This window comes from Crocodylus siamensis, chromosome 8 (genome assembly GCF_052110815.1).
Source record: "Crocodylus siamensis isolate JL-2025a chromosome 8, ASM5211081v1, whole genome shotgun sequence".
In the NCBI taxonomy this organism is placed as follows: Eukaryota; Metazoa; Chordata; order Crocodylia; family Crocodylidae; genus Crocodylus; species Crocodylus siamensis.
In genome coordinates this window covers 70,705,630-70,993,987 of record NC_143402.1, presented here as the reverse complement: position 1 = coordinate 70,993,987, position 288,358 = coordinate 70,705,630, and the positions used below count along the sequence as shown (strand labels likewise).

Genomic DNA, 288,358 nt, shown 5'->3' with positions numbered 1-288,358 from the left:
AGGAAATATTACTTATTTGACTTGTTTTGGTCCATTAGATTAGCAAATTTAAATGTTTGGTATGGGTAAAAAAAAAGGAAAAAAAAAAGAAAAGAAAAAATAGGCTGTATTCTCAAATATATTACGATCTCATGTGCAATTCTGTTTTTGGACTGACACTGCTGATAGTTTCCCATTCTAGGTGATAGCATGTTCTTCTGGTATGGAGGTTAGGCCTGTAGAAAAAAGGTGTTGTAGTCAGGGCACTACTGCACTCCAGTGATCCAGAGTTTGTGTAACCCTCTTTGAAAGATAGAGCAATTCTCATTAGGCTGCTCTAAACTCTGAAAGAGACCTGGCCTTCAAAAAACATGTTTCAAGGTTAGGGACTCTAAACAAGTCCTTGTGAGAACTCATTGGGTCTATCCAGCTTATAACAGATCCCACACATCATCTGCCCCTATTTCCAGAATTTACATTATTTTTCTCTGTGGAACCTGCATTTTTTAATTTGTACAATGATATAGCATATGCAGTTTAAGATCAATGAACACTGGGGCACCTTGCTTTCTGATGTCCAAAAAGACTTCTTATATGGTGACAGTTGTCAGCAGTAAGCTGGGAATACCAAGGCTTCTAAAAGAGTTTTTAAGCAGAAATAAAATTTTATACCCCAGCAAGAATTACTACTTGCCACATAACATTTCAAGCTAAAATAATGTTTCTTCAAAGATTTAGGGAACAAAGATTAGTTTTTAAAACTGGCTCAGTCAGTGAATCTTATATCCTCTGCACTATATTATGTTCTCAGATATAATTCACCATGCTAAGTCAAGGCTCTTCCAGCAGGGTTGATTGAAGGGGAAAAAAAAGTAACCTTTACATGTAATGGATCAAGGGCATGAGAGTTTGAGGAACCCACCAAAGATAGTATGTATGCATCTAGAAATATGATTTGGCATTTAAATTTGAAAGCAGCAGGTTTTCTAAATGAAAAAGTAGAAGATTTTACAGTAGTTAACAAACCCATTGACTTGTGTCCAGGAAATTTTCTGTTATTCCCATTGCAGCTGGAAACCACTTCAAAATTGCTTACAACTATGTCCAGGATTTTAAAGAGGAGCCTATGAAATTTAGTGCCCAGTAGCCATTGAAACTGAAATGGGAATTGAGTGTTAAACTCCCTTCAGTCCCATTAAAACCCAGCCTGTGAAAACAGCTGCATTTTGTCACAAGTCAAATGGCATCCATGTGCTGTGTATCCCTCATACATATTCAAAGCATTTGGAGGTTTTTAAGACGGAAGAAATAAAGAACTAAGGCCTTTTTCAGTTTGTACTTGGTTACCCACTGAGTTTAAAAGGACTTCTGCGTATGGCATTTAATAATAAGTTTGGGTAACCCAAGGGTTACATACCTCCCTCCATGCTTAATCCAACAAAGACAGGAAGCTATTCCAACCCCACTAAAGTGCTTTGGCTCTTAGCCCAAGCTCTAACCACTCCTGCTTTTAACTCCGGAGGTCTTCAGTTCAAGCTCCAGTACATTGGTCAAGACAGCAGCCTTCACATTTGCACTTATAAAGTCCTTTTTATCAGAGATCTCAAAGCCATTCACAATCATTAATTAAGCCCCAAGGGCTTGAACATTGGGTGAGATGAATTTTCCTCTGTCAGCCCTCAGGTGAAGTATAATTCCTCCGGTATGTAAATTGCAGTTGACCTTGTACCTTGAAAATCTGCTTTTATGAGAAATCACTGATCTGTATGTAATAAAAAGTATGATTATGCGGGATGGACTTTGTTTGCATTGAAATTGGAAAGGAGAGGATCGTTTTCACTCAAAACATCTTTACTATATATATTCTTTCTTAAATCAAAGTTAGCAAATTAGGCTGTTTATTCCCAAATAGATTACCAACAATTGTAGTTATCCAGATATTAGGCTGTTTATTCCCAAATAGATTACCAACAATTGTAGTTATCCAGACATGTTAGGCTCCAAAGGCTCCTGTACTTCTGGTCTGCATCACAGATCCATGACAAGAGCATTGAATTGGGGCTTTGTGAGCCTCTACAATCCCGGTGGTGGAGCCAGGAGCCAAGCCCTAGCTATAACTGAGGTTCTCAGGGCTCCTATACTCGATGAGAGGGAGCCTTGAAGCCTTTGGCTTCCCAGGTCCTGGACAGTCCTCATAGTGAGGTTATTGCAGAGCAATGAACTGTGGAAACTTGGGCTCTCTAGAAGCTCACCAGGCAAGCTGGGAGCGAACAAAGTAGGTTCATTGTGAAAGCCTGCCTGTGTTTTAGATAGAAATGTACTGGTTCCATTGAACTTCTGCTATTTTCATTGATGTTTTACCATTTTCTAACAAAAACCTGCTCCCTCTGGAAAATTCATGACCACCTCTAACCTTGAATACTGTCCAGTGTAATCCACCTCGCTGCCTATTCCATCTGCAGCCCCAGCAGCCTGCCCCACTCTACTCCTTACCTAATTGATAAACACGTGCGCTCTCATGCATCAACACAGCTCACTGGTCACAGGCACCAGCAGGACGGTCTCGGCTCTCCTCGATGAAGGCCTTTTGTTTACTCAGAACATTTAAAATAATCACTACTATCTAAGGAGTTACATCTCCAAATTTGTGTTTCCTTTACCGGGTATCTGACAATTGCCGGGACAACACTAATTCACTCTGAAACACACAGTAAATATCTTGGCTCTTTGAGGGTGTTAATTTGACTAAATTGTCTCTCCATATTTCTCCGAGTAGCTGACTTGGATAAATACATCAGGAAAAGGGTGTAGACCATGTTTATAAATATAACATATATAAGAAACTGGAAGGGTCATCTCATAAAATTGTCTCCAGTAATTCTGTAGGAAAAGCTTTAGTTTCCTAAATGCCTATTTTCATCTTTCTCTATACTATTTACAGATTATTTTCATGTTCATTTAGTATGTTAGAACATTTCATAGCTTCATAGACATTAGGGCTGGAAGGGACTGTGGAAGATCATCAAGTCCAGCCCCCTGCCCCAGGGGCAGCAAGTCAGCTAGGGTCAAAGGATCCCAGCAAGATAAACATCCAAATATTTCTTAGAGGAGTCCAGAGTAGGTTTTTGCACCACCTTTGGAGGCAGTTTATTCCAGATCTTGGGGGCTTGGACAGTAAAGAAGTTATTCCTTATGTCCAGCCTGAAACGGCCTTGGAGGCGTTTGTGACCATTTGACCTTATCATCCCTTGGGGCGCTCTGGTGAACAGACGTTCCCCCAGATCCTGGTGCTCATCCCTCATGTACTTATAGGCAGCCACCAGGTCACCCCTGAGCCTGCGCTTCTCCAGGATGAAGAGTCTCATGGCTCTCAGCCTCTCCTTATAAGGCCTGTTCTCTTACCCTCTTCATGCATGCGGCTCTCCTCTGGACTCTCTCAAGCTTCTCCACGTCCTTTTTAAATTGTGGGGCCCAGAATTGGATGTAGTACTCCAGCTGCAGCCACACCAAGGCCAAGTACAGCGGGAGGATGACTTCCTGGGATTTGCTTGAAAAGCATCTATGGATGCAAGCCACAGCTTTGCTTCACTTTATCAGCTGCAACATCACATTGGTGGCTCATATTCATTTTGTGGTCGATCATGACCCCCAAGTCCCTTTCTGCCGTGGTGGTAGCAAGCATATCACTGCAGAGCCTATAAGCGTGCTGTGGGGTTTTTTCCCACCCTAGGTGGAGCACCTTGCATTTTTTGGTGTTGAATGTCATCAGGTTTTCATCTGCTCATTTCCTGAGCCTGTCTAGGCAGGCCTGGACCACCTGCCTGTCCTCAGGTGTGGACGCTTTACCCCAAAGTTTGGTGTCATCAGCAAACTTGGGCAGTCTGCTTCTGATACCAATGTCTACATCATTAATAAAAATGTTGAAGAGTACAGGCCCAAGGACAGAGCCGTGGGGGACCCCATGGGTCACAGCGCACCACGATGATTGACTTCCTTCGACTACCACTCTCTGGGTCCGACCATGTTGCTAATTCCCCAGCCATCAGACTGTGATGTAGCCGAGGCCACAGTTTAATTAGAGGGTGTTTCCATTATAAGTTTCCTACATAATTCTTCAAAGTATCTTATGTCTCCATAGCAACGCAACCTTGACATGGAAGACAAAACAAATTTAGATGTTGTACAAGAGGTGCAATGTAGAGTCCCTGGGCCCACAATGTATTCATTTGCAATTTCCTGAGTATTGTTATCTGGGACTTCTATATCTGTGTTTGCAAAAAGTACCCACCTTAGAATCAAACACAGGAACTGATGGAATCCCATCACAGAAAGCCATTACTAGAATTGTAAACTATACTTGAAAATAGAAACCAATTTAAGTTTAGGAAATGAGTGCATAAACAAGATCATATAAGCCATGATTTTCCAAAGGAACTAGTGACTGAGTACCTCAATTCATGACAATGGAAAGGCACTGGACACATGCAGAAAACGCCTTGTGCCATATCTCTAACAATGAGTTGCCTCAAGCTGAGTAGTGGAAAATGAAGGTAGCCAGGCCCAAGACTCACATTCTGAAAGCATTTCTTCTGATGTCAAAATTTTAATTCTTCCAGCTGCACACTGTTTTGCTTTGATGATTAGGGGAAATTCACTTCCTTTCTCTGTTTCCTACTCTCTCTCTCTATAAAATGGTGATAATGATCCTGACTTCCTTTGTCAGGTTTGGAGATGAACAGTGCTCTATAAACCTTGGACATTATTATACTTATATTATCATTATTTAAAGTGGACATCAGCAATTGACACTGAATGACCTTCATACAATCATTTTTCTTTGAAACTGCCAGCTTCAGGAAAGAGACAAGATACTCCCTTCTTGAATCAAGATTTCACTTAGACCAGCTGTGACCTATTACACATGAGTGGCATAGTGACAACAGTTTAGCTAGTTTACATGTACTTCTTCTGTTCAAGTGCACATCGTTTTTCTTAATTATTCCTGACCTTTCATCCAGCATGTGATAAGCTTCTTAAGAAGAAAAGAAAATAAATAATTCAGTTGCCACTTATTCCAGAAAGAGACTGGCTGGTCTAATCTTTCCTTAGAGAGCAGGCTAGCTAGCTGTTCAGAGGCAGCTTATTAGAGTATGACAAATAAACATGCACATCATGTCCAAATCGCAGTAAGAATGAGGACATGCCAGTAACATACTTGAAGTCGGGATCTGAAGCTAGTACAGTTTCCAAATCCTTCCCAGGGGCCAGGAAGGTTGGTTATACTCCTGGTTACACAGCTGCTAGCCAAAGTTGAGGTAGCAAATGGCAGGGAAATGCAGTTACAGAAATGTCAGGAGAGAAGCCAGATGCACATCAGAGAGTGGATTAATTCCCCATCCTCCAGCACGCTCAGGGCAGCTCTGTGCAGAGCATTCAGAGAACAACTCTTTACTGCTCTTCATTTGTGTTAAAAGTCAGATCCTGAATGATGTGTTCTTTAGCCTCCTAGAGGTATAGTCCCTTGCTGAACTAGCACCTGTCTATATGGATTTGACTTGGCCTGTCTGAAATATTAATTAGTGAGGATAGTGCCCTGATAAATCTCCTACCCTTATGCTTCTGAAAACACATGCTATTTTCTGCAATCCTATGCAAGAAGCGTCTACATGTCATTTAATCTAAAATAGCTTAATTTCCATAGATACTATCCAAGACATAAAATGACAGGATAAAAGAAACGAAAAGAAAAAAGAAACTTCAGGCTAGATCCAATACAGGGCTAGGGGCCAAAACTGTGTGACAATGTCAGAGTTTTACAAACCTGTCCCTGGAGGAGAATCCAGGAGTTGCGTGCTGGATGCCCAAACGCCCTACAGAGCACAGGGCAGTGGTTCTCAACCTTTTTAGATCTAAGGCACCCCTTGGGAAATGCCAGCTCTTAGTTTCGCTTATGTTTTTTTACTATAAAATAACAATGAAGTAATTTTTCTGTTGCAAAGGATTCAGAAAGACTCCAAGAGATCAGGATGATTTTAGCACTATGAATTCCTATTTGAAATCTCTGGGTTAATTTTGTGAATCATGTTTGCAAACCTAAATGCTACCATGCCTCAAGGAATATCAAGGCACCCCAGAGTGCCACAGCACCCTGATTGAGAATGACTGAAATAGGGATAGCTGCAAACTCCAGACTGGGATCCCAAAGGGCCAGCATGCTCAGTGAGGAACTGCCTGGCCAGTAGGAAACGCTAAACACAAAGATATTTCTTAAATCCTACCCATCTGCACTGGTTAGGCATCTCACTCCAGGGTACAGGGAGTGTTTCATCTACTCAGGATTCACTATCTGTCACCCTCTCTCTCGAAAATGGGCAAATCGTTTCAGAGAACTGAGCAGGGCTCACTATTTTAAAGAGGCTGTGGTTGGAAGGATGGCCCTGCCATGCAATCCTGATTGCCTCACCCAATGATATTGCTTTTGTGAGTGAAGTCAGCAAGGTTTAGACACTAAGGAAATCAGCTAGGAAAGTGGGAGAAAGGCATGAACTGGGACAGAGCAGCTGAAGACAGCCAGGCTGGGTCTCCTTTCTTTCCAAGGCCACTTACCCTCTTGCACTGTGCAATGTGGGCAGAAGAGAAAGAACATGGATGTGATTAAGTATTCCCATTGACAGAGTCTACTTGTTTCATTGTTGAAGTCGCCCTGTAGCTTCACTGCATCAGCATCTGGCAGGTTTCGTGGACATCCTGACATTGCAGTAGGATGTCTGCATTTCAATGAGATTAGAGCTGCTGTGGGAAACAGCTAGGGAGGTATATTTTGCAACGAAGGCATCACCAAAGCAAGCGGGTTGCTTTTCTTATTTATAAACACTCGGCAGAAGCCCAAGAGTTCAGAATTTTCTCCAAAGCTGAAACGTGCAGCTGGATCAGAGTGACTTTAGGCACAGGTGATATCTGATAATCTCGCTTGACCAGAGATAACAGCGTGTGTCACCCAAGTGAAGGATAAAATGTCTGAACAGGAAGAAAGCATTCATCTTGCCAATTTGACCTTTTTTATAGCCAGCTCGTAGTCTGGGCAAGGCTGCACAGATTGTTTCAAAGGGTGTTGCTCTGTCAGCCGCATTTGATTGACAAGTCACCTAATAGATAATAAATTACTATTCCCCACTCTGATTGGGGGCAGCCTGCCTGTTGCTAATGCTGATTTCTAAAACCCACTATCATTCATGCGCTGCTTCTGAGGTTTAATAGGATGTAGGTTCATGGACAATAAATGCATGCGTAAGCCTGGGATTCTGGAATCACCTGTGGGGAGTTAATGCCTAACTCACTTCCTTAGGTGCCTTTAAAAATCCCAGGTTAGATAAGGCTGGAGGATCATAAAATGTCCTGCTTCTGGAGGATATTGTCACCCTAGCTACACTTTTCTCAAAATTTGCTGTCAGCCCGCTCACTTCAATTCATTTTGCCATCCACCAAGAGGAAATTACAAGATCTGCGTCACCCCTTCACACAAGTTATGGACATGTCTGCTCATCACCATCCTCTGGGATTAAGGAAGTCCGGTCATTAGTGCCAATGAAGCCTGCTACGTGAATCCGCAGTACATACAAGACAGAAGAATGTCAGAAGAGTTCAGTTTGGATTTAGGCACCTAAATTTGGTGGGGCACGGGGCAGGTTTTCAAAAAGAGCTCAGGAGGAAATGCAGACAAAGCAGGTCATACTTAAAAATGGAGGAGCTGGTTGTGGGTAATCCTAGGCTACTGTCTAGTCTAAATGTGACATGGGAGATTCTAAAAACCTCATCTGATATAAATCAGCACCAGTTCATTGACATTGAAGGAGTCATCCCTATTTACATCGTCTAGGGACATCAGTAGGGTCATATCTACACTGTAGTCAGTATGTAATTAAAATATGCATATACGTGTGTCTATACAGATATATTTGGGCAGGAGGGGGGTATTTTTTTTGCCTTGCCTGCACTATTCTTATCTGCTATCGCTGTTTATCAGTAGCATTTGCCTATTATTGAATGAAAGACGCCATGGTCAGTCTGAGGGTCCATCTGGAACAAGGTATCTGGGTCATAAATCCAGTGCCAACAGGGTATGTTTACACAACCTCACATTGCTGCCTCCTGCATAGACAAAGTCTAGGACAAGTCCCCTGTTCCCATACTTACTGGGGCCACATTTGGCTGTCTGGCAATTTTCAGGCTTGTGTGTTTTAAATTAGCAACAGTGCTGTTACGCAGTGATCTAGTGCAGGTGCCTGTGGAAAGTGGTTGATTCTGTACTCTCACCCACAGAAGGCTTTAACAGAGCAATACCTTTTACTCTTGTTCTACCCAAGGAACCAGGATTTGGACCTAAGGCATTTAAAAAACATGTAAGCCTGTTCAGTCTGAATTTTGTTGCAAAGATCATTTCACAGGCCCACTTCTTTGACCCTGTCTTTCCTGTCTGTATCCCTCCAGTGGCTCCCTTTTCTGTATTATATTAAACCTAAGCTGCTAGATTTGACTTCCAAGATCTTTTACGGCCTGTGCTCACTAGGGCTGTGCGAAACGGCACCGTTCTGTTTCAAGTTGCATTTTGACGCAACAGCATTTTGTTTCGAATTTCATTTTGATTTGAAACCGCTGTTCCATTTCATTTCGTCAAAACTCTGAAACTTTCGACGCTGTTTCAACATTTTGCCCATAGGCTATAATGGGGAAGCTCAAAACAGCCTATAACTGTGTCATTTCTGGCCTGATTTGGATGAACCTCGCAGGAATCGTAGCCCCTTCAGAGGGCATGAAGCCTGCCAAGTTTCAAGGAGATAGGTGCAGGGGTTTCAGAGAAACTGCACCTCTAAGTCTTGAAAGCAAAGAACTCATGTCATGTGCATGTGTTAAGCCACAGCGGGGTCAAAACTGCAGGGATGGTGGCTCCTGCTGAGGCCACGAAGTCTGCCAAGTTTCAAAGAGATAGGTGCAGGGATTTGGGGGAAACTGCACCTCAAGCTGTGGACAAGCAAAACTCGTGACATTGGTAACACTGTGTGTGTTAAGGCACAGCAGGGTGACAGCTGCAGGGATGTTAGCCCCTGCTGTGGCCATGAAGCCTGCCAGCTGTCGAGGGGATCAGTGCAGGGCTTCTAGGTTCCAGGGCCCTGCACCTCTAGCTGCTGACAGGCAAAACTCGGGACATGGGTGCTAGTGAGACTGTGTCCATCTTGGCGCACAAGGGGGTGAAAACTGCTAAGGCACAGCAGGGTGACAGCTGCAGGGATGTTAGCCCCTGCTGTGGCCATGAAGCCCGCCAGCTGTCACGGAGGTCAGTGCAGGGGGTTCTGGGGCCCTGCACCGCTAGCTGCTGACAGGCAAAACTCGTGACATGGGTAGGTGACACTGGGTGTGTGTTAAGGTGTGTCCTCACTCAACTGACACCAAGGCAGAAAGCAGGGCAGGTCAACCAATGCTGCCTTTTATGCAGGGTTTCCATCCCTCCCCCAGAGCACTGGGATTGGAAGGGACCTCAGGGAAGGATGGCAGTCACTGGGCAGCTAAGCAGTCAATAATGAGACCTCTCCTTCCCCCTGGTTCCCCTTCCCTCTCCTTACTTTAGTTTCTGTTGTTCCCCTGCAGGCAAGCCCAGCTTGAGCTTCAAAACTCAAAACACTTTGAAATTTTCGAAACGTTTCGACTTGTCTCGTTTCGAGGCTGTTTTGAAGCTCTCTGTTTCATTTTGATTTTGCTGTTTCAAGCTCAAAATGAGTCGAAACAGCATTGAGATGTTGACTCCTGCTTCCAATCAGCTCTGGCTGCCAGCCTCCAGCACCCTCTAGATACATTTTCAAACACGTACTTTCCTTCTGCCCCTCAGACATAACAGAAACTTCATTTAAACATCCATAAGAGTAATTATCATCCTCAAAACTCTCTTTGGTACTCTTCTCTGAAATGTCTATAAAAAGCTTGACAGCAGTTAAGCCGCTGAGGTACTGTGACATACTTATCACATTGGCAATACTGTCTCAATATTTCATAGAAATCTCCCATTTACCTGCCTGTATCCTGTATGCATCTATATTAAACTTCTATTGTAAGGTCTTAGAGTAGAGACTTTCTTTTTTACTGAGTCTGTACAGCACCTAGCACAAGTGGGTTCTGGTCCACAATAAAGATTCCTAGACACCACCAAAATATAGACAATGATATATTTGAATGTACGCAGCCTCTTTCTCTCATAGCTGATGGTTGCCCAAACCTTCTAAAATGTCCTTTACTCTGGTTTTTATAACTGTTCTTCTCTTTGTAAAGCCTAGAACTTAAATATAACTCCTTAGAAACATCATTACAATTACTTTTCAGCTGAATGCTACCATGCTGTAATCATTTCTAGAGGAAGCTGGCACACATCAAATTAGCTGTGAGTTTATACGACTCTGGAGGACAATAGATGAGAAACTTGGTTTAACAATTCATGCTGTAAATTTTAACACGAATACTGAATCCTGGAACCTTCCCAACCCTATAAAATGATATAAGCCAGCAGGGGCCAACCTTTTTGGCATTTCAGAAGTTAGTGCCCCACTGTCCTTAAGTGTCACTCTGATCCCCTTCCCCTGCTTGATCTGCTGTTCTGCTTTCTACTCCATACTGTCATCCCCGCCCATCCTCCTGCTCTGCCTTCTGCTTCCTTCCCAATCTGCTGCTCTGCTGTCTGTCCCCTCCCTGATCTGTCACGTGCTGCTTGGCTGCCATGCCACTGGTGGCACTCATGCTACAGGCTGCCCACCCGTGATGGAGACTGTGGATTAAAAGTGAAAACCATAAAAGAAAGAAAGCCATTACAGCCCCTCTCTTATCTAGCACCTGGTTTACTTTAAATTAGATTTATCTGGAAAACAAAACCTTAAGGAGTTGACATTTTCCTTTTGCATTGGAAGGCAAACTAGGCCTTTGTCCTAGACTAGGGACTTGAACTCAGATCTCCCACAACCCAAATGAATGCTCCAAGCATTGGACTGCTAGCTTTTCTGCACAGGATCTCTTCATCTCTGGTTCTCACCATAACTTCCATCCTGAAGCTGAGAGACGTTCCAACAAATTTTTCATCAGGCACGTGTGGGGAAAAGCTTTGATTTTGATAAATCAGCATTTTAAGACTCCCTAAAAACATTTATTTGATACCTCCCTAACCAGCTTTGCCTTTGGCTCTTCTGTACCTTGTTAGCATGGGCAACCTCAAACACAGATAAAGAGGTGTTTATTAACTTCCTCAATGCAACTTAGGGGAGTTGGGCACCCAGCTCCCGTTGCCTATCACTGGGAGCTGATATCGAACTGTTCCTCTGAAAAATCTTCCCCGCCTGCCTGGAATAGCTGATCTCTCTGCATCGTATTAGGTTTAAAGTCTTTTTAGTTTATTATTGCCTGAACAAATCCAATTTTGATTTTTTTTTTAAATCTCAGTAGCCCTTTGAAGCTCACAGTGCCTCTTGCAAGTAGGCGAGCACTTGATGCCTAATGAAGTTTGGAGAATACCTCAAAGGAGAAGGTTTCTGGTTGCAGTATCACCTCAAAGGTGGCTATGTCCATATGCAGTTCACTGCTGGATCAAGGACTCACATTCTTGGTCGCTAATTATGGGAGGCATGATTAGGTGCATACCTCATGTTTATATCTTTTTACTTAAACCCACAGCTGTTTGGGTCTGCACACAAGTCCACAGTGGATCTTAAGATATGCCTAAAGTTATGCACACACTTAAGTGATGCCTGTTTCCTTCATCCATGCCTATATGCACATCAATATCCCGGTATTAAAATCACCTTCCCTTATACTTCAGGGTCCAAAAGGTCTGCAAGAGCTCAGTTTGTTTGCCACTATCCTGTGTTGTTCCTGAGGTTATCTACAGTTTGTTTTTCAGGGGATTGAGCTTGCTGTTCCATTTACCATTATTAAAGATATATTTTCATCTCTGTTCTCTCCACTGCGAACCCTCTGAATCACATAAAATAGTAACGAGCATACGTAGCCTTCTGCTGTTTTCACAGAGAAGGCAGTAAAAGAGACAGTTGCTGTTCCCATGAGTTCTAGCCCACGAATCAGAAAGTCTAATCAGGCAGTGTCTGACACAGTACCTAGCCCTGGTACTTCATTACTTCTATATTAAGATCTTTACTATTTGAATTTTGTATTCGCTGCTAAATGAAGACAGGGAGTCAAAAAAAGCAAGAGTGGAGGGGGAGGATGGAATTCACTCCAAAAAAAACCAAAAACCCCACCCCCAAACAAACCCATTCCTCTCCCAAATTTCAGAATTCAGTTTCTGGTGCACTACTTGGTCAATCTCCTGGTATCAGGACTGATGCTCTGACATGAAGTCATTAAGATTCCTGGGTCTATTTTGGCAGAATCGGGGTGTTAGGCATGGTATGTAAATCTAATTCTGCTTCGGGTAATTCTTTTCTAGCTTTCCCAAAGGCCCTACTGCAAATCCAGGTGGTTACATTATACTTTTCACAACTGATCATAAACCCCTAACCATAGCTGCATTTTAATATTTGGTGAAATGGCTTTTATGCAGGCATTTTTTTTAGCTCATAGAAACACAAAGTGTTATTAAACATTATAGATCATTAAGAGTCAGATTTTTTTAAAGAAAAGTCCATGTTTGGATTTTCCCAGGCTCTAAATATCTACAACGTGGAGGAGACACTCCTACATCACAGCAGACTGAAGTGGCAGGGCTAATAAGCAGGTTTTTATCAAAATAAAACCTTTTTAGACAAACAGCTCACTGACAGTGAGTGCCTCAATCCATACTGATTTCTAAATCCTGCTGCAACAAAGGAATTAGACGTATTATTCTGCATAGCAGCACAACTGTAGTATCACATGTATTGTTACTGAATCCTTTGAATCTGTAATTTGTCTGTGAATACTTGCACCTTATTAAATACAAAAAAAAATATTAGTTCAGTACCAGCAGACAGTTGTTGAGGATTTTACAGATTTATATAATATCGAACAATAGATGTCACTGTTATGCCAATAACAACATCTGAAGAGATTTGAGTTTATGGGTGGCTTACCCTCCCTCTGCTCTGCAGCATGGATAAGTCAAAGTGTGATGCTAGGAAAATCATGAACATATGTGATATCTTTTTAACACTAATCTAGTCCCCTGGAGATATTTTTCTTTTCTGAAAAAAAATATACACACGGATTTAAAAGAATAAATGTGGATAGAAGAAAATCCATCATACAGATTATCCTTTTCCTATGACTTTGTACATTTAAATACTCCAAAAAAGTTTATTGCCACCATACTTAGAGTCACTGTGAGTCGGAAAAATGTGAAGTAGGGAACTTTCAAAGCAGGTCTGAAAGGTTGGCAGAACTTCAGAGTCTGAATTTCTTTCCTTTGAAAACTGATTTACTGTCTTTTTGCTTCCTTTTGGAAGCAGCTGCCTGAAGTATAGGAAAGTGAGTGGACCGGTGCAAACAATAAGGGGGAAAGGATTATTAGGTAATTTATAGTATCATCAAGAACGCTAGAGGTGGTCATATGGCATGAGAAGAGACTCCACAAAGCATCAGAAGATGACGAGAGGATCTCAAAAAAGAAATCAAATGCAAGCAAAGCACTTTTGAACTGCACCCTGCGGCGTTCACGTACATTGCTCCAAGTTAGGTGTAAAAGGCTACCAGATCAGGACACACACAAGAAAGGAAACCTAGTGGCAGCAGATCAGAATGGCATCCCTTGTGCTCTGCTGTAAATGCCCACACTAGGTACAGGGCCATGGAGACATAGGTCTTAGGTGAAAAAGCAAAATAGGAAAGACTAGCAGATGAGAATGAAAGGACCAAGGCTTGGGCAGAGATTTCAGAAAAAGACACAAAAGAAATTTGACAGGATATTAAAGAGGTTTTTTTTCTGATTTTTTGGTTCACGTTTTAAGCACAAATTACCTAGCTGTGTTCTAAACATGCATTATTTCAGATGACTGAGAATATAATGCACGGAGTGAAAAGTTACCTGTTCAGCTGCTCAGAAAAATAAGTACTATTGTCAAAAGCAAATGCAGAAAGACTTAGATCAGCTAATAACTCAAGGGAAATATAGAAAGGAACAAAAAACATTGGGCCAGAATTTTCATCAGATTTTTGTAACTGCAGCTATAATAAATGCGGGAATCAACTCTGCACTTTCCTACAGACAGTAACAAAACAGCACACACACGAGATTTTTCCAGCAACTCATTTTTATGAGCGCCCATCTCAAGTTTGCACCCAGAAACAAAATAGACCCACAAAATTTAGCATGCACAATTAAGGGGAACACATATGGCCTACTAAATGTAGCCACTTCGGTTTGGAGAGAAAAACCTCTCAACAGAAAGAAATCATTCACCCTCACCCTAGCCAAGGTCAGGGTCCAAGCAGGAATGGACTGGTGGTTTTCACCCTTCTGCCGGAGGGGGTGGGGGGCCAGGTGTCCCGGTGTCTGACCTGCCACATTTTCCTGTACTTGAATTTGGCAGGCTTGATTGCTATGCATTTGGAGTATCTCAAATAACCTCAAGGCACTGACTGCCTCACAGCAACAGAAAGCAGATGCTGGAGCAGGTGTCAAGGGGCTTCCTGGGAAGTTTTCTTGTAGTTAGTAGACCAGTCTGTGCTTGATATATACACAATTTTGTGACACAAATCTTACTAAATATTTCATTTCCCTGTTTATCAATAGGGATTTTTCTCAGAAAAGGTCTGAGGCTTCACCTACTCTTATTTTTAATTTTCCGGTGCTTGACATAACATCCTTGTATGTCACATCACAATCTGCTGCTGAGGAAATGACTAGGGGGTCATAAACAAGAGACTGACTAAACGTGGAAGCATAAAGTGATTGGGAAATGTTCAAGGCACATCCTGAGGAACAACATCATCGTGTCCAGGTACACAGTTCTTAGTAACATCAAAGGATAAAGAGAGGTATGATGTAAGGTGAACGGTTTCAAAGCAGAATGCCTTTCAAAGTTCCCTGTGAGATGTTACCTGCTCTCGTAAAAAATATATGGAAAGGCATACGTGGGACCTCATCAATCATCTTTCAGGCACACGTTGAGAAACGTTTGTTAGCTCCTGGTACAAAGTGGGAAATGGAAGAATTTGAAATGAAATGTTGCCTCTTAATCTATTAGAACTTGAAACAGTACCTTGTGGCATGGGAAATACGTTAGATGAAAATAGCTTTTCTTTCGTTTAGATATGGTTTCATAATACTTCTAATAACACTCTTCTTGGGTTCGTTGCAGTGAATCAGAGAAGCCTGCACCTCAAAAAGGCAAAGTCCTTGCATCTGTAAAAATACAAATATTGATGTGCATAACTACACATATGTTGCAGGCTGGAGCAACATATCAACAGCAACTGCCAATCTGCTCAAGAAAGTCTCATTTGGGTTAGGGTATGCTTGGGCAGAAAAAACCCCAACCAAGACAAATGTTGAGACCCTCAGGATTTAGTTTAATGATGATATGCTCAGCTGTAAAAGCTGAATAGTTACAAAGTAAGAAATATATGGGCAGCTCCAGAGCACCTTAGTTGATAACTGAGCAGTGCAGGGCAGGACAGAGCTGCCCCAGCAGGATCTATTTTTGCTTTCCCAGATCCTCTGGCTATACAGAAGCTGCAAGTCCTTTGTCAAGCTATTCCGCTCCACTAGACACTGTGACAGTTACCCTTTTCACTGGCATTCAAGGGCTGGAAACCTCCAGAGCTGGTTGGAGCATAAGATGGTACAACTTGGGCTAAAGAACCAAGGGTCTCTAAGTGAGCCGACTCACACCCTCTGCTGATCAGCCGCAGCGGAGACCTGTCATGCACATTCAGAATTACATGTTTTGAGAGTTGCAAGATGCGGGAGTGCTATTTCTCCCCGGCTAAATTAAATGGCTCCATGATATGCAGTGTATCAGGGCTACCATTCTTGGTCATGGTCTGCTGGGGTCCTAGGGACCTTCTGCGGCTGCCGCAGTGACCCTGCTGCTCAGAGCCTGGCCAGCAGCCAGAGCTCGGCTCCAGCCAGCACAGCTCTGGTTTTGGGCAGTGCACACTGTCCCCACATGTACAAATCCATTTTTTTTGCAAGTTTTTTCTGACCTCTGGATATCCAGGGGTCCCCCCCGCCCCATGCTGCTCCCTTGCAGCATAGAAAACAGCTGAATGTGCGGTATGTGGCACTGCAGACATGTCTGTGGCATCATGTACCGCACAGCTGTGCACATCTGGATGCAGCTGTAGTGTCTGTCCCTTGGGTTTTTCCCTTTCATTACTTCACGAAGTCAGTCATAAGTGAGGTTCTGCCAACCCTCAGCAAAATTCCCAAATCAGAACCTCCCAAATCATGATATTAAAAAACAAAAAAAACCCTTTTTTCTCCCCTTTGGCCTTCTGGTACTTGGGGTTACTCTGGTATTTGGGTTTCATTCTTTCAAGCTTTTTCTCTACAACCATGGATGGTAGAAATTTACTTTGATACATTAAAACTATGATTGTTAGACTCACATGACTCCAGGGGGTTCCGTATCTTAAAAAAAAAAACAATAAATATTATCAGACTTGAGGGCTGGCAGAAATTTGGAGTCAGAATGAAATGGAGAATTTCCAGATGTATGTAAAGATTGCAGGTGAGTGACCTCCGTAGATGAAGAGTCAGACACCAGAAAAGAAATCACAGTTGAAGGAGTAATTGGGAAGTGAACAGACATGAGGTCACAGAGCAAACCAACGGACTGTTTCGAAACAAATAGAGTGAGTTTTAATTTAATTCTTCATTGGACAGAAAGCTGATATGTGTGATTAGATATGGGTAGGGGTCTCCAGAATTCACACCGGAAGTGTGTTGGCGTGGCAGCTTCTTTCATCTCGGAGTCCCCCCTGCACACCCGCATGCCCCCCAGCTGATGAGTGGTAGGGGGGTTGGGGTTGCCCATGCCTGATGGTTGAGAGGCAAAAACTGCAGCACATTTAAAACCATGTTTTTCACCTCCTGGCTATCAGGTGCAGGTGGCGAGCAATGGGGCCCCTCTGCCAATCAGTGGCGGTGGGTGAGGGGGGTTCAGGGGAAAAACTACAAGATTACAAAAGCTGCCGCGCTGCGCACTTCCAGAGCGAATTCCAGAGATCCCAGTTATGGAGTGAAGGGTCCGACTGCTCTATAGAGGGTACAGCCCACTCAAGGTTTAAGAGATATACATTTAAGAAGCTAGCATAGAGAAAAAGAATTGAGGCAGGGAGTGATAAAAATTAACAGTGACTTCAACGGAAATACAGTCAAGGTAGAGGTCAATTCTGGTAAGACAGATTTATATACTAAACTAGAGGAAATAAAAAAAAAATGGATAGTCAAAAATATCTGGACAAGATCTGAAATTAGGGAATAGTCAGAGACATGGGACAAAGCCAGCTTTCTTTTCCCTCTTGGATGAAGGGGTCCCACTGATGAGACAGTCATTGATGGGAATTCATAGGGGCAACCCGCTACGTGGAGCCCCGCTGTGGTCAGTGGGGTTCTGAGCAGAATCTGGCCCAGAATGAAGACAAGCATGACAGTGAGAGATACAGACATATCTAAAAGCAGTGTCCAAAAATAAACTGGCCAGAAGATTTCCCCAAAGATGACACAGATAAGAAAAGAACAAGTGGACAATAGATGTAACTGTATTTATAGCAGTTATGTGGCGGGCATTAGACAACCAAAACAGCTAGACTGTATTAATTTTAGCAGCTGTTCTGCGTTTTTTACACAACTACACTCACATGTAACAGAAATACATTTCTAATGTTTAATAGGCTAAGTGAATGACTGGCCTTAATATAATTATGATTTCCCAGTTAGTTGAAGACTCCTAGTTATTAGAGCAATGTAAATGTAAAGTAAAGCAACCCTATTTGATTTTTGGGTTTTATTATATACCGAGCCCTGGCACACTCCAAACTGTAAGATGCTTCCAGTCAACCTGACACACTTAAGTTTTTGCTGAAAAATATACTTAATTCATGGTGTCAAATGCAAAATACAAAGGAATGGTGTCTGGGTGCAAACCTACTGAAATCAGGAAAGAAAATAAATGGACAAAAACCCCAGCCCATCTTGCTTAAAGCCCCAGAAAACAAAATGGATGATTTTTTTTTCATATCTCTACGCAAGATTAAATAATTCCTGTCTATGCAGCAATTTTACTAAAGCAAAGCAAAATGCAGAATGGAAAATAGCCAAATTCCAGGAAGTAAGGGGAAAAGGTAAATCAGTAAGTTGTGCAGTCATTCTAATGGGACAGGGCTATTTAATTCCTTCTGTAAGAACCCTACCAACCAGCAGGCTGCACCCATGAGTCACTTTCTGAGCAGAGGCCCAGACAGCCCCCTTAGCATTTAATTATAAACAGCAAAAAAAAAGATACTCATTTTCATACCTATGATGCGAACCATACAGTCCTGCTCCATTTTTTTCTCAGCTCATTAAAACTGTACTTCTAAGAATATGCCCAGCTCAATTAATTCATAACCTCTATTGCCAGAATAGGTTATGCTAGTTCTGTAATGAAGACACTACCACGTCCCCACAGCTTGTGGACAGCAGAAAGACTGCAGGCCCTGATTCAGCGCCTGACTTAGGTGCAAAGAGTGAGCATGGTCCCCTGTTTCACGTACACAATTCAAGGGGAAATCCAGTGGTGATGGCCTGTTGGAGGTTCTCACCTGACGGCCATGGAGTCATTGAAGACTTGCACGTGGCCATGTACTTTCACCACACTTGGGAAGCTCACATGGGATCTACCCACCAGTCTTCCTTAATAGCCCCGTCTCTCCTCTACTGGAAGGATGCAGAAGAGATGCCAAACGGAAAACCTCAAACGATTTTCTTTACCGTGAGGCTGTTTCCTGCTTTTGGGGGAGGAGCCATTTTCCACTCAGTTAAATTTAGGGTTTTGGAGGCTTCCGCCAACAGGTTTTTGTGCTTGCTCTTGGCCACATTATATTTCAGCCTGACATCCAATATAGTCTCATTTCCCCTCCAGATACTACTTCCTGCATACGATTTTTCCGTTCAAAATAAACAGGCTACTAATACAGTAAGGTTTCTAAAGTGTTGTGAAGATGTGTATGGTCACTACTGCTGGATAATCAGGACAATAGGTGCCAAAAAATTTGCCGCTAGAGACACCGCTTCCTTCAGTACACCCCCAAAGAAGCCTCCTCTTGACACAGAAGGAAATTATGAAAATTAAGGACTGAAATCAAACCATGTGGGGAATGTGCCTGGCCTCTGAAGTCAATGGGAATGCTTTCATCAACTGCACCAGGTTCGAGACCATGTTAGTGGATGGTCTTAAAAGGATGGATTGGTGCGCGGTATTAAAAGCTGAGCAGATATCGGGTAGAATGAGGACAGGAAGAAGGCAAGCCAGCAAATGATAATGAATACTTGACGTATTTTAAGTTCACTTATTTGCTGCCCGACATCTTCCAGGAATGCCCCACGCGTGTTGCCCTACATCTTCCATTTCTACATTGCAGAGTAAGCGCGTTGTAACATATCGTGCAGAGAACAGCGTGTCTGCTGTTCTGTATCAGGGATGGTGCAGCTAGCTGAAGCTATGTTTCACCTTATTCCTTTATCACAGTCCAGTGCAATTATCAGAGACAGCTTTGGTGAATGCTGCTTTTCTGACTCTTTGGTTTGACAAATCTTCCGTCAGGCCTTTAATTCAGGGCACTGACTCCCTCTGCTTCCCTCTAGAGACCCTTTCTGACACTGCACTTTCCCCCGTTGGCCAGGCAACTGTCTGGTTCCTGGGCCAGATTTTTGTGAAGGAAGAGATTTTTTTCTTGTGAAACGACTCACAAAAACATAGTTGCGAGTCAGAGAAAGAAAAAGGAGCAGATACGCTAAAAAAAAAAAAAAAAAAAAAATGCTATTGCTTATGCTATGCACAAAATAACCCTCATTTCCTGAACATATCATTCTCAGAAACCACAGTGCTCTGCACTCTAACACCTTTTTAAATCATCCAAAATACCTAACTCGCTGTTTTTAAGTAGGTGCAACCTGACAGAATGCCGGAAACAGGCCATAGCTACCAAGGTAGAAATATATATTTTAAAGACGGGTGAGGGTGGGGAGGAAGGAGACCTGCACACACAAGATTAGATTAATTTTCTCCGACTTCCTGCTCTTCCCTACTGATCGGCCTCTAAACCCGGCATGGTTCTGCAGTCTGCAGCGAAAAAGCATCTGGAGACATCGCAAGAATGCTTCCGTGAAATACCGTTTGAGGAGAGAAACAAACAGGCTATCCCCACAGACAAGTTTTAAGTATTTTTTTAAGCATCCGTGTTGTTGCGTGGTCAGAGCCACAGCATCCTTACAACTGTCCTCTTAATGGAAGGGGGTCCTTCAGCCTGGGCTTACAGAACGCGGGACCTTTTCATGTCGATCTGGCTATTACCCTGCTCTTCCTGAGAGAGAATCGCGCGGAACGATTTGACTTTATCTTGGATCTCAGTGAGAATGCCAATCTTTTGCCCCAGGACGGCTTCGAACTGGGCAGCATAAAAATCCACGTCGTAGTCTATTTCCTCGGCTATTTCTAGGAACACTTTCAACCACCGCAGCGACTCCTGGTGTTCTTCTACAAGCGCCTTCTCATCAAGGTCTTTTCTTTTCTTCTGAGCTTTCCCTCTGGCATCGAAAGTAAACAGCTGGGGAGCGCCTTCCTCCTCTTTCTGCACATAAAACACTTTGAACTCGTCTGTCTTGGGCAAGCTCCGTATCATCCAAGGTTCCTTCAGGTCATCCAGTTCATATGGGGACTTGGCTACGCTCAAGTGGAGCAGTCTGAGAGAGTTATCCACAGCCAGTTCCTTCACCCGGTTGGCATACCTTAGAGTATTGAGGGTGTGCTCGCAAGATCTCAGCCCTGGAGAGATGGTAGCGATCATACAGGTACAGGAATTCTCCCCGATAAAGGAGTCCCTGAGCACTTGCGTGAGCTTGCTAGCCCTGAACGGGGTGTGGGCTTTGTTGTGCCCGAGGGCCCTGATGCATTCCTTGAGCGCCAGGAGGCTCTTGTTGATCTCTGCCCCTTCCAGCCTGGTCTGCTTGTTCGAGTTCCCTGTGTCCGCTCCTCTCTCGTTCCCAGCCAAATCAATGAGGGAAAATTTGCCGTGCAGATTCCCTCTGGCCCGGAGGATAATCTGGAAGACGGCATGGCTCCGCGAGGAGCGCGCGTTGGCCGAGGTCTGGCCCGACGTGCGGCCCCTGGTGCCCGCTTCGATGAGCTTGACGACGTCCTCCACGGACGCCACCTCCTGCTCCTGCAGCCCCACCACCTGCACCTGCTGCTTGGCGTCCTCCAGCACCCGGAGGCGGTTCCTCTCGTTGAGCAGGTCGTAGACCTTGCCCCCGTAGATCTCGAAGAACGCCCCGTAGACCCGGAGCTCCAGCTTCTCCGAGCTGGGCCGGCGCAGCCGGCTGAACACGTCGCGGGCCGCCAGGGCGTAGAGGCCCTTGGAGAAGTCCTGGCTGGCAGCCGAGAGGTCCCCCCCCATGGTGTGCGTCTTGCCGCTGCCCGTCTGGCCGTAGGCGAAGCAGGTGGCCGTGCCCCGGCGGAAGACCGTCTCCACCAGCGGCTGGGCCGTGTGCCTGTACACCAGCTCGTTGGTGGCGGCCGCGTCGAAGGCGCGGTCGAAGCGGAACACCTGGTTCTCCAGGTAGCGGGACAGGTCCAGCCTCCGCTTGGCCTCGCGCACCATCACCACGTCCCCGCGGGGCACGCTCACCACGTCCAGCTCCCGCCGCTCCAGCTCCCGCCGGCTCAGCGGCCGCTTGCGCACGCACACCGAGATGCGGGGCCGGGCCTGGCTCGGGGGGCTCCCGTCGGACGGGCCCGAGTCGCCGCCGTCCCGCGGCGGCTTGTGCGGCCGCGCCGAGGGCGCGCGGCTCCGGTCCCCCGTGGCCGAGGCCGGCCCGGGCTGCGGCGGGGACTCGGCGGCGGCGGCCAGGTGCGGGTTGAGGGCCAGGGCGAGCTGCACGTCCACCCGCTTGCCCTTGCCGGCGCCCTGCTCCCGCCACTCGGCCGTCAGGCTGGCGCTGTCGCGGTGCAGCGCCGTCACCCGCGCGGGGTGCACGCGCCCGTCGCTGCGCTTGATCTCCAGGCACGTGCCCACGCGGATGGCGCCGAAGTCGGCCCCGGCCATGGGCGGCCCCTGCCCCGCGGCGCGGCCGATGCGCGGCAGCAGCGGGAAGCGGCACCAGCGCCGCTGGGCCCCGCGCGGCCCCGGCCCCCGCATCGCGCCCCGCCGCCGCGTCACAATGCCCCGCCGGCGCGGCGCGCCCCGGCCCCCGCCCGCGGGCCTTCCTGTCAGGGCCTCGAAGCGGGTGAAAACCCGCCCTGCCCGCCCCCTCAGGGCACGGGACGGGGCGGCAGGGGAGGGCGGAGGCTCTGCTGCCCCCTCGGGGCCCGGGGGAGCTCTCCAGGAACTGGCCGGGTGCCCTCCCCCAGCCTGGGGTGGCCCTGGCACTCCCCCGCCCACCGGCTGTGCAGAAGGTAGGGGAGTGTGAGCAAGGAGCGGGTATTGTCACCTGCTTTTCAGCCTTTAAAATCTCCCCCGGGGATCCCAGAGCCTGGTCTGCCCTCACTGGAGCAGGGACCGCAGCGTGGCTGCTCCGCTTTGGGAAATCTTGGATCCGCACGGTCTGCAGGTGAGAGTGACTATCTTCAGACCTGGCTGAGGAGCCACAGCCCTGTGGCAAGCCCCTGAGGTCCTACCTGTCCTAACGGCCTTGGGAAGTTTTGCCTGGTTCCCATTGATGCCCTTCCCACGGGTTTCTATGGAGCTCTGCCTCTTTCTGTGCAGAGAGCTGGCTTTTCCTCGGTTTGAGAGTTGGGAAACATACACAAATATAAACCTTCTTAAAAAGGGGGCGATGACTGGAAGGAATGATGTGAAGCTTGCGCCATCCTAAGGCCTATTCCTATTTACAAGCTTGGTGCGCCGGTGCCAGGACCGATCACATCTAATTAGATCAGTCACCTTCTGTTAGCTAAAATGACTGACATAAGAGTTTACAGCAGCGATACTTAACATTCAACAAGGCACGGTGGTGTTTGTTTTTGCCCCCCTCTGTAAAAACCACGGCATAACCCTGCTCAAACACTAGTGCCTTGTGCATTGCAAATTCACATATATGTGTGTTCACCACAGTTGTTTTCCCTTTGCTAATCCTAAAAATCCATTTGTCTTTCCAAAGGGCTACCACAAACATTCAAGCTTTTTTTTTTGGATATAGATATTGATATAGATATATCTAGACAGATATATCTATATCCCCACTCACCCCAAGCTTCAATGCTTGTTTTAACCCTTTGGAAAAACAAATGGATTTTTAGGATTAGCAAAGGGCAATAATTGTAGTGAATACATATTCCTCCACGAAAGGAGAAGGATTTGACAACATTTTGATAACTGGGAAGGAACAGAAGAAAATATTTTTAATGCCAACTTTTTTATAATATTACTCAGTCATCTAAAAGGTTTCTCTAAATAAAGACTCTCCAACTTCTGCTTACACAGAAAACATCTCAACAGCTTGATTTGTTTAAAGAAAATTGATTGATTTTAGACAGGTTGATTCAAACATTCACTTAAGCTGTCTACAAAAGCAGACACCACAACAATAAGCATTACATGCTTATATATAGAGGTGTGCGGATCTATCAGTCCATATTGTATTGGCACCGATAAAAGAAAGATTGACATGATCGGCAATCTGCTTTTTTTGGCTGAGGTGGCTGATAATGTCTCCAATAAACGCCTCATGCATGCGTGCAGCCGCAGCATGTACAAGGCCAGGAACGCCGCCTGGCAGCCTGGAGAGCAGCCTCCTGCCAGTCTGTGGTGGGGGGCAGTTCGAGGCCCCTGCGGTGAGGGAGGGAGTGGGTGAATGCAGCAGTGGGAGCTGCCCCTGCACTCCCCACCTCGCTTTTGTCCAACTCGGGACTCCAGCCCAGGTTGCCCTTGCCCCTGCCCCACTCCCTCCCTCACTGTGGGGACCTTGATCTGCCCCCCCATGCCCCTTCTCTCCCCCACACCTGCTCCCCACAGCAGACTTACCAGCTGGACACTGCTCTCCAATCTGCCAAGCTGCATATTGTCAAATAAAAGTCTTTGATTTCAGCTGCCGATGGCAAAAAGGTCAAAAGGTTAACATAACATATTTCGTCATCATAGTTCCGTATTCAGCCCTCCCCCAGCTTAAATGTAAAATACACGCGCAGTCAATCTCGCATGAAACCTAAGAACACACAAAGTCTGCTCACAGTCATAATTGGCAGTCCTGTAATTATTCAAGCCTGGTGTGTTGTGATTGGCTACCTGAAAACCTTTAATTTTGGAAAGATTTCCGCCTTCTGCGGAGACCTCTACGCACACCCAGGAGACACAGTCAGCGACCTGGCCAGTCGCTGACCCCTTCCCACCTGCGGCGAAAAAATGTCAGGTGTTGTATCTGAATTTTTGTCGACTCGTCTGTTCTCACCAAGAGCTCACGAACGTCTTTAAACCGAAGTTACCTGTACGCTTTGCTGAAAATCTGCACCAAGCAGTTTATGATCTGTGCAACGAAAAAGCATCTGTAAGCTGAACTGAACTTCTCCTTTCTTACGTGTAACCACGACTTCCTTCCTACGCCGCAACTCTTCTGTGGTGTAAGTAATAATAAATCTTTAACCAAAATGCATTTAAACTCCCTGGCTCCTCTCGCTTTTCCACCTGTATGACCACCGTATCGTACCCGCGTCCAGCTGGTCGTGCCGACCCAAGCTCACAGGTCAAGGGTGCACCGGTCCTCAGACGTGACACATATCAGCAATCGGAATGGTATCAGGTGATATGGATGGTTAATAAATTGGCCATTGGTACTGGCCCAAAAAATCTTTATCGGTGCACCTCTACTTATGTACAGAAAAAAGTAATGTTATGCCTTTGTATGCAACTGATCGCTTTCAAAGTTCGTTCTGGACTTCTGACTGTGAACTTGAAATACAAATCACCAAGTCTTAATGATTTCCCCCCCCATGCAGTAATTCATAATTTTTTGCACCCATAAAAATGGCATCTCATTACCTTCAATTACAGTGTAGGTATTTTGCATTGGAAAATCTAAAAAAAAAAAAAGAAATCTGTATTTGTATTATATTTGGATAGGGAACATACTTTTAAGGGTGGAGGACTCTTTTTTTCTAGCTTATATTCTGAAAAGTTACAGAGATTCACTGTATAGTGGAGCAGTAGACAATGCTCAACTTCCTTTTTCTTTTGAGAGCCACAAATAGATATATTGTGACCTGAAGAACATTAGCCTTCAAACTATTAAATTAGAACATAGCCACAAAACTACTATTGCTTTTATCTGTATCTACTTGACTAAAATCATATTCAAAGGTTTAGGGTTTAAAATGAGTTCAGCTGCACCACCACCCAAAATAAAAATATTGTGCAGAAACACTTTTATAGAGAGAATTAGTTCTTGGATACCATCTGAAAACACCTGCATAACAAGACTGCACTCATTTGTTTCCCAAGATCTTTGTGATAAAAGTCTGTCTACCAGACATTACTAGATAAGGCGGAAGATAAAAGTGAAGATAGAGCAGAGGCATGCTTTTAAAATGCTGTTCAGCTTTCCATGCTAATGTTGGCTTCCTCCATTTTAACCTTAGCAGAAGTTTACCTGTCAAGTCTAGTGGTAAAGATATAGTGGAGTAGCAGATTGATGCAGTATCCCACAAAAGGACCAGAGGGATGCTCTAAAAATCAATCCTAGTGACAAACTGACTTTTCTCTTTCATGTTTGAGGGCCTTTTTAGAGTCTCAAAGGTCAGTCAAGCTTTTGCTCGGAGAATTTGCTGCTCACTCTTGGACAGGCTTACAGCTTTTACCCATCTGATGCTGCTGTGCGTAGCTACTCTACTGTGCATGAACAATCCTCACAATCATGCCCACTGTCTTACACAAGCAGTTGCAGGATCTGAGCTTCAGATAGCAACACCTTTGTAACACAACCAGGGCACACATTTACCTCATTGATTTACCTTGGTATTTTTTTAAACACCTTTATCATTCATACAAGCATGTAAAGCAGACACACAAGGTCAGGGGGAGGAGGCAGCTTCCTGCAGTAGGTGCTATCATGGTGCCTAGCTACTAAGCAACAGGGAGCAGCTTAAGAAAAAAAAAGTTTAGAGAAATGAACTCAATTCAATTTATCAGAAGTTTGTCTGCAACATTTCAGGCCTTATTCAACAAACTGTTCTGGAGTTAATAAAATATCTGGCTACAATTTAAAGACTAATCTCACTAGAGAGAAACAAACAAAAAGAAAAGCAAAACACATCAAATTAGCTGTTTAATAGCATTGTTATACATTGACACCTAGCAGCTGTTCAGTTCATCTGATCACACCAGGGTTCTCTGCTTCCTGGCACATCCAGACAACCTGACGTTGATTTAGCTCTTGAGAACAGAGCTGATTTTCCCACCTCTCTTTGCTACGTCTTCAAAAATTTCCACTTTCCAATGATACCATAAGCCACTCTACTGAGGGCCCATGTAACCTGTTGCTATTTGGAACAGTTTTCTAAAACGTAAAAATGTGCATGCCTCTGTCACCATGTCTCCTCTCAAAGGGGACTACTTCAATATTTAGCTTATTTACTGGAAATAGTTGATTCACTGGTAAATCACAAGCTTTAAAAAAGGCTAAGCAATGCAATGAATACTTGTAAGTCTTAATGGCCTCTTTTCCATTTTAGTGTGAGAATCAGGCCTGATGTGGACTAACGTTAGGCATCTAATATCAAAGAGCACTTTCCAAAATGTAGACCTGATACATCATTTTCCCTATCTATCCCATGAAATACTTCTCATAACCCACCTCGGAGGGGAACAGCGGGTATCACTCTAGGGGCACAGACAGAAGTTACGTTTGTTGTGTGATAGGCCCCTGAAAGCACTCTACAGCCGTGCCGTGATACGTGCATGGCTGCAGAGTACTTTTAAAGTGTCCAATCATGTGACAAATTAATCATCAAAAGAGAGATCAGATGAAGGCACTCCACTTTGGAGCACCTTAGGGAACTTATGTTCCTTAGGATTCATTTGCAGGGGGAGGGCAGGGTTGGGCTGCATCAGTCCAGCCCCAGTCATCCCACAGATATTTCAAGCTCAGAGCCCATGAGGGACTCAGGCAGACTGCTACTGTAGGAAGGGGAGTTGTCCCTTGGCAGCTCTCCCATAGGTCCCAATGGACAGATCCCATTGTAACTGACATAGGAAAGATGCTAATTATAAATATTTGAAAGTCATTTATATTTGTTTTTGCATGCATTGAAGACAACACATTGTTCTTGGTGTAAGAATCTGTCCACTTCTGGTGTCAATTATTTTCATGAAGAGCTGACAACTTACATCAGCTGAGGTGTTGCTCCAATTACTTATGATCATTTGTCCTTTCATTTTTTAAGTATATTTGCATAGGGCTATTTTATAATTCCTCTAAGACATTCAGGCCTGGGACTTATAGGTCAATAATTCACACCTGCTGCATTTAATAGCCCTTGGCCTTCAGCCTTATTTAATAATACACAGCATGTGAGTTATTACACTGTAGCTCAACCCCTATGTCTGCTCTCATACATTAAGTTGCTATCTAACTACAGCAGTAATCAGGCATAATTTTTGTGCAAAAAAATTGCGCAAACTTATCCCAGTCAGCATCATTTTTAAAAGTACGTTGCACTTGTCAGTTTGAGGTTGCACTGAAACTTTGACAGAGGTTGGCTGTATCAACTTCTAAAGGAATCAGATATAATCAGGGAAAAACAGGAGCAAATCAATACAACGATCAATAATAGTCACAAAAAAAACTGGGAGCAAAAGAAATCCTCTTATGCATGTGCATAATTTTAAGCACATGCATAATTCCTTCTGAAGTCAAGAGAACTAAGCACATGCAAAAATGCTTTCCTGAATCAGGATCCAAGAGAGGGAGGCATTTCAGCATAATTCCTGTTTTTCAGGACTTTGAAGTAGCAGCTCGATCTGCCTTTTCACCTAATATCATACATGCTCTGCCCTGGTGGCTATCATGGCTACTCTTCTCTGTTCCACTAAAGCAGAGAGGGAAACCTCAGTAGGTGTGCTAATACTCTGAGGCTCCAGTCAGTGTCTAAAAATGCTATATTGGACTATAAACCGAGAATTTTAAAAAGGAATTTGTAAGGCTGAAAGCAAGGTCAGGGTCATGGAGAGACTCTTGCCTATAGGCATTACTCCTGATTAGGGGTGTGCGAAGCCCTATTCAATTCAGGGCCCTATTCAATTCAGATTTGGATTTGGCCGAATCAGGCATAGTGATTTGATTCATTGATTCAGATCACTGTCCCTGATTCAATTCAGCCGAATCTAAATCTAAAGATTAGATGCTAAATTGGAGAATAAGCTATTCGGACACAGGCACAGTTTTAAAAGTTTTTTTCTACATACCTCGCAGTAGCAGGCACGGCTTGTGAATGCTGCCATGGTGGGACAGATGGAAGGTCCCACAGGAGCATGGAGGGGCCCTCTATGTGCTTGACGGTGAACCCAGAAGTGGACCAGAAGCACTTCCAGTCTACTTCTGAGCCTGCCAGGCCCTCCCCCCCCAGACCCAGGAAGCACCAGTCACCCAGTTGGGGGTGGGGTGGGGGGGAGGCACATAGGCGGTCCCCCAGCAGACCTGGAAGTGGATCAGAAGTGCTTCCGGTCCACTTCTGGGTCTTCTGCCAAGTGCGCTGGGGAGCCCCCCACGCTTCTGTGGGACACTCCATGCGCCCCAGCATCGCAGCCGTCATGAGCCACCTGCTACCTAGAGGTACGTAGAGAAAACATTTAAAGCTGTGTCTATATCTGAATCGCTGAATCTTTCCAAATCTCTCCAACTTGATTCAGAGGGTTCTGATTCAATCAGGAGAGATTAAAGGGTCCTCTGATTCGATTTGGATTCAGCGATTCAGCCACCGAATCAGGGACCAAATCGAATTGGGGACTGAAGCTTCATACAGCCCTACTCCTGATCATTTACTGATTTGTATTTTAGTAATACTTAAGGGCCTCAAGTCAGGACTGACGTTTTCCATTGTGCCAGGCTCTGTATAAACACTTCTGAAAAGAGACAGTCTGGTCTAAGGAGTTCACAGCCAGGATTATCAGAGAACATAACAGATTGATGAAAAGGATGTGGGAGGCAGGGAAGGAAGAGAGCCGTCTCTTGAGAAGAGCATGGAGCTGTCTCTGAATCAGACTTTCAGCATTTTGTTTATCTGCAAAGAAATCCCAGACTGGACTCTGGCACAGTTCCCAAAAATAGTGCAGTGGGTTCACCGGCACAGAAAGCCTGATCCCTCATTCTCTCCAGATGATTTTTAAAAACGTCTTGTCACATGATGAGGAAGAACCCAAGCGATGTGGAAACTCGCTACTGGTCACCAGAGAGTGGAAGGATATGCTGCAGCAATGGTATAACATGCAGCTTGTCATAAGGAGATGCTCTGCTATTCTTAGAATATAAGGAGAGGCTCACATTTCTTCTATCATTTTCTGCTACAGTTGCATCTAGCTGTCATTTTACCCCAGAAAATGAATGAAAAGCTTCAGTGACAGCGACCCGTATTAATGCAATCAGTCCTTCACACAAAAACCACAGTGATGAGCCTTAACAAAGTTATACTAATGGTGGTGATGATATTTTGCACTTAGGTCTTCATCAGAGCTGTACGGGTACAGGGACCTACCCACATAAAATCGTACAGTAGTGAAATCCTAGTTACAACTGTCTGAAAATAGGGATTGATAACGGAAGCAATTACTTGCCTTTAACGACACCAGCATAGATGGGTGCTACCACATTAAGGAGCATGGGTTTCTCAGAAAAATGGGATATTGGCCAAATTCATGGAATGATAATAGAGCTATATTGAGCCTCTCTGAGTAATGGAAAACAAGTTTAATTCATCTTCTGAAGTAATAAAAAACCCAAATAAGATAATTATCGGTGCCATTATAAAAGGGAAGATAAATTCAGGCAAACCCAATGAAAACTGCACATTACAATGAGTTACAAAAAAATGAAAGCAATATATTTTCTACTCAATGTTTTTATGAGATGCAGTCAATTTTTATTATTATGTATTAACTAGCCTCTTACTGGCAGAGAGTAGTATTTAAAATTAATGTTACTAATCCAAAAATCAGAGAGTGGATACTGCTAATTCAAACAACAATTTATTTGGGTCCAATTCACTTCATAGTTAGAAACATTGTATTAATGTTTAATACATAGGAGGAAGCTGTTGGCAAAATCTCTTCTAATTGCTCCATCTCTTTGACTGCCCACCATTGGCTATAAATGTAAGCAGAGATGTACATAAATGCACAGAGATATACTTTACAGAAGTTTGATAATACTCATTACAAAGTTGTCTATTCAGTTACTTTATTTTAAAAACAGTAATTAAAACAAGCTTTTAATTGCACTGACAACTATAGGCATGGAGTTTCTTTGATGTTCCTCTCCTTCTGTAAGATTATTTAGTCACCCTATATTTTGCAGTTCAGAACTGGAGTCTGTCTCAGAACAATGTATATCTTTTTTTTTTTTTTTTGAGTTAAGCCAACCTTTGGCTGCACTAGAAAAAGTGCCTCAATTTTTCCGAACTCTGAGTATTTGGCAAGTCCACAGAAATCAGTGGAAGCTGCAGTTGTTAATCAGTTCTGAAAAAAACAAAATCACATCACTATTTAGGGGCCTAACTTAGGGCAACAAGCTCTGAAAGGCGAGACAGGTAAGAATGTTTTCTTGAAACTGACTGAAGTCTCCTCATGTTAGTTTCTGAGAAACTAGGACAGACATTTTACTACCAACTCATCCACCAATTATTTCTCATCTTGAATCAAGATGATTGATTTAAGTTTTATGAACAGCATATGCAGCCATTCTAAGTTTGGATAAAAAAAATTACAAGGACTATCAGTCCTCATGCTCCAGTGTATAATCTGAAGACTGTTTAAAATTAATAAATTGCTTCCAAATAATAATATAGCATAAGTATAGTAAGCCTGTGTGAATAGGGAAGTATTTGACTCGGATTCAGATTCGGTCGATTTGGAGGACAGCGATTCAATTCAGAGATTCACATCGCTGTCCTGAATTGATTCGGCTGAATCGGCTTCAGAAGATTCGGCGTTGATTTGGAGAGGTTTGGAGATTTTGGCCATAGACTAGAATGGGGAATCACTGAAATACCTATAACATTGTCATTTTTTGGCAGATTTGGATGAAAACAGCACAGATGGTAGCCCCTTCTGAGGGCATGAGGCCTGCCAAGTTTCAAAGAGATAGGTGCAGGGTTTTCTGAGAACCTGTACCTCAAAATGCTGCAAACAACACCCGTGTCACTTGTGTGTGTTAAAGCAGATTTGGATTAAACCAGCAGGGATGGTAGCCTGTAACGGGTTAGATCTCCACCTGCCCACCTGTTTCTGGGCCAGCCGCCTGCCCCTCTTTTGCTCAGGCCAAAACAGCTCCCAAAAGGGACAGAAAGGCTGCAGGCAGAGGCTTATGTGCTGTTTCTACATCCCTCCCCCAGAGCCCTGTGATTGGAAGGGGACTCAGGGAAAGATCACAGTCACTGGCCAGCTACAGATGTCAGTCATTCCCCCCTGCTCCTCCTCCCTCTTCTCAGTTTCTGTTCTCCTGAAAGACTGCCTTCCAAATCCCCAAATCTTTTCTGAATCAATTCAGAGGCTCCAGATTGATTCAGAGGATTTTTTTGGTCTCCCGAGTCAGTTCGAATTCAATGATTCAGCCTCTGAATCAGGCTGAATCTTCTCTGAATCGAATTGGCAACTGAAGCGTCGCACACCGCTAAAGCAGAGTATGTGAACTTATTTTCATGGAAGATGGGGAACAGCCTCCTATCTAAGATGCAAAGTTTATTTAAGAAACATCTGGGTAAGGAACTAAGTCACGATACTTGTTTTACTGTTTCCCATCTCAAACAGCCGAACATGTTAGAGAGGAGCCATAATCCAGAGTATGAACTCAGAGTCTTCTTGGAGTGATCAAAATTACTAGATTCATCTGCCTGTATAATGTAGAATGGCAATAATTTTGAACATGGGAGTTAGATGGTTGTGAATTCTAATTCTGGCAGTGCCTCAGAGCAGCTAAGTGATCTTGGACAAGCCATTTAATCTCTCTGCCTCAATTTTCCCATCTATAAAAAAACAACCTATTTCCTAGGGCCTCTGTAAGCATTTATAATAAATGCTATCATTGTAGGTACTAATTGTGGCGACCAAGTTGCCTTGTCACGGTTTGGGCCGACACGATTGGACAGGTGGGGGCTAGCGGCGAGGAGTCAGGTGGTCAATACTCGTATGGTTGCAAAAAAACCCCAACCCTTTTATTTCCTTTTACTTACGCCACCAGGTAACAGTAGTGTAGCGCAGGTCAGGCTTGGTTACAACGACAACAGTAAACGAAGACAATTGGGTGTGAGGGTGGGGTACGTCGGGAGACGACGGTGGCGGATGACCGAGTTAGTCGAAATAAAGTCGAGCGTGTGTGAGGATGTGGTACACCGGGACACGACAGTGGCGGGGAGACAATCACAAGTGGCCAGCCTGTGAGGTAGCTCTGGGCTCCTGTGATCCAGGTTTCTGTGAGAGCTGGTCTCCTCAGAACCAGGGTCCTCTGAGAACCAGTCTCCGCTCTCTGATTTTCCTGAGCTGGTCTCCGCTTTGGGCGGAAACTCGCTGGCTTAAATACTTCTCTTTTTGGAAAGTTCTAGTCAGATTACATAATGCCTAGTACACGACTGGGCATGCGTGCTTTGCCAGTTCAAATTACCTCACTCAAATCACATACTGACCATGTGTGGGGCATGTTTGGACATGTGTACTGGCTTTCTGGGGTTTTTCCACTTGCATGCTCGCACTAGTTTCTTTTAACTCTGTGTTATCAGCATCCTTTTCAATTCTGGTTCAGACACTAATAATTACATTTTATTTAAATTAGCATGACCAAAAGTACATAGTCCAATACATTGCTATCTTCTGGGAACTTCTATTTTAAATCTGTTCAACAACTATAGAAGAATTTTTAAGGGGCTGAATATTAAGCCTCCCTCTTAGTCTTCTAGTGCTTTCTGTTATATCAGGAAAAGCCTGTAGATTCAATTCTCCTCTCTGATTGCCATTAATGCTCCATCAGCTCTTGTAGCACTAAGGGCTTTGTCACACGTCTGCTTACAACAGTTGCAAATCATTGGGAGGTTGTGATATATTAAAGTTAGTACCTGCCAGGAGTTAACCCTTACCTGACAGGGAACGAATTTGCAACCCCACTTCAGCATGCATCTGCTTGGATTTTAAGTGCACTTACTGAGTGTGAAGTTGAATGTGTGACATCAGCATAAGAGTCCTTACTAGCATGTCTGCCAGTACTAGGGGTAAATGTGCCAATAGGTCTTAGGGTCAGTGAAAAGCAGGCACAAGTATGGGATCTTGTACACGGGGTACTCCCGTGCTCTAGTACAGGTTTGTCAAACATACAGACCACAGGTTAGATCCTGTCCACGGAGCCATATGATTTGGCCCAGGGGTTGCTGGACCAACCCCATGTGCCATGTGCTGCATGCAGTGTGCACGCTGGGTCTGGCACCATGCACCCTGCACGCAGCATAGGGGGGTGATCTAGGGTGTGTGCTTCATGCCATGGTTATGCAAACCTTCAGACCAGGCTGCACTGGCCAATGACCCTCATCCAGCCCATGGAGCCGGAAGAGTTAGACATCCTGCTCTAGCATAAACTGAGGCTACACACGAATAAATTGTATAAATAGTGGCAATTATTTAGGTGCACTTGTACCTTCCCTTGGATGTGATATCTGGCCAACTCAGCTTTTTGCATAAAAGTCACTCTTTAATGGCAGCAATTAGCCCAACATCCTTCTCCCTCTTGCTCTCCCACCCCCTCTCCAGTCAAGCTGTACTTTCTGTGAATGATGCCTTAGTTCCTTGTCCTGTGTATATATTTAGTGTTTCCTTCTCAAGTGGTGTTGATTTGGCACCATTCCTTGGCCTGCATTCATGTTCTAATAAAACAAACACCACACACAGCTTCTGTCTTAAAGCTTTGTACACGTTTTTGGTGTTCGTCATTTGGATATCATTCAGAATAATAGTTTGCATTTACTTTGCTCTGTCATATGTCTAGGTGGGTGCATCTTGATGCAAAAAAAAAAGGTAGAACCTGCCCCAAAGGACCCATTTTTGCATGGTGCGCTGCATCTTGTCTCAACCACTCAGGTCCAAATCTGTGTTCTTTCAAGCACATAAAAACTTGGAGAAGTTCCTAGTGGGATTTACAAAAGTACCACTACAACTTAAGTGCCTAATTCAATGGGCATTAGGTGCCTGACTGATTTGGACACTGCTGTATATCCCAATAGGTGTATAGCTGCATCTTCAGGGGCCCCAAAACCTTAGTAATTGTCTCTCAGCATTCTCAAGACCTATTACATCAACAGGAATTGAAGGTATGTGTTTCTGTGTGGCATAAGACCATCAGCTACCAAGAAATACCTTTTAGTTTCTCTATATTTTATAATAGCAGTACAGTGGCTACAAGCTAATTCTACTGGAAGGTGTAGTATATTCATGGTAATGGTAGTGCGTTCTAACATAATAATGTAGTAAATAACTCATTTTCACACAGCAGCCCCCCCCAAATCTGCAAACATGGATTTTTTGAAAGTTTGCCAAATTATTCCTAACTGTTATATATTGAACAATAAAAAAACTTGCTTTCTTGTGTTTTTTCTCTCTACATCCTTGTTGTGTTTATGTACCTGCTTGCAGAACCATCTCATACATAATGCAGTGCAATAAACTGAGGCATCCAATGGCTGTACAGCCTTGCCCATGTGTAAATAGCAGCAGCAATCCATTACTTACAATGTATTCTTCAAATGCAATTCAAGTTTGACAAACATTAAACAATTTGAACAGACCATAGAAACCAATGTTTCCTCTGAGTGCCTTTTAGGAAGCTCATCATCAAGCCGCTCTTTGAAAACACTGGGAGGAATTAATGATTTCCTTAAGGTAAATCACTGTGTGCTGAAATGGCACTCAGGTACACTGTTCTGCATTTTCTTTGGTAAGAGATAATGTGATTTCACAATTCAGATGTCTGTCTTTTTTTTAAGGCCTTCTCAAATGTAAACACTTGCTGAATTGGTACCCAAATGCAGTTTAATTAGGGCCTTGCTACACGGTAGTTGTGGGTGCCTCCTGGAGCATGTAACAAAATGGTCAAATGTGGTATAGAGACATGAGAAGAGGAACAACACTTGAAACTAGTTTTAAGCACTCATTAGGCAGCTCAAAGTTATGCCACTCCACAGCAGGAATATCTCCAATTGATGTTACCCAGCTCACGTTACACTGAAGGCCTTGTTACATGTTATGCTGTAAGCCGCACAAATGTTAATTGGCTTAGTGTTGTTCATCTTACGACTTAAGGCAAAAAAACATCTCTGACTGGTCTTCACCTGCATAGCTGTGATTTGCCACTAGAGGCTTGGTGAACAGGGGCAGGACTAAGAGCCTATGTAGAAAGGGGCCCGATCCTTTTTTCTCTGGAGTGCTGCCCTGCATTGCCACTGGGTGGGCTGCCAGCCAGCCAGGTGCCACCTGAGCTCCTAGGAGCCTGAGTGTGGGGGGACAGACTCTGGAGAAAAAAAGAACTGGGCCCCTTGGAGTTCAGGTAGCAGGCCACCAGCCCAGGTAGGGATGGTCCGGAAGGGGCTGGCTTCAGAGAAAAAAAAAAGGATCAGGCCCCTTGAAGCTTAGGCTGCCTGCCCCCCACTGCTGCAGCTGCTGCTTTCTTCTTTCCTCTTTTTTATTTTGAATGGCTATTACTCATAACCAATACCGAACAGATTTTTTTCTGAAGGATCCTTGCTGGAAACTCTACCAGTGGTTTTGGAGTCTTAATGTTTAATCATACCTACAGCAAGCCTACAGACACTTCATTTCAAGAAGAGTGAGGCCTTCTCAGTTCTTTCAAAGAATGCCTGTCAACTCTTACTTGGAAGAGTTCAAGGCTCTGGATCCTGAGTGGAGGGGACACTTCCCTTGCAGCCCTGATTGATGTGTCTAGACTGCAGAGAGAGGCTCGAATATGGACCCACCTTTGTGCTTAGCAGCATGTTGTATTGGGAAGCTCTAGGGTGATTCCTGCTCAGCATATGGAATTTTCCATATGCTTTACACTACAGGGAGCTCTCTCCATGTGCTGTACAGGGAGCCTGAGCACCAGAGTTTCAGATAACACTATGGGGTTCAGGCACCTAAAATTTATGCACTACCACACAAATTTGTAGGCATCTAAGTCTTTTATTAGATCTGGCTTGGCCTGGATACATTTTCTTACAAAGGGTGAAAAACAATCTGGTTCCTGTCATTGCAAAACTAGTACATAGGGAAATCAGACTGGGCTATATGGGAGAAGGCAAGGACAAGAGAAAACTAAGTAAGGTGGGAATAATCCAAAACATCTTATATGAGGACTTGTGTGTTGCAAATTTTTTACAGTCCCAATTCAGTAATGCTTAAGCACAGTCTTAATTGCTTTGCTGAATTTGGTCCTGTGTTGCTGGTACGTGCGTTTCTCTTACCACCTAGCAATGAAGAGGAGTCGCACAGCACTCAATATAAAACATCACCTGCCAGCAAAAGGATCTTTAGGATTAACTCTATGATGCAGTAGTGTCTCTACCGCAGTATTTGTAACATTTCAAATTATTATCTTTTTAATTAATAGTTGAAAGATATGAAAGGGCCTAATTGTATTGTATAATAATGATGTTAAATTATAGACATGAAAATTAAAATTTGGTTGCTCTAATATTCTGTTTCAGAATGTGGAAATAGAGTTGGTGTTTTACCAATAAATGTTTCTCAGTTGTTATGTTTTTAAATAGAATGACAAAATGTAGGTTCACAGTGTTAATTTAAGTGCTTCTGTATCCATTTGGAATTACACCGTAAAAGCAGACTGTTCACCACGATACTAGTAACAGAACAGCAGCCCTTTGTTAAAACTCACTCCAAAAATAATATTTTACCGAATTATTCTGGTTTGAGCTGTGCTTCGTATAGGGCTTTGAATGCAAACAGCCCAGGCCCCTTTCCTCTGTTTAAAAATGGCCGTGGGATGCCTTATCTGATCCTCGATCAACAAGGTTTAGATAAAGCTCCCATGGCCATTTAAAAATGTGTGGGGGCTTAATACATGTGACACTGCAGTGGCACTGGAGCGTTCTAATTAGAACATGGAGTAGACTTGATTAATTGCATCTGCTCCATCGCGTTCTAATTAGAAAACAAAGGAGCACGTGTATAGGCAGCCACACATGCTATTTATTGAAGTAGCTGTCAAGGTCATTCAAAGCAATATCCTATCCAGTATAAGGCATATACAGATTTGGGAATGCCGTTCTCAACGTCTACCTTAGCAAGTAAATGAATCTGCATTTTCCCCTGACAGAAAGCTATGCAAGAGCAGGACGTTGGTAAACACAGCAGATCAAATCCAAAACAAAATCATACAAACCCACCTATTTCTGTGCAACATTGATCCCCAAACTTTCCTCATTGTTGAGAAGAGAATCTTTCAAATTCAGCCAAAAAGACATTATAGGAACTCACACTACTATTGGGTATCTTCAGGTCTCCTGTGACGTGCCAATCTTCTAAGCAGGGAATGCAGATGGAAAGTGAATCTCCCATGGCCAGTGGAGCAGACAGTTGTTGTAGGAGGCTGTGCATGCCAAGAATTAAGGCCATTAGATGCAACGCTGAATGCTAGTGGGACAGGAGGCCTCTACAAACCAAGCTCATTGCTTTGATACCAAAACATCTCATACATATGTTGGCACCAAAGTGCTTCACAGAGAGTGAGACTAACCTTTGTGCAGAAGGTGGAACAAAACCTTTGCATGATTCAAATCCAATTTAAGTCTTGTCCCAACCCCTCAAATTAATAAATTAATAGTTGAATAGCTCTATGTTAGTTGTACAAAACTGATACTAAGAACTAAGCATTAATTACATTTAGCGTCACCGTGTGCATTCAGACACGCATGTGAGAAAATAGAGTTACTACACTGAGGCATTGGGAAGGGCCCAGTTTTGAGCCTGCTCATCAATACCAGTCTATCAGCTTCAGTAGAATTGCTCTTAAATTACTCCATTTCAAGAGGAGAACTACGTCCATATATTAGATACACATATTCTGACCCATAATTCAGATTTTGCCATTACATTCTCAATAATTCTGATTAGTTGATTTACTAAGTAAAAGACTAAAAACATCCAGCTGTATTGCATGACCTTCAATATCATCTGACACCTTGCTGTAACTAATACCTAATGAGCAGTAATGCTCTCAGGATAACGCTGCAGTCCATTTTTATTTGTTAAAAGGACAATGAGCACTCAAGTGACTTTGCCTGCATCTTCTCTCAGTGAAAGCCTCCCTAAGGTTTTCGCTGACAGCTCCACACAAACCAAACAGCTTTGGCAGAGAACACCATTTAGCTTGAGTGAATGGGTGGCGTGTGTGGATGAGGTAGAGATTAGGGAGAAACAAATGGCAATCTGAATTAACTCTGAAGTAAAGAATTATGCTAGCAGCATACACGGTAGAAGGCAAGGAGCCTTGGGAAATATTAAGCACCCATGATTTAATGGCTTTGGGACATGTGGGACTATCATCTTTTAATTCCTGATGTTCAGCATGCTTTTACACTGTGTACGGGTGGAAGAGATCAGTGCACATTTTTAAGTTACATTTTTCCTGGCTGTTGAGTAGCAAAACTTTGTGAACAGAACAAATGCAATCATCCAGAGAGATGCAGGAATGCATGGCACAATGTATTTCAGCTCCTAAGTAGTGTGAATAGCATAAACAACCATGTGCTCTCTCTGGTTCCCATGGTCTATTTTTTTTTAATACAAAAATTCCCTATGCTGCTCTACAAGATTTTTCTATAAAGCAGATCAACTACTTGTCAAGCGTTTGTGTTTTTTTTTAAAGATGCTTTCCCAAAATACAACAAAGACACAACTATAAAGATGTAAACAGAATAATATTGGGATTTTTCTTTCCTGCTGCAACTTCATTGTTTCCAAAGAATTTACACCTTTGCACATTTTCCAGTCATGGAAGTAATAGAGAAGGGAGGAAAATCAATGGAGATCAAGTGCTCTATTAATATTTTACTATCAAGTATTTGATGCCAAGTTAAATCATACACAAAGATAAATATTAATAAGAATTACACAATATTCCATAAAGGTTACAAAATGAAATATAAAACAGTGGGTCAGCGTAAACCCACACTTGCATATTCAGACTCCAAGAGTTACTACTATTTATGGAAGGACAGTTTCCTAATGAAGATTCAGTTTTAGAAGTTTCTGAATCCTCTGGCCGCAATCTGGCAAACCACTTAATCACGTGCTAAAATTTAAGCATGTCAAAAGGCCTACTAGAGGGAAAATTGGAAGCATTATGAATAAATATATTTCCCATTTCAGTTAATCACATGATATCTTAAGTCACCATCTTAAGACTTAATTAGCCATCAGTGAGAATTCATTTCTTCCAGCATGGCTGTTTCGTTTTTCCACAAAAGTAACTAATTTTTCACTATTGCTATAGAATTGCTAGAAACCTTTAAGGCCAGGAACAGAAGTTTCACATAAACCGGTATAAATTATTGGAAACCAGTTCAAATCTGCAACACAACAGAAGTGCAGTGCACATAAACTGCTTTCAAAATGGCCCAAACCCATTTAAGATCAATCTGGATCGATGCATCTGACTGAGCTGATTAAGGTCAAATCTGCTTACTGCACTTCTGTCCCGGATCCCCACCAGGTTCAAGCTGTCCGCTCCAGCTGAGCAGGGACATGTGCTGTATCGCCCCCCTGGCATCTGGGCAGGGCCACTGCAGGCATGTAGCTGCATTTCTGGAATGAAACATGAATGTTTGTTCACTTGCTTATTGGTCCAATCTACACAGCTTAAATTAGCCTGCGCACGTTGAACTGATTCAGCCTCAGGCTTTTTGACTGTCTGCATTTAGCCTAAAATGTTAAATTGATTTACAGAACAAAACAGCACCTAATGCAATGCAGGATTCCAGCAGCCTCAGCCACAAGGCCAACAGCTGGTTGAATTAAATCCTGGACTTGTTTTTCTCCCTTGCAACCTGTATATACTCTTGGCTGCTTTTAATTGTGTTCTAATTAAAAGCCTTGACAATGGCCTTTAAGGATTCCCCAGGAATCCTTTTAAATGGAAAAGGGAGGGGAGATCAGGGAGGCACAGATTTACTGAAGGAACTGTCTTTTCCAGTATGCATTCCCTTCCCATCCACAACCCGGGCCTTTTATCATCCTTTTCGTCTTTTCAAACAGATTTGTTAAGACATACCTTCAGATAGAATAAAAAAAAGGAAGGAGCACAAGATTGTTATAATGTTTTAATGTGCTTCTATGGATTGCCTTGTGCTGCTCAGCAAAAGGATTTCATCACATTTGGGCCTGTATACGCTGCATGGAGTGTAACTATTTTGAGGCTATTTAAAAAAAACAATCATGAGCCAGAAGTCACTTACCTGGGAAATTCTCTTTGATGGCCATATAAAAAGATATGGCAGATAAATGCTTGCAGGTGGCTTGTTGGTAAACTCCCAGATGACGCATGATAGTTTCAAAGAGTAACTGAGTCCCCAGTTCCTTTGCAGCAAACTTTGGGAGATCTATAAGAACCTGATGCATCTTGAATTCAGTTCCCTATATCCAGTGCAAATAACTTAAAACCCACGGTTCGGCTGTATCTCTTGCTTTGTACAGGGTCATCAACAGAGTTCAGAAATACAGTGCCTCGTTACCTTAACAAGTGAGTCAATCTTTTTTCCTACTTTCTTTTTGCCTTTTTTCCAAGTTAAAACAACTGGAAGCTGCATCTATTTCTGGTAACAAGTGATCCCATTCTCAATAGCACACGCTGAATTTTGTTGTGCATCATTTCCCCCTGTGGTTTCTCTTTTACACTGCAAGCTTTATGGAAGAAAATTATTTCCTCTAGCTTTTTCATAGTACACACTAGTATAAGCAAAAAGCAGCCTTGAAATTCCCCATCCTGGCAGCATATCGAGGCTTTATTTTTCAGCCATTTTAAAAAGGCAAAGACCAGACATTACTTCAGTGATGGGTGTGTGTCAAGAGCGTGCAAATCAGAAATTGACACAAATCAGTATCCAAGTATACCAGACCAGATCCTCAGTGCAAATCATCACGGCTCTGTTGAGGTCAATGATATTTGCTAATTTATACCAGTTGAAGATCTGGCCTACAAAACCCTGCAAATGTTGATTGCTTTGTTAATTACTACATTAAACAGGGCTTAATATTGCAAATATCCATCTTTATCATTACCTGTGTTCATCTTAAGCATTGAGTTGATGCCATCAGCATGGTATCTAGGCATCAAACAAGAAGAAACTGGTGAAAGACTAACTTTAAAAGCCACCTACCAACATTTAAATGATGTCCTTACTGGTGGCTAGAGACTCTTTTAAACCAATAACACTCAGGTAAACAATATAAAGATTAAACCTATTTATCCTTCATATAAGAAACAAAAATATTAGCACGCTACCTTTACTAAGTACTGCTGGTGTTTAACATTTGGATTAGCATTCTGCCACACATCAGTGAAATCATAAATATTTAGAAGAGATTAGACTGTTATGTATGTAGGGCATTACTCTAAATCATTCCTATCTGCACTATGATCAGTAGGATAATAAAATCTCTAAATGAAAACATGCATGTTTTTGGTAAACAGTTTAGAAAACAGCAGTATTGGCATCTGCTCCTTTTTCCAATTAAGGCAACATGGATATTATGCAGCAAATCCTATTTGGTTCATAATCTGCCTGACCTTTGAAATCCACCCTCATTTTTTATTTACTGCCTCTCGAATTTGCAAAAATTAAAATATTCCTACTTGCTGGGAAATGTGCCTGATTCCCTCCATCCCTCTTTGCACAGGGATTTTGGAGGAACACACACATTCCCCAACTTTATCAGCAAGTGAAATATTTAATGTATCATTCGTACCAGTTAAGACCTATGAAATTTGCCTCCAGCAGAAAGTTAAAATAATTATATAAATGAACTTTCTGCATCCCTCTGGGTTATGGGTTTAGATCTGACACTGGTGTGGTAATGATCGGTAGTCATAGCCCTTTTCTGGATTGCCTTTGTAGAATAAGTTGACCTCCTTGTGGGCAAAATGAACTTCAATATACACAGCTACCTTGCCAAGTAAAAATAAGAAAGGAGTCAGGAGGAGATCTGAGTGAATAATTCAGAGCACAATCTTGAATATACTCTCCAGTCTTTCAGTGTGATCACACTGATCTCTCTGACTTGCGCCCTTTTCTTTCACCCTTTATCTATTTAGTAGTCAAGCTCTCCAGGGCAGGGACTCCATCTTTGTATGTGCTTGCAGACTGCCTAGGTCCACTGGGCTCTGACCCACTTGGAACTGCATAATACAAATAACAGAAATAATAATGAGGGGATCCTTTGTGGAATGGTGGTTTTAGCAAATGAAATCCTGGAAGACATTCAACCGCACAATCCCCACTGAAGGCTAGATAGCATTTACGTGCAGAAGGCTTGAAGGACTGCATCCAACCTTAAAAAAAAGATGACGTTGTGGTTGTGGTAGCCAGTGGGAAGGGCAGGGGATTGATGGCTTGTAAAGACAATCCTGGGAGAAACAGGAAGTACTACTCCAGCCAAAAATGTTACAAGACAGCATTTAGCCCACTCTAGGCTTATTTCTATAACTGTTATTAGGGCTGTGTGAAGCTTTGAGCACTGATTCGATTTGGAGGAGATTCAGTTCGAGTCAGTGGCTGAATCTCCAAATCTAATTGGGAGACCAATAAAAAGGTCTGAATCGATTCAAAGCTCTCTGAATCAAGTTGGAAAAGATTTGGAGAGCTTCAGAGATTTAGGGAGCCCCCATTCGCCACCGCAGGGAGCTGGACCCATGGTGGGGGATCTCTGCCAGGCCCCATCCCCTGCCTGCTCCCCCCAGCCCCACGAGTGTCCTCCAACCCCCACCCACTTTCCCAGCCCCCGCCTAAGACCAAGCTCCCAGCTCTTAAAAATAAAAAATAAAAACCCCATCTCACCGGCTGCTGCTAGGTGGGAGGGCAATCCCCACTGCCCCCCCACTGTGTAAGTGGCTCTGCTACGAGGCCCCCGGCTCCTGACCCCTGCCTGCTTCAGCTTCTGGTTCTTAAAAAAAACCAAAACACAACAACAACAACCACCCCACATTCACTGGCTGCTGTAGCAGCCATTGGGGCTTCTGGGAGTTTGTGGCAGAGCCCCCATGCAGCATGGGGCAGTTGGGGGCAGGAGCCAGTGAGTGGGGGCTTTCTCTTTTAAAGAGCCGAGATGCTGGGGCCAGGCGGGGCAGCCATTGACAGGGCTGGGAGAGTGGGTGTGGGGTGGGGGCTGTTTACTTCGGAGATTTGGCAGCAGCCGAATCTCAGAATCATTTGGCCAGATTGATTCGGGACACTGATTTGAATCATCAAGGCAAATCACCGTCCCTCAAATCAGCTGAATCTAAAGAGAATACTAGCCACTTTGCACAGGCCTAAGTTCATTATGTATATTGAGTAACAGTTTTTCATGGGAACTGACAGTACTCATAGGAGGATGCTTCAAAGGGACCGACTACCTGGCATAAAACTTCCAAGAATGAGATCCAGAAGCAGATTTAATGTTCAGTAAGGCTCTCTTTGTGCAATCATCCTTGTTTTGTTAAAAAAAAAAATAAATAAAAAATTCCACATCAGAATATATTACTCTTCCAATTAAGCAGCCACTTTTCACTGGCCACCCAATTGGTCTACTCTGTTATCAGTGGTTACATACTAGGAAACATTTATATCATAAAGATTATGGAGTATAATGACCATCTTGTTCATTTTTAATGGAAACAGAGTTTGAACTTTCCCTTTCCTATCCAAGGCAATTTGTTCAATTATAACAGACTATATTTTCTAGATCACATTTTTATTTTGACTTTCAGCCCCTGAAGGCATTGTGCAGCTGCTGGCAAAAGCCAACTCCACCAACTTAAAAACAAAATAAACAAAAACACCCCAAAGAAAATTTTATAGTAATCCTGTGAAAGAGATTTAAAATGGTCCTGAAAAGCGGAAGGAAGAGAGAACAGGAAAAAAATTATGGCAACGGGCAATTTCTGACACCCTGCTTCAGTTAAGCCATCATTTACTGCAACGAGGATCCCCTTCACTTCATTGGAATTGGTGATGGAGTAAAGTCCTTCTCAGTCTGATTTGGGATATAGACTCTAGCCCAGTAGGACTTATTCAAACACGGTTACCAACTCTGCTGCACTCAGAGCCACATAGCTATGTTACTTACTCATTTTAGCATTGTACCAAGCAACTGATGAGTTCTTTCAGATGCAGAATTAGCCACTTTGGTGCATACAACTACATTGGCCCCTGTTTGCTTGATCCCCACATAAATTTATAAATTAGGAGAGAAAACATAGGCTTGTTTGTACCATTTTTAGCACAATGAAGTCTTTAGTCTGTTATTGTAGCTCTTAGGCAATATTGCAATGTAAGTATTAGGAAAAGGTAACAATGCAGAGGGTCCTAACATGACTAAAAAGTAGATCCCTGCCTCATTTTAAGCTTTAAAATACTATGCAAATGGCTTAGCTGAGAAACAATAAACAGAAATATATAGAGACATGAAAATAATTCACAGAATCAGCTAATATCTTAAATTAATAAAGACCAAGCTAAGAAATAACTGACTTCCATAGTCACACAAAGAGACTGGAGCCCTTTAGTGGCACGCACATGCTGTATTTCCTGTCATTCGTCCCCAAGTGCCAGTCTTCTGTGTTGCTCTGAGTATCAGCTGGTGTGTGTTTAATTAACGGATCTACACTTAGTATCAGAACTATGGATAAAATCTGAGCATGCATTAGTTTTAAGTCTTGCATTTAATACACACAAATAGATCAGAAATCAAACTGAGCTACAAATACCAAGGAAGCATAACTGCCCAGTGTTCTATCCATGGGAACTCAGTAAAAGGAAATGAAGGATATCTGCCAGTGAAGTGAAAAGGTAAACCATGTAATTACATGGCATGATCCTTGAAGTTACAACAGCTTTATGGCTGCTTAAAAAGAAGACACATTTCCGAGATGTATTGCATGCAGTCAGAAATTTCAGACGCTATTAATCCCCACCCCTGAAGGAAAGGCATTGTAGCGGTATTTAGCCCATAACTCAGAAGTTTATTTTGACTCTAAAGTTGCTGAAAAGTTATGTCTCAAGGTTAACTGGCCCAAAATTTAATCTTATATAACGATATCATTTTAAAAAAACTGACCTCATCAGGAAAAATCCATCAACTCCTCCTGAAATAAAGGCTGCCGATTGGCAAACATCCAGCTGCTTCGGTGGACAACCTACCAACAGAATAGCCAGAAGTCTGGGTACCTTCACGAGCATAGTTGCAATGGTGAATGGGGTATAAACAATGCTATCATGCTGCTTCTCTGCAACACATTGCCCCTGTTCCAGATAGAAACGTTCGGCACTAAAGTAATACTACTAATAAACAAAAATCCTCCTCCCCTGTTAATTTGGAGCATGTTAAATTAGCCCTTGTTAAATAACCTGTATTAAAATCCTAGTATTAGCTCTTCACTACATGCTGGTAATGCCCCTCATGTCCACACAAAAAAACCCCCCTTCTGATTTGGTAGTGCTGTCAACTGAGGCTAGGTGCTCTGCGGGGCTGGCTGTTACTTGCACTCAGGGCAGCGACTCAACCATCAGAAAGCTGTTAATCTTTCAGTGTCTTCCCACAAGTCCTCCTGATTCCCTGTTAGGACAGATACGTTCTCAGCAATCAAAGAGCAGTTCACTGCAGCACAAAGAACCAAGTCATGTGCCCCTGGAAATCCTAGCGACAAAAAAGGCAGCAGCGGTGAAGACGCAAGAACTTAAGGCATGGCTTTGTGATGTGGCTGCTCACACCCAAGCTACATTAAAGCAGGTGCCAAACATTAGTGGTAATTTTGCAGGGAAGATATGCCCCTAAAGGAAAGGAGGCTTCTCGAGTTTTAACCCACGTAAGCTAGTATAGGTAAACCCCTGTGAAACTCTCCTAGAAGAAATAGCATTAGAGAGAAGGATGTTCACATACATCATAGGCTTTTTAACTAGTAAGAACAGGAGAAATGGACACAATGCTGGAAGAACATTGTTTGAACCACTGAGCCTAAGCAACATGAAAGATGTTGTATTAGCTCCTACAGAAACTCTTTTAGAGAGAATTTAAATTGTGACACAAGAACGGCTACAAGAGGTTAAAAAAGCCTTAGTGTTTTAATGTTATTAATGAACAAAGTGTTCAGCAGCACTATGAACTCATCAGGACTTAACATGAATCACTCATGCTGCTATTAATAAAAGCTGGGGACCTGAATCTTTACTGCACAAACCGGGTGACAAATAATAACCTACTCTTTATTTGTACTTTGCACAGGGATAAATGACTGCATGAAGCAGTAAAAAAAATGGGGCCCTACATTTATAGCTAAAGCCAGTGCAAATTCATCATTTTCTAGTGTTACATGATTCCAAAAATACTGTTTTCTATCACATACATAAACAAATAACTTCCACAAATTTAAATCCGGTGTTTTTTAGCTGAATTAATTATCTGAATATGATTACCTGAGTTGGCACCAAACAAGAATAGCATTTTTTTTCACCCATTTAAAAGAGGTGTGAGATTTGTGGAGTGCATTTGCAGGTGGGAGTGTTTGAAAAACTGATTCAAGTGTGGAAAATAAGGCACTAAAGTGCCGCAAGCAAAGATTTGGGAAGCTTTTTTGCCACAATGCAAACATTGTATAATATGTCCAATTAGTTTCAGTTAGTTGTTTTATAGGGAAGTACATTTTCAGATGGGAGTGTTAATCTGGTATTCTGGCAACCATAACTAACTCTGTGCCAGTATTTACATCTACAGATTAAGGCGGACTTCTTCCTTTTGCCTACCTTCCTTGTGAGCTTTTTCTGATCCAAAAGATTATCATCATAATTAAAAAACACACATCGTCATATATTTTGTTGACTGGTGTTATTAACTAGAAATAAAATCATGTACAAAGGAAACAGAAATCTGAAAATTTAACTAAAACTAAAAAGTTTAGTATTTAACTAAAAAGATCTGGTCAAGTGGTAAACAAATTCTTCTCAACTAATTCAATATCCTAACTGATTAAAAATATGTTTAAGTAATATATTTGATGAATAATATTTAGCCATGCACATTGATGGCATAGTGAAAAAAATGTAACTTTGAACAATTATTCAAGACCTGTCAAAAAATCAGAGCAGTTATTATTCACAATGAATATGCATAATGGCATTAATTGATTGGGAATTTCAAAGACTTTTCTTTCTGTATCAGATTTTTTTTTCCTGTGATAGTTAAAATAGTGTATCAGTTTTCACATAATCCAAAAGATAATACTGGATATTTTCTTAGGGTTTGCTAACATGTTGACATTCCTATTACTTTGATTTGGTACACTGAGTCAGTTTTTTTGATTGACATTTTCTCCAACTGAACCCATGTTTGGCCACAAAAGGTTAATAACTTCAGCCAAAAAGATATCATGCCTGTCCTCTCTATTAAATGGACGAGATTGTGACCTCAGGTCTACCTGCTCAAATCCAAACTAACTGCATAGACTTTTGTAGAGCTACACTTGATGTGTGTGACTGACATCAGAATATGGTCCCATATTGCTTCTCAGAGAGAGATTCAATAGGAAGATAAAAAAGAAGGAAAAGTATTCAAAATAGAGCTGGTTGAAATTTTACTGATTCAATCCAAACTGAAATGTTCTTCAGGAATGCATCTAATTCAACAAATTTCATGCCAAGAAAAACTTAAAATGGATTAGTTTAATCGAAATAATACAACTGAAACATTTATTTTGATTTGCATGCTTCGAAACAACCTTTTTTTTTTCATTTTGACTTTGTTATTGTAAATTATTTAGAAGTAAATATCAAAGTCAAATGATTCGTTATGATTATTTTTTAATATTTGATTTCATAGGGAATTCTGTGATTTTAATTTCTCATTCCAATTTCTTAATCATGGCACCCCTTTCTGGGACAGAAATTCAGGGTTTTGCTCCACTTTGGGACAGAATAACACACAGCTGAGAGCTCAAGTTAGAGGAGAATAAATAACAGGCATATCTGTACCAGGAAGCACTTGTGCATTAGAGTTAGTCACAGTTTGAATAAACTTGCACTTTAATATTCTTAAAATGTAGTGACATCTAGATATACCTGCAAATCTAAAACCTGATGCTTGGGCCTTTTATTAAGACTATTGTAAGACACAAGGAGCTGTTACTGAGATGCCCATCTTGGTGATAAATATCATGCAACTGCTTCCTTGTGCTTCCTCATCTGTCTTTTTGCATGCACTGGTTGTCTTGTCTTATTCATTATAAGTGCAGTCTATTTGGGGCAGGGGTTATCTTTGTCTTCAGTTCTGTTACAGGGCCGGGACAAATGGAGTCAGGTCTGTAACTGGTCTTTTACTCTCGACTGCAATACGAGTAAATAGATACACAAGCCAGGGCTGTCCAATTTCTGGGTGTCAGAGGGCCACATGGGGCGTGCACCAGGGAGGGAGGAAATCTCTTCTCATCCGCCTGCCCTGCTGCGCATCCCTCATCATGTTCAGCCTGGCTTGCTCTGAGCTGCTAAGCGGCCTGGCTCCACTCCCTGCAGCTGCACGCAGAGCATAGGCAGAGCAGACATTTCCCTGGCCACCCCCCTACCATGCTGTCCTGCCCCCAGGAACGGGGTAGGAAGTAGAAACTGGAAGAGAGAAGGGGAGCTTAGAGCCCCCAAACCTGACAACAGCAGGAGCAATGGGAGGAGCTGCAGCCAGGAGGGAGCACGAGGGCTGTACATGGCCTGCAGGCCATCCATTGGACAGACTCTCGCGATAAGCCATAGGTTTCCAAAACAAAAACATTCATTACAAGGGTACCAACTTGAAAAGGACCTGGCAAGTTTAATAAGCAAGGGGATTCTTCCACATCCTTCAACCTGTACAGTGAACCCACGTTACCCCACCATGCGAAGGCACAAGTAACACACAAGGAGTCTGCACTGTGCGAACTCACAGACACCTTCAACCGCAGCAAGACGGCAGCATTGTGTAACAGGGTATTCATATCTGGGTTACACTTTCAACTGCCTCCCTCTCCAGGGCTCTCACAATATTGACTCACTTCCCTTTCAGCAACTTCCTTCTCTTCCACATCTGAACTGGGTTTGGAGTTCTCCTAAGCAATCTCAAAGCTTGGTCACAGAAGATGGATTTTCATTCAAAAGTTAAAAATTATAATATCTACCCCCTTTGGCTTGTTACCATTCAGCACAATATTCCTAAGAGTATCTGAATGGGGTTTTAGCATGAGGAATGTCCATAAGCATCAAGTGGATTTTGTACAAAAAGGAATAGAGATCTTTTTCTTAGCAATCCCTTGATGTGTGCTGCTTTATGATCTTAAAGGATGACAGAAAGGATAAGAAAGCCATATGCTGCTGTGAACTTTAATGCTGAACATGAGGCACCACAGCTTCTCTTTACTTTGCTATGTTTCCTGTGGGTTCTTAGAGAACTTTTTTCATACCTAGAAGCTTACATGAAGTTTCAGTGCAACCAGTACAGAAGACTTCAGGCTGTGCCTATCAAGTATAATCCCAGTTAAGAAAACAAAGATACACACATACACGCACACACGTATATTTTTAATTTTTTTTTTAAAGTTTCTTCAAAGGTTCCTCAACATAATGAGAATTCCTTCACATCACCCAACACCAGCAGTGTACAAACACTGCCGCCTGCTTCAAAAAAGGTGTCAAGAACATCTTTATCAAAGAAGCCTGTAAGGGGAATTGTGATGTTTATTCTACACACATTTCAGGTGGCCTGTTCATACAGGGTCAGAGAAATTGCAAAAATTATATCAGGTCTGTGAAGAGAGATCCTGTGGAGATATCATAGTGATAGGCCTGGTAGGAAAACTATACATAAATGAAAAATAAATGCAGCAGAATCTAACTGGTATTTCATTCATTCCCATGAATTATATCATTTTATTTACTTAGCCTATCGAGACACTGCAGTAAAAAAACCCCCAAAACCAAAAACCCAGGCACAGTTCTGCAGGGCCAAACACAAGTCATTGATGCAACCCATTCACAAAGAATAACTTCCACTATCCTGTCAAACACCTCTCTGATGGGCAGTCCGCGGGCTTCGCTCTATTATGATGTCATTCCACAACGAATGCTTTTGAAATTGACATCATTCAAAACTGACTGCTGGCCAAGCACTCAGCATCTTGCAGAGTCTCAATAACAGCACGTTAAGGAATGATAATTCCCATGTGATCAGACGCAACTTGGTTTGATCTGGGAGCATCTGCTAATATGGTATTACCATTGGGAAAAAAAAATGTTGCCATGGAAACTGAAGTGTCCACAAGCATTTGCAGACTTCCGAGTGTGCAATTCCAAGTGATGTTCACGTATTGGAGATACTTTCCAAAAGTGATATTGATGATTCTTATTAAACTCCAAACTCTGTTATGGAAGAAGATGGGCTGTAGGATCAATCTCTAGCTAATCTCAGTTGAAGATGGAAATTTAGGGAAAGCAAGAAACGCTGCTGTTTCCTCCCTCCTTTGGTTGAAATAATCATGTGGATCAGAAAGTAAAGTAGCTACTGGTTCAAACAAAGAGAAATGTTTTTAAAAACATTTCTTGTATTCTAATTTTGTGCATGCTCGCATGTCTGTCTGTCTGTCTTGGGTGAATTTAATGAATGTTTATTCATACTGATACTGACTGTATATTTTTGTTTTATTGCTCCTTCTGATTTGACCGTTGCAGGCGATTTTGCTGATGATTTTTCTATCTGCTGTACACCTGCTGTTCTCTCAACAGCCCTATCGTCTTTTCAGAAGATTCAATATAAATTTCTTCAATCAAAGCACCTATTTTCTTTCCTTCCTTTCAGTACTTCCAAATCCTAGGCACCCTTTTTCAACTTTAGAACGTCCTTTCAAACAGTAAGAAATATAATATTTTAAGGAGGCTACACTACTCTACTCTAATTGGAGAGTGGTTATGGTTATCTCTAGAAACTACTGTACAAGCAGCACTCACTTTCAAAAACAGGTTAGGAAGTAAACTCAGTAGTTTGAAAACATTTATTACTTCCAGGTACATTCCCAGTTTTTCAGCAAGCCCTCGAAGTGTTCCTAAGTGACCTTTCAAAGCTGCACTTTAAAACTCAACTTCAGAGACAAAAAAATCTCTAATCAGCTATTTATGGCATTACTGCGGTTTAATAGCAACTGTTCAACTTGTGAGTGCCATGCTAGGATTCTCTTCTTCCTGTGATAGTGATGCAGTTCAAAGATGTTACAGCATTTTGTAATGGGGAAAAGTAGGGCTGGCTGTACATTTTTCCAGCAATATTATGCTTTTGACTGAGAATTAATTTGATTTCCGCAGAAAGTTTTGGCTTTCTGTAAAGGGGGGAAAACAACCAAACACCACATCAAGAAGCTTTTGTTTTTTCTGCTCAAAACTAAAATGTTTTAAAATCAGAAATGTTGCCAAAGTGCCTTGTGGGAGGCATGCTTCAGGTGCCTCAGGTTCCCATTCTCTTATGTGGGCCTAATTCCCAATGATGGTACCTCATTACAGTGAAAGGTAGAGGTCAGCCACCGAGTTTGTCTAAAAGAGGAGAATGAAACAAGAGTACAAAAAATACCAGCTTTATAGGTCTCCTAATCAATATTTCAGAAACATTTCAGTTGTTTGATGTTTCACCAAGACAGATATTTTCCATGGGAAACCTTCAATTAAATTAGTATTTTTTTCTCGTATTATAGTTAATATTTCTACATAGCAAAAACATCTTTCTCTGGCATTGCAACTTACATCCTCAACTCAAGTGAGCATCTATTGTTCTGGATGAAGCAAAGGCGCTAAGGCTCTTCTCTCCTCTACAGAGAAATGTCAGGTGTGTGGTCCTCTGGGCGATGGAATCCCCTTTGCACAGACAGTTTTGCAGGAGATTTTCAATGTTTTATAACCCAGGGGGAAAGGATTACACAGCACCATCAGCATTTCTTTTCGGTATTTGGTTCTCTGCAATATTCTTGTTAGTTCATGTGTACTTTAGAGGATTTCAGAACAGGAAAGAAAGCAACCTTTGACCCTCTGAAGGCCCTGCTATTAAGTGGAACCAGAAATCTACTAGAAGTGCATGGAGCAGAAGAGGAACAGGTTTTCTGGGGAAAATCCTACTTCATTAAACAGTACTTCTTATTTTGTACCAAATGGAGGTCATCTTAAGAAAGTCCAGGCCAGTCAATTGCAGTAAAGAGTAGAGAAGCCTCGCATTGGCAAAATTACTCAAGATCGCCATTTCCTGAAGAAAAAATGCCAGTAACATTGCAACAAGAACTCAGTGGAAAATGGCTTTTCCATGGTGTGAATATTTTTCAGGCTTCACATTTGTTTCCCCATTTGGCACAAAGGTGGAACAAAGATGGTTCAGTTTTTCCAAAAAATGACTTCTTTGCTGTGTCTCCAGTCCAACCTGCCTATATGGTCTGCTCCCAATATTCTGCACAGGCCACTGCTTCTGGTGTCGGTGTTGCCGAATCTTTTGGGGTGCATTGTGGTGCTACAGGGCATCTCAGGTGATGATCCATGGCTTACTTCTCCTGATCAACATATTCACTGGTTGCATAAGAGGCCCCATGATTTCACAACAAAGGTGCATCTGCCAAGACCCACTCTCAGTGTGTTCAGGCTCCACCTTGTACACCATTTGTATTCGGAGCTGGATGCTAACTCCTCATTGGAGGTGATTCAGCTCCATTCAAGAGCTTTGTCACCTAGTTTCTCCCATTCTTTTTGCCAGAGCGTAGTTCTGGCTGAGTCCGGTGATGTCATCAATGGTACAGTAGAGGACAAAAAGCTATTCCATGTTGACAGATGATGGTGTGCTGGTTGATGTCCATGTAGCAGGTGGTGATCATTAGGCCTGTGTGAAGCGGCTTGTATTCGCTTCAGGTTTGGATTCGGGTAATTTGGGAGACAGTGATTTGATTCGAATCACTGTCCCAAATTGATTCAGCTGAATCTGATTCAGAGATTTGGCCGCCACTGAATTACCCTGAATCAAACAGGCCCCATCCCTTGCCTGCTCTCCCAGTCCAGTCAATGGCTGCTCCACCTGACCCCAGTGTCCTGGGTCTTTAAAAAAAGCCCCGTATTCACTGGCTGCTGCTGGCTGGGAGAGTGGGCAGGGGTCAGGGGGCACAGGGAGCCTGGGGGAGTAGGCAGGGGATGGGGCCTGGTGGGGGTCCCCCCCCCCACTCCTTCAGCCCCTGCCCCCTACTTACTAGCACAGAGTCCAGGTTGTCAGCAAAACCCAAGTTAGCTGCCCAAACACGAAAGGATAGCTTGGTCTTGCATCGTGGGCACTAGCCGTGATAATACGAGTCAAGAGACACAAGAGTGCCAGTAGAAAATTTATTGGTTCTGCAGAAGGGTAGACTCCCGTCTTAAGGACCGAGAGCTACCCAGAGGAATTTTTAACTTCCACATTTATATGGTTCCTTTTACATATGCTTAGTTGCGCGCGCAATGAGATTAGTCATAACATAATTTTTTCTGTTAGTTATAATTATCTCTTGCGATAGGAATTATCACAAGGGCATTTTCCTCTTTCCAGTTGGGTCAAGCTGACTCCGGAATAGTTTTCTTTCTATATTAGTACTTATGTTTCCTAAAATTATATTTAGCATTAGTTATTCATGCATAGGTCAAACTGCTCACTAAACAATTTGTTAGACAGATATTAAAATACGCGAACTTATGAACTATTTGTACTTATTCTTATGACTCACTCAATTAATCAAGCTAGCCCATTTTTATATCAAGGTCCAATTCCCTGCAGCAGCAAGCAGGGACTAACTGTATCATTGAAGCTACCCGAATTTTTTCCGAATTAATTTGGAGAGCTTCGAATAGATTTGGACCTTTTTATTGGTCTCCTGATTCAGTTCAGATTTGGAGATTTGGCCGCTGAATCTGGCCGATTCTCCTCCCAGTTAAAGTAGCACCCAAAGCTTCGCACAGCCCTAATGGTCATCTGACTCTAGTATCTGCCAGTCAGTGTTGCCTTCTCCTTTCATTCTGATGTAAGGGGGTACTATGCCAGATAATGCATATAGGTAGGGAGCAGTGGCTGGTTTTAGGCAGCCTGTTATTGTTCTGCATGTATTATTTCAGGTGGTGCCAATTTGTTTACTGTGACTTGAGCATCCCCAGTTGGTGCAGGCATATTCAGCCACAGAGAAACAAAGTGCTAAGGCAGTAGTGCATACGGTGGATGGGTGTGCTCCCCATTTGGAATTTGCAAGCTGATGCAGAACGTTGTTTCATGTCTTGACCTTGGCTTTGGTATTTAATATGTGCTTTATGTAACTAAGTGCATGGTCCAGGGTTACCCCTAAGCAGACTGGGTGTTTCTGAGTTCAAGACTCTGGTCACCCCTGGTGATATTCAGGTGTCATTCCGCATCCCAGTTTCACAGATGGAAAGCACTAGTTTTGGTGTTGCTAGGGTTGGGTTTGAGATTGTTGTTTAGGTAGTAATCTGATCCTTTGTTCAGTGCTCTCTCTAGGATCTTCTCCGTGTCCCTAAAATGTCCGGCTGCATGATATTGCAGAGATCAGAAGCATAGATGAAACACTGACAGTCAGCAGAGTGAGCGACCCACAGACAGGTGTGCACGCATCCATGCCTTTTTTATAATGGTTACTAGGCTCAGAGGTTAGAGCACTAACCTGAAGCAAAGGAGTTCCATGTCTGACAGAGTCAAAGCAGCAACTCGGACTTCTCTCGGGTTTCTCTCTTCCCTGGGTTAATGCACTGGTCTCAAGAAAATGGGGCTGTTGTCTCTCACACCTCATGAATATTTAACCAAGTAGAACATCTCCAAAAGGAGAGACCCACTCTGGAATAAGCCAGCTCTCTGGCTCACCATACTGAGCTAACCTCATTATCTCTTCATTGCTTCAATGTTTTCTTCCACTTCAGCTTCCTTATCTTTTACCAGCTTTCTTTACACTGTCAGGTCTGGTTACTGGCTATGTTTTCTTAGTGCAAGTACAGGCAGAAGAAATAAAAAATTTAAAGCTAGAATTTTAATAAAAATGAATGTCAGTCCCAGTGGAAAACTGTTCCAGTATGCAGAATGAGGACATAAAAAAAAAAAAATCACTAGGTCTGATCCCATCCTTATTGACACAAGAGCAAAGAAAAAGAGTAACTCCCCTGGACTCAATGGAGTTTGGTACAAAACAGGAGGAAGTTGAAGAATTAGGTCCTCTTGGGTATAGTGTACTTTATATTCAAAATGTCTTTCGTAGCATAGTTTAACTTGAAATAGCCACTGAGCCTATTATGCAAAATATGCAAAAGGAACGTGCATTGATTTTGTTGTTCAACAAATGTCCATTTTATTTTAACTTCTGCTATTGTTTTAGCTTACCTTACTGGCACTGGGTGTGGGAACAAAAATAAAAATCTTTGTTGAACTTTGAAATTCAAACAAGGCCCAAACTTGGTTCTCACACTTATCCAAAGTCCAGTGAATTCAATGGAAATATTTCCACTGTTTTTGAAAGGCTGTAAGTCTGCCCAGGAGTAACCACAGTATAGTGCCACTAAGTCAGAGATGGAGTTATCTTAAGCTTATGTTGCCTGAAGTCAGAGCAGAATTTGATCCACAGGTTACAATATTGTGGTCTTAATATCTTGAGGTATGAGAAAGAAGAACAAAATCATTCAGGTACTTAAGCGTATTTTCATAATTCAAGAATGCTCTCTGTTTTAGCATTAGACAAACCAAAGAAGTTAACAATTATTTAATTAAAAGGAAAAAATGCCTTTCATTTATCAGCTGGTATAACATACAGATCATTATATAAGCAGACTATACAGACTTTCTTTGAAACGCTCCCTTAAGATTGTTTCAGTATTATTAAGTAAAGATAGCATTATTACATTTTCATGAGCAGAAAAAAAAATGATCAGACTACCGGGAATTGAGTTAGCTTTAAACTAGATACCTCAGGTGCTGCAAATAATGTGATTGTAGAAGCATGGAGCTTAAGGAGGACTAGTTGCCAGAATATTGAACCATCTTCAGCCTTTGAAGCTCTGTGATGCTGCATCTGTACTATTGGCAGGATCCAAGGTGGCTAGATTAAAACTAGCTCATTTGGTTACACGAGCTGTTGCCATAGTTGCAGTTCAGTTCCTTACTGCAGCATGACCCAGGGAAAATCCCCACTGAAGATTTCGGTGTGTGTTGTACAAAACGCCGCTCTTTATTCCAAGTACAGTGTTTAGCAGTGCTAGGTTTCCATAATTTTAAAACTAAAATATATAGTTCTCAGCCTGACTAATATAACCAGTTCTTGGATTGATGGGTCTACTGAAATGTACTGCATTGGGGCAGCATTTGTCTTTCAGATGTTGCCAGCACTACCTGACTTCGGTATTATGCTACCATGATCTTCTGGGCTTTCAGGGAGCATTCTACAGGTACAGATAGAAAAATACTTGCATTACATACATTTTGAAAAGAGGATTTTGCTTCAGGGAAGCAATGATTGAAGGTCCAGAGTTTAACCAGTTTCACAATCTGATGTTGTGATTCTTTTTTTTTATCTTGTGTATTTAAAATCCCTACATTTGTCATTCTGACCCAGAAATCTGACACTGAGAAAAAAATCATTTCCCCAAGTCCACTGTGTCCCCAGTCCTATAACCTGTAGATCTGTTAGGTATTCTGTTTCCTGCCCACTCCAATGCAGAATAAACACACATGGGACTTCTGTTAGCTAAATTTGAGGCCACTGGAAAATAATATGTATTCAGGAAACTCTGTCAATCACATCTTCTCCGTCCAGGCAGATCTACATCTTATTGCAAGCTGCGTTTTCTACTACTATATAGGTTGGCTTTTAAAAATGCTGCTTTATCAGCTTTAATGGCTGCTGAAAATTCCATTAGTTCAATTTAAAACCATATACTTCACATGCACAGTGCACACTAGCCACAAAATTCCATAACTGATTATGTTTCATTTATCTGATTTGCATGCATTTGCCCTAATTATATAATTAAACCTAAACACATTTATTGCCCAACGGATAATCTGTTAAAAATTATTACCAGAAAGAACAAAGACGTTCACAAAACTGATCCAATTTGGCTTTTGCCATTTTATTAATTAAGGGTTTGATTTGACTTCTACTGAAATCAAAGAGAATTTTGCTATCAACTTCAAAGGGAACAGGAACTTGACTTTACACTGTTTCCTGGCATTTTTATGTCAGAGATCTGCTTTCACATACGGAATATTTATCACCTATGTCAGGTCTATCTCAACAGGTCTGTGTGTGCATCTACATATCACACAGAATTTACACATGCACACACACACACAGAGGTAGGTCATCTATAAATTATGCAAATGAATACATGATAATTTTAGTCAGAAATACTTGAAAACAATCCCCTGTCCTACTATTTGGGTTTGTCTCTTTTTTTGATTATGGCCAGAAAAATGGCTATAGTATAACCCTGTTATGCAACCTGCCCGAGTAGCAATTAGAATGAGATAGCAATATCACTACAAGTTCTTATCAGCACTTTTAAGAGAATGGCTTAAATTTTTCTTCCATTTAGCCAGCCCCCACCCCACCCCCAACACACACACACACCACCTGCCATGTAAACATCTAGCCTGGTATCAGGTTAATCTTCAGAGAAAAGGTTTTTTTATACAGGTCAGGTGGGAGGTGAAGCTTTGGGCGGGTTATCTTATCGGTTTCTAAGTTTGCTTAGGAGGTTCTGCAGGGTTCCTGGATTTGTACTGAATGGGCACATCTACACGTACCAATTTAATGCACATTAGCCTAAGTCAATATGCATTAAGGTTATGCATCTACATGTGCATGCTCTTAATGCGCGTTAAAATGGCAAATTTAGGTTGTTCACACCTAAATTTGATACCTGCAAATGCAGGTATCAAATTTAGGCTCAAATAGTTAAAGCACATTAACGAACATGTAGATGCATTGATCTTTTGTGTGTCGACTGACTTGGGACTAATTTCAGTCTCAAGTTAGTCCACACACAGTATTTATGCGCATTAATGCCTGCATGTGTAGACACGTGCCTAAACCCACTTAATGTACATTAAGCTAGTGCTCACTAAATTTAGATGCACTTAAATGCATGTATAGACATGCCCAGTTTAGAGCAATATGTCCAATTTTGAAGGCTTTTGTGCAAGGAAGACAGGTAGACAATATGAGTGGGACCATGCCAGAAGATAGGTTGCTGATACAGGTGCAGGCTTCGAGAGTTGGGCAGACTGGACTCAGATGAAATTTAATACTTCCAAATGTAAGTTGCTCCATCTGGAGGCAAATAACCCTCAACATACATACAGGCTTGGAGGTGACAGCCTGACCTGCATCATGGCTGAAAGAAACCTAGAGGTAATGATTGACGACTGCATGAACATAAGCCAACAGTGCAATGTGGTGGCCAGCAGGGCAAACAACACACTGGCATGCATCAACCGATGCATCTCATGTAAAACTAAGGAAGTGATGCTCCCTCTGTACTCAGCGCTGGTGAGACCACAGTTGGAGTACTGCATCCAGTTCTGGGTGCTGCACTTCAATAAGGACATGGAAAAACTTGAGAGGGTCCAGAGAAGAGCCATCCGTATGATAGAGCCATCCGTATGATAGGGACTTGCAAGGCAAGCCATACAAGGAAAGGCTGAGGGATCTGGGTCTCTTTAGCCTAAAGAAGAGAAGGTTGAGAGGGGACTTGATAGCAGCTTACTGCTGTATCAGAGGAGTGAATCAGGAACTCAGTGAACAACTGTTCACTAGAGCACCCCCGGGGAAGACCAGGACTGATGGATATAAACTCTTGGAAGGCCACTTCGGGCTTAATACCAGGAGAAACTCCTTCACAGTCAGGGTGACCAGACTGTGGAATAAACTCCCTCCAGAGTTGGTGCAGTCACCTACCCTGGAGGTTTTTAAGAGGGGACTGGACACCTCGCTGGGGTCACTTGACTCCAGTTGTCTTCCTGCCTAGAATGGGAGGAATGGACCCAATGATCTGCAAGGTCCCTACCAGCCCCTTACAATCTATGACCTTTCATAATTATTCCTATTCTTTTCAACTTTACCTTCTGCCTTAGCAGTAATGCACCTGACTCCATCTCATGCCAGTTTTATGGCGATATGACTCTGTTGACTTCAGCAGAGGTACTCCCAATTCTCACTGACATAAGCATTGATTCAGAGGCTTCTGAAGTCAATGGGAAACTCTCTAGGGGCTTCACTGGACTTTGGATTAGGCACTGAGAAAGAAATTGGATCTGCTGAAAATAAATGAACATTCTGCTTGTTTGGTTGATTTTTCTTCTTCTTTTTATTTTGTTCCCTCTAAAACTACATAAATTTGGACATTTCATTAGGACCTTGAATATCTGTCAAGTCAGAAGTATCAATTTTTCATGCTTGACAAGTCAGTATATGATATTTTTCTGTGTAAACAAATACAAGGTATTATCCATTATCCATGTACCTCATATGCCATGGGTACCCAGACCCAAAAGCTGAGATCCCATGCTCCAAATTGAGCATTTACTACCTTTTATACAGCTTTTATACAATGGCAAGCAGGTTTCATACAGGGGTCAGAATTCTGCCATTTCTCTTGCCGTCAATCAAACACAGCAGAATTAGGTGACAACTTCACTGCAATAATGTCCGATGCATACTACTAATCTGTTATGGACAGAAGATAGCAAAAAAATAGAACTATATAAGTTCAGTAAATATAGCTATGTGAACAAGTGTGTGTGTGTGCGCGCGCGCATGCACACGGATGCATGTGTATGCAATAGGCTCACCAAGCTCATAAGCTGAAGGCAAGTTTAATTAAAGTCAATGAAGCAAAGGAATAAAGCATCTTAAGTGTTCTATCTTTGTGGTTTACAAAAATCATATAAGTCAAAATGTGAAATTTAATTTGCCTGTGATTATGTAATGTTTTTAAGGAGATAGTTGGAGCCTAATTCTCGTCTGTCTGTTTATCAAAGAATTGTACAAAGTACTGTGGCATCAAGACATTACACTGAATGATCCAATAGAATTTTGTATGGGATTTCATAGATTACATCGACATTAGAGCTGGAGGGGACTTTGCAAGACCATTAGGTCCAGCCCCCTGCCCACAGGGCAGGAAGTCAGCTGGGGTCAAATGGTCCCAGTAAGATAGGCATCCAACTGTTTCTTGAAAGTGTCTAGAGTTTAGGGAGTTTATCCCAGGCCCCTTGGGACTGGGACAATAAAGAAGTTTTTCATCGTTTCATAGTTAGTAGGGTCAGAAGGGACCTGAGCAGATCATCAAGTCTGACCCCCTGCCACGGCAGGAAAGAGTACTGGGGTCAAACGAGTCCAGCAAGGTGACTGTCTAGCCTTGTCTTAAAGACCCCCAGGGTAGGAGCCAGCACCACTTCTCTTGGGAGTTGGTTCCAGATCCTAGCTGCCCTGACAGTGAAGTAGCGCCACCTGATGTCTAATCTGAATTTACCCTCTGCCAGCTTGTTACCATTATTTCTAGTCACTCCTGGGAGTGCTCGGGGGAACAGTGATTCCCCCAATGCCTGCTGGTCCCCTTTGACTAGTTTGTAACAGGCCACAAGATCCCACCTCAGCCTTCTCTTGTGGAGGCTGAACAGGTTCAGGTCCCGTAGCCTCTCTTCATAGGGCCTGCCCTGCTGCCCCCTGATCACGTGAGTGGCCTCCTCTGGACCCTCTCCATGTTGTCCACATCCCTCTTGAAGTGCGGTGTCCAGAACTGGACGCAGTACTCCAGCTGCGGCCTGACCAGTGTTGCATAGAGGGGGAGGATCACCTCCTTGGACCTGCTCGAGATGCATCTGTGGATGCACGACAAGGTGCAGGTGGCCTTCCTGACTGCATGCCCACACTGCTGGCCCATGTTCATCTTGGCATCAATGATGACTCCAAGATCCTTTTCTGCCTCAGCACTGCCGAGAAGGGAGTTCCCCAGCCTGTAGGTATGGTGCTGGTTCTTTCTCCCCAGGTGCATCACCTTGCACTTGACAGTGTTGAATCCCATCCTATTCTCGTTTGCCCACCCCTGTAACCTGTCTAGGTCCAATTGTAGCCTATTCCTTCCTTCTAGCGTGCCCACATTCCCCCACATCCTAGTGTCATCAGCAAATTTGAACAGGGTGCTGTTTACCCCCTCGTCCAAGTCACTGATGAAGATGTTGAACAGTGCGGGCCCAAGGACCGAGCCCTGCAGAACCCCACTGCCTACATCCCTCCAGGTCAAAAATGACCATCCACTACCACTCTCTGGGTGCAGCCCTCCGGCATGTTGGCAACCCATTTCACTGTGTAGGTGTAGACACCACAGCCTCCCAGTTTCTTAATGAGAACGGGGTGAGAGACAGTGTTGAAGACCTTCCGAAAGTCCAGAAAGACTATGTCCACTGCTACCCCTGCATCTAAGGATTTGGTGACCTGGTTGTAGAAGGCCACCAGGTTGGTCTGACAGGACCTGCCTCTAATGAACCTGTTGGTTGCCGCTAAGTATAATCTCCCCTGCTGGCCTCTTGTGGACATGTGCCAGAATAATTCTCTCAAAAAGCCTACCCAGGATCAAGGTAAGACTAACTGGCCTATAGTTCCCCAGGTCCTCCTTCCTCTTTTGAAGATGGGAACCACACTGGCCCTCTTCCATTCCTCTGGCACCACACCAGAGCACCAGAAGTGCTCGTAAAGCTATGCCACGGGTCCCACAATGACCTCAGCTAATTCCCTCAGCGCTCTAGGGTGGAGATCGTCCAGACCAGCTGATTTAAATACATCCAGTCCCTCCAGAAGTTCCCTGACTAGATCCTCCCTAACCCTTGGCCAAGGTGCGCCTCCCCTGGGGCCTAAGGGGGGCCCAGTGGGGATGTTGATCCAGTCCCTGCTCAGGAAAATGGAGATAAAGAAGTCATTAAATAGGTTAGCTTTGTCGTCTGGTGTGACGACCAAATTTCCTAGCATGTCTTGCAAGGGCCCCACGTTACCCAGTACCTTCTTTTTGCCCCCTATGTATTTAAAAAGGACTTCTTGGTGTCCCTGATCCAGGAAGCTAGTCCCAGTCCCATCTCCGCCTTAGCCTTCCTGACTGCTCCCCTGCATCCCCAAGCAACTGCAGTATAGTCCTCCCTGGTGATGGCCCCTCCCTTCCATTGAGTGTACGCCTCCCTTTTAGCTAGGAGACATTTCCGGATGCTTTTGGTGAGCCATGGGGGTTTTTGCGCCCTCCTGCTCCCTTTGATCCATGTTGGGATTACCTCCCTTTGGGCTTGGAGGATCATCTCCTTAAGGAACAACCACTCTTCTTGGACACCTGGCTCCCCTCCCCTTCCCTCTGGGACCTCAGTGCTTCCCCAACTATTCTTAGCTCATTGAAGTCCGTCCTTCTGAAATCTAAGGCTGCTGCCTTGCTGCAGGTCTTCGCCACCTTGCGCTGGATGGTGAATTCCAGCACCCACAGCCCCCCTCACCACGTCGTTACCTGTGGCCAGCACCAGGTCCAACAAGGCATCTCCCAGGGTGGGGCTGTGCACCTCCTGGGTTAGATGGAGGTCCTGCATTTTGGCTAGGAACCTATGTGAGCGGTCAGACCTGGCTGACTGCTCTTCCCAGCAGATGTCTGGAAAGTTCAAGTCACCCATGATGACCACGTCCTTTGACCTAACTACCTCCATGAGCTGACTGAAGAATTCCCGGTCTAGCTCTTCCCCTTGGTTGGGTGGTCTGTAGTAGACCCCCACCATTAAGTCTCTTTCCCCTCAACTGCCTTGTTATTTTCCTTATGTCCAGCCTATAACAGTCTTCTAGGAGTTTATGACCATTGAACCTTGCCTTTCCTTGGGGTGCCCTGGTGAACAGACAGGGGAATGATCTGTATTTGCAGATTGTTTTAAAGGATAAGGCTACCTTACCTGACCTTGCAAAAAGGTATTTCCATTTCCTGTTTCTCCAAGCAGATGAGTGAGACAACACAGTTCAAAGGAATCTTAAGGAATTAAGTGGTAAAATCCTAGTTGGGATATGGGTGCCAGTTGCATTAATTTCTCTTGAAAATTCCACAGTTCTAGTGTAGGGCTGTTTAAATTATATACATTTTATGAGATAAATTATGTTTTATTAAGCATAGCAATCCCATGGAAAGGCTTTTATGACAAACAGATAAACTGATACAAGTATGATTGGGCCTACAGTTAACTGATATAGCAGAATTATATTACCAGTGCTTTAACATTTACTTGTTCTTAGGTATTTTCATTTCCACATTTCTCTTAGGTTTGGTGTGGAGAGATAAGACATGCCATCTGACTGGTACAGGCTTCTTAAAGCATCTTGACTTCTTATGCTTCTTTAACATGAGCACAAAAATGCTACTGTGATTGTATTTAGAAATATTTAAAAAATACATATGTGGATGATCATTGCCTCTTCTTGGTCTCTCATTCCACACACTTGGCTAAAGGAGTGTGAAAATAAAATGAAATTTTACTGAAATTGTATGAAAATGAAAATTTACTGAAAATAAAATGCTGGCTCCCCAGTGGGAACCAGCAGTTCTCATGGCTGCTGTGGTAGCCCAAGAAAGGGGAGAAACTGGTAGAACACAGGGAAGTGAAGCCCCCTCTTTCCTCTGTCACTCTGTGGCCAAGAGGGCTGCCTATCATGGGGGGTCTTCCCTTCTCAACCAATCTGCAGCGAGGGGTGGGGCTTCTGCCAGAGCCCCTTGGCTAATCAGCAGGGGGTGGGGGGGCCCATGGAAATACATGGATTTTTATGGTTTTTATCAGAGAATTTTAGGGGTTTTTTTAATCATAGAAAACTAGCATTCCTGGTGGTTAGGTAGCTAATTGTTTTATTTGCTTCACAAGTTGCATAGTGAAACCAGCACTGGTCAACATTCATTTTACAGCTGGAGTACCTTCCTCAGAGCCTGTTGTCCCATTTCTGGAGGTAACATCATATTATGGAAATGCTTTGGATCAAGGATCAGAATTGTCTCAGTATACTGAAATCCACAGCTGCAAGCACTGTCAAGTAAATAACAACAGTGGAGTGACATACTATTGAATCTCTCAGTTCTAATTTCCTACCCCACAGACATAGACTCATATCCATAACCCTTCTGTTAACCTCTGCCCTTCTCACACAGCAAAAACCCTCCAAAACACTCCTGTCTGGGCTCTGTGTCACCAGGCAGGGCCGTAAAATTCACCCTGAGCTGAACACTTAACAAAGAGAAAGAACATACATTATTAAACAGGGGTGCAGACAGAAGTGCAGCTCCCACCTATAACTCAGAATGATTTCTGCAAAGTGCTCTGAGTTACAATGTTACTCCAGACCAAACAGAAGTTCACTGTTGGTTCTGGCAGGGAGGGGAATCTAGCTGTGACCGGGATCCCGCAGCCAGGCTCCCATAGCAATGGCCAGGCTCTCTGCCAGTGCTCCCTGTTTTCAGAAGGGTGCGGAGGGGGAGGGGAGGGGAAGGCAGCGGAGGGAGTTCATTCTTGGGGCTTCCCAGCTGGTGCTGAAGAATGGGGTATACTGGAGACCCCCCAACTCAGGGGGGCTCCCATTCTGAAAACAGCAACATTCTCCCATTCTGGAAAAAGCAACAGGCTGGGAGCTCCTCAGACAGAAGTTACAAAAGATGCTATATTTTGAAATGTCTTAATCTGACCTCTCATTGCATGAGGCATCAGATATTCACCTGATTGGTCATTTTTGAAGCTGTCTGCAGCTGTGCACTTGTGTTTGGTCACAGCTATATATTGCTTTCTGCAGCCCGATCAGGCAAAAATTGTCACTTCTGTCATCTGCACCCCAGATGTATATATACAAGAAACAGTTGCCCACATCTTGTCCAAATGGGAATGCTATGAGAAAAGCATTTTTCACTTTATGATATTTTCTGGGTTGTAACAATGCCTTCCCTGAATTGCTAGCAGAGCTTGAACCCGAAGCACCCATGCACAGGCATCTACTACTTTTAACTAAAGGAAAACTCTAATAGCTGGCTGCAGGAGTAGTCTACTATCCTTCAGTGGTCCACCTCATAAAGGAAATACAATACATAAAAGTTGCCGGTATGTTACACCATGAGTCTTAACCAAAGCCACCAAGATTCAGGCCAGCTCTTATTCTATCCGAACTCAGTTGCTCCTTTCTTATGAGTTGGCTCAATTCTCATATATAGCTTGTGCTTTTCTTCATTTCTGATTTCTTTTGCTGTTATTCTTTCCCTCTCCCACTGGAAAAAGGAGAAGCCAGTTTCTTCATGGCTGATTTCTAATCTTTTAAAGTGTTACAATTTAAAATATTTATGTTTTTTATAGTTCTCTGCAGCTTCCCGAGTGAGACTAAAAATTGTTATTCCTATTTCTGAGAAAGCTAGTGCTCTGAGCCTGTGAGTCCTGAAATCCATTTCATTACAGAGCATGTTGACAAAATTACCTAGAAATTTCCCTAGTGGAAATGAGCAAAATTAACTGTATTTCATATGACAAAAACATATTGCATTTTCACCTTTTCTATGCACAATATCAGTCACTAATGAGATAAGAATTCTGCACTGTCATATCACATCAACACACTTTCTAGAAGATTAGTTGCTTTTCTATTACACTTTGTAAGTTAATGTTTCTGCATTTGGGCTTCAGAAAATCATATTTACCAAAATAGGTTCTGTATTTGTATGCAATTTTGACAGACTAAAATGAGTTAAGATATTCACACACTGACTTCAGCACCTAATGGGCTAAATTTTTCTGGGTTCTGCATCAAGGACTCTATACAAAGTCAGTAAAATTAATGGAAAAACTCTCATTAACTCTAGGTACTAAATGCAAGTCTTGCAAGTCAACTTTGAAGGAACAGCATACCCTGGGGCAGTGTAGTCTTTAACATGCCCCATACCTACTCCTGCTCACACTCCAAACCCAAAAGCATGGTGCTGGACTTGTCCCTGGTAGCTCCTCACAAGCGTGCCAGATACCAAGGCCTCAAGATCTGTAAGAAATGGACACTCAGAAACAGCACCTCTCTTCTACCTCCCCCTCTTCCCCCATTGCATTTCCAAGCACGGAGCAGACAAAAAAGTCTGGGTGGATGGTGTGTAACCAGGAACAACTGAGATGGAGATGGTGCCACCATGGTGTACATGTACCCACAGCATCTGACCTCAATGGAAGCTGGATCAAACAATGCTATAGAGGAAAGAAGATGAAGGAAGTATCTTACTCCCACTCTCCCCTGAACATGGAGGACTAAAGGAAAAAGCTGCTGGGGGATTAACACGTATGCTGGGGCATAGGTGTCTGAGTTAGAAATACAGTCAGCTCCTTCCCTCTGCTTGTTTTCTTGGATTTCTAAAATAGAAATATGAAAGGTGTAACAATACGACCGGGCTACTGGGGCAGTGGCAACATCCAGCTGCTGCTGCGTTATCAGTGCAATTGTGCGGCTGTGGTGACAGCTGGTTTTTCTACCTTGTTTTCCCCAACCAGGTCAGCACCCAAGCCGGCTGCCCCAGTGACCCCAACTTAATTACGTCACGGAGCAATACAGAAGAAGAGGCTAATGCTCATAATTTCTGAGTTGACCCCTTTTCAGCTATTCGCCTTTAGACTGCCCTGCCAAGAACCTCAGACCAGGTTTCACCATTTTGTTGCTTGGACAGCTACTCAGCTAAGGGGGAAAGTCAGAATCTAGCCCTAATAATTTTGGGATTTCTACATACCTCACCTACATGACAGGCATGTAGTTAAAACACTAATGACATTTCAAAGGGGATTTACAAAATTCAGGGTTTACTTCTCAACTACCCTTCATAATGCTGGTATCAATTACCGTTGGGATTAGGTGAGATAAAACAGGATTTCATAGAAAAGAAAACACACACAAAAAAATGTGTGTGTGTGTGCACACATGCGTGTACAATAGTCATTCAAAATACCTCAACAGAAATGCTTTTGGTTTGGTTTTGGGGTGAAAACCTTTCAGTTTGGGGATTTACAGTATTCTGGAAAGTGATTTTTTTTTCCTTTTTTGAGGACAGCAGATACTTTTCATAAGAACTTTTGTTTTGTCAAAAGCAACTTATTGTGGGGAAAAAAATTGGACACCTGCTAGGAATAGATGTGAACAGAGTTTAAATGCCTTTTGCGTTATATTACATATTGTATATACAACCATTTTCCTTCATCATATGCAGGAGAGAATAAGTCTGTTATTTCTTCATGCGTAACATGACATCACCTCTAAAACAAGTGCATAATACATGAAAATGGGCCTCTGAACTGAAAAAGATATTCTGATCCTTCCCTAGAAGGAAGATAGATGTGATAAAGGCCTCTTAGATCAGAATCAAGTTATAATAATTTTAAAACCAGCTGAATCCTCCCTTTTCTTCCCTGTGACCTATACCTCCATTGTCTCTTCTTGGGTCTCCTTTCCCTGTGTTCCCAGTGTTCATGAACAGAGGATACAGTAGGAACTTCTTGGTGTGATGACAGTAACAAGGTAGACCCTTGTAAGGGCAGCAGTAAGACAGTTACTTCTTTCCTGGAAATAGTTCTTTATATACATTTCTATACCAAATAAAGCACTGGTTGTACACCACAAACCTCATCAAGGTGCAGGGTCCCTTGACACAAACTGGACGTGATTGTAAACTCCAGCAATCCTTATACATCGGCACCTTTCTTAGCTCTTTCCTTGCAGATTAATTAAAAATTAACCTCACAACAGTGATCACGGTGACGTTTTAAAAAAAGAGAAAATGGTATTAAAGCAAAATGAAGGTTTGCTTAACAGACTTGAGTCACACTGCTCAACAGCTAGATTACATAACGATTTCTCAGTCTACTTACAGAAGAATAAAAGAAGACAGAGAATACCTTGCATCCTTGGAAAACACTCTCCTTTCTCTGAACACTGCGGTGCATTGAACAGCATTGTACCATTTAGACACCAACAACTTGCTACATTTAACAAGCAGGCCTTCCCTTATTCAAGGCAACTGCTACCTTTATTTCAAAGTACAGGTGTTGGACGCACTGGCTTCTCTAAGAGATGGACCGTTGAGAATACTCCATTTAGCAATGATTGATAGCCATCTTTCAAATGCTTAACAACCTAGCTCAGACTCCTTGGGTTGGTTGTATTCACAGCAATGAGGCCTGTTGGGAAACCCTCTGAGCTGTTATTTTTTTCTATTATAAACTCAAAATCATGGATCCACATACCAACCTTCTGTAATATTTTCACTTCAATCCATCCCCTTTCTGTTTTAAATCTGCCTCTCTTCCTGGTCTTAATGTACCTTCCTAGCATATGCATAACAGGCTGTCCCTTATACATATCCATTGCACAGGATACATATGTAAGGCTGTTCATCTGGAAACAGAACATTAATATCTTCAGTTCACGTCTCTTCAGGCATTCAGGAGTAAATTATACCTTAGTGGAAAATCCACTTAAATGCTTCCATGGAAAAGATTTATTCATAGTGGGAAGAAAAACGTGTTTTCCACCACATTCTCATATATGTATATGCTCTTTGTTTTGTTTACTGACCAGTCATTAAAGTTAATTACAATCTTTGGTAAGCATTGGCAATGCAGAGGGGGTGCACATGGGTGCACGTGCACCCCCTGAGCATGGCGGTGTACCCCCTATGAACAGGCTGCCAGAATTCAAGCTTGGGGCCTCCCATGCCCTACACCCACCCCCTGCCCCACACGCTGGGGGGCTGAGGCTGAGAACAGGAGGCAGCAGGTTGGGCACCAAGTGAGGGACACCGTCAGGGCCAGGGGGCTGTTTCCTATTTAAACTATTTACTGGGTCAGGACTACCATCAATGTTTACAAATGGGTCCTGGTACACTTCCTTAGTCAGCAGGAGCTGGCTTCTGATTTTTAAAGTAACCTTTTTAATAGCAGTGATGTGATGTAGCGACAAACTTCCATTTTCAAAATGGAGTTAGGCACTTTGGACTAGATTTTAATAGATATTTTGTCAATTAGGGATGAAGGTACTGATGAGAGTTACATGATGGTGCTTTTGAACATCTCAGCAGGTGCCTAAATACCCCTGACGTATGTCCATCACAAAAATAAATACCATACCTTTCTATCACTCATTGGCACAGTGAATTTCACTGAACAGGATGATTTTCAGTCAATATAAACAGTGGCATGCTATGTGTGGGTTCAAAAAGTCAGGTTGTAGCACCTTTAATCATATTATTATATTCCTTTGTAATTTTATAAAAATTGAATAGGCTTACTCTTGGGATCCTATGAAAATCAGCCCCAAATAATAATACTTTGTATTTATGAGTATTTTTTTAATGCTTTATATTTCATTCCAGGAACTCAAAGCATTTTACAAATATGAGTTAATTCTCATAACACTCCTGAGAGACAGGAATTATTATAGCTGTTTCTACCAATATCCTAGATATGAATGCAGAGAAAGTCTCCTAATATATTCTCTATTTTTTGTGGTTTTGAACTTAATTGAAAAATAAGCACTGGGGATACTCTGATCACATACAGCCCATATCATGTTTTTTAAAACCAATACAATATTCATTGTACGTACCCTGTGCTTATTTGCAGTAGAAAATTTGTTTCAATTAAATTAATGAATAAATAAAATATGTATATAAGGATCCAAAATCTCCATCACATGTCACCACAATCTCTCTCAGGGATGCTAAGAAATATCAGAATGTGCATTTCTCAAGCTTAATTCTGTTGGGCACAGCTGAGCACCTCCTGAGAAGTGCCACATCCCTTTCCTTCCTGATTAAATGAATTGGAGTTGAAATGCTGAGCACCTCATGGAGGCCCCTGTATAGTGAAACATTTGAGCTCATCCAGATGTGCTTTCCTGAACAGAGATGGACATAAACACTTTCTTAAGACTGAGGGTATGTGAAAGTGTCATGCTGAAAAGGAAACAAAAGGCAATTAGTATTTTGGGCTAGGGACAGACATTAAACATAAACCAGTTTAAGTGATCAGAAACTGGTTTAAACCTATAACAGAACAGATGTTCAGTGCACATAAACCAGTTTGAAAATGACTGAAACTGGTTTGAGATAAACCTGGTTGAATGTAGTATCAGACTTAACTGATTTGGGTCAAACCAATTTATGCAATGTCTGTCCCAGACCCCTTGCTGGTTTAAGTTAAATCAGAGTCCCTCAGCATCCCAGCTCTACTGTACAGAAGGGCTGGCCCCTCCCCTCTGCTCCCTGGTTGGAGCTTGACAGAAACTGCAGGCATCTGCCTGGCTTCTTCTGCTCCCCAACCCTCCCCTCTGCCTTACACAGACACCTCTCAGCATTAGCTAGCAGACCACATGCTGGCTACAGTCTGTGCTGTGGCAGACAGAACAAGGACAGAATCAACAGGTAGCTGGTAATGTCCCTCTACTGTTTTCTTAATGGGCTGATAAACACTGAGTTAGGGGTGACAAACACTGTGTTATCAATTCCCTACTAGGCTGCTTGGAGGGGCGATGTCCCTAATCAGAGCATCCTGCCAGGGCCTGGCCACACCCCCCTCAGCTCAGCACTGTCAAAGGGAAGGGAGGACTGCTTCAAGCCTGAGCCACTGCAGGCATGTGCCTGTATTTTTTCAGTCCAGAGGAGATGGCTGCATGGTTACAAACTGGTTTAGCCTAGCCAGGTTAGACTAACCTGCAAAGATTGAATCAATTCAAGCTCAGGCTTTTTGAATGTCTGCCCCTAGCCATGAGGTCATCTAACTGTGCAGGCAGCGAAGAAATGTAAAATATCTTGCCTTACCTAGAAACATACCTCAGACAAGATCTTTGTAATCCTGGATGCAAAAGAATTAATATTTTCTAAATATACCCTAATGCTGCTTGCATATATCCTTCCTCTCTGAGAGAGAATCATGATGCTAGGAACATCCTTAAGCCTTCTGCTGATTACCAACCTAACTAGGCAAGTTACTGCAGGTTGGTGATGAGCACCCCTAATTCCCACCGTCTAGTCCAGAATTTCTTTTCAGACTACTGTTAGCTAGTGACTTCACTGAGTTCCTCCTAACTTACCCTGGTCTTAGCAACAGAAGAATTGCATCTAAAGTCCAGAACCATGTTTGCATTCATTCCGCTTTCAATCTATATCTTGGTGAAAGCTGCAGCATGTGATAGCATTTTGAAAATGGCAGAAGATGTCAGGTTGAAACGAAGATGAATGGAAAGGAAGTTCAGCAGAACTTATGGGGTTGATAACAGATCTGATTTACACTGGTCTGAAGCCAGTGTAACTCCTCTGATATCAGAGGATTTACACTTCATTTATGCCAGCGTAGATAAGAGCAGAAACATGGATATAAGCAATCATGAGTGTATGATGACTGCCCTGTCCTCGGTACGAACACACATTTGCTGTGGAGTTTGCTATTTCAGTACTGTGCAATTTGTTTGGCACTTGGGTTTTCATGCTGATTTTCCTACTGAATGTGTTCTGAGATGATTGATAAATCAGAGAGTGCAAGCCCATTCTTTAAGACTTTCCATTCCCTATTTCAAAATACCACTGTAAGAAGTTTCTGTCTGTAGATACTTCTTGAAAAGTGAGATCACAATTTAATTAGCCATACCACTAACATATTACAAGAAGAAATTAAAAGTGGTTCAGATTAATGATTTTGTATCTGCTGCACTGGGATTTCTTATGCCCTGCTGGGTTTAACTTAAACTTTATTATTTTTTAAAAAAAGCTTAATTAGGCATTTGTATGGCTCCTGATTAACCTGTTTTTAAAAAATAGCCCTGCTTTATTTTCTAGACAGAAAGAACAATGGTTTAGAGTTCAAGGGCTTATTTAAAGCTCTGGGCTACATTCTGATGTAATCTAAATTACATACCAGCATATCTGAGATAAGGAACAAGCCCATACTGGGCCAGATTCTACTTTCAGCTTTTTTGGTCTAAATTTAGGGTAACTCTTATCAAATTTCATGGAGCTCCTTTGAATTAAAACCCATGAAAGATAGAGCAGAATTTTGTCAAGTGACTTTTGTCTCTCGAAGCACCTTAAACCTCTAGGGTGATATATAAATAACAGCAATGCTGTGATCCATTTCCTCAAAGTATTCCAATTTTAAATCCCTCATTTTGAGACCATGAAGAAATAAGCCTAAGGTCCTCAAACACTCATGCATGAAACCAACTAGTTCTACTGGACTCAGTACTACTGTGCTCAGATTTCCATTTTTTTATTCTTCCACCAGCTGTATTAGCTACTTTAGCTTACGTTTGATGTAAACCTATACAGTCCAGCCTGATTATAATGGATGTGAGAAAAGTCCTGTAAAAATGAGTGCTCTCTGCATTAGGCTTAGTCAATTTGCTCCATTGGAATAATGAAAGAAAACTGGTTCTCACTCTTGGGATTGTTCAAAGCAGGGGTTTGTTACAAACAAGGTTCAATATAATAAGGTTAGGCTTTATTTATAGATTATATATAAAATCTCTCTCTCATGCCACTGGAATGAAAGAGGGCAGAATGTGATTGACTTTAGTTCGCTAAATTTGGAATTGATATGTAAGAGGGAGAGTAGAGCAACATGGAAGAAAGTAGATACAAGTTTTAGGGTATAAATAATTAAGTAACAGGAAGTGTGCACAGGGAGTGCAGTGGTGTAATACAGGCAGTAAAAGGAAATGGAGAAAGGTGCAAATGTCATGGACTTAATAACTTTTTAGGTTAACTTAATCATCTCCTCTGAATTTGGTCTTTTATGTTTAAGGATGAGTTTAAGCCAAGCACATAATGTGCTCCATTTTTGTCTAGTCAGTTAAACCACTATCTGGATCACTGCTTTGCAGATTGCTTCAACCTTTCAAAACAGTTCCTAAACCTTGGGTACCATATGGCTGACCCCATCACAGAGCTAGCAAGAGAGACCAATATTAAGGATCATTTAATTTTGAAATTAATGATAGGTTTTTCTGTGTCCATTCTTCAGTGTACAATAAAAAGTAAGAGAGCTGGGTATAAACTACAGCTTTGTGATAAAGAGCCACATTAACTTTCCATTCATAATGTATACGGAATCCAGGGTTTTTCTAATATTGTTACCGTTACTCTTTTGCTTGCTTATGTTAGGCAGTATACCAAGCTGACTTGCTCTCATCTGTCAAACAATACAGTCTGAAGTAGAGCAGGCACATCCATAATGCCCATTAATATCGTGTCCTTCACCTGGACAGCATCATTTACAGTGCCGCGGAAAGGACTATGACAGGTCTGGATCAGCACTTTCAAAGCTAGTCAATTTATGCAGCTAAGGATGATGACTGGGGCATAACCTACCAGAGATCAGGAACTGAAATAAGGAATATGAGTAGATGGCCTAAAACAGCAAGAAGATTAGGTATCAAGTAAAGGGTCCCTGTGCTGAACAAACAGGAGTGGGGAGTGCTTTCAAGACACTACGATCAACTTAAAGAGACACAGATACACAACCCCGTGTCCTGACACCCACCCCTCACATGCAGCCCTGGTGATGTCCAAGGTACAAAATGAAGGAACCAACTGGAAACAGTCAGCAGAGAAGTCCTGGAGACTGATGTCCTCCAGTTCCTCCAACGGATATGGCTGTCAGTATCCTTACTCACATGCCTCATCCCTGAATTGGACAGGATCAATGGTAGTGCTAAATCAGAATTCAACTCTGAATAGATTCTCAGCCAAGATTTTTGATTTTTACTAAATCTCTAGTGGCCAGCAAATAGTTTGGAAGAGGTGCTGAACCTTCGCTTTTGTATCTGCAACATGGTTGGCTAAAATGGTGCTCCTCTCCTCTTCCAGATGTCCTATTTGATGGCAGTTGTATAAAGGCAGCAGGAACTTAGAGGATGGTCTTCCCACCAGCTGCATCTTTTCTCCCTTCCTCTTTATGGTTAAGTCATACCAGAGCCTCTTAATGCTACATATCTGTGCCTTACTTTGCAGTATCAAAATCCAGGAGTAAACTGAGTAACACTACCTGTACGAGTGGCCAGTGCCTACTGCTGGGGATGATAAAGTCGTCATTGTGTGGTATTTTGTCTGGCTGAGAAGTCAGAAATTGCTGCTGCATTGGTTCAGCTGCAACACCTACAGTTTCAGGGAAGCATTAGTGATTTTTGGGGTCGCCATTCTTGGAGGCCTGAGACACTTTAAGGGCCTGAGTTTCTGAAGGGGGCTACGCAGCACAGTCTCACAATGTGGCCTTTAAGACTTCCCCGGGTAAGAACCAAAAAGGCAAGCTGCTGCCAATCAATAGTCACTTCTAAAACTCTTGGCCGCCCATAGACAATTTGTATCTAAAATGTTCTGCCTTGCCACCATCAGCACAAGTTGCTCACAGTATGAATATCTTTCTTCACATATCCAGATCTCCTTAGTTTCATGGGTCAGGAGCTCAAGGAAAAGATATTTCAAACTAAAATATTTAACTTTTTTTTTTCTAACTACAGAGATCAACTTTTAAAAAACAAACAAACATCCCAATCCATTTAAAAAAGAAAAAAGTAAATTGTTGTTAAACTATATTTAATTGCTTAAATGCCTTTCTACTTAATGGTAGTAACAACCTTAATTATGATTACAAATATGCTGAATTTACCATACACCTGTTTAATCGAAACCAGATGTTCATTCTGCAGTGGGCTATTTTCATAATATGCCTCACTCTTAACTTGCTATTATCATCGTAACACACTGGGAAAAGCAATATCTAACCAATACATAATGGTTTGTGAGGTGATGAAGTTGACTGCCTATTTGAGTTCATTTTTTACTATTAACCTGCTAATAACAATACAGGATTTGATAGAGCACTGCATGCATCATAGTATCATTTATTGCTCTGTGTACTATTCAGCTTTTAATCTGGATTTGGCCAACTGTCATTTTAGTTATTTATTATTTATTTATTTAGTAGATTTAAATAATAGATGGGAAACCTAGTCCATGCAAGCCCACTTGGTCCTTGGCCTCTCAGCTGAGGCTTCAATTAGTATTGATAGTAGTATTGCGTTTAGTGTTGGGGGCATTTCACTTCTGCTGGGAACTAAACCGAGGACACCAACTCATTTCACATACAGCAGGGCAGGAAGGGTCTTCAGAGTGCCATTGTCTCCTGGTAAGAACTGAACTAATGACCTAAAGATGAAAGACACCCTCTCTCACAGCTATTTTTCTGAGACTTACAGACCTCTATACCACTGAGATTTTAATGGTAAAGGCACTAAGGCCAAACGTCAAGTTGTGCAGGTCAGTCTGCCCGTGCCCTTCTACGGGCAGAGATACAGGATATTCCTTGCAAAATGCAAAGCTTCATTTTCTCCTAACCTATGATGTTCCTTTGGAATAGAAGTCCATGTTTCATAGAAATGTAAGTTGGGTACCAAAATAGTTATTATATTGAACCCACGAAGAAAATTACATGTGAAGAGGGGATGGATTTAGAAACAGGTGCCTTAAGAAGCATTTATGAACAAAACCACTTGTTAGAACATTAGTACATGAATGCCCCTGCAGAGGTCAAACTCCTTTGTGATAAGTTCTGCACACTCACACTCATACAGTGAGAGACCCTGCCCCCAAACCACTTAAAAGCTCAAGAGACAACAAAAAAAGTGAAAGAGTGAGAAGGGAAACTATAGCAGGGGGACAGGAGGCGACTTGGCTGGAGTGACAGAGTGGATGAGGGACAGAGATGGAAACAGAACACCCATCTCCTCCAAATCCTTTGCCCCTGAACTGATCAAGCTTCCTCCAAACAGCCCTTGATAACTCTGTTTGTCATCTTGGAGCAACTCCAGCTAGCATCATCTGTTTTAGAAATGCAAGTTGGGATCATTCCCTGAAATTAATTTTGAGTCCAGATGTAAAAACCATATACACTGATTTGTCAGTGATGAGAAGGGTCACGGAACTGATCTGTAACCATTTCAAAACATTAATTAGTTTTGTACCACTGCTTTTAGGCATCCAATTCATAGACCTCTTAGACAATGAGTGATTTACGGGTTCAGTGTGCTAATTAAAAATGGAAACCGCAATGCTTTGTACAATTCAAAAAGACACATCCCATGTGTACATCAATCTACATGGCCATGCTTGTATCAATTAAAAAAAAGTATTTTAATTAATAGTCTCCTCCTGACTCTTTGTAAATTTACTCAAAGCACATAATATAAGCAATTATGATCTGTTGATTAATTTGAAACCAGGTCATATGTCATCCTATCTTATTCACTGAAGAATGCTGGGATTTTCTGCTTTAATCCCCCAAGTGATAACATGGAATCCCTCCATAAACATACTCCGACACACAAATAGTCCCCTGGTTTCAGTGAGTCTGTTCTGAAGGCAGGAATGAGGGATGCTCACTCTAATGCATTTTGGTGGGGGCTCTGTAGACTGGATGGAGAAATTGTGCCACAGATTATCCATAAAAGACAGGCCTGGATTTGTGGATCTATATGAAAACTGAAGAAAAAGGGGAGTAGTAGAGTCTGCATCATGATGAATGTGGGTTATTCCAGATGCACAATGTTCAGAGGACCATATAAAAAGCGAAGAACTGCCAATGTATTTCTGAATCAGACAAATAACTGCTAAATTGACTGCCAACTAGTACAAACACTTTCCATTGAAATAAGGTATTTTGAACATTATAATCAATTCTGTAGGAATTTCCCAATCTTAAAAGCAATGTGACTAGGTTGAATAAACTTGCATTTGACTCTCTCTGGCGATAGTGATTAGATATATGCAAAGCTGGCCATTTCAAGGACGATACATGTGACAAGGAACCAAATAAAAATAATTGAAGAAAGATATTAGAAGCTTTCAAATGATGTTTCAGATTCAGCATCATAATAAGAATTAAGGAATAGAAACAGGTATGATTAATTAATTTAACTTCCTGTTTGTCTTCTAATTCTAGCAGTTACAACATATTAGATATGGGCTTACTTCTGATTCTTTTTTAACTAGAGATGCTAAGGCTAATCCTAAACAATTCAGAGAGTGACTGAGCCACTAAGTGAAAAAGTTAATAAATTGGCTTTAATGTAAGGTTGTGTACTTGATCTGGATTTGTAACTGCATTTTCTCTATTCATATATGTTAAAAGTGACATTTTTATGTGCACATCTACATGCAAGAGAGGGGAATAAAAGGCCAATTTCAGCTATGACCATAACCAAATATAAGTAGAATCCTGGCATAACAGCAGTCCCATTTCATTCAGTCATTACAGATTAGTGTTATTGTCTGACCATTATTCTTTATTTTTTCCAGCACGGTTGAAGCTTGGAAATTAGAAAGGAAAAATTAATTTGGCCATCCTGTGCATTTCCCTAATGTGCCAGATTACCCCTTACATTATGTTCTGTGTCTTCTTCATTTTAGTGTCAAGTTACTCATGTGATGGGGCTTAAACACCATGGATACTCTTCCACAGCAGATCAAACTTCTTAGGACATATTTTAGACATGTTGCCCCAATTTCATTAGGTTCAGTTTCTGCCTCATTAAAAACAACGTTGTCTTCAGGTTATTCTAAACAATTCAGAAATCCTACTTGTTCACTCCGCTCATATACCTGAAGACAGCCCTCATGTTCCCCCCCCAGCCTTCATTTATTCCAGCTACCCATAAGAGCTAAATTCAGTCAAGGTCTATAGAATCAGAAGCCATGAAGTGAGATGTTGTAGTGGGGCAGTGCTGAGCAAAGCTCCTGGCTCAGGGATGTGGCAGAGAGAAAGCACAAACAAAGAGTAAGCAGCATTGCACACATGGAGGCCATGACTGGGGCTGGGGGGTGCTGAGTTGGTATATTCCTTTGTGCTTCCCTTAAAAGGAAGTCCTAGGAAGCCATTAGCAGTAGGCCCCTAGCATACTTTACAATTTATTGTGCAATTAACATAGATAGCATGCTACATATGCAACCAATTTATCACATGATGGAATGACAAGCCAGCCACAAAGATGGTCCACATTCTATGGAACATCTTTGTGACTGGCTTGTATCAAGCTTTAACTTGTATGTGGTACGTACGTTAGATTAAAGGGCATGCAGGGATCCAATCCCTGGTACTGGGCTACCCTCCCACTCTTTGAATGTGTTGGCGGGGAACCTGAGATCAAGAATCCACATCCCTCTCTCAGGCTCCTGTTCCACTAGGAAGATCAAAAAGCTCCACAGGAGGCTGGTCCCTAATGCTATGTTTCTTGCAGTGCCTTTCACAGGTCCTAGGGTGCAGAGAGCTTCAGAGATGCACTAGGGGAACAATCATGCACATATGGCATAGTAGGACAAAGGATTTTTGTGATCTGGGATAAAGATCATCAGATATCATTGCATGATTAAACTAATGTTTGCCAGGGGCTTCAGTGTGCACTAGCTGAAGAAATATCAAGGGACAGCTCAGCTACCTCCCTCCCAGTGCAGCACATTGCACTCTATAGGAAGCCGGGGGAACTGATGGCTCAGGTAGATGTCCTTCATCTCCCTGTACTAGGCTGGATGAATCTGACCTCTTCAGTTCCTTTAATCTTTCCTCACAAATTAATCCCTGCAGTCCACATTTGCTGCTAAGCAGCCATGTTAAGTTTTAAACATAAAAAAGACTTAATATTCATTTGAACATTTGAGATCACACAAAAGAACTTCAAATGGTGATGATTTTTTAATTTATTTGAAAAAAATGCTTTCTGCCTGAGCACAGAGTCTGTCTTCAATTCATTTTAAAAGCAAGTCATGGGGATAAGTGCAACAAATGTTCTGAAGGCTGCCCAGTCAAGCAACATATCATTTAAGGAGACTAAGATTTTTCTGCCCCAGAGAGAAACTGAAACAAACATATGAGCACTGAGACTGATCGGAATGATATATTAACGAACGTTTGACAGTCACTAGCAAAGAGATGCTGGATATTGTTCCTCCTGGAAAAAGTTTTATTGTCCCTGGGATGCGCAAAATGTTGGAATTAATACAGTATCATTCAACACTACAAAGACTACTTGATGCATATGAATTTATAATGATGGCTGGGCAAATGATGGGGAAAGTTATTTATTTTACTGAGACCAAAAAAAGAGAGTGTGCTAAGAAAGAACACTTTCCATATACACTTTGACATGACTCAAAAATATATCCAAAGTGCAGCAGAACAATTTGAGATAATTCACTCCTCAAGCGCCATGTAATTTAAAAATTTAAATCAAACTTCCTCAAGAATAATACTTCCAACCTCACCCCATCTTTAGATATTTAAAGAGAAAAAAACATGTGAGTTTGACAATATGCCTTGAAGGTGATCAGACACAAGCTATACTGCACAAAGGATGGAACAAAGTAATAGGCCCTTCCAAATGACATGGACGTAGGAAATCTCTGGCCCAAGTCCATCTCTGTTATGGGAGAATCCTATGCACAAGCTTATATTTAATTGTGGGCTCACATCCCATTGACTTTTCTGGAGTTAAGGCATATGCTTAATTACATTCTCAAATGGGGGGGAAAAGTGCTACTCTGGTTGCCCTCCTTTCCCCCGCCCCCCACCATTTACCATTTCTTTTTATTCTTCATTATCTTTTGTTTTCAAAAAAAGATTTTAATAATCATTTAAAAACTCACTGCAGACCTTTTAAGTTTTGTATCAAAAAACCTGGAGCTGGAAAAAAAAATATTGCTGTACAATTTTACTAATTTAATAATTTACCAATATTTTACCAGTTTGATCTAGCAAATTAAGTTGATTTTTAGAGGTCCATGGAGGGTTCATTCTTTTGGATATGAAACAAATATTAAAATGTTATTTATTTAATGGACATTTTCAATTAGTTGAATTTTCATGACAAAATGTTTCATTCCAGCCCTGGTAGGAATATTTTCCAAAGTCAGGAACTAAGATCCCCTATCCAGTAGCCCCGTCTCTCTTTATAGTGATGGGACAAATTCTCATACAGCTCTTTCTAATTCCATTTAGACCACGGCTGTTCATTGATATCTAATGTCATACATCTCTTATGTGACTGGTAATGCTTGATCCATACCAGCAGACTCCAATTCAGAATCTAAGAATTAGTTATTTTAATCATTCCTGAGGGTATAAAACAGTCTAGAAAATATCTGAATTGTGTGAACACCAGTGCTGGAGAAAGATTATTTATATTGGTTCAAAGAGGCAGAGCTAGGAGGAGAATATAGACAGAATGACTAGGAAACATCTGGACAATTAGATGCATCAGACTGCAGAATTTCTCCCAAGGGAAATTCAAGTCATTTCATCACTATGGGCATTTGTATCAAAAAAGACAAAGTACCAAAAAATGTCACATAGTGTCCTCCCTTGGGCAAGGAGAGGGGGATGGGAATGGACTAGATGGGTTCTTTGCAATTCTAATTCCTACAATTAGCAAATTTAAGTATTAAAAGAAAGAAAACATGCTTTTAACACTTCTCTTCTAACACTCTCTACCTAGCAAGCACAGATGTTTTACTTTTGTTTGCTTTCAAGTTCAGTTTTTGGTGTTCCTAGCTTCAGTTTCATGCTTTGCTTTACGCTGTAGTCAGCTTCAAGAATTTAGCATGAAGCTGAAGCCAAGAGTTTTTACTGCCCCGGGGTCATTTGCCATTTGTGCACAGCAGATTTATAAACAGAATCCAAAATATGTTTGCCATTCTCACTTACCATCCAAGCCTGCAACCTTTCGAACTTAGCTCTATGATGCTTCATGCATGAAAGCAAATGTAAAAATATACACTGTGAGAAGAGGGGAGAACTGGATGTGAGATACATGCTACTAAGTGCTTTGTGAAAAGAAAAAAAAAATGAATGGGCAATCTTAGCTTTTTGGAAGTCAGAGGAATTCATTTAATTCACACCATCACTGGACAGATATTATGCAAGAGAGAGGTAGATGATAAAGCCTGTATTATTTTAAAGCTTTAAGTTTCAGTGACAAGTTCCAGCCCTTTGTCTTGTGCTGCAATGTGTTGAATAGCATCCTTAAATGTAAATAGTTCTAAAAGAATGGGTGCCTGCAGTAACAACGTAAAGACAAGCAGCTGATGAAGCTGAGAACGTTCAAAAGTTCAGATAAACACTCCAACCCTGGGACAATTTTCCCAATCTACATAAGGTATTTTGGTTGTATTGCCATTAGCTTCAGTAGGACAGAGTTTTCACAACATAGGGCTGTAGGACTGAAAGAAAGCACTGATAAACCACAAACCCTGAAAAGGGGCAAAAAATAAAAAAAATTAAAAATCATCCCCGGTACCTGCGGCTGACCAGAAGCCCTGAAGCATGCAATTAATACAATATTGTATTTACTTGATTCACAGACAAGGCTTTCCCTCCCCATTCCACATGAGGGGAAAAAAGCCCACGTCTTAAAACCTTGTTACATTCTCACTTTGAGATGCTCAGGGTTGATTGGTGTTAGTGCTGGCTGGAGTTTAGAGCAGTCACACCTTATGGCAGGGGTGGGCAAAATGTGGCCCGTGGGCCGAATGCAGCCCGCCAAGCCATTCTATCAGGCCCACAGGGCCCCTAAAATATTTAGAAAATTAATATTAATCTGCCCTGGGCTGCCTGTCACGCGGCCCTCGATGACTTGCCAAAACTCAGTAAGCAGCCCTCTGCCTGAAATAATTGCCCACTCCTGCCTTAAAGCTAAAAACCTTCCCTATCTCCTACCTGCAGAGTTGTGACTTGCCACTAGGGGCCTGGCGAGCAAGGGCCATACTAGGAGCCGTACTAGGTTGTGAGTTGCTATTACAGAGCATCAAGGATTACCCTACCTTGAGCAGGGGCTAGGCTAGATGACCTCATGAGGTCTCTTCCAGCCCTACTTTCCTATGATCCTAAGTTCCTGGAGAACCCCGGATATTAGAAGCCTACTAACCCAGTGCTAACCTGACCCAGCGTGGCAGGAAACCACATCTTGTCTTGACACCATTTTGTTTTTAGCTCAGACCATTATCTCCAAATCCTGTTCTTACCAGCAGCCAATTCAAAGCCTTTCATCACCCGTTACCACTGACATATAATGCAACCCGTATGGTGATTAACTTTCCGTTTCCCTTCTCATGGAAAGCCTAATTTCGCATGCTTTAATTACTACTCCAAGAACAACCCTATCCCATCATGCTGTTCTTTCCATAAAATATCAAGCTCTGTCCTGGTTTTACACTGAAATGGGACAGAAGAGAGAAAGCTACATGTCAAGAAATTTATGTTCTGTAGCTGTGGTGCATGCAGTTACAAAACTGCAAAACCATTTCTTTTTCTGTGTCCTGAACCCTTAGATTTCTTAAGACCTTTCCTGTATGCAGAGCTCAAATGACTGTAAAATACATGAACAGCCCTTGGAGGAGAGGCTGGAATGAGGACTAGCCCACCCAGGTGAGTACCCTAATTACTAAGCTACAGCATCAGGCTTCCTTTTTTCCCCACTCTCCAACCCAATTAACATGTAATAATTCTGTTCAGGTTGTAACGGCTTCAACATGATGGATTGAGAGTTCTTAGCCCAGAACAAACTATACCCTCGTGGTTATGGCATCCCTCTGGGCGATAAGAGATATGAGTTTGAATCCTCTGACTGGGAGTGTTGAGAGGTATAATGTACATTGTGGGATTATGCCCTAACTCCTGAGAAATCAAATAAGAGGACCTACAACTTTGTCCCTTTCTACCTCCCACAGTATTTCACATGGAGCCCGATCTGTTAGGTGTATCTAGAGAATCAAAACTTTATGGTGAAATAGGTGGAGAAATACCTAGTTTATGGAGCGCTGTCAAAACAGAGGTGCTTCTGGGAGTGCTCATAAACAGAACATTGGGCACCTGAAAGATGACTTTGGTGTTGAAAAACCAAAGCTCCCACTGACTCTGGGTCCATCTATGAATAAAACTATAACTGAGCAGGGGTTTTGAAGGTCAGCATTTGGACTCAGGCACATAAATCCACATCCAAATGCCATGTTAACAGCATTAGGCCTTCATGGACAATCCAGTCTGCAACAGGCTGGACAACAGGTCTGGTTTTCCAAATTCACATGGTATATGTACCTATTCCATGCAATACTGTAATTATGTACTTATTTTCTCCATAACTAGTTACTTCTTCACTTAGTGATATCTGATACACATATAAATTGGTTGAATTGTGTGAGATCTTCCTTCCTTCCTAAAGGCCTGTAAGCAGCTCCATACTTATCCAGGATGGTACAAATATTAACTATGTCAGCACTGTATTTTCTTTCCCCCTGGAATAAAAATTTAGCAATAAACTCCAGAGGAAAAGTGGCATCTAGTTAATGGCATTCAATCTAAGCTTATTGCAGATCGACCTTGAATGCTGCCAAGTCTCTAACATGTGCTGACAATACAGGCAACGTTGCTAAGCTACCTATTATTAATCTTTGCAATGAAAAATGAAGAGGTCAGAATGTGTTGAAGGTGTGTTTATTATGGAGCTTTCATGGAATATCTCATTTGAAAGCTTAGATATTTCACCCTGTTTACTGCTCTGAAAAGCTTCTAATTTTTGTAATGATATGAAACAGATTGGCAACCACAATTTATAGCAGGTACTAAAAAAGGAAACAGAGAAAAAAAACTGAAAAAGCATTTAAATGTTTGTCTGCAGTCAGAGGTCAGATATAACTAGATGTTCCAACCTTTTTGGATTGAAAAATAAATGGTTTAAGTACTTTGCTCCGTGTGTGTGTGTGTGTGTGTGTGTGCGTGCGCATGTGCGTGCGTGATCATCATCTATATATCATATATGGTTCTATGATTAGTAAGAAGGAAAAAGAAATGTATTAACTGTTAGAAAATTTCCCACATTTAATGTTTACTATCCGCCACTTCCTTTCAGCTCTGTGCATGCGTGTTTTGATTTTGTTTCTTGGTGTTTTTTCTTGTTTTGTTTTGGGATCAAAGCTAGACAAAAAAACAAGACACATTCCATTTATCAATAAATCATCAAACACAAAGCCCAAAGAATGGGCTGTGTGCACGCACAGAAATGAAAAGGGGAGTCCTTTGAAAGAAGAAAAGGCCACAATAAGAGCAAAAACTGCCCTGGTGTCATTTCCCCACAAAAGAAAGTGAGGTGGGAAGTAAAGAGTGTATGTTTTCAAAAGAAAGGTGCATGGGTTATCAAAGTACTGTGTGGCAGGAGTTGCTGATATACCCACGGAGTGAACAGAAATAGCCAATGCTTTTCAAGAAGCAAGAAGTCTACTACAGAAAGCAGAAGTTAAACAACAACAAAAAAGTGGGGGTGGGGGGAGGAAGAAAATTAAATCTAGTCAGTCAAGCTTTCTTGGGATTCTTCTGTATGGGAAAGCTCTACTGGCAAAACCTGAAATTGTGGTGGTGTCCCCAGAAGGGAACACTTACTTGGCATAACAGTGCCTTGATTTTCCATTTACAACAAAAGTTGTGTTAATTGACACTTTATTAGTTGGAAAACTCTATTAACTGGTATCCGAGGGATGCGGCAAAAGCGAAATCCGAAGCACCACTTCTGGGTTTTGCTGCTGCCACGAGCAGAGTTCCTGCCACTTCTTCAACCCACGGCCCAGGACAAAGCAGCCTGCGCAGGGTCCTGCTCCCTGTCCCCCAGCACACTGATGCTGGGGAGTGCACCAGATGGCGCACATTTAACTAACTGGAATATTTGATTAACCAGCATCCCCCATTCCCAGGGGACGCCGGATAACAGAGCTTTTACTGTATTACTTCGGAAGGGATTTAATCTAAACCAGAAAAAGCTGCTCTTATTCTGGAAAAAGATTGTTCGTAGAAGCGCATATACTGGTATATCAATTTAACTCCATCAGGATTGCTGCATCAGTAACTGATAAAAACTTCAAAAGTCATGGTAATGCCTGGGAAAGCCATTACAAATGGCTGCCTTTCACGAGCATGAGGCAGGTTTTGCTCACTTTAGTTCAAGCGAGTCATAGCTTGCTCCATGAACAGTGCTAATGAAATCCTGCTTATGGAATACAGGACCACAGACTGAAGGGGACCTCACAAGGTCGTCTAGTGCAGCTCTTGCTCAAGCCAGGAGCTTCCCTAACTAAACCATCCCAGCCAACTTAAGCATCTAACCTGCCCATAACTTCTCTTAAGTAGCCTATTCCAATCCCACTCGTCCTCCAGAAAGATTTCACAGCAACTTTTAACTACTTGTTTTTTTATGAATGGAAGAGAAGCATTAATGAGAACACTAATAGTTTTGAAGTATTTGATTTTTCATGCATCGTACTAAACACAATGGCACCTTCAGCGTATCCACTGCAGTACAATGACTTTACTACAGCATCACCAGACAGCCTTAGACTCTGTAAAACATGATCAATTATTGTTGTTCCAGAAAAGGCAATCAGTTCAGCTTTCAGCATTGCCCCTTTTCTGGGCCTGGCAGGTATTGATCTCTTGTCTTCAGCAGTACAGAACCCATCTAAACAGCCTGGCAAAAATCACTAGATTTTCTTTTCTATACATTTCCTGACAAACTGTCAGTTTACCCTGAATTCTGCAATGTGAGAAGGGTTTGGCGGAGGATGGGCAAGAAACAAAAAAGTAAAACCATACACATTTTCACTAATATTTGATTGTCACACCAAACCTTTCTCCATTGTAAATTCTGTACTATCTTGCACTTCAATCATAAGATCATACCTTCACTGAAGAGCTAACCTGGGGTTTTACCTAAGTTTTAGACCAAACTGTCTTGGCTGTCTACACAAAAACTCCTTTTACCTGGGCTTGGAAGGCCTTTAAGATCCCTGAGGGTACAGTCAAAGGCTGGGCTCTGCTTTTACTCGTGTTGGAATCCACTTACTCTCCGGTGAAAATTCAGGCTAAAAACCACTCAAGTGCTGAGAGGTTTTCAATGCCCTCCTACAGTTTTCCTGAAGGATGGACCAATTCTCTTGTAACATACACAGGCAACTAGAGCAACACAGCACAAAGAAACATGAGCTAAGCCCAAGCATGCACTCATGGAAATACAGAAACAATAAAGGACACGGGAACATGAGTAGGTCTCTACAGCAGTGATGCTCAGATTATGGTCAAGCTAACCAGAGAGTTTACTACTCAAGCTAATTTTGTGATGAAGATGAACTGTAAGTCCTTTGGGACAGGAAATGTCTATGTTCTCTGGTTATACTTTATGCTGTGCCTAGCACTATGGGGCTCTGTTTCTTGCCTGGAGCTGACACACTACCAGAACATAAACAATACAGCAGATAGGTATAGCAAACTGAAAAGAACGCATGGCATCTGGCCAAAAGAGGCAGAAATGGCCATATTAAGAGCTGTTTAAAGAATAAAAGGGAGAGAGGTGATTAGAACAAAGGTTCTTAATTCTCCATGATGGAACAAATGTTCCATGTAAAATATGAAAGTGAAAGAGATGCCGAAGTCTCACAGGGCCTCTCTGTTGATTGAATCAAAGTCCGTACTTGGGTCAATGAAGACCATGTACATGTCTCAGCTTTGCTGCAGCTGTCTAGCATAAAAAATCATTACTATTGTACCTCAGAGTGGTCTGAAAGCATCAGTGATGTCTTTGGAAAAATCCCCTATATCAGTTGGAAGGACAGAAGACTGAATGTCAGCATTCTGGCTCAGTCAAACTCTAGCAGCATTGAAACCAAGTTTATTCAGCGCCAGCTCCACTGGACAGGACAACTGGCTCCCAAAACGGGATCTATACACCTAACTCAACAACGGTCATTGCTTTAGAGTTGGGGAAAAGAGGAGACTCGAGGACACTTTAAAAGCCAAACTGAAGAAATGTGGTATTAATGTCAACACTCAGAAGACGAGCACCAAATCATCCACAGTGGTGCTGTGATGTATGACAAGGTGCTGATCACTTTGAGCAAACTCACCTCAGTATGGAGGTGGATAGAGGAGAGAGGCAAAGGGAAAGAGTTGTGACCTGACATTACCAGGACCCACTCCATCTTCCCAGACCTATTTTTCACGTGTCCAGTCAAACATGGATCTCAGATTGGCCTTCTCAACCGTCTCTGGACTATTGATGACTCCCTTTTTACTGGAAGATTGTTCTCATATTGAGGGACTGCCAACTCTGGGTCTGAGATTTAGAAACACATAGTTCATGAAGAGTCTGGGTGCATCTCTGAGCTAGACCTCAGAGCCATTTTGAGCTTCACCTGTTGCTAACAAAACAGACAAACACTGAAATAAAGTTGGCATGTTTTTAGCAGACCACAGCTTTTATAAAAACTTAGTAAGACAATGCATTTCCATGCACAATAAAGGATTATGATGGTCTTATACAGAGAAGATAGCATGTTTCATCAGGCTTGATCTCTATGGCTTGAACTACATCAGACAGCTGCCTTCTGAGTTTATATTTGAAAGAGTTCTAAAACAGCTTTGTAGTAAGAATCCCCCATTACCTAACTATATCCTCATCTAAGACCACAGAGATTTCTTCCAAGTGCTTGAAGGAAAAATCTAAATCCTACGCAAGAAGGGGAAATACTGCTGAGATGGGAGGGTGAGCAGTAGAGTTCAGGTGCCTTGCTGCTCCATGAGGGAAGAACTCTGCTGCATCCTAAGTGTGTAGGATCTGCAAGCACATCCTCAACCATACTACATAGGAAAATCCTTAACAATAAACCAGTATGAAACTTCGTATGAGAGCCTGCCAGCGGGGCTGAGTGGATGTGCACTCCCAACATTTTTGCTCTTTTCACCTACCCTCACAGCTATTTTATTTATGACAAAGAACTTCAGAGGTGTAGGATGAATGGAGCTGCATCTATGGAGAAGATTTCTGCAAAGTTAAAAGAACATTTTGCTAATTCTGTGGAGACCATACTGCCTATGGTACGTGAGGGTAAACTACACAGGATTCTCAAAACATGCCTTTAGCTTTGTAGAAAGACACCAAAACCTGCAGCTTCTCCTGTCTTGTATATTTTTGTGCATGTTAGTTTATCAGTATTGCAAGGTACTTTATTGATAATGCTTAAGGACAGAAATCCTAAATGTATGCACAAACAAGGGACATCAATAGCAGTACAAGTTTTTCTGTACCATACCCTAATTTTGATTTTCAGTAGAGATCTCTAAAGGTGAAATAGCAGTTAAGATGTATTTTGTTCTTTGCATTTCTGCAGATTTTAGTAGTAAGCATATTAACTGGGGAAGTGTGGTTCATGTTGACACTAGCATCAGACAGAAAAGAAGAATTTGGATTTATAAGAAATGTCAAGATTTATTAATCTATTTTTCCCCAATGGAGAACAAGAGCAAGACCTTCCAAAATTGTTCTCGACAGAACCTCAGAGAGGGGCATATTCCAAAACAGTCAATAGCCCAATGGTTAGAGCCCTCATCTAGGATGGGGGGGACTCAGCATCAAGTCTCTGCTCTTAATCAGGCAGGCAACGCACCTGAACCTCTTCCCTTCCTCATGTATCTAGTTGGTAATCAATTGTATAATACATACCTTGGAATTTGGGCTTTAAATATTTGTACCAGCAGGGAATTTGGCAGTTTTTCTTAGATGAACAGAATATATCTGATAGTTTGCAAAAGGAAGAGTATCTGACCATATGTTGAAACCATCTTGCTCAAAGTCTCTTGCAAGAGTGAAGAAAGATGCTGTAGCATAGTATATTCTAGATGTTTGAGTAGAATTAGAGCTAATACATGCTCATGTCATGTTACACTTTTCCAGCGGTGTTTTGGGCCTTGTCAGAAGCATGAATAAAGCATCAAGTACAGCCTTTTAGTTGGGGTAATAAATGTTCTGGTAACATGCACTGAGTTGACAAGACTTGCTGCCTAAACTGTAAGACTGTTAATTACAATTATTTAACCATGCCACCTTGTTACCATGGAAGTCCTCTACCATGCACGATGCAGATAAATAGAATGAGGCTGCATAAATTCAAGTAATGGGAGAAGCTCCTAGATAATGTGTAATCTGAACACTGCATTGAATTCAGACAATAATACAGGTGTCATGTACAATGTATGCTTTTTTTTTTTAATCAGTTGTTTCTGGTATTCCATGGTAACCAAGTACTTTGTTGAATCTGAAATATGTTGGTTTGAAGTATTTATTAAATAGCAGGGCTGACACTTCATGAAATTTATCTGCATGACTCATTATTTTTTATTTATTAGATCCATAGTTTTACCATCAGGAAAGCTTTAAACTTAAACTTCAAATCTGTAAGTTAGATAGTTTATACATTTCTTCAGCGTTTGCACTAATAGACTGCCAATCAAGACTGCAGAGCAAATAATTTAATACAGTATTCTGGATGGATTTCTTGCTGCTCATTTTAAAGACAGACCACAACTCAGACTGATGGATAATTGAAAAAAAAATTGCCAGTATAACAGCAGGGGAAAGGAGCCATTTACCAACTTAAATGAAAGATAAACCAGTAGCAAATTGCTATGAAAACTCACACTTGGGGTTGGATGTGGGAGGATTCTCTCCAAAGACTCTTAAACATTGCTGGCTTGAAAGTTCATCTTGAGCTTGAAAGTTTTACTTAATAGAGACTGAGGGAAAAAATAAATAAAGAAAAAAAATCCAGTGCAAATATGTAAGGTGAAAAACATATTTGACAAAAGACAGAGAGAACAACAAATACAGAGAAATAATGGGTAAAATAAAAAAGAGTGTCTGAGAGAAAAATGTAGATGAAAAGATGAAGTATTACCCTTTGGACGATTCTAGCAATACATATTACAGGCTTTTCTTCAGTTAGGGCACTAGGTACCAACCTTTTTGGCCAGTGTGTGCCACAAGCCAAGCCTCAGACCCTCTCCAAGCACCCCTCCAATTCCCCTCTTCTACCCAAACTCCTGCTCTGCTTTCTGCTGCCTGAGTTCTCTGCCTGATCTGCTGCTCTGCTTTTTGTTCCCTGCTCTATCCCAGGCCTGTTCTTTGCTCACTCCCCAATCTACCAGGTGTCACACACAGAAGCTGCCTGGGACACTTGTGGCATGTGTCTTGCAGGTTGTCCACCCCTGCATTAGGAGAATATTTGTTAGTTGCTTATTTCTGGTTCTTAAACTTTTTTGGGGGGGGCGGGGAGGGGAACTGGGGGTGAGGAGAAATAAGGAAACTGAGCTAGCTCTTCAGCAGCTACTACTCTTTGCCAAATGAGAATTCATTCTTAAGGTTCTTAAAAAACTTCAGTACCCCCAGCTTTGTGATACTCATCCATCCTCAACAGGACTTCCAACTTTACAAAACGTTGTCAAAGGGAACAAAATCTTGATGATTATTCACGTAATAGCGTTAGAGGATCTTTATATTGTAATGACTCATCAGTAATGTTTCAGTTACTTTGATACCATTTCCCATTCATAACCATACTAAAATGTCCATTAAAAACATCTCTGCTTTAACTGCGCACGTTGGCTAGAGATAGAAATTACACATAAACTCGTATAAAAATGCAAAGAAACTAGTTCAAGTCTGTAATACAGCTGAAGTTCAGCGTGCATTAACTGCTTTCAAAATGGCCAAAAGTGGTTTAAGATACATCTGGATATAGTATCAGACTTAACTGATTTAGGTTATGTCCATTTGTTGAACTTCTGTCCCAGATCCCCTCCAAATTGAATTAATTCCCAGTCCCTCAGCCTGCCAGGATGCTTTGCATCTCTTCCTCAACCCCACCTTGTTGGGCAGGTGGGCTAGGCATGCTAGGCAGGCTTGGCCCAAGCTGTCTGCTCCAGCCTCACCGTCTTCCCCCCACTGCTTCTGGCCTGGAGCACTATAGGCATGTGGTTGCATTTCCAGAATCAAAAGCGAGTATCTGTTCACTTGCTTATCAGTTTAATCTATGCAACTTAGACTAACCTGTGAAGATTGAATAGACTCAGCCATGGGCTTTTTGAGTGTCTGTTCTTAGCCTTTATGCATTAATGCTACAAGTACTGAATGGCCTGGCCTCAGTTGGGACAAATACTAGGACTGTGTGAAGGTTCGGGTGCTAATTCAATTTGGAGGAGATTCGGCCTGATTCGGTGGCCATATGTCCAAATCCAAATCAAACTGGGAGACCAATAAAAAGGTCTGAATCAATTCAAAGCTCTCCAAATTGATTCGTAAAAGATTCAGAGAGCTTCAGAGATTCAGGCAGTCCCCACTCGCTGCTGCGGGATGCTGGACCTGGACTCTGTGACAGTAAGTAGGGGGCAGAGGGAAGCCTAGAGAAGAGGGGAGGGGACCATGAGAGGACCCCCACCAGGCCCCATCCCCTGCCTTCTCCCCCAGCCCCCTGGAGTAACCCCTAACCCCTGCCCTACCAATGGCTGCCCTGCCCAGCTCCAGACTCCTGGCTCTAGAAAAAAGAGGCCCTTACTCACTGGATACTGCCAGGTTGGGGGGCAATCCCCACTGCCCCACACTGCATGGGGGGGCTCTGCCATGAGCCCTTACCCTCCACCTGCTTTCCCAGCCTCACCTCCATGGCTGCTCTGCTTGGCCCTAGCCCCTAGTTCTTTAAAAAAAAAAAAAGCCCCGCTGTCACTGGCTGCTGCAGCACCCTTGGGGTTTCTGGGGGCTCATGGCACAGCCCCCATGCAGCATGGGGAAGTGGGGGAAGTGGGGAGTGTCTCCCACCTGGCAGCAGCCGGTGAGCATGGGGCTTTTTTTTTTTTTTTTTTTTTAAAGAACCAGGACTGGGGCAGCCATGGGGCAGGGCTAGGACAGTCGGTAGGGGCTGGGGACTCATAGAAAAGCACCCCACACAGTTGGGACAGGTGTGGGGGGGATTCCCGCTGCCCCCCAGGCCTTTTTTAAAGAGCCAGGAGGCTGGGGCTGGGCAGGGCAGCCATTTATGGGGCTGGGAGAGTGGGCAGGGGATGGACCCTGTTTGATTCAGAGATTCAGCTGAGTAGATTCAGGACAGTGATTTGAATCACTAAATCAAATCGCTGTCCCCTGAATTGGCTGAATCCAAATCCAAAGCGAATACTAGGCACTTCTCACAGGCTTAATAAATACTTCAGGACCTCCTTAGTTTTATGTCCTTGCCCGGGTAAAACCAATCTGTCTATACAGACGTGTCTAAAGTTAAGTCTATTGATTAAGTGGTCTGCTGCATCGGAGCCAGAGTACTCAACACCTTGGGCAGCAAGCAGTATCTCCGAACGGCTCTTGAAGAGCCTGCTGGAACTGGTGAGTCTAGTCTAGTGAGGCTCATGCCACCCAAAGCTGATCCATTGTACTCAGACTGCATGAAACAGGCCCCTCACACTCCTTAGTTCTGCATGCGGACTGAACAATGTGAAAGCTTGGAAGTAGTTTTGAATATGAATAGATTTTATGCATTATGTCAAGTAACAAAACCACCATACCACTCTAACTGGAACTGATGGGGGAAAAGGCTTCCAGAAGACCCAAAGCTTGCCAGAAAGGCTGGAAAATAATTGGGTAAACAGGTAATGGATGGATTCCATCAAAAGTGAAATGTTGCAGTGGATTCTGATAAACTCAGCATTTTGTGATGGGAAAAAATATTTCATCAGAAAATTTCCAACCAGCAGTAAATGTAACCTTTGCAGCTTGATGTTAATGCCCTCTCTCACTTCTCCATGAATACCTTAATAAAGCAAACCTTATAAGAGAAAGTGAGTCTTCATCCAATCAAAATTAGCAATGTTTTCATTGCTTTGTCATCCATACTAGACATTCACATTTCAGTGTCTGTTATTATGTGAATCGTTCTGTAATGAAATCATAAACTGATACAACATCTGTGAACATCTGGCTATCAAGCCCTTTCTCACGGCAGCAAAGAGTATAATGGAAAATCCATAGATACACAAATCCTTCATTTAAATGCCCTGAAAACTGAGGGATGCTCTTAGGGGTTCACCAATAAAGATGTTTTGGGTTGATACGATGGCCGATTATTGACCAGCCATATCAGCCAACACCAGTCTGATTACCAACATACAGCATGGCAATTTGGAAAGCACCATCCAGGCTGGTAAACTGACTTGGGGGAGGGGCAGGGCAGATCAAGGAGGGGCAGGGCAGATCGAGGCAGAATAGACTCCCTCCAGAGGTGGTCCAAGCACCTACTTTGGACTCTTTTAAGAAATGTTTGGATGCTTATCTTGCTGGGATCCTTTGACCCTAGCTGACTTCCTGCCCCTGGGGCGGGGGGCTGGACTCAATGATCTTGCGAGGTCCCTTCCAGCCCTAATGTCTATGAAATCTATGAGACATGAGTACATATTGCACAAAAAGTACAAAATGAGGCCTATTCTTGATACAGCCTTATGACTGTAATCTCTGGTTCCTATTTATATGCTGCAGTTAATGCCATACTTAATGGCTTTGTTATGAAAAAGTGACTATCCTCAAGACGCACAGGACTCTAGAGGTCTTTCTTACAGTCTATTATGTCCTTAGGGAATCCTGTTGTGTTTATCATAAAAAATATACTCAGCTACCAATACAATATGTCAAATGCAAGCTCTTACTGGTTTCAGCCAGACTTCGGATGAGTTTGCTTATCAAACATGTGACTGGCTAAGATTTTCACTTGTGACTGCATCCTATATAATACATTGTTACACGGTTAATATTTGATAAATATATATATGGAGCTGTTTTGGGGTCCCTTGGTGAAAAATTATGTATTTAATTGGCCCCATGTTATGCTCCCAATGGAGATTTTTGTAATATGATTATATGTAGGACTTGGAGACTATTTCCAGGAAGTGTTTAAGGAAAGAGTTAAGTGTATATGAAGGAAAGAATAAAATATGATTGTTACATGCTTTCAGTTCTCCCTTTCTGTGCAAACATAAGGAATGTGTGGCACAAGTGAGCTGGCTCCTATAGGTAGCTCAAATCCAAGATGAAGACTACTAGAAAGAAAAGAAAGAGAAAGCGGTCATTGCAGCATAACAGATGCCTGTCTATGCACAAAATGTGAATACTACTTACCATCCTGTGCAAGCTTTGTTTTGAGACCCTAAACGGGACACACAAGCTGCACAGATCTCCCAGTCTTCTGTCCTGGGGCTGAATTTAACCCTATGTCAATAATCAATGTGAATAATCTATGAAATGGTGACTAAGACTGTATAGCCTGTTTCATTACTTCTGTCAGAAAGAGATGGCGTAAAGTAGGGCTGTGTGAAATTTAGCCGGGTATTTTGTTTTGAAGTCATTTCGATGCGTTCTGAGCTTGCAACAGCAAAATTGAAATGAAACAAAAGCCTTCAAAAGAGCTTTGAAATTAAACAAGGGAACTCAAAATGTTTTGAAAGTTTTGAAACATTTCAACTTTCAAAGCTGGGCTTACCTGGCTTCAGCACCAGTCCCAGCCAGCATCAGCAGCTTCCTGTCATCTGGCATGCAGGACGAGTCTGGCATAGCTCTGCAGCCCTCACCCAACGCCAGGAAGATTGGTGCTGCTGCTGGCCCAAGGCAGCAGCAGCAGCCTCCTGTCATCCAGTGCACAGATCCGGGAGCCTGCACCTCCCCAGAGGAGTCTGGTGCAGGCCTCCTGGGGGTGCAGGCCCCCAATCTGCATGTGGGATGACAGCATGCTGTCACTGCCTGCTGGGGCCAGCGGCAGCAACAATCTTCCTGGCACTTGGCACAGGCTGCAGTCAGTGCCAGTCCCAGCCAGCAGTAGCAGCCTGCTGTCACCTAGCACACAGATTGGGGAACTGCCCACACCCCCAGGAGGGCTGCGAGGCTGCACAGAAGCAGCCCAGCTGGATAGTGCAGGGGTCATGCACGCAGGACTGGGGCTGGTGGCCAGTGGTCCCCATGAGTGGCGTGCAGCCCTGTGTGACAGCCCAGAGCTGCCCAAAAGCACATGGCCCCACACTGTGCCACACTGGGCTGGGCGGCAGCAGCATGCTGTGGCAGAGGCTGCATGGATACCTGGCAGCTGGGGCCGAGCTGTGCTGCCCCTCACTGTGCAGGGGGGCTGTGCCACAAGGCCAAGAGTGCAGCTGCTGTTGCTGAAAAGCTGTGGTGGGGCTGGAGCCAGGTGGGGGCTGTGCAGGGAGGCTGCAGCTGGGTGTGGAGCGCATGGGGGGGGTGTTAAAGCTTGGCGGGGAGCATGTGGTGGGGCTGGAGCCCGGTGCAGGGTGAGCGGGAGGCGAGCAGGTGGCACCAGTCCCTGATGGGAGAGGCAGCCTGAGCCTCTTTTCATCCAGTTCAGATCTGGGGGCTTGTACCCCTGGGAGGACTGCTGGGCTGTGCTGGACTCCTCCTGGGGGTGCGAGTCCCCAGAACTGTGCTGGATGAGAGGAGGCTCAGGCTGCGGCAGCAGCAATCTTGTCCAGTGCTGGGTGCAGCCCGTGCCCAGCGCCAGTCCCAGGTGGGAGAAGCTGCCTGAGCTTCATCATCCGGCGTGCTGATCTGGGGGCTTGCACCCCTCAGAGGGATGCTGGGCTGTGCCGAACTCCTCCTGGGGGTGTTCATCCAAAACAGGCAAGAAATGACCAAAGTTATAGACATTTTTATGATTCCCCATTATAGCCTATGGGCAAAACATTGAACCTTGTCAAAACAGCTAAACAGGTTTGACGAAACAAAATGGGACAATGCATCAAAACAAAATGACAAAACAAAACACTGTCCCTTTGAAATGGCAAAATGAATGTCAAAATGAAAAGATGGTGTTTCACACAACCCTAGTGTAAAGTCACATGGTACTTGCTGCCTGCAAAATGACTGGTAATTTCATTGGGCTTATGAAATAATGTTCCTACATAAAGATACAACTCTGAATGGCCATTCAAATTTGTGTCTGTGGCCAAGATTTCAACAGACTAGGATCAACAATAAAAAAGCACTGATAATATTTGTCAAAATGGAAGAGAATTCTTGTGTCTGGTTTCTTAGACTAAAATGTCAAGTGCAAACCAGTGGAATGAAAAATGTAATTAAATTATTCTGCTGACGTACTATATTCCCATGAGTAAATTTATCACTGAAGGAACACAGTAGTCTTCATTATTATTCTTCATATTATATTTTCTTTTGCACAGATGTTTTCTGACAGAAAATAACATGTGAAAATGTGTTCATATTCATCATCTGCTTTATATGTTTAAAAATAATTCTCGCTTCCATTAATTGTACACACAGAGTTATAATTTAAAATAAGACAAGGATGTGATGTTCGGCAGTGACTCCTAAAATATATACTTCCCTTACAAGGATCAGATTAATGTTATCTAGATCTGATAGAACAGTTAGAATTTCCTTGCATTATGAGCTACACTCATCCATGCAATTTGCTGTGCTCTAGTAAGAAATGTTTCATACTTGAAAAGGTTTGGATAAGTCGACACAACAGAGGTGAACAGACGGTCTTTCCATTCCCAGTTTTCCTCAAAGGCTTCACCATGGGAAAACTAATTTTAAAATTGCTGAAGGCTCCATGTGGTTTTCAAAATTGTACCCTTGTTTTAGCAAGAAGTATAATTATCAAAATCGTAATAGTTATTGTAACCTATTAAGTGGGTGTAAAGGACATAAGCCATTGTTCAGTGTTACAGGGCCCCTTCTGTGGCAGATCTGCAGAGAATATGAGTGTATTAGGGACCTGGCTAGGCAGCTTTGGCTCTTCCACTCATGGTGTGGCAGCTGCTAATGCTGTGAAGATGTCTGGTTCGATCTCCAGTGGGCCAGCCAAAATGGATGTCATCTCATTATTACTATTACTGTTATTAAAAATTAGGGAGGTTCCAGTGCTGCAGTCCATATTTATATGACTTGGGCTTCGATGTACTGTCTAGTGTAAATAAAAGGACTTACAAAAAACTAGAAATCTTGGTTCCAAAAGGATACCTTTTATTAGACCAACTGGAAAATGGCAAGAAAATTGTCCTTTTCGGCAAGCTTTCGGGATCAAAGTCCCTTTGTCAGGCTCTGGGAAAAGTGTAGATAGTAGAAGATAGTAAAAAGTCCCCATAGGTAGGAAATAAACTTAATTTTTGCACAGAGGGAGCTGAAGATGGAAGGCTGTCCCTTGGGGTCCCTAAGCATGTGAGAGCTGTATTGAGTAGCAATTTGATGTGCTGATCAGGTAGAATTCCTTCCCTGGAGGTGTCAGATGGAAGGCAGAGAGGTAAAAAAAACCATCCTTGTTGTTCTGCAATGAAGTTTAAAATCCAAAAATCGGCTACAATTTGGCATCTTCCATGTTTCAGGGGTGTACTTGGTAGCTGTGTTAGTCTGAGACAAATAAAACGTGTAAATAAAAAGCACTCACATCATGAGTAAAGATTTGCTGTCTCAGTCCTTTGTACGATTCCACAAATATTCAGGAAGCTAAAAACAAAACTTTAGCAAGATACGTTCTCATCTTCAGACCCTTCAAAAACCCTTGCATTCCTCTGTCATCTAGTTCATCCTCAGCAAGACTGATCCCTATCCTGTCCCGTCCATTCTAGTTTTACATGAAATACTACACTGCAAAAATAGCTGTTTGGACCCTAAGTAACAACAACAACAACTCTTCTTCTGATTACTATGGTAACCATACATCCCAGTTTGGCCAGGACACGCCAAGATCCCATAACCCAGTCCTGGTTGGTTAGTCAGGATCCCAGGCTGGAGTTTGGTAGGGAGGTGGAGTGACATGGTCTGCCAGGTAGGTGGCTGGGCAGGCACTGCTGTTCCTGTGCGAAAGAAAGGTGGGTGCACTGAAGCAGGTGCCACCCCTCCCACAGATGCACATCCTCGTTCTCACACAGGAGCCTCAGTGCCTGCCCAGCTGCCTGCCTGGCATACCATGCTACGCCACCTCCCTGCCACACTCTAGCCCGGGACTTTTGACCAAATGCCCGCGATCAGGCTACAGAATCCTAGAGTGTCTTGGCCAAACTAGGATGTATAATCACCCTAATAATAGTAACTCTTATCATAAATAATGTATATTTTTTACCTGTGCAATGTAAACATGGAATTTATGTCAAAGGAAAAATATTTCATTGCTTTCCTCTGCTTGTCTGTTATTTCCCTAATAACATGCTTAACAGGATTCTTTCCAGTGCAATAAATTATAACACGTATTTTATGCAAACTGGATCAGAGTGTTCAGATCAAACACATTCTTCTAGCCCTGAGGAATGGCTTGCATTAACCTTCCTTATCACGTGAAGACGGATCAGCCAATGAAGGTCTTAAGTAAGATACGAGGTGGCATATTTCATAAACAATGTTCAACAATTTGCAGAGAGGTACCCAGAGTAAAACACATTTGTAGTCAAGCTCAAATGAAAGCTCATGAACACTAAAATGTTCAGGCAAACACCAATTTGTGCTTGAACTGGTGGATGAACTGGTATCAGGGGTGATATCAAGTATATTTAAGATTTGAATGTTTTGTGCAATTCAGTTAAACATCCATTTTTATACGCTCATCTAAACCAAATCGAAGTAATGAACCTACATATCACTAACTGTAACCATAGCTTATTCTCCCCCTCCCCAACACCATTTCAGTGACAGGAGGAGGGTGACTGAACTGTTTACTGCTTTTACAGTTCTACAATTAAAGATTCCCAAATGGGCCTGTCAATTAAAGGGAACATTTGAAAACATTAAAAAGGCAAATGAGCTCATGCTCCACTTTTCTAACACTGCTTTGACAATTGGATGCTTTTAACAGTTGAGGAGTTCAATAAATACTTTTCTATTTAACAACAGAACAGAAACATTGAAATAAATACACTGAAGTAATTTGTACATTGATGTAATTGGCCATAAATATGGAAGTGACTCTTTGGGACTCTAATTAAACTCTTCATGGTGGCATTAATGAAGAAAGCAAAACACTAATTTTGCCATTTTACTTCCTATTAGCACCAGTCTTTTTTAGGGGGAAGGGGCAAAAGATGGGCCTAGGAGCAGGCTTTTCAAAGTCAACCAATCAGCGTTTTGTTTTTTTTAACTACCTAGCTTTGTACTTGAGGCTACTGCCATCTTTAGATATATTCAAGGGATACTACGTGTGTGTTCTAATATAATAAAAGCCTTAGTCTGTCTGTCTGTCTGTCTGTAATACTCCGAGCCAACTGTGCTGTGCTGCCAAGAAGGCGTGCGCCAATTGGCTGCAAGGGCCCAGAGCATTATGGACAAAGGGGGCAAAGGAGCTGCTGCACTACTTCCCCACAACAACAGCCACAGGGAGGGGGAGGCAGCGGGGAAGAGGGGAGGGAGGGAGAGGAGTGGAAAGGGGAAGGAGAGGGGATATGGGGGAGTTTTGGTGGCAGTGCCCCCCACTGCCATCGCCACGCCCCCACCCCCTCTACTGCTACCACTGCTCCCCAGCCCTGACAACAGCCAGCAGAGAGGGGGAGGTGGCAGGGATAGAGGGAGGAGAGGAGCAGGGGAGGATGTTGCCTGCCACTGGGTGTCAGTGGGGGATGCAGGGGGTGGGAGTGGGGGGTACATGGGGCCGGAGGAGGAGCGGCAGCACCATGGGGCACTGGGTAGCGGCACTCCATCTCTGCCCCCGCCCCCGCATTCATTACGTGCAATTTACTAGTGTATACACACACACACACACACACACACACACACGCAGAGAAAATGGATATACTATAGTATATATATAGTATAGAGTGTGTGTATATATATAACGAAACTTCGAAAGCGCTGTCCATTTTAAGGGCCAACTCTGTCATGACAGATAAATCAAACTGACCCTTATCTTCTCAGGGAACCAACTGTGTCTTTTCTGCATATACAGTACCTAGCATAATTTTGGATGCTATGGCAATATAAACCATAATTAATCAGTAGCAGTACACTGCTGTCCTATTGAACAATGCTTTTGCTAGCCATTATAGGGCATATCAGAACTCTTTAAAGATGAAAAAAATGTTTGCATCTTACTTTTGTAAAGCCTCCTGAATTTATACAACCACTGCAGCAAGTTCTGAGTGATATATGAAATAATGAATTCCTGCCCACCTGGAACACAGCACTGAATGCAGGCTGTGTTTGACAATCAATACTGTGCCATGTTATTTGCAGTAATATTTAGTTCAGTCATAACGAAGAAAGATCATCAGTCTTGAATGAAAATAAACACTCTGGGCTAGGTTCTTTCTATTCTATTGACTTCCATGTAGTCACTTCCCCCAGGATGATTTTGGTAAATTATTCTTAGGGATTTGTTTTCATTTCTGCCTGCTTCTCTTAGCCATCTTGTTTCAAGGCAGTGTCATCAGCTTGGACTGAGAAAATCATTCACATGCAGGAATCCAAAACTCCCAGGCATCTAGACCTAGATGCTCAGAACAATTTAGAAATATTCAAACCAGAGTTATGAATTTTGAGTGTTAAAACATCATGAGGCAGGCTAAGAAAGAAAGGGATGACATGGTAAAGACTTATATGAGGCTATTTATTCATCTCGTGGTTTAAGGTACGCTTAAGGCCATGCTTGCAATCTTCCTCTGCAACCACGAGGACTAAAATGTTTTAAACATCTGAAACCTGCTGTTCAAGTGTTTCCTTAGCTCTACCAACTGAGGCTTTAGGAAAAAAAACCTGTTAACATCAGACTCCTGATAACATCAAGAAAATTAGCACGCTAGACTGAAGAAAGTACAAAGGCTCGATTGAAAAGTAGCACAGTGTAACTGCTGTCATAGAAATGAGTGTACAGATTGGTGCCTAATTTGACTAACGTCATTACTGTGCTTGCATATGCAGCCTATGTACCAGCATCTGCTGGTGGTCAACTGGGTGCATAACAGATCACCCACATACAGAAATACTGAGATATGTATTATTTGCACACTAGCTATACACTCATTTTAGACATGCTGTGGTTCAATAATATTTTAACTATTGAGGTTTCTCATCCAACAAAACAAAGCTGAGAATTAAAAAACCATGAGTCAGGTCCCCTAGAATGTGTAAGATTTTAAAAATCATATATTTAAGCCGATCCTTCTGGTGGTAGGCCAGAATTATATGTTTATAATATATTTTCCATTTTAACAAATGAACCAAAAGCTTTCATTGTGACTTTATTATACTTGCCATGACTAAATACCATTTTTTCCTATATACCAAAAAGTGCTGTTTTAGAAAAAAACATATTAGGATCAAAATGTCCAGGTGAATGAAAATATATTGATTTTTGAGTGTGAGCTCTTTAACTTAACCCTGCCTGGATGAACAGCTGGCAAAATACAATATCAATGTCTGTACGCAGAATCACTTTGTTGAGCAGTTAGATCAATGTCAGAGGCTTTGTGTGTCCCCAGAAAGCCTATTGATGAAATCCATGTGTTGTTTATCAGTTCATGCTTTTTTAAAGATGTTTTTAAAAAAAATCAAATATGAAAAGATACCATACTAGATGAAAGCCTTTGACTTTAACGGTGCCACTAGATCCATAGTCACATTAGAGTCTAGTTTTGTGTAAAAAGACATCGCTTGGCATTAAGACTCTTGTAAACTTCAAAGACACAAAGACAACTCTTCAAAGAGCACAGGATTTCAGCTTTTTTAATATTCTTTTTAATCTTACTCTACCCCTCCTAAACTCTTGCCATTGACCAGAAAATTCCAATACTTACAGAATGTCTGCTATGGAAATCTTCCCATACAGCACCAGCAAAAGCCAGTGAGTCGTATAACAAAATGCGGCATTGGTGAGGCCGCAGCTGGAGTACTGCATCCAGTTTTGGGCATCACACTTCAAGAGGGATGTGGATAACCTGGAATGGGTTCAGAGGAGGGCTACTCATGCAGTTGAGGGCCTGCAGGTAAGATCCTATGAAGACAGATTGAGGGACTTGAATCTCCTCGGCCTCTGCAAGAGAAGGCTGAGAGGTGATCTTGTGGCTGTCTACAAAATCATCTGGAGGCGGGGGGATCAGCAGGAAATAGGGGATACTCTGTTTACCAGGGCACCCCTTGGGGTTACTAGAAACAATGACCATAAACTGAAGAATAGATTTAGATTGGACATCAGGAAGAAATTCTGTATGGTGAGGGTTGCCAAAATATGCTATGGGCTTCCAAAAGAGGTGGTGTTTTCCCCTTCCTTGGAGGTGTTCAAGAGGAGATTAAAAAAGCACCTGACTGGGGTCACTTGACCCCAGCACTCTTTCCTGCCCAGAGCAGGGGGTTGGACTTGATGATCTAATAGGTCCCTTATGACCTTAGAAATCTATTAAACAAGCATGCACACCTATATATTTATATATAAATATAAATGCATACACAAGAGTGTGTGTGTGTGGGTGTGTGTGTGTGAGAGAGAGAGAGAAAGAGAGAGAGAGTGAGAGTGAGTGAGTGAGAGTGACTTTTTAAAGGCAATCTTATTCCAATCTGAACTGTGGGTCTTTGAAAGGCCTTGGGTTTTTTTTTTCCTTTAAGTTACTGCCTATGGATGCTATGTAGAAATTCACATTTTAATGCTACTCTTATTTTCTTTAATCTGTGCCCTTTTATAGATTCTAGGAGGTATACCTCTCCTAAGAACCTGCATTCATGCCACTGTGACTCCTTTTCAACAAAGTTGCAAGTTAATGGAGCTGGGTATTTTCCTAAATATAGATCAGACCCTACTGTACCAGAGAACTGCAGAACACTGCCTTACACCTCATTTTACATTAAAAAGGTGGTGTACAAGAGATTATGATCCAAATCCCAGAAAGCTGCCTTTCTGATGACTTGAGTCAAGACTAGAAATGATCTGTTTATTTTTTTATCAAATTAACAAACAGCATTAGAAAATTCAGTGGATCCCACAACATTTTTAGACAAATGATGGCATTTTACAATAAAACCTCATTAGAGAAGATACCAAGATCTTACTGCTCTCGAGTCCAAAGCTTCATCTTAAGTTCAATTTCCAAAACTACTTGTTCTGAATCCAAGAGAAAAGTTCCTCAGACAATAACTATTTTACATGCTAATTATGGAGCTGATGCTACCAGTTGATATTTATGTAATTTAAAAATTAAGCGGTGTATAGTTCAATGGAAGGGGCTGTTTGTGTGCTGTATGCTAGTGATCCAGCCTGCTACTTCAGTAATTTGATAGCATCTTTCAGACGTCTTGTTTTTATATACTTAGTTAACCAAGTGCTGCATGTTGCTAATTAATGCATATGTGCATCTGATTGAGCTGCATATCTTGTTGATGTCATTAATCATTTTTCTGATTTTCTGGCACACCTTTTTGATTTAGTCAAAGGCAATAAGCAAATATGCAGTTACATACATTGACAATCACTCTTTATGCTTTCCTGATTATGTTGCAGACTTTACTGAGCTGCAAAGAGTTGATAAAATTGCATGCTCTTTACTTATTGGTCCATTATTCTTTGCTAATTGAGCTACATAGTTTAGTCAAGTGTTTACAAGCTTTGCTAATCGACTTGCATACAAATTTTCTTCAATATGTTATACTAAAGAGAATGTTTACTACCTGCTGAGCCTTTGGAATCACAGTTGATAACATTTCTAAAGATGTCTTTAACCAATAAAAACTGACAGCAATGCAAGCCATTTTGGTACTACTGATGTAATGATTAGTTTTAACCAAAACAGATAAAGACCAAGGTCGGTGGGAGTCAGATCTCAAAATCAATTCAAGTCCTTTTGTAAATCCCAGCAGAAACTGTAGTTCTGTAGTGTTATCTTCAATAAAGATAAAAAAAAGGACAGGAATCCAAGGGAAATCTGAGATTCACATGATGCTGTTCATTGTCTTCAAGGGATTGCTTTTCAAAGCTCCAGAGATTGGAAATCTACAAAGACTAGCAGAATCGCTTCACAATCCTGACAGTCTTCAGCACATTGAAGAGTGCATTTGGCTTCAGCAGGTTGAACAGGATTCAAATTGTGAGTTTGTGTACCTTGGCAGTGAAACCTTTAAGTGGAGAAAAGGCTTTGCGTTCAGCAGCCATGATTGTGTAGCATGAGTACTCTGGGTCATGGCTACAGCAAGTATAGTTTGAACTAAAGTAAAATGTATCTTATGGTTTAAGAATAGCACATCCTACATCTGTTTAGGGCACTAGAGTAGATGACTTGTGAAGTCCCTTCCACACTATGGTTCAATGAATCCATGAAGAGGGTCATGATGCAAGTGAGTGTTCTCCGACAGCTCCATTTCCACTTTTTCAGTGACTGGCTTTGTGGAATTGGGCATGAGGGACCCCTGTGATTTGATAAACCAGCTGCAAAATTTCTACTCTCCCATTCTGCGTACACATGAGGGTTAATATTCTTGTTCTAACTTTCCTTAAGTCACAGTACAGAAAGATTGTTTTTGGTCATTATTTGTACTTTCAATTAAAATGACAGCTCCATAACTCATAATGCAAATAAATGCCTTTCAGTGAAAAAGAAACATACTGTGTGTGTGGGTGTGTGTGTGTGTGGACACTCTGCATGTGTGGACAATAGATAGAAACAGGCCATACATATTATTGTATATTGTGAACCAGATTCTCAGTTGGTTAAAAATCAGCATAAATCTACTGACTTGAATATACCATGCCAAATTTCAAGTGAGAATTTGCTCTTTTAAGTTCTTTTACATGAGATTGAACACCACCACATATAACAGTTTAGTTTAATTGTCAGTGGACTTGTGTAGAAAGCGGCTACCTATTTGGAAAGTTGAAAAAAAAAATCAACAAAACTCAATCACTTTTTCAGCCGTGTAAAATGCACTAAACGCACAGCTACTAGAACCGAATATATTCCAGTTCCCTCATGCTCACTAAGGGTACCATTCTCTTTCTATTCTATACATGCCCCTTAGTTTACTCTCACCTTGCATTCATAAAACTTCTATTATCAAAGGGAGTTCTAGAAGGAATACATGTAAAACTTTCATGAAAGATTTGTGGCAAGGATTGGAGTTAAAAGTCTGGCATAATAGTCAACTTTGTCAGCAAAAGGCAATGAAATGAAATATTGAAAAGGACCAGGCAATCAATATTATATACACAACCTTTGTTGCATTATGAAAAAGTTCAGTAAGTCAAATATTCCACTTTATCTGTTATATAGATATACAGAATTTTGCAACTAATTACTGTATATAATTTGGTGGGTTACAAAAATTGTTCAATATTACAAATATGTCTCGGAATTAAAATTTTCCCCTTCTTGGTGAAATTTATCCCTAAGCGTAGGACCAACACAGGCTACTTAAAAACTACCTAAATAAGGTTTATAAAACACAGTTAAAAACACTTTAATATTATTCTGTGTATAATGTACTCATTTAAGGGTTCTGTCCTCTCATCAAACTCCTGTTTGTTGTATGAGCACCCCATGCAACTGTATCAAACCCTCGTAGAGAGAAAAGGGATCACTTCAAAAGACCAATTATATAGTCTGTGGCTTTGGACGTAGGCATCTCTTTTTAAATCAATCAGGGTGCTTAGAAATGCACAGAGTGCTGGTACGTCTCTTATATCCTCATCCCACTGAAAGCATTAATAATACAAAGAACTGTGGCACTATGTAATGACTATGTCTGAGTCTTAATGATATGTCATGTCAATCTATAGCACAGGGGCATTAATAAGTCTGTCTTTTACATGGTGCACGTCATATGCCTCGATTCTTTATTAGGGATAACAGGTAGCTATTTTGCAAAACTGAATCAAACACTGCAGTCCATTATTTCTCTTCTATTAATAGAGAATATTAGAAAATGAATTTTAACAAATAGTTCCAGTGATAATTTGCCATCATTTAATAAAGATTCAATACTCTATATAGCTATTTCCTTTATATAGACTCTTCACATTAACTCTTTCATTTTCATGGACATGAGACAAAGCCTTAAACCAGGGAGCTATTGAATGCGTTGACACTGATCCATTGAAAAGGGTAAGCACATGTTTAACTACATGCACATGAGTGGTAACCAATGCATCAAACCCCTTAATTATGTGCTTGGCATTTGGAACCATGGAACGAACATGTTTATACAGTTAAGCACATATTAAGAACACATTTATTAGTGCTGTGCAAAGCTTTGGTCCCTGGTTCAATTCAGTTGCGATTCAGCCCGATTCAGTGGCTGTATCTCCAAAGCTGCATTGAATCAGGAGACCGTTTAATCTCTCTGAATTGAATCGGTACCCTTCAAATTGATTTAAATGTTTTTTCCACATACCTTATGGTACCAGGCAACTCATGAACACTGCGATGCTGAGGCAGATGGAGCATCCCACAGGAGTGCAGGGGGTCCCCAGCATGCTCGACAGCAGACCCAGAAGTGGACCAAAAGCACTTCCAGTCCACTTCCGGGCCCACTGGGGAGTGTGCTAGGCTCCCCACCCATGCACCCCTGGCTCAGCGACTGGTGCCTCCTGAGTCTGGGGAGGCACCTGAGATCCCCCTGTGGCTGATCGCTGAGCCAGGGGTGTGTGGGGAGGGCCCCTCAGTGTGCTCCCTGAAGGACCCCAAAGTGGACTGGAAGTACTTCTGGTCCACTTCCAGGTTCACCACCAAGCATGTGGGAGGGTCTCCCGTGCTCCTGTGCATTGCAGTGTTCATGAGCCATACCCGGTACCTCGAGGTATGTAGAAAAAACATTTAAAGCTGTGTCTGTGGCCGAATTGCTGATTCTCTGAATAAGCCTTGAATCTTCAGATTCAGATTCAGCCAAATTGAATTGGGGATAACGATCCGAATCAATTAATCGAATCACTGTCCCTGATTCAGGCCGAATCTGAATCGAATATGGCCCATTTCGCACACCCCTAATATTCATGTGCTGTGCTGCATTGGGGTGCAAGAAGTTTTTAATTAACTACTAAATAATTAATTAAATATTAATAATTAATTACTAGATAATGATCCTTCTACCCACCACTTTGTTATTTACTACTGGAAATTATTACAACTAGAATGGATTAGAATGGAAGAGACTGATGCAACACGGCGAGAAAAATTTATAAATATTGTGGCATTTCTAGTCAGAACACAACTGGAAATACGTTTGTCATGGTAAGCGATCCTAATTTTCATTTTCCCCAAAAATGAAAATGCTGCTCGATCTGTGGACACTCCATAATTAGACATTAACATTTGCCGTTAAGGCACCTTTCTGCACAGCCTTAGTCACACACATATAAGGAAGACCTTGGTTGCTTTGACTGTATCTCTGTCACATTTCATTTTGGATTCTAGCAGCTGAAGTTTCCATTTATGCATATGTTAGGTTGTTCTATTTCAGTGATGGACCAAATCCTGCTCACCTTATTTTCATGTATTCAGTTAATTTCAGTGGTGCCCTGTATGTAAAATGGACTGTACTCCTTTGGCAAAATGGAATTACCAGTGCCAGGGCAAAGCTTATTTTTGCAGGAAAGAGTGCTTTCTTAGGGATTGATTCAAGACTACAGAACTCACTCCCACAGGAACTAGCAACTCGCACAAAAATCACCTTCAGTTCAAAGGGTAGGGCTTTGATTTGCTTTCCAAATAGAAGCACAGCACATATCAAGAAGGATTTTCAAAAGCACTCAATTGTGGCCTAATTCTGTTCTAAGGAGACTCAGAGGAAAAGTGCCTATTGTCTTTAAAGAATATGGTGTTAGGTCAAGGCCTCTGAAGATCCTATCCATCATGTATATCCATGCGAATTTCAGCTGGGAGGAGAAACAAACACATGTAAAATACAAGTGTTATGTCTGTTACCATGCTATTAGGAGACAATACGATACAAATTACATTGTGGTGATTTAAGAACCTGTATGGGGCAGTGAGCAAGATAAGCTGTTTTTTCCCCATTTATTTTGTTTGCTATTATCAGTAGGATTTTCCATAGTGCTCCAGGGACTCTGGCACCTAACTGCCATTGACTTTTGATTGACCTTTGTACTTTTAAAATCCCCTTCTGAAATGTTAAACTAGGTGAGACAATGAAGACGCATGATACTACCTTGTTATCTTTTAATTACTTTCCCTTTTCATTTAAAAATACATCCTGGGATCCATGACCAAGAGGTGTCTTGTATCTCTATGTGGAGGCATCAATGCCTTACCTATCTGTATAGTTGTTTTTCTCGTGGAGTCTCACAAACCTAGGTGGGTCAGTAACAGAAAAGTCCACTGAAGTCAATGAAAGCAGGATCTAACCTAAATATTATTCTTAAGAGCTTGTTCCTGAAATAGTCTGACTTTCCCTGGAAGTTGACTAGGGAGGTTGCTTTTGCCTTTGGATTAGTAACTTGGTCTATGAAAATTTATGAGTTGGGAAAAATATGCTGAGTGACATCCATATCATATTTGCTTCATTCATACCAGTTCTGCCTCCTGTTCATTATTATGCTCAAACCATCCATTGCTCTCTTTGTTTTGTTGCTAGCAACAGTTAGAGCTGGTGTTTCCCGCACAAGGCTTATTCTTTTTTGACCTACCAGTCTTGCTTTCTTCCTTTAGTTAAAGAATAAATACTACCTGTCATTTATTCCCACTCCCTACCACCTCCCCCACCTTAAAACCATCACGTTATTTTTATTTGCTAATCTTTGCCTGTGCATTTAGTACTTTAAAGGGTTCAGATAAAGTCAAGACCTCACCCTGAGATGTTGTTATCCACATAACATTCTTACATCAATATTTCCCTGTTATTTAATGCTGGATATACTTTAAGGTGGATCAGACTTCAGTGTTGCAGTAGTACATTTATCTTAAAATATAAGCATTCTTCTCTGTCTAATCCCTTTCACTTGGCATACCCACTTTTGGTGTTCCTCCCTCTCCATGCTTTGATAAACAAGTAGCTTTAGAATCACAGCTATATATGTCCTACGTTTTAGGATAAAATACTTACTGCAGTGCCTTAGTAGAACATCTTCCAAAACCCTTTCCTGGAAATCTGAGGCTACCTCAAAAATTTCCTTTTTAAATGTCGGTTTTGTTCATATACTCTCCTCCCTATATGATAAACATCCCAATATATGCACTTATGTATTCTACATAAAGCACGTTCCAAAATATAAATATACTTCTTTCAGTATAGCTTATGCAAGTTGCAAACAGTAATTTCCTCTAGAACTTGAGCTTTGATTTTCTTTTAATATCTTCTTCACCCTAACCTTGCTCTCATTTATTTAAGTGTGGACTCAGCAAATCAAAATATTCATTCAGATTTCCCTATCTCCTCAAAAGAATCATTATTCTAAAGATACCAGTATGGTTTGGTCCTAGATAAATAGCATGGGGGGAGTGGAAATCACTTCACTTACTGTCTTCTAGTCACTCACAGAACAAATATTTCTCTGTCCACAGTATTTTGTTGACAAGGCCATGTCTATTTGTATAGAGTGGCTGGGAATTCAAAGAGGTGAATAGGTAAATGGAGAAAGGGGAAAATCCCCCATCTTCTCTGATGTAATTACATGAGTAATGCCATTTTACTCCACAGTGTTTCATACAAAATGAAATGAGTGTTCATCAGGACTCTAATACTTACTTTAATCTAATCAGGTTTTAATGGACTGTTCTAAAAAACTTTCTTTTTTGTAGTAAGCATGATTTGTAGAAGTGATTACACACTCATTTTTCTTCTTTAATCAATTGTATGCTGATGACTTAGGCAAACAACCTAGTTCATAAAACACTATGTGGTGAATTTGTGAGGGGAACATCCATCAAAGTCAGGGATGGGTGATTTTGATAATTTGCTCTTGGTGGTAGATTTCGTACTGTGTTAAAGTTTAAGAAGTTAATGCTAATTTAAAGCTTATTCCATACATTTCTTTTCCTTAGAGCCTGCCACAATTTAGAGATGATAAAATGCAGGGACATATAGAATACTTCAGTTAATATATGTAGAGATAGATGTCATTGATATTGGCAGGGAGACTGGCAAGAGATCTTCAGCTGCCAGCTTATACATGTCAGGCTTTCTGCAAGAGGATAACAACAACACAAGGCAATTTATCTTTTTATAATCCTTTTGAATGCTAGCCCTATCTTATCTATTATATTTTTACTAACTCACTTTATAGTATTTCTTCACACCAATGAGAACATCACAAGCTACTTACCGATGACATCTAAGCCGTAACTAAGATAACATTATCCAAACTTTTTACACACAAGTTTATCAGACAGACTTCTACAGTACGTGCCATACATTCAGAAGGGAGCTAATTACTTTTGCAAAAAGAATGTATGATGGAAGTGGATATGCTGGCCCAGTACTCTGAGGTAAGCGTACATATACGCTATCTAATATACAGAGTGTTTTCAGCTGCCATTCTGTCACCTTATTGCATATAATAGTCATTTGGCAAGAGCTAGGCTGTGTGATACTTATGATGCCAAACACATCTGGTTTCCCACAATAATAAAACATTAATTAAATTTCACTTTCAAGGACACTGCTTATGAAAATGTATTCAGATATGGGACAAGGTTAAAGATCAAATGAAGTCCTGGCCAATATAAAGAGGTTGAGTCACGGACAAGGAAACAAAGAACACACTTTTATTCAGACTGTTCTTACACTAGTTCAATCCTGTACTCCATGAAACAGAAGCAGGAAATAAAATGCAGCTTTTGGTCAAACGGTACTGCAAAAGGTCTTAAACTGCAGTGAGGGAAATTTAGTTCAGATATTAGAAAGAATTTTCTCACTACAAAGGGGCTTAAACATTGGAATAGATCATCCAGGGAAGCTTTGGAAATGCCATCCGTGGACATTTTTAACTGCACAGGACAGAAACATGTGGGTGGAATGGTTTAAACAGGGTTGATCCTCCGTCAAGGAGTGGGTCAGAGCAAAGACCTCCTGAGATTCTTCTCAGCTCTGTTTTTTCTATGGCTCTAAAAATTATCATTGTATTAAATGTAGAGATATTCTTCTGCCCATCTGAATATTGTCAGCAAACCAACCATGTTTAAACCAGGCTTAAAACCGCCCCACCCCAAACCTTAGACTTAATTCAACACAAACTGATCTTGTGCTTACTTCAGCTCTAAGGATTGGAGGGCAGTGGTTCCAAGCTACATTCATACCTAACTGAACTACTGGGTTATTCGTGGCAGGCTGGCCAGTGGCAGCCCAGCTTGATGGCTTGAGTTGGATGGCTCTGGCCGATTGGTGGGGGCATTTCCCTTCCCCACCAAACAGAAGGCAGGAGGAAGGCTTGCTCTGCCCTGAACCAGGGGTGAGGTAAGGAAGAGGACCTGAGGGGGAACTAACCCTTCAGGCTTTCTCATTGGTCTATTTCCAATCTGGGGGTGGAGCCTCCAGAGAGGATAAAAGCCCACATGCCCAGCACATGAGTGGCTTCAACAAGGGACAATGAAGAGGGCTGCAGAAGAGTTGGTGAAGCTGACTAACAGGGTGGAGCAGTTGCCCCAGAAGTGCCCAGAAGACACTTCCACCGAATGGGAAGCAGCAAACAGCTGCATCCCAGCCCCACTGTGGAGGGAGCTGCAGTGCTGGTGCACAGATTGGTACATGGAGGGTCAGGGAGTAGACAGGACCTCAGTGGCTGCACGAGGCAGCGCATGTCTCCAACCCTGCATAAGGCAGGAGCCCTAGGTGCGTGGTTCGGTGCACAGGGCTGAAGGGACTCTGTGGCTGCATGAGGCAGTGCGGGTCCCCATCCCCGCAAGAGGCAGGAGCCCCACAGTACACAGACCAATGTACAGGGCTGGGAGAGCAGAAGGGACTCTGTGGCTTCATGAGGCAATGCAGGTCCCCAGTCCTGCATAAGGAGGGAACCCTCAGTGTGTGGGTTGTACACAGAGCTGAGGAAGAGCTGAAGGGGCTCCACACCTGCACGAGGCAACGCAGGTCCCTGACCCTGTAACTGCTGGTGGTCCCATGGTGCGTGAATTGGTGCACGGGGCTTAGAGAAAGCCAAAGAGAATTCCATGGCTGCACAAAGCTGCACAGGCCCACATCTCTGCTGATGGCAGAGGCCCCGGGACACTGGAGCATGCATGGAGCATCCAGGAGAGTGGGTAGGCCCTAGCAGCTGCACGAGGCAGCTCAGGTCTTTCCACTGGGAGCAGCAACTGGACGAAGCTGCAGTCCCCAGAAAGGCTGGAGCTTCAACCAGCCCCACCCACAGAGGAGAGAGAAAGATGAGCCAAGACCCAATGGAGGGTTAAGGAGCCATGAGTGCCTGGGTAGGGGGATCGGGGGGAGAGACCAAGGTCTCCACAGGGGAGGAGGGGCTCTACCCCATTTGGGTGATCAAAGGGAAGTCCCTGATGAGGAGAGGGAATTACTTCTCTTTGGGAGTAGAGAGAACAAACCCCCCCCCCGTTTGTTAAGGGTAGCTTCCGTTTTTATGAGGCCATGGCTAGGGGAGAGTGATGATGTTCCTTTAAGGTAGCAGGTTCCTTCTCTCTGGTACCATTTCTTCTTTGGGCACAGCTGATGTGCCATTGTTGCATTTTGGTTCCTCATGTTGTTGGGATTTTCATTGTAAACTTGTGTCTTTAACATTGCATTAGGAGACGATTGTAAGCTGCTTTATTAAGCCAGCTAGCAAGGTCTGCTAGCGCAACCCCAACTCTATACCTGAATTTATTGCATTGGTTATTGTTGTGTCTTGGTATCCCATTTGATGTAATATCATGGTGCATGTTCTGTTATTGTTCCATCACTGTCAGATCTTCCTTTGTTGATTTGCTGTCTAACTTGTGTTTTATCACTGAGTGTCCCCATGCTTGCTGCCTGGAGGGCCCTGTTGAGGGCAGAGACTGCATACTAATGGTAAGGCCACAGAGGATTGAGACCTGTGCCTGAGTTCAGGGTTGACAAGAGTTATTGTCTTTGTAAACCTATATTTGTAAATAGCATATGTATGTGTGTGTGCGTGTGCGCGTATATATAAATAATGTTTATAAGTTTTATATAATGTTGTATAATTAAATCTGTAAATTTCTAAGAATCCCTGGGTGTCCCTGGTCTCTGCTCTGTAGGGAAAGGAGGTGAGCTGACCTGCAGCTAGGCCATCACGCTCCCACAGCATACATGCACCCGCTGATCCCTTCAACTGAAGAGGGGGTACCAGTCGCATACCACCAGGAATATATATTTATGGGTCTTCAGTTAAACAGATTTGCACTTCATTTTTCAATTCATAACAGTCCACCTGTCATATTAATTTTAACCTTATGTAGTGCATGTGGACCTTTATAAGCACACGTGACACACTATAAAAAGCCTCAATTTAGGTTGTAAATTAACACTTCCTATCAACATTTGTTCTTGACAGCAGTTCATTTAACCATTCCAGCCTAGCTATGATATAGTGAGCTCAAGAATCCAAATAAAAGGACAGAGGTCGGATAAGCAGCTCAGAGGTTAAGAAGGTGGTTCATATTTTTGATTAATCAAAATAGTCAAGGAGCCTTATAAAAATGTATTAAAATTCCAATTAGTCGGGAGAGCACTCTGGCTTGATTAATATGATCAGTTAACATAAATCAGGTCAGGAGCTAGTAGTAGGTGGACCTTCAGTGCTGAGTACAAGCACAAATCCTGCTTTATTGTATTCTTGATGCAGTTTACACAGAAGCTGCTCCAATGATGTAGCAGGAACCATAAATATGGATCATTGTGTTCAGCTCAAAATGAAGAGAGAAAGATGAAAGATGCTGATATGTTTATTAGCAAGGAAGCTTAATATACTAAAGTCAACCCACCTCCCCCAAAATAACCATCCAAACCAAAAATTGATAGCAAATGGACTTAAAGGCCAAATCCTCACTGGATATAGGTGGGCACTGCTCCCCTGATTTCAATGGGAAGTTTGAAATTAGCAAGAGAGCTGGCCAAAAACTTTAGAGCTGGATAACCTTCCTAAATGGACTGGCATAAATCAGTTTTACAAAATTAAGGTAATTTAGTGGAGGACTCAGTTTTTTTTTTCCCTTTTATGTTTTGACTTGTCAATGTTACTGCATGGGAAGAGACCTTGATAAACTCATGCTGGAAAAAAATAATCCTCCTGACTATATCAACTGACAATAAAATGACTATTTGGCAATAAATAAATTAAATTAAGTAAGAAATGCCCAAATGAGCATGACTAGATATACATTTGTCCTCAGGAGTTGCACACTATGTTCCATCTATCAGCTTGGTTCATTGTACACATACCAAGGAATGCATTTCTCTCCATTTCCCCCAAAAGCTCCTTGATTAGCTATCTCCTATCCCACTTTTATTATTTCAGAGGGTACAAACCCCTACTGAATGCCAGGGGCAACCCCTGGCAGGGCGGCATCTCTCCATGTGCAACTTCCACATTGTGCCACCCCATGCCAAGTACCTGTACATCTCCCACTGAATATCAATACTGTGTGCACTGCCAGACTTCTCCATTTGTATGAAAGCCAGAGGATAAGAGGAGCAGAAAATCACCTTGGAATGAGACATTAAGAAGCAATTTTGTGCTGGAGACTAGTGTGGATGTTCACAATAGCTCCTCCTAAGTCTTAAAGCTCATGACATAGTGCTTGATCCCTTGTGACGTTACAGCTTCGGAACTATCTTCTCAGGGTCTCTTCCTGTACTATTCCTGATGGACACATCTAAAGTTCAACACCTACAGAGAAGTAATTACTACCTGTTTAGAATCAACCCAAATTCTTCATTGTTTGGACTTTCTGGACAGCAGTGACTCGATTAGAAAGAAATAGTGCACCATATAAAACAGAAATACTAGTTCTTAAAACACAAAAGGTAAATCTTCTGTATTCTGGGGTAATATTTATACCTGCTACCAGAATCAAATAATGAAAATGTCAAGGATTGCAAAGCAATATGCACCTTGCTTACAAAGAGACCAAAATAATAATGCGCTAAATGCAGCATCCTAGTAATGGCCAAATATATTTTCTAATTTTCATGATGACTTGCCACCCTAAGCACTGTATTTCAGCCATTTATAAGAGTAAAGTCTTCCCCTCAATCGTTTTAAGTAAGACTTAACTGCAGTCTGGGCACCAGGCAACCTGCCATATTTTCCCCCAGAGTCACTCCCCACATCTAGGTTCCAAATACAGTTACATTTTGCCTGGTGCAAAGCAAACACCTCTACTGAGTAACGCTGAATTGTCTTAATACATTGACATCAAGTCGGCAGGCAATACAAACAATGAATAGGAAACAAAGAAGGATATTGTCTAGTATGTTGGCACAAAATTATGGACCACCTTGACAGCTCAATGAGGTTTTAAGAATATGATTTATTTGTTTATTTCTAAGTAAACAGCATTTTCCTCCCCCCGCCCAAATAAAATAAAATAAAATACTGCCTGGGGGTTCTCACCATGGCATGGAGTGGAACTTTTTATAGTTAGCCAATTTTTCCCCAAATAGAAACCATTTTCAAACTTTGCTCCCTAGTATAAATCAGGGTAGCCTCAGGGAAGACAATGAATCTGCAATGATTTACACCAGTTGAGGATCTGCCTCAAGGTCTCTAGCCCCTTTTTGCCATTCAGTCTTCAGCTCTGTAAGCATTTTTTAAAGGCATTCTCTTCCCTCTTAATCACTACTACTCAAACTCTCCTTCAGTATAGCAGTAGTACTCCTTTTGGAGAGAGGAGGTATTCCCCATCTGAGGAAGACTGCTGGTCTTTTATACATACATGCACACACAGACACACATGCACATATGCACCATGAACGCATGCAGGGTTTTAGTTTCCTAAAAAAAATCATTTAGTTATGACTCGAATTTCTTAACTGTTGAGTTGTCAGACTTGTTAGGTCAAAAGGCAGGTCACATTCATAATCATGTCAGGCAGGTATGTCTTAAGTAAGCCTACAACTGCCTGACATGATACCAAAAATTACCTTTCCTTCTCTACCTTGACAAGTCAGTCCAGGTCAGCCCATCACACTCAACTCAATTAAATGTCTTAAAGATGACAGGCCTTGTCTGGCATTGGATATGCACAGTCTGTCACTGATGGTCAATCACTTGACATCCAAGCACCCCTAAAAGAATTAATGGCATAATACAGGTGCTAATGATGACATGATTTAGCCTGAAGAAACATCTGTAGTGTCAATGATAAAGAACTGGCATGATCCGCAGACTCCAGATCAAGCATGTGTAGCTGTCAGGTAGGAAAAAACGTTGATTTATTTGTAAAATGAGCATCATTGATCTGGAAGAGACTATTATTATGGGGCACCTGATCTGGAAGCTCACAATGCCAGTTCTACAGAGCCACTTTGTAACGGTCAAGTTTCTTTAAAATCTTGGTCTGCGCATACCTCAGCGCTGCATTTGGACAGAGAGAAAAAGTAATGAATATTTTGCAAGTTTTACAAACTCCAAACTGCTTTTTCTCATTGGAAAAAAATCTTTAGCAATAACATCTATGGCTTTACCCACTTTGGTTTCTCAGACTAGGAGGATACTATAATACTCTTCATAGCCCTCACACTTTTTATGGTTAATTACACCAGTACAAAGTAAATATAAATATAAAGCATTAACCGGGTCAAATTGGTAGGGTATTATGCCTTGCACTGATGTAAGTGACTACATAACATGCAGGACAATGAAGGTTTAGGGCCTAGAACTCCATAATCTTTTGAATGAATTAATATACAATAAGATTTCATTGTTTTTGCTAGGGTGAGAAAGGTGTGACCGAGCAAGCTATTAGAAATTAAATCCCAGTGAAACTGGAAAATGAAAGGGAGTGAAGCTTGTAGACAAATATTTGCATACACTCAACCTCATGTTTGTTAACATTAAAGCCGTAGGATGGATATCAACCAATAGAGTTGTACTAATGCAGTTCTCATCAAATTCTTACACACGTAGAACTACATGGGGAATTACACTCTTGAAACATCAAAACAAAAATGCCATAACCAATGCAAATGTTTAGAAATCTTGAGCAAAACCTAGAAAGGGGTTTAATTCCCCCCCAAGCTTATATAATCTACAGAAGGATTTATTTACAGATTGACTGGGTAGGCATGCCTGCTTCAGAGGAATGCAAAAAGGGATATTTGGTACACAAGATGTATTTATGCATAAATAATACTATGCTATCATCTCGGCACATCTAATCTCAATATTCAAAAGCTCACAAACTGGATATACTGGGACCTTGTCTTTCTGTTTGCATTGTAAAAAATTAGCATAACATGTTTACAGTTTGAATCCCACCACAGTGAGGTCAACTAGGGAAAAAAAGGGTGCCTTTTTCAGATAAAAATGTGATTTTAAGTTGTTTTAAATACAATGCCATTTAAAACCTACATTGCAAAAATCTATCAATTATATTCTAACTATATTAGCATACACAAATTCTAGTTAATTGGCTAGTACCTGCAGACATTTCTCTTTTTTTCCAGTCTAGTTGTAAATAAGACCAAGACACTGACAGAGAGAGGAGAAGATATCTTTGCACCACAAGGGCTAGCAACATTTTTAATGAAAACCAAGATCATGAAAAACAAAATCTCTAGAAAGAACTGTAGTACAGAACCTGTGTATATTTTATTGCCCCTGCCAATAACCTTTTGTACTATACAGGATGCTGGTCAGCTCACCATGTTCAAAACAAATTGTCAGCACTCAAACTTCCATTAATTTAAAATGAACTACTTCTTCCAAAGACAGTGACATTGATAGAGTTAGTTTCCTGGATGAGTATAGATCAGAACTGGGGTGAGAGTGGGATAAATATCACTTGTTCTCTCAGGTTAACAAGCCACTTTGACAGCAGATGGTGCTTAGGGAAGCGTTCTTGTGCTTGGTATTCCTTCAGTAACAAAAGCAATGTGGTAGCCACCATGGACTTTGCAAGCGAGAGGTGATTGATATGGCAGAAATTGCAGAGCTCGTTTCAGCAGTGTTTCCAATAGTAGTTTCAGGATCATTAACTTTCTCTTTATGGTTTCTCCCTCTTTTCCGCTATGTTTGAGCCTCGGCTGAGCTTTGTTCTTAACTCTGGTGATGATAATGAGATATCATAGATAGGAAAACACACAGAAAGAGAAGTGGTTATGAAAAGCTACCCAGCTCGGTCCTGGAGAGCTGGCCAGAGTGCTGAGAGGAGCAGGCATATCTCAGAGGATTTGCATGCTACCTTCTCTTTGCAACAAGTACTTGAACTCTGTCCTTTTTGTGGAGGGGCTGTTTTTTGTAGGGGATGTGTAACTGAGGTCAGGGATCATTTGCACTGATTAAAAAAAAAACTAAAGCATTTTTTCCTAAGAGTGTGTTAAATGAGGTGCACTGCCTAAATCCGAGTCAGTAATTTCATCCTCCTTCCCCATGTCTCTGCTCTGTAGTTTCAATAGGACTGCATGCTTTTCATTGCCTGTTCTGTGGTGTCCCATCATATTGAAATACAAAGGAGATGCTGCAGTTATCTTTCAGCAGTGACTGGATTTAAGTGAGAGAGAAATGCACTTCGTGTGTATGAATAGTTAGGAACCATTCTTGATTAGCAGCACATGCTTAAATGTTTTGTTCAATGAGGTAAATGAAAGGCAAAATGGCATAGTGATCTAGAGTTTATCTGTCTACAGATGTTTTGAGGGCTTTACATTGGGCTGGGGAAAAGCAGAGGTCCTACAGCGTAGCCTGTTATTATTTTTCCAATGTTTACATTTTAATATTTTTGAATAAACCCAAAATAGACAAAACTACTTGGCATCTGACACTCAAGTATTCAGTTATTCATCTCCAAAAGAAAACCAGTTCCTATTGGATTTATGTGAATCTCATAAACTTAAAGTGAGGAAGCAGACTTCAGCAACAATTCCATGATAACCTTGAAGTAGAGGAGTAAATTGAAGTCAATCTAAATTGCAGATACATAAACATAGAAACATAGTCAATAAATCTAAAAGCTCCAAGCAAGTGGTGTAAGGAACATTTCCACTGGATTACTAGGTAGGACCACACCTGCAGATTAGTGCTGTAGTACTCGTCAGGGGTATAGGCACTGATTTCAGGGGTATGTCAGCCACGGTGATTAAAACCAAACAAAGTGGACTCTTAAAGAAATACACGTGGCACATCTATCACAAATATATTATCAAAGCGTAGATCAGTTCATTGCAGGCATGACCCTCCTAAATCCCATTAGCAGGGTAGACAAGAATGTGTTTGAGCTGTAGGATCTAGAGCTGAGTATATAACCCTTGTGTCCGCACCCACAGGTTTTCATTTGCACACTCAGGTTATCTATGCACATTTTGGCTATCATCTAATGCCTGTGTTGAATATATTTTAATCACTGTCATATTTAATCAGTGAGTACATACATAAAACATCTATCAAAGAGCCATAACTTGTAGGCAAAAAAAAAAAAATCTTGCTAATAGGATCATAACTTCTCTTTAATTAGAGAGAATGAAAATGCAGGAACACTGGAAATACTGCACTGCAATTTAAAGTCTCTCCATAATTGTCATATGGTATAATAAAGATATATGATTTGGCAGTATGCTATAAGCCACTTTAAGCCTAGAAGATATAGTGGAAGTGGTGGTAAGCTAGTGCTTGGGGTTATCATTCTATGATGAGGTGACTGGCTCTGTGGATGGAGAGAGACCAGTGCACGTGGTGTACCTTGATTTTAGCAAGGCTTTTGATAAAGTCTCCCACAGCATTCTTGCAGGCAAGCTACAGAAGTATGGGTTGGATGAAAGGACTGTAAGGTGGATAGAAAACTGGCTGGAGCATCAGGCTCAGAGAGTAGTAATCGATGGCTTGATATCTAGTTGGCAGCTGGTGTCAAAGTGGAGTGCCCCAGGGTCAGTCCTGGGGCTGGTTGTGTTCAATGTCTTCATCAGCGACCTGGAAGATGGCATGAAGTGCACCCCCAGCAAGTTTGCAGATGACACCAAGCTGGGAGAATAGTAGATATGCTGGAGGGTAGGACTAGGATTCAGAGTGACCTAGACAAATTGGAGGACTGGACGAAAAAGAATCTCATGAGGTTCAACAAGGACATGTGCAAAGTCCTGAAACTTAGGATGTAGCAACCCTATGTACCCTGGTACAGGCCGGGGACTGACTGGCTGGGCAGCAGCTCTGCAGAAAAGGACCTGGGGGTTACAGTGTACAATATGAGCCAGCAGTGTGCCCTAGTTGCCAAGAAGGCTAACAGTATACTGGGCTGCACTGGCAGATATGTTGCCAGCAGGGCAAGGGAAGTGATTATTCCCCTCTATTCAGCACTGGTGAGGCCACATCTGGAATACTGAGTTCAGTTTTGGGCCCCCCACTACAGAAAGGATGTGGATAAATTGGAGACAGTCAAGTAGAGGGCAACAAAAATGGTGAGGCGGTTCGGGCACATGACTTGTGAGGAGATGCTGAGGGAACTGGACCTCTTTAATCTAGAGAACTCCAGACGGAGGGAGGTTTTAAGAATAGCCTTCAACTCCCTGCAGGGTAATTTGAAAGACGATGGAGCTGGACTGTTCTCAGTGGTGGCAGATGGCAGAACAAGGAGTAACAGTCTTAAGTTGCAGCAAGGGAGCTTTAGGTTGGATATTAGGAAGAATTTTCTCACTAGGAGGGTAATAAAACACTGGAGTGTTACCCAGAGAGGTGGTGATAGCTCCATCCTTGGAGGTTTTCAAAAGCTGGCTAGAAAAGCTTTGGCTGGGATGATCTAGTCTGGCTTTGAGCAGGGGGGTGGACTAGATGGGCCCCTGAGGTCCCTTCCAACCCTCACTTTTATGATTCTATGATCCTCAGCCTGAAGCCCCCAAAGAGGATTCTGGGTGATAAATAGCAGGAGGTGTGAGATTCCAGATCCCTCATATCAGAGGCGTAGTTCCACCACCGGTCAGTGGATGACTTGATCACCTGCTTATGAAACTTATAACGGTATTAGCCAAGACCTTGTAAACCTCTGGAAGGGACAGAAGTGTTTAACAGTGGGAAACTGAAGCATGGAGATGCAAAATGCAGACTTGCCTGAGGTCATATGAAAGTTTGCAATGGAACAAAGAACTGAATCCAAGCCTCCTGTGCTTGTGCAATAAAAACTAAACCATCTCACAGCCTCCCCCCTGCACCTTCCCTTCCTACCTGGCGGAGGGGGTATTAGGTATCCCCCTTTATGTACTTGCACATACAGTCAAGTGCAGGGGGAAGATGTAAATGTCTTGTCCTGTCTGCAGCCAATACCCTCATTGACAGCATCCAATACCGTCCTCCAAACTGTGATTCACAGTGAACAGGGTTGGAAAAAATGGTTGGTCACTTTTTTGTGAAGCCCCACACAGATCCAGTCAGAACCTAACCCTTTATATTTTGTGCTGCTCAGTCTCTCCTTTGGCTAGAGTCCTGGATAATATATCCAGCCCCCAAATGTCCTTCTTTAAATCAGCACCCCAGAATAGCATGACACCTGAAACCCACAACAGAAACCTATTTCTCTTTACAGCTATGGGCCAACTCTATGCATCGTACCGTCTTGGAGAAACAGAAGCTGGGAAACTGGTGTTTCAAAACATAATAAAGCAAGTGCTTGCCAAGCACAACAAGGTGAGGAGCAGCCTCACAATTCGTTCATCTGTCGAGTTCCCTTTCTCTCAGAAATTCTGTTTTAAGCCTGACCCAGGCAGCTGAACAGAACTGTCACCACTAGGATTAAGGATCTTCCCAGGTCAGAGATCTGCCCTGCTTAATAGGAGGAAGAGCTTTTGTACTGTCAAAAATCAAGCTTCAGGAATTTGGAGCATACTCTGCAGCATTTATGGTGCCGTACCTGGGAAAGCTCTGGGATCAACCGTAGTGTCTTTTAAAGCAACCTGGGAGGTCTGGTCATTTCTGCTCAAGGTAAGAAAAACAGCAGCATACCTGCTTACATGGATTCTGTGTTGTGTGTCCATGAATCCTGAACCATGGGGATGCAGCTTCTGGGTTTTCTTGTTATTGTCCTTTCTGATCTTTTGAAGTGTATTTATGACCCACTTTCTTTTTTAAAATTTTTTTTATTTTTCCCCTTCTCACTGCAAAACCCCATTGTAAATATTCTCTAGAGCTTACTCTGTCGACCCTAGTAATTATCTGAGCTTATGCAATTTGCTTTTCCACATGCAGAGTTATTTGTGCTGTTGGCACACTGAGTGCAATTTTATGTATGCCGTGTAAATGTTTGTGAATGGCACGAACACACGCTAAAACACAGTGTGGCTTTCCTGCCCAATTCTTTTCCCATAGGGACAGTCTACTTTCTGCCATGACTGCAGGAGCCAGGCTGCTCCAGGGTCCCTGCTCAAGCACACAATTCTTATTGCTCAGATAAGACTGGATGCACATCAGGCCATATTCTGGAAAGAATTAGCTTATTTTAAGTCTATTCTAAGTTCTGAGATTTGATGGGACAAAGCTTTTTCCTCCTCCTTTCTTTTTTCCCTGATGGGTCTAGTAGATTATAAAGAATATTTTGTTTTAAGCACTTTGTATGCTGGGCTGGTTCATTTACTTGCTAATCAATAGGGTATGACTTGCCGATAAAGTAAGTTCTGTCAGATGGGGGGTGAAAGCCAGTCCCATGAAGGAAATCTTTTTTTTTTTTTTTTTTTTTTTTTTTACCAGTGGAAGCCCAGTGGTGTGATGCCTCATGAGAAGTAAGGGTGGCCGTGTAGAGCAATGTCCAATAACCTGCACATTTCAGGTAATCTTTCTATACCAAACCTATAGAGCAAACACTTTGGGAAAGTGGTGCTGGGTTTCCATCTGATACTCAGTTTCTAGAAGCAAACGGTAGTACAAGATGCCCCCAACCATGATTGGAGGCTTCATTGCTGGGGAGAAAGGGATGGTTTAATCAGTCTGGATGCTCTCTGTTAGGCCTTAGTCAACAACAATTACAACAGGAGTGTGGTTTTTTTGAGATGTGGACATTGTCCACTAGGAACTGGACAGTGTACAAACAGTTGTTTCATCCTCTTCCATCAGTGGACAGTAATGTCCTTGACCAGTACCAACATGAGTCACATTTAGACTACTGTCCAGCAAGGAAAAGATTCCTTTGGCCAAACGGTTAGCTCTATTAGTGCAAATACAATGGAGAACCGGTGTCACAGAGATTGGTGGAGTTGAAGAACAATGCAAAATTTGTTCCTCAAATTTAAGCATCTTGATATTCTGAACAGTTCTTACATTTATATTAATTGTCTTGACTTTTTTTGGAACATGGCTCTCATTTTAGATAGGTTTCATTTATCCACTGTGAAAGGAGCTGCTTTAGGATTTACCACAGTATTTAACATTGCCCATTTAAGTTATGGTTTTATTGTTTATGACAGAAAAAAAATAGCCCCACCTGTAGTGTGAAAGAAATACTCATTATTCATATGGTTATAAAGTGAGTTACCAGCACATGAACTTGGTGCTGATAGGAAGATTCGCTTTAGCCACTGGCTGCAGAAATTTTGCTCACTGGCCTCAATTCCTATTACAATAAACTAGCACGATGTGGCGTGGCTTGAGACGTCTTATCCTACCTTCCTGTGAGCAGGGAAATAAAGCTGCTCATTACTTCAGGGCTCATTTTGAAGGAAAAAGAAAAACTAAATGTGCTAGGTTTTTTAAGCTTCCAAGTCCTGTCACAAAATTTCAGGAATTTAAAAGCACTGTGAGTGTACTGTCTTCTGATATCTGTTGTCCAGCAGTCACTAAATGTTTTTAGGCTGAAGGATGTAGAAGTTATTGGCTCATCTTCATCTCTACAACACTTCAGTTTCTATGGCCTATTACTATGAATTTATGTTCTGCCCTTACCATCGGGTTAAGATTACAGCTCGGCAAAAGTAAAGAGAACTGCAACTTTGAGAAACAGGGACTAAAAAGTCAGGCTTTCCCCATTGGTCTCAGATGAGCAGGGTGGCTTCCACTCTGCCCTGAAACAAAGGGACCCACGTTTAGGCTCAGACTTGTATTAAAAAGTGAGGCAGAGGGGGGAGAGAGAGCAAGCATGTGCGAGCAAGCAAGCTTAAGGCACTTAGCAAGTACAGGCCACTCAGCAAGGCTCTACTTTAGTCAAACAATTTATCTTAAACAAGGTGACTTTAAGAAGAAAAAATAAGGCCAGAATTTAATACTAGAATTTCTGTAGTAAAATATTTGATTGATTCTGTTTACACTTTTGAATTACTTAGCACTCATTTTAAAAAAAATGTGTTTGTATCTATATTTTTATAATTATTTACAGGGGCAGATCCGGAGGGGATGCAGTGGTGTGGCTGCACCCTGGTTTTGAACTGGACTGCACTCCGAAGAGAAAATACTCTCTCCCTCCTCAAAGAAATGCCCCCATCTCTCCCCTCCTCCTCCGCCCGCCTTTCCCTGCTGTTGGGCGTGGAGAAGCACCAGAGCCAGTCCTGCCTGCTGCACACGGGCTAGGTTCAGCTGGGGGTGGGGACAATATCAGCAGGGATGGACGCGGGTTCCCCTTCCCAGCACTGTGACCAGGGGCTGGGGGAAATAGGTGCCCTGCTGCCTCCACAGCTGAGCCCAGCTGGCCCTGCCACTTCCCTGCCTGCTCCTGCCGCATTCTCCAAGGTTGGGGGCCAGGGAAGTGGGAAGTGGAGGGAAAGAGGAGGGGAGGAGGCTGCCTCTGAGCAGGAAGGGGAAGGGAGGGCACATTTTCACCTACTTTTGGCTTTTATATACTTCCGGGAGGTTCCCACAGCCTGGTCCGCCCTCACTGGTGTGGCAGAGGAGGCTGGGAGTGGGAGGGGTGCAGCCTCCCCTGCAGTGTCGGTTGCTGTTCCCATACTCCTACTTAGGGAAAACCTGGATCTGCCCTGGATTATTTCTATTAAAATGTAAAAGCATTAACACCATTTGCTTAAACATCAGGGTACCTTGACATAATAACATAAAAGTGGGTTGAAACCATAACCTGGATAAAGATCTCAACGAGTTCAAACATATACTCCATGTTGTGCCTGCTTCTTACCTATGCAATGTGTCAACTCCTGGATCCACCCATTCTTTAAACTTTAGGCACATATGGCCATCTCAAATATGCTACTCTGACCCACCTGTACTTTAAAAAAAATAATAATAATCAAAAGGTACAATATACAATAGCAGCCAGTGTGAAAGGGCACTAGTCCCTTGTCATGGGTTCAAACTCATTCCCCTGAGATTTGAGCGACTGGATAAACATTGTAGGATGCCCTTAAGATAGATCTACTGGGATCAGAGCTGTATTTTAGGAAATCAGAGTTCAGGAATCAAGGACCCTTCCCTCAAAACTAGCCTACTTCTAGTTTTCCAAAATTCAAAAACATGCAAATGTGGAGAAGTATAGCTTTTGAGCACACGGGCATAGACAATTTACACACCTGGGCATTCTCAAGAGCAGAAGCACCAAAGCACCTGAGAGCACAAAAAGTATCATTCCCAGGATGAATGGGTAAGGCTGCATTAAACTTTGGGCAAACATACACCAGATGCTGAGCCAGTAGTCCCTGGAGATGAACTGAGTCATTTGGCAGACAGCGTTGAGGCAAACCCAGTCCAAATCAAATCTTACTCATCAGCTCTTATTTAGGCAGAGGAGAGAAAAGGAGGTTGTACACTCTGCCACACACTGATGTGGTGCTTCACTGTGGCAGTTTGCTTTATGGCCAACAAGTATTCAAGATGCCTATTTTAGAATGGACATGCTTTATAAAAAAAATGACGTGAATTTGCAGAGAAGAGAAGGTCCCTATTAGGACCAAACTGATCTGTAGAGCAGGATAAAGCAAAACCAGTTCCTTTTCTTGCAAATACGTCACTTTTTCCACTGGAAATGAACAATGAAAAATGTTTTTTTCTTCCATAGCATTTTGATCAATGTGATTTTTTTCACCAAAAAATTAATTATGCCTGAAAAGTCATTTTTCTTCAAAAAGTGACCTGAGGGGAAAAAAAATATATCCATCCACACTTTCCCCTCTATCCACAAGTCCTCTTTTCCATAAGTTCTTCACAGTAAGATAATTACTTCCTACTTAGCGGAAGAAACTGGAGACTGATCAAAATGTTTCTATCATTCTTAATAGGAAAAAGATAATGCAGTAATGCATGTTTTTGTAATTTTTTTTTTATTCTGAATTTTCATTTTCCCTGTTTGTTAAGATTGATATCATGTTTACTTCTGTTTGGAGCCAAAAATGAGCAGAACTTTGTGTACTTATTCCCCAAATGCAGTGAGTGGCTTCTTTTCCTAAGCATACTTGTATTCACACCAAATACAAAACAGAGCCAAAGTTCAGTGATAATTCTGCTAGGTGTCAATTTTTAGTACAGTGTATATTTAGAGAAATGTTTAATAATGTGGTGGACTGAAAAGAAGAGGGAATAAATTATTTGCTTCAAGAAAGTTCTTCCCCAGTAAATAATGTCATACAGACTCAGTAATATATCTTCTAGGAAGCCACCACTAAGCTTCTTCCCATTTGAGAAGACAGTTTGACTTTGGCTGTGTACTAGGCATTTGTGACAATTTTATAATGAACACATAGATATTATGGAGCTGTTTGAATTCTTATTCACTTACCACATTTGAACTAATGAGAGCTGTATGTGTTACTTGGCCCCTAGTGCAGAACGGATAAGAAAGTCCAGGTTTTCTGTTTTTAAGAAACAATGAGCCTGACTCCAATTTCATAGACTCATAGATGCTAGGGTCAGAAGGGACCTCAACAGATCATCGAGTCCGACCCCCTGGCTGGGCAGGAAAGAGCGCTGGGGTCAGATGACCCCAGCCATGTGCCTATCCAGCCTTCTCTTAAAGACCCCCAAGGTAGGGGAGAGCACCACCTCCCTTGGAAGCCCTTTCCATATTTTGGCAGCCCTTGCCATGAAGAAGTCTATCTATCCTAACTGACTCAAATCAGGATTACTATTATTTACCTGGATTGTTGAACTAACTATAGACTCCATTTAGCAGATCAGGGCTCCCTTGTCTTAGGTATTGTGCACGGATGCAAGAACAGAATGTCTTTGTCCTACCAAGTTTACAGTGACAGAATAAGGGACAACTAGAAAGAACAAATGGAAAAATGGTAAAGATGTAACTGCCCTGAGCCAGTGGGCTTATGCAGGTTTATGTGAAATAAAATTCACTACCATATTATTCATGAGACAGGATTGTTTTCTCTAAAGGGCAATGTACTTCTAATAAGCTGCAGCTGCATTGTTGATATGAACAGCACTGTTCTTAAACAGCTGTCTGAGGCTGCACTCCAATCAGAGATTATTCAGCTCCCCTAATATATTTCATGTATCAACTATTTCTCCTTAACTTTGGGTAAGATGTTTCAACAGAGCCTCAGGCTCTTCCTCTACTGCAGCAGATGTAAAAAAATGATAATCAGGCTGGAAAAGAATGAAAAATTATGTACCTACTTTTTTTCCCCCTCTTAGTGTCTTTTCCAAATCTCTAAATAATGTGGACTTAAAACAGCACTAATACTGTCATTATAGCAAACGTGCCATCAGTATGGCAAATGAAAAAGTAAGGCTCTAGCCCTTCATGCATACAAAGGATAACCAGAAGGGGGCCTAGTAGAATTTCAATAGTAGGATGAAACAGAAAATGGCTGACTCAGAGGGTTTAGGACAGTGGTCTCCATCCTTTTTAGGTAGGAGATCACCTTTGGCATTTAAAAGCAACCCAAGATCTATTGTCTACTGATGCTGCCCTCCTCCCTCTGCACCCTCTGTGACCCAGGAGGTAAGTCTGTGGGGAGGGAAGGTGGAGGGGAAGGGAGGAGAAGGGGGAAATTGAGGCAGAGGGGAGGAAAAAAATATTTGGGAGCATGTCTCCCGAACAGGTAAGTCCCACCCACCCGGTCCCCCATTCAACTTACTTTTGCTCCTGCCTCTGTGGCACTGTTTCATAGCTAGTAGGGTTGGAAGGGACCTGAGCAGATCATCAAGTCCGACCCCTGCCATGGCAGGAAAGAATGCTCGAGTCAAATGACCGATAGGTGATTATCCAGCCTCCTTTTGAAGACCCCCAGGGTAGGAGCGAGCACCACCTCCCTTGGAAGTTGGTCCCTTCCACAGGGCCCAACTGTCCTTCACTGCAGGGGCCTTAATCTATACCCGCCCTTTCCCTCCCCCACGGACTGACCTGCTGTGCTGGGGCGCACGCATGCATGCACACGGGCACTCTGCCCCCCACGCCTGCCTCAGATTGACTCCAAGAGGCTCCGAGATCGACTGTAAGAGACTCTGAGATCTACTGGTGGATCAGGAGCCACTGGTTGGTGACCACTGCTTTGGGAAATGGCCTGCATTAGAAGAACTGTTGTAAAGTCTTTGTCAGGAATATGAACTGTGGTAAGCTAATCTATATTTGATTTGAAGGAGATATCCTTTGAGCAGATTACTGGTTAAAGATAAAAAGCAAGTTTGAAATCTGGCAGAACTGGCTGATGTTGCCTGCATTTGGTATTGACAATATTTTGTTAGGAAATGTCCCCTCCAGTGGTCAGACTTGATTACAGCTACTTCTGTTTCTTCCTTTTCTTCCTAGGGCGAGGACATGAAAGTCAAAAATGTGTTCTGTTCCATGTATTCCATGCCAAAATATCACTAATTTAGGATATTGCCCGAGCTAACCTATTTACATTCTTCTTGCCTCAGTTTACCGATTTAAAAATTAATGCTGCTCTGAAAGTGGAGGGCCGGGCAGAAAGAGTCAAGAAAGAAGGTCATTACCTCAGTGGAGAAGATTTGATTTGATTTGGGTTCTGGAAGCAAAATCAAAGTCATACAGTATTTCAGCACTCATTCAAAGATCTCAAAGTGCTTTACAAATCGATTAAGCTTTTTGATATCCCCGTGAAGCAAGGCAGGCAAGAATCTCTGCATTCACAACTGAAATGCAGCAAATTCTACAGAAGTTTGTGGGCTTTCAACCTCTCCCAATAGAACGAGACACACAAAGCAATTTAGTCCAAGAAGCAAGGGAAACTTTATTAATTTAAAACCACACAAGGAGCTAAAGAAGCCAAAATGGAATGAACTGACTTGGAATCTGGCCGGGACAGCACATTTATCACTGATCTTCCCATAAAAGGTTTCATAAGATATTTAATGACAAGCAGTGCCTTTAGGTCCTTGGTTTTATGTCCTGCCACAAAGAACATTTCCAGGAAAGGGCAATGCTTCTGGTTCTGATGCAAGACAATACAGAACTTCCTAAATAACCAGCACACTCACCCAAGAAGTTGCTTTGTAGCTACCAATCCTGCCTAGCTTAGTTAGTGATTTCTGACAAGATCATTGCAGAAAGCTGCCTGTATTCAGGCCAGAGACATAATTAGGAGTTTCTCTCACTGATGGTGTTTTGATTTTTGAGATTCATGACTGAAAGGTGCAGAGTAGTATAATTATTCTTTTTTCACTTCTCTTGCTGCTGTCTTATGAATAGCCAACAAATGGAACCCTGGGCTCTTAATAATCAAGAGCGTATTCAGCATTGTGGGAAATGAAAACACTACCGTGAATGGAAAATGGCTAAAGCCGTTAGAAACATCATAAAACATACAGTGTATGATGCACTGGAAGTATGAAAAGCACTTAATTGTAAAAGTAGCATTTTCCTAACTTCAGGCATTCACATTGCTAATTGATCTAGAGTATTAAATGAGCATCTTAGATGACCTTTAATGGACTTACATTTTTTTTGCCATAAGCCTATACATAGTATGTTTTAAGTACTGAATTAAGGTATACACAGTGTCAGCAAAACCAGTACAGTGTAATGGTACTAAGTTAGCCATCTTCATTTTGGTTCAAAGATGCACATTGCATGCCCTGACTCATACCAACCATTCAAGAGTAACAGAAGGAATGATATAACTCACCATTTTATAAAAGACAAAAAATAGCAATCATTCAGTTACTACAGTTACATGAATATTGATGCCATTTATATGTACAACAAATCTTAGGCATTATAGAGATTCTGGAAATGAATTTTGAAAACACAGAAAAAAAAATATATATATATCCACTCAAGTGAATGATTGTAAACCCTCCCCGTTATAAAGAAAAAAAAATATTCTGGCACTATACTGTAATCACTGGCGATCATTAAAAGCCCAAATGTATCAGATAAGCTGCCAGAAACCGAGAAGAAGAAATAATATTCAATGCAAAACAGATGTAGTCTACCGAAATAATTTCTTAAAGGTTTTTCACTAGTGTAAGGAAACATCTGTTTTTGAGCCAGACAGTAGAATGCACTAACACCAAAGCGGGACTCCAACTGTATTTGCCAACCAAAAGAAACTGAAATAACCATTGTAGAGCATACAATGAAAGAGCTGCACAGAAATTCCAGATATTTTGGATGTGTATTTAAAGCCTAGAGTATCACTGCAGCATTTAGAATATATATTACATGAATGCTTGATTTACAGAGCCTGTCACGCAGGAATAGGAATGTCTAGACGACTTCTTCAGTGGATTTCACCATATATATTTATATAATGCTTCAACCCTCCTTATTGTGGAGCTCATTAAAGTAGATCACTGTGGCCATTTAGTTGTTAATTTAAATATTCTCTATAAAATCATTAACGTATGTAAACCAAATAAAAGATTCACAGTATTGCAGTTCAGGTCTTCTTGGCATGAATGAGATCAGGATCAGACCTTTAGATCTACACCGTTTCTACTAATGATGAAAAGATTTACAATCACCATATAAAGGAGATGACAGCACATATATTTAGAGCCAATATCTGATCCGCGTGAGTGCCCTCTAGGTTCTGTAGTTGTTCTGACTGGGGCGGGGAAAGCTCTGGTTAACTGGCAAGTTCCAGCAGAGGGCAAACAAGTAAATAACTTGCCTTGGAAGCGAGATGACACCACATAAAACATTGTTATAGAAGTCTTGCTAAGGGCATGAGCCAAAAGGCAGTAATACTGCACGGGTTGAGCTGATTTGGGTCTGTAGAAACTCACACGACTTGCTAATGCCATGCAAGTCAGGAAGGAAGAAAAAAAAAGTTAACTTTAAGGTCAGAGCCTAGGATGAGTGTCCAGGACTGAAAATTAAAACAAATAACTTAAAAGGATATAGATGTGAACTGAAAGGATTATGGAATCTCACAATTCTTTTGTTTATGGGGGCAGAGAATGCATTTCAAATGTCACTGGGCTACTACTACCTCTACACCAGCACCTTTACCCTTTGGTTACTGCTTACTATTATTTTTTGCCTCTAAATATTTACCTAAATGGATACTAGTACAGCCTGAGCATTCCTGGACCAAATGTGATATTTTAAGGCTATAAATGAAAATGTGGAGTTGGAAATGACCTCAGGAGTTCATCTAGTCCAACCCCCTGCTCAAGGCAGCAGCATCTCTATATGAACCGCCCAAGACAAATATTTGTCTGACCTGCACTTCAAAACTTCCACAGCCTTTCTAAGGTAATCTGTTCCTGTACAGAAGCAGTAAAGAAGCTCCCTCAGAGTAAAAAACATCCTGACTATCTAATAAACTAACCTAATTTAATCTAATATCTACTTTAAATCCTTCTTGTTGCAATTCGAGACAATTATTTCTTGTTCCCTATTCTCTTTATAACAACCCTTTTTGTATATGAAAGCTGTTATCAAATCCCCTCTCTGTCTTCTCTTCTCTAGACTAAGCAATCCCAATTCTTCCAAGCTTTCCTTATGCAGTAAAGATTTGAGGAACAGAAAGCTTCAAAGAGTTTCTTAATAAAGTTTCAGCAAAATGTTAGAGAGGTTAATGGGACACTGCTTTTGAGAGCAGGACATGTACAAAGACACAACTCCTGCTCTCAAGGTTAACAATACTATAACCCAGCAGTTCTTAACCTTGGGTTGCGACCCAAATGAGGGTTGCGGGGACAATGCCAGTGCCACTGCACACCAAGGACAAGCCGCACCACGTGCCAGGAGCTCCTTCGCCCCCAAACCACCACGCTCCGTTCCCAGCAGCTGGTCGCAGCAACAGAAAATTGGGAACCACTGCTATAACCCAATGGTACTCAGAATATGAATTATGTCCCACGTATTTCCAAAAAACCACCAAAAACAAATAATTTCTGCAGAATGGTTCCAGGTGGTAACAATAATGCTTTTGTTAATGCTTTCAAGATCTCTGCAGACTGGGTCAATAAGAGAGCACAAATCTGAGGTCTCCACAAACATCAGTAAGTGAAATGCACTGTGGTATTTAAGAAGTACTTTAATGCAAAAGAGAGAGTGGGCTCATTTATTTATTAGGCTATATTTAAAAAATTAAAAATCAAGTCTGGTGTTCATATTACAGAGCAATATAGTAATTTCCCCTGTGGAAGTCTACTGTGCTAGTTAGTGTCAGCCAAGCATTATTGTACAAGGGCTTTATATATTTCAGTGGAAACAGGCTGATACCAGTACAGAAACATACTTCAGATTGTTTATAAACCAGAAATACATCCGAAATACATAAACATCACTCAGCACATTAGACTCACTTGAACATCAACCTTTAGTTTGATTTATTTCAATAGAGCTGTTTATGCAGATCTATAAGGGGAAAAATTCTCCACTGATTTACAAGATTGACTCGTATATAAATTTAAAATGGGAAATGTTTCTTGTTTTAAACACAAAATTTGCATTTGTGAAAACAGGGCTATTAATTATAAGTACTGACAAAATCTTAACTATACAGTTTTGCAGGGCTGACAAAAGAGCAAATGCTCATGTTTACATTTTTGAAAGCATATGGTATACTTGTTCATCCTGACAAGAAATAAAAGAACAGAGCTGTGGTAAAATCAATCTATTTAACAAAAACCTGTGTGCTAAGGTACTTCATGCAAATATCTTCAGCTTGCATTTGAGAAGCAGGAGTGAGTGCTACTGATTGTACCAAGTGGATCTACTGCATCATTTATGATTATTTATTAGCATTATTCCTAAATCGATTTTAAAAAGGTTCATTGGGGATCTCAACCATTTATGAAGAGGACAATTTGTTCAAATCAAATGAAACAACTACTGAGAAGAGAGGCCCAACAATAAAGAGAAATCAGTGCTAAAAATATCATTTTCTTTTTATTTTAAAGATTCGGAGCCATCTGGTTTACAAGTTGACAGTACTCAGGCAGCTGCTGAAGAGTATGATAGACAGATTTGAGAGATATGCAAAGCAGAAATGCAACTGCATAATTACATAAAAATGACATGTTCACTAGTAGTGAGAAAGAAAAGTGTGTACAGAAGTATGGGATCACTGGAGAGGAATAGTACAAGAGGGTATATTTATGCTGACAATTTGGCAACATGGAACTGTAGCTCATTTGAAGGATGCATATATTTGCATGTTATTTGCATGTAGGCACAATAGGAAAGCTCTTCATCTGTGCTCAATGACCAGCCCTCACTGCTTATAAAGCTTTGGTTAGAGAATGAGAGCTTCTTTACAAGGGAAAGTTATTGTGGCATAAACTAACATTGGATTTAGAGCAATATAGTTTTATATGAGCATAACTTTTGGTATTAAGTGCCTTTTTAAAAGATACATTTTTCCACTTATTCCATTTTAGGAAAAGATTATTAAAAAAAAAAACCCCAAACCAAGAAACCCACACATACCCTCATACATTGAAATTAGGTGTCTCATACAAAGAGCTATACTGCTACAGTTACTGGTATAACTAACATGTTTCCACGATTGTACTTTTTGGAGGTTCTATTACATTTTTCATTAACACAGAGGCTAAGTACAGACAGTCAAAAAGGCCAAGAATGAATCGATTCAGGTTAGTCTAAGCTGCTGTAGATTGAACTGATAAGCAAATGAACAGACATTCACTTTTGATTCCAGAAATGCAATGTAGTGACCCAGGCCAAATGCTGAGGGGCACTAGTGCACACCTCCCCGCTTCCCTAGAGTGGAAAGCTTGGGTGAAGGCTGGCCTGCCCACCCTGCAAGGCAGGGTGTGTGGGGGAGGTGCAGTGCATCCTGGGATGCTGGGGGACTGTGAGTTGATTGGAATCTGGTGAGGATCTGTGACAGAAGTTTAATAACAGATTTAACCTAAATCAGTTAAATCACCTAAATCATCCACCCTGATTTATTTTAAACTGGTTTCAGCCACTTTGAGAGTGGTTTATATGCACTGAACATCTATTGTGTTACATATTTGAGCCAGTTTCCGATCACTTATATTAGTTTATGTGTAATTCCTGTACTTAGCCTGAAAGATGTCATAATAAGTTATTGCCTAATGTATTTTCTTTAAGCTAATGTTCAGTCATAACCCTTATATTCACCACCTTAATCAGCCACAATCCTCAAATCCACCTTAATTTGGGTATAGATGACTTGAGCAATGACCTGAGGCCACATAAAAAAAATGATCCAAAATTTGAGGCCAAAATCTGAAGTTTCATTTGGGAAGTGTAAAATATCAGACGGTACATCATAAAGAAGCCAACTGTCCTTGCCTCAATTTAAAACATCTTACACAAATAATGTGACTTCCCAATCAATCTTATAACAGGTGCAGTCTTCTTTACAGACAGAAACCAACCAGAAACTGATGTTACAAACATTCAAAATGAAAAGGCTCAGAAATGTTTTCTATCCATTGTTCCTTCTCTTCTGCTTTTATGAAGCAGATAACATATGTACCAATGCTTACAGTTTGAGTCATTAATATTTTGAAACTAAAATGTCTTGTTGGGAAATCAATAAAGCAATGCTCAACATCATGTACAGTAGACTAAAAAACTACTAAACAATGTGATGAAGTTACAGAAAATCAATGGAGTATTCAAACTGGATAGTAGCAGAGTAGATATAAAAATCACCTACAAGTCTAAATATCCAACCAGAGAGAGTTAACCAGTATCCATTTCTCCTATTCCCAATGTAATGAGAATCAATAAAACATGCAATCAACTATAAAAAAAAAAAAATCCATCTGAAATAACATACAATACAACCTTATGGAATTCCCTTAATAAATCCGAAGAACGTCTGCTGTGCTCCGTGGACAAGGATGTTAATGTAACAGCCTATAATAAGTGCAGAATTCATGGAAAAAACAACAAAGAATGCCAGGTTTTGTGTAAAGTATTTATAAATAGTCTGTAGAAAAGGAAAGGCTATGCCCTCTCTGAAGAGATGCTGTTAAAGTAAAACTGTGCTTAACCCTTTACTGATCAGACCCAAATGTAGTTTCATAGATTTCATAGACATTAGGGCTGGAAGGGACCTCGGGAGATCATCGAGTCCAGCCCCCTGCCCAAAGGGCAGGAAGTCAGCTGGGGTCATAGGATCCCAGCAAGATAAGCATCCAATTTACTCTTGAAGGTGTTCAATGTTGGTGCTTGAACCACCTCCGCTGGCAGACTGTTCCAGACCTTGGGGGCTCGGACAGTAAAGAAATTCTTCCTTATGTCCAGCCTGAAACAGTCTTGCAGGAGTTTGTGACCATTTGACCTCATCATCCCTTGGGGTGCTCTGGTGAACAGACGTTCCCCCAGATCCTGGTGGTCACCCTTGATAAACTTATAGGTGGCCATCAGATCACCCCTGAGCCTATGCTTTTCCAGGCTAAAGAGTCCCATGGCTCTCAGCCTGTCGTCGTAAGATCTGTTTTCCTGACCTCTGATCATGCGCGTGGCTCTCCTCTGGACTCTCTCAAGCTTCTCCACATCCTTTTTGAATTGTGGAGCCCAAAACTGGATGCAGTACTCCAGCTGCGGCCTCACCAAGGCCGAGTACAAGGGGAGAATGACGTCCCGGGATTTGCTTGAGAAGCATCTATGGATGCACGCCAGCGTTTTGGTCGCTTTACTAGCTGCAGCATCGCATTGCAGGCTCATGTTCATCTTGTGGTCAATGATGACCCCCAAGTCTCTTTCTTCTGTAGTGCTATCCAACGTAGCACTGCCGAGCCTATAAGGAAGCTGCAGGTTTTTCCTCCCAAGGTGGAGAACCTTGCATTTTTCGGTGTTAAACACCATCAGGTTCTTGTCTGCCCATTTGCTGAGCTTGTCCAGGTCAGCCTGGATCACCCGCCTATCTTCTGGCGTGGATGCTTTGCCCCAAAGTTTGGTGCCATCGGCGAACTTGGCCAGTCCACTCCTGACTCCAATGTCCACATCATTAATGAAGATGTTGAACAGGATGGGTCCCAGGACAGAGCCTTGAGAGACCCCACTGGTCACAGGGCACCACGATGAGTGACTGCCATCAATCACAACCCTCTGGGTCCGACCACGGAGCCAGTTTCCCAGCCAGCGGATCGTGGTGGAGCCAAGGCCACAACTGGCCAGTTTGGCCAAGAGGTGATCATGGGATACCAGATCAAAAGCTTTTTTGAAGTCAAAATATATGACATCAATCTCTTCTCCCTTGTCCAGGTGATAGGTCACCTGGTCATAGAAGGAAATGAGATTGGTCAAACAAGACCTACCCGCAACAAACCCATGCTGGCTATCCCTTAGAATGTTAGCCTGGGCCAGTCCATCAAGGATGGCCTCCTTAATAAACTTTTCTAAGATCTTCCCCAAGTTAGAAGTCAGGCTAATGGGCCTGTAGTTAGCCGGATCTACTCTCCTCCCTTTCTTGAAGATCGGCACCACATTGGCCTTCTTCCAGTCTTCGGGCACTACACCAGAGCGCCAGGAGTTTTCAAAGATCCGTGCCAGGGGTTGGGCTATGACGCTCGCCAGCTCCTTGAGTACCCTGGGGTGCAGATTGTCAGGGCTGGTTGACTTGAAGGTATCCAGCTTCTCAAGGTGTTCCTTCACGAGGTCAGCATTTATGGAGGGCAGGGGATCCCCATCACCCGGATCTCCCTGTCCCACAGCAGGCATGGGCATCCCATGGGACTGATGAAAGACTGACGCAAAGTACCTATTTAATAGGTTGGCTTTTTCCTGGGCGTCAGTTGCCCATCTGGTTTAGCAGGGGTCCAACATTGCCCTTGCTTTTCCTCCCGCTCCCCACATATCTGAAAAAGGACTTTTTGTTGTCCTTGATGCTTGAAGCTAGTTGGAGTTCAGTTGCAGCCTTGGCTTTCCTGGTTTGCTCCCTGCAGGACCGGACCAGCACAGAATAATCCTCCTTGGAGGTGAATCCCATCCTCCATCCTTTGTAGACTTTCCTTTTTAGCTGCAGGAGGTCTACTAGGTCCCTGGAGAGCCAGGAGGGCTGCTGTGCCTTCTTGCTGCCTTTCCTCCATGTTGGAATAGATTTAGCTTGTGCATTGAGGATCACTTCCTTGAGAAGCGGCCGCTCTTCTTGAACTCCCATCTCCCTGGGGTCACGGTCCCTGAGGGCCTAGCCGACAAGCCTCTTGAGCTTGTCAAAGTCGGCTTTTCTGAAGTCAAGGACTTCTGTGTTGCTGACTGACTTGCCAGCTTTACGACGGATGGTGAAGGTGATCAGCTCGTGGTCACTGTCACCCAGCTTCCCATCAATCACTAGGTCACCGATTAGGTCATCCCCCGTAGCCAGTACCAGGTCGAGCAGCGCTTTGCCTCTCATTGGCCCATAGACTTCTTGAGTCAGGTAGAGGTCATCCACACACGAGAGAAAGCTTTGCGACCGCTCGGATTTTGCTGAGTGATCTTCCCACAAGATGTCCGGGTAATTGAAGTCCCCCATGACAACCAAGGTCCTGGAGCAAGTGGCCTCAGTCAGTTCCTGAGCGAACTCCTGGTCAAGCTCAGGACTTTGAGTGGGAGGTCTGTAGTAGACTCCCACCGTTGTGTCCCCTGTGCCGTATTCCCCACGAATTTTTACCCAGAGGGTTTCTAGCTGTCCATGCTGGTCGCCAACATCAGCTTGCAGGGACATGTAGCTTTCCTTCACATAGAGAGCTACACCCCCGCCCCTTTTGTCAACACGATCCCTCCTGTACAGGGTATAGCTCTCTATACCCGTGGTCCAGTCATGGGTGGAGTCCCACCAGGTCTCCGTTATCCCAATGACATCATAATTCTTTGCACTGAGCAGGAGGATGAGCTCATCCTGCTTGTTACCCAGGCTCCTGGCATTAGTGTACAGGCAGGCAAGTGTGCCCTTGGGGGCTCTTGCCTTGCCCACAGATTGTGCCAGGGCTGAGGCAGGGGTGGGCTCCCTTAACTGCCTTGGTCTGCTGGCTTTGCTTTGTTTAAAATAAAAATGTTACATCAATGTACAGGTCATTATAAGGCCTACAAGTACAATATTTGAAAATGCTTTACCTTCTCATATTTTCGCGTCTTCTTCAATTACCGTATTTTCATACATATAGCCTGCACCTATGCGTTCCCCACACCCATGTGTTCCCTGAAACCTGAGACATGGCTGCAAGTGCGGGCTCTGCTGGGTACTCCTTTCTTGTCATTATATGCATTTCTTTTGCATTATTAAACAAAATGCTGTAAATACATTTTGGGCCTGATTTTGCATCCCTCCATCTTAATAAGTAAAAAAACAAATGCTACTGAAATGAATAGAGTTACACAATTGTAAAACTGGTCTAATTAAAAAAGAAAATCAAGTCCTTTATACTTTTTCCCCTTATTTTATGAGATCATTGTATTTAAAAGCAGAGTAGTAACATACAAAACAGAAGAAGAACATCTATCTTTGAACATCTACCTATTCAATATTCTATTATATGGTAAAATTAATCTCGTGCCCACAAGAAATGTAAACACTGAAAGCAAGGACACTTTGGTATCAATAATGACTTAATTTATTTTACCTTATTTAGAAAAAATCTGCCCATATGCCCTGAGTGACCTGGTTGATATGTTAGGAACAGGAGGTCATAGGAAATGTATGGTTCCATAATTAGACATACTGATCAGATATTAAATATAATGGGTAGGGGGCTGGGTTTATTTTACTGATCATTTAATACTCCTGTGAGACACATGGGTACATTTCCAAATGGATTTTAGTAGAACACGTTGATAGTCAATTCTTCCCCTGGAGAAACAAAGTAATTTAGATCTTCAAATTTTTAATGTCTAATTTAGATATATGAGGGCGTCTGTGGGTTCCTCGCATGCTGGGGAGGTCCATGGGCCCAATCCGGCCTGCAGGCCAACTCCACACTATTCATCCAGCCCATGGACCAGTCCCATGCCACTCATCTGGCCCGCAGGGCTAGATGAATTTGGGACCCCTGATGTAAATTCAACAGAGGTTACTTTGGCCCAGTCAGCCCAGGTATCTGATGTAGGTATAGCAGCCACCATTTAAGTTTTCTAAAATGTAAGTGCTGATATTTCTTTTATATTCTGATTTAAAACTAAACAAGTAGAAAGTTACAACATCCCAATTATAGTTCAGAATAGAAACCCACACAAAGATTATGTGCTTTTTACCCAGCTATTAGATTTAGAGGAATCCCTCCTTAAAACAAACAATAAAACTGAAATGTACTGTAGCTGAGAAATTGCTTGACTGTAGAGGAATACCAACTAATTTATTTTAAAATTGCACACTTTTAAATTAATTTTTGAATCCTAATGTTATGTCTATTCCATATGTAATTTTAAGAAGGAAAAAAGAAATATGGCTAGGATATGCTCTATTGACTTCAGTTCACATGGTTGCATTTATACCGTAATGATGTTCTAGTTCCATAATCTTATTAATGGCAAAGCACAAGGACAAATATTAATTTTAGGTTGAAAGATAAAAGTAACAGGTTTATTCATATATGTTTTGAACATCTGGAAACAATGACACCTGACATCTAGAGTACAGATTAAATTTACTGACTCCTCTATCTTGTGTAATTGCTTTAAGCTGTATAAACTGTCAGTGATGGTTGCATAGAAACAGCCATATAAATTTAATGTGCACATAAATTTTTAAATAAAGGATTTAAGTTTTATGGATCCAGGGCCAGATCCCAATCTGGTGTAAATCAGCATAGCTCCCTTGAAGTCAATGAATCTATGCTAATTGACATCTGCTAAGAATCCAGCTGTCAGGGTGTACCTTTAATGCACAGGGGAGAAATATGGGAGATCCTATTCTAACCTTCCAATAGATTTTTATGTAAGATTTTATCATAAAAAGGTGAGTGCGTTACAAATAAATGAGTAAGTTCTAGCTGTAGAATCTATCACATGCCATAAAATAGAATTGTGGTCCATAATAATTCATTCAATAAATATTAAAACAACAAAGTATGCAATTTTTAATTATGCTATTAAAGAAAAAAGAAAGAACGAGCAGTGGTGAAGGAGCAAGAAAGGATACCATATGATAGCACTACAAAATCTAAAAGACTAAATAAATGTAGATAACAGCATACAACCTATTGAAATCAATGGCAGCCTTCCCATAGATTTCAAATAGCTCTGGAGGTGGCCCATAGGAGTTGATTCTGTAAGGGGTGGAAAACTTCTAAAAAAGTTTTAATATGTCCTGAATATTGCAGATACTGATGTGAATTAATTGTCTATAGTTATTTATAAAACGCAATTAATAATCTTTAATGACCACTCTAGCATGTCAAAAAGAGTCTCTCCCTCTTATGCCTGTACTGTGCAGCTTAACCCTGCAAGTAAAATAATCTCTCTAGTGTATTTATTATTCAAATCCAATTAAACAAAATGTTAGGAAAGGATATTGTATACACACACACTTAACATAGAGGTGTTAGGATTTGGGATAGCAGTTTGAACCCCTCTTATATCCTCTAGTTGACATAATAAAGCAACCAAACTGTATGTCAGTACTGTTCACTTTGTCTTATACAAATAGAATATATTTGCATTTACATGGGGGCCTCCAGATTTAACTTTGAAGCCAAGTCATTCATTTTAATAATTGGCCCTCTTGCTTGTAGATTAAAACTATTGGTTTAGGAAATTAGGAAGGATTAATTATTAGCAGTAGCTCTTCCTTCATGATTCAGTACCAATATTGGGAGCAATGTAGGAGGGATAACTGAGATTTGTAGCTCTTTCTTGAGACTTCAATATTGGGAGAGACATGGAAGGAATAATTAAGATTACATCTCTTCCTTGAGGCTTTAGTATTGATAGTACAGAGGTAAGGAAAGAGCATTTCTGAGCAGTATGAACAAGAAGCCCTTAAAACTCTTCCTTTGGCTCCTGTAATAGATTATGTAGATTCACAGTGGTGAACACTTCCACATAGGGTCAGGTCCTCACATGGTGCACAGTAACTTCAGGGAAGTCATTCTGGTTTATACCAGATATGTATCTTGATATCAGGAGAGGTTAAAGGAAGTTCTGCCCTTTCTAGTTGACAGTGGAGAAACTAAAGAGGTCTGACCTGAAGCCATATTAAAGCAACCATTGATCTATGTCTAGCTTATTAAATTCCTTCAACTTCTCATGACTGCCATTTTGTTTAGGATTCAAACAATTGCTCCTTTTAAGTCATTACACCTTCAGCACAGTGTGAAAGAGAATTAGACACTAAATTCCCACTGGCGAGGGACAGAAGTTATATATAAACCGCTTTAGGTGATCAGAAACCAGTTTAAACCTGTAACAGAACAGAAGTTCAGTGCAGATAAACTGCTTACAAAATGGCCAAAATGGGTTTAAGAGAAACCTGGTTGAACGTAGAATCAGACTTAACTGATTTAGGTCAAATCAGTTTATGGAACTACTGTCCCAGATCCCTTTCTATTCAAGTTAACTCACAGTTCCCCAGCATCCCAGGATACTTTGCTGCCCTGAGCTGAGCTACGCTGCCTGCTCCAACAGAGGTGTGCCCCTGCCTCTCTGCACCCTAGCCTGAGGACTATTACTGCTTCAGCTGGCTGAGAAGAGGGTAGAGGTGGGGGTAAGGGTGAGAAACCCTGTTTGGAACCACAGCTGGGTCTGCCTGGAGGAGCCAGAGCTGTTCCTCGCAGGCTTTTACCCCACTTGTGGCTCGAGTGGAGAAGGCAGGGGTATGGCCAGACATCGGCCCTAGGCTGGCACGCTGAGGCAGAGGGGAGGGAAGGGGCTTAAATCCCTTATTCCAACAACATACCCCTCTTTTCCAGTCACAGTCTGCCTGGCAGAGGCACAGCAGCCCCTGCCACACTCTTCCCCACTCACTGCTTGAGCGAAGCAGGTAGGGCAGGGACAGGCAATTATTTTGGACGAAGGGCCACTTACTGAGTTTTGGCAAGCCATTGAGGGCTGCATGACAGGCAGCCAGGAGCAGATAAATATTCATTTTCTAAAATTTTTAGGGGCCCCATGGGCTGGATAGAATGGTCTGGCAGGCTGTATCCAGCCCACAGGCCGCATTTTGTCCACTCCTGGGGTAGGGAGTGCTGTCAGATGCCAGCCCCAGGCCAGCATGCTGAGGCAGAAGGAGGGGTGGGGGTTAAAACCCCCTCTCTTCTCTCCACCTCAGTGTGCTTGCTGCTGGAGCAAAGCCAGGCAGGGGCTGCTGTACCCCTACCAAGGAGACCTCAAGTGGGGTCCCATTCCAGATGGAGAGGGGGTTTAACCCCCTCTCTGCTTCCATCGCTTCCCCTCCACCTCAGCATGCTGGCCCAGGGCTGGGGTATGGCCATGCAGGGACCAGGGAAAAAACCTGGCAGGGGCTGCTTCCCCCCTCCCCCTCAAGGGACACCTGGCTGGGGTCTGTGAAGGTCAGAGTGGGATTTAAACCCCCCACTCATCCTCAGAGGGCCTGCTGGAGCCTGGCGATGCCCCCCCCCAAGCTTAAGCAGGGTTGGGGGGGAAAGCCTAGACGGCTTCTCTTCAGCCTTCCAACCACTATGGAAGGGAAGGGAGGGCTTGCTCTAGTGTTCCCCCAGCTTCTAGCCTGAGCCACTGCAGGCATGTGGCCGCATTTCTGGAGTTAAAAGTGAATGTCTATTCACTTGCTTCTTGGTTCAGTCTACTCAGTTGAGATTAACCTGCAAAGATTGAATCAATTCCGGCTTGGGGTTTTTGATGGTGCCCCATACTCACCGTTCACTGGGGAGGCACAGGTGTGGCATTTCCTGGAAGTTGCCCTGCCACATGCAGCCCCACCACACCATCCAGCCACAGAAGGATGTAGTTTTAGGTCATTCCCCAGGACCGGGAGCCTCCACCGTCCCCATAGTTCCTGCTCTGAATTTCCAAGCTGATCGGGGAGCAGCAGCCTACTGGGTGATGTTGTTCCTTCAGCCCCCTGGAGCAACTGCCAGCTCTCCTCTTGGGCCTAGCCTTATACCCAGGCTTATAGTTTCATAGTTTGTAGGGTCGGAAGCCTCCGGCAGGCTTTAAACTTCCTCTGGTAGGCTTTAAACTAGGCTTCTTGGGGGAAGGGGAAGACAAGGGTGGAGGAAACATCGGACTACCAGACCAAGCAACACCCACAAGTACAGCCCAGCCTAGACTGATGAGCAGAACATATACACAGGTAAGTGACAGGGGCCAGGGTAATGTCAAAGAAAGTGTTGAAGGCCTGCCTAAAGTCCAGAAAGACTATATCCACTGCTACCCTTGCATCTAAGGATTTGGTGACCTGGTTGTAGAAGGCTACCAGGTTGGTCTGACAGGACCTGCCGCTAATGAACCCGTGTTGATTGCCCCTAAGTATAATCTCCCCTGCTGGCCCCTCGTGGACGTGTGCCAGAATAATTCCCTCAAAAAGCTTACCCAGGATCGAGATAAGACTAACTGGCCTATAGTTTCCTGGGTCCTCCTTCCTCCCCTTTTTGAAGATGGGAACCACATTGGCCCTCTTCCAGTCCTCTGCAACCACACCAGAGCACCACAAATGCTCATACAGCTGTGCCAGAGGTTCCGCTATGACCTCAGCTAATTCCCTCAGTACTCTAGAGTGGAGATCATCCGGACCAGCTGATTTGAATACATCCAGTCCCTCCAGAAGTTCCCTGACTAGTTCCTCACTAACCCTTGGCCTAGGTGCGCCTCCCCTGGGATGTAAGCAGGGCCCAGAGGGTGGGTGGCTGTTCCGGTCCCTGCTCAGGAAAATGGACACAAAGAAATCATTAAATATGTTAGCTTTATCGTCTGGTGTGATGATCAAATTTCCTAGCGTGTCCTGCAGGGGCCCTACATTACCCGGAACCTTCTTTTTGCCCCCTATGTATTTAAAAAAGGACTTCGTGGTGTCCTTGAACCGTGAAGCTAGTCCCAGTTCCATCTCCGCCTCGGCCTTCCTGACTTCCCCCCTGCATCCCCGAACAACCGCAGTATAATCCTCCCTGGTGATGGCCCATCCCTTCCATTGGGTGTGCGCCTCTGATTTAGCTAGGAGACATTCCCGGATGCTTTTGGTGAACCATGGGAGCTTTTGCGCCCTCTTGCCCCCTTTGATTTGTGTTGGGATTACCTCCCTTTGGGCTTGGAGGATCGTCTCTTTAAGGAGCGACCACCCTTCTTGGACACCTGGCTCCCCTCCTCTCTGGGACCTCAGTGCTTCTCTGACTATTCTCCTTAGTTCATTGAAGTCCTCCCTCCTGAAATCTAAGGCTGCTGCCTTGCTGTAGGCCTTTACCACCTTGCACTGGATGGTGAATTCTAGCAGGCGATGATCGCTGTCGCCCAGGTGGTCGAGCACCTGCAGCCCCCTCACTAGGTCATCGCCAGTGGCCAGCACCAGGTCCAACAAGGCGTCTCCCCTGGTGGGGCTGTGCACCTCCTGGGTTAGATGGAGGTCCTGCATTCTGGCTAAGAACCTATGTGAGAGGTCAGACCTGGCTGACTGCTCTTCCCAGCAGATGCCTGGAAAGTTCAGGTCACCCATGATGACCACGTCCTTTGACATAACTACCTCCATGAGCTGACTTAAGAATTCCTGGTCTAGCTCTTCCCCTTGGTTGGGTGGTCTGTAGTAGACCCCCACCATTAAATCTCTTTCCCCTCGACTGACTTGTATTCTAACCCAGAGCAATTCAGAGTGCCCCTCCTCTGATTCTTTGCTAATTGATGAGGATGTGTATTCCTCCTTAATGTAGAGTGTCACGCTCCCACCTTTCCTCCTTGTCCTATCCCTCCTGTACACCCTATAACCCTTGATATTCACTGCCCAGTCATGTGTTGGGTCCCACAACGTTTCAGTGAGCCCCACTATGTCTGGGTTGATGTCAGCTAGCTAGTAAATTCCTCTTGCTTGTTTCTCATACTACAAGTGTTTGCGTAGAGGCATTGGAGGCCTCCTGAGGATGTGTGCACTGGCCCCCTACTTTCAGCATTACCCTGGCCCATGTTGCTTACCTGCGTATATGTTCTGCTTGTCGGTCTAGGCTGGGCTGTACTTGTGGGTGTTGCTTGGTTTGGCAATCCAAGGCTTCCTCCACCCTCATCTTCCCCTTCCCCCAACGAGCCTAGTTTAAAGCCCACCGGAGGAGATCCACTTCTAGCCTATCCACCAATCAGGTGGCCTCCTGCCTAACATGCAACTGCTTAATTAGGCTTGATCCCACCTTCAGGCTGCTTACTGCCTGCTCAGACCCCTTAAAAGTGGTAAACATAACCTGTGCTCTGCCACAAGGCAAAACTTGTTCACAAATGAAAGATTGGGACCAGCAAAACAGACAAACTGTGAAGTAAAGGGCACAACTCAGTGATCATCTTACATCCTCTATAATCCACTGACTTCATCCTTATTGTGGTAGCCTCCAAAAGCCTAAATGACCACTAATGGTCCATTGCACTCTACATCATACAAACATACAGAAACAGAGAAGTTCTTGCCTTTACATCTTCACTAAAAAAAGACAAGACTAAGACAGGATGAGATGGGAATCTGAGGCACAAAGGTGAGATTGGAGGGAGGTAGGGAGGGGGCAATTTTCCAAAACCAGAAACAGGTTAATCATCCAGGATCATACCCATACTTTACTGTATCCAACTGCAGATACTATAGCGCCTCACTGAGCCCCTCACTCAGGAACTGTTACCAGTGGTTAGCACCATTTTCTATTCCTATGCCTTATTCATTTTCCCAGGTGAACATAGCACAGGTTGAAAGCAGGGAAGAATTGCTGCACATAAGTAATGAGTGGTCATCCACTCAGAAATTTCCTGATATAAATAACAAGTAACTTTACAGAAGTACAAATAACTTTACTGAGGGATAATTGCACCTACTCTGTGCTTAATAAAACATGTTACTGGGGAATGGTAGTTTAGATTAGCTGCCAGTTTTTGAAGGAGATGAAAATAATCCCAGTTAGATCTAATTTAGCCAGTCTCACTATATGAGTAGTCTATTTTTTAGCAGGCAAAGCCACATTTTGTGAAGTAGTTCACACCAACTAATCCCATAAAATGTATAACAAGTAGGCCATTATTAGCTTTTCTGGCTCTCAAAAAAGGAATGTAAATTGATTAAAATTCTCAACCTAGTTTGAAAGATTTGAGAATGATTCTCCATGCCTTAAAAAGGCGAAGGTCACTGGAATGCACAATGGTTCTTAAAACTGAATGAATTTGCTGAGTCAGAAAAATGTAGCATTTTTTATTGCAACTTAACTGTTTATAGCAGGTACATATATATTTAAGATATTCGTAAATATTTTATCAATTAATAATATGTACGATCAATGATCATCTTCAAGAATGATTTTTGACTCCCATTTCAAAGGGTCTGATTGATATCAGCACTTGACATTTCATTTCCTCAAGGTTCATAAGCTACTTTAACTTCCTTTTTGTGACCTAGCATCTCACCAACAATGTGCCTTTGATTTCTCTGCATATAGAAGCCAAGGCATTGAAATACATTTAAATATTCAAGGCTAGATTCTGCTGCAATGAGCAGGATATGATTTCCTTTAGACTCACTGGAAAATCTCCAAAATTACTCAAAGGGGGGTTAAATTAAGGCCTACAAGTAGCATGTCACTTAGAGGGGGAGTCTTGTGGATTAAACGTACTGCTTCACATGAGTGAGCCTGGAAGAAACTCCTTTATCTTGACCTTTAGCTTGAATAGCTGAGAACTAAAATCACATAAAACTGTTTAACTAAAAATCAAGTTCCTTGAAAGACATGAATATTTTGGAAAGTATTGGTAGGCCTATGACTTTCTTTTCAAAGTCATATCTTTCTGATAAATTGGGGTGCCTTCTTTATCTAGCCACATGTTTACTTTGAAGTTAAATTGGAACTTTTATTGCGAGTCAGATTTTGGGGAACTGGCTATCAGGTTTGCCAAAGGTTAGTAAATTAGTTACTGTCAGTAAAAAAAAAATAAAAAGGCTAAAAATGGCTATCAGTAAAGTCTGTAAAAAAAAACAACAAACTTTAGCCATCAGTAAAAACATAAAGCAGGTTGATTGAAGGTCTAACAGACCCAGCACAGCAGTGCCATCTGGTGTCCAAACAGGATCATAGCATCCTGCTGGGGGGCATTCTCTCAGCTACATGCTGCTGATTCTGTGTCCCAGACTGACCTCTGATGCTTCTGGGTCATGGGTAGGCTTTTTGGGGGGTCCATGCCAGGAGGAGGGGGACAGGGTAGCAAGGTACAGGGGACAGTCAGGGGGCATCAGAGTGCGGGAGTGAATAATGTAAAACTATTACTGGAGTAAAGCAGGATTGCCAACTCAAGAATTTTTTTTTTTTTTTTTTTTTACTGAAAACTTTTTATTGAGAACCAGACTTTTCTCCTTTTTTACTATGGCTGATGTTAAATCCCTAAATCTGAACCCAGCCCTTGCAACTGGGAATTTTCAGCAGGGCATGGCAGGGCAGATTAAGATTACCTGTCTGTCTTCCTCAAGCGACTCTTTTACTATGCCATGTGGCACAAAGGTATGAGTGGTAGACATCAGAAGGACTTCATAATTTGACATTGTGACTGAGATGCTACATGCAAGAAGTTCTCCCCTGCTGGCAAATACATCAGAGCCATCTCTGCAAGATACTCTATTTTTGGTTTTATTGTTGTTGTTGCTACTATTCATGAGTTTTATATGGTGGTAGAATACAAGATTGGTGCAAACTGCACTTTTGCTCTAAATGACTTGGTTTCTTAGTGAAACTTTACTAATCCAAGCATCAAATTGATTCTTTTCTGTTGGCTATATCAATGGCCTTCAGAATGACATAAATATTTAACTTGGCTAATTAAAAACTCAAAACAAAAAAACAACTCACCATATGCAACTATTGAGGAAAAGTTCTGTAAGGGCACAAAAACTACTAATCTAAAATCCCACTGAAAGGCCAGATTTGGGTTCACAATGTTGGAATGTGGCTTTTTTTTAATTCAGTAATTACATTAGCTTTATTGTACCCTAATTCATATTTGCTATCTGACTGTGATTCTTGGTCTTTGAACTGTTTCCTTCCCCCTCAATTTTTAATCACTCTCAATTTAACACTCCATTGACCTTTATGCAAAGCCAGAAGTACATTATTCCTGAAACTGAGAATTATTGTATGTTTACTGCTCCTTCCTCTAAAAATATATTTGACTAGTTCCTGAAGTGATGTAAATCAGTATCACCCACTAATGTGATGCAGTTTTAGACCAGCTGTGGATACAACCCTGACTTAATTCACTTTTACAAAGTGACGTGAAATAAACTCATCTGTAAGACTTTTTAGGAGTTATCTTTGCAGAATCAAAAAGAAAATGACAGCTTTCAGACAGCTGTTTGGGACCATCCTATTGAATTTGTTACAGAATTCTATCCCTGCTCTAGAATTCTTTGAGATAATACAAAACATTCTTGCTTCGAAGCTTTCATTTAGCATGTTCGTGGAACAGGTAGCATAGCTTTGGGCCATGCGTAGACAAAATGAAGGGCATGTGCGCATGACACTTTAAACTGGGTTAAATGCTTTAGCACACCTTTAATGGTGCTAGTTGGCAGCGTATTGTGCAGTAATTCCAGCCACTGCAGCAAATTCGGTGGCCTAATGTCCCTTAAATGACTTGGGGTGCAGCAAAAAGGGCTGTGCAAAGCTTCAGGTGGGGATTCAATTCCCAGGAGATTGAGCCCAATTCATTGGCTGAATCTCTGAATCAAATCAGGGGACCAACTAAAAGGTCTGAATTGATTTTGCAGTTGGACTAGGAGCTGGTAAGTAGGGGCAGGGACGGGGGGCCTGGAGGAGGAGGGGAAGGGACCATGGCAGGCCCCCTCCCAGCCCCTTGCTCCTGCTTGCTCCCTGAGCCCTCCCCAATCCCTGCCTGCTCTCCCAGCCCCACGATGGCTGCCCCACCTGCCCGAGCTCCTGGTGCTTTAAATAAAAGCCCCCACTTACTGTGTGCTGCTGGGTGAGGGGGGTGATCCCTGCTGTATCCCGCTGTCCCACGCTATGTGTGGGGCTCTGCTATGAGCTTCCTGAGCCCCCCCACTCCCCCAGTCCCACCCATGGCTGCCCTGCCCACCCCAGCTCTAGCCCTTTAAGAAAAAAAAAAAAATGAGAAAAACCCCGGGATCACCAGCTTCTGCAGTAGCCGCAGCCATGGCGGGCAGGGCAGTCATGGGGGGACTGGGATGGAGGAGTTGGGGTCTCGTGGCAGAGCCATGCAGCATAGGGTAGTGGGGGGCAGCAGGGATTGCCCCCCCAGCCAGAAGTACCCAGTGAGTTGAGGCTTTTTTTTTTTTCCAAGTGCCAGGAGCCAGGGTGGTCAAGGCAGCCATTGGTGGGCTGGGAGAGTGGGTGGGGGGTGGGCCTGGCTGATTCAGAGATTCGGAAATTCAGCAGCAGTTGAATCTCCGAATCTGATTAGTCCAAAAATCACTGAATCGAATCACTGTCCCCCAAATCAGGTGAATCCGAAACAAATACTAGCCGCTTTGCACAGACCTACCAACAAAGCAGCAAACTCTGAGGAGTTTTAGTTTGCTACCCCATAGCCGCAGAGCAAAGCAACAGGCTTTGTGCAGATCAGGGGCTCTGCAGGAGGCCTGTGCAGGCAACCTGGAAGCAGCCTGGGAAAGCAAGTTCCACTCAAGATCTTTTTTTTCCCCCCCTGGAGCCTGCCTGCCTGAGCTATGTGGGGGTCCAGTGCTCCACTCCATGGCTGTGGTCCCCGCCGGGACTGCACGAGCCAGGTGCCTGGAGGTGGGTGTCACCTGGGGGGGAAGGTCACTGCTGCCATGGAGGAAAGTGCCAGCCACCCCTGCAGCCCAGGGACTGCTCCACCTGCCCACAGCTTGCCTTCCCCTCCCCGCCACCTGAGAGGCAGGTAAGTCTGGGTGTGTGCACATGGGTGTTTAACGGGCCATAAATTGAAGCCACGTTTTGAAAAACCTACTGCTTCAATTTAGGGCCCCTGTTTCATCTACAGACACCCGTAGGTGCTATTTCCATAAAAACTGAAAAGAATAAAAACAGAAAGATGTTACCCTCTCATAAACTCAGTATAATGCTATAGATGTTTGTTACTTTCATGTGAAATTCCATGAGACTCTTTACCAAAAAAAGGCAATGAGATACTTCTAAAACCTCCACTAGATGGAGCCAATACTATTCTCCTATTAAGAGAACTGACTGGGAGTGGCAGTCCGTGACCCTGGATTCCCAGTTCCATGCACTGTTCAATAGAAACACACTTCACCTTACTTGAATGAGAATCTCAATTCATTCTTCCTTTTGATTCCTTTCACAAACAAACATGGCACACTGCCATGGTAAATTCTGCTCTAGCATACAGTCACAAAACCTTCGTACCCATTTGCTTCCGGGTGATGAGATTGGCCATGTACAGTGCTGGTTTAAAGGCAAGGATGGCAGAAGCAAACTCCCTATGCCCCAAGGCACACCAAATGGATCCAGACCATGCCAGGACAAGAAATGTAAAACCTGCCAATCCATCTCCACCACTCCCATATTAACTATGTCCCACAACAGAACCATCACCACTCCTGGATCTTACACCTGCACCTCCAGAAACGTAATACATCTCATCCAATGCACCAAATGCCCTGATGGAAAATATATAGGAGAAACCAAACAACAAGCGAGTACCAGAATGAATGCACACTGAAAATCTATCCAGGACAAAAATACCCAATTACCTGTGGGTGCCCACTTCTTAAAAGACAGCCACTCTCTCCAATCTCTGAGTTTTAATCCTCAAAGGCAATTTATAAAACACCTTCATAAATGAGCCTATGGACTTGCTTTGATAAATCTACTGGGTACAAAAAATAATGGAGTAAATATAGACATTGGATTTATGGCACATTATGACCTGCCTGCCATCCGATAACCCCAGGTAACCTGTCTGTGTTTTACCAGCTACAGTCTATCAGCTGGCCAACATTCCCCTGTTCCCCGCCCACTTACCTGTCTCACACCTATTGTCTCCCATGGGCTCTGATCCTCACTGCCATGCATTTGCATTTTCACAAACCTGCATTTTGCATATTAGCTTCTATTCCATCCAACAAAACAACAGCAGATTCTCTCCCTATGCCTGAAGAAGGGTGTTTGTGCCTGAAAGCTTGCAAAGAACAATTTTTCCAACTAGTTAGTTGGTTTTATAAAAGATACCACATTTACCCAAAGAACCTTGTCTGCCTATGTCTTTAGACCAACACAGCTACAACCAACACCCCAAAACTTGTTTACAATTATAGCAAAACATCAGATCTGTTAAACTTAAGATGGAGAACCCCTCTTTTTAAGTAGTCTAAAATCTGCATGCTTACTTTCTCAGATGACCTTGCAATTGGGTGTGAATTGTACACATCTGGGTTGGAGTTAAGTGATGCAAATTTTTGATCGCTGAAGCTAGGGCTCCTGAGATATAGTCCCTCTTCCTCTACCTCCCCCACCCCAACCCAGCATTTCTTAAACTTGATGTATCCTACCAATAGTTTTTTTATGCATTACAGGGACTTGAACGATGGTGCAGCACATTCCCCCCCACCTGATGTCACTTTATTGATATCTCAGCTAGTGTGCAATTTCCATAAACCCTTTAGGAGTGTAGTATTGAAAATGTGATTTAAAGAGAGTTGAGGTCTCTTGACTGGTGGGTCAAGGGCTCATATACAAAACAGATTTCAATGCGAATGCACAGAAAGACTCTTTCACAAGGGCTGTGGGAGAAACAGCGCATGTATTCATGTGTGTTCAAAGACACACTTTTAAAGACGTACGTTTGAGTGGGGCTGGAGAGATGATCTTTCCAGTCATCCTACTTTATCTTGACACGTCCCAAGAGTGGTATCACATATGGCAATATCCTTTAAACATCCCTGCTGTAAACATCACAAGTGATCATGCATCCCTGGGGCCATTTTGCAGGATTCTTTGCAGGGCTTCTCTGGATTTTGCATTACTGCAAAATACTGATTCCAATAGTTAAATGATTAAACATGATTTAACCTTCACCTTTAAATATCTGAAAGCAATGAACACGCATTTAATTGGCATAATAGCAAGTTATATTTTGCTATTGATTAACACACTTACTAAAGGTCAACTAGTATTTTAAGCACTTTACAAATACAGTATGTACTGTAATTATTCTGAAGCACTTGTAATTATTTTGTTAAATGTCAATTAAATGCAAAAGCATTCCTTGCCAACCTGACATCGTAAGTTACAAAGAGTGCAACTTTATGTTTTAGTGTTCATGTAATTTTCAGACAATTACTTGGCAATTAGATGGACCTCTCATCTAAAACTATAACATATCACTTTCAATTAGAGTGAAGAACCTGATTTAAACCCAAACAAAGACTCTCTACGTTGTACGTTGCATGTGGACCCTAAACAGATAAAGGACAATTCAGTTGGGTAAATATAAGGAGCATTTGCAGCAGATGACAACTCCCTTGAACCTACTAATTAACAAACAATGTGAGATAGTCTCTTGTGCCAGTGGATAATAGCCTACATATATGCAAGCATGTTCCTTCTACAGAGCACTCCTGTACATGCCAATTTGACAAACCTGGGTAAATTATGGCACTGAACAATGCCAATTCAGATGGTTGGGACTCTGATTCTCAGCTGCACTGGGGCAGAAACAATGCTAGCAAGAGCAGCATATACCCTTCATATTTTCTGTGTCCTGAGGGGGTGTTTCCCAGGGATGGTTGCCAGTAGAACCACTGCAGTGAACCGGCGTGGACAATTCTGAAACAAAGCAAGATATGCACAATACTTGGGACAGAAAAGTACTGACTACCTTGAGGTCTGACTGAAGCTCATGTGAACTGAAGGTAGAGGATCATTTAATTGCATCTGATATTGTTTTTAAATGTAATAGCACAAGGCATATTTCACCTATATTAGGTGTCTAAGTGCTACTTAGATGCTAAAGTCCTAGTCTACCTTCCAAATGTGCAAGCAGTGTTTAGTGCCACTTGTGATTTTTTAGATAGTATTTCCCGCTGTAGGACTAGACTTATCCTATTGCACATGCTGCGAAGTTATCCATTGTGGCTACCAATGCATCTAACTCTACTTGCACTCTTATCCTTTTCTACCTTGGAAAGTACATAGATTTGATGCAAGTCTTACGTAAATCTCTGAAACTTTCATTTAAAAAAAAAATCAAGGAGGAAACTGATAATCATAAAACTGATAAACAACATTGGAAGCCACGAGCAAAGATCACAGCCAGAACTCGGCACTCTCCTTATCATCGAACTGCCCATCTCTCATTGGTCCACGAAGTGTCAGGTGTTCTCTCACTAGCTCTTCGTCTGACCCGACATGTTTTTCCTTCTTAATTGCCCAGTGGGCCCACTTCCAGAGGAAAGTCAGAGAATGCTGCTTACTCCAGGTGCTGGTTACAGGACTTTGCTAGGAAGTTGGAGATGGGGATTCCGACTACCTTTGGGTTTCCTACTTTCTGGGCAAGTACCCTATACACTAGTCTATTTGGCTAAAATGTGGGTGGCCCTCTTCTTCTACTTTACTGTCCCCTGTCTAGTCATGCAGGATAGAATAGGATCTACAGTCTTCATAAACAGCATTAAGATCCAAAATTTAACATATGAGATTGCATGTCTGTTTTTGGATGCTTCTTAATGGGAATTCAGGGGACAGAACTTTCTGTAGATCAGCTTTTTGAATATCAGATCCCGTTAAAGCAACTTCAGGCTCACCACCCAAAAGTGGAGACATGAGACATACTTGTGAATATTGAAGGTGTGTACAGAAGTGCTCCATGCATGTCTTACAGTGCTGTAATTTAGCACACACTTCATAGCAGTATAAAGTTACAGTACTCTTAAAACATGCCAGGAGTGCAGTGTTTGTAAGGAGGGCCTCGGAGCCTCCCTGCACTTTCTAGGCTTGCAGGCTGGGGGTGCTCTGTAGCCTCCTAGGGCTTTTCCACTGCTCAGAAGTGTGACCAGCATATAGAAGTTATTTAAAGCGTTGTTGGTTGCCAAAGTGCTGTAAAAAACAGCGCTTCAAATTTAATACCTCATTTAACAAGGATTAAAGTGCTGTACCCATTTTTAACATGTTGCAAAGCTGTGCACTTCTGTTAAGTCATGGAAATAAAAAGCTATAAATGGCAACAACAAAAAAAAAAGAAGCAACTTCTGTACATGCTGGTTTGAGGCTTTGGCTCTACCAACATTGCTTATGGCTTCCTTTGAGTTAAATACTCAAAGTGTCCATGGAACTTGTACTGCAGACCTTTGTGTGTTAAAAATAAGACACAGAAGACCTAATGGGAAAAATACTATCAAACTAAGATAATCCCCTATTGATTGGTAATTAATTGTCAGCTGCTTTAGGCTCGGTTGTGAACTAGCTAGTTAAAGGTCAAGCAGATTTTCTTTTCTACTGGCATTAGCAATAATGAATGAAATAATTAGAACAGTTTACAGTATATTGTTTCATAACCACTCCTTAGGGATAAGAAATGTCAGGGCTGAAAGGAGGGTTCAGGAATCTTAAGAGATTCCCGTCTCTGTTTATTATGCCAAGGGGATGATCTGTGCTGTAGCATTTTGACTATGCATTTAATTTATCTCAATGGGGCTGTTTGCTCATCTTGCATTATAGTTCTCAGCTGTGCAGTTTACACTGGAATCAAGTGTCCTCTTGTCCTGAACTGTTACTGAATCATGATGTGTGTTTTGAAACTTTCATCTCAGATATAAAAGGCCTCCTTTACTCAAGCTGGAGGAGAGAGGCTGTTGTACAAGGGAATCATGTTTTTGTTGTTTTTTTTTTCTTTTTAAATGTTTTTCAGTTTTATATGCACACAGAAGCTTTTCATATCTGTTCCAGCCTCTATACAAGCTATAAATGATAGAAGCCTTAATATTTATAAACCACTTTGAAGATAAAAAGCACTATATGATCCTAAGATCTCTGTATTGATTTCTGTTTTCCTTTACCACTGCAAGATCAAGCTTCTGCCACCCCCCCGCACTTTAATTTTTTTCACTGCTGCACCCACCTAGTCCTTCACCTGCTCTTCTAAACTGCACTTGTTCCTCATAGCAACTTAGCCTTTCCTTCTAGGTCTGCTCCTCTAAAGAAAGAGGCAGATGAATGGGTTGCCTCAAGGTAAAAGGGGCTTCCCACAGTAGCTGCCTGTGTGTGTGCTCTTACCCTACATTGGATGAAAGCTGTGTCACCCTCCGTAAAAGGGCTATTTAAACAAGTGCTCAGATATGCTTTTGATAATTCTAGAAGATGCTGAAACTGTCGGGGTTTTATAGTTTTAAAAAACTCCATGATGTTTCTGCATCAATAAACACTATCTTTTGCACAACGCTGACAGCCTGCCTCTAATAACTTGAGACCAGTTGATTGAGTTACTGGAAAGAACTGCTTTTACATTTTAGTAGGCAGAGCCAACAGCAATGTACATGTTATTTTCCACACCAGGCTTGTTTCTGAATTATCCAAGTGGTGCGTGCAGGAAGCTAAATTAATGCCTACTGCAACAGTTGATGAATCTCTCTCATGTCTGTGTATACGCCATTCTCTCTAAATGTGGACAGTTGCCGTCTTTTATTTTCACCCTCCTACATGGTGGCAGGCTAAGACCTCAATAGTATTTCAACTACAATATATAAATGGGGAATTTGTTTTTCCATTGATAAACTTAACAAAGATTGATGCCCAATATCCATTCAAACACGCTTAACTACTATGATTGCCTTAAAAAAATAAGAGTCTAAGGAACAATCTCCCATTCTTTCAAGCACTGTGTTGGCTGATAGCAGACCACAGAAAAAAACAAAAAAGATGTAAAGACATAATTTTCTGCTCTTGCTCCCAGATGCCAATCTAAAATGAGATTTCAGCACAAAAACTGAGTTTCACTAATCAGTATGCTGCTTATGGTATGTTTCACGTGATAAGCAATGCCTCTTGCTTTTACCTGTTCCACTCTAGTCAAATCTCTTCAGAAATCTGAATGTTAGTTAAATGAATGAGTAAAGATTGGGTTAAAACAGTGACTTCTAGCTCACTCCAACTGTTTCAAAGGAAGACGATACTAAAATGGGTCAGTTGCAATAGTTTAAAAACTAACTAGGTGTTGAAGGATAAGCACAGTGAAAAGTATTGACTTGTTTTTCTGACATTGCTCTGTTGAGGGATAAAAATATTCAAGAGTGGCCTCTGAACTGGCTATGGTATATTGGTAAAACTATATATAGATATCAATCTATCAATAGATATACATATATATACAAACATATACATATACACACATACATACACATATATGTATGTATACATATATATTTATTTTATAAGATAGCTTTTCTTGAACTGGCTTGTCATGATTTTTAATTTTTTCCCTTTAATTTTTCAGGCTTAATCATATAACCAAGATCAACTGACCTTGCACTACAGTTTATTGAACAGGAGGAATCATGCTGTTTCTATTTACTTTTGAATGGTTTAATAATTTGATTCTACAGATTTAGTCACATCTCAGATGACATTTTAAAAGCTTATTGCCTCCCCAGCCTCCTACTCAAAAACATCCAGGGGGAAGGAGAGTGGGTCAAAAAACAAGTACCTTTTACCACCAATTGATTCTCCTACCAGTTGATACTGTTTTTTCAGTGAACCTGGCATCATCCTCTTGAGAAGATGGATGATATTAAAGCACCCAAAGTTCAAAACAGCCCAAACCATTTCTGGTGTAACTCCCCTAACTCTGATAGTAGAAGCTAACTGCTTTTGATTTTTGCGGAAAAACTGTATAAACAAAGATGGGAGGTACTTCTGTGACTCCCATTACTCTTGTATCGGAAGGCCCAAATCAATTTATCCTCACAACGCTAGTACTAGGGAAATACTACTGTCCCCCTTTGACAGCTATGGAAAAAGGGTGCACAGAGATTAATGGATGTGCTAAGGTCATGTCGGAAGTCCATGGCACAGTACTGACTTGAAACTGTTTCTTCCAAACCTTTGACTAGTGCCATAAGCACAAGACTCTCCTTCTCACACGAAGGGCTTTCATTTGACTTTATCGAATAGCTTGGAACCTTTCCTCTGCACCTCAGGCTAAGTCTGATTTCTACCGACAATGCAGACCTTGTGAAGAGGATCTGCTATTTTCACACGCACACAAGTACATGAGGTATTCTCCACTTTCTAGTACACAGAGAAGAGCAGTCGTGTTCCCTATCTAATGACAACTTGACAAAGGAGAACAGTGAGGGTTCTGCTTAGGCAGGTATCTGACTCACTTAGCTTCCCACACAAGCCTTGGCTCCCTGCTTCTTGGCCGCGCTAAGCGAATAATTGCCTCCATAACTGTGGGGCTCAGTACCTCACTGCAAATATTTTGGATGGCTCCCTTCCTAAACAGAGAGCTTCCTGTCTCAGTATAAATCTATCCAATTCCAGACATACATCAATATTTAGCTATATGCAAGTGGAAGATGTGGAAAGGGAGAGGAAGTTTGTGGACTCAGTTCTGCCATGAACTGGCTGTGTGGCTTCAGTTGTGTTCCCTTCTCCGAGCTTCGGTTTCCTTTGCATCTGTGAACTGCGAGTACCAGCTATCTCTTAAGACATGCATACATATTGAAAGACAAATGAATACAGATACAGGTACAATGTCAAGAAAGGACTCTTAGTCCATTGTCTATACCTTACCATTTCTTTTCCCTAGCTCGGTGAAGTTGTTCACTGGGGACAATTTTTCTTATAAGTTTGTGGGCACAAACAGTTTGTAATTAGTTGGAGCTCGATGGACACAAGTATATGGGCACAAATAGTTTGCAATTAAATGGAGCTACAATTCTTTGTTTCTCTGCACTTATGCACTGCTTCCTCAGCCATGACCGGCACATCAGATGAGAGACATGCTGGGGTGGGACGGGCTCCACCTCTCCCCTAAAGGTAAGCGTGTGTTCTCTTCTAGGTTGGCGGACCTCCTCCGGCGGGCTTTAAACTAGGCTTGTCGGGGGAAGGGGAAGATGAGGGCGGAGGAAATATCAAACTGCCAGACCAAACAGCACCCACAACTACAGCCCAGCCCAGACCGACGAGTAAAGCAATCAAACAGGTAAGAGAGAGGGGCCAGGGTAATGTTGGGACTAGGGAGTCAGTACACACACCCACAGGAGGCCTCAAATGCCTCTACACAAATGCTCGTAGTATGGGCAACAAGCAGAAGGAACTCACCCTCCTGCTGGCTGACACCAGCCCGGACATAGTGGGGATTACGGAAACGTGGTGGGATGAAATGCATGATTGGGCGGTCAATGTCAAGGGCTATAGGCTGTACAGGAGGGACAGAATAGGAAAGAGAGGTGGGGGCGTGGCACTCTATATTAAGGAGGAATACACATCCTCGTTAATTAGCAAGGAGCCAGGGGAGGGGCACTCTGAAGTGCTTTGGGTTAGAGTACAAGGCAGTTGAGGGGAAAGGGACTTAACGGTGGGAGTCTACTACAGACCTCCCAACCAGGGAGAAGAGCTTGACCAGGATTTCTTGGGTCAGCTCACAGAGGTAGTGAAGGCTGAGGATGTGGTAGTCATGGGGGACCTGAATTTCCCGGACATCTGCTGGGAAGAGCAGTCAGCCAGGTCTGAACGCTCATGTAGGTTCTTGGCCAGAGTGCGGGACCTCCATCTAACCCAGGAGGTGCACAGCCCCACCGGGGGGACGCCTTGTTGGACCTAGTGCTGGCCATGGGTGATGACCTGGTGAGGGGGCTGCGGGTGCTCGACCACCTGGGCGACAGCGATCATCGCCTGCTGGAATTCACCATCCAGCGCAAAGTGGCAAAAGCATGCAGTAAGGCATCAGCCCTAGATTTTAGGAGGGCAGACTTCAACGAGCTAAGGAGGATAGTTGGAGAAGTGCTGAGGTCCCGGGGGGGAGGGGAGCCAGGTGTCCAAGGAGAGTGGTCGCTCCTTAAGGAGACGATCCTCCAAGCCCAAAGGAAGGTAATCCCGACGAGGATCAAAGGGAGCAGGAGAGCGCACAAGCCTCTGTGGCTCACCAAAAGCATCCGGGAATGTCTCCTTGCTAAAAAGGAGGCTTATACCCAGTGGAAAGAAGGGGTCATCACCAGGGAGGACTATTCTGTAGTTGCTCGGGGATGTAGGGGGGCAGTTAGGAAGGCCAAGGCAGAGATGGAACTGGGGCTAGCTTCCCAGATTAAGGACAATAAGAAGTCTTTTTTTAAATATGTAGGGGGTAAAAAGAAGGTCCTGGGTAATGTGGGGCCCTTGCAGGACGACATGGGTAACTTGGTTGTCACACCAGACGGCAAAGCTAACATGTTTAACGATTTCTTTGCCTCCGTCTTCCTAAGTAGGGACCAGAACAGCCACCTCCCTGCTGGGCCCCCCTCGGGCCCCAGGGGAGGCACACCTGGACCACAGGTTAGCGAGGATTTAGTTAGGGAGCTTCTGGAGGGGTTGGACGTATTCAAGTCAGCTGGCCCGGATGATCTCCACCCTAGAGTTCTAAACGAACTGGCCGGGGTCATTGCAAGTCCCCTGGCACAACTTTATGAGCACTTGTGGTGCTCTCATGAGGTACCGGAGGACTGGAAGAGGGCCAACGTGGTCCCCATCTTCAAAAAAGGCAGGAAAGAGGACCCAGGAAACTATAGGCCGGTTAGTCTCACCTCGATCCTAGGCAAGCTGTTTGAGAAAATTATGCTGGCACACATCCAGGAGGGGCCAGCAGGAGACTGCATCTTAGGGGCAACCAACATGGGTTCATCAGTGGAAGGTCCTGTCAGACCAACCTGGTGGCCTTTTACGATCAGATCACCAGATCATTAGACCCAGGCGTAGCAGTGGATATAATCTTCCTGGACTTCCGGAAGGCTTTTGACACTGTCTCTCACCCCGTTCTCATTAAGAAACTGGGGGGCTGTGGTGTAGACACCCACACAGTCAAATGGGTCGCCAACTGGCTGGAGGGCCACACCCAGAGGGTGGTGGTGGATGGGTCCTTCTCAACCTGGAAGGATGTGGGCAGTAGGGTTCCCCAGGGCTCGGTCCTCGGGCCCGCGCTGTTCAACATCTTCATCAGCGATTTGGACGAGGGGGTAAAAAGCACCCTGTTCAAATTTGCTGATGGTACTAAGATGTGGGGGGATGTGGGAACATTGGAAGGAAGCAACAGGCTACAATCAGACCTCGACAGGTTACAAGGGTGGGTGGACGAGAATAGGATGGGTTTCAACACAGACAAGTGCAAGGTGATGCACCTTGGGAGGAACAACCGGCACCATCCCTACAGGTTGGGGAACTCCCCTCTTGTCAGCACGGAGCCGGAAAGGGATCTGGGGGTCATCATTGACTCCAAGTTGAACATGGGCCGGCAGTGTGGGGAGGCAGTCAGGAAGGGCAACTGCACCTTGGCATGCATCCACAGATGCATCTCGAGCAGGTCCAAGGAGGTGATCCTCCCCCTCTATGCAGCACTGGTCAGGCCGCAGCTGGAGTACTGCATCCAATTCTGGGCGCCGCACTTCAAGAGGGATGTCGACAGCATGGAGAGGGTCCAGAGGAGGCCACTCATATGATCAGGGGACAACAGGGCAGGCCCTATGAGGACAGGCTGAGGGACCTGAACCTGTTCAGCCTCCACAAGAGAAGGCTGAGGGGGGATCTTGTGGCCTGTTATAAACTAGTCAGAGGGGACCAGCAGGCATTGGGGGAGTCCCTGTTCCCCCGAGCACCGCCAGGAGTGACCAGGAATAACGGTCACAAGCTGGCAGAGGGTAGGTTTAGGTTAGATATCAGGAGGCGCTACTTCACGGTCAGGGCGGCTAGGGTCTGGAACCAGCTTCCAAGAGAAGTGGTGCAGGCTCCTACCCTGGGGGTGTTTAAGAGGAGGTTGGATGAACATCTTGCTGTGGTCGTTTGACCCCAGTACTCTTTCCTGCCATGGCAGGGGGTCGGACTAGATGATCTGCTCAGGTCCCTTCCGACCCTACAAACTATGAAACCCTTTAAGAATCTCACCCAAAGATACAACGTGGAGTTCTCTCTGAAAATCCTGTATTTTTTCCCGCTTGTGGACTCTTGCCTATTTGTGCAGGGTCAATTAAAGAGAAGGGGATTGACACACAAAAACCACAAAATTAATTTTTTTTCCTGCTATTTATAAAATAGTTCCTGTGGTCTGCAGCATCAGATACTGGATGTCACAGGATTGACTTTATATGCATTTTATTTTTGGCATTATTTTTAAGTGGCTCTTTTCTTTATTAAGCATTCAATTACAAGTTAGTCAGAGTTCAATATTTAAAATTTGTCTTTAATTTTTAAGGCTAATTACGTCACCTTATGTTCTGTGGTTATTGAATGCATCTCCTCCCTAAAGTGTGTAATTGCTGGTCTATATTAATTACTCCTTTTTCTCAAAGCACATGTCAGTTTTAATCCCTTTAATGAGAGGATGCAATTAACACTATTAATTATCTCATTATTCAAATATATTAACCTAAGGTTACTTTGCAAAAAACGTATATATTGTGAGGAAATATGATTTTTACCACAAATAGGCACAGATTAGATTCCAAATTCAGCCTTGATGGGGAGTAAAGGGATGACTGATATTAATAAACCAAACTGTTTAGCCAAAGCCCGTTTTTCCTTTTTGATTCACCAATGGATTTGTATGGCCTGTTTTAGTGACTGGTTTCCCACAGAAAGAGGCACCAAACATTAGAGAGCTGATCCAAACCTTGAGCCTAAAAACCTATGTACAGGAGGGAATACATTGTAATATTCAACTTTACATCCCACGTGGCATGAAGCATGGTGACCGTGCCAAAGCTGCCTTTGCCAGCCTGTGACTGACAGGTTTGACAGCTTTTTCCAGATGGTACAGGGGGTCTGAATCCACTTGCCTCTGAACTGCCATCATGCTTTATCAACTCCTGGACAGGTCTCACTTTCTCCAGTTTCTCATCTCCCCCACCTCTATTCGCTTCCTGCCTACATTTGGATAATCATTAGCCAGTGAGGCTGACCACTGGCAGGAAGAAAGAATGCTTTGCCAATGGATGGGGAAGTATTATCTCAGCATAAGCACCATGTGCAGAGCCAAACAAAACTCTTTCAGCCACGGGGGACCCTTCTGCACACTCCCTAATGCAATTCCAGACGGAAACTCACCCTTAGGTACTAACAGCACCTCTTATGATGCACTGAAACTCCATTTTGAGGATTTAATGGGATTTTAGGCTTTGTTTTGGCTCCTTGCAGTGATGAATATCACCTTTAATTCACAGGGAGAAATCATCTTCAAGTTATTGATGAGCTTGAACTGGAACTCATTCCAAGTGATTCCTAAATTTGGAAAAATCTGGACCTTCATCCAAAGCTTTCCTAATGTGAATGGGAATCACTAAGTTATTGTTTCATGATGTCATTTTCTGGATGAACTCATTAAAAAAACCCCACCCAAAACCATGACTACAAGAAAGAAATGAATCAGCAAGTCAAGAATCCATCAAAATAGTTTATCTCCTTTCTCCATTTGTTTCCCTATGGCACAATTTATGGGATTTAAACTATCTGCTTAGACAGCTATTCTCAGATATTTCATATGACTTTCTAAATTCCTCAGCCCAACTGCAGATCTATAAACTACATTTGCCTTGTGTCTAAATGCCTTCCTTGTTGATGACTGCAACCTTGAAACAAAATCACTAAGATCTCTACCTGAATAACTTCCCTTGTAAATCTTTCAAACAAGCTGATGGCAGAAGGTGCCATAAAGTCTTGGTTCACATACGTTTTAGTTGGCATGCAATGCATTTTTTTTAAAGAAAGGAAGAACAGGACTTGTATAATTCTTAATGACTGATGCATCTTCTATTGCATGGAAAAAACAATGTCACTTGAGAAAATAACCAAGCACTTCTGCAACAATATCTATTTGTTCTTTGAATTGTCTTCTTGATTTATATGGTTATTTTCCTCCAGTTTGGTTTTGTTTTTGTTAGATGAAAACACATTTTCTCGATCCGAATATTTTTTGTTTCTACTAAGAGCCAACTAGCAAATCAAGCCCATAGACCATAGATACTCTACACTATTTTCTCTTATGCAAGCAATATAAATTATTAAATCTCTAATAACATTAAGATTTCATGATGCTTGTATAAGATGAAAAATGGAAGACTTTTAGATACTAAATGCTTTATTACAATCTGTAATCTCGTAAGTGGAATGATTTATTTAATGTGCAGATCTAGAGTGGATGAAAATATAAAATTATACTTTCAGGGCTGGATCTTCAAGGTGCCTGTGAAGGAGTGAGACTGAATAGCATGGAGGGCCAGCAGGGCTGCAGCTACAGCCTGGAAAGGAAGATACCCACCGAAGACACAGGGATCAACACCAGGCAGGATCACCGTGAGCATTGCCTCCTGGGAATATAAAGGTCATCAAGGTCGTGGCAGGAGAGAAAAAAGTAAGATCCACTTCCTGGCAGACCTGGTGATCCAGAGACAAGGTCTACCCTGTCACCACCTGTAGGCTAACGAGCACAGGGCAGTACTAGCAAGCCCTATAATACCTACAGACGTCACAGTGCCTTCCAACGCCCCAAAGGATTTTAAACGTGTTTAATATCAAGCATGTGAGTAGTTTAGTTTGCTGGGATTATTTGTGTGTTTAAACACTGCAAAGATCAGGACCAGAAGGCCTAGCATCTGGGAACAACATGTTTATTAATATCTACCCATAGATACCCACAGGCGTGAAAAATGTTAATTACTGCAATGCTGTTAAGAAATTAGTCACTTCTGGACTCTGTAAAAGATATGGAACAGGGTTCAGATGGGTGATACTCCCTAGTTTATGGCAATCGCATAGTATGTCAGAGGAGCAGTATCCAATGTCTCCAGTCATTATGGCTAATGACTCATCTGTTGCTGGAATAGGTCACAATGTCCCTTGGAAAGATACTATTGGCAGAGACAGTGAAGTATTTGGGCCACCATAGAAACATCCTAACTCAAATAGTTAACTAAACTGATCTCAGACAGCAATTAATACAATACATTTTAAGATTGAAAACATACTCATGATTTGAGGAGCACAGAATCATAGGGCATTAAGGTTGGAAGGGACCTCAGGAGGTCATTTAGTCCAACCCCCGCTCAGAACAGAACCAGCCCTAACTACATCATCCCAAAAAGTTTAGTTTGTAAATTCCAAGAAAGTGATGGGGGAGGGGAAGGTGGGGGAGGGAGGGCAGGTGGAAATCTCATCTAACATTTCCTTTTCATTCAGTACATATTTTACAAAAAAACCCCTGAAACAACAACAACAACACCCTTGTGAAAATACAAACTGGAATACAATCTAGAATACAAACTGGTATTTTATTTTGACAACGGTTTTTTGGCTTCTGTAAGAATTTGAGATTTTGAAAAACTTCCCACCCTTAATTGAAACAAAATAAAAGACCTTTAAAATATTCCTGAACTGGAAAAAAAATTGGACTGGTCAACTGAAGCTTTCCATAGGGATGCTCTTACAACCTTTCATTTCAGTTTTTACTCTTACTCAGATTTCAAAGCAAAACATGGTAGATCCGCTCTGGACTTTGACAGACTATTGATTTCATTGGAAAACATCCTATGTACCTGTTAGGAATGATGTCCTAGTTGTGAGCAACACGCTTCTATGTTCTACTTAAAAAGCTAAGCTCTGTACACAAGGTTGCAATATCTTGCTGAACTACAGCAGTACTTACTCTTTTTTCCCCAAATGTAAATCAGAAGGTGGTAACATTTTTCTCCAAAACACAACAAAAACTTTGTTTTTAAACTACCCAGAATGGGCAAGAAATAAAATAGGCTCATATTGGCACTCAGGGCAAATATAATAATTTCTTCCATCCACTTCAAATGAGGGTTTTGATTTGAAGACTTACGTCTGTTCTATCATCCTGTGCAGATGAGGCAGTACTGTGACCAGAATAATAAGCAAAATTACTCTCATAGTCACACAATGAATAAAAAAGATGTTGTCACTGCATTCACACAGTGATAGTTTTTAACTATTGATAGAAAATTAGTAAAAGATATTTTCCAATTTGGATCACACCAGCTTAAATCCAGTGATGAAATCAATGACAAAATTCCAACCAACTTCAGACTTTTACCTAGTGTATTAAATACGCTAGGGCCTATTCAAATATTTAAGGCTGAAACACGGCTTTTCCCCAAGTCCCATCTAAGGGGAAATACTTTCTTTTGTTGCAGCAGGAGGTGTTTCTTCAGTGGGTCACAATCAGCTTCTCAATTTTCCAGAATAGCAGATGGACTGAGAGCCACTGTTTCAGTAGAAAAATAAAACTCCTATTGTAACTTACTATGTAGATTTTCATAGGATTTCCTAAATTATTTTTTTAACATTATCCCAACTGTATAGCAGTGTTGAGACTTGCATAAAACCCCAACAATTTTGCCCAAAAGTTCTCTCCATGATTCCTTGTTCCTGAGTAAAATCTTTAAAAAGCCCTTCTTAAAAGTCGACTGCTTGCCTTCATAGTGTGGCTTAAAATACGTCTTCAGTAATATATAGGCTGTGAATAGACAGACACTATGCAAAGGCAGTGAATTTTGCCAAACAGATTACCAAAAATGTCCTTATCAGTTTATCTGGTGACTATCTGCCCAGTTTTTGTGGCTGGCCCTGATGATTATTTATCTGGAGTGATCTCACCACTGCTTCTGCTCATGATGAAAAATCTCATGTACTCCTAAAAAGCCTTCAGATGGTTAATCATGAGAGAGCAGAGCTTTTTGTTCCATATTTTAGACTGTTTGCTTACTCTTTGTTTGCCTAGTGTTTTGCACAATGAGACCCCATTCTTGGTCAGTCCAGAAACACTACTGTACTAATCACAATAAATAATAATTACATAATGAAATCCAGTAACATTTTCTAGGTCCTGCTAGTTCCATTGCCTTTTGGACTGTCTATTCCTCAGGAGAAATTATAGCAGATTGCAATATTTTCCTTTTGGGACCCAAACTGCAGCATGCTCTTTTTAGGATCAGTGCCTTAGCTAATTAAGCTAAATTTAAAAAGTGTTAACTTAAGGATTATTGAGGTGCAAGGGTCGCCACTGTATTGCACAGTCACTACTGAGACATAAAAAGATCCATGGCAGCATTTTATACCTGCAGAATATAGAGCGCCACAAACGTCACAACACCACATTGCAAATAGCAACATAATTCGCCCGGGTTCCAATAATGAATACTGTAAAACTAAAAGAAAAAAAGAGCATTGCACATAGAAGACAGCAGTCACAATGTTAACCTTCTGTGTACTTAATTCTTCCAGTACTGCCAGAAACATAATGCCATTCTTGTCACCAGCTGTGACAGAAACTATTACTAAAATGAGATAGTTTTGGAACATAAGCTTTAAAGATGGTAACACACCCATCTCGGTGGGATGACATGGATGTTACACAAACCAGCAGTGCAAACAGGGAGACAACATGTAATAACAGATTAGAAAATCTCGGTGTGGATTGGGTTTGTTTCCCATTGTCATTTTAAACTAACTGTCAAAATGATCAACTTTCTACCCAATGTGATTTGGTAGAACAAACAATCACATTTGGATTGTTTTTGGTTGTTTTTTTTTATTTGTTGTTTTTGGGGGGAGAGGGGTTGGATCTTCAGAGTTGCTGGTATTTAAAAAAAACAAAAAAACCCAAAGACAAACCTATGGAATGAATGCTGAAAACATGGCAAGAATTTATATCATTGATCAAGACAAGTTAATGTCTTTCTCCTTGGATGGTCCTTTAAAAGAAAGGGCTCTCTGGTTGCATTTACATCTAGATCTCAGTGTTTAACAGGGTTCAAATCTAGTTCTCTAAGGTAAGCCCATATCTACTGTTTGGGAACCTTCAGCGTCTATCTGGGATTCCAGGTTTGCAGAATGAATTCCATTAAATTAAACTAAATCCTCCCCCTCTCCCCCCCATGCACACATTAGAAGGACAGGTGGGATGTTAATACCGTACAATTATAAAGCAGTGATCCTATTAGCATAGTGTTTACATACTGTGGACTAAATTCGGGAATAATAAATCTAAGCAAAACAAAGTCCACAGATGGAGTTTTGCTTCAGAATTTGGTTCCATATGTTGCATATCTGTTTTCCCTGAACTTAATAGAAACAAATGACCTCTGACTGTTCTTAGGCTGGTGCAAGCCAAATGGAGGGAACTTAGGTTCCCATAGCAGTGTTTTGGTAAACTCTGGAAAGCTTTATGGATAGGTTCATATGTACATGAACTAAGTGTAAGCTCCAAGCTTTGGTTTTCCCATGTATAAAATGGGGATGATAATGCTGCCCACTTTTGTAAAGTACTTTGAGTGCTATGGACAAAAAATAGTTGTGTAAGAGTGAAATATGTTTGTTTTTCAAAAAGCAGGCACAGAAATCCGTAAGGGGGCCAATAGGTCTTAAAAAAATTTGTAAACTTGCAACTACTGCATAGCAGCAAAAGTCATTATGCACATGCATGGGGAATGTGTCATTTTTCCAATACTTTATGTTTTCTTTCCCAGTTGGAATAACACTAGAGTGGGAAGGAATCTCAGTAGGTCATGTAATCCAGTCCTCCACTCAAGACAGGATCCTCTCCAGCTAAACCATCCTCATCAAGTATCTGTCTAAATCTGATCATGAAAACCTTGGGGACTGAGATTCCACCACCTTTCTGAGTAGTCTGATCCAATAGCTAACCTGCTTTAAAATGAGAAAGCTCTTCCTAAAATCCAACCTAAATTTTCCTTTCAGTAATTTAAGACCATTGCTTCTTATCCTGTCCCCTGTGGCCAGATAACAGTTTGTCTCCATCCTCCACATAACTAATTTTCAGGTGTTTGAAAATTGCTATCAAATCCCCACTTAGTCTTCTCTTCTCTAGACAAAATAATCCTACTTATTTCATCTTTTCCTCATTTAAATTGCCATTTAATGGGATGGACAAACATTCTTATAATGGAGTAAAGATTTTTATTTTTATTATGTTGGATTCAGTATAATTCCTCAATTATTGCTGGATTTGGAACTGCGAATAAAATTCCCATTTTGTATAGATATTATGATGAGACCAGCAAGCTGTGAACTATTTCAAATGAAGAATAATTGTGGCTTAATTAAAAAAGCAGCTATTCTCCTTCCTACTTTGTGCAAATATTTTGTTCCATCTATGTGCTTATCTGGCTTACATCAGTGCACTATCTGAGGATCACAATAACTAATGTTTTACTCTCTAAGCAGTCAACTGAAATAGGGAAGAATGGCACCACCCCTCATCCATTTTACAGATAAAAAAACTAAGGTCCAGGAAAACAAGTGGCCTGCCCAAAGTTACACAGGAAATCTGGAGATTCAGCTGCTGAGGGGCTCAGTCTGCCAGCCCAGGGCTGCTCCAACTGGGCTCAGTGTTCTGCAGAGGGGCTGACTGGGGCATGGAGGGGCTTCAGCATGGGGCTAGCCAGCGGGCAGCTCCCGCAATGAAATACCCTTGTGCCCCAGCCAGTTGCATCAGCATCTACATGCGTCTTGCTGTGCATGAAAAAACTCCGCAGCAGGGTAGTAATTTTATTGACAAGTACTAGCCTGCTGCAGAGTTTATTATTTTCCTGAGCCCTTATAGGGGTGTACTTGTAGATGCTGAGATGTTTACTGTGGAGCTAATTAGTCAGCTTCACAGTAAACATCTCACGTAGATGTGCCCATTGAGTGTCATAAGTTTGCACGGAATATAACAAAAAAAAATAATCCCATAGGTCCTGTTCTAAAAAGCATATAGTTGATATATGTACAGGAAGATTAGAGGCAAAGCGAAAGGGAGATGAGAGTAAAACAAAATTGAAATCTTGAGAGTCATATGGTACATTAAATATGGTCATAAGTTCCAATATTGAGAGCATGAGGAGAGAAGTAAAATGGTACAAAAAATCTGTGGTTGAAGCAAGATGGAAAAAAATAAGTTATTAATTAAGTGATATTTGTTGGGTACACTATAAAAGGAAGGGCCAGGCAATGCAGATCCATCTGGAAACCAAAAGAAACACAAGCATGACTGTAATAGGAAAAGACAAAGACAATGAAGTCAGAAACATGGCCAGGGCACAGGTACAAGATAAGGAGAGATAGAAGGTGCGGAGTGCAAGTAGAAGCAGTGTGGATAAAGAGTTTAAACTTGGAGTTTTTCAGAGTGAATGCTGCCTGCAGATTTTGCTTTGAAATCTCATCCTCCAGGAAACCATGTTTTAAGGTGCTGCATATTCTGGCATCCAGGGTTTTTATATATATATATATATATATATATATATATATATAAAATGTCTTTCAAGTCAGTCAAGTCACATTATGTAACTTCACAAAAATTATTCATTACTGAAGATCACAGCTCTTCAAGGCCAAAAATACTCTCATATAGGACTGACCTCCTGTCTATTATCAGGCCTTTGATAATAAATACAATATTAATTCAGTAGTAAAGCCTTATATCTGAAAAACAGCCAGCATTTTATTCAAAGGGAGAGATAATAAATGGATATGCAGAGGTTTCAATAACAAAAGGTGAGAAATAACATGAATAGGGTTAGCAACTTAAGTGAATACATTAGCGTGTTAGCTCAACTTATAGTTTGGGGACAGGGAGAAAACTTAATACGAATAGGAATTCCCTACCCCCCATTTTAACTTTCATTCAGTTCCAGTGCAGAATCTTTCAACAACATGAACATGCTTCACTAAAAGCAAGAGTGGTAAGTAGTAAATGCTAGGCCTGTGCGAGTGGGCAGCTATTTGATCCAGCTTTGGATCTGGCTGCTTCAGATGCCAGTAATCCAATCCGGACTCTAGACTGGGTTCCCACTTTGAGGCGGCCGAAGCACTTCGAAGCTTCAGAGCCACCTCGGCGATCCGGCCATAGGGTATAATGTGGAAATCAATGAAATATCTATAACTTTGTTGTTTTTTGTCTGGTTTGGATGAAACCTGCAGGGATGGTAGCCTCTGCTGAGAGCATAAAGCCTGCCAAGTTTCAAGAAGATCAATGCAGGGATTTCTGGGAAACTGCACCCTATATTTCTGAAAGCAAAACTTATGTCTCGTGTACATGCTAAGCCACAGTGAGGTCAAAGCTGCTGGGGTGGTGGCCCCTGGTGAGGCCACAAAACCTGCCAAGTTTCAAGGTGATAGGTGCAAGGGTTTGTGGGGAACTGCACTCAAGCTTCTGACAGGCAAAACTCATCACATAGATGACTCCGTGTGTGTTAAGGTGCAGCAGGGTGAAAGCTGCAGGGATGGTAGCCCCTGCTGTGGCCACAACTGTCTCTGTCTTGGGGCAGTTGATTTTCTGCATTATTTCCTGTCCTTAGGATGTGGTTTTGTAGGTGTTAATGAATTAATGAACAATGATTAATACCTACAGAACTAAAAACTAAGGAGAGGAAATAATCAATACAGACAGTCAGCTGCCCCAAGACAGACACATTTGCACAAGCACCCATGTCACAAGTTTCGCCTATCAGCAGCCAGAGATGCAGGGCCCCAGAACCCCCCTGCACCCATCTCCTCAACAACCGGCAAGCTTTGTGGCCGCAGCGGGGGCCACCATCCCTGCAGCTTACAGCCTGCTGCACCACAACACACACGGGGTCACCCATGTCACAAGTTTTGCTTGTCCACAGCTTGAGGTGCAGTTCCCGCCAAACCCCTGCACTGATATTCTTGAAAATTGGCAGGCTTTGTGGCCTCACCAGGGGCCATCATCCCTGAAGTTTTCACCCCACTGTGATGTAACGTACATGTGACATGAGCTTTGCTTTCAGGAATTTGGGGTACAGTTCCCCCCAAACCCCTGCACTGATCTTGAAACTTGGCAGGCTCCATGCTGTCAGCGGAGGCTACCATCCCCGCATGTTTCATCCAAATCAGACAAAAAACAACAAAGTTATAGATATTTCACTGTTTCCCTGCTATGCCCTATGGCCGGACCTCTGAAGCACCTCCAAAGATTTTCCAAAGAGGTTCAGGAGCTCCAAACTGCTTTGGAAAGGCTAACGGAGACAGCTCTTCAATCCGGACATGCTGCTTCAGATGCCAAATTGTCGGAAGCTTCTCTGGATCCAAAGCACAGTCCGAAGCCTTGCACAGTCCTAGTAAATGCCCTTTCCCCATCAAAAATGAAGGTAAATAAATATCAGTGCATTTTAAAAGTCTTTACAAAGGCTTGTTTTCTTGAGAATACAAAATTCAAGTAGCATTTCTTGCCAGCACATATTTCTGAGTTATGCCTCTGATTATTGTTCTGGTGAGATGTTTGACAGATGATGTGCAAGTCAAGGTTTAGTAACTTCTTTTAAGTCTATTTCCTGGTCCATGCTGTGGTTAATGTATCGTATTATACACGTTCATCCAAAAGGACTGAGGTCACATAATCTGACCTGCATAACACAGAGACCAACAACTTGTTATTGAACTAGAGCATGAGCAGGATCCTTAGCTGGTATAAACTGGAATTACTCTATTAACTTCGGAAGTAATTGTCACCTAGGGATCTGTTGGTATATCATTAAAATACAGAATATGCACGATCCTGATTTAATGACTGCAGGAAGAATTTGCCTTCCTTAATGAATGCAAAATTCACTAGTTGGGCAAAGCAGTCCCCATCATCAGTTCTATTCACAACTGAAAAAATTGTCCCATTGTTTTGAATGTTTCGTATACCAATTTCCAGATATCAGGTCCTATTTTGCCTTTGCCTGCTCAATTAAAAAGACCTTTGCTGTAGCATAAATTATCAGGTAGACTTTCAAAAGGAACATACAGGTACATCTCCAATGCATTCAGAGAGGTAACTGCAGCACATGTACGAATAGTCACACTAGTCATAATCAAGCTAGCTGGACTGCAGTAGAGAACATTGTCCTCAAAGAGGCACTTGTTTTTAATTTTGCTATAGTTATGTCATTGAACTAAGTCCTAGTCTTGTATGCAAAGACTGAGGCCTCTGCCACAACTTCTTCCTTCACGTACTATAGCCCATTACAGCACTAACAATGCTCATCTCTCTAGCAAACTGATTTTTTTTTTATATTTGCCCAAGGTAGACAGTTTATTTTCATTATGTACCTCACCGACAAATATGTTCCACAAAATCATTAGCACAAGACACTGAGATAAATCCTGCCTGCGTCTCACACAATCTTGCTTAAGCTAACAGGGGCTGTGTCTAAAAGAGACAGTGACTGCACAGTAGCGTCACATGGCAGAAAGTGTGATGCAACACTACTGCGCAGTAGGGGTGTATTCGATATGGATTCGGCCTGAATTGGGGAACAGCAATTTGATTTGTTGATTCAGATCACTGTCCTAATTCGATTTGGCCGAATCCGAATCTGAAGATTTGATGCTTATTCGGCGAATCAGAGATTCAGTCATAGACACAGCTGTAAATGTTTTTTCTAGCTGCCTCGAGGTACCAGGTGCAACTTGTGAATGCTGCGATGGTGGGATGGAAGAAGCATCCCACAGGAGCATGAGGGGGTCCCCCATATGCTGAGTGGTGGATCTGGAAGTGTATCGGAAGTACTTCTGGTCCACTTCTAGATTCTAGATCTGCTGCTGAGCATGCAGGGGACCACCCCCCGACCATGCCCTCCTGACTCAACGATCAGCCACATGGGGATACTGGGTGCCCTACCCCAACCCAGGAGACACCAGCCGCCAAGCCAGAAGGCAGGGGGAGGGGTCCCCCCACACTCTGCAGCAGACCCAGAAGTGTACCGGAAGTGCTTCTGGTCCACTTCCGGGTCTGCTGTTGAGCGCACTGGGAACCCCCCCGCACTCCTGTGGGATGTTCCATCCACCCCACCATCTCAGTGTTCACGAGCTGCTAGTACCTTATAGTATTTAGAAAAAACATTCAAATCTGTGTCTATGTCTGAATCATCAAAACTTGCTAAATCGATTTAGAGGGTTCTGATTCAATTCAGAAAGATTAAAGGGTCTCCTGATTCGATTCGGATTCAGAGATTTGGCCGCTAAAAATCGAGCCAAATCGAATCAGCGGGCAAAGCTTCGCACAGCCCTACCGAGCATTAATCACGAGCTACTGCTCAGTCAGCACCACAGAAAAGCCATTTCGCAGTGCAACTGTTGAGGAACTCCAGTTGCAACGCAGTGATGACTGTGGGGTCAGCATCTCACGTAGACGCAGCCAGAAAATTAGAGCAGAACTTGTATCAGTATGCATTGACAAATGTATTGTTAAATAGAGCTCTTCATTCAACTCAGATTTGTAACAGAAGAGAAGCATCAAGCAAAATAAGAACCAAGAGAGAAAAACGCATGAAATTAAAATTAAATAAAATAAGAAAAAAAAAAATCAATTACTCCTTTTTACCACTTTATTTATTGATCTCAGTTTCTTTGCTAAGAGAGCACAGTGACAGTTCCCTTCATAAAACCAGAGATAGGTTAGATAAGATTAGATTTTAAAAGATTAGGTAGATAAAATAGATTAGACAAACCAGACAGATAAATCAATAGCTAGATGACCCATAAGTCAGATACCAGATTTATCTTTTTATGAATTCAATGACTTCCTACTACATGGATTTGAATTCATCCCATAGCTTGCTCAGACGCAGTTACCTCTGTCAAATATAAGTACTAGTCTTTGGTCCAGTTATGTTTAAATCAGAAAATCTGAAGCCAAATACATTTAACAAAACCCTTTAATACTGAAATAAAGGTAGCAATATCATGCCTCATTAAAGCAGTAATATTTCAGTTTAGGGCTTGTTTTTGTTTTTTAAGGAAACACTTGATAGGAAAAATGGGCCAGATTCTTCGTTTCGCTAAAGCTCATTAGTGATGCAAAGAGGCCATAAATCCAATTTTAAAAGCCTCCCAGGTATGTTATAGGCAGAGTTTTCTATAAGGAGGCTTCTGTAGAGTCAGCTGTCCCACAAAACCTCACCCCCAATTTCTAGGGCATCACCGATGGAGGAGGGGTGGCTGACCCAATTTCTTGAGTGGCTTGAACTGTTAGGATGTCCCTTTGGGTCTTTTGCTAACCAGGTGCAATTTTGAATAGTCTTGAGGCTGATTAAGGTAGCACAGGATCAGGAAAACAGAGAGCCACCTATAGTCTCCATGCCTTGGGCACTGCAAAATGCCAGATGCAAGGATTAAACCCGATCCAATTTGTTTTATTATGTGGGCTGTGTTAAGATTTATGATGCCCTTAACATTTTCTAGATGTTAAGTTCTGAAGGTTTGTAAATGATGTGGCAGATAGGCACTCTGTAGGTAGCCACTTACACACACACACGTACAGCCACACACACACACACACACACACAATGCAGGTTTGGGGTTTGGAAGGAAGGAGAGTGTGTCTGAGGATGTTTTCATTGTGCAAAGAAAACTACGTTGTGTCCTCAATGAAAAGAAACATCTTTCAATAAAGAGCATTTTGGTAGATCATTTCATTCTCCAAATGCACTATATGCACAGCTGGTTAGACAGCTATATCAATAAGAGCATACCTGCAGCTCAAACGGGTTTCCCTTTGTTACACAGGAGCTGAGAAAGGCTATGTGAAATGCCCACACTATGGAAAAAGATTTTTACTCTGATACAAAATGAATGATGTTTGCTTTCCAATAAAACCTGTTTGCAGTCATTGTGAAGAAACATACACACTTGCTACTCTTTGTGTATCCTTTTCAAGGCGTAGCTTAATCCCCTCTTTGGTTACAATTTACAGACATTGCGGAGAACATGCCCTGTAATATTCCAGCACCTTTCCTCAAATCTTATTTTGATTCTACTTCTGACATTTACAGTCTTTACAAACAAGTGCTTTTCAGCAGCATCAGCGTGCATTGTCTCAATAAAAATGCCGCTATGAAAAGACATTAAGGCTAATGTAGTGCATTACCCACCTTGTGCCCCCAGTCTATTTTTAAAAGTGATTTATGGAGAAGATTGATACACATAATTAACCTAATTTAAGTAATACATGATAAATGCTATCATAGAACCCTGCTTTAAATTAAACAAAATTAAATCCTGACAAAAATTTACTATGCCGCAGTTCCCAAATGAGTCTATGATTTAATACAAGAGGTCATATAGAAAACTCGTGTTTAAAATAGAACGAATCTCATTCTTGCACTATTAATTTGGGTTCTTTACTTTCTTGACTTGACTTTACTTTCATTTTTCAGATATATATTGCATATTATGCTTAAGTAGCTTTTTATTATACTATTTAAATTATCTGCACTGTAGGTGATAAGAACATCTTGATAATTGTATTGTATTTCTACCTACAGCATTTCATTTCAGAAGTTGTACTTGGCCCTTGTTGGCCATTACAGGAAAGAAGTGGATTAGTTATTTCTTTAAACAACCCAACAAAAATAAAACTGTTTGATGGATCGATGCATTACACCTACCTTAAGCTTCTTTTATAGAGGCAAAGCAGTAAAAAAAAGGGACTGTATTGTAAAAAAGAATGACAGATATCTCCTTTTTCCGATGCAACCTACCATGAAACACAACTTAAAGAGTTTTCTCTGTGGCTCCCATTCCCCTCCTACCTACACTGGGGCAAATACAAAAAATAACCCCACTAAGCTCAATGAACTTCATTGCTTGTGTAAGTGAGCAGAGGATCATATCGTATGTGTATAAAGCCTAACTACAAAATCCTTAAAAATCAGACAGACCTGCACAATTCTGCTCCGAATCTGAAAAGCATATCTGGCTTCTTCAGAATAATAACTTTCTTCAAATATTAGATGGTATTAGGGGTTTTGTTTCTTTGTTTTCTGGGATTTTATTCCTTGTAGACAGCCTCATAGTATCTAACCACTTCAGAAATATCCAGTTTTCAGCCCTATGGCACCTAGGTAAAACAACATTACCATCCCATTTTTCAAATAGGGAAACTGAAGTACAAAGATCTCCAGTGACTCACCCCCAAATTACAGTTGCCTTGTACTTGAGCCAAGGCCTGATCTACTGGCCTGGACCCTCAGTTAATGTACATTATTGCAACTTTATTGTGGAACTATAACTACCTACAGCAAGCAAAGACCTGGTCCCATGTCCTCTGATCCTCATTCTTCAACCTGCACTGTAAGGCTCATTTTCCTCCTTCAAAACTAGTTAGTTCCTTCACATCCTGCCAATAGTGCAGATTTGCAAGAATGAACACATCTATAAGCAGCACTTTTTCCTGCCATGGGCGGAGGGTTGGACTTGATAAGCCATTGAGGTCCATTCCAACCCTAGCATCTATGAATCTATGAACATAGTGATTACTCTGGAATCCAAATGCTGCTGCGGGTTGCTAATAGCAGTGCAACATTTCTGTCCATGGTTGTCACCGCAAAGTACCATACCTATCTGATGTACCCAGAAACACTAATCACTACTTGAGTTTGCTGTGATTTAATCATATGAAAGGATTACGTTTGCTATTCAAGATAGAGTGAAAGAAAAGTGCACGAGCTGGATATGCCCAAAAGAACCATGGAGATTAAGAGCCTATTTTTGCACTTGGTTTCAAATTGCACAAGCTACAGAGCCAGCTCCACTGTCATGAAATTCAAGGATATTTAATGGTACACCAAGGCTCCTAGGGTTGTTGGGCACTTTTCAGGAAGACACCTTATCATGTACCTGGTTCTGAACAATCTTTTTAATGCCTTTTTTTATTTGTCAAAGTCCACAGAGATGGGAATTTAACCAGCCACTTCCTGTTTTCTCCTGCCTTCCCAACAATTTTCCATTACTTATCGGAAGGCTATAGAGACAGACAGGCATGGCATGCCGGTGTCTGTTCCATAAGAGCACTAGAAGTAGGAATGATTTGTTGGGCCACAGAATTTGAGGCCATTATTCATATATGCTGATTCGAATGATGATAATCTCAGGGATATTTGTGACCAAGATAGAGCAGTCTCATAAATCCAGCTAAGGAAACATTGTCAGAACCTCATTTGCTTTTCCTGAGCGTACCCTCCTTCCATGCACTGTGTCTCTGAAACAAACTGTAGACAATAGCAAGTCTCTGCTTTTCTGTAAGGCTGTTGCTAAACTGAACAATAGTTATTTTCCCATCTCTCAAGTAGGATCATTCTTCAGATATTTCAGAATCTCTAATACTACCCTGGGGAAACGTCGCACATCATTTCCCAATATCAACAGCATTGCATCAAGTCTGCATGCCTCCCTCCTTGCCTTAATCTCCTTACCTTTTTGCTTTGGTGCTGTTGAAATACATTAAGTTATAATCTGGGCCGTATTTATGAAAGAACATATTTAATGTAATTCTATTTGTAAGAAGAACGAAAACCCAACCTATCCAGGGCTCTAGCTTGGATCAATAATAAAAATGACAATAAATGATAATAAGGTTACAGCATCCCAGTGGCAGTACAGCAATTGTTTCAGCAAAAACTCAAAGACTTTTTGCACCTGTTGAGCATTATATAAAGCAGACCTCCAAGCTTCCCCCATAAGCTGCATCAAACCAGTCTTTTGCAGCATACCACTTCAACAAGCTAAGGAGGATAGTTGGGGAAGCGCTGAGGACCCAGAGGGGAAGGGAATCAGATGTCGAAGGTGAGTGGTTGCTCCTTAAGGAGACGATCCTCCATGCCCAAAGGGAGGTAATCCCAACAAGGGTCAAAGGGAGCAGGAGGGCACATAAACCCCCATGGCTCACTAAGAGCATCCGGGAATGTCTCCTTGCTAAAAGGGAGGCATATACCCAATGGAGAGATGGGGTCATCGCCAAGAAGGACTATGTTATAGTCGCCCGAGGATGTAGGGGGGCAGTCAGGAGGGCCAAGGCAGAGTTGGAGATAGGACTAGCTTCCCGGATTAAGGACAATAAGAAGTCCTTCTTCAAATACATAGGGGGTAAAAAGAGGGTCCCGGGTAATGTGGGGCCCCTGCAGGACACGATGGGCAACTTAGTCATCACGCCAGATGACAAAGCTAACATATTTAACGATTTCTTTGCCTCTGTCTTCCTAAGTAGGGACCAGTTCAGCCACCTCCCTGCTGGGCCCCCCTCGGGCCCCGAGAGAGACACGCCTGGGCCAAGGGTTAGCGAGGAGTTAGTTAGGGTACTTCTGGAGAAGCTGGACGTGTTCAAGTCCGCTGGTCCGGACGATCTTCACCCTAGGGTTCTACAGGAACTGGCCGAGGTCATTGCGGGACCCCTGGCACGGCTCTATGAGCACTCGTGGTGCTCTGGCGAGGTGCCGGAGGACTGGAAGAGGGCCAATGTGGTCCCTATCTTCAAAAAGGGAAAAAAAGAGGACCCGGGAAATTACAGGCCAGTTAGTCTGACCTCAATCCCGGGTAAGCTCTTTGAAAAAATTATCCTGGCACACATCCAGGAGGGCCTTGCGGGGGAATGCATGCTCAGGGGCAACCAACATGGGTTTATCAGTGGCAGGTCTTGTCAGACCAACCTGGTGGCCTTTTACGATCAGGTCACCAAATCATTAGACGCAGGGGTTGCTGTGGATGTAGTCTTTTTGGACTTCCGGAAGGCTTTCGACACTGTCTCTCACCCTGTCCTCATCAAAAAGCTGGGAGACTGTGGTGTCGATGCCCACACGGTCAAATGGGTCGCCAACTGGTTGGAGGGCCGCACCCAGAGGGTGGTAGTGGATGGGTTCTTCTCGACCTGGAAGGATGTGGGCAGTGGGGTTCCGCAGGGCTCGGTCCTCGGGCCTGCACTGTTCAACATCTTCATCAGTGACTTGGATGAGGGGGTAGAAAGCACCCTGTTCAAGTTTGCTGATGACACTAAGATGTGGGGGGATGTGGGTGCACTAGAAGGGTGCAATAGGCTACAAGCTGACCTTGACAGGTTGCAACGGTGGGCGGATGAGAATAAGATGGGGTTTAACACTGATAAGTGCAAGGTGTTGCACATGGGGAGGAAGAACCGGCACCACACTTACAGGTTGGGGAACTCTCCTCTTGCCAGCACGGAGACGGAAAAGGATCTTGGAGTCGTCATTGACTCCACGATGAACATGGGCCGGCAGTGTGGGGAGGCAGTCAAGAAGGCCAATCGTACCCTATCATGCATCCACAGATGCATCTCGAGCAGGTCCAGGGAGGTGATCCTCCCCCTCTATGCGGCACTGGTCAGGCCGCAGCTGGAGTACTGCGTCCAGTTCTGGGCGCCACACTTCAAGAGGGACGTGGACAATATGGAAAGAGTTCAGAGGAGGGCCACTCGTATGATCAGGGGTCAGCAGGGCAGGCCTTATGAGGATAGGCTACGGGACCTGAACCTGTTTAGCCTCCACAAGAGAAGGCTAAGGGGGGACCTTGTGGCCTGCTACAAACTGGTCAGGGGGGATCAGCAGGTATTGGGGGAGTCCCTGTTCCCCCGTGCGCTGCCAGGAGTGACCAGGAATAACGGTCACAAACTGGCGGAGGGTAAGTTTAGATTAGATATTAGGAGGCGCTACTTCACAGTCAGGGCGGCTAGGGCCTGGAACCAGCTTCCAGGGGAAGTGGTGCAGGCTCCTAGCCTGGGGATTTTTAAAAGGAAGTTAGATGAGCACCTTGCCGGGGTCATCTGACCCCGGTGCTCTTTCCTGCCAAGGCAGGGGGTCGGACTAGATGATCTACCTAGGTCCCTTCCGACTCTAGCTACTATGAAACTATGAAACTACCTGCAAGGTCAGTAAATGCAAGCTATTTGACCCAATATAAAAGCAAATTGCTCAGTCCCCTCACCAAGAACATGCTGGCCAGCTCCCCTCTTTTCTAAATGAGATGATTTCATCTCAGTGACATCTACGGACTGTGGCATAGTACACAGAGTTGATTACTCGGCTAGTCTGAACATGCTACAACATGCTCATTTTACACACTTTATCATTCTAATATTTCAGCCTCATTTCAAGCCAGATTTTCCACAAGGGTTTGGTTATCTTTTAACCTTTTCAGAATACCAGGTTCAAATCATGTCCCAGCTGTAGGTGCCAACTGACTACCAACATGGTCCCTAATGTTTAAAGCATTATGACCTTATGAATGTACAAAGCTTGTTGGAATAGGAAAGCCAAAGACACAGCATAAGTATAAAAGTATACAGTGTCACTTTTGAGAAGCAGCTACAAATTCTGGGATGATAATAAAAGGATCATGAATACCCATGGAAGTTATCACTGGAGTTAAGTGATTGGACTGATGTGTAATTATTTTTCTTACCTGAATTCTCAAAGGTAGCAGTTGGGGTAGCAGTCTTTTCAGTTGGCGTCCTCCGATGCAGTCTTGATGTATGGGTCAGCTATACTTCCATTTTGCTTCAAGAGAAGTTTTACTGTTCAGGATCATGTCTGCAGTTTCTGATTCTAGAAGATAAAAGAAGTGCAAAAAAGGATGTTGGATTTGAATACAAGTGTGCAATACAGCTTGCAATCCACAGATCTTACAGTAAAAAAGGTGATCTTTTCTTAGAACAAGTGGCCAGAAAGCCCATTTTCATGATTGTATGTTTGAATGTTATTTATTACTATACAAACCTCAGAATTACTTGTTTGTATTCCATAGAGTCTCCTTATCCTAGGCCTGGAACTTCTTAATTACACTTTTACCCTTGTATGTTCTTGGTCTAGGAAACATCTGAATAATCAGACTGGGTATACTTCCTATAGAGAGGTAAATTAGGGAATTATAGCAGAATGACCCAAATTTCCCTTTCACCTATTTCCAGCTTGAAGTATTATATGACCCATGACAGGACTAATTTGATTGCTGTCTAGTTCTTTACGCGTTGCCTTGTTACCCTTGACATCCCCAAACTGATACTTTTTCCAGAGTACTTTGTCTGTCTATATTTTCCAATTTCTGCTGTGTAGGCGAGTCTGTCTTAAAATCATTTTCTGCGAGGTTTGCATCTTGACATCTGCTGAGTCATAACCACAAAATGATTTCCCCATGATGGTTGCAAGATAAATCAAATAGACTAGCTGGTAGTGATATTGATTCTGCATCAATCATAAAATCCCCTGAACATTACGGCAGCTATTGAAAAGTAGATGATCCACGGTCCCACCGGTCCTTTTGGTATTTCTACAAGTTGAATGCAGAGATGCAGGTGCTGTATGCCACACTGTTTAATTTCATCAAAAGAAGCAGGAATGTACTTTGTGTACATCATCTTTGTTTCTGATGTCCTTAGGAAAGAGAGTTCAAAGACAATTTTTACACTGTACAATGAATGATCGAAGGGAAAAAAAATCTACACTTTTTCTTCATTGCTCATGAAGCATTCTTTATTCCCTTTGCTCAGGATGAGATTGATTTTCTAATATGATCTCACATAATGATTTTCTAGGATAACTGGATATGTTATGACTCAACGGGCAACAACATTTAATGTATTTTCCTTAAAAACTAGATCCAATAGTGTTTTTAACAAGTGTGGGGGACTGGAGGAACCTGGCACTAGGAACTCATAAAAACTGCCTGAAAGATCGGTCCAATTTTCTTCTCAAAATGTACTGGTGTAGATCTATCATCACTTTAATCGATTTTAGCTGTCTAGCATTTCTGGCAGACACAGGCCTCCATACAAAGAGTTAGCAGAGTCAACAGGAAGCCAATGTCATTTGTGATTTTGGATTTACAGTGATGGGCTGAATAATATAAGGATGCAGTTACTGCAGGTTAGCTATAATCCTAACCCAAATCACAACCACCACTCCTGACACTATCATCCCTTCCAATGAAACCGGTGCCATTTCTGAGCACGCCAAAGCATCCAGCTTGTCTACTTTGCAGGAACAAAACAAGCAGTCGTCTAAAGACATACAAGGATACAGGGACTAGGTAGTGAATCCAGTTTGTTTTTCCCCTTCTTGTCTTCAATGCAATTGTAAATAGAAGCATTTCACTAATACCTGAGAGTTTCTTCTTCCTCGAGAAGAGTCCAAACTTCTAACTAACCTGTAAAATTGCTTCCTGTTCCAGCTAGACATTTCAGAAAATCAGGCTGCTAACGCAAGGTTTTCAGAGATCTTTTTCAGACGCTGGCTAGAGGTTCTCAGTGTTTCAATAAACATCTGCACTGTTTGATGCTCAGCCAAGTGAGCTTTTTGGAGTTTCACTCAGGCCAGTAATTAAAGGTGCATTTAGGCTGTCTTAGCTTTAAAAGGGCTCTAGTGATCAAACAATGAGTGCACGAAAATATATTTGTTTGGAACGCATAAATGAAATACGAGGGGGGAAACAGTACAGTAGGCATAACAATTTATTTTATTTCCAGACTACAGACAGGAAGGGAAAATTACATCCATTTATGGACATTCTCAGGGTATAACAACTAGATGAACGGCATTAAAAATGTGTGTATGAAATATTACATGGGTGAAATCTTGATTAAAAGAAATCATTAAGCGTTTATTTGGCTAAACTAAAGAAAAGTGGTGTTCAATCATGAGCAGGGGTGCTTTTTGTTATTGTTGCTTTGTTGGTTTTTAATGTTTAAGTGGACAGGAGAAATGACAAGAAGGACTAGAGCACAAATTCTGAAATAGCCAGAGGGAAAATATCTACGCAGATTTCGCGCAAGCGGAAGCGTATCATTTATTGTTTTACATCATGTCACACTTATGAATCAATCATAAAAGGTCTAAGTGGAAATGAACAGCGTCCACAGAGAGATCTCAAAAGTCTCAGAATCATTTGTGGTCCAACAACATGAGTTTATACTATAGTGGTTTTAAAATATACAGCTTCAGAGCACTGGAAATATAGCAAACACAAAGAAGCAACATATAAAACAAATATATACCCCTAAAATGGCCCACTTGTGCTATTGAGGACTGGAAGAAATAAACACAAAGCGTTTTCGAGAGCCCTGCTTTTTCTTCTGAAGTGTGTTTATGAAGAAGCCAATTAAGACCACTTGCCTCTGCACAGCAGATACAGCATCTGCCTAAATTCACAGACAAGGGAAGGTTTGATCCAACAGGACTGGAGGTCAGCTTCAGAAAAGCACCCAATATTTGCCAGTTTCTCAACTAACACGCACTCTGCCCATCCCTCCCATCTGTATGTGTGAGCCAGAAACTGCATAGGAACAGACCTTTTGAAAAGTAAAGCTAAAAATCACAGAAAAGCAATTCAACTCATAATAGGCAACCTTCTCTGCATCAGATTATAGGGAGAACCCAAAGGCAAAGTGCACAGAGATTGCATAATAACATAGGAAAATGAAAAATTACAAGATTTCTGAACTTTCTTTTGAACATCAGTACAATTCCTTCTAAAATTTAGTCCAATGATTAGGTCAATTCTGTTCAATTTGCTCAACCCTTCTTTACAGAAAGCAAATTGGCCATTGCTGGCCTTTATTCCATCAACGTTACCATCAGAACAGCAGAGAAACTACATCGTAGAAAGCAGGCTTCACTAGGATAGAGGTTGGCAAAAGGAAAAATAGGAAAAGCAGTTGAGCCTGTATTTGGGGGAAGGCTGGAACCCCGATATCAGGCCCAGAAAGGGAGGAGCAAGTGGGTTAGCAGTGAATTAGTCGTGATAACAGGGTAAGGGGGTAAAACAAAAGAAGGCTGTATTGAAACAAAAGAAAGGGAAAGGGCAGTGAAGTACAACAACACAATAGCAATAGCACGGTAGGTACAGACAACTGGGAGTAAACCGATTCAAATGAAGATGGAAAGATACCATTCAGTTTAAGCCGTGGGCTGAGTAAGACCAGATACTCCGCGAGGCCTACGCTCTAGCCAGCGTCCCAGCAAGAGCAGCGGCCTTTCCTCTTGTGTCTAAGAGAAGGATGGCTCACACAGACCCAAGCACTCTACGGTTTGTAGACCCAGTGACTCAATGGTGTCACTGAGAAGTTGGGTGGCCATCACAGAGGACAGTCCAGTTGTCCTCTGTTGATACGAAACCTGACGCCTTTATGTCCTCAATTTTTTTTTTCTTTTCAGAAGATCTGTTGTCTTCAGAAGGTCTTTTCCCTTGAAGAGGAAAATAGAGGACATAAAGGCGTTGGGTTTGGTAGCAATAGAGGACAACCGGACTGTTCTCTATGACAGCCACCCTACCGAGAAGTGGCAGCAGCTTCACTTTATCTGCAAAGGAGCCTCTGCCTTGGAGAATCTCTCCAGCAACCTTCTCTTACCGACCACACACTTGCTCCCGGTCTCCACGGACCCACCACATGCACAGACACATGGTTTCCCTCACACGCACCACCACACTCATTGCCTCGGAGGAGCTCGCAAGCACCTTAAATACTATCTTTCGTGCCCTGTCACCCCTTCAACCTTCATCCAATCATCCAGAGTTGCCACATGCCAATCACCCCTTCTCCCAATCATCTTCACCGTTCATGTTTCCATTCAAAGTCGTCTCTCCACTTTACCTCACGAGAGGTCCCCAAGTTTCCCGCCACCTTCACAGTTATCCCCAGGTGTGCTCAGGCGCTCAAACTGGGCCATCAGCAGGGATCCTGGTTTTCTTCAATTAAAAAAACATTTACCCCCAATTTGAGGTTAAATAAAGTAACCCCTCGTCCACATTTTTCCATGATTAAAACAAAACACCACTATAGATATATTTCTATATTAGTGCTGTTTCATTTAAATCATGGGAAAATGTGGCTGTGGGGTTACTTTATTTAACCTCAAATTGGGGATTTTTTTTTTTTAATCAGAGAAAACCAGGATCCCTGGTTCATCAAGTCAAGAGTCCAATCATTCCAGAGAGTTCCGGCAAGTTCCTTTAAAGGAACACCACCACACAAGCGTGGGTACCGAGCCAAAACACACCGTACGTACAGCAGGGGCAGAATTGTGACCGAGTCTCCTCCCTGTTTGGTAGCCAAATCTTTATTTTCTTATCCTTAGCTATTAGCAAATACTCCTGCACCAAAGCCAAGGTGAACTGCAAAGAAGGTGACTCCAGAGTAGGGATAAAACCCCTTGAAACACAGGTGACACCAACTTTTTCTGAAGGAAAAAGCTGCATAGCCTTCTATTCCTTAGTATGGGAAACATCTTATGCCATACAAACTGTAAAAGCCCGCATACCCTTGAGGCACCAAAACACACCCCTTGACAACAGTTTTATCTAATTTCTGGTCTTGTATCACTTAAAAAGAAAATATCCAAGTCGGTTTTTACCACGTTGCTTGTCCAGCAAGATCTTCTTTGATTTCCCTTGACCATTTAAAATGAGTTGTGATTTCCGAGCTCCTGGAAACATCACCCCCTCCTTGATAACTCTTACTGCAATAAAAACAGTTCATTTGACCATTGCCTGATAACACGGTGATTTAAGCAGGTCATAGCTCCACTTATGCTGACACCAAGGAACAGCTGGGCAAATGGGACAAGGCAGAAGAAGAGAGCATTTCTTTCTGTGGGTAAGGCAGAGTGAATTTAAAGGTAAAAAATACAAAAAAGTTTTTCCTTAAAAACGTCATGTGTGGATGCTCTGATTCTGCAGCCACAGAGTTCATCAAAGGGCTAATTAGCAATGACTGCCTATGCAGAAAACCACTAGCCTCAAGCTCTTTTCTGGACCACTCCAGGTCACAATGCCATAAATACCAGAAACTCACAGATGTCACAGGCTGCAAAGGTCCCTGAGTGGGCTGCACTTGTTAGCAAGGCCGTAGCTATGGGATGAAGTGCTTTTGGAAAGGCAGCTAACGGGAACTTGTCAGCACTTTAGGAAGACACGTTTGGTTACTACTTGTGCTATTTGTTCTACACTGTTAAATTGTTGGGGAGGTTGACCTTGCTAGGCACACTACCCTGAATGTGACAGAAGCAAGTGTCACGCTCATGTGTTAATGGTTATGCAACAGGGCAGGCAGTAATTAGTTATTTAACAGGCCCTGGGCCAGGGTGAAGCCCTGTTAAATTAGTTATTTAACAGGGCCAGGGCCAAGCGTGAGGAAGCTGATGGGAAGCAGGAGAGACGTTCTCGGCAACTCCTCATCACCTCCCAAGAAACAATAAGGTTTTTGTCAACTCACTGGGAGCATCTATGTAAGACACTAACTGTGCAGTAACCTAATAACACTACGTAGTAGCGTGCCAGGCAAAAACCATGCTAATATGCCACTTAACAATAGTATTAGGCTACTACCCAGGAAGCATCATGAAAAACCTGTGTGCTATGCTAGTGCACAGTAGCATAAATTGCTGCGCATTGATATAGTACTTGGTTATCCAAGTACCAGACCTAACGTGCAGCAACTGCAGTGTATTAATGAATGCATGGGTGCACCCACTACATGCTATAGCCTAGGACGCTGACCAATTTTTGATTATAATGCCCATTCTCAGTAAAAAGGATTGGGTACCATATTTATTCTAAGGATTTTTTTTGGCTAAGTCCCCTCCTTGCAGGATGGTAGGCTTGTTACAAAGTATATTCTATATGCTGGGTAGGTGTTAAAATATTTCAGATACAACCCAGGAAGCCTCTTTTTTTTTTTCTTCTTTTTCTTTTTTTAATTCTGCTGAATCAAAGCACTTGCAGAGCTGATGCAGTCATCACCATGGTAATCATTCCTGAAAGGCAGGAGGGAAGGCAGAGCTACATACTGCTTGCAGCAAAATGCGGGTAGTCAGCATTACACTTGTGCAAAAACCTCAGCTGTTATACTCCACAGAGACTTGTAAAAATATTTCCATTGGACTGAGACACAGGAGTTTTCAGTCGCTGGAGGTTTGCTCTGTGTTCAGATGGACTAAATTCAAATTCAGTAGGAACCAATACTGGGAAATAAGTGTCGCCTACTTGCTCCCACTCTCCTCATGAACAAGGCTGGCAATTAGGCAGCACAGGCAGCTAGAGGGTCCTGAGAATATGCCTTAGCATCACTCAGGATGTCTCCTCTCTCACACACACACTCAAGGTTTTATTCTCTACAAAGTTCAGATGAAAGGGATGATCTAGACTCATAAAGAGATTTTCCAGTTCTACATTTGTGACAGATATACTCGGCATAGTTGTCCCAGTGTGTTATCCTGGGCTGGGCTGGGCTGGCTTTTACTGCTCAGACCTGATGGAGAATGCCTTGCATTCGAAAGCTTGCCTAACTCTATCCCAACTATGCAGCTGGTCCAATAAGAGATTTCACCCTGAGAAATCCTTGCCTCTTGCATTACTTTTCAAAAAAATATCATAATTGATTGACTCTGTCCTCACAAATATATTTCTAGAATAAGTTATACAATAGTTTACAGATTGTATTGTATGCCCATACCCAATCACCCCAGCTGCACTCGCCTTCCTCTGTCGGCTGAACTGACAGTGAATCTGTGGAATGAAACCCAGAGAACTGCTAGGTTCCTGATGTAAAAGTTTTATATTGATTAAAAAGACTTACATTTCTGAGTTATATTTCTCTTCCAGGCTGGAAAATCAAATCACCAGAGTGTGGGGTTGTATTCATCATGGAAGTGGTTATAAACAGACTTGGGCACAGTTAAACTCTATATTGTTTGCACAAATAATCTCTCTGTATTGGTAACATAATTCTGACATTCAAATAACAGTCCATTCAGTCTTTGCCCTACTAGTTAACAATAATCAGTGGAGGAACATGCCAACCTGTTGCTGTATCCAGGCCTTTTAGGTTAGTATCAAGTTTAGTAACTGAATTAATGCTGTCAAAAGTTGACAGCAACTGCTGAAAATCAAGCCAGGGTTTAGTCTGAATATTTTAAACATAACATAAAAAGGGGGATCATTCCCTAGAGATTGTAAGGGAAAAAAAATCCCCAAATTTAAAACAAATCCAAACAGTAATGAGTTGCCTGATTGTGCTGACGTGACCCATTGACAGTATAGGCCTTGACATACATCTGGGCACCTCCTTATCTGTGACAAGCATTAAAAAAGCAGAAACTGAAAAATACACTTGCACCGGACAGCAGCAAGCTGGTGCTTTTAGGCTCTGGTCCCATACTTCCATACCTAACTGGATCCTAGATAAATGCTACCTCTTATTCTGAATTTCTCCTTAGAAGAATTTGGGGGGCCAGGCCTTGTTACCACCATGCCATTTCTATCCCACACCAGGAAAGGGAAGGGAAAAGCAACTGCCCCCAAGCAAATATCCCTTACGTAGGTAAAGCACAGGGGTAGGGGTTAGGGCGAGAGTACACTGGTCTCCACAGACTGGGGCTGTCTTAAAGTCCTTTCTGTAGAAAAGCATCCTCAGTGATAGTCTACTTTACGAGAGGGTTTTGCCTTAGCACTGAAAAATAATGCAGATTCCCAGGGGTAGAGCTGATGCTAGGTTTTGTGTTGCACGCTTAGGTGCCACAAAGGTTGGGAGAAGGTTGCGGCCACGTCTCCTGCTCCTGGGCTCTGCCGTCTAAGCTGTGCCTTCTGTATAGGAAAGCACGGAAACTGCCCAAAGGTCACTCTGTTTCTGTGGTTCTCTGTAAGAAGCAACAGAGTTTCCATAAGATTTGATAGCCTCCCAGTGGATGAGCAAAGCTTTAAGCCTGTGGAAATATAACAGGTGGTAAGAGTGCAAGATGCTGTCTATCTGCTTACAGTAATTGCTGACGAAAAAAACAAAGACAAAAATCCTCCTTTCTCCTCTTCTTCACTATAATTGTCTTTCCCTTTTTCCATCAGGTTCCTCTGCAGGTGAGTTTTGCAGCACTCCCCACTCTGTGGGCAGTCTGCATTAAGTGCAGAGAAAAAGCTAGCTAATCTACCAATTAAAGAAATTACCTCCCCTCTGCCTGACTCCACCACAGGAACTTCAGATCCAGCTTTCAAGCTGTTCTCATTTAAGGGAGCAAATACGCCACCTATAAAACTACCATTACCTAACAAGTGGAGAATGATTTTGCTAATTTGCTTTAATTAGCCAGAGCTTCTAGCGCAGTAACATTTTGTCCCTATCAAACCATCTTTGCTTTTAAGTCAAGGAGAAGAATTACAGGTATGCATTGGTATGTAAAGGTATTTGCTCTGTAAAGGCATGGGGTTAATAGACAACACTCAAACCTCTCTCTGAAGTCACAATCACTGGTAGTTAATCCTCAAAGAAAACAAATTAAAAACATTTGTATACAAGAGACTGTCACTTTTAAATACTAGTATTTTATTTCTCAAAGGCTAAAAATTACCAACCTATCAGCTGAGTTAAACTTAAAGCCTAAAAGAAAAACATATTAAACTGAGATTTGCTTACTATAGGCTTGGAAAATTATTGAAAAATATATAAACCCAAATTACTCTTTTCAGATAACCACTGTATTTTGTTAGAGCATCAGCCCTGGATCGAGTGACACATAGGAGTATACTTAGTCGTAGCAGCACCGAGGGGTCCAATTAAGTCCCCATAATGCTATGCATTATGCAAACACATAAGGAGAGAAAACTCAGGAATCATCATCTCCAGTCCAGGTTCTGCACAGATTTAAGCAAATGAATAATCTATCCCATTCACTGAGGGGGTGGGAGAGATTAAGTCACTTGTCCAATATCACTGACAAACTGTGGAAGAGCCAGGAATTAGCAATGTACCTGAAGGAAGCCAAAGTAGCAAAGACCACAAAACCTCTGCCACTTACGGTTCTGTATTCTTATTCTCTTAAAAATCTGAGGAAAGGAATCAAGTAACACAATATAACTCTTCTCTTAAAAAAAAATAAAAAAGCTCAACTTCCTTCCCTTCCCCTTCAACATGCACTTCACTGAAAATTGCATGAAACGCACAAAAAGCGAAGGGTGATCCACCTCTCTGGAGGACCATTTAGGTATTCAGGAGCTAGCCCTGTAGGCTAAAGATAAATATTAAAATATGCACATAATATAGTACATAAAGAATTGAGCAAGATACTGTCAAAGTTGTAGGATGGTGGAAGATGTGATTGCAAGATTTCTGCAAAGATGAGAGCATCTCCTGTCAAACATTTGGCTTCATGGAAGATTCACAGACGTTTAGGGCTGGAAGGGACCGCATGAGATCATTGGGTCCAGCCCCCCCTGCTCTGGGCAGGAAAGACTCCTGCGGTCAAATAACCCCAGCAAGGTGTGTGCCCAGGCTCCTTTAAGAAGATCTCCAGGGGTATTTGTTAGGCCCGTGTGAGTTGGCAGCAATCCGATCTGGCTTCATATCTGTCCGCTTTGGATGGCCACGATCTGATCCAGAGCTCTAGACCGGGTTTCCACGTTGATCCGGGCGAAGCGGCTCCAAAGCTTCAGAGGCGCCTCAGAGATCCGGCCACAAGGTATAATGGGGAAATCAATGAAATATCTATAACTTTTGTTGTTTTTTGTCTGATTTGGATGAAACTTGTAAGGATGGTACCCTCTGCTGAGAGCATGAAGCCTGCCAAGTTTCAAGACTGGTGTAGAGGTTTGGGGGAAACTGTACCCCAAATTCTTGAAAGCCAAACTCCTGTCATGGCTGTGTGTTACAACACGGGGGGGAGGGGAGGGGTGTTAAGAACTGCAGGGGTGGTAGCTCTTACTGAGGCCACAAAGCCTGCCCAGTTTCAAGGAGACTGGTGCAGGGGTTTGGGGGGAAACGAACCTCAAGCTGCGGACAAGCAAAACTGGTGCCATGGCTAACATTGCGCATGTTAGGCGCAGCGGGGTGACAGCTGCAGGGATGGTGGCCCCTGCTGTGGCCACGATGCCTGCCAGTTGTGGAAGAGATTGGTGCAGGGGGGGCTCTGGGGCCCTGCACTCCTAGCTGCTGAGGGGCAAAACTTATGCCAAGACTGTCTCTGTCTTGGGGCAGTTGATTGTCTGTATTGATTCTTTCCTCTCCTTAGCCTGGTCTTGTAGGTGCTAAAGGATGCTCATTAAGTCGTTATGTAGTAGCTAGATCCTGTGTATTGAGCTGGTCCCGGAGTGAATCATGATTGATTGATTGGTAACTGGTAACAGCAGCTTAGCAGCCAGGCCTGCAGCAGTGTCTCCCCTCCCCTCCCCAAGCCAGACACAGTCAGTCCCATGAGCACCCATGGCACCAGTTTTGCTTCTCTGCAGCTTGAGGGGCAGTTCCCCCCAACCCCCTTCACTGATCTTCTTGCAACTTGGCAGGCTTTGTCGCCTCAATAAGAGCTACCACCCCTGCAGCTTTGACCCCCTGTGGTGTAACACATAGACATGACAGTCTTGCTTTCAAGAATTTGGGGTGTCATTCCCCCCAAACCCCTGTACCGATCTTCTTGAAATTTGGCAGGATTCATCCTCTCTGCAGAACCTACCGCTCCTGAACATTTCACCCGAATTGAAACCCCCCCCCCAAAGTTAAGATATTTTATTTTTTCCCCACTATAACCTATGGCCGGATCTCCGAGGCGGCTCCGAATCGCTTCGGGAAGCCGAACAAGGCAGCTCTTCCACCCGGACGTGCTGCTCCGACCCTGAAGTGTCCGAAGGTCTCCGGATCCAAAGCACTGCACAGCCCTAGTATCTGTACTACCCCGGCTGGGAGTTTATTCCAGGGTCTGCTTCAGCAGGTTGTCAAAACGATACATGCAAGTATTTTTATGGGGAAAAAAAGACGCTCGTTTTTTCTGTTTCCATCCCAATGAAGAGTATCAGTGGAGTATCCCCCCTCTTGAAGTCACTGCACCGTGCTATTTTCTTCATAAACTCTGAGAAGGAATAACTCCATACTTTCCCAACCTTAAATACCTGAGCTTAGAACATTTGCTAGTCCCATGGGTAAGGACAACCTAGTTGCAGAAAATATACAAACAATGCATGTTCAATAAAAATAGTCGGACTTTACTGGCCAATACTTAGGTAGATGTCTTTGTGCGGTCCAGAGAAGAAAGTCAGTTACTGCTTTGTTTTGAGTCTCAAATAAGCTTTTAAAATTGCTGACTGTCCCAATCTGGAAAATGAAGTCAGGGAGTAAAATGAATCTGTATGAAAAAAGCCATTGCTCCATTGAGAAAATAAAAGTAGAGGACATGCATATTAGAAACAAGGGTTTGTGTTTTTACAATTTAAAAGATTTAAAAACAAAACTGAACACTAAATGCACTGTCAGTCTTTAAATGACACCGCCAAGGCTGGCGTCCTTCCCTAGTTTTAGCATTTCTGGAACACCTAAGAACAGTGACAGGAAGATGGCAAACAATAGTCATACTTACTGTTATTTAAACAGTGTCAAAAGCATAACAGGTATGTCTGAAACCAGTGTAACGTTTCATGTCAGAGTATAATACTTACAAAATCCAAACATTTTTTCAGCAAGTCATGGAGCAGCAAAGGATGTTTAATGCCTGCTATACATGAGGTTATCTTGTTGCTCATCTATACATGCTATTAGAACAGCAACTCAGGAACTTTTCTGATCTTTTGCAAAACTTTCTTTGTCAAGGTTTCCCTTCAGGCTTCACCACCTTGACTCATACCAACGAGGCACATTTTGCTCCAGAAATTGCATTTATTTCAGTTGGGTTTCTCACGCAGTAGTGCACTCTTCACATTACGGGCAGAACTTGGCCTTGACCTCTCAGTCTGTCTTGGGGTTTTTTGTTTGTTGTTCACCGTTACGAACATGTGTCCAATGACATCTCCCATATTTTTCAGCTCTAAGAAAAACACATTGACACCTGTGCAATTTCTGTTCAGAAGTGTGTTCCTCCTCCAATTCTCATCTAACTTTCACCTTACTCCAAAACATTTCTGGGGAAGCCATTACCCCAAGAATTGTCCCTTCTGTCAAGTTGATTTCAAGATTATAAATAAGTCACCATAGTTAACTTAGTTGATAAATACCTACTTCTAGTTTACAAGATTGAGGGTTGTTTTCGGTGCCAAACAGAAGGATCAAGTCAATATTATGATTAAAGGAAGAATGGAAATTGGCTGTATTTATTTTTACCCTTCCTAAAGCTCGAGCACATGTTTGGAGCAGTTCAAATATAAAGTAAATTCTTTATTAGTAGCATCCATATGAATTTGGGTGATTACTCAGTCACTTCTAATAATAAATTTAGTCATACTCTGTTATTCAGGGATGATAATCTCTCCCCCATAAACAGTCACATGGAATATTCTTTACTTGGGCAAAATATCTGTTATTAAGTTGGTTTGATATTTCAAAACTGACAATTACCATAACAGATGGCACCTGATGTGTGCTGACATCTCCTCTATAGCAATCCTTTCCAAATCAAATAGTATTGAATGGATCCTGTCAGTCAAACACCAGAGGCAACTAAGATTTTCCCCTTGCACACCAAATCGGAAAAATATGCTCTGGAATAAATGAAGGGAAGCATCCTGTTCAACACAAGCCAGAATTAACAAATCACTTACAAAACCCTGTTTTTGTCTAAGCATTTCACTGTGGCCAGAACTTCCCAGAGCCTTATTTACAAGGGTCCTGAAAGCCTACAACTCCAGTGAGCTCCATGGGGAAAAAAGCCACACAACCACAGCAACAGTGCTACTTACACAGATGAGCAACAAGATAACCTAAATCAAAGTTATTCTTCCACTCAACATTAAGACTGAGAAGGGGCCAGGTGGTCATTATATCAGCATACTAGTGGCAGATTTCAGAGAAAGTAGGCCCAGCTGAGCATCCATCCATCCCTCACATTTTCTATCATGATTAAAAAAAGTCTTTTCTCTGTAAGGTTTTGTTGGAAAGAAAAGATCTCTTTCAAAAAAAGCAAAAAGCAAAACATGCTGTTGACTAAATAGCACTCGGAGCACTCCAATTTTGTGTCTTATTTTAACCACACGCTGATCCAAAACACCATGTTATGCAGCTGGGTTTGATAGTGTTACCTTTTGTTCTCACATCAGCACCCTGCTCTGACAACCGTGCCCACCTATTCTTGAGCAGCAGCAGAGCTCTGAGGCTTTGCAGTTCTGCTTCCCAGTATAATCTGGGTATAGTCTAACTGCAACTTATTTTTATTTACACAATCCTGGAACGGCAACAGTGAAACAACAAGCAGGAAACTACTTGCAAAGTTTTCAGCCACATGCCAATCTCCCAGAGAACAACTGTATCACAAGAATTTCTCCCTAACTAGAGCAAGAAACCTCCTCTGCACTCAGTGTTACCCATCTGTGGACTGTACTTGTATTGCAAAAACTAAAGAGCACACAGCACATCCTCCTAAGATGAAGGATTTGCTCACATGTGGAGACCTGATAAGTTTTTAATTAACAATAGCCCCTCTCAAAGCAGAGAGAGGCAACACCTCTGGGACAGGTGGATGGGATTAGATAATACACAATAATGCTAAGGTTAATGCACAATAATTAATGGCTTTCACATTTATTGTGCTTTTCAGGATCGAGACATTTCATACAACCTCTGCAGGAAACGTTCATTAATTCTGAAGAGCCTCATTTAAAGGGCTAAACAAATGTCCTAATAGGCATTTAAAAACATTCAGTCAAGGTCCCTATGGTGTGGCTCCCACTAAATCAAAAATCCTGATGACTCCCATTGGTTTAACAAGAGTTTTGCTTTCCCTTCTCCAAGAGACTGTTTTGAATCTCCAGTGAATTGTCTGAAATCAAGGGGCATAGCTGCTGAATATTTGTTGCTCAAAATATCTTTCTTTGTCCTCAGATCATAAAGCAACCTAGAGACCACAAGGGAGAGGAGATAGGCTGGGGAAGGTCACACAAAGGAACGCATTCTAGTATTCTTATTGATCATTATGGCCAATGACTTTTCATCGATTCACCAATATTTCTGGATTCCAGTTGTTTCAATCCAAAACCCTGCGGAAGCTACAAATTAGTTAAATCTGCATAATAGGAAATTGGGTGAAATTGTCATTTCCCTGCAGCGGGGAAACAAAAGATAATTGATCTAAACAGCAATGCAGATTATACTGGATAACAGTTTGTGATAGGTCTTGGAAGAAATTATAAAAATCTGAATGTACATACATTTATTGCTGAAAGCAGACCTTTGATTAGTTAAAGCTTGTAAGGATCAAAACATAGGGCAGACTGGACCAGAAAGAAAAAGCTGGGCAAATACATTATAAATAAAAGCTGTTTATCTTAATAGGGTTTTGATACCGGGGTTAGGTTTCTAATGCCAATGACCCGATCAGCTTAATTAGCAGCTAGTTTGGAGATCTTTGCAAGAATAAGTCCAGAGGTGCTTTACTTAAATTATCATTCTTTGCCCTTAGCAAGGGGATTAGTCGCCTTACATCTCTAATCTAACATGCTGCATACAGGAAGGATATTGGCATGTTTATGCTGCTGAGGAATTCGAAAGTAGAGATGCAGTCTTTTTGATGTCAGTGTATGTCAGAGTGCAACCAATTCACCAGCTCACAAAGAACATGTGCAACACGGGAAAGAATATAATTTGCATACACGTACCCCATATCTCAATGCATCCAAACGGTAGACATTTATAAATATATCGATCTCATACACCCGTGCGTGCAATTTGCTAGCATAAATTCAGTGAAGTCATGGGAATTTTGTCTGTAGCAAATTCAGAACATGACTAAAAGCAGTAAAAAAATATGGATAAGCATGTGCACACACACACAGGTTGCCAACTGAGAATATATTATTTTGCTACAAACTCTGGGTAAATAATTGAGTAAATTAATTTATTATTATTATTAAGCAGTCAATGCATGGAAAAAAGTTAAAATGTAAAATATTCGTGTTTCAACTTAAGTGGAAATCCATGGTGATCACTAGAGAATTTCTTTTCCCGGGAAGAAGACAGTCCTGTCAGAGTTTCTGACACATGATTTATCTTTCCAGTGATGTGTGCATTATTTCAGCAATTTAATCTCACTTGCAGTGCTGAACTTTTCCCTCTCATAACAATGATGATGCCATGACATTTTCACTAACACAAGCACTGAAACAGCGTGCTCCTGAGCAGCAAGGGGGTTCCAATTACAACTATGCTTCCAAAACTTTTGAGACTGCATCCTGAAGCCTTTATTTTCATGTTCGGCACTAAGTCATACGCACAGACACCTGCCAATGTTGTACAAATACCTCCAGTGGCATGAACAAAACTGAGCAAGTGTTACTCGTGTGTATAAGCACTGTGGTGTTTGGACCCTGATCAAGAGCAGGGACAGGATCAGAATCTTGAATAAGTGATGGCATTGTGACATCCACAGTCCACGTCTGCTCTCTGCTAACACTGGGCTACTGCCTGCCGACTGGTATGTGCTACTCAACACAGCCCAGGTTTGCAACCACCAGTCACATATCCATGAAGCAGGGCTGGCAAACACATTATATTGCAAAAGTGGTTTGCTCAACTGACTTAAGGAGAGTTGCATTGGCTTTAGATTTGGACAGGACGCATACGTGTCAAAAGACCCTGGCTTATTTTCTTTTATTTATGCTGAGGCCAGCCCTGGCCAAAAAGACTTCTGGTTTGGGGATTTGTTATTTAGATTGAACCAGACCAAAAAATCATAAAGCATTTTGAAATTTCATAGGCACTGGAAAATTCTGAAATAATCTTGCTTAGGAGACTCTGATACACAGCTTTTGGGAGGCTGCAGTGGTTCAGTGAAGTAGACCAATGCAGCAGTAAAACTGATGAGACTGACAATTGCATTGGACTGCTGCCTAGAGCCTAAGGATCTGTGACTCCACTTGGCTTCCAGGGCTTTGGGGGGATGAATCTACAACAGAACCTGGAAGAACGTGGAGAGCTCAGTATTTAGAGAGACAAAGTCCTGGACTGATCCACCCGCCTAGTCTGCCCCAGAACCAAGAATCCTGGAGACATTGTGCCCGTGGCACTTGCCCAACCTGCCTGAAACCAGCCAGACATCAGCTCCCTCTGATTCCACATAATTTCTTTAAAACATGTTGGTTTCTGCAAAACAAAAGCCTTTGGGGCTCAATATATTTGTAGTTTCCAAGCAACTCTAGCCGAGATCTCAGTAAGAAAGAAAACCAAACTGGAACATGTCAGATCCCAAAATGGTAGTGTACATACGTGGGCACTGTATATCTATACAAGCCATAGTATCCTTTTGTAAAACTTCAAATGGTAAATACATAAAAATTGCAGGTTTATTAATTCAAACAAGGCTGTTTAGCCTTGATGAAAATAGTGATGAAGAAAAAAAAATATTTGCCTTTCCTTCGAGTAGTTTTACTGAACATTAAATAGAGGAAACAACCCATAGGAATCCAGGCTGCTCTCACATTCTCTCTCTGTCCCAAATGTTTAATATGAGCGATTCAGAGAAAACACAAGGGACATCACAACCTTTCATGGTAAGTAGTGTCAGAGCTGAAGCAACAGAAGGTCAACTATCCTTCATATGAGGTTCACGGGGGAAATTTACACTACAGCTATGCCGTGCAGTGCGACCGTACCGCAGAAAAGCTGTCTGTTGTAGCATCAGAACCAAGAAAGATTTCAACTTCCAGTCTTCTTTTTAACTCTGCGCTTGCATTTTCATCTTTGTAAAGAGGTTCAACAATGTAACTGTTCTATATTATTAAGCATGTAACTGTTTTATATTATTTCAATTTTATATTATATTTCTTTTCTTTTATGTGTAACTGCCGTGCGGCACTCACATTTATGTAACCTTGAGGCCTTTGCTGTTAACCAAAGCAAGCGCCTGGTACCGCTTTTTGCTGCCTTGCAATTTTTACTGTTAGTCTAAACAAGTGCCTGGTACTGTGCTCTGCTGGCAGTAGGCCACACACCTGTACTCTGTAAATTTTACTTCTTATCTAAAAAGTGTCAGTTTTACAGAAACAAAACTTATGTAGAGAATCTGCCTAGTAACTATTATGTAAAAGAAAATTATCCTATCTCTGTATGTTTAACTTATATCATCATTAGTGTCATAGAGGCAGTCCAACGAACATCTATAAAAGAGGCAAAAAAGCAGGAAGCAGCAGAGACGACGGCCGGAAAACTCTGTAGGCCTGATCATCCTACAGACCGGTTCCTAGCCTCCCCGCCTGGGCATACCCCAGCGAAGACAAAGGCCTCAAAAATCCGACAACTGACAATGATTCACCGTGTTACAGTTTTGTACTGTATATCCCATTCATGAGCCGTTGACCAGTTCTGGGACTACGGAGCCGGCAGCCGCACCTAGCTTTGGACTAGTTCCACTGTTGGAGAGCAAGGGCTGGCTCTGGAACCTCGTGAACCAACGGACACCCTATAGATTATCCCATTCATGAGCTGTTGACCAGTTCTGGGACTACGGGGCCGGCAGCCGCGCCTAGCATTGGATTAGTTCCGGTGTTGGAGCGCGGAGGCTGGCTCTGGAACCCCGTGAACCAACAGACCCCCTTTGTATCCAGCATACTGTAACTGAAGAAACATCGGAGACTCCGCTTCTCGACTGCCTCTCATCGTAGCTTAGACAGCATACCTACGCTCGCTATACTTGTATTTACTGCAGCTTCGTTCCAGCCGGCCTCCCCTCTTACTCGTAAGAGGGTGAGGCCAGGTGAGTGAATAAAATCTTTTTGTTTAACCTTATATCTACTCTGTAATAACTTCTACTACTAACATCCCATCTCAATGAGCCGTTGACCAGTTCTGGGACTTAAGGAGTCGGCAGCCGCACCTAGCATTGGACTGGTTCCAGTGTTGGAACGCAAGGGCTGGCTCTGGAACCTCGTGAACCAACGGACACCCTATAGATTAAGAAACACTAACAACTTACTCCAAGTCGTCTACTTGTGCCAACTTGGTGAACCTCAAGGGCGGCTATAAAGCTACCTCAATCCCGCCCCACAAGCCGCGCGCTCGCACAGCTCCGCAAAGCCCGCGGCTCCCCTAAGCGGTGCCAGAATCGCTAGCCTGGCATTCCGCCACAAGCAAAAAAAATAAAAATGGAAATAAAAAGAAATCAATTATTTATACCATATATCTTGCCTTTTTCTATTTTTGAACTTTTCATGAACATACTGCAATTTGCAGACATTTGATTTTTTGTCTTTTTCATCTATCAATAGTTCATGTACAGATTGTGGCAATATTTAATAGTCAATCCCTGACTCTGCTTCTTAAATAATACCAGCCTTCATTGTCCATTACTTCAATTTTCTTTTCATCATCATCATGTTTTTCCTTTCCTGCTTTCTCCTATGGCACTTCTGTCAAGGAATCTGATCCATAGAACTAATTGCTACAATTTACTTTGACCATGGATGCCAATAAGCCACTTAATAGACTCAAAACTGGCTAGGGAGTCGATCTGCTGTGAGTTGCTCTCATCATATTAAATATGGTCATTTCACTGGTACACTTGTCCTATTCTTTGCATCATCTACTTATTATACTGAGTTGGTGTTTCTTATCCCATACCAACATTGTGCATTGTAACAGGGGACCGGCTTGGGGCGGATCTTAGTGTGGCCCGCCCACCTGTTCCTGGGTTAACTGCCCATGTTCTTTCTCGCCATGCCTTGTTGTTATAATTAATTAGTATATGTTAATAAGCGGGAGGCTGCTTATTTTCTGCCCCAATGCCAGGGGGCTCTATCTGTGGCTCCTTTCCTTCCCTACACCACAGCCCAAGCCTCGCAGATGGCATCTATAGTTCTCATTGTCACTGGCCCCCACTCTGGGCCCCATAATCCTACTATTGAACCCCACCTGGATTCCCCTCATCAGACGGTCTCTTCCACCTTCATACCGGGCAACATAGCTCCCTGAGCTGCTTCCTCTTCGGGTGTGATCCCCCCACTGGGACCTTTGGCTCACTGGCCCTGGCCCACCTCCAGGCCAGCCAGAACCCCAGGCCCTCGGCTCTTGGGTGTTCCTCATGGTGGGCCCCACTGGCCCTTCGACCCTTCCAGTCCTGGCCCCAGCATGGGCTAGTCAGGGGAAGTTCAGACAGGCCTGAGTCTATGAACCTTACTCTTTCACCATGGGGTCCACCTTCCTGACCCTCCAACAAACAGGTAACCCACCCAGTTGTAGGGGTTAGGGGTTAAGGAGCCCCGACACACCTTTCACCAGGGTGGTAACTGGCTTGGCCTTTCCTGGGGGCTCCCGCACAACTGGGAGCCCCACCAGGCCACCCACTCCCAGCAGGGTGCGGTTTTAGGTCATACCCAGGACCAGGACCATCCCCTACAGCTCCTCCCTTACCTCCAGATGATATCAGCAGCCCTCCAGCCAGGCAATGTTATTGCCTGGCCTCTCACAGCTAAACTGCCCTGTTTATATGGGTAGCCTCCGTTCCAAAATGGCTGCCCTCATCAGGCACCTGGCAGCTGCCAGCTCCAGGCCCTTAAAGTGGTAGGCACACACAGTGTCCTGCCACATGCGTCCTTTAGGCATAAGCTTTATTTCTATTATCATTTTTTAACAGCATGCATTTATATTGCTTAACACAGTGTGACCTTCACCTCTAACTGAGGCTTGAAGGCACAACCATAGTAAAAGTAATTATTATTGACAATACATTAAAATTCAGTCTTTTTATTAGTAGCAAAATGGTGAGAGTCTCCATTCTGGTGCAAATACAACAATACGCCAGAAATTTGCTTCAGCTAATCTTCTGAAAGAATCAATTGAAAATAACTTGTTTGGTTAACATTACTCCCAGCAAGCACAAACGTTTGAATATTTGTAGAAAGTCAGACAAAGACTGCTAGCACATTTACAATAAATATCATTGAAAAGTGTTTTGTTCTATTTTCCTGCTCTGTATTTCAGCCCTATTTCTGAATGCTTCTTGTATCTACAATGCAAACTTGATCCCCAAACCAGCCAGACATCTTGGAGCAATCCTGAATTTATTTTAGGTTGATATTGGGTTGAAACTTTCTTTAATATTTTAGCCTCCTTCCCTCCCACAGGACACATTTCATGCTTAGATATTGCACCATACAGGATTCTAGAAAGCTTGTTAGCAGTGTACTAGTGTCAACAAGATAGAGCTAGATGCATCTCTAGGAAAGAGCAATTCAATGCAATGTACTATGGAATGTGATTATGTTACCGATACATCAGTATATAAATGAATAACAACTCAGTAATACTGATAGAAGTCTAACTACAGTGCGGTGCATTTTGAAATGATACAGCATTACACTGGAATCCTAGAGCTATTATATAAAATATTCTTATACGGTACTATATACATTATTTAGGGTAATGGGAATGAGTTGCCAGTGAAGTATACATGGTTAAACTCTCAAGCAATATACTAAACACTGTAGTATATTGAATGTAAGCCATTATAACATTAGTTTCAAGTTTTCTTTAATAGTGAAAATCTATAGCATCAGTACAATCCTATTATACCATAAACCATGACATTTTGTGGTATTCCTAATAATAATGGAAATTTAAAAGGAAGGCGGATCAACTGCAACTACTCATAAATGAGATCCATTTACATTGCTATGATTTTTGTCAACCTCTTTCCTCACTTTTTTACTTATCTCAGTCAAGGGGAAAACCAAGATTGAGTTTGCGTTCTGGTGCCATTTAAGCTATTATAAGATGCGTTAAATTTCACTACCCCTCCCAACTGGACTTGCTGAAGTGGTGGACAGGATTTGATTAAAAACCAAACCAAACCCTGAAATTATTTATTTTTTTAACTTTGAGGTTTGAAAGCTTTGAAACTTTGAATAAAATGTCTCTTTAATTGGATACTTTTGTTACCTAACCTTCTGCATATCAGGATTCCAAAAAAGCAAAATCACAGGACTGGGAAAATGGCATAAGAGAGTTTCCTAACAACAATCTATCTGCATAGTTTTTTGAAGCACATACACAATATTCAAAGCAGTTGCATAGACTTCCAGGATTATTATAAATTTCAGACGAGTTTATCAACTTTGGTATGCAATCAATATGCATCTTAGAAGTCAGCATATCACACATGGAAAAAATAAGTTTAAAAAGTTTCTGTTCAACCCAGGTAATTGTCATCTTACCTTAAAAAGTAGATTTTTTCTGGTTTTGTTTTACAATATTCTGTATCAGTGAACAAGGTACGAAGCTAGGCAGCTTGTTTTCATTTTTAAAAAGACACATAATCAAGTCATAATACTGACAGGTTTAAAAGATCTGTCTGATCTTCATGATGTTTCCTAATGTTGTAAGCTGTCTTTGTATACTGATACAGTCAAAATTATTTACTATGATAGTTCTGTGCAAATGACAAGGCTTTTCTGCTGGAGATATAGTTTGTAGCTGAGCAATGCTGAAGAAAAATCAAGCTTTCGACATTCTGGGTGCGCTACATGAGACACCTAAACGTGCAGTAGCATAGTTGACTGTGCAGTAAGCATATGCATCTACACGTGTGCCTGCTTACTGCATAGTAAAAACCCATAATCCCACGTAAATTTGCTACCTGCAAATGCAGGAAGCAAATTTAAGCATGATTAGTTACTGTGCAGCAACAAATGTATAGATTCGGGTCTGCCCTGCAACTAGGGGCCTGGTCTCAGGTTAGCCCTAGGTCTCTGGGTTAGGAGTCTCTCTTGCCCCAGGGCTCTCTTGCCTCAGGCTTCAAAAGCCTGCAGGCATTTTGAGCTCTCGGGTACTGAGGGTGCTCCAGGCTCTGTGTCCCCCGGCAGACTGCAGCATAGCACTGCCAGCCTGCCTACACCCCAGTGCCACGGCCTGCCACTGCAGTGCCACGTGGCTGCCAGGACAGTGCCATCCAGGCCTGCAGGGTGCTGCAGCCTTTGGCCAGGCCTACCAGCCCACAGGCCCAGTTGCAGGCAGTTTCTGACCAGCAGGGTCAGCGCCACCTGCCCGCAGCCCACCGCCAGCAGCCTGCCCTGCGCCTCCAGGTGCTGCAACTGAGGCAGGCAGTGAGGGAATGCCAGTGGCCCTTGAGGTGGCTGAAGGCACACTCTACAAGGGGGGCTGATGTAGGGTCACATCCGTCAGGGCAGGAGCAGATTGGCAGGGTCCCCAGTGAAGAGGGGTAGGGCCACCACAGCACCCAGCTGCAGGTTTGGCACCCCTGGTTTTCCTGGAAGAAGTTCCTGGGAAACAGGGACATTAGATGAAGAACCAGGATTGCTTGGACACCTAGAAACATTTTCCAATTCAATTGCCATTGAAATCATAGAAGATTCCAGTGGACTTTTGTATAATTGGTTCAGGTCTTAGATACACAAACCTTACCTAACTGTACGAATTCCTCACTTGGGGCAACTTGGTATAATCAAGTGCAGTTAGTTAAGTTACACTATTTTGCACTAGCATATACAGTAATTTCAAGGATTTGATTTAATCACATGATTATTAAACTTGCAGTTGAAATGGCAAATCAAACTGACCTCCTTTGATTATTTTTTTCCAATTCAATAGAAAAGGCCTATTCCAGAATGGAACCACCATCTCGGAGGATTTTTATAATCTTAACTTTGTTCAGCGAATTATTTAAACATGTGGGTAGTGATTTGTCTCAGTCAATCAACACCCTGAAGATAAAAAAGTACACCTATGAACAGGTGATTTACTCTATAACATTGTATTTTTGCATGTACTTCCATTGTTTTTAAGAGTCAGATGTCTTCATTTTTAATTGCACATGCAATAAAATGTATGATTTAGTAAGTGCAAATATAAGTGCCATTTAGTATTTGCACACATGTCTATATAACAATTCATAGAATAGAGAATATGGATATATTGGACTGTTATTGCAGAAAACATGAAAACTATTGACTAAATGCGTTTTTACACCTACATCCTATGCCTCATAGGAGAAAACCAGCAGGGCTTAGAGACATGGACTGTAATGTTCTCTCTCCAGTTTCCGTTCTGTGCAAAGAAATGGAAGTTTTCTTGAGTACTTGAAATACATAGAGAAATATGAAATTCATTAAAAATATATAAAAAGCATGGCATGCTTTAATATGAAGCTGATAAAATAAGAACAGTACAAGAGGCAACCAAAAGTAGGTAGGTGACTTAACCATTGTGAGGCAGCACTTCCTACCTAATGAATGCTGTCTGAAGTGTTCTTAGACAGAGGGTATTATAGAGCACTGCAAAATGTCTTTAAAAAAAGATGCATTTCTGAACATTTCCAAAGTGGAGCTGAGTTTTGTGATAGTAACTAAACCCAGAACTCATTCAGAAGTTTTGATACCTATTTATATTTGAGGTATTACTGTGGCACTAGCCTGTAGCCTGCTGTAGAGAAGGATAATTGTGGGAGAACATCGTGTGCCTGGTGGAGACGGGTTTCTAGCAAGAAGGGAGCAGGTAGGCAGAAAATCTACCACACTTCTCATCTTCCTTGGCAGGTATTAAGTGCAGGAGAATGATTTTTGAACTTGCTTTTGAGCACCTCTTCAAGACTGGACAGCTAAGTCCACTTTAACACGTCTGTCTTGGTACTTTTCTGATTACTATACCTGTCCCACAGAAACTAATGCATTTTAAAAGACATGTACTGTGGGTAAAAATGCTCTAAAATATTCACTTCTGATTATAACATTCTGGCTAGGTACAGACATCACACACAAACCGGTATAAGTGACCAGAAACTAGTCTAAACCCATAGCTGAACAGAAGTTTGGGACATACAGACTGGTTTAAAAACAGCAGATCTTGGTCTAAGATGCATCTGGATCAATGGGGATCAGATCGGGTGTGCAAAATGGGATCTATTCGGTTCAGATTTTGCCCGAATCAGGGACAGTGATTCGATTAGTTGATTCAGATCACTGTCCCCGATTCAATCCAGCCATAGACGCAGCTTTAAATGTTTTCTCTACATACCTGGAGGTACTAGGCACAGCTTGTGAATGTTGCAATGCTGGGGGGGATGGAGCATCCCACAGCAGCACGGAGAAGGCACTGTGTCCCCCCTCCCCCACTTGGTGATCAGCCATAGGGGGACCCAGTGCTCCCCCAAACCCAGGAGGCACCAGTTGCTGAGCCGGGGAGGCAGACCCAGACATGGACTGGAAGTACTTCTGGTCCACTTCCCGGTCTGCTGCCAAGCACACTGGGGACCACCCACACCCCCCCACGCTCCTGTGGGACTCTCCATCTGCCCCAGCATCAGTGTTGAGGAGCTGCCTGCTACCCTGAAATATGTAGAAAAAAATATTTAAAGCTGGGTCTACGTCTGAATCGCCAAATCTTTCTGAATCTCTCTGAATCAATTTGGAGGGTTCTGATTTGATTCGGAGAGATTAAAGGGTCTCCTGATTTGCCTCAGATTTGGAGATTCGGCCACCCAGTTGGGCCAAATCGCCATCAAATTGAATCAGAGACCAAAGCTTCTCGCAGCCCTTGGATCTGACATAATTGTTTTAGGTTAGTGTGGACTATCACAATTCTGTATCATATCCCCTCCCGACTCAACTTGGGTTGCTGTCTGCCGGCATCTCAGCTGCATTTGTGGCAATCCCCACTCCCCCCGCACAGGGAGATGCACTCACCCTGGTCTTGCTCAGCTGGCCCCACTCCTGAGCTGACATAGGCAGGGGGCAGGGAGGAGAGGGGGAAGAGAACATCCATAGCTTAGTATTTTTCTATCTTTATAACAATGTCTCTTGGCAGGGGTGGGGGCTCCACACAAGGTGCTCCCCAACCTGTGGCTGTCAGCAGTGGGTTGGGGACATGGGTCCAGTCCTCAGCATGCTGGGAGGTGTGCTGGAGTGCCCCCCAACCTGCCGGCCTCAGCCAGTGCACGCTCCCCACTCCAAAGGACAGACTTGTGTTCTGTTCTCTCCTGAACTAACCTAGTCCACTTAGAGAAACACACCCAAGTTCATTTGAATCCACCTCTGGCTTTTTGAATATCAGTACCTGGCCTTTAGTTTAGAATCTAGAATTTTAGGTGGTTTAAACAGCAATAGTTCCACTTAAACTAATGATTTTTATCAGACCGTACATCTTAAAGCTCTTTAAAACTCTGCAGCATCACAAAATGCAACAAATTTCCCTTACCCTTCAGTTTTCCCATGACACTGTTTTTGAAATAGAATTTCTATGGAACACCTGAACGTTGCATATTTATATGCCAAAAAGACAGCGACAAAGGTATCACAGCTGAGTGCATGCCTACTATGATTCCCCCCCTCCCCCTCGCCGATGTACGTACAAAATTAACTTAAATATTCCAAACCCTGTTTAGCCTGAATTCCTGGTCACCAAAGTGGAGCTGTCTTTTAGTTGATGACATGCAGGTATTTCATTCAGTCTCTCAGTACCTGACAGTTCATCCTCAGCGCAGTCACGGTACAAAGTCACTCTAAAAGACAAGGGCTAGCCCTTCAAAGGACACATTGAATTGATTGGCAAGTACTTGGGAAAGCTTTTAGTATAGTCACCTTTATTTACTATGCAATATTTAAGTTGCTATCTGCAAACATTGTTTTTCAGGCCCCAACACCCTGCTTGAACAGAGATATTCACTGATTGTATGGCATGAAAACCCTGAAACAAGTAACCCTCTTTTTTTGTTGATTTTGAAGATCATACCAGCCTTAGAAAGACAAGACAGAGGTTGAGAAAACACACTGATTGGAGTTCTCTAACTGTGCACTGCAGATAAACAATACAGCACAGTTTGATTTTCTAACACCTCAGGCAGTAATTTGGCCATATACGCCAAACACTAAAAACAACAATTATAGAATAGGCAGCATGCAAAGATTAGTCCTTTGCTTGCCCTGAACAACATGGGACCTTCAACAGTAAATAATTTGTCAGCTGCAGTAGTATAGTTCCTGGGCTCTTTTCTTTGTGATACAGTCACTTTACCCTGCAGGCAGATCTACGATTCTAAAAGGATTTTCAGTAAAAATACTACGGCAAACGTCAAATTACAATTTTATAACAAAAAAAAAAAGGACTTAAGAAGCAAACCTTACTAAACTTAATCAGGATAAACTGTCACCTAGGATAGGGGGAGAGTTTAAATATAATGACCCGTTACTAAAATTATGATGCCACTTCATTTTTAATGTTATTTTCATGGTGACATAGAAAAGTATTCAAAGTAACCACTCAAAAAATGGAAGAAAAGTGAAAGAGAAAGGCTTTTTTTTCTCACTGAACATCACGGAAATAAGATAAATGAGCCACAGAGCAGTTTTCTAAAGAAAGTTGAATATAATAAAGTTGCATCTCTAATACTTCAGAAAGTCAAAGATTAGATGTTTAGTTCAGATTCAGTATGCTATGGCAAAATAAGTTTTAGTATTAAAAGATGCCATTAAAACTGTTATATAATGTATGCTACACCTCCTCATTAACTTTGCCAGATCATATCAATCAACATGATCGGGAAAGGCGAGAATTTTAGAATGACTTTATTCAGATGTTGGGGGCTGAAAAATGGAGTTGTTCATAAATTCCCATGTTTACCCATCAGCTGGCTATATGTGTTGTAAATATCACCACATTTTATGCCATCTTCTATAATCTACATATACTATTCTCTACACAAATATTTGGTAATTTAATTACAAAAAGGGTGTTTTATTTTGTATTTGTCCGTGTGTGTAGATGGGAAAAGGGGTACTGAAAAACCTATCAGAGAATCTTAGAATCATAGAAAATGAGGGTTGGAAGAGACCTTAGGAGGCATCTAGTCTGACTGTTTAGTTAGCAGCTCAAAGCAGGACCATCCCATCTAGATCATGACAATCAACACTTTGTCTAGCCAGGTCACCTCCAAGGATGGAGAGTCCACAACCTCTCTGGGTAACCTGTTCCAGTGCTTTACTACCCTCCTAGTGAGAAAGAAAGTTCTTCCTAATATCTAACCTAAACTTCCCTTGCTGCAACTTGAGCCCATTGCTCCTTGTTCTGTCATCTGCCACCACTGAGAACAGCCCAGCTCCATCCTGTTTTGAATCACCCTTCACATAGTTGAAGGCGGCTATCAAATCCCCTATCAGTATTCTCTTCTCCAGACTAAATAAGCCCAGTTCCCTCAGCCTCTACTCATAATTCATGTGCCCCAGTCCCTTCACTATTTTCAATGCCCTCTGCTAGATTCTCCAATTTGTCTACATCCTTTCTATAGTGGGTGGCCCAAAACTGGACACAGTACTCCAGATATGGCCTCAGCAGTGCTGAATAGAGAGGAAGAATCACTTCCCTGGATCCGCTGGCAACACACCTATCAATGCAGCCTAGTACGCTATTAGTTGTCTTTGCAATAAGGGCACACTGTTGGCTCATTCAATTTATTGTCCACTGTAATCCCCAGGTCCTTTTCTGTAGAGCTGCTGCTTAGCCAATCAGCTCCCAGCCTGTACTGGTGCAGGATTTTGCAGTTGTCCTTACTGAACCTCATGAGATTTCTTTTGTCCCAATCCTCCAATTTGTCAAGGACTCTCTAAATCCTATCCCTAACCTCCAGCATATCCATTATTCCCCTAACTTTGGTGTCATCCGCACACTTGCTGAGGTTACACTCCATCCAATTTTCCAGGGCATTGATGAAGTTACTGAACAAAACCAGCCCCAGGACTGACCCTGGGGCACTTCATGTGGCACTGGCTGCTAACTAAACATCGAGCCATTGATCAAGCCTGTAAATGCAAAGGTGTAACTATGCTACACACGGTTCTTTGGGTAGATGTGATATCATTTTTAGACCAAATAAATAGCTGGAAATTTTGTTGTTTATAAGCTTTTGGGAACAAACACCTTTCTTCAGGCATAAGGAGAGCTTGTTATTGTTTTGTGTGTTTTCCTGGGTGGAACAGAAGCCGAATATGCAAAATGCAGGTGTGTGCAAATACAGATGCATGGCAGTAAGGTTCAGAGGGAATGGGAGACAATAGGTGTGAGACAGGTTGTTGGAGAAGGGAGAATGTTGAACTGGTGATAGAATGCAGCTGGTAAAATGCAGACAGGTTACCTGGGGTTAATCAGATGGCAGGCAGGTTATAATGTACCATAAAACTAACGTCTATATTTAGTCCATGATTTTTTTGTATCTAGCAGATTGATGAAATGAAGTTCATAGGCTCGTCTACAAAAGGTGTTTTGTAAATTCCCCTTGAGAATTATTGCTGAGGATTGGAGAGAGAGTGGTTGTCTTGTGAGAAGTGGGTACCCACAGGTAATTAGGTATTTTTTCTTCGATAGATTTTTGGTGTGCGTTCATTCTGGTACACAGTTGTTTGGTTTCTCCTACGTATTTTTCATCAGGGCACTTAGTGCACTGGATGAGATCTATTACATTTCTGGAGGTGCAGGTATAAGATCCATGAATGGTGATGGTTCTGTTGTGGGATGTAGTTATTGTGGGAGTGGTGGATGGAAAGCATGTATGGCAGGGTTGAATTCAGCTGTGTGTGTTTTCTTCCTGAATAATCTTCCTGCACACCAACATAGCTGATGAAGAGTACTTCTGTGGTGACTGATGCTTGCAAAACTGCAAATTAAATGCCAAAACACACAAAATGAAACATTCACTTTATAGTGGCTAGAGAAACTGAACATAGGAACAAGAGCCTTCAGTTATTCTCCTTTTGAAAAGGTACTGTTTTGAAGTGGGCCTCACTGTTTCTGCCATGACTCAATTAATAATACAGTGAATATATTTTGATAGATTACCTTATTTTCTACTCTACTTTCGAAAAAGCAACCAGTCGTTCAGTAGGTATATTACAGAAACTCCAGTAAGTATGAGAGCATATCAACATATCAACTATTTTTTACAAAAACAAAAAAAAAGATTTTTAAAAACTTTTTAAAATTATTAATTATAAAAATATCTGCTTGCTGAGAAACCCTGGCCTTCAGATCAGTTAATCTGTCTTTGCTCCCCAGTGATGCCTCTTACACTCTATGGAATCCAATATGTTGCCTCTCATTTAGGAATCTTGTTTGCTGATAAAGGAATATCCTGTCAAAAACAGTACATGGAGATATAAAAAGAATTTGTTCAACTTCCTTTGCAGGGAATGCACATGTGCAATGGCTTTGCTATACAAGATATTTTAAGATAGAAAAAAAGCACTAAAATGAAACCAAATATTGCATGGGTTACATGTAGAAGAGCCATGTTTTTTTTAAAAAAAAATTGTTGCTGTCTTTTCCAAGGATATATATGTGCAGAAATTAGTGCTAAACAAACATCTCACTCGCTGACATGATTATACAAGAACTTAAATGTTCTCCAATGCAGATGCCAGTGGCCTGCATATTTCAGTCCCATTTAACTCCTCAAAATGGGGCTCATCATGACTTTTGATCGTAAAATTTCTTTTTAGACTTGATGAGAACATAATTATGAAAGTTTACCTTGATCCCCCCACTACCTAACCCAGGGACTTTTTACATGCTCCCTAAAATCCACAAACAAGGGAACCCTGGCAGACCTATCATAGCTAACCATGGGACCTTAACTGATGAAATATCAGGCTTCTTTGAATCAATCCTAAAACCGCTCGTCACCCACAGGGCAAGTTTTGTACAAGATACTACAGGCTTTTTACAGAAACTTACAAACATAGACCACCTTCCCAGCACACCCTCCTAGCCACCATGGATGTTACCAGCCTATATACCAACATCCCACACCAGGATGGCATCCAAGCCTGCCTTACTTATCTACAGGAACAAGATTACAACTCAGAATACAGACCCAAAGATATTACTGACCTTTACACTTCATCCTCACACACAACCATTTCACTTTTAATAATCAACACTTCCTCCAGATGATGGGAACACCTATGGGTACCAACATGGCCCCACAGTATACCATCCTTTTTATGAGCCACCTGGAAGAAGACTTCCTCAAAAACTGCACCATCAAACCCTTGTTATACTTAAGACATAATCGATGACATCTTCATCATTTGGACTGAAAACCTGCAATCTCTGATTGAGTTCCATCAGAAATTCAACAGTCACCATCCCTCCATTTAACTTTCTGTAGAATACTCCAGCACCAGCAACTTCTTTTTAGACACGATGATCAGTATCCTGAATGATAAAATACAGACCATGTTATACAAGAAACCCACAGACCAACATACATATCTGCGCAGAACCAGCAATCACCCTAAACGCACCAAAAAAGCTGTGAAATACAGCCAAGCCCTCAGATACCATCAAATTTTCACTGAAGAGAACACCTGAGATTGCCACCTCACCAATCTTAAAAACAGCTTTCACCCAACAAGATCACTCCTCCAGAGAGATAGATCGCACTTTTGAAAGAGCCACCCGGATACCACGTGAAGAACTGCTGCAGTACAAAAGAAACCCCCCCACAAATTGCACACGGCTGGCTATGACATATCACCCCTCCCTAAAATGTGTACGGAAAATTCTCAAACAATTGCAACCCATACTAGAAAGACACCCTACTCTTAAAAAGGTCTTCCCAGAGCCACCCATCCTAGCCTTCAAACAAGCATCAAATCTCACTAACCTCATCACCAGAAGCAAACTTCCTCAAGCCCAGAACACACCAAATGGATCCAGACCATGCCATGACAAGAAATGTAAAACCTGCCAACACACCTCCGCCACCCCCACAATCACTACACCCCCACAACAGAGCCATCCGCATTCCCGGATCTTACAGCTGCACCTCCAGAAATGTCATATATCTCATCCAATGCACCAAATGCCCTGATGGAAAATACATAGGAGAGACCAAACAACAACTGCACACCAGAATGAAAGCACACCGGAAATCCATCAAAGACAGGAATACCCAATGACCTGTGGGGGCACATTTCTCACAAGAAAAACCACGCTCTCTCCAATCTCTCAGTCCTGATCCTCAAAGGGAACTTACAAAACACTTCTCAGAGACAAGCCTATGAACTCCACTTCATCAGCCTCCTGGATACTAAAAATCATGGGCTAAATATAGACAGTGAATTTATAACACATTATAACCTGCCTGGCAGCTGACTCCCCAGGTATCGCTCCACTATTCAACCCCCTTCTCTCTCTCCCCCTCCTCCACCCCCCCCCCCCGGCTTTCACCCATTGACTCCTCAATCTAAATTTCACTGCCTACCTGTCTTGTATGCAGACCAGCCCAGCCTCTGGTTTTACTTTTCATTCCATCCAGGAAGAGCACACACCAACTGCTGAAACTTCCTTAGCCTGACACAGGGTTTTTGAACCCGAAAGCTTGCTTAATAATTGTTTTCCAACTATTTAAGTTGGTCTAATAAAAGACATCAGATTCACCCAAAGAACCTTGTCTGCCTAAAAATTCTTAAAATGCTTATAAAGTTCCCCTCCCCAGTTAGCCTTCAATGGTAATGATGTTTATGGGGAGGGTTTAAAGGAATTAAAACACAAATCACAGTGCTGTAACTGAAAATTCAATCTAAAAAACATAATTCAATAAAAAAAAGATTTCATTAGGAAAATATTTTAACCGGGTCTACTAGAAACAACATTCTTTATGACGGCTTATGTCGTGTCTCAAACTGAGCAGAAAAAAAAAAGTAAAACAGAAAAATATGGCTTAATCAGTATACATTTCCCCCAAAACTTTTAAACCGCTAAGACTTTTTAATAGTGAAATCATACATCTCATCCCACCAAGTCATATTTTCAGGAGTCTGACGTACAGTTTTTTTGCCACTTAGAAAACAATAAAAACGATAGGCACTAAGGGCTGTTATATTCAGTCAGCTAAATTCTGCATACAAATTACTCTGATATTTTGGAGTAACCATTGTTTAGAATAAATCTACAAAGGCACAGAAAACTCTGCCTAGATTAACTAAGCAATGTGAAAGACACTTGAAACAGCTTTTCAGGTTAATTAACATTTCACAGTATCAACACAAACCACTTTCAGATTACTCTTGATATCCTAATAATGCTACATAGGGTTGTGCTGCAAACTTCATTTAAATTATAGTGATACTACTATACCACACTAATTACACCTGCCTGTATGCTTTATTCTTAACTTGTATAAATAGAGCTTCACAAAACCCAACTCTTTCATTTTAGCCACATGATAATTCTCCACTTATGCCTTGCCTTTGGGTAGGAGAAAAGTTATGTTTTCCACATTTTAACCAATGTACTTTATTAGCATATAGCAAGTTGAAGTTTTAACATAACTTATTTGGTGAAAGGTCAAAGTACATCCTTTACCAGGGACAATTAACATTCGCCTTTTCAATGTTACAGCTCAGCTCATTTTAGTTAGGGTGAAGTTAGGCAACACATTTAGAGCACATTAAAGGGCACTTAAAACATGAGTGCTGGCATGTTAAACCTCATGCTAAGTGCCCCCTGAGCTTCTCAGAGCTACACCACTTCAGATGAAGGTTAACACTGGGCTGAGCTACTTAGCTCTTGTTAGGGTAACTTTAGTCAGATCTGCGGAGAGAAACTGAGTAATATGCAGTCCTCCAGCACCCTAGGATGCCCCGCTACCAGCCCTACCCCTCCAAACAGCGGTAGAACCATGCTCCTAGCCATGCCCCTGCTTGACAGCCCTCAAGGGGCAAGTCAGAGCTATTCAGGCAAGAAAGGGCATTAACCCTTAACATGGGACAGCTCACAGCACGTTCTAATCTTGATACTGCTTAATATCCCACATATTTAGTATGGTCTAAGTGTAATGTGCAACTCCACCCTTAAAATTTATCCTTTCCTGTGCTGGTTGATGCAACTTATACCTGCTGGGGGAAAGACACGAGTCTATCCAGGGGTGCCTCTAATTTAAAAAGGTTGAGACCCACTGTTCTAGAGATATGTACTATAACAATACATGCTATGAGTTAAGCTCACCACTGTATAATGTGGGAATTATTTAGATAGGACACAAACACTCATTTCCATGAGATTATTTGTAGAATAAACACTGTTAAATGGCTGTCTATAAGAACCTCGGTAGCAGTTACACAAGGTCAGGAAGAACAGCAGCTCACCCTCCTCCTCACATCTCAGGAATAAACAATAAATATGCTAACTGTGGAGTCACTTGGTAAATGCTGGCATTTTAAATGGCCATGACTGTATGACAGTGGCTGACAGTCAGAATACCCTGCATGACTCATTACTTCTTTACTTGCATTTTTTGTACCGTAATTAGACTATCGTAGGAGCATTGCTCTTAAAAGCACATCCTGGCAAAGAGAAAACCAAGTGGCATTTTTGTCAGGTGCGATACCCACGAATGCTGTTCCATTGCCATTTTCAATCAAGATCAACATTTCTGCTGGGTTTCAAGAGGTATATATTCTGGTACAGATGCGTTTACTTTGAAATCTAGAGGCCCAAGCTAAGACAGTAAACTAAGTTATGTAGACACATAAGAGATCTTGGTGGTTGAAAGTTTCACACTGGTCTTTGTTTGTACATGCCATCTGTCTTGTCTTGTGCATGGGGAAACAATAAAACCTTTGTGTAAGTGCCAGCTAGAGAGATCAAACTGACTGTGTGGGGACATTAAGCTCATTTCTGACGGTAAGATGAATTGCCCTTTATTTCCCATGTCATTCCATGTGTTCTGAGTGCCTAAGATTAGTCTTATTAAAAAACAATGTTGAAATTCCTCAGGCTGAAAGCCAAAGACCTGACAATTTTCCTATATAACCAGGCCAAAAATGGAAGGGGCCTGTAAACACTAGCCATGGTCTGTGAAAACCTGAGGACAGGGTGGAAGCACAATATAATGGTGGAACAGTGCTAATAGCATACCACTGTAAATTTAAAACAGACACACATTGTAATACAAAGACTCCAAAAGGATGCCATGAGTTGGATACTTGGGTTTTATTCCAACTAACCTTGATGAAATTCCTTTCCGAAGCAAAATGCAAGTATCTGGCTTTTATACAGGTGGAGTGTGATAAGGTTGGGGAGGTAAACTTTATTACCTTTCCAAAGCCAGGGCTGCTATACAACTCCTTCCACTGGCCTGACCCAAGATATCAGGCACTGGCTACATGGAGAAACATGCTCACTAGATTTACATAAAGTGGTATCTTTATCACCACTCCATTTTGTTGTACAGTAGTAACACAGAGTTAAGGGAGGTTTGCTTTACTTGGTACCTGTGTTCTAAGAGATCACATTAATATAAAGTGAGTCTGTGCCTAAACACCAGGGCTAGGGACAGACATTCAAAAAGTTTGAGCCTGAATTGATTCAGTCTTTGCAGGTTAGCCTAACCTGGCTAGGTTGAAGTTGTTTGCAACCATACAGACATCCCCTCTGGACTGAAGCAATGCAGGCATCAGGCACGGCTGGTGAACTCAGACTGGTAGGGCAGTGGAGCATCCCACACGAGCAGGGCGGGGGGATGTTTACAGCTGGCCAGCAGTGAGGAGGGGTTTGCAGCTGACTGGGAGTCAGGGGGAGTGGGTTTGCAGCTGGCTGGGCACTCCGGCCAGTAGTGGGGAGGCTGCAAACCCCAGGCTCCCGGCTGGCTGCAACCCCCACCCCCCGCTGCTGGCCAGATGCAAAACCCCACCTCCTGCTGCTGTGGGGTGCTCCACCGTCCCACCAGTCTGAGTTCACCACCCATGCCTGGCAGGCACATGCCTGCAGTGGCTCAGGCTAGAAGCAGAGGGGGTGGGGGCGGCCTTCTAGAACAGCCCTCCCTTCTGTTCCACAATGCTGACCTCGGAGGGAGTGTGGCCAGGCCCCAGCAGGACACTCCAATTAGGGAGGGGTTTAAGCCCCAACCGTGCCTGCATCATCCCAGGCTTTCCCCGCCCCCGATTGCTGCTCAGGGGTGGCAGTGTTGCCAGACCCCAGCCATGGGCTAGCACTCAGGGAGAGGGGTGCAGTGCATGATACAGAGCTTTTCAACCTCCCTCTCCCTGCTTATTCATATTGCTTGCAGCAACCCTGACAGATGAGGGAGCCAGCAGGGAGCTGATAACAGTGTTTATCAGCCCCTCAACAAAACAAAATCCTCTCTCATTAGTTCAAGCTTTTCTTGAACAGCTTTTTCCAAGGAAGGAACAGAGGGACATTACCAGCTGACCTGTTGATTAGCTCCAAAAAGACACAGTTCTGGTCTGCTTGTACCAGTGAAATTGGAGACACACACAGACACGTCTCAGCATTAGCTATCATATCACATGCCTAGGGTCCATGAGGCGGGGGTCTATGCTATGAAGGATGGAAGGGAGGGGAGAATCCCTTCTTGAGCAGCAAACAGTGAGGGGAAGGGGGGGAAGCCAGGCAGACCCTGCTGTGCCTGCAGTCTCTGCCAGAGCTCTGGCATGGGAGCGGAGGGGTGGGGCCAGCTCTGCTCTCTGGAGCAGGCAGCCCCACCCAGGGCTGCAAAGCATCTGGGATGCTGGGGAACTTTGGTTTAACTTAAACCTGGAAGGGGTCTGGGACAGACATTGCATAAACCAGTTTGACCCAAATCAGTTAAGTCTGCTACTACATTCAACCAGGTGCATCTTAACCCAATTTCAGCCATCTGGTTTATGTGAACAGAACTTACATTCTGTTACGGGTTAAAACCAGTTACTGATCACATAAACCAGTTTATGTGTAATGTCTGTCCCTATTCCTATCCCTGAAGTTACAACTGACATCAGAGCATTTTTAGGTTCCCTCCACCTATACCATTCTGAGCTATCAATCTGTCTATGGCTTTCCCCCAAGTGGATCTTAATTCCTCTTATGCCGTCATGAAGATCAGATACACAATGCAGAGAGGGTACATACTGCATGCATGTATGCATGCATGCATGACCGTACAGCCAGCTGTGGCTTGGCACGACCCTCTACACCAGCAGTTCTGAACCTTTTTCAGTCGACGTACCCCTTGGTCTCAGAGTGAGACTTCACATACCCCCTTTCAATTGTCAAGACTTTTCTTAGGCCCTTCAACCTGTGTTAGACAATGTATGAAATATATCTCACGTACTTCCTGGGGGTACATGTATTACCGGTTCAGAACTGCTGCTGTAAACCATCTCACACTCGCATAGAGCTAGGGTCTCAGTGAGCTTCACCATGCATAACTGCAGGCAAATTACATATAAACTCCATGTGCCTTAGTTTCCCAACCAGTAATATAGCTAGAATGCCTATCCTTCATACCATGGCAAACCTTAATTATTTAATGATTGCAAAGCAGGTTGAAAAAGATGTTTAGGAGGAAGCTACAATATGCTATTACCATCCAGACTAAAGAGATATACAGAAGGGAGGTACAGTTGTCCATCTGAGAACATAGTTGCAGGACCTAGAGAGCTTTGACTGCGTAAAGGTGAAGAAATAGAATTAATGGAGTAGAGAATATTTGTAGGTAAAATTTACTCTTGGGCAGAGTGTCAGCATAAAACCTATCCAACAAAGTTCTTAAAATAGAATCTATGTGATACTTAGGGTTTTGCTGCCCATATGCCTAAGGCTAATTTAATTACAATAATATTAGATAAAGATACAGATAAAATTCGCTAATGGAAAGGGATTGTCTAACATTATTCAAGAACAGTAATCCTGATATTTCCTACTGGAGAAATACCATCCGGTGGGGCTTATTTATTTATTTTTTTTCACCGTTCAATGCGTCCAGGGGCATTTGAAATGGAGCCAGAGATTTGAAAATAAATCGTCTTTATTTTTGTCAGTCTAACTCAGACCTTGTAAAGTTATTGTCAACAGTTTCTCTGCATTCATATTACAAATCTTCAATGGCATACAAAACATGCTTTCATCAAGGGGATCAGCAGCACACTAGAGTTATCTGGAAAGGGTAATTAAAAAAAATACAGCTGCTTTTTTCTATCCAGCTTTTGCCCCACTATCCCTGTTGTAATTTTACTGACTCATTTCCATTTCTGATTCATTACAGGCCCTTCAATCAATCAAGCAAAAAAAAAAAAAAAAGATTCAATTGAGACATACTACCTGACAAAATGGTCATAAAAAGGTCAGAGAGCTTTTAAAAGGTTGCAATAAAAATAAGTTTTCAAGAAAATTAGCTGTTGCTTTGGTATCTGGTGGAGTTTTTTTCCCTATCAAATACAGCTCCTTCCTTCAAAGGTGACATTAAAAGAAAAAAAGTTGACCTTCAAATGTGAAATGGCAAAAGGAGAAAACTGATGACAAAACATGGTCCATGCCTAAATGTCAGAAATCATTGCCCCATGTTTTCCAACATGGCAACATTATTACGTAGGAATATGTGTTTTTAAAATCTCCCTTTCATATATTTATATCTCATTAACATCTTTGGAGCTTCATTCATCCAAAACTGCACAAGCTCCAACTGTTTCAGAACACCATGTTGAGGTGCCAGGTATTTTAGCCTTTTCAAAGTTATCCCTTTGATTTAACAGTGAGCAGCATTTATTGGTTTAAGGCATCACAGGAAAGCACCATCAGACACTTTGATTTCAGGTTCTTTTCCTGAACTGGAAAACCAAATGCATCTTCAGACATTACCACAACTAGGCTGAAGCTCAGTCATGGGACCACATGAAGGAATGAAATTCCCTCTAGGTTGGGTATGTTTGGGGGATGTTGCATCAAAGAGGAAGCTAAATCTTAGCTCAATCCCTGGGTCAGTACATGACTTGGGAAAAGCCACTTCATGTCCACACTACATCAGACGGTGATGTGAAAACACATCCCTCTGCCCATTCACTTCCACTTTGCTTGTGTTTCATGCGGACGCTGTCAGAATTGCACCGGCTACTTCCATCCCTGCTCTTTTATGCCCAAGCTGGGCCTGGGAGCAACTAAATGGCATTTGTTTGACATTTGACATGCACAAAATAGAGACAAGTGGATGAGGTCGATTTTCACAGTACCCTTCCCACAATTTGACACACATGGCATTAATATCTATGCATTAACTGCCCCATGCATAGACAGAGGCACAATCACTTCCCTGGCTTACCAATTAAGTTCAATGCATAATACACTGTTCGAGAGCTCTGTCCACTGAAAACCAACACCACCAACAGCACGGATTTGCTAGATCCCATGAAGACTAGTTCCATTAACCCAACATACAGTAGAAAACAGTTGTCAATGCCGTGAGACTTTTGAAGACTCCTAAGATTTTATTCTCTTCTGAAGTAACTGAAACAGCAACAGTTTTGCTGAACGTTCAACAGTGTTATACGTATGCATAAAGGATAAAGTCAAAGTATTTCTGATTGGAGTATACTTGAAATTCAATCTCTCAATATATAAGCCTTCATGCTTCTCTTGAGGACAAGTGAATTAAACTGTGGCTTCAGTGTGTTGATACTGCACATGCAGCCAGTATAAAATAGATGAGGTGAAAATAATTCTCCAGTTCTAAAATTATGGGGAGAGAATTTGAATGGTTTCAATTGTTTCTGGATGTGTTAAATCCCAGTTCCATAACTGAGAAATACAGTCTCTGTCACTCTAAAACGAGCTCATTCCACAGCAGAATCCTAATAATTTTACAAAGGAGGTGCTCTAGTTCTGCAATGTCGTTTCCTTGTTTCAGTACTATTACACACTGTCACTATGAAGCAGTACTGACAGATAAATGCACTTCAAATCAGCATGGCATCCTCTGAAAACACTTTTGGGCTCAGTTACATTTACAGTACATGGCCAAACAGCCTTGCGCAACACCAAGGGAGTCAATTCAGTCTGGTTAGATAGCCATGCTTAGGCTCTGGCATTCATTTCATCACCAGCCAGAAGCTTTATTCAGGTTTACTAGGGTAAAGTGCCACTAAGACATAATTGAACACTGTGCACATACTCTCTGAATTCCTCTTTGTGTCATGCTCTAGTACATACTAGCTATTTTTGGTTGAAGGTGTGACAGGGCTTGTGATGTTAGGAACATAGATGAATAAAATCTTATGGGATGAAATGTACTTTGCATGAAAAATGAATATTAATATTAGAATAAAAATTTGTCCAAAGTAAAAACACGGTAATAAGGGAAAAATATATTTAAATCCAACATGCGATTAGAAGACAGACACCACTTCAAGCCTTGGCTCTGAACACAATGCTGTTCAGAAGTCTGCTCCTTATTTTTGCATTTTCTTCTATGTCAGTTCTGCCCCTAAATATAGCTACAAGAAAGCTGGGGAGGGAATATTTGGCTTTAGAAATTGAGCTCTTACTTGGCTCTAGTCAAGGTCTGAGTTTGAGCTTTCAATGCCACCTAAAGCAAAAGCAACGAACAAGCTCAATCTCACAATCTAATCAGGTGGCCTAATAGGTATAAATCTCCTTCAATCAGCGGATGACACATGCCCACTGGGACTACATCAGAAACTGAGCTGGAAAAGAATAGACCACCTTTTCTGATTTTCAGGCAGTCTAGAAAACATACAAACTAAATGCTCTTATATCTCCTGCAGAATATGCATGCATGACAGCCATGACATTTCAGTACTGACCCGTCCCATAATGCCATACTTGCATTGCTGCCTTCTTGCAGGATGGGCCTTGAATTGTTCAGCTGCAGCGGGCACAACTGATTGGGAATCCGAGTTCAAGAACAGGAATATCTTGAGCTCTATCTCTTCTGCAGATGGGAAGTTCTCAATGGCTGTGATGTTCAGTCACTTCCCAACAGTGGTGTCCTAGATGGCCAATGATTTATAACAATATAAAGCTTCCTGATTTTCTACATTAAAATTTGAGTGGGATGCGGGGGGGGGGGGGGGATGAATGCTCTTAGTTTCCCTAGATAAAATGTACCCTTGTTAGCAATTGTGATTGACATGTCTACTTGCTCTGTACAACAAGATGCAATTGGTGAACATCTGGCCTTTCTTTTTTTTTGTAGTTTTTTCCATTGTCAGCCTATCTGGTTCAAAAAAATACCCCAGGGCATTTTTGGAATACCACAGAAATCCTCTGTTAGTTGGCTAAAAAATAAATCAATCAAAGAATAATAAAACAGTGGGGCTGGAAGAAATGATCAGGAGGTAATTTAGTCCAACCTCCTGCTCAAGGCAGGAGCATCCCTATCTAAACATCTTAGAAAAACGTCTGAATATGGAAGCAAAGGTATTAGTATTTGAGCATTTCACTGAACACAACAGATTGACCTTGAACTTAATGGCATTATTTTTTGCAGTTGGTGATGATTGACCATTTAGAACTTAAACACTTATTTGTGCAATGTACCTGCAGTATCTTTTGCTTTCTTAACGGTAAGGTAGTCCATTGGCAACTAAAGAAAACCTGAAGCCCAAACAAATCGAATACACAATTTTTTTAAAAGTAGGGTAAGAATGTCCATTGGTGGGGGGCGGGATTCTTCACTTGCTCGTGTAGAGCTGTGGGTAACGTTACATGACGGTACATAAAATAAAATTCCTAAGTTAAATATCATCCCAAATGCCCACCACCCTCTAACGGTCTGATACTCTTGACACGAAAGCGTATATGTAGGCCCTGTAAAGTCAAGAGAATTATTCATATGGTATTAAGCACAAACATAAGCTTTTTCAGGCTCAGAACCTAAGGGATGTTGAAAGGGAATTTACAACTTAGTAGGAGATGTCTGTATCTAGGGAAGCATCATGCTAAAGTATTAGAAAAACTTAATGTGTTCATAAACTCCTTTTAAAAATGCATGGTATACAAACTCTGCACAGAATATGAACTCGGGGGGGGGGAAAAACCTCAGTACGTGGTATTTACTAAAACTGACAAGAATTCTGGGGGTCATTCTTTTCCAACCAGTTCCAGTATTTACTATCCCTATGCATAGAGATAGCTTAGCTGGATTATACAGCACAGGAATAGCTGAGACACAGTGAGTAGAGATATTTGACAAGACAACACAGTACTGGCTACTAGGCCTGTGCAAAGCGGCTAGTATTCACTTCGGATTCAGCCAATTCAGGGGACAGGGATTCCATTTGGTGATTCGCATCACTGTCCCGTATTGATCTGGCCAAATCTAATTAGGAGATTCCGCGGTTGCCGAATCTCTGAATGAGCCAGGCCCAACCCCTGCCCACTCTCCCAGCCTGGCAATGGCTGCCTCCCTGCCCCAGGTCTCAGCACTTTAAAAAAAAGCCCCTACTCACCGGGTGGGGGGTAATCCACGCTGTTCCCCACTGCCCCACACTGCATGGGGGGCTCTGCATGGACTCCCCATCCCCACCAAACCGCCCCCTCACTCCCCCAGCCCTCCCATGGGTGAACAGCCCAGGCCAGCTCTAGCCCTTTACAGAAAAAAACCTGAAAAAAACCCCAGACTCACCACTCCTGCCGGCAGGGGATTATCCCCGCTGCCCCACATTGCCCCGCACCACACTCTGCACAAGCGCCTGAAGCCCGGAGGCCACTGCAGGAGTGGTCAGTCCCAGGGCGTTTCTTGTTTTTATTTATTTTTTCTTAAAAGGGCCAGAACTGGCCTGGGTGGGACACGGGTCAGAGGGCTCATGGCAGAGCCTCCCATGCAGCGTGGGGGGCTTTTCTTTAAAATACCAAGCTGGGGCAGGCAGGGGCAGCCATGGGGGAGCTGGGGGTTAGGGAGCAGGGAGGGTTGGGGGGGCGGGCAGGGGTCCCCCATCGTCCCTTCCCCCCACCCCGCCTCTAGCACTTACCAGCTCAGAGTCTAGCTCCACCAGGGACTGCCCAAATCGCCAAAGACTTGGAGAGCTTTGAATCCATTTGAACCTTTTAATTGGCATCCTGATTCGATTCGGATTTAGACATTCAGCCGCTGAATTGGGCCGAAAGTCCTTCAAATCAAATCACAACCCAAAGCTTCACAGCCCTATTCATTACTTACTTTCTCTACAAATTTCCACCATCTCAAATGTCCTATTGTCGTGATGGCACCACTGCTTTGGCCACTACTCTGACGGCAGGTGGACTGGAAGGACACAGCAGCAGTTGCGTATCCCTACACCATGCAGTTGACCTGCAATGAGGCCATCCTCCATGAGCAGAAAGCTATTTTGAAAAGACAAAAACATTGAATACAGTAGCCCAGACAATCTGTGAAGCAATTTTTTATAGTGCTCATAATTCGGAGGACTTGCTGGTTGTATTATATCGAGGTTAATGTGTGACATAAGATAAAAGGATGATTTACTTAACCTTAAAAAATATGAAGTCTTGCCTAATGGTGATTGATGGGAGAGTGAGAGACATCCTATTCGTGATTATTAAAGACCCTTGTACATTTTGCCCTGACTGACATGTTAACCCCAGTGTCTGTGTCACATTTGAATATAAAAATGAAGCAGTTCACGTTCAAGTACTTAGGTCAGGTACAGACATTACACAGTATAAGTGATCAGAAACCAGTCTATACTCACAACGGAACAGAAGTTCAACACACAGACTGGCTTAAAAATGGCAGAACCCAGTCTAAGATTTGTCCCCTGCCCCCACCAAAGGGCGAACGTGTTTTCTGTTCACTACCGACCTAAACTACACTGCTTCCGGAAAACTGCATAACTTAGATCAACTTCTCCTGGGGCTTTTTGAATGTCTGTACCTAGCCGTAAATAGCACATGGTTATTCAATCCTTTGTTCACTTAACAATTCCTGTCCTAAATTTGTTTTAAATGTGGTTTATATGCTTTACTCTAATAGCCGAGATGAGGATCATATCAATGAGCATATATTAAGGATCCTTGAGGAAAAACGTAATCTGCATTTAATTCACCCATTTGTAGTTGTGCCACATAAGCTACAATCAGAAAAACTCAAATGACACAGACCAGCGAGTAACACACAGACCTTCTGTTGGCTCGCTACAGATGGGAAAAAAATATACCCCAAGGAAAAATGTTAGGTATTAAAGCACTAAGTGTGATAGCAATCCAATCGTTTCTTGTTTATCATTCTAATTTACTGATATGCTTCTTGAAATTCCCACCCTATTTTACATACTTAAAAGATACAGTGGATGCAATAGAAAATGCAACAGTTACCAATAGATACCATATGTGTTTTCCTAGTTGTTGAGACAATACCTGCAGGATCTCAAAATCCATTGTGCAGTAACAGTTGTCAAATGTTTACTTTTTAATTGCCAACCACTGAATATAAGCTTGGTAATAAAACCAAACCCTGATAAAAAATCATCTCATTTCCTGTCTTTATTTGCCTGGGGAAAATATTTTGGCACAGAAGCAGTAAGCAAAAATAAAGTAATTTTGCAGTGGTAGGTCTTCCCAGGCTGTCTTATTTTTAAGTTAAGCCTTACTTAATATGTGCATTCTGCAAAGAATAAAATGCAGAGAGACTCAATATGGTTCACCCCCTTAGGAAGTCATTTGCTGATAAACAGCTATTCTGTCAAGAATTATAACAGGATAAGGAGATATCAAAAGAAATCATTTACTATTCTTTCGGCAGAGAAAAATTTCAGAGTTCAGCTTTGCACCACAATAGGTTTTGCAATACATGGCTTGTATAATTGATATAAGCAGTACAATCTGGATGTATACATAACCTATCATGTATACACTGGTACTTAGCAATATGCAGCCCATGTGCTGGGGAGAGGTTTAGCTTGGGAAATTTGAGCAAAACATTCAAGGAAACCTGTCTGTATCTGGTGCTGGAAGTTTGCACTTACATAGGTCTCAACAGTATGTGATATAGATCTTCTGCAAAAACCAGATTCCTTTGCAACTTGGGCTTTCTGACCATAAATGCTCTATCAAGATTTCTTACCAGTTACTTTTTTCCTGTTAATTCGGCCATTATTTTTTAAGTTTTATTACCGGAGGGAAAACGGACAAAGACGCACAAGCTTCAGGGAAAACCATAACAGTTAATTAACAGATCATCCCAGATGACAGTTTACCATAGTCAAGTCCATCAAAGTCTTCTCCCAGTTTCATGTAAGGTAGCTTCATAGCTGCCCTGATATCGCCTACCTCTTTCCTGGTCTTGCTCTTTGTTGCCAGTGGTGACCACCTCTCCTACTCAACACTGCTGGGTGCAGGAAAGGGGCAGGTTAATTTGCTTCTTCAAGTTGCTTGCCCAACCCCAGTGTTTTTAGACCCTGAACTGCCCAACAGCTGGCTCATGGAGTTAAGATTTTTTAGAAAATAGTGGATAACAGGTCTCTATCTGAACCCATTATACAGATTTGTATGCACAGGCACATCTTCCTTTGCATGGTGATGGCAGACTGGGTCCTGAGACCTAAACCTACCAGGACACTGCCAACCAAGAAGTGAATCCTGTCTGCAGCCTCCCTTGTGCCCTCTAGGACTCCTTTAATGCTGGTCTCCTGGTCACCCTGCTGCAACACCCTTAATAGACCACAGTGAGTGTGACCACCGACCGAGGTGACATCTGCCCAACTTTTTCTCATATCATTTGTACCCCTACCCACTGTATAATTCTGAAGGGAAAGCCTTTGAATACAGACATGCAAATACCTCTATTCACAAAGAGTAAATCAGGCAGAAGTAGCCTCCAGCCCTCTAAACATGCATACCAATGAGGATAGGTAGATAACGAATACATGCAGCTTGTCACAACCAAACATACGTAACATAAGCTGGGTTACAAGTAAAAATGAACAAAAAATAATGCAAGGAATCTACTTGAAGATATCATATGAGCAAAAAAAGAAAAGAAAAAGTTTAGCCCCTGCCCCACTCCCATCCTTAAGTCAACTACTTATTGCTGTTCAGCTGTTCTAACCTAAACTGAAGCCCAGGGGACTGTGGATTGACTTTAGTGTAATCAGTTTATTGTTGTACCATTGCTGGCATCTACGTCTATGATTTCAAAACTCTGAGGGGTTAAAGGCTTCTGACAGCTGGATGAACAATTACAATATTAATTGAATATTTTATTCAGATATTGTTGGAAATTCACCATCATTTGTAAATTATTATTCAATCTCTCTCTCTCACTCTCTCTCTAATAATAGCACTTAGAATTTCCATTAACTTTTTTTTTTTTTTTAAGCTGATTATCTCAAACAATTCAGCCTGGTAGGGCAACTAAGGATTTTTACTCTGGTTTTATAGAAGAGCAAACTAAGACACAGGGATGCTAAGCATATATGTCCATGGTTACCCAACAAGCAAATCTACAGTAGAACAGAATTTAGAGCACTGAATCAGCACAGATGCAAAAGTAATGTCATTTATTTCAATAGGGACCTGCGTGGGTGCAGTCAATTTCTAACTCAAAGACCAGGCATCTCTTTTTTCCAGTCTTCGGCTTCAACCAGTTAAAGAGAAACCACCTACAAACAGCAGCAGCTGCAACACCAACACTATTCCTTCTCTAAACATTTGGTTAGGCAGGAATGGGCAAATTTGAAATCCCAAGGAAATCATTTGGTGGGCTTACCTCACTATCCTAACCACAGCATCCTGTAAAGGACCCTGAGATTTCAAACACCCAGGATGAAAAGTTGACCTTCCAAAATATGTTGTGAAAACCGAGAGGAAAAAAGAAAGGATCACCTACACAAAAAGCAAAGTCTGGTGGGTCAGACAGGGAACGTCTACATGAGACGATTCAAGTGCAGTAGACTAATTCTATTGTGCATTGGTGCAGTGGGCAAAATCTGTGCTAATGTGCAGTAGAATTAGCCTACTGCACATTAGCATCACCTAAAATGCATGCGCTGACGCGACTGTGCAATAGCAAGAGTTATTGTGCATTTAATTTAGTACCTGTTATTACAGGTACTAAATTAAATGTGCAGTAACCGCTCTGAAATAATGCACATGTAGACACCCAAACTGAGGTCAACCCCACGTTCAAGTCTCAAGTCTCACTTAGGTGGTGCAGGGACTTGAAATCGGAAATCCTACATCCCTAGTGACTGCCCTAATTACCAGAGTAGCCTGTTTTAACCAGAAATTCCATGCTGTCCCTGAGAAACCTTCCGGTGAGAAGCTCTCTTCAAATCAGCACTTTGATGCAAGCAGTTTAGTTTAGAGAAAGTAAGCATTTTCACCAAAAGCACATTTGATTGAAAAATTCTTAGTCATCTCAATCCATACATGTTTAATTGCTTGTAACATCTTGACGTAGACTGCAAATGATAATCAAAGTATGATATGACTTTTTTCTCTACTGGCAAACTCACTACCCTCAACCTCCTTTGAATGACAGCAGGCAGTTGTATACATATAATTAGTAATTTTAGCCCAATTTATCAACAGGTGTTTCTATTTAGGAATGCATCAGCTTTTGGGAATCGAACTTTCAAAGGTAATGAAAACTCTTTATCTGTTCAAAGGTAATGAGAAGCTCCCACTGACTTAATTTGGAGAGGTGAATGATGGGCAACAAAGCTCTGAAGTGGAATTTTGTCTCTACTGATGTTAGTAAAAATGGATTTTACACTCAGTTTCTAACATTAGGAACCCTAAACAGATAGAAGTCAATGGCATTATTGAACATTTTGACTCTCCTGGTATCTGTCGGACTTAACTATTTTTTTCCAGCACTTTCTTTAGCAGAGAGTGTCTGTTCCCCCTACCCATTTTCTATGTATTAAATTTATCTTGGAGTTTCACCTCTCAACAACCATCTATTTTTGCTGTGATATGAAGCTTCCTCCCTGTCGGCCCAGTGCAAAGAACACTAAAAACATGCGAAGGAAAATGGCAGAAATGAGCATTTTTCACTTCAGTCCCATTGCAATGATGCTTTGGGGATATAAAAAACGTTAAATGAACAACACAAAGGAAAGTTAAAAGTTCAAAGCTAACATCAGAATTTCAGCTGCCTCGTGTATGTAGGCCACAAGTACAGGTTACAAGGCACAGGTGCGTCAAATGGTTTGGAAAACATGTGGGGCAAGAACTTCAGCTGCTGTTAATCAGTCTAGCTCCACTGACTTCAATAAAGCCATGTAGATTTACATGGGCTTTGAAACCTACCTGCTGATTGCCACCTTCCACAAACTTACAACCTACTATTAGCAGAGTAGTGCTAAGAGAAAGAAAGGACTATATTTTTTTTTTTAGGGGTGTGTGAAATGGGCTGTATTCAATTTGGATTCAGTCTGAATTGGGGACAGCGATTCAACTCATTGATCTGGATCACTGTCTCCGATTCAGTTTGGCTGAATCCAGATCTGAAGATTCAATGCCAAATTGACCATAGACACAGCTTTGAAAGTTTTTTGTACATACAATGAGGTCCCAGGGGGACAAGGGGAGGGGAGAGGGCCCTGTGCACTCCCCAGCAGACCTGCAAGTGGGCTTGAAGTGCTTCTGGTCCACTTCTGGATCTGATGCCAGTGCACTGGGCAGCCCCCGCCCCCCCATGATCCTCTGGGATGCTGCAACCACTCCAGCATCACAGCATTCATGAGTCACCTGGTACCTTGACGTATATAGAAAAAGCATAAAGCTGTGTCTATATCTGAATCCTTGAATCTCTCCGATTTGATTCAGAGAGATTAAAGGGTCTCCTGATTTGATTTGGATTCAGAGATTCGGCCACCGAATCAGGCCAAATCGAATCAGGGACTGAAGATTCACACAGCCCTAATATACACTTCAGGCAATGGGATCTAATTCTCCACTCTGCTTATGTAGCTAAAGTATAGGCAAGGTGTGCATATAACGCATTGTTTTGCATTTCTTAGTGGTCTGTATTCACTTTATGTAGATGTAAAAATGACTGCAAAGTACTGGAAAAAATGGGCCACATTATTTCTATTAGGCAACAGATACAGAAAGCCCCATTTTCATATCTTAGGATTTTCCCCTAACTTTGCTTTGCCATCAACTAGAAGCAAATGTTCTCCCCTTCTTCTGTTCAATTGGAGTCCAAGGAAAGGTGATGCTCATTTTAACTTGATGTGAAGTGTGACATGTCAAGTAACAGGTTGCCTCCCATGACAGTCAGAGCAGAAGCCTCTTACAGTGACATGAAACTGCTATAAAGCCTGGTTTCACTGTAACAGGTAGAAATGCACTTCCCCCAAGAACCTATAACAGCTGCCAGCTACATGGCTCTGTTTCAAGGGAGAAGCTTAGAGCACCCCAGGTATGCTCCCAGAAGCCAGTGCCCTAGCAATCCCTGGCTCTTATCTGCACTTTTAGCAGCACTCTCTTTGCCCAGTTGACCTTATTTCACGGTTTTGAGTCCAGTGCATAAAGATGTTCCTGTTGGTTCCTTCCCACCTTCTCTCTCCTCCATGCATCAGGCTCATTCAAAAGATCTCAGATTTCAGCTTCTGAGTCTAGCATCTAATTTGAGAGCTGGAAGCTGGAAATTCAGCTGGAGGCAAGCCCCTTGTGAGGAGTAAGCACTGTCATTCCTTTCTAATCTCCGCTTCTCCACCCCAACAGAAAATAAATGAGAAATATGGGTACTATGAATCATTTACGGTGTTTCCCTTACCTGAGACATCGCTCTTCCCAGCCATATAATCTGAATGGCCAGTTCAGTTTGGCCTCATGTCGAGATAGCGATATCAAGGCACACCAGAGGTGCAAAATTTAGCCTGTGCCCTCGAGACAACAGGATAGCCAGAGCAGCTACAGCTAAAGGATAGCTGCTGCCCCTCTGCTAATTGCCGTGTTGTCTGCTTCTGTGCTGAACTCAGAAACCGCTCGCTTCAGCCAGTCACTCCAAGGACCTGGTGCCTCAGGAAATGTAGATTCTCATGCAGCATTGCAAGAGCTGAAATATTGGGGGACAGTAATGAACTGATAACTTCAATGCAGAGTTAAGAAAAGACTTCTAATATAATCCTGAATGCACTGTGTTAACTTTATGTTCATTCACTTCTACTATTATGAATGTTTTATCCCTTGGATATCCCATGTTGGGTTGGCTGCTCAGTTCCTTTGGGTTGGATGCAGGCATACACCAACTGAAGAGCTGGTCCAGACTTCATTCCATATAAAATCCTATGCTAGAGGTCTGACGATTCCCTCACCCCCTACTACCCACCAAATGCACTAAAGAACAATTGCACACAATGCAATATATTTATATTCATTATTACCACTCTCCAGAACAGAAGTAGAGGCTCCTTACATACCGAGTTCCTAGGACCTTTTGAGACCTCAATGTCCTGGCTGAGGGAACTCATTCTGGACAGTTCCTTATTGTGTAGATAAATACTGTGCTCTTAAGAATAAGACTATATTTTGCCCATTTCTGTAATCCATCACCTGGATCTTAAGCTGGAATAACACCCTTCATTTTGATTGAACTTTTCCAGATTTCTACCCAAGTGGTAGAGACCAGAATTTGGCCCAGTTATGGCTGATTCAGATGCCACTGAAGTTGCTGGAAAGACTCATTGACCTTAGTGAGGTTTAAGCCATACTGCATTGGCACCTCATCCCTAAATTAAGTGATATTGTTCTTGAAACCTGGTTAGAGTGGTAAATGAATGGGGGGATGGGATGAAACAAATATCCTACTTTATCCTGGAGATAAAAGTCCGTTTTTTTCAGCCTTTTGGGGAAAGTGTTTTAGAGGCCAGCATTGGGATGTGAGATTACGTTCCCTTCTCTTCACATTTTCTCTTATTACTTGAAGCGTTCTTGTTCAGAGACAGTAGAGATTTCTCCCGGGTTCTCGACACTGGATCACTAGGGGCTCTGCCAATAGCCAAGCAGGAGAGAGTAGCAGCCTCTAAGGCACATTTTTACTGGATGGATAATATATAAGAAGCTTGCTTATATTTAAGTTCATGCTACTTAGAACAAACCTTCTCCAATGCTACTATTTTTCCTCCTGCATCTGAGCCTTTACACAGGGAGAGAAATTCAGCAGATATGTACTTTTTCTGAGGATGGATCTGGGGGGAATACAGCATACAAATACAAGTGGCAGCTACTCAAAATTCTGTCCAAGAACTCAGACTAGTAGAAATTCACTTTGAACTCAGGGAACCAAGATTGTATTTGTTCTTACAAATTAGCTTTTTCCACCAGAAAAGGTATTAAAAACACTTTTCTAATAGCACATAATATCAACAAATAAATGAAAACAAAAAATCTGATTTTCAGATGCTTTGGCATCAGGCAGACTCTACAGCTGTCACTGTATCTAATAAAATAACACCAGATCAAATAGTAAGCTGGCACAAATCAGAAGCAAGTCAACTGAATTGATGAACTGGTGCAACTCCACTGGCTTTCTTGGGATTTCTTCAGGTTTACAACAGCGTAAGTGAATGGGAAATAATCTTAGATGTTGGTTTGCTCCCTGCAAAATAGTCAATTAAGGTATATGAGACATGATAGTAAATATTTAAAAGTAGAGCCTGCTTTAAAAATAGTAGATCCAGTCTATTATCTATACATAAGTATAACTGGTCTGGCACAGAAGCAGCACATGGCTATTTTGAAGTTATAACGATATGAACAAGAGAGGTCAAGAGGAGTCAGCAGCCGGGAAAGCAATTCACATAACAAGATACGTTTTTACTATATATTGTTAATATTTTCTCCCACACATTTCCATAGAAGCATGATATGCTCAACACTGTTCATAATATAAAACTGCATACAGAGTTAACCTTGGGAATGCTTGTTTCCATACATCAGCAGCTGGAGGTTGGCTGTGTTCAGTTTGTGTTCAGTTTGGGTTTCTTCTCAGTGTCATTTTAGGCCATTGAAGACAAAGGAGCTTTGGGCCAGGTCTGCAGTCATTTTAGTGAGAACAGTCATGTCTTGCCATTTTCTGTTCTGTTAACAATCAGTGGCATGAAGATAAGGCATGGGATAACTTTTGGGTAATCATGATAATCAGTTCATTTATTTCAATGTTTGCTATCTAGGTGAGCATTGTAAAAACATTTGCAGATTTCTGTTAGTGAATAGCCTGTAACTTAAGACCATGAGATTCATACACTCATTGGATTATTCCAACATTGCTAGGCTCTAATAATATTTCATGGCCCTTCAGCATCATTGCCAAAGAAGAGAAGAAGGAACAGAAGCACAGATAAAAAACAATCATTGAGAAGAAAATCTGTATCTTAGGTTAGATGGTCAAAGTCACAGAGGGAATTAATATACACACAGCTCCCAGTAGCTACAATGAGCATTTTGTATCCATGGTTTCAGCTTTGAAAATCTCACTATAGAATTTTGCTTCTCTCTCATTGATGACCCATGTCTGTGCATCTTCAGTAGGTGAACTAACATATGCTGTGTATATACTCTTGTTCTCCTCTTGTGGATGGGATCTTTGATTGCAAAACGTTTAGAGCTGCTGAGCAAAGGATCCATTAACAATGTCTTCAGCTACTAAAACATAAAAGTCTGGAAACAAATACACTATACATACACTCAATAAGCTGTCCAAATTAATTCTTATTTTTCAGCCAAGATAATGTGGTACTCCCTGCAATACCTATTTCCTTCTGCTACTATATCAGCGTTTGTCTTCATTACAGTTATAGGATTAGCTGCACCTCTCATCCCTCTGCAAGTTCACCCCTTCAGCCCTCAGGCATAACCCAGTGGATTCATAAATTCTTTACTCTTAGATACCCAGTCTCTGGCCAAGTCCCCTGTGGATCAATCTGGCCTACTAGGTTCCATACGAGTAGTTCTTCCTTTCATGAACTGTTTCCAAAGAAGCATAAAGATACCAGACAGCTTCTTTAAGCTGAATATTGTTTACCCAGAGCAGTAAGAACAACTCATAAAAGAAAAAGAAAAAAAAAAAACAGTTTTCAAACCAGAAGCCTACACACACATATCTTACTTAAGGCCTGCACAGAAAGCTTAGGTTCTTCCGCCCTCACAGAGGGAATCTGTATAGGACCGATTTTCCTCTACAGTAGCTGTAACAGAGGGGGAGAGTCCCTTTTATTTTCCAGCCAGAGTTCATTTCTCTCTCCATGTGGATTTTTTTTTTACTAATACTATACCAATCCCAGCTGACAAGCTCTTCAGGAGACTGAGACAACTCCTGTGAGTCAAGTGCCTTCCCATAGTCATAACTATACCCCAAGTGTTTGTGGAGGCATTTTTTATCAAGTCATTGACTTGCCTTCTTGATTGATTCTAGCAGACCTGCTATTAAACCAAGCCAATGAATATCCCACTAGGTACATCGAGATACAATATTCTAAAATTAGTAGCAACAGCCTCAAATCTGACACTGGGTCTCCTACCAGCACTTAAATTCCTTCTTCCCCAATACATGGTGACTCATGCCATAACGAAAGGAAAGTTAGATTCATCTGCCTCCTCCACAACTTTCATGGTTTAACTGCTATGAGTTTAAGTGTACTTCAGCATCAACCATACATCTATGCCTAACTCTTAACAAAAGAAAGAGAGAGAAGTGTCACTTTTAAAAGAAAGTAATACTTTTCATTTACACAGCACATTTTGCCTCTGGATCTCCAAGCACTTTGCAAAATATATTTTACCTGTTTGCTTGACAAAGGAGGAAAAACGAACAATTCCTTTTACTTATTTTAGCAAATTGCAATAGCATTACGGCAGTTCGCAGTTTCTCTCACCAAATGGTATCATTATAGTGAACAGCACCTAGCAACACTATAGATGGTAATAGAACAGTTAATAGCAGAAAGCATGATACATATGAGAACAGCAGCAAAAGCAGGCCTCTAGACTGCCCTGATGCTGCAAAACCTATGGTATGTGGGCCCAAGTAGAGGCTTTGGTAGCACTTGTACACGTGACAACAATGTAATTTGTGTGGCACCAAACTACATCTGGATATAGTTTAGTTTGCAACATTGCAAAATGCAACACAGGAGAGGTGGGCAGGGTCCATGGAAAAAAAAAAGGATTGGGTTCCTAGCCACTTCTGCCTTCAGCAGGCACCTGGCTGAAGGCAGAGGCGGCAAGGAGCCTGATCTTTTTTTTTTTTTTTGGTAGAGCTTGCCCAACTCTCCCATGGCCGGGGGTGAGCTGCCAGTGGGCTGAGCAGCCCCTGACTGCAGGGGGCCCTGGTCCTTCCCTCCATGGTAGTGAAATCCCCCATGGCCACTTGTGCAGGCTGCTAGCAGGCCAGGGGCTGCTCCAGCTCAGAGGCAGCACCCAGCCTGATCCAGGTCTTCCCTCAAGCCTGCTGGGGCTTCCAGCACTTGGTGCACTGTCCCCGCTGCCTTCCCACTACCTGGGGCTGCTCAGGAATGGGCTACCTTTCCCCTGGGGCAGTGCAGGGAAGTGGCAGGCAGGGAGCTGGGTGTGCTGGTGACCAGAGAAGGCAGCAAGGGCAGTGTGTGGGACTCTGGAAGCCTGGACAGGCTTGGGGAAGCTTTGGCTTGGTGGGCTTCCACATGTATTCTCCTCCTTGTATGTGTGTGTGTGTGTATATATATATATATATATATATATATATGCACATTTCTTTTATATAAAAGAGACTTAGCCATAGATGAGGACCCATAATAGACCATAGACAGCTGTTTATAAATGAAGGGCTCCTGCCAGTTTGAAACCTTTCGGGAGTCATGAACAATTGTTATACTTTTTCTCCTTGAAGGAAGCTGAAAGCATTTTTGCCTTCAAACATTCGAGCTTGATTAAGTTTGAAATCTTTCTAAAAGACACAGAACAGAACTCACAGCAAACAACTTTAATTTCACCATCGTTTGACTAAATCTTACCCCTAGGTTTACCTAATTGTAGAAGAGAGAGAAGTAAGATGAGATTGCAAGTCACATACAGAGTTGAGAGAGTTAGGATAGTTGATAGTCTACATTTAATATAAAAAGAGATGCCTCTTGCAAGATGCAACACTGATGCTCTGTAGAAATTACAATAAAATGCGCATATTCATTAACCCCATGCAATGTGCAGTATCTTGTAATATCTTATAATTTATGTCAACAGTAAAGCATCCTAAAATTTAAAAGGTGCATTATCATTCATACTCTGCCACAGGTGTGCCTCCTAGCCTCCACTGAGACAAGGTCATTATTCACTAGGTAGTATATAGAAGATACACACAGTCCCTGCTGTGAAGAAAATGAAAGAAGCATAGGGGAAGAAGTAGTATTGTTTAGCTCAGAGAAGTGTGGCCCAGGGAGATAAAGTGACTCCTCCAAGATCACAGTGAAAGTGTCGCAAAGACAATCTGAGCTTAGTTATATCATGTGTCAGTCCAGGGTTGTCTTATTTTACTAAAGGTCATTCTTATTTTTCTCTATGTTGTACCCATCTCACAAACCCAACTGTACTACCAAGCTGCAAGTAGTTATCTTGGGTTTGGAAGGATGATATTTCATAAGTCTGCATTTAATAATTTACTTGAAGAACACACCTGTTCTCAGATGCACAGTAGGGGTATGTGAAGTGGCGCCTATTCAAGTCAGATTCAGATTTGGCTCGAATCAGGGATAGTGAGATTCAGTTTGTTGGTTTGGGTCACTGTCCCCGATTGATTCGGCCAAATCCAAATCTGACAATTCAATGCCAACTCAGAGAATCAGCAATTTGGACATAGACACAGCTTTAAAAGTTTTTTCTACATACCTTGAGGTAGCAGGCGGCTCGCAATTGCTACAATGCAGAGGCGCATGGAGCGCCCCACAGGAGCACGGTGGGGCCCTCCACATACTCGGCTTCTGGTTCACTTTTGGGTCCGCCGCTGAGCGTGCTGGCGGCCGCCCCCATGCATCTGTGGGATGCCCCAGCACCGCAGCACTCACAAACCCCTGCTACCTAGAGGCATACAGAAAAAACATTTAAAGTTGTGTTTATGTCCAAATGTCTCCGAATCAATTTGGAGGGCTCCGATTCAATTTGGAGAGATTAAAGGGTCCTCCAATTCAATCTGGATTTGGAGATTCAGCCACCAAATCAAGCCCAATCTCTGCCGAACCAAATCAGGGACCAAAGCTTCACACAGCTGTAATACACAGCTCTAATCTGAGACTAAGTCCATTTATGTCATGGCTAATTATGAAAAGAAGGGCCCATTGGATTTACAAGTTTTCACTGATCAAGACTAAATATTGCTCATACTGTGCTGAAGACTCTAATATTTCTTTCAGAGGGAGTCAGGGAAAAAATGCATGCACTTTCCTCAGAAAGGTTGTTTTTAAAATAATAATATTAAACCCTGGTATGGAAGTTTTCATGCCAGTCTGCTCTGCTTAGAAGTCAGACTGCTGTCAGCCCCAGGTAGTATCAGTCATTATAATCCAGTCTTGATGTGACAAATGCATTGATCGTTCTTGATAGCTGTTTTACATGATTGATTCACAGCATAAATCAGCCTAGGTTTATTAGAAAGTTTGCTTCACCTTGGTGAACATTTCAGTTGATTTGGAGGAATTCATGCTTTGTAACAAAAACAAAACCTGAAAAAGGATCTTATAAATTGATCTGTAATTCCTGTTTTGCACAGGTTTAACTAATAGCCCTAAAAAAGAACCAGTAAAATACTTTGATCTCTCCTTTGTCTTCCAATTACATACCTTTTGCTTGAGGAAAAAGGGCATCCTGAAACATAGCACTTTGTTGCTTTGAGAAGCTTCAACCAGAAGCAGCCAGATGTGTTTAAACAGTACTAGATTATCTCAGTCCTGGATCATCTTTTATGTATACAGCATCGCACTTTTTTTTAAAAAATGTTCTCTATATAATTTGGTCCCAATGGCAATTATTCTGAGCATATTTCAGCCCTAGCCAAATGTCATGTCAGTGCTTTCTAAATGAACTGAAAGCACGCAGCATTCCTAGGCCCGGCTGCTAACGAGGACTTAAAGTGTTTATTCATGTAATCATGCTTTTATTGTGATGCTCTGGTTTTTCTTGCATGCTTTTAGCACCGAGTGCAGCACCATCGATCAGAGCGCTGGAGTGGTACTCAGACTTAAGAAACCAAATTTGGAGCACGCGCCTTGCTGAACTGAACTGGGGAGGTGGGGAACATGAAGACTTCTGATGCCGTGAAGCGAGGATGTGACAAGACTACACAGAATTCTGTCTTGCATCAATCCTCTGCAAAGTCCTTGAATTATTTGTGGTACTATAGAAAAGATGACCTCTGAGATGATACAGCATCTAGGAAATAGAAGAAAAGATACCGTAGCTCCAGTTTTCGCATATGAAATGACATTGTGGGTAACAGTAGTGAAGAGGACATTTAGCTATGTACAGCTTCTTTCAGCAACTGTTCAAGCGCTAATGCCTCCACTATGAGTGATGCTTGACTTCTATAGGATTTCTTTAGATGGAGACTACACTTGGAGTTTATATCATTAAACAAAACCCACACAATTACCCAGCTCGATTCATGTTTTTTGCCTAATAACCTCCAACAGGCGCTCAGCAGAGAGACTCTTAATTTCCCTATAAAAATGTTAGTGGGCTTGATAAATTACAGCGTTTTATTGGGTTGTCATTCCTTCAATTAGAATTCACAAAAAAGCTACGTGCTTAAGTGGAGCTTTTCAACCCAGATTTAGAGTGTATTGGAAGCGTGTGTGACAAAGAAAACATAACACTGCTTTTAAAACCCTTTCACTGAGCTTGGTGCCTCAAAATAAATGGCATGTGACTGTGCAGGAAGTCTATTTCATAGGTATTTTTATTTTTAATTCATACTTAAAAAGAGATTTACATGAAAGACTGCTGCATTTCCTCTCCCATTACTTTTTCTACACCATATGGGCTCTTCTCCACCCAGCTGAAGTCTCTCCTCTTCACCTTCAAGTTTCTGCATTGTACAGGTTTTAATCTGCACACCTCTGACGGGTGCTGAGGTATTACTACCACTCCAATCTTTATGTCTAGATGGGAGATGCATCCTGAATAGAGTTGATCAGGATTTATCCAGAATGTGCCTCTCCCACCCTTGAAAATGTCTGTTCACTGAAACCAGAACTTTTGAGAGAGAAGCCTATCCCAAGATTACCCTAAGTGGTGGGCTATTAAGACACTCTACTAGAGGTAAGTGAAGTTCAAGTCCTTTGTTTAACACGGCAGAGCAGTGACTTGAACCTTGATTTCTCCACAACCTGGGAGACTATCCAAATGAAAGAGATTGTTCTAGAGTAGATGTTTCTTTCTTGCTTTCTCTGGCTTATCCTGGTACAAAATGGGATTAAAAAAATTCCTAATTTTCACAGCTTCTTGCCCTATTCTACACATTTCTGTTGAATCATGGAGTCACTACGAAGATTGAAAACCACTAGTCTCTGCAATCCACTCTCATCTAGATTTCTAATCCAATTATTCTAAAGTTTCATGAAAACGGCTCTCCCACGAGCTCCATTCTGGCTTTTCACGTTTGCTCGAATATGTGGCTATTTTCAAACTTCCACATATGCTAGGAGAAGCATCTTATTAACCTTCACCAAGTGCCTAACCCTGAGCTTTCAAATCATTTCTATAAATACCTCTCTTATGCAGAACTGCTCTATGTTCCAAGACCCGTACAAACAACTGTGCCATACTTCTATCGTTACTGTACAAACTCAAAATGCTATAAACCATACAAAGCAGCAACCTTGCCCTCTGTTCTTGGTTGGTTTATTTTTGTTCTCTGCAGCACCATGTAAGTGGTACTCAATATTAATGGAAATGTTGCTTTTTGGGTTGTTTTTTTTTTTTTTCTTCTCCTGGTCATATTTGTTTATTATAGTAACAGTATGTTAAGAGTAAAGCCAAGTAGTACAGAATACACAGTGGTGGCATTTGAGTCACAAAATAGCAGAACAAGTGAAATTTCCTACTGATTATACAGAGAGCAACCCACAGAGAGACAGCAACAAGACTGAAGAGACGCAACTGTACTGAGTGCCTCCCCAGTGCTGCAGCTCCCTGAACGGTAATCAATAAAACAATAAATAAGCTGTCAGGTTAAGCATATTTTAGCCTTGGATCTTGGCCATAATTCCCTAGAGCACATTTAGGAAGAGAAAGAGGTTAGTTTCTATTGAATTTTTATTAATATTTTTAGGCACACCTCTCTAGTTCAATGGCATAACCAGGGTGTAGCGAAACTAGGGCAGCAGTCCCAGGCACCCACTTAGGGAGGGCGCATGTGCACAGAGATAGCAAGCGTTGCCCTTGCTGGCCAGCTGTGCCACTGCCCCTGCCCAGTGCATGCTGCTACCCTATTACACCTCTGCTTAAGTTATCCCTGAATAATTTTCCCCTTCCTTAGCCCCAAAGTATGCAATTCCTGTTTTAAAATGTGCAAATATAAAAGGCTCTTTTTGTGTCTAAATAATTTATGGAAAATGCCTTTGGATCTTTTCACAAACACCTCTGAAGGAGGTATTAGCAGAAAATATGGCATTTCTCATTCAACAGTAAAAATAAATGGAAAAAACCCATGCACATGTTAGATTTCACATAACACGGCATTAAGGCTCAAGTAAATAAACAGCTGGAGTGGATGAATACCTGCAAAACATTGTTCTATAAGTATTTGTTTCAATAAGAAGTTTGGCTGTTTGTGCCCATTTCTTATTTGCTTTCATAAATATTTTAACAAATGAGCTCAGTAGCAGGAATATTCATGCAAGCAGTCCATTTTAAGCAAACAGTGAATATTTAAGGAACAGAAATTTTGAACTATTATACTGATAACATTTATGACAACCTGACCAGGAAACGGAATTAAAATCATTGACCTTTATTGCCCATCAAAACTAATGTATACAATTCAGGTTTTAAAAAAGAGAAAGGGAAACTCACAATAAATGGCTCAGGATTTGCCTGCAAAGCAAGTAGCTTGAAAAGCACCAACACAAAATATCCAAAAATATACAAATTGAAACAGTGCTATGGGAGCATGTAGTTCCAGCTGAGTTGATAGCACAGCGTGGATGAATTTGTTATGTATGAAGAAATGCAGCACTTTGTCCCCAAAATTACAGCTCTACTCATTGGAGTAGAGGAAGAAAAATCAGTTTTAGAGACTTAATGTGTCTAATGACTCAGGTAATTAATTTCAAGAGTTAAAATTAAAATGTCCTTTGGCTTGTTTTAGCTAATTAATACAAAAATGTCTATATTCTCCATGCAGTTAAAATACAGAAGATCAGTGCTTTTGCTACTTTTTGAAGAAATGTATTTATTCCCCCCCTCCCCCTCATTTGCAGTGTCACACAATGTCCATCATTTCCTATTGTTTTCAAAAGGGACAGCTGCCCTCAGGGAAGAGAGCAAGCTGATATGCTTCCAGCACATGCCAGTGAGCCTTTATAGCAGAAGTGCTCAACCCATGCCCTATGGGCCACATCCAGCCCTTGGCACCATATCATTTGGTCCATGAGGAGCTCTGTGGGGTAGGCAGGGTGGCACAGGGTCCAATACCAGTGCACAGAGCAAGGCAGAGGGGACGTGGGGTCCCAGAGCCCAATCCTGGCTTGCAGGAATGACACAGGGTCCTGAGGCCTGGTCCCAGTGCAGCGCCTCAGTGCCCACTTCTGCCATACTGGAGGAAGCAAAGGCTGTGGGGGTCCCCATCCTGCTGTGCAGGAGCCGATTTAGCCCACAGACCAGCCCTGTATCACTCTTCTGGTCCATAAGGTCAAAAGGTTGAGTGCCATTGCTTTATACGACCACTGCTTTATTTTGCACATGCAGTTTGGAATGTCATTTTACAACCATTTCTCGGCACAAAGCGGTAGTGCTCTTGCTTTAATTGGGGAAGGATTTCCAGGTTTAGCCAATCCTTGAGCAAAACAAGCAATTCAGGGGGGAAGACAAGCTGGAAAGCAATCCCCATTGAGATCAAAATATAAATTTCCTAAACTGGTTTTCTATTAACCAGGGAAATCATATTCCTAGGGAGAGAAGGGAACATCCTATTTAATACTACTTGATTTCAGCACCTCAGTGGCAAACTACTACCCCATGGTTTGTAAGTATAACTTTTAATTGGCAATGATTCTTAAAGCCTGCATTTCTTGGTAGGTTATCTTTTCCATGGTTACCTGTTTTATAGCCTTTTCAACAATAACTTTCACTGTGTAAACCCAAGCCCTATTCACTACGTATTTCTTATAGAGTCAGCCTTCAGGCTGCATCGGAACCGCTGTGCTACCCAACTTATGCCATGTTAACCCATGGACAGCTTTCCTGATGTTTAACAAGACTATTGCTCCTCCTAGCACAATATGAAGTTAATGACATTTTTAAGCTGATGCCTCAACATAAACATGCCACAAGTCGGCTTGTTTCTATGGAAACTGCACTCAGTAAGAGAGACACCATAGGTCATTGCTTCGCCAAAACATAAAAACAACCCGGGAACAGCTAATAGGCCCAACCTGAAATTATTCTCACCTCTGAATAAAGAGCGTGCCAGCTCTCATCAATATTTCTAGATTACCAATAGGACATGTAGAGATCTATCGATTGACATGGACGTAAGAAATGAATGAATACCAATACTGGGTGACCAAAGTGGGACACCTTCACAAAACCTCTCCTTATAAAGTGCCCTCCCTGCTCTGTAAAATTCCCTTTACGGTCATCTGTAAATTTAAGCACAAGGGGTCATTGTCACTTCAGAAAGTACAGCTGAAACTTTCTAACTTGCAGACTGTCCCCAAGCATGGAAAGACCTCTCAGCTCCGAACTACCAGGTCATGAACCCCTACTTATTTCAATCTGTCCTGAAGAGGGTTTCTACAATGTCCCCCCACAAAAAAAATCAGTAAATGTTATAAACACATACCTTGGGATCTCAAAAAGAATTTAAGAGATTTAAGGGAAAAATGCTTGGGCTCATTTGAAAATCCCAGACATAAGAATTAAAGGATTTCTGCTATGTTGTTTAACAATAATGCTTCTCGGCCTCTTGAAGGCGCAGATCAAGTGTTATTTCTGCTTCCAGAAGGGAAGAATTATATAGCTTGCCAACACAATACAAATTATGAGTTTTGCAACAAAATATACAATTACTCACAGCAAATATTGAAGGCAAAATATGCCTTTTAGTATGGCAAATCTTGGAAAGACTCAAATTTCATGGAAATCAGTTACATATCAAGCTGCAGCACATTTTGTTTCTGAGTTCAGATAAATATTCATAAGTTTTTTCCTACTATGCTCCCAGTTTTGCAAATAACATACAACATCTCACTTCCTAAAACATGAGACTCAGTTAGAATGTTTTAATGAATTTTGTCTCAAAAGTATATCATATAATATCAGTACAAATACGTTTGATGTTTCGTTATTGCTCATTTAAAATACACCATGAAATTAAGAGAGTAGGGGGAGAGTATGTTAAATAAGACATAGTAAAGAAAAATATCTCGGCCAAAATGAAAGATGCAAGGGTGAAGGAGAAAGGGAAAAATGATGTGTGGTCTCCTGGGCAACGGGAATGTTCATAAGGAGGTCTAGTGCTTATTACAGGCCATGTCTGAGGACACTTCAAGTACCAAGGGATATTTCCCACCTCCTACTTGGTCCTCATTTCAGTCTGCTTTGCGTATATGTAGCCAACACAGGTATCTATATAAGGTGGAGGGGGTGGGGGGAGCCAGGCAAATGCCTGCAGTCTCTGCCCAGCTGCAGCCACAGAGCAGGGGGGAGGGGCCAGCCTTTCTGTGGAGTAGAGGACCCCGCCCAGCCCAGAGAGCATGCTGGGGGACTCTAGTTTAATTTAAACAAGGAAGGGGGCTGGGACAGACATTGCATAAATTGGTTTGACCCAAATCAGTTAAGTCTGCTACTACATTCACCCAGGTTTCTCTCAAAGTGGTTTCAGCCATTTTCAAACCAGTTTTCGTGCACTGAACATCTGTTCTGTTACAGGTTTAGACCAGTTTCTGATCACTTAAACCGGTTTGTGTGTAATGTCTGTCCCTAGCCATTATGTACAGAGCCAAATGAGAAAAAAAAAAAAATCAGTGTGTAGGTTTATACAGCAGTTACTCATGTGACCACAGTGCAGTGTAGAAACTTTTGAGCTAGTTTTCAAGTTGCTAAGCTACAGTATGGACAGGCATTTAGCCACAGCAGCGTGGAGCTGACCATGGGCTACACAATGGACCTGCAAACAGGGCAGATACTCAGCCTCATGCAGTGAGCCACTACAGACCTAGACCTGAGCTAGCTAGTTCAAGAAGCCTGCCCAAGACACTGTAGGTACAGCTGTATGTACATGAACAGACAGAGGGAGGTGAAAAAAGAAGCCACCTGAAATGCCAAACCAACTATATTTTAAAGGGAATATTTACAGTTTTCATCCTTGTGCCAGCATAAAGTGCAAAGGATAGTATTTATGTTTTTACCTTAATACCTCTTGTGGGGTGTTCGGTGACATTCCCACCGTGGGTAACACCAAGGCCTGGACAGGTCTGTTCAGTTCACCTCTGTAGATCAGGTATAGAAGGGAACATACCCCCAGCAGAAGATAACATAGGCAAACTCCCCCACTGACCTTGCCCTAGGAGAAAGCAAGTGCTTATACATTCCTTTGCAGAGCTCTCTCCAAATAGCACAGGCTAAACGTATGCCTGTAATTATTTCAAACAAGACAATGTAGACCATTAACAACAGAACTTGGTGATCTAAAAGCCTGTAAATGCTGAATGCAACTGGAGTGGATGACAAACAGCATGTCAGCTCAGATTAATCTCTGTGAAAGGCAGAAACTCTGCTATGTCACACACACTGAGTGCTCATACGCAGTTTTGACAGGCACTATATTTATATTGCCACACACAGTGAAGGATCATGATTTGGCATTTCCCAAAGAAACCTTTCTTCCTCCCCCTTTGTATTTAATGTCTCAGTCATTTTATGACACACAACTCCGGTTGCTGAGGCTGTCAGCTCCTATACAGTTAATGACAAAGTTTAGCTCCACAGATTTTAAAATGAAACTGATTTTTAGGCCATGCTCAAGAGCATTCCCTCATTTTGAGGGGCCTGCTTTTCTTCTAGCTGGGTCCCATGCCAGACGTGCAAAAAACAAAACCTTTGAAAGTTATGCAAAGAAGCGTGTCCCTAAATACCCAAGAAGAAATATTTAAAACATCCCCCTGCACCTTTGTTTTGTATTTGAAGATATGTTCTTCTGCAAGCCATTTCCCCAAATCTGCTCCTAATCCTCCAGCAGGCTCCAAGCCTGTTCCCAGATCTCTCTCAGCTTGTCTACAAGTTTCCCTTCCTAAAAACATTCACAAGCTCCCTTTTTCCCCTCCTCCCCCATCGCTTGTGCTGGACACCTTCTGTTTAATTTTTTAAAGCTCTCTTTGCTTCTGTTCTGCGCTGGCAGGATTGATCAGTCTTTGACTAACATTAAAACAACAGAACACATTAATGCCCACTGCTACTTAAACCTTCTTCTGTCTTAGACTTTGCAGGTTGCTTTACAGGCTTGCATACATTTGCCATAATTTAAAAAGAGAAAATCCCCTTACCATATCTCTCATAGTGCCCAAACACCTGCCTGTTATCTCAGCACTTACTTTTAAGCTTAGCAGTTCTTTCAAAAGAAGGCTACTCACCTGGGGAAATCCCTGACTTGCAAAACCCAGTCAGATTTACTGACAGTGAGGATAGGGAAATGTGCTTTTATTAATTAGGCAAACTTATAACAGGTTTAGGGCATTTTCCTATGGCAATGGTTAACAGTTTGTTAGGCTAAAACCTCAGAAATCTTCTGCAAACTTTACTAATAGCAGATGTGTAGAAAAACAACTGCACTGTTACCCACACGTGAAAGTTTCTTTGACTGGATAAAAATAAAACGCATGTCAGCATCTATTTTAGAGGAATTAAAGCACATCGTAAAAGACTTGAATTAATGACTTAATTGTTAATAAACACAGGCTCCAGAGATATCCATTTTGCTTCCCCCTTAGGACGGCTTTAAAGTACAACACCACTTCACTAAGGTTAAAATAATAATACCACCCCCAGCATGTTTCTTCACAATACTTTATCCTTAATGCCTCCCTGATTTTTTTTTTATTTTGTGGGAAGGAGGCAAGTGAAATGTCTTCTGAATATCTACCAGCTGATTACTTTTTCCAGTAAGGAGAATCTCAGATGTATTAGGAAAAGAAAGAAGTCTATAATCTGCAACACTTAAACATATGTATTTATTCACCAATGACCCACTCCTGCAGATACTTGAATAATCACAAACCTCGAATACACAGCATTCCTCTCAACTTAAAAAGGACTATTCCCAATATGCAAAATTAGGCAGGTGTGTAAGTCTTTGTAGAAGTGAGCCTTTAAGTAGTCCCACTTATTCATATAATTAGAGATAATTATATTACACAGGTTTACAAGCCTTGCAGGTTCAGGACCTGAACTCACTATATTCAGAATCATTGTAGAAACTACATTTATAGATGAGAAAACCTGAATTTGTTTTCTAGGATTTCCAGCCTTCATCTTAATAGAATATTTGAAGTCATGTATTCAAATCTTGGTTATGGTTTTAAAATAACCCTAACTTGAATTTTGTCATTCCCAAATAGCCACTTGTTATTTTCAAGACTAGGGACAGAAGTTACACATAAACCAGTTTCAGTGATGAGAAACTGGTTTCAAGCTGTAAAAGAACAGAAGCTCAGTGCACATAAACTGGCTTCAAAATGGCTGAAACTGATTTAGGATAAACCTGGTTGCATGTAGTATAAGACTTAACTGATTTGGGTCAAACCAGTTTATGAAACTTCTGTTCAAGACCTTATCATGTTTAAATCAGAGTTCCCCAGCATCTCAGCATGCTTTGCAGCCCTGGGCTGGGTTGTGCTTCTGCTCCGGTAAGCAGAGCTACCTCCACCCCTCTGCTCCTTAGCTGGAGCAGTGAAAGCTGACTGACAAAGGGGGGTGAGTGGGGAGCAAACCTGGCTGGGGATGCAGCCCACTCTACAGGGAGGGGACTGCCCCCCAGGCAAACCCCAGCTGGGGCCTGGGTCCAGGGATGGGGCATTAAACACCACTTTCCACTGCTTAAACCTGCTGCTGGCTGCAACTGTGGATTACAAATCCCAGAGGTACCTGGAAGCAGGAGGAAGTGATGATCTGCAGAGTCCTGCTACCATGATTTGGGACTGCAAATCCAAGAAACCTCCAGGGCAGCAAATACACAGTCCATACCGGATATGCTAAAGAACTGTACTCTAGCACCCCCTGGCTTCTGGCCTGAGCCACTGCAGGCATGTGGCTGCATTTCCTGAATGTCTGTTCACTTCTTTTCTCTAACACAACACACAGCTGAAACCATCTCCTTATCAGTAATATAATAGCACTGCAGATCCAGGCTAGGAGGAAGAAAATCTTCAAAGAATCTCCTTCGTATTTGTAAACTCCGGTCTGAAAAATCATTAGTTGCTTGTGTGGCCTCTGTTTTTTGAGGGACCTGCTCCTTTTCAGCATTGTAGAGCAACAGTAATGTCTAAGTCAGGCCATCAGGGAAGTAGGAAATTACATCTATACTGAGTGAATAACAATATTTCTGCAAATCATCTAGGAATACAGAGATATAATAATTTGATAAACAGTGTGTATGACTTGTTCAGCAAAATGAAGTAACTGACTGTACAACTACACTAGAGTTAGGAGAATATTTATTATGTGCCTGCGTTACCTTGTTATTGTTTACAGTAATAATCTACTGGACACGCATGATTATATATGCCATTGTAATTTATATTATTGTGCATGTTAAATAATTAAGATGAAATTCTTATCCCAGCCCTCCAAAATTGAGTGGGAGCCAAAGGGAGAACAAGCAGGAGAGCAACACAGTGGCTCTCCAGGTAAAACATCTTGAAAAATAATGGAGAAAAATCTGTTTCCTTTCAGGATGCTGTAGAATGAAGATACAAAGTATTTTTGGGGATGTAGACAGAGAGTTAAGCAGCTAGAGAAGCTGGGGAAAAATTATCAGAAGCTGTCCATGGGGAATTACCGACAAAATGTCTCTGAAGAAGTTGGGCACAACAGACGGCTTTGGAAGACCCAAGGTAGAGAGGCCTGTGTACCAACTGGCTTATTGTTTAATGAGATCTGTTTTCTCTCTAATGCTATAGTTCTAATCAAATACTTTGCTTTCAAGGGCATTTGGTTACTGAGTACCACTGTCATGGCTGTCAGAGAAAAAATAGTTGCACAGACTGAAGATCAGAGTTAGGCCTATTAAGATAACCATAGTTGACCATAGGGCACTACAGCCTGATAGTTAGCCTGAGAGTGAAAAAAAAATCACTTGAGCCCACTTCAGGGAAAAAGCAATGACAGGAGACCTGGAGTCTGAGAGTGAACACTCAGCCAGTGTTATTTCTACACCCTATGAGCTACTACTGCTTCTATTAAAACAGCTGGGTTCTCTGGCAAGGACATAGCTCTACTGGAAGAGTTTCAGCCCCAGAGTTCCAAACTACAGAAGCTCTGCTGGTAGAAGTCTCCTTCTTCTGTCAGTTAAGCTACATCTGCACCAAGGGTTTTGTTGACAGACCTTCATCAACTATGGAGCTTTTCACCCCCCATCTTGACATGGCTGTACCCAGGCTTCAAATTATACTTTGACACTGGGGGGGGTGGTCTCCAAAAACCATAAAAATTGGGGTGCCCATCATGATGACCTAATAAAATCAGAGATCCCCCCCCCCAAGTTATGATCTTCAAATTTTACATGGGGGCTCTCATGTCTTAAGGGGGGATCAGCCCCTGCTGAGTTCTCCCATAATTCAAACCCTGACTTTACTATCAGAACCTTGCAGTGTCGGTAATGACTGAGTCTATGTAGCACAATGTGGTCCCAGCTAAAGATAACCAAGCTAGTTTTGGTTACTGGAAGCAATCTAGCCATATTAGCACGGTGTTTCACCCAGACAACTATAACCTGCTATTCAGTTGGACTAATTAACATGGAGGGCTGTTCTCTCTAAATAGCTCTCTGGTGTGTGACATGGACTTACCCAAGCACCGGAGTGTCAGGGATGCAATTAGTCCTGTAACTATGACAACTTGGAGTAAAATTCATGAGACAGGATGAGCAATAGGGACTAGAGACGCTGAGCAATAGGAATTTCTGTCTAGTGTGCCTATATTCTAACCTATGGAGATGGAGATTTTTGCTTTTACAGTTTTGACAGGCTGGGCCTGGTTCTTATTTTGTGCATGGCTGTCAACTGGTTATAATTGGAAAGCAACAGAATTACACCGGTATTGAAGAGAGTGGAAAATTAGACTGACTAGCTTCATTTTTCCTATCTATAAAACATGAACCATCAAAAGAAAGAAGCATAACAACATAAAATAACATGGGAAAGCAGATGGGAAAATATCAAAATATTGGCTTAAAAAAATTAGATATGGATAATTGCTTACTTTACCAAACTGGTGATAACCAGAGAATTGTAGATGCTTCCCAGTTTAATTCCACAGTGTGAGAGGGATAGCACAATTACAGTTCTGGTGACCAGGCAAAGCATTTGTAGGCAGGACTTTCTCAGTGTTACCGGTGTTCATTATAATACTTCAGTTAAAAGGACACACATGGTACATACCCAGCATTACCACTTAAATCATAAACCTGGATTTTGTGCAGTACTGATCCTTAGTGTTAGGACTGGATTTAGGACCCAGCCCTTATACCTTTGTTCTGGGTGAGCGCAACCCTCAGACTGACCATGACCTTTCCATTCGATAATAGGTAAATTTATTGATACAGAGTGGTAACAAAAAAGCAACAATACAAACAATCAAGCAATTCTATACCAATCCTAAGGCTGTCATCAGAGTCAAAGTACATCAGGTCAGGATGCAGGCTCCACTCTGAGGCTTTTTCTCTTAGGTGTCAGGAGGCTGGAGGTGGGATACCGAGACCCACAGCCCCTCTCCAGTGGGGTGTATGAGACGGGCTGCTGGTATGCCCTCTATCCATGGCAGCCTCGAAGACCCATCCTGGGGGATGGGGGCCCCTCTCAGGGAGGAGAAGGGGGAGGGACAGAAAAGAAGAGAAGGAGAGACAAGGAAGGACAGGGAGGAATGAGAAGGAGGGACAAGATGGAACAGGGAGGGACCCTTTGTTAATCTCAAGTCCCTGCTTTTGTATTCTCCTTCCCTCCTGATGACTCCTCATCCATGGCTCTCTCTGGTTGGTTGTCTCTCTGTGGTCACACATCCTTTTAGCCTTCTGGGCCTTCTCTTAATTTGATCTGTTTCCCCAAAACTGGGACTCAGGCCCCCCTCTGCTTTGGGGCCTTGTAGCTGGGGCCACTTATCTCATGTTATGGGACAGTATGGTACATACTTCCTTGGTTCCCAAGTTACGTGTTCTTGTTGTGCTAGACAGCCTGTCTGCTTCCAGGGCCATGAGAAGCCTTGTGTGTGTTAGATACAAGCTTCCAGTTAACCTCTGCTACCCATCTTGATCCCTTATAATGCATATATCTATACCTATAGGCTAATTCCCCAAAACAAACCTATAAATATCATTTTCAAGCCATAGATTCATAGATTCATAGATGCTAGGGTCAGAAGGGACCTCAATAGATCATCGAGTCCGACCCCCTGCTTAAGCAGGAAAGAGTGCTGGGCCTACATTACCCCAGCTAGATACACATCCAACCTTCTCTTGAATACCCCCAGGGTAGGGGAGAGCACCACCTCCCTTGGGAGTCCGTTCCAGACCTTGGCCACTCGAACTGTGAAGAAGTTCCTCCTAATATCCAATCTAAATCTGCTCTCCTCTAGCTTGTGGCCATTATTTCTTGTAACCCCCGGGGGCGCCTTGGTGAATAAATACTCACCAATTCCCTTCTGTGCCCCCCTGATGAACTTATAGGCAGCCACCAGGTCGCCTCTCAACCTTCTCTTGCGGAGGCTGAAAAGGTCCAGTTTCTCTAATCTCTCCTCGTAGGGCTTGGCCTGCAGGCCCTTAACCATACGAGTGGCCCTTCTCTGGACCCTCTCCAGGTTATCCGCATCCTTCTTGAAGTGCGGCGCCCAGAATTGCACGCAGTACTCCAGCTGCGGTCTGACCAGCGCCCGATAGAGGGGAAGTATCACCTCCTTGGACCTATTTGTCATGCATCTGCTGATGCACGATAAAGTGCCATTGGCTTTTCTGATGGTTTCGTCACACTGCCGACTCATGTTCATCTTGGAGTCCACTAGGACTCCAAGATCCCTTTCCACTTCCGTGCCACCCAGCAGGTCATTTCCTAGGCTGTAGGTGTGCTGGACATTTTTCCTCCCTAGATGCAGCACTTTGCATTTCTCCTTGTTGAACTGCATTCTGTTGTTTTCTGCCCACTTGTCTAACCTGTCCAGGTCTGTTTGCAGTTGTTCCCTGCCCTCCGGCGTGTCCACTTCGCCCCATAGCTTAGTGTCATCTGCAAACTTGGACAGAGTACATTTCACCCCCTCGTCCAAGTCGCTGATGAAGACATTAAAGAGTATCGGTCCAAGCACCGAGCCCTGCGGGACCCCACTGCCCACACTCTTCCAGGTCGAAACCGACCCATCCACCACAACTCTCTGGGTGCGACCCTCCAGCCAATTCTCCACCCACCGGACTGTGCAGTCATCCAAGTCACAGCCCCTTAACTTGTTCACCAGTATGGGGTGGGATACCGTATCAAAGGCCTTCCTGAAGTCCAAGTATACGACATCCACCCCTCCTCCTGCGTCGAGGCGTTTTGTGACCTGGTCATAAAAAGAGACTAGATTGGTCAGGCACGATCTACCTGCCACGAACCCGTGCTGGTTTCCCCTCAGCATAATTTGTCCTGCCGGGCTCTCACAAATGTGAGCCTTAATGATTTTCTCAAAGATTTTGCCAAGGATGGAGGTGAGACTGACTGGCGTATAGTTACCTGGGTCCTCCTTCCTCCCCTTCTTGAAAATGGGAACCACATTGGCCCTTTTCCAGTCCTCCGGGACTTGACCTGTGCGCCACGAGCATTCAAATATTCCCACCAGTGGCTCTGCAATGATGTCGGCCAGTGCCTTCAGTACCCTCGGATGGAGCTCATCCGGGCCTGCCGACTTAAAGGCATCCAGTTCCTCCAAGTGACCCTGCACCATCTCAGGGTCCACGCATGGAAGTCTGGTGCCTTGCTGCTGCCTCCCTACACTCCCAGGGAGAGACTTGTCGTGCCTCTCACTTAGGAACACTGAGGCGAAGAACTCGTTGAGGAGTTCAGCCTTGTCCCCTCTGTCCGTCACCAATTGTTTCTGCCCATTTAGCAGGGGTCCTATTCCTCCCTGGGCCTTCCTTTTACTCCCTATATATCTAAAAAACAATTTCTTATTGTCTTTTACTTGGGTTGCCATCCTCAGCTCCATGGTAGCTTTGGCCTGTCTAACTGCCTCCCTACAAGCACGAGCAGAAGAGGTATATTCCTCTTTGGTGATCTCTCCCTGTTTCCACTTTTTATGTGCTCCCCTTTTGGCCCTTAGTCTGCCCTGGATTTCTCTGGTCAGCCAGGGAAGCCTCCTGGCCCCTTTCCCTCTTTTACCTCGCACGGGGATCGTCTTGCTTTGTGCTCGAAGGATAGCTTCCTTAAGGCACAGCCACCCTTCTTGGGCTCCCATCATTTCAAAACTACTACTCTGCAGTGCATCCTTCACTAATCGCCTGAGTTCGCTGAAATCAGCTTTCCTAAAGTCCAGCACATTCACCCTACTGGTTACCTTACCCACTCGACGCCTTATGTTGAATTGTACTTTTAGGTGATCACTGTCCCCCAGATGGCTACCGATCTGTAGGTCCCCTACTATGTCATCCCCCGTTGCCAATACCAGATCCAGTAAGGCATTCCCCCTAGTGGGACCATGTACCTCCTGCGTCAGGTGGAGGTCCTGTACACAGGTTAGAAACCTGCGTGAGCGGTGGGACTTTGCTGTCTGTGTCTCCCAGCAGATGTCCGGGTAGTTTAGGTCCCCCATGACCACCGCCTCTTTAGCTTTTATGGTCTCTGAGAGTTGCCTCAGGAGCCCCAAATCTATTTCTTCCCCTTGATGTGGGGGTCTGTAGCAGACCCCTACCACCAAATCCTTTTCTCCTTGCCCCCCATGTAGCCTAACCCACAGTCCTTCTACTTCCTCATCCTTTGATTCTGTCTTGATGAGGGTTGATGTATATTGCTCCTTAACATAGAGCACAACCCCTCCCCCCCTTTTCCCCACTCTGTCCTTTCTGTACAATCTATAGCCCTCAATATGTACCGCCCAGTCGTGGGATGGATCCCACCAGGTTTCCGTCAGCCCCACTAAGTCGTAGTCGTTTAGTGCAACCAGGAGCGCTAGTTCATCCTGCTTGTTCCCCATGCTCCTAGCATTAGTATATAGGCACTTGAGCCCTGTGACTGGTGCTTTTGCTACCCCCTCGCTCCAAGTCCTAAAGGGCTTTTTGTCTCTAACCTTCCCGTTCCTTACCTGTGCCGTATTCCTGTCCACCCCCTGTCTTTCACGTTCCCAAAGCTCTCTTTCTTCAGGCTGGGCTGTCCTTGTGGGTGCCACCTGGTTTGGTGGTCCACAGCCTCCCCCACCCTCATCTTCCCCTCCCCCCGACGAGCCTAGTTTAAAGCCCGCCGGAGGAGATCCGCCAACCTGGAAGAAAACACACGCTTACCTTTGGGGGACAGGTGAAGCCCATCCCAGCTGAGCATGTCCCTCGTTGTAATGTGTGGGTCATTGTCCAGGATGCCGAAGCCTGCCTCGAGACACCAATTCCGAAGCCGCCAGTTGGTCTCTCGGATGCAGTTCTCATGCCGTCTTCCGCGTCCGTTCACTGGTAGGATGGAAGAGAATACCACCTGTGCACCAAATTCCCTCAGCACGCCGCCCAGAGCCTGGTAGTCCGCCATCAGTTGATCGGGGGTTCTCCTGGCCGCATCATTAGTACCCACATGGACAAGGACCATGGGGTAGTAATCGGTGGGCTTGATCCTGGCCTGGATTACCTCCATCACATCCTGAATCTTAGCTCCAGGCAGGCAGTAGACCTCTCATGCTGAAGGGTCCTGTCGACAAATGGGCCCTTCCGTACCTCTCAGGATGGAATCGCCTATGACGAGCACGCGTCTCCTCCTCTTCTGGGTCCTCTCGGATCTCTTGATCTGTTTGGAGTGTGAAGAATGTGGCATTTCTTCCTGCCCAGGGGTTTCCTCCTCCCTTTCCATCTCCTGCAGAGTCGCCAAGGCTTCGTACCTGTTCTCCAGTCGGACTGGAGAAGCTTGTACCTGCTCGCTGCGAGCCGCTCTGGTCCTGGCTGTGACCGTCTGCCTCTCTGCTGTGGAGGTCCTTCCCTGGGCTGCTTCTTCCTTGGGTGCCTGGTCCTGCAGGGAAAGGAAATAACTGTCAATTTCCTCCTCTGCCTCCCTGATCCCCCTCAGCCTGCTAACCTCCTCCCGGAGCTCCCTCACCTGTGCCTCCAGAGCCCTAAGCCGGGCACCTGCCAGACAGGTGTGGGGGCTCCCAATCTCTGCCCCCCCCGGCCCTGCTGGGGATCACTTAGCATTCCTTAAAAATCAAATACACAGCTGAAACTATGGAGCATTTTTCCTGTCCCATTCATGACATTCCAGTGATGGAATAAAGCCAAGCAGCATTCTGGACCATGGCTTTGTCACGGGCCTATTTATCACCTTTCACCTTAAACACCTTCTAAAATAAACAGTCCCCCTCCAGGCAATCGAGGCATGGAGCCAAAACATGCCAGAACAGCAATTGTGAAAAAACACGTGTACTCAAAATTCACCAGCACCAGAATGAGAAAAGATTGGTGTGTCCCTGAAGACCCAGTCCTCTGGAGGCATGGCATAGGAGTGGCCATGCAGGACTGAAACCCTTTGAGGCAAACCAGAATACACATTCACCAACAGCACACACCATTCTGCATTTCTGACCTTTCTGTTCACTAATATCTGGGCAGGATTCTGTTGTCACCAACTCAACTGCAATTATCCCACCTCACAGGGATGTAAGTAATCACAGGTATATGCAATGCAATAATCTAAGGATTGTCAACTAACTGGCAAATCCCAGGGAGGATACGGGTATACTGTACTTCCACCAGAACTACTTTTACTTTAAAAAACTACAAAAAAGATAAGGGCAATCAGCTACAGAGGAAAATAAGAACTCACAGCATGCATTGCACATTGCAATAGAAGTCCCAATAGCGTCCCAGACTTTAAGGGCAAAATCCTTCTTGGAGCCACATGCTAAAATGCAAGTAAGATTTGCCATGTATGGAGAGAAAAGAGACCTTGCACAGGAATTTGCACTGCATTCCTTATGCCGCAATAAACTACAAAGTGCTGGAAAGAGAGTGGGTAGAAATGTGGCAAGCCAAAAACTTATCTGTGGGGCTATAGGTCATATTTCAGCTCAAGAAATAGAACTTCAGCATTCAGACCACAAGCCCTTCGGTACAAAACTTGAGTATATGGGGTAGGCCAGAGTATGGCAGTGTAACCAATTCTCAGCAGAACCAAGAGCAGTCTCAGGACAGCTCTAACTTGCACTATGTCATAAAAAACCCTATCTAGTAGTAGGTAATGCTTGAGGCAAACATCTTAGTTCAAGAAGTTAGTTAACATCCTGGAGTCAGCTGTGAAGCTAGTGCCAGTACTGAATGTATCCAAGGACACAAATTGCAGGGTCTTCTGCAATGGATATAATGGTACTGATGTCTTGATAAAGATGTTTGCAACATTCAGGTATTAATACAGAATTCAAAAGTTCGTACAAGACACATTAAGTGTAAATGTGGGATGCTTCCTTCAAAGTGGATTGAAGGGAGGCTTCCAGTTTATGAGTTTATAATTTGTCTGGTAATCTCTTGAGAATAAGCAAGAGGTATAGCCATTCCTAGATACAGTAGGAAAATCCTTCATCTTCGGATAAATACAGTTTCACTAAACTCAAAGCAGCTGTCTTAGTTTACAGTAGCTGAGACCACATTAGTCTACAGTTCAGATACATTTTACTTCCCAGTTCACTGAAAAGAGGCTAATGGGACTAATCTAATGGTACTTTTTATTGTATTTTATTTTTGAAACTGTTGCTTGAGTTCCAGCATAATTACTTGTCTGATGTTTACTTGGGAAGAAACACCCTTGGGCCGAAAACACAGTGATAAGTTATCTGGCAAAACACAGCTAGTTTCAATTGATACTATTTTTATTATGCTTTGCTCTGTATTTCATTTTCCTCAGCAACTCCCACTAGAGACTTTGGAGTGACTGTCAGCTGGAAAATTATCAATTAACCAAGGGAACTCTTTCCTCCTCAGCAGCTCTCCTCATCAGTAAAGGGAGGCGGGGTGGAAACCCCTGACTGGCTTGGTGTTTCTCTTTATGTTCAGGGCTCATTTCTAAGAAACTACAGCAGTGACAACCAGACCACGCGTTCCTCTTAGTAAATCTGCACCAGATTTACAGAGCTTGCCTAAGGTTTCCATCATGCCTAATGATAGGTGATGGAACAGGGAACTGCATTAAATCCAATGCAAAAAAGAAAAAGGTTGCTCCCAGTACTCATCAGGTGAGGCTGGTCTACACTCCAGCTATTCCCCTGCCCTTGGGGGCCATCTGTCACAGTGAAGTGGATGATCTTGTTCAGTCCTGGTACCCACCTCTCACCACATGGTTGGCAAGCGGGGTTACTGAGTGATCCTTTATTCCTCGTGGCCACAATCCATTTTACCACGTAAGCTGACGGGAACTTTTTTTCCAGCAGCTCTTTCACCCTCCGGAGTTTTCTGTCATCTTCTCCTTTTGATTTTTTTTTTTAAGCCTAGAGGCATACCTCATTCTCTTTTCCTGGACCCAATTAGGCAGATCTGAAAGGGAAGCATCTCACAAGGAGTGGGAGGCAGCCTTGGCATTCTGCCTCAATGCAGCATCATGCATTGCCTTGCCAAAGTGAGAGGGTATGGAAGATATACAGCTCAGCAGTAGAAGCTGCAACCAAAGAGCAACTAATGTTGATCAAATGTTTGGAGTAGACAGCAAACATTTCATGACAGCACATCCCATTGCAACTCTGGTGCATTCTGGTCCATTACTCCAGAAACTAGGGATCATATTCTGATGCAAGATAGGACTGCAACTGCCCTGGATGTCAGTGGAACTATAGATGACACTAGTAGTGTCTACACATGCGCATTTAATGCTCATTCACCTAATTTAAGGTGCATTAAGGACACGTCTACATGTGCACACCCTTAATGCACCTTAAAAATGGCAATTTTAGGCTATTTGACCTGCACAAAACAGGTATCAAATTATGCGCAAATAGTTAAGTAGCATTAGCAAACATGTAGACATGTTATATGTGCAATAACACTGTGTGCGTCAACAGATAGACACCGCGTTAATGCGCATTAGTGTGTTTGCACATGCATTAATGTGATGTAGCTATTCACACCTAAATTTAATGTGCCTTAATGTGCATTAGCACATCCATGCGCAGCTGCGCACTTAAATTGCCTTATAAAATGGAGCATTAAGTTTAGATGTGTGTAAATACATGTGTGGACACCCCACTGCCTCAATAATAATCAGTAATTCTATACCATGATATACACTCATCAAAAATCCTGAGAGCTAAGATACCCATTTACCCATTCTCTTACGCAGGTCTGCACCTGCATTCTGGCCTTGAGAAATGGGAATTCCCTACCAGGAGAATAAATACTCTACTGAAAAAGACCATCATCTTCTAGCTCTTTGATGGCCAATCTTCTGAAGTGGAGATGAGCAATTATTTCCCCTACCATGATAATAGACTTTGACCTCACTGTACTGCTCCTTTGCTTAAGGTATATATTGGAGTTAGAAGAAATTTCAGCAAACCTATAATAATATGTAACTCTCTCAGGTTAATATAAGAGTTGTCCTCTTCCCTTGTGCCAATCTTGTGTATTCTCAGAATTTAAAAAAAACCCTCTATACTTCTCACTAAGATTATTGTTATGTGCCAGGTTTGACAGCTAATGGTCGTGTTCTAAAAATCATTAACTTTTCAAGGTTAAATATGTAAAATACTGCAGGTGCCTTTCAATAATTCATTAAATGTAATCAGTCTTGCACCAAGCTAATTAGCAAGATAATCTGTGCATAAACAAAACAATAATAAACATTAAACATTTACAGAAATGAATATTAAAACAAATGTTAGCAGGGTACCTGCTTCTGGCAAACTAAATAGCATCTATTTGCTTAAATGAAAAAGGCAAGAGAGTCCCTGAAACAAAGTCAATCTTTCATCATTACACACAAGCAAAGTCCTACTGAAGGTAGCCCATGTTCCCTCAATACATGCTATAGCTGAATTGTGGCAGTCTTCTCATGCAGGAGAACCTCCATGATTTCTGCATATGCCTCATTGCAGGACCCAGCCCCTATTATGATCCCAACGGTGCCAAGATTTGCAAACAGTAGTACAATATACAATACTAAAGCTGTCTAATTGCTTCCACATGAAAAAGGCCTATGAAGAAGATAAATCCAAAACTGATTGAGGAGTCCTTCCAACCAAGCACACACAAAAGCAAAATCCTGCTGGCCTGCCCAGGGCTACTTGGGTCAGCCAGAGAAGCAGACTGAAGCCCCATTCAGTGATCCATTTGGCTCAGAGCTGGTTCAAATGAAATTAAATAGCCTCAGAGCAGATCCTCTGTTGGAGTAAGTCGCTACGGCTTCAACCAAGTCAAAGTCAATGGAGCTATGACAATTTATACCAGCTAAGGATCAGCTTTGAGGGTTTTTTAAAAAGTGATATTTCATCTTTTGTAGCCAAGTTTTAATGGAGCATGCACATGAATTTCTATAGACTTTTAAAAACTGCCTGGAGATATGGAAGCATTCAGAAGAGAAAACTTTTAATCTTTTATATGAATAGAAGTTGCCTTTTGCCTACATAATCTCTCTCAACACAGCTAGAAACAAGCACAGCTCCAATGACATCAGTGAAGCAATAGCAATTTATGCTAGATAAGGATCTGTCCTAAATATTGATTCAGTTGCCTCCAGTGCTGAGATTACTGGCACAGGTGCTTGAACACTGGCACAGTTTATGCCCCCCAAAACTAAATAAATAAAAATAATTGGGAATATGCCAACACTTAGGAGATCTGACTCTGTCCTGGCATTCAATCCCTGGTTCTACCACTTCCTGTATGGGGCAAGTTGTTCACATCACCCTTAAATTGCTCCATTGTTAAGACAAAATAATATTTTCACCCAGATACTAGGAGTGATATGTCACTGATGTTAATGGTTGGGAGACAAATATAATCATGAGCAGTTCGGATATTGCTTATATAGATGCATTTTAATGCTTTCATATTGCTATTTTCAGCCAGTTTGGTTCTTATTTTCCATTCACCCTTCATCCTAAGACATGATGGGGAGGAAGAACCGGCACCACACTTACAGGTTGGGGAACTCTCCTCTTGCCAGCACGGAGACGGAAAAGGATCTTGGAGTCGTCATTGACTCCACGATGAACATGGGCCGGCAGTGTGGGGAGGCAGTCAAGAAGGCCAATCGTACCCTATCATGCATCCACAGATGCATCTCGAGCAGGTCCAGGGAGGTGATCCTCCCCCTCTATGCGGCACTGGTCAGGCCGCAGCTGGAGTACTGCGTCCAGTTCTGGGCGCCACACTTCAAGAGGGACGTGGACAATATGGAAAGAGTTCAGAGGAGGGCCACTCGTATGATCAGGGGTCAGCAGGGCAGGCCTTATGAGGATAGGCTACGGGACCTGAACCTGTTTAGCCTCCACAAGAGAAGGCTAAGGGGGGACCTTGTGGCCTGCTACAAACTGGTCAGGGGGGATCAGCAGGTATTGGGGGAGTCCCTGTTCCCCCGTGCGCTGCCAGGAGTGACCAGGAATAACGGTCACAAACTGGCGGAGGGTAAGTTTAGATTAGATATTAGGAGGCGCTACTTCACAGTCAGGGCGGCTAGGGCCTGGAACCAGCTTCCAGGGGAAGTGGTGCAGGCTCCGAGCCTGGGGATTTTTAAAAGGAAGTTAGATGAGCACCTTGCCGGGGTCATCTGACCCCGGTGCTCTTTCCTGCTAAGGCAGGGGGTCGGACTAGATGATCTACCTAGGTCCCTTCCGACTCTAGCTACTATGAAACTATGAAACTATAATAGCAGTTGCTACAGTCTCCATTATTTTGCTGTTAGCAATCTCTCTTGCACTTGCTTGGCCTGGGTTTTTAAGATGATTTTAGTACCTGGTTACTTCGTATACAGAATGCTACCATTTTGCTTTTCCCAAGCTCTGTTGGTAAACTATATTCCAGCATTCAAGTTTTGCAGGGTAGCTGTGTCATGCCCAGTTTAACATTAGATAGATAAGTGTTATTAAATGGGTCCCTAAATGTAATAGAATTACAGTGGGGAAGTGTACTAGTAGGAAATGTAGTAGTAAAGTAAATTATCTCTATATGATCACATAATGTGGAAATAGGTTTTTTCCATTTTATGCTATCTTTAAGCACACATTTTACCTCTGGAATTTTAAAGAGGACTCATGGAATGACAGTCTACATTGAGCTGCTAAATATCTTTTAGTTATTTTATTTGGGGGGGGGTTCAGAATAAACATGGGAACATTTAATGTGTGCACTCAGTGAGAGCAGTCAACAGATTCTTTATGCTAATTAATTTTATTGGTAGCTTTACTCTCAGTTTGGAAATAGCAATGAGCCACACCTAATTAGCTCTGTGATTTCAAAGGCAGCAAATTGACAACACCAAGTAAAATCCATCTGAAATGAGCTACTAATAAAGTAGGTAAATAGTTTAATTGAATACCTGTTTCCATTGTTTTCTCAGATCAAAGTTTTATAATGAAATAGTTATATTTTATTGATACTTTAAAGATGTAAATGAAATAACTAACATAAATGCAGTAGAAAGCAGTGAAAAAGTACACAATTTGTTGTGAAGTCATTGCCAGACTTTGATCATTGCTAAAACAGTTGTTTATAAGTTAGAATGTTTCTTTCAAACACTGGCTTTAATAGTCCCCTTTTCACTGAAAAGTGGAGTCTGTTGTTTTAGCAGTTGATTTTTTCCTTGGCTTGGCTCTGTATGTTCCTTGGTGGGTGTTATAAGGCTTGAAAGAACATACATGATTAGCTCTTACACAGAAAAATGTTCCAGGCAGACATCTGAATATCTTGAGTATTATGTCATTAGACCATAGGAAGGTAGGGCTGGAAGGGACCTCATGAGATCACCTAGTCCATCAGGGACCCATCTGACTAATTTAGAACACTTGGGTGAAGGTCAATTGAGTGTTGGGTCAGTGAAGTTAGTCTACTTGGCCATCCTGAATAATTTCTATAGAAACTGATTTTTCAAGGAAGATAACATGTTAATGGAAATATACAATTTCTGAGGAACATTTTAATTTTTCTTTGAAATACTGGACAACCACACAACAGGTTAAAAAAATAGAAGCCAAAAACCAAACATGATTTGGTTTTGATTTTTCCCTAAAAAATGCAGTTTTCTGGATAAATTTTCTGTAGAATCAAATGCTTTTGTTTTTATCAATGCTTTCTGGATAAAGATTGCCTAAGCTGCCCCTTCCAGCCTCAACATTTGAAAAAAAAATTGATTGTAAAAACCATATTATTAAATATTATCTTTCCTATTTTAATTTCCTTCCATTAAGATATACAGCACTAGCAACATATTATGTTCCACACATATCAACATTTTGGACCCAAAGGAGAAGGCTTAATATTTTAAGTACAGAGGTGTAGTAAGCTGTTTCAGGTAAGCACAAGGCAAAACCCAGGGGCCACTGTGTAAAGCACAGGGCAACTGGAAGCAGGAAGTGGGGAGATAAGATGAGAGCTAGAAACGGGGAGGGAAAAGCAGGTCCCCTAACAGGATACAACCAAGAGGAGGTTGCCAAGCAAGTCTCACCTGCCTTGGTGCAGGATCACCACATTCTGCTGTTGCTGTTAACGCAGCCTCTGTGAGCGAGGTATGAGCTCTCACTCTAGTACCCTCTAAATTAGTGCCCCAAAGTGGTGCCCTACATGCCCACCCTGGGTTGCACTACTGTACTTGATAGCAGTAATATAAACTTACCTAATCTCATGGCTGCCATTGCAAAAAGTAATATTCTGAATAAATGTGTGGCATTCTCTTGATTTGAAACGGCTTCTTTAGTGGCTGTGTGGCAAATATTTTTTCTGTAGCTGTGAAACAGGCAAAAGTTGCTATATGGCAGGCAAAGTATTTCAGAGTGAGTAAAAACAGCTCCCAAATGGTGTAAACAATGATCTTCTTAACTTCAAATTATACCGTCTATCTGCAGAACTTGTTTATTATGTGTGCTTATCATGCATTACAGCAAATGGAAGAGGAAAATTATGAAATATAAACATGCCACCCTGCAAATGGTTAATGGAAAAGGAATGCAGAAACAAGATGCAAATATGGCTGTGTACTAGTGTATGCATGCACACATACACATGCACACACACACACGTAAATAGTATCCTACCACTCTGTGAGATAATGGGGAAGACCACAGGTTTTGCACCCTTCAACACATCCCCTACCTCAGTATCCCTAGCAAAAAGATTGCCCAAAAGGTCAACATGTAGTCTCTCAGCTTTTGGCTTTCCTAATGATACAGGTATTCCCAAGTCAAAGCTGATGGCATTGCAGCTCAAGTTGTGCATAATGGCTGTTACATCAAACCTAACAAGGAATTCACTAGGCAGACAAAGAAAGAAGTTAAATAGCTTTGGAAGACTCCTGGTCTCAGTGCTCATCTGTCTGGAGAATTCAGTACTAAGGAAATAACGGAAGCCCTTAAGCTTTTAAAGACCACAAATCCTAAGGGCCTGATGCCCATACATGCTGAATTTCTTTGTAACTCTGGGGAGATGATGATTGTTTGGCTTTGTGAGTTCATTTCTAACTGTGTCAGATGCAACAAGATCCCTCACATTTGGAGAACGGCCACAGTCATTGCAGTCCTGAAGCCTAACAAGCCCAGGATGACGCAAAGAGCTACAGACCTATCCCCCTCCTGTGCATTCCATTCCACCTACTGGAACACCTCATTTATGTCTGAGTCTACCTCATAATTGATCCACAGCTTCCTGAGGAACAGACTGGTTTAAATGTGGAAGGTCAACAGTGGAGCAGGTAACTCTCCTTACTTATGACACTGCAGAGAACTATGTGGGTGGGGAGAAGGTCAGTACTGTCCTGGTGAACCTCACTGCTGCATCCAACACTGTCTGGCTCTGTGGCCTCTACTATAAGCTCCTCTGAAAAACACTTGACAAAACAATCATCAGCTTTCTTATGCTCATGCTTCAGAACTGCAGTTTCACTGTCAAGACCATTGATGGATAGGAAAGCCACCCTAGCAGTCAGAAGAATAGCATCCCACAAAGCTTGGTACTTCCTCCATTTCTTTTTCAATTGTACATTGCTGACCTGCCTGACACCCAGTCCAAGAAGTATAGCTATACTGATGACCTGGCTTTCACCAAGTAAAGCAAGCAATGGGAAGCCACTGAATCCACTTTGACATCGGAAATGAATAGCCTTGCTGACTCCTTCCATAAACAGCATCTCCAGCTCAGCCTCACTATAACAGTGGCAATAGTCTTCCACCTAAATAACAACCAAGTGAAGAAAGAAATAAAAGTCAAAATTGGCTACTGGACACTTCAACACTGTTATACCATAACTTACTTAGGAGTGTGCCCAGAGAAGATCTACTGGGCACTTGGAGCCTCCATGCCTGAGGTGGGTCTCCCTCCTACTCTCCTGGCATGACCTGATGGTTTTAAGAAAAGAATGGGAGGTTCCTCTGGAGATAGAATGTCCTTCCACCCTCAGACTGGATAGGTGCGATAGCAAGTGACTTGGGGCTCCACCTTCCTTACACAAATCAAAATAAAGCTGCAGCACTGATCCAAGATTGGCTGCCACATGGTATTAAATTAATCTGTCATACTCCTTCAGGGCTTAAATTAACTCTCACCCCTGGTGGGCTTAATGTTCAGTGCAACCAGCCAAGCTCCTCTGCTTTGGCCATCCCCTTTAAAGGGGAAAGTCTGTTACTACAGACTCTTCCCACTGGGTTTCCTTGGGTTGTGCCAGGGTACTCCCTAACAGGTTCACCCTGTTTCTGTGTATGTCAAAACTTCAAAATAAAAGAAGACAATACCTCAAAAATAGCTTGGCATCTGGTGTAGCGACACTCAGGACTTGGGACTCATGTGTCCAATGTCAAGCTTTGCATGCTCTCTCCTGTGGTGGTTCCCACTAATTGTGCCCAAGGATTCTGCTGCTGGGGTTTAGAGGGTGAGGTGTTCCTGGCTCTCCCCTGTGCTGGCTTCCTGGTGTCTTCTGTGGCTTCTGCCAAGTCTGCAGGGACACTCCCTGCAGCCCGTCTTGCCTTTGCTCCACTGCTGGCATCCAGCACTTGCTGGTGCCCTGGACACCTTTTTATTATGTCACAGGCAGCACGCTGTTCCACACACAGGAAGGGCGTGCTTTTAAAACACTCTGGAGATGCCACATGCATGTCAGTGTCTCTGGCTAAGGCTGCTGCAGAGAAGGTAAGTGGGCCTGATCCCATACTGGGCTCCCCTTCAATTGGGGTTCATCTGGGGGCAATCCCCTCCCTTTTCCCAGGACCCCTGGGATCCTAGTCATCCAGCATGGCAACAAGGAGTCCAGCTGTACTAGACCCTTACATACTGCCAGCATCTGAAGGAGCATTAATCTGTTGCCTTGCTGACACCACCTGGGGTGCAAATTTCCAAACACTTTGCACCTCTACTTTGGCACTTGCGTATGCTGCTGCTGAGTACTGTGCATCACTATGGGGCTGGAACATGCACACTAAGTTAGTGGATTCCAGCCTTAACAACATCATGAAGACCATTACCAGATGCTTTATACCACCCCTGGTTGACTGCTTAACAGTCCTCTCAAGCATTCCTTCACCCCACCTCCCCAACATCTGGGGACAAGCTGCTACCCCGGACCTAGCCTCAAAGCCCAAGATCCAGACCATTATTTGTACTCCAGTCTAGGAGCTGCAAGCCAGAAAACCAACTACCATCTGAAGTCTTGGAACTCATTCTCCACTCACACCAATAAGCTCATCAGATCTGTAGATGGCATATCACTCACAGCATGGATCTCCCATCAGTGGAGCAGGAAATATGCTACACAAGTACTACGGCTAAAGAACTTCACCCCCAGCACTAGTTTCCGTCACTCAGGATGACAGCTGCCTCGCAGGGCCTGGACTGTTCTTAACTATCTCATAATGGACATTGGATGGTTTAAGGCAAGCATGCAATCTTGGAGCCTCTCCAACGACACAGGCTGCAGCTGTAGTGCTTAACCTCAGATGGCCAACTACATAATTTATGAATGCCTTTAGGACCCTCCTTTGGGTGTCCAAGGTCTAATTAACATTGACCATTCCACCTGCTTCTGGCTTTCTGCCCCTCATACTTTCAACATGAGTATGGCAACATTCACTTCATCATCATCGTTAACATCAGCAGCAGCAGCATTGGGACAGCCAGTGAGTTTTAGATATTTTAGCACGGATTTATTGCTGCCAACAGTCTAGAATGTTAATCTTGAACTTGCCTTCTGGTCTAAGGAAAGTCATTTAACCTCCTCTTTAATTCGTTACGGATTTCTGAAAATGATTACATGTGGCCAAGACCTGTGTTTGAATCCCGTTACCTTCTAGTTTTCTGTCTGTTTTCACCTCTTTGGAAGATTTAGAATCAATTATCTCTCTCTCTAACATCATTTTCTTCATCATTGTAAGGATCAGCATTTTCCACGTTCTTATTTACTCCAGGGCTTCTATACTTTTCAACACAGCTCAAACCAATTAATGAGCTGCCATTTTTGTGGGAGTTTAGCATTCCCCAGGTGGAGCATAGTTATTGACTCAGCTGAGATTCACACAAATACCAAGATATATGTACAGTTCTGTCATTTACATCCTCAATCCCCAGTGTCTTGCAAGGATTTTCCAATTCATGTTTAATGGAGGACGTCACTCTAAACCACAGTCCTGTTTTGTATACACTTCCTTGATCTCATAAGCACGCTCTATTTTGGAATTTAATCTCCAGTTATTATGCTTGTAATCTGCTAATTTAACACAGAATGACTCCTATCATTTATATACAATTACCATCTTAAGTGTGTCACCTTCTACTCTAAATGGCATGTTCAGCTTTATTCAGGACCAATCTGGAACAGTTAGTAGGTAGGCCAGGGGTGGGCAAAATATGGCATATGGGTTGTCTGCCCTGTGGCGGGTCCCTCAGGCCCACCTGGCCTAGGCATTATCCCGCCTTGGTGCTTCTTGCCACCCCCTGGGCATGCAGTAGTGTTGGGGTGTCTCCGCTGCTGAATTGCCTTTTTAGGCAGCCCAGGTGGCAGCGGCTCCTTCCAGCTGCTGCTGCCACTGTGCCAGCTCCATGGTACCGGTGGGGATTCTTCCGCAGCCCCGACACACCCCACACTTGCTGAAGACTTGCCTGCCTACCCTGAACAGCTGCAGCAACAGCAGTGCTGGTGGGACAGAAGTGTGCTCTGTGCAAGGGAAATGCAGCCCTTCTCCCTCACTGCTGCCCAGCACTTCCTGCAGCACCAGGCAGAGCCTGCACTGGGCTGCCCTGCGCTGCACTGCTGGGCAGCTTGGGGGAAGCAGTGACAGTGGTGGAGCCACAGAGCAGCCCAGTGCAGGCTCCATGTGGCTGCTGCAGGAAGCTCTCGGCAGTGGTGAGGGGGAGAAGCTACTTTCCCCCCACTGTGTAGAGCACACTTCTCCCCTGCCAGTGATGCTGTTGCTGCAGCTGTTCAGCATGAGCAGCCAAGTCCATAGTAGATGCAGGGCAGGTCAGGGCTGTGTGTGGATCCCCACCAGTACTGCAGAGTTGGGGCCAGTGGCTGCCGCCACCTGGGTTGCCTAGCCCCAGCCCAACTGCATGCCCAGGGGGTGGCAGGGCATGCCACAGGTGGGCGGTGCAGAGCAAGCACAGGTGCCAGGTCAGGGCTGTGTGCAGTCTGGCTGATCCACTCCTACTGGGATCAATCTGGAGCAGGTACAGGGTGCACTGGGCCTCCATGCTGTTGGGCAGGGGCAGGTGCTGACCAGCTCAGGGGAGCACACATGGGGGGCTTCCATGCACACCCCACCATACCTTAAATCCCTCCCCCACAAACCCCACAACTATACCCCCCACACAATCACACACCCCACAAACACCATACCCACTTACACCACTACCCACACACACCTGCACACTTCTGTGGGGAGCCCCACTCACTGCTACCTGCACACACCCCACCACACACATGCACCCCCCGACACCCACCCCTCACACACCCCTAGCCACCCTCCCCCTCCCCATACCGACTCACACATCCCCATAAACACCCCCCCACAAGTCCCCCATACCCACCCATCCACATCCACACATAGACCCACACCCTCCCTCACACCGCACATACACCCACAGCCCCCTATATACCCCATACCCCCCAATACCCCTGCAGTATACAAGAGTAAGACTTAATTTTGAGCTATTATGAAATCACTTCTATATACGTGATGCAAATGCACACAAATCAGGACAAAAATATATTTTAAAAATAAAATTAAAATATGTTATTGTGGTTGTTTGATTTTTAGTACATAATTTGCTTTTTTTCTTGTTCCAAGATGGTAAACCCCCTTTCCAAAAGGATTACTTCTGGGAACAAAAGGAGCGACTTCTGGTAGCAAAAGCTAGGAGTTAGGGGGCAGGATGTCCGGTCCCAAGATGGCAACCAGGGGGCAGGGCACCTATCAAGTGGTGGGACTACCCTTGTGGCCGTCGACAGCTCACCAAAACTCATTAAGCAGCCCCCTAGCTGAAATAATTGCCCGCCCCTGAGCTAGGCCTATTATCAACTATCTTCCTTCGCAGGCATGGGGATCTACAACTCTTATATCATGAAGAACCAGCATCATATTTTTTTAGCAAAAATGGGGCTTAGTTTCCAAGATGGACAAGGGGCTTACCTAAGGCCATGTTATTATCCCATAGGTCACTGCTGCCTTTGTATTACGAGTTAATGTAAATGTTAACATTTTTCTTCTCAGTCATGCATTTACACATATAACTGAAAAAGATTAAGTCCTAAACCTATTTGCTTGACTATAAGTAGCACTGAGACCTCAGAGGAAGGAGCTGCAGTTATACATTGGTAAGCATTACTTACCAATTCCCTCACCAATAATATCCAGCTGTTAAGTTTGCAACTATTGTAAACTATCCCCCCCCCCCACCATTTTCCTATGCAAAAATAAAGTGTCTCAAAACTTAAGGTAAAAAAAAAAAAGCCTCCTCCATAAATGCTGCTGACCTGTTCATTCTTTCAGATACTCTGCCTTATTGCTACATCTTCCAACAGTTTATTTAAAGACCAAGTTCCAGTGGGCCTCTCTGGTTTTGAAAGTCTTGATATTAACCATATCACAGATCCAGGCTTTTGCCCTTCTGCTTGATCTGTCCTCTAAATAAACATCAATCTCCTCTGTGTCCCATTCAACATAAAAAAGATAGTTCACAAGCTTTTCCCCCTGCCCCTCCTCTCACCCAGAACAGCCCTCATTTATCTCTTTGTTCCATGCATTCTTCATTGCAAAGCCCTGAAAGTACCTACTTTTAGTCTAACTCTATTTTTACAAAATGTAATTATGGTTTTTTTTCCTGTTTACCAATTAGGCTGAAGGATTTACCAAGCACATCTTGATGCTTAGCCAGCAGGTGCTTCCAGAAACTACAAATGATATGCTATAAATTCATTTGTAACTCAGTGGAATCTAAACAATGAATGCTTGGCTATTTTTTATGAGATAAAAATCAACTATATAAAATAATTCCAGTCAGAAAAACTGAGAGCATTACTTCCTGTTACTGGCATTTAATTAAGAGGTTTTAAAAAATGGTTATAATAATCTAGCCCTTTTAATTTTTATCTTCAGAAAATCACCAGGTCCATTGTTTCTGATTCCAAATCTTACTGGAGCTGGACCGCTTATTCTAATAAAGAATTTCCATAAACTATTTTATTGTTTCTTGTCTATGTAAAGGGTTGGATTAGGATACTCTTAGATTAAAAAGAGTCTTTTTAATAGTATTTGTTCCATTAAAGTAAGAACGTTTCCTTGGGGAATCATTCTATGCTACAAGTGGGGTACTACAACTGCTTCTATGATGGTAAAGGTATTGTCGTCCTGTTCTCTTACATGTGCCTTGAGGTTGCCATTTGAAAACAGTATTTCTGAAAACTTGTTTCATTTTTTAGATTAAGGATTCAAATAAATAAATAAAGGTTTAAAGAGGAAATGGGATCTTAAATGAAAATGCTCTTCTCTTAAATCAGCTCTAAATTTCCTACCGAGAAAACTACACATTTTGGAGTGAGAAATTATTTTTTTCACATGAAATTTCTCATGGAAAAAATGGTGGATTTCCAACCAACTCTACTTAACCTGCAAGAAGCAATTAGTGTCTCATCCTGAACTCACAAACCCATTCACGTAGAGGCTATTCATTGGCAGAGAACCTCCAGACCTGATATTCCACAGGGGTCAGCACTGTTCCTCCTCTTTCTCCTCGCAGTTTATGTGAAGCATCTTGGGAAGGCCATGAAAACATCTATAAAAACAAATCCAGATACAGTTGCAAACTGAGGGCCTTGCTCATAATAATGTACTTGGCACGTAGTCCCTGAAAAATTAATGGAAATGAAGTGAGATGGGAGAAGCTCTTCTTTGACTAGGGAAATTATGTTAACATGCTTGCTAAACATGCTTACTCTTAAACAACATAGCATTTAGCCTCAAAATACAGTGGTGTTTTCTCAGTGTGTGCTGTAGACAGGGTCAATCCAAATAAAGTTTTACAGTCCATTCTCTTTGTCTATCCTAACTAGGCCTTAAAAACATAATTTTACACACTGACCAAACAAACTCATTTCCCTAGCATAGGCAGGACCAGAATCTAGTCTTTTGATTCTTGCTCAAAATTCACTGGAAAAGATGGGAACGCTAACATACTGTATGTTGACAAACTCCAAAGGGTTAATGTTTCCATTAGTCTTCTCCTGAGTGCTTTATAATAAAACAAAACAAAACAAAACCCCCCTAAAATACTTGGTGAACATGAAACCATTCGTGAGCTTAATCTAACACATCTTTGATTTTAACTTGTGGAGACATGACAAGAACTCTCTCTCTCTCGCATGCACACAGAAAAAATACTTTCTATGTAGTGCTGATATTTAAGATCACAGCACAGAATTATCGTGGGCATTCAAGATTGCTCTTTCTCATAGAACAAATCTCAAGAAAAGAAGGTATAGGGATATACTGTTCTGTAGTTGATTTATGAATGATGTGGTTTATTGTGCTATATTTAAGGAATAATCTCACTATTTTGTAGTATACAGCAATAAAGCCTGCTGAGTTTGATTAAATGTCAAAGCTAAGGCATGTAATCAATCGCGATAGCCATTTATTGAAAGTACTGTATACCCCAAGGAATAAAAATTACTGCTATTTTACAGCCAAATATACCATGTAAGAGAAGGGAAACGATGTCTCCCACTACCTAGATGGACCATGTCATACTGCCTCTCTTGGACGATCTAGCAATATGCATCTTGAGGAGCATAACACAATAAAGGTCCAGTCCACTGAAAGACAGCCATTGATTTGAATGGGTTTTGGATCCAAACCAAAGCACCAAGGACTACATTGACTCAGACATGGATTTTTCCATGTTAGTGCACAGGGAAGTTAGGAAATCTGGAGGCTTCCCAGGATAGTTCTCTGGCAACAGTGAGTGGTCTCTTCTTCCTTTTCCCATGCACAGGCCTCTCTAAACCCTTTGGCTTTCTAAGGTCTGAATGGATCTCAGATCTTATGGACAGCATGACCATCCATTTAGATGTTTCTACATTACCTTCCAATAGCTTCATGGCTGCACTGTTCCACTCAAAGCTATGTTCCCATGGTATCTGGCTTTCCACTGCTTGGTCCCTTTACAGAGGTTTACACATGAACAACAAACAACTGCAAAAATGTAAAGTTCTGTCTTTTTGACTTGCTAGCATCTCTACACCCACTCTGAACCAGCACAAAAGCAAAGGATAATCAAGTCCAGAGCGATCTGATACTTTATTTTTACCCCTTCTTCCCCAATCCCCAAGCCATGCCTTGAGGGACAATAATATTCAGAAAAGGGTGAAAGACCTCGTGTAACTTGTTGCAGACAGAATTCAGAAATCATTTCCTACATCTTCATGCAGTAGTGGGTCATTGCAGATTTTTGGCAGTTAGGAAACTTTCTAGCAATATAGCAAGAACCTTTATAAACTAAAGGCTAGATAGCAGGAAACATTTCTGGATATTTCTATAAGATTGTAAGTACTATAAGCTTTGCAGTACTTTAGGTACTTTGAACAACAGAAAAAACACCACAAAACCCCTATTTAGCATACAAGAAAATGCAGACACACATGCACACAACTGTACTACATCCCCCTTTACCTTGTATATTCTGTTTCTTTCTAATGAGGAGATTAAAGAAAGAAATAAGAACACCAAAAATCTTCCCAGACAAGTACCCAATTTCACAACCTTCAGTTAAGCTCACTTACAAAGTATGTGTGTGTGGGGGGCGGGGAGGGGGTCTCCCCAGTGACAAACTTTCTGGCCAAAGATTATGGCCATAGCCACACAGTAGAGAAAGATTCAGTATCTTGCATTAAATGAACTGTACAGTTTTACCAAGTGCAATCTGATCATTCTTCTACTGGCACTCTCATTAACGCCAAAAAATAGTCCTTGAAAGGTCAGAAAATCAATACTGAGTTCTTCCAAAGATCAGTTCTCTTCTGGATCCTTTGGAGACCTGGGGACAATTCTTCTCTTCTTTACACCAGTGAAAATAAGGAGAGTGCACAGAGACCAATAGAAACAGTATTGGTACAAAACCAATAGCAATGCTGGACTCAAGGCCCTTGGTTTTTCAATGGATGCAAAAAGGAACTAAGCGCACTTTCACAAGCACTCCCTGGAAAAGGAGGTTCTGGAAAGAGTTGGAATATGTTACTATTCTGTACACAAAAAACACTTAAGCAAATACTTAATTTACCCTTACGGCCTGGCAGCCATTCCTTTCATACTCATCACAGGTTCAGTTATCAGCTGCCCTAACTCTAAACAGAAACATGCCAATCTAATCATATGGACAGGTGTTCCCATATGCCTGGCAGAGTGGATTTTCAGTACTTTGCCTTTCCTAGACATGAAGAACCTTTTTCAAGATAATTAACCATTCATTGCAAGGACATTTGGCATAGTTACACGTACCATTACATCTCTGTGTGCATGGTGGTGGCTGTGATTCAGGGATGTGATTAATGTTATGGTTGCAAGGGCCTGTCTCTTCCAGTTCTGCTGATGTTTATGAACCTCTTTGCACAGCAGACTTCAGCAAGGCTGGATAGGACTTGGAGAAGAGAGCTTTTCATAATTATTATTAATTTAGCCACATAACATGGACAAAAAAGCCATCATCGGGGTCTGCCAGGAGACAGTATTTTGTGTCTCATGGATTGGGTCAGAAGCCCAGTTCAGGAAATATGGAACCAAATATTTGAGGCAAGAAGCCAATAGACTCCCTAATTAGTTAGGTTTAAGCAGTTCCCCTTTTATAATGACTCATTGCAAGGACTTTTGCCTTCGCTGAAAAATTATTCATACCTATCATTGGGTTAACTAACCTGCCTTGCTTCTTAAGTTGCAGCCTTTTACAAGTATTTCTCTAGATCTGCAGCTTATGTTCACCTTGTTAGACCCCGACTCCATGGGCACCCAACGACTAGGGAGACAACAGTCCAATTACCCATAGGTCCTGTTACTCATTAGCCAGAGCAAGCAGGAAGCAAACACCAGCACACATTGCTTGCAACAGCTTTATTTTGAATGGAGACAGCTTCGGACAAGGGGCCTCATGCCGTAAGAGACAAGGTCCTGCCCGAAACAATAGATTTTTCTTACATTTATACACTTTAGTTTATACTCATTAACATTCACTCCTCCTTTACCCTGCCTTCTGTCCCACCCATTTCTCCTCCCATCTCAAGCTCTGCCTCTGTTTACTGTTTGCTTCATTAGCATGGAATTGCTTATGCATTTCATTCATTTACATGCTTTCTTGCTGTGAGCACATATCTAAGACCTTGGCTCCTTTTCTTTGGTCAGTGGGCAGACTTTGACTAAAACCTGGAAGCTTCTGGAGGCTTCTTCACCAATCACCATTCACCGTTTTGCGGACGTTTATCTTGGATACTGTTACGAATTACGTGTTGTTTTTCACATTCCAGTCTGTTTTACTTTCTCAGGTTGTACCATCTTCTACCTTTTGGGGCCCTTTCATCTTATCTTGTTTCTCACTGTAGCTGCTTTTCCCTCAGAAAATGGTTAACACAGTTAAAATGGTTATTTAGCATAAGCAAATGGCTGGCTTAGATATCATTCTACCTTGTGATCAGCAGCTCCGCTAGGCCACAGGTCATGCCTTGTATTCAGCTGCAAATCCAGTGCTGAGACCCAAATTATTGTCACCCGAATATGCCTAAAGCAGTAATTCTCAACCAAGGTGTTGCAGCACCATGGAGTACCAGGAAATCCTTTTAAGGATGCTTGGCATGTCTACACATGCATTTATGCCAGCTTAAATTTACTGTACCGTAAGCAGGAATAAGCCAGCATCTACATGTACAGGCGTTAACGCTCATTAACACTGTGTGTGGACTGATTTGGGACTACAGTTAATCCCAAATCAGTCCACACAAATAGTGTTACTGCACAGTAAGGTGTCTATACATGCATTACTTTGCAGTAACTAATCAGGCAGGTATCAAATTTACACTTGAGTTGGCATAAGTCACCATATTTATTGCTAAATATGGGTGTGCACGTGTAGACATGCACCTATACTGCGCAATAATTTCAGTTACGGTGCAGTAAATGCATACATGTAGACGCGCCCACTGTGCGTTACAAAATATTGGTACTGTTAGGTATACAAACACCTGTACATGATTCACAAGATAAATCTAGATATTAGAAGTAGCAAAAGCCTTCTGTGGTCCTTCTTATTTCTTTGCAACACAATTGTTCTCTTTCTGTAGCCAAAAAATAAGTAAAAACTAAGAGCTGACAATTTCTGAGGGGGGTATCTTGTGTCTAATGCGGTTGAGAACCACAGAACTAAGGATATTTAAATGAATGAGAGACACTGGTTATCAGCAGTAGGACAACACACTCCCTTCCCTTTCCGTGCTTGCTCTCAGATCCCACCCAGTTACTGGCAATTTTCTGCAACTGATCCTTCTCATGTAGAAGTCCTCAAAAGAAAAATCATATCATTTCAAGGCAGTAATAAGAAAGGATTCAGAATTTAGTTGATACTGCAACAAACTTATATTGTGTTCTTTAACCACTGTATCTTAACTGTGAAACACACACCCTGGCTCATTATTCTCCCCGGTGAGTTATTTCACGTCCACAACTTCATGAAGCCAACACACTGTTTAAGCAACCAGAATGTAATAGAGTTATGTCACACATGAGTGACCATCACCAGGTGCCATGCCAAGAGCTGTTAATTTAAAGTCATTCAAAAATATTTACAGTTTACAACCAGTGTTATCAGCAGTGTCACGGTAGCACACTTACATTGCTTTTCTATTACTTTGGAATTTTCCATTCTCTCCAACGAGGGAAGAGTCTGTTTAAATATATAAAGAGCCTGGCACCAAGGTCTTGATAACACTTTCTCACAGGGTGCTAAAATTATTTCTGCTGGTGCTCCTCTATGCCCCTTGTGCTCTTTGACCCAATCTTGCTCCTTCTGAAGTGAGTTTTACAGCATGTTTGTTCTTCATGTAGGAAACTAATGACGAAGTTGCTGCATTTCATGAAGACAGGACTCCTCCTTTGTACATGAACACTTTTTGAGAGAATTAAAAAATAAACACCCTATTTCCCTACCACGGTCTTCCTTAATATTTTAGAAACGTTGAAAATAACTCTATAAAGAAAATAATTTGTGTTTTTTCTTTTTTTAATGACTAAGACTGAAGCATAGTTATTTATCTGCTGACACAACCATAACAATGTGTCAACAGAAAAAATGGACCCAAAGCGCAGTAAACTACCATGATCCATGGGCAGACTACCATATGCATAAAAGATTTAGACTGGATTATACTAACACTGGGGGCAACATGTTTGGTGCTGGGGCTGGGGCTGGGGGGAGAGGTGGCAATTTGCATTTAGTCCTGTTGCAATTCTTGCCACTATTTATGTTGGCTCAGTAGAACCACTCTCTGCTGTTGTATTTGAAAAGGCTGGATGTTTGTCACCTGTGTGCCATTCAGATAATATCACACGTTACCTTTAAATTATCCGTTGACAGCCTGCCAGGACAAGTCTATTTACCAAGGCTCATCTAATCACTCTACCTCCATCATGCCAACTTATGTGAAAAACAAATGAATGTTTTTCTCCTTTGAGTACCCAGCCTGCGGTGAGCTGCTGACTGAACTTCCCACCTGTGGTGTTATGATGCCATGATGCCTCTAGTGCTCCCTTGCCTGATTTTAAACAGTCAGCCAAAGACAGTTTATCAGAAACATGCTCCAAAACATCTCTAATAGAATTTTAGCACCCCTGAGCGCCGCTCTCAGCACCATTCTGCTTGCCGTTTCAGTGCTTCTCCACTTCGAAGGATATAATAATAGAGTGTAGGTATCCAGCTGCTGGTTTGGAGGATAATGGGAAAACTTTGTTCTTTGTTTAAGCAGACAAGGCACTTCATTGATCTTCAAGTACCCATGCCAGAAAATACGTGGGGGCTTTGTTTATCCTATAAAATGCCACGTCCAGGCCAAATTTCTGTATCATGTAAAGTCATTAGAAAAATAATATTTCCCTCCCGCATTTCTCTGTATACTTCCAGTAGCTGTTTCTCTAAGCTGGGATTTTCAAAGTTCATAGATTCATAGATGTTAGGGGCTGGTAGGGACCTCACGAGATCATCTGAACAGGTGCATGGGATCCTGCAAGGCTTTTGGTGCCCTCCAGCCACACTGTCACTATTTGGAGTGCTGGGTGAACAGCATCTCTCAGGAGCTACTCAGTACCACTCCAGGCCAGCCGATAATAGATACTCTATGCGCTACTAGGAATGGCAAAAGAATAAAATCTGCCTACTTGTGTAAGTTGGTCCCTGAACATTTCTAGTTTACCCTAACTCAAATGATCTATTTGTTAGGTAGTGTACTTTTTAGGAATAACTACTTTGTGCCCTTTGGTATATATTTAGCATGTATTAAAAGCCTAAGTCCTTGGCAATGTATGCTACAGTCCTTTGCATTGTATGGAGGTTTCCCCAAGGCATAATAGTGTGGAAACTGCAAGACTAATTCACCTCTCATATACAACACCAAGGGTAGATACTCCCATGCATGTGGCTCATCCCCCTGACTGTCCTAGAAACATCACCCTTTAGTGTCAAGAGATGAAGGGACAAATCTTAGCTGTGCAATTTAAGCATGTTTTGGTAATGGAGCCTAATATTTTATTCTGCTATAGCTCATACTTCTATCTTAACTTTTTTTTTTTAATAAAGAGATCAATAATTGAGTTTTGTAGGTTCTTCCTGCATTGTTAATTATATCTTGCATTGTCTCCACAAGTTAACTAATTAGCTTATTATCATTATTCCTTTGGGTGTGCTTAACAGTCTTTTATTTTATTAGTATGCTTTTGTTTACTGTGTTCTGATGACTGTATTTTCATATAATGCATCTAAAGTTAAAGTGGCAATCTACAGAAAGGTCATCTAGCAAGGTATGGAGTGTGCATCTCCCCTTCTCCTTCCTAGCAATGTGTGACACACAGTTTCTTTTTTTGGAGGCCTACTGCCACAACTATGAATGAATGTGCAAAATCATTCACCCCTTGACTTCTGTGAATACAGGATCAGGCCAACCCCAGCAACCCACTATAGTTTAAATTCAGTTCTTATGTAAGAAGCTATACATCCACTAAGATGAAGGCTTATATTAAAATCAACCCCTATTTCTGCTAAGGTGAAATCCACCCCCTGTGTAGAGGGAGAGCACCAGTACTATGCACAACTTTTGAGGGTTTAAGTGGGACTGCAGCAGTCGATAAGTGTACTGCTGGGTCTCTGAACAAGGCTAAAATTCACCCCAAGAAAGTGGTGTACAGAGCTATATTTATTTTTCATTCCCAAGTTGCTTTAGTTGTATGGAAATAAGGACAGATCTTTACAAGCCATTAAAGTCCCCAGGCAACCTGCCCTATTTTGGAGAATATCCTTAAAAGCAGTATTTTTCCTACATAAAAATTAAGTTAGATAAAATGGCTTAGCACATATCAGCAAGGAGCAAATAGAGAAGACTGTTAAAGAGCATAAAGACGGCAAAAACCATGAGAGGACAAGGTATGAGAAGTTTGATAATGAAACTACTTTGAATGTATATAAAAAGACTTCCATTTCTGAAAGACTATGTCCTCACATCAACCATCTTGGGGCCAAGCAAGAGCCTTTAGAAATGTGGCATTAGGAGAACACTAGTAGATTAGAAAACCTTGGTACAGTTTTAGCTGTAGTGGTCCAATGATGCATTAAGGGGGCAGGTAATTAAAAGAGTTACGTCTCATTTAGGAACCTAAATGAAATGGCTAGGCTCTCAGGAATGCTCAGTGCTTGGTAGCTCCCACTGTTCTCAGCAGGAGCTACTGAATGCCCAGTACAGCTGCCCAGGAATTGTAAATCCCTTCTTTCCGTCAGAAAGTTTCCATTCATTCTAACAGGAACTTTTTATTAATATAGCTCAGTTTTGATGAAACTTTTTTCACAAAGGTTTTTGTGAATCCAGAAAGCAATTTCTGGCTAAAATGAGAGGCCATGATACTCCTTTGAGAAGCATCTGTCTCCTATGTCAGAAGAAGCAAGTTCTTGAGTAGTTAGTGATTTTCAGCCTTTTTTCATTTGCAGACTTGCAAAAAATGTTGAATGGAGGTGCAGACCCTTTGAATTGTAAGTGTGGGTATTTGCATACTTTTGACTGATCATAGTCATCTTTTGCGGACCTCTTAGACAAAGTTTGCAGACCTCCAGGGGTCCACAGAGCACAGGCTGAGTTAATATGTGTTTGACATGTGGGAAGTCTTTGTTCTTCCCGATTCAGAGCAGAATCCTCAGTTTGGGTTTCCCACATCTTAGGTATGTATCCTAACCACCAGGCTGGAATGCCAGAATACTTGTCTTGTTGGAACTACTCCACTTGATACCATAGGTGGTGGAAGGCTAATGGGGCTCAACCCCCACAAACACAGGGCAATGGGTAGGGCCGCAAGGCAGCCTGGCCACGGGCTCCAGGCTGCTGCAGCAAGGGGGAAGGGGTGTGCATGAAGACAGGATCACAGCCCAGCATGTGGATCACTGGATGCTCATCATGGAAGGCAAGTACTAGTCAATTCTGTAAAGGGGAAATGACTGAAGGGGAGCAGATTGAGGCCCCCGTGGTGAGGGAGGAAGAGGGGCACAGGCAGGGACAAGGGCTGGGGTGAATGGCCGAAAAAAAGATCCTACATTTATAGCCCTGTGGATGAAGGAATCATAAGTTGAAAACTGTAGGCAGAGATTTCAGGGGGAGACAAGAATGAATACTAATTGAGCTATTTCAGAGAATACTTTAACATGCCTTGAATAGGGAAACCAAGGTCTCTGTTTAAAAATGAGTAAGAGTTGCTCATTTAAATGAACAAAACTTGGAAACAATCATTTATAGGAGCTTAATAATCATTTCATTCAGAAGAAAATATTGCAAAAGTACAGGCTGGGAAAAGTCTTTTTTTGGATGGGAAAATGTCCATAATTTTAAAAAGTGATCACCATATAAAAGCCAAAGGAATTCTGAACTGTATCTAATAGAGTTGGACAGGAAGAGGTTCTCTCAGCCTATCAGAATTTGAGGTTTTTAAAAAAAAGGAAAAAAAATCTTTCTGACATCAACACTATTAGTAAAAATGCCTAAAAATTCAATGTATCAAAAATTTGGAGGGAAAAAAGTTTTAAAAATGTTTCCTTTTGACTTTGACCTTTTAAATTTACCTTTATAGTTCAAAATGAAATGCTCTGAACATGCTGGAACTTTTTTTAAAAAAAATTTTTGAAACATTACATTCCCCTGTGCCCCATTGGAATTATTATCAAAACAAACCATTTTCAGTAATAATGTTGATGCATATCCATTTTCTGAGGGATAAAAATCGCAATTAGGTCTAGTATGTCTTGTCAATCTCGGTCTAAAAAATGCCTAAAAAGGCAAAATACAAGATAATGGAACATTCACCTACATGAATTTGGGATCTAACAAGAAAAAGAGCTTTTAGCACAAGCAGTAGCCCTGAACAAAGAGACTAATCTGGGGACCCAATGGAATCTTCCATCCTTTTCTTTTTTTACCCATAACATCATGCATAACACATCTGAACCTGTTCCTTGACAATCACTTTGCTGGGGTCATTGACCCCAGTACTCTTTTCTGCCATGGCAGGGGGTTGGACTTGATGATCTTCTCAGGTCCCTTCCAACCCTACTAATTATGAAACTATGCTATACATTGATGTGAAAAAAATCAAGACCAAATCAACATGCCTTAAGGACAATGTTGTAAGGTTTGTGGTGGTTCCAGTTCCTTTTGGGAATTAAATCCATAGGTTTCAACCAGCTGAGTATGCTCTGCTCCTGTTTTTTTTGGATTCAGGAACACTTTCAATAGTGCAAGAGTTCATAATGCATTCAACAAGAAAATGTAAGTTCATTTAGTGATGTAGCTGGCGTCTTTTTAGTTTGATTGATTAGAGGGGTTTAATTAGTACATTTTATTTATTTGGCCTTGTGATGGAGCACCTTCAGTGGCTGTCACTTTAAGGGCTGAGAGCAGGCAGCTGGCAGGTGCAGGCCATCCCTGATGAGGCAGGTGCAGGCCATCCCTGATGAGGCAGCCATTTGAGTTCTCAGAGCTGAGGCAGCAGTCTGCTGCAAGCAGCTGAAGCAGCAACAACACCTGACTGAGCTGCAGGTAAGGAGCTGCTTGGAGGTAAGGGAGGAACTATGGGAATGGCAGGAGGCTCTAGAGGCCCAGTGGGGTCCCAAGCCCCAGGGAGAGGCAGTGGGTCTAGGCCAGGGGCAGGCAATTATTTCAAGCAGAGGGCCACTTCCTGAGCTTTGGCAAGCCATCAAGGGCTGCATGACAGGCAGCCAGGGGCAGATACATATTCATTTTCTAATTTTTTTAGGGGCCCTATGGGCAAGATAGAATAGCCTAGGGGCCCATGTCTGGCCCATGGCCCACATTTTGCCAACCCCTGGTCTAGACAGAATAAGGCCCTGCCTAAAAAGGAGGGTTAGAATTGTGGGACTACACATGGGGCTAAGCAAGCCCCTGATTAGAGCTGGCAGGGGTGAGGCCTAGGGCTCGGGTGAGGCCTAGGGCTCAGGTGAGCCCAGTTGAGAGAAGAGCTGCTCCATTAAGACTGTCAAGGCCCTAAGCAAGCCCAAGGGGAGATGACTGCACAGTGGGGCTCAGTACATGGAGGCAGCCACTGCTAGGCTAACTTTCTGATCCCTCAACTGGTCAATGTAAGAGGGCCAGGGCTAAAAGACCAAAGGGCAATTGAGCCCACCATGAGGGGCAGGTCCAGGCTGTAGAGAGCCATCTGGTACCCTGGCCTGGAAATGGGGAGGACATAACAGCCAATAGAGGGTAGGGGTTAGTCAGCATGCATGCTGCTATGATGGTGGCAGCCAGCAGAAGGAGGCTGCAATAGAGGTCCCAGGAGGGACAGGAGCCAGGAACAACATATACCCCAGTAGGGACAAGACCAGGGTAGGTAGGCCTGCTTGGTCCTGGGTAAGACCTAAAACTGCACCCTGCCAGGGAAGGGTGGTCTGGTGGGTCTGTCTGTGGCAGGACAGTTCCCCAGAAATGCCAGACCAGTTACCTCCCCAGTAAAAGGTGGGTAGGGGCGCCTGATAACCCCAGCCTCCACAATCCAGTGGATTGTTAAAACCGGAGCATAGAGCAAACAGGCATGCCTGAGGGGAGGCACCTGAGCCCAGTGTGAGTAGTAGGGGGCCAGGTATGCTTGGCAAGAAGCACCTGAGTCCCATGTGGAGGTGTAAGGCCCTGGTGGCCCCAGAGAGGGGCAGTGTAGTGTTTTGCGTAGCAGGGAGGGAACCAATTAAGAGTAGGGGGGCAGGCACACCTGTGAGGAGGCTCCTGAGGCCAAGGGGTGCAAGATCTCATTGGCCCCAGTGTGGGGAGCCATAATATTGCTGACCCCAGGAAGGGGGCAGTTAAGAGTGTGAGCAGGCAAGCCTGATAGCCTACAGGGTTACTCAAGGGAGCAGGGTAGGTTGAATGTGATGTAGTGAGGGGCAGCATGTAAGAGGCCCAGTGATAGCAGGTGATGTGAATAAGGCCTGATGGGGCAGAGTGAAGGATGAATGTATGAGGTCTAGCAAGGGGCTGAGTTGGACCCAGCCATGAGCTGGAGTAAAGAGCAACTCAAGGATGACATCTGTGAGGCATAGGACATGATGAAGGAAGGTCAGAATCATGTGTAAACCACTTGGGATCGGGGTATTAAAATGGGCAGCCTTCCTCATTTTTACAACTAGGATCACTAACAAGGCATGGCAGGATAGATTGGGCAGACTGCCTTAGACAGATGGGTGGTGTCCCGGGAAATGAGGTAACGCGGGGTACTCACCTGCAGCTTGGGACGGAGCCCACAGGGAGCGAGGAGAGGAACCTGCGCGGCTCGTGAGCCACCTCTATGTACAGCTGCTGCCGGCTGGTGACGTCCGTGTCAGACGCTGGCTGGAGAAAATAAAAATGGTGGCCACTACTGTGGAGGGGGCAGATGGCCCGGAGGCAAAGCTGCAGCTGACGCCAGTAACAAAGGGAACCCCAAGCAGGGACCCTAAGGAGACCGGCGAGCTGGTGGCAAAGTTGGCCAGAGTGAATGGCTGGCTGAGGGAAAGAGGATTGGAGGCAGCCGCTAGAGTGCAGCAAGACCCAGGTGGAGTGCTGGGATGGTGGGGTGCTGAGGACAGTGGGGTGCTGAGGACGGCACGCCGGGAAGCGAAAGCCCAAGGACAGCCTGGATGGGGGGTTATAATCAGCGCAGGGTCGCTGCCAGGTCCAAGGAGGGCAAGCAAAGGATCGGCATGAGCCCTGGGTTGACAGGCAGAGCGTAGAGGCCCCTTTCTCCTCGTTAAGGGTCCAGGGACGAGGAATAGGTGGAGGGTTGGTGGAGGTGCACTGGGTTTTGTTTTGTGGTAGTTGGATTACCCCGAGCTGGAGGGCTGAGTTCGGTAAGGGCGTCCTGGTGTTCCGGTCATAGGGAAGCCCCCCAGGAAGGGCAATAGTGGGGAAGGTTCCCCATGGGATGGGAGCAAGGAGTGAAGCGCCGCGGGAGTGTGCACAGCCTCCCGCCATAGGCTTTAGAACGCAGCGCGGTGGGCAAGATCTGCAAGGAAGGCCGCAAGATAACAACTAGACAGCCCACTGAAGGTGGCGTGAGGCTGGGGTGTAGGGTTGGTGGAGCCCCATGAGCAACCATTGGGCTTGACCTGGGCCACCAAGGGACCTGCTAACTAACCCCGGCTATTGAGGAACACCAAGACGTGGCAGGAAAGAACGGGGTTGGTGACACGGGAGGAAAGAGCTACCCTGGCGACAAACCAGCCCGGAAGGGGCGGAACATCCGCCAAGAGACCAGAGCCGCCAGGGAGGCTAGCAGAAGCCCAGCGGTCGCAGGTGGGCCAGCACTGTTACTGGGCCCTGGGAATCGCCCCCTGTCACAGACCATTTTAGGAATTTCTGTAGGTAACATAGGCTAGTTGTGGTAAAAGAGAAATAATAGTACCTTGACAAATTTTTTCAAAAGGGGGCTGGGGGGAGGGAGGTTACCGATTGCTTGCCTATTATTTTGTATGTATAAATACTTGACAACTTTCTGGTATCCAATTACATCAATTGTCAAATCTGAGAAACTATAAACCTGAATTCTTTACCATATTTTTAACAGAAGAAATATGAATTGCTACAGCTAAAAAAGATCCTGAATCCCTGCCACTTATCTATTTGCTATTTTGGAACCAAGAAAGAAAAATAAAAGAAGAAATTAATTGATTCTATTAATACACAATCTATTACATCACCCAGAATATCTGGGAAGTCCTTATGACTTATTTGAAGGGAACACTAATGACACACTTGTTTCAGCAACAACACAGAGGCAGGCAAAATAATTATTCTGATCAAAAAAAGAGAGCTGAAAAAATTCTATGGGGAAATCAAAACTCAAGACACATTGAAACAAATGTTCAAAAACTGACAGGTGTTTCAAAACCAAGGAGCACAGAAACATCAACAGGAGACTATATAACGCCAGGGCAAGAGTCTACAAGTCAAAGAATAAGAGCATCAATTTATGGATATAGAAATTTAAAAAAAAAATTAAATAAACAAAACATTTACAATGCAAAAACAAATGACTCTGAGACAACAGACTTGACAATATGAAGCCTCTATTCACCCCCCTCCAGCCTCTTGCCATTTGAAACATAAAGGAAATGGACAAAATAATGCAATTGCTGCTAAAAACAATTAATTGCTAGTATTATACAGTTGAACAGTTTGATATTAGTTAATATATTTAACAAAACCCATGGAAACTGTGGCTGCAAACAAATATTGCATTTATCCTGAAATAAACCCTTTTAGCTGGGGTCAAAGTGCAGATGTCAACACCTGTTGTCCCAGAAAAAATCCTAAAACAGTTTCCTGGATAAGAGTTAGTAACCGTTTCTCCTGGATATTGGAAAGCATAGACAACGCATGCCTCCTGAGGCTGGGGGGCACAGCAACTGTCTGCAGGCTGCGGCAGCAGTGTTGTCGTCGGGGGGGGGTGGGCACGACAGCAGCGAGTGGGAACCATCCGCAGGCAGCTGCAGTGGTGTCAGCAGTGGGTGGGGGTCCCTCGTGGCTGATTGCCGACCAGATGGTGGGGTGGGTCCCCCCACAGCAGGATGCCAAGACTGGAAGTGCCAACGGACACCCGGAAGTGCCAGTGGCACTTCTTGGGCAGCCACCAGTGCTCTGCCTGCCCCCTCACCCATTGCCTAAGCTGAGAGTGCTCGCTCCCACAGGGGGCATCAGTGCTCTCAGGGGGTGCACCCCATATGTGTCGCCTATGTTGCAAAGTATGTCTGTACAGTTATGCAGTGACTGCATCATTGAATCAAGGGCAAAAAAGCAGCACTGCGTTCAGGCATTTACTAAACCTTGATTAGGAGGGTGATGTGTGTTCATACCAATACAACCTGGATAACTCACACCAATACTAAAATATTTTGCTCCAGCACACAAAAAGGCACAACTTATCAGTGGACAAATGCAACATCCATTTCTAGCCTATAAAGGCAACTGGTAACTGCAAAATGCTGCTACCCATCCCCACCTCTCCCCATTCCACAAGATTTTGTAGATACGAGACAACCTAGCTTTTTTTTTTTAAATACCATTTTGCAAATCCCTGACCATCTTGAATTTCATCTTGGTGTGATATCAGTTACTATTAATGTGTTAGGCTCCATTTCCAGCATTGCCATCCTGTAATCTGTCTAGCAGCTCCAAATTATGTTTGATGAGAAGGACCTAGCATTCATTTAGCACTCCGGTATTTGGTAAAATGGTGAAATCTATTATTCAACTTGATTGTCTGATTCATGAGCTCTTGACTTCATGCAGAGGGTTTGCTGCAAGGGAGAGAAGTGTATCTGAAGTCTAAGCCTTATAACGTTGGTCAGAAACACTGGAGTCTGGTTCCACTAAGGTGCCTTACGTAGGGCTCCTTTGCAGGCGATAAATCGGGGAGAAGCCAAAAGACTGAGGAAGGGATATTAGTCTGAGGGGAGGGGTGGGTAACGGAGAATTAGATACATGAAGTTCTGTACATGGTTTTATTGTTCAGCATGTCCTCCCCTACCTGCTTTCCCTTCTCTCAGGCACTTTACAACTTCCCAAATTCTTCCATGCCCACAGCCTAACCGCTCTTCTATAGTCCAAAACCTCCCCCGAGATTGCCTGATTGCAGTCTTGAAATGCAATTCACCCTTCCAAGCCTTCCTTTCCAGCACTGTTTGGAAGCAATACCCCGATACATCTCCTTCCTTCAACACCAATTCTGCGCAGCTATTATTTCTGCTTTCTGCTTGAGCCCAAGGAGGTTGTTGGGATGGCTGAGCAGTGATGGGAGAAAAGGCCGAATGGAAGGATTCCACAGTTGCTATTGCAGCAGCACAGTGGAAGAGTCTGTTGAGCCCTGCATTCAGCCATTTATACCTGTGCTTGTTTAGAGATATTTGGTTTAGCGATGTCCCAATATTTAGGATGTTCAGAAGTCAAGCCCAAATGTAGATGTCAGTTTTGCAAATGGCTGCTGCCCTCCTAATGGAGTCCAGCGAAGCCATGGATCCAAACTGAAGTGGCTAGGTTCTTGCTCTCTCACAATAATTATATTGTGAGCAGTAGCTCTTTTGGAAAGGAAGTTTGCCAAGCAGGCAAAATTCTGTAGTTGGGATCACTCATGAACACATTTGGTGGCAGGATTCTGGCTTTCCTCCTCGTAAGCAGCTACTTCATTCTGCGCAAAGCAATCTACGCCCATCCATGTGCTTCACAAACACCGTGCCAATGCGTCATTGATTCCCGAGTCCTAGGATCAGAAGCCAAAAAAATTTTACAAAATCGTATTCGACAGCAAGTCATGCTTTTGTTTTCTTTAGCGGGAAAGAAAATCCCATAGATTGCCGCTGGAATTAATGGTTCTATGGCAGATATTTAACTTTCACACATGATTGAACACCTCATATGAGGAAAGCTTCCTACACGCCAAATAATCCCAGGCTCTTTGGATGCAGTTGTAAAAGACTCAGCCTAACATGTACAAAGGAGATGGATAACAAAGTCACAGATGGTGTGTCCCAAATGTGGGGTTTGTTTGCTCGCTTGCTTACTTTGATAAATGAAGCTGGCCTTTCTAGAAACTTATTTGCTGTTTATGTTGCCTCTCTCTTTTTCCGCATCCCTAAATAATTTCAGTTTATCAGGGCAGTTATGATTTTAGTGTTTGTTTCACGAATACTTTTAAAATATTAATATCCAGCCAAGTATCTGCATAATGTTCCCCAAGTTTGCTTATAATTCATGAGTTATAAAACTACACTATCTAAATCAATATCCAAAAAGTATCACATCTTTAAAACAAATTAACTTATGTAGCAGCAGTTAATTCTTGGTGTCAAGGCCTACTACCTTTTTTTTCCCCTTAAGTAATTTAAAAGATAATTTCCCCCTGGATTTAAAAACACTGAAATATGCTGTATGGAATAGCATCAGCTTTGCCTGTGAAGAAGGGCGCACTTCACATGTCTTTAAAATAAATTACCAAAGAATGTAATATAGTCTTACTGGATACTTTCTTCATTGCACTACCTATTTATTATCAAGAAAATCAAATTCCGTTGTTAATTCAGGGAGCAAAATTTCATGGACTGAACTATGTCAATGATATTCATGAAGTACAAAGAAACGGCAGCTACATATTTTGAAGGAAACCAAGAAAGATGACGATTACCTTGTGTGTATCTGAAATTAAATGCATACTATGTGTCTGTGGTTCATATTAAGACCTAATATGTTTTTAGACATAACTTTGCTTGTCTAAAATGCGCAGAGGGCAATAGGAGCTGAGCCTGGTCATCTTCCTGAGGATGATAAAGAATTGGACATCTGGTTTTTGTGACCAGTTTGGTCTTTTTGCTCTGATAAAGGATCAGAATTGAGTGCACCTCTCCCCAAATATACTGTTCACCATCTTGTGTGCCAAGACTCCTCGGATCTGTTATTCCACTAATAAGTTGCCTACATGGACAACACAAGTGGAATCAAGAACATATTAAGAATCTGATCACTAGGAACCATGTCAATTTTATGTGTTTTTCAATCAAGCCTTTACTAACACCACCATATGTCTGTAAAAGAACTAAAGAGAATTCAATAATTTATAAAACGTTATCCTAAGTCTTCTGGAAACTAGAAAGGAAATAAAGCCCATCTATAAATCATGTTCTTCATGCCAACTACGAGGAAGCCAAGAAGATCTTTGACTCTTACGAACCCTACTTTTTACTAGAGCAATGGAACCACTCCACCTGCAAAAGCCATCAGTGTAAGGGACACCGTTTTTGGAATGTGTGTCTGGAAACCATACATCTTGTTGCTTTCAGAACAAAACTCATGCATTTGAATTAAATTTCCCACAATAAACAAATTAAATAAAACACAAGAAGGAGATGAAATCCAAGATATCAATTACCTCTAAAATCAAAGTCTGAAAAATATGTAAGGCACTTTACCATCATGCTGATAAAGAAGGAAAAAAATAGCTAAATAATAAATAGGTTGATCTAGACAGGCAGTGTAAGGAGAATACAAGAGTACCCTAAGTACAACAGGAGAGACCTATGGTAAAAAGTCTAATCGGAATTTGCCCTCCTGGAAAGTTGTACAACTTGTTCACTGGTACACAACATGCCTCATTTCCCACCACGGCATTATATGAAACAAGGTCAGAGTATTAAATTTCTGTTGACATCTGCTTTTTGGAAAGCATCATTCCCCAAATCTAAACAGAAAGGTGAACTATAGTATTCAGTAATAATTTTTACCGTGTACTCTGGTGTTTCCTTTGAATGATTGCTGGTAGATAATCCTACTACTCTGCAATTAAGGAAGGAATAGAGCAATATATGGTGTAACTACATTTAAAAAAAACAAAAACAAAAAACAAACCAACTACTAGAAGTTAATAATGCAGGTAATCATCTGATGGGGAAATTCCTCCTCTCAAGACAGTGGGAAACAGTCCCATGCATCTATTCTTATTACATTGCGTGTGTGGAAGGAACTGGATGTGACCCAGGGGAGCCTACATACGAGTTCAAGTATTCAGAGTAGTGGGGCTCATGCCGCAGCACAGGTCTTACCAACACCTGCTTTTCCAACCCTCCACCACAAAGGTATTCCAACAT

General features: G+C 42.4%; 1 protein-coding gene across 1 annotated transcript; it reads right to left on the bottom strand.

The window, feature by feature from the left end:
• Positions 1-19,934: 19,934 nt before the first annotated feature.
• On the bottom strand, positions 19,935-22,280 carry KIF2B (kinesin family member 2B). The gene has a single exon (XM_090059965.1). The coding sequence runs from the start codon at positions 22,249-22,251 to the stop codon at positions 20,461-20,463; it is 1,791 nt and encodes a 596-aa protein (XP_089916091.1). The 5' UTR covers positions 22,252-22,280; the 3' UTR covers positions 19,935-20,460.
• Positions 22,281-288,358: the final 266,078 nt, after the last annotated feature.

Coding starts and splice junctions, on each gene's coding strand:
- KIF2B (XM_090059965.1), bottom strand. CDS start 22,251: ATGGCCGGGGCCGACTTCGGCGCCATCCGCGTGGGCACGTGCCTGGAG.